At 39.9% G+C, this 243,793-nt stretch overlaps 2 protein-coding genes and 2 long non-coding RNA genes across 7 annotated transcripts; 1 reads left to right on the top strand and 3 right to left on the bottom strand.

Moving 5' to 3' along the window:
* Positions 1-18,263: 18,263 nt before the first annotated feature.
* Positions 18,264-181,279, top strand: PLCG2 (phospholipase C gamma 2). Of its 2 annotated transcripts, XM_020992634.2 has the most exons (33): positions 18,264-18,486; positions 27,138-27,399; positions 75,537-75,680; positions 87,453-87,546; positions 88,989-89,036; positions 98,801-98,885; positions 100,365-100,448; positions 108,356-108,399; positions 109,683-109,755; positions 117,457-117,558; positions 118,171-118,289; positions 119,932-120,017; positions 121,044-121,164; positions 122,494-122,662; positions 128,838-128,942; positions 129,423-129,512; positions 130,795-130,970; positions 133,888-134,088; positions 135,160-135,279; positions 138,395-138,575; positions 140,962-141,030; positions 142,912-143,021; positions 144,694-144,790; positions 146,610-146,676; positions 147,829-147,986; positions 152,622-152,724; positions 154,440-154,649; positions 157,919-158,064; positions 160,821-160,935; positions 166,113-166,280; positions 171,181-171,269; positions 176,900-177,084; positions 177,428-181,279. In XM_020992634.2, the coding sequence occupies exons 2-33, from the start codon at positions 27,207-27,209 to the stop codon at positions 177,468-177,470; spliced, it is 3,795 nt and encodes a 1,264-aa protein (XP_020848293.1). In that variant the 5' UTR covers positions 18,264-18,486; positions 27,138-27,206; the 3' UTR covers positions 177,471-181,279. The 2 variants fall into 2 exon arrangements, with proteins under 2 accessions (XP_020848293.1, XP_078005894.1); XM_078149768.1 differs by lacking the exon at positions 27,138-27,399 and having other exon boundaries at positions 18,265-18,486.
* Positions 139,498-160,610, bottom strand: LOC110212623 (uncharacterized). Its single transcript, XR_002325723.2, has 3 exons — positions 160,539-160,610; positions 158,555-158,664; positions 139,498-139,572 (listed from the first exon to the last, which is right to left on the bottom strand). It is a non-coding gene; the product is annotated as an uncharacterized LOC110212623 (long non-coding RNA).
* LOC144454084 (uncharacterized) lies at positions 171,269-178,046 on the bottom strand. 2 transcript variants are annotated; one of them, XR_002325720.2, is made up of 3 exons: positions 177,959-178,046; positions 174,538-174,646; positions 171,269-171,532 (listed from the first exon to the last, which is right to left on the bottom strand). It is a non-coding gene; the product is annotated as an uncharacterized LOC144454084 (long non-coding RNA). The 2 variants fall into 2 exon arrangements; XR_013484650.1 differs by having other exon boundaries at positions 171,269-171,429.
* Positions 181,280-189,721: 8,442 nt separating the features above from the next.
* SDR42E1 (short chain dehydrogenase/reductase family 42E, member 1) lies at positions 189,722-197,116 on the bottom strand. 2 transcript variants are annotated; one of them, XM_020992638.2, is made up of 3 exons: positions 196,913-197,116; positions 192,790-192,886; positions 189,722-192,150 (listed from the first exon to the last, which is right to left on the bottom strand). In XM_020992638.2, exons 1-3 carry the CDS (start codon positions 196,959-196,961, stop codon positions 191,052-191,054), a joined length of 1,245 nt encoding a protein of 414 aa, XP_020848297.1. In that variant the 5' UTR covers positions 196,962-197,116; the 3' UTR covers positions 189,722-191,051. The 2 variants fall into 2 exon arrangements, with proteins under 2 accessions (XP_020848297.1, XP_020848295.1); XM_020992636.1 differs by lacking the exon at positions 196,913-197,116 and adding an exon at positions 196,659-196,900.
* Between the last annotated feature and the right edge of the window lie 46,677 nt (positions 197,117-243,793).

Here is a 243,793-nt window from a genome sequence, read left to right as displayed (position 1 = left end):
CCTCAGCACCTAGCTAAGTACCTGACAAACAGTAGGCATTTGATGAATACTTATTGATTTGATAATGGAGATTGATTTAGGCTGATCCATCCATATTCATTGGCCCTCTCCTCCTATTTGGGACCAACAATGCTCATTTTTCAGGATTCCTTTCGAACTGAGTTGGAACTAACTGGCTTATATCGTAACTAGCCTCATTATCACCACATATTAAAAATCTGTATTGCTTGAAGGCACTGAGAATGATAACACAAGCATTTACATTATGGGTAAGTGCTATTTGAGGAAAAGGACAAGAAACAGAGAGCCATGGGGGTGAGTGAGGTAACTGAGGGTGGACAGGGGAGTCCTAGATCATGAGACTGAAAATGAGGTGAGGAAAGTCACTAGTTCTCATTCCATCCCTGTACCATTTCCAGCACAAGGCCTTGCAGAGAGTAAATGATCAATAAATGCTTATTGAATTCCCAGAAGGCTTACTAGTCTCTACTTAAGGGACAATTTGAATGATGTGTTTGGTAAGCAGCTTTGGGAAGACACCATTGCTCTATGCTCAAGCTTGGAAGAAAAACTTAAATCAGAGATGGGATGATTATTTGGGGTTTGACAAAACTAGGATCTTGCCTCTCTGGCCCATAGGCCCAGAGAGTTGAGTCTAGATGTGAAGGCAGAAGGCGGCCCACTTCTCAGTAAGGCAGAGCAGTTCTGCCCATGTATTCTATTTGTTTCCAAATTCTGCCTGAATTTACATTGGTTTCTTTTGTCTTCATATCTCCTTCAGTGCCAAGTGGATTACTCCACCCTTTCCTCCTGAGAGAGCTAAAAAAGAATAAAGAAGTGGTGGGGTGGGGGAGAGAGAAGCAGGCTAGCAAAACCATCATCAAAAGCCATTACACCAAGTGAGTCTGACACCATATATAATGTTCCCAAACAACCATCTCCCACTTCTGCAAATGAAGTGAGAGGGCCACATTTTCTTATCTTCAGGCCAAGTTATATTTCATATATTCTATTTATTATATTATATTATGTAATTATAATTATAAATTATAATTACACAGCATTCATTTTCATTTTTGTTGGTCTTTTCATTTCTATTGTAGCCACTGTGTAAGGGGAATAATTATTTACTAAGCACCTACTATGTGCCAAGTGCTATGCTAAGCATTTTTACAAATATTATCTTATTTAATCTTCACAACAACTCTGGGAGGTAGATGCTGTTATGATCCTCATTTGACAGTTGAGGAAACTAAGGCAGACAGAGGTTAAGTGACTTGCCCAGGGTTACACAGTAAGTTACTGTCTTAGGCTGGAAACTCAGGTCTTCCCAATTCTAGGCCCAGCATTCTATGCCACCCAGATGCCCCACAATCACTCTGCTGAAATGCATCTGGTCAGAAGAGTATGCTGACTTTCATAGCAGTTAAGACAGCTTTAGGGGCAGCTAGGTGGCGCAGTGAATAGAGCTCTGGCCTTAGAGTCAGAAGAATCTGAGTTCAAATCCAGCCTCGGACACCTAACACTTACTAGCTGTGTGATTCTGGGCAAGTCACTTAACCCCAATTGCGTCACCAAAAAAAAAAAAAAAGAAAGAAAGAAAGAAAAAAAAAGACAGCTTTCAAGTCTGAGGTGCACTGACTACTCATGGGCTTTAGACTGGCCTCTTCATATGCTTGGGCTTAGGTGATGGGGCAAGCTGCTTCAATACCTTGACCTGTAGATCCCTAGGGAAGTGGCATCAAAATGAAATAAATATAAATTACATATTAACATTATCTATATTCTATTATGTTTTTCATTTGTTTTATTAACTATTTTCCAATTGCATTTTAATCTGGTTTGAGCAGTACCTTGTAGTGTTCAGAGGAGCAGCATGGTTGACACTTCTACTCTATCCTGGGTCTCAGGGACACTTCCCTGATTTTTAGGGAACATCAGGTAGGGATCCTAGTGGATATTGTTCCTACCAAAACTAGGTAAAATCTTTGCAATGTAAACACAAGAGACAACTAGAAAGTAATTAAGTTTTAGCAGCTTGATTGGGCTAAATTACGATCGAAGGCTTACATCCTGAAAGGGCAAGAAAACACTATTGTCCCTCATCTCTAAGGTTCAATGAAGGAATAAGGAGAAAGCCCTGAAGTCAGTCAATGAAACTGGAAATTGGTCAATTTGAGAATCTAAGATCTGAGCAGCTTGGTGAAGGGTGACCACTTGGCTCAGGAGGCTTAGTTATTTAAAGGCTTTCTGGGGTGTGTGGATAATTTTGCCATAATATCAGCTTAGGCTTTCCTTCTGAATCAATTGAGGAGAAACTTGTTCACATTTTATAAAGGGATAACCCATCTGGCCAAAATTTTACAGTTAATATACCATATCATTATCCTTTGCTTTCTATAACTACATCAAAGGGGTTGAGAAAATCAATTGGTCAAAAACCAACTGCCCTCCTGCATTTATATATAGGTTAGCAGCAAATGGCCAGTATGGCTGGAATATATGGCATGTAAGGGACAGAAATGTGTAATCTTCACTGAAAGATAACCTAAGGCCAGACTATGAAGGACTTTAAATGCCAGCAGAGTTTGTATTTTATTCTAGATGCAATTCAAAAGCCCTGTAAAATTTCTAAGCAGGGGTGTGACACGGTCACATTTGTGCTCTAGGAATATCGATTTGGCAGCTGTGTTCAGGATGGATGGGAGAGGGTAGAGGCCAGAGGCAGGGAGACCGCTAGGAGGCGATTGTCATAGTGCAGGCACGAGGTGATGAGGGCCTGAACTAGGGTGATGGCCAGGTGGAAGTTAATGAGATTTCCAAGAGCAAGGAAGACAGATATGGAGAGAGCAATGACATGACTTAGCCCCTGTTTGGGATGTTGGTGGGGGGGTGTGTGGGAGGAATGAGGGAGAATGAAGAATGGAAGAAGATTAGGAAGTTGCAAGCCTGGGTGACCAGAAGGGTGGATGATATTGACCTAAAGAAAAATAAGGAAGTTAATAGGAGGTCTGGGTTTAGGAAGAAAGATGGTTAGTTTTGTTTTGGATATGTTGATTTTGAAATACCTATAGAATATCCAAGTGGAGATATCCTGCAGGCAGTTGGAGATGCAGGACAATAAGTCAAAGAGAGAGCTGAAGGGAAGGGAATAAGTGTTTATATAGCACCTACTATTTGTCAGGCACTGTGCTATACACTTTTTACAAATATGATATCATATATTATCTCATTTGATCCTCACAATAACCCTGAAAGTAGATGCTATTATTATCCCCATTTTATAGCTGAGGAAACTGAGGCAAACAGAGGGTAAGTCAAGGGTGGGGAACCTATGGCCTCAAGGCCACGTCTTGGGTGTGGCCTTTTGACTGAGTCCAAGTTTTACAGAACAAATCCTTTTATTAAAGGGATTTGTTCTGTGAAGTTTGGATTCAGTCAAAGGGCCACACTTGAGGACCTAGAGGGCCACATGTGGCCTTGAGGCCGCAGGTTCCACACCCCTGGATGATTTGCCCGGGGTCACACAGTTAGTAAATGTGTTAAGTCAAATATGAACTCAGGGCTTTCTGACTTCAGGACCAGCACTCTATCCACTGTGCTACCAGCTACCTCCATAATGATTCCTGGATATGTAGATTTGAAAGTCATTTGCATTGAGATTAGAGGTGACTCTATGGGAGTTGATGATATTACAGATACAGACAGAGAAAGAGAAAGTTTCCAATTCTGGAACAATAATGAATTATTAATATCATTACTATTGGAAGGAATGTGTCAATCTATACTTCTATGGCTCCTCTCACCACCCTTGTAAGTTTTCAAATCAAAATAACCCTCTCTAGCCATCTCTCCCCTATGTCTATTGTCTCTCCCTAAGAATATAAGCTTCTATATTGTATATTATATATAAGAATATAATTTTATTATATGTTATATATAATTATATTACTGTATGAGAATATTATATATAAGAATATAAGCTTCTATATTATACACAGGGACTGTCTTTGCTTTTTTATTTATATTCCCAGAAATTTACACAGTGTTTGGCACATAGTGCCTAATAAATGCTTTCTAATTCATTCTTAATACTTGTCTTTCTCATTTGTTCATTTGTATTCTCATATTTGTACATCATTAAATTTTTCTGGTATGCTTCTTTGATAAGTGTCTGACTCAGACACTTACAAGCTCTGTGACCCTGGGCAAGTTACTTAACTCCAATTGCCTCACCACAAAAAAGAAAGAAAGAAAGAAAGAAAGAAAGAAAGAAAAGGATGAGGGTCTGATATACATGACAGCAGAAAACTAATTCAAGTATATAAGAATAAGTCATTCTCCAACAGACAAATGGCTAAAGCATATGAACAGGAAATTCTTTTTTTTTTTGTGAGGCAATTGGGGTTAAGTGACTTGCCCAGAGTCACACAGCTAGTGAGCGTTATGTATCTGAGGCTGGCTTTGAACTTAGGTCCTCCTGACTCCAGGGCTGGTGCTGTACCTGCTGCACCACCTAGCTGCCCCAGGAAATTCTTAGAAGAAGAAAATCAAGCTATCAATAACCATTAAAAAAAATTATCCACATTGCTAATATGAGAAATTCAAATTCAAATAACTTGGGCTCTACCTCATACTCACAAAATTGGCAAAGATGGCAAGGAAAGAAAATAATAATTGATGAAGAGGATGTGGGAAAATAGGTGCTTTAACAAATTGTTATGGAGCTGTGAATTGGTCCAGCCTTTCTGGAAAACAATTTGGAACTATACTGAAAAAGTCACTAAATTCTTCATGTGTTTTGACCCAATGATATCACTATAAGGTGGCTAGCTCAAAAATAAATACCTAAAGGAATGAGGGAAAGGGTCCACACGGACAAAAAAATATTCATAGCAGCACTTTTTGTTGTAGCAAAAAACTGAAAACTGAGAGGTACCCATCAATTGCGGAATAGTTGAACAAATTATGGTATATGAATATCATGAAATATTATGGTACCATAAGAAATGACAAAAGGGATGAATTCATATTAACCTGGGAGGATTTGCATGAACTGATACAGAATGAAGTAAACAGAACCAAGAGAACAATTTATACAATGACTACAACATTGTAAAGATAAACCATTTTGAAAGTCTTAGGATCTCTGATCCACGTAATACCCAAACATAACTCCAGAGGATTAATGATGAATAATGCTTCTACTTCCTGATGGAAAGGTGATGAATTAGATATGTAGAATGTGAGATACATTTTCAGACATGTTCAATGTCTGATTGATTATGTTTATTTGATACAGAGATAATTCTTACGCTTTTTGGAGGGGGAAGAATTGGAGTTAGTGATAAATAAAAAGAAGCCAAAAGAACATCAATAAAGCATTTCAAAAATATCCAAAAGGAAAAAGAAAGATGTTCAGAAGGAGACACCGACAAGCAAACCATCTTTGAAATCAAGGGGTTGATTTTATTATGTATCTTTAAAAAACCAAGCTGTACTAATAGATTTTTGGTTTCATATACAGTCCTTTTTTACAGTCTTTTTATGTGGAAATGATCAAGTTTGTTGGTGTTTTTTCAGTTCAGAATAAAAAAAATGAAAAACAACTAAAATACATACTATTTTTGTTAACACTTAGGGTACACTTCCACCAATGGAAAAATTCGGTTAAAAGGTATGATTATTTTTCAAAATTTTACTGTGAACTGCCAGACTGCTTTCAAAAATGATTCTACAATTTTAAGTTCTATCAGCAATGAATGAATGAGCCTGTTTCCTACACAACCCCACCAACACAAGGTTCCATTATTTTAAATTATTTTTTACTTATATAAGTTTGAGGGTGTAGCTCAAAGTAGTGATAATCTGCATCTCTTTTATTAGAGTTTGAGTAATTTTTCAAGTAATTATTATCAATCTGTGTTTCAAACTACATGCTTTTTAGTTGGAGAATGTTTAAACAAATTGTGGCAAATGACATTAGTGTAACATTATCTCACTCTAAGAAGCAATCAATGTGAAGAATTCAATCAATCAATAAGCTTTTATTAAGCACCTTCTATGTGCCAGTCACCGTGCTGACCAATGAAGATATAAAGACAAAAGTGAAGTAGTTTCTGCTTTTAAGTACTTTACATCTATAGGGGGAGATAACATGTATACATATGCAAAATAAATAAAAGATAATAGGGGGTGCCTGCAGTGACTGGAAAGAATCAGTAAAAGCCTCATAGAGGAGGTGGTATTTCATCTGATATTTGGAAAAAATTAGGGATTTTAAGACAGTGATGAGGAGTGAGTACATTCTAGGCATTGTGGACAGCTTGTGCAAAATCACTGATATATAGTTTAGGGCCCTTCATTAAGGGATAGTGATCAGGAGTACAGCTTGCACCTAAAAATTACTTCCTATACAATGACAATATTTAAGGGAGCAAATAGGTATGTCTAGCCTGGTACCTCCTTTCTTTGAGGAGAGGAGAGAAGCCAACCTCTAGCACCAACCTTTGGCTTTCCTTCCAGGCAGGAATCAAGGACTCTTGAAGTCCAAAAATCTTGGAGAAGGATTTGGGGAGAAGACTAGAGATAGCTTTTCTTGCCCCTTGGTGAGCCACATCTATGCTGACCCAGGTGGACACTCACTACTTACACAGGCAAAACAGCACTCACACCCAAACATAAATAAGAATTAAAAGAACCAATTGGAAAGGATTTCAGTCATTTTCAGCCATATTTGACTCTTCATGATGCCATTTGGGGTTTTCTTGGCCAAGGATACTATTTCTTCTTCAGCTCATTGTACAGATGAGGAACCTGAGGCAAACAGGGTTAAGTGAATTGCCCAGGGTCACACAGCTTAGAAGTGTCTGAGACCAGAATTGAACTCAGGAAGATGAGTCTTCCTGACTCCAGGCTGGGCACGCTATCTACTGTGCCACTTAGCTGGCCTTTTATTTTATTTAAAATTTTTTCAAGGCAATTGGGGTTAAGTGACTTGCCCAGGGTCACACAGCTAGTAAGTGTCAAGTGTTTGGTCTGAGGCCAGGCCAGATTTGAAAGCAGCTCCAGGAGAAGCTTTCCTCCTAGAGAATCAGTACAGAAAAGAGTCAGAAAAACATTTCCCTGAGGGCAGGAAGAGAACCAAGGTTCGGACTTCAAATCTTACTGGGCTGAGCCTTTTTTTGCCTCAAGAAGCAAGGAAGTAAAACTGCCTGTTTACCCCCTTAAAAGACCAGCACATATGAAACAGATGTCACTTCAACCACAAATGTGTTTGTCAGTTTTACTGAACTGCTTTTTTTAAATCTCTTTAAAAAATTTTAATTTTTATTATTTTTCAATTTACAAAAATCTATTTTCTTTCCTTCCCAACTCCCTCCTACCCCATGGGAAAACCATAAAAGGAAAACAAACCCTTGTAACAAACATGCATAGTGAAGCAAAACTAATTACCACATTGGCCATGTCTCAGAAAATATGTCTCAATCTGTATCCTGAATCCATCTGACAGGAGTTGGACAGCATGTTTCTTCTTGGGTCCTCTGGAATAGTTGTTGGTTATTGCAATGATCAGAGCTCTTAAGTCTTTCAAAATTGTTTACCTTTACAATGTTGTCACTGTAAAAATGTTTCTATTCCTTTCACTCTGCATCACTTCATGTAAGTCTTTCTAGGTTTCTCTGAATCCATTCCTTTAATAATTCCTTACAGTATAATATTATTCTATTACAGTGGTTTTAAACTCTAATAGAAATGGGACCCACTAATCGATAAATAAGGGTTTCTGTGGGCCATATATTGACTTAGTTGTAAAATGTAATATTATCTGTCTTTTACTGTTTATTTTGTTAAATATTTCCCAATCAGGCTGTACTAAGTGATGTATTTGACACCTCTGTTCTTTTTTTTTTTAATCTTATTAATTTATTTTGATTTATCCCACAATCACTTCCATATGCTTTTGAGTTGAAAATTTTTCTCCCCCTTCCTCCCCCCCACCCTCCCCAAGACTGCACAATCTTATATAGGCTTTACATTTACATTCCTATTAAACATATTTTCACATTAGTGAAGTTGTAAGTAAAAATTAAAACCAATAGGAGGAACCATCAGAAAGATGAAACAAAACTCAACAGGAGGTAAAAATAACTGATAGTGATTTGACTTCCATAGTTCTTTCTTTGGATGTGGACAGTATTTTCCATCCTGAGGCCTCTGGAGATGTCTTAGATCCTTGTAATGCTGAGAAGAGTTCAGTTTAACAATCTTAGTCCTTGCATAACGTGGCTGTTATTGTGTACAAAGTCCTCTTGGTTCTGCTCACTTCACTCAGCATCAGACCATATAAGTCTTTCCATGTTTTTCTGAAGTCAGCCTGTTCATCATTTCTTATAACACAATAGTATGCCATTACATTCATATACCACAACTTGCTCAGCCATTCCCAATTGATGGGCATCCTCTCAATTCCCAATTCTTTGGTACCAGAAAAAGAGCTGCTATGAATATTTTTGTACATGTGGGTCCTTTTCCCATTTGTTTGATCTCTTTGGGATATAGCCCTAGAAGTGCTATTGCTGGATCAAAGGGTATGCACATTTTTGTAGCCCTTTGGGCATAGTTCCAAATTGTTCTCCAAAATGGTTGGATCATTTCACAACTCCACCAACAATGTATTAGTGTTCCAATTTTCCCACATCTTCTCCAACATTTATCATTTTCCTGTTTTGTCATGTTGGCCAATCTGATAGGTGTGATGTGGTACCTCAGAGTTGTTTTGATTTGCATTTCTCTAATCAATAACATTTAGAGCATTTTTTCATATGACTATAGATGGCTTTAATTTCTTCATCTGAGAACTGTCTGTTCATATCCTTTGACCATTTATCAATTGGGGAATGGCTTGTGTTCTTATAAATTTGTCTTAATTCTCTATATATTTTAGAAATGAGGCCTTTATCAGAGAGACTGGTTGTAAAAATTCTTTCCCAATTTTCTACCTTCCTTCTAATCTTAGTTGCATTGGCTTTGTTTGTGCAAAAACTTTTCAATTTAATGTAATCAAAATTATCCATTTTGCTTTTCATAATGTTCTCTATCTCCTGTTTGGTCATGAATTCTTCTGTTCTCCATAGATCTGATAGGTAAACTATTCCTTGTTCTCCCAGTTTACTTATGGTATCAGCCTTTATATCTAAGTCATGAACCCATTTTGACTTTATTTTGGTATATGGTGTGAGATTTGGGTCTATGCCTAGTTTCTGCCATACTCTTTTCCAGTTTTCCCAGCAGTTTTTTTCAAAGAGTGGGTTCTTATCCCAGAAGCTGGGGTCTTTGGGTTTATCAAATAATAGATTACTATAGTCATTGACTACTGTGTCTTGCATATTTAACCTATTCCACTGATCCACCTCCCTATTTCTTAGCCAGTACCAAGCAGTTTTGATGATTGCTGCTTTATAATACAATTTAAGATCTGGAATTGCTAGGCCACCTTCCCCTGCATTTCTTTTCATTAGTTCCTTTGATATTCTGGACCTTTTGTTTTTCCAAATGAATCTTGTTATTATTTTTTCTAACTCTATAAAATAATTTTTTGGTAGTTTGATTGGTATGGCACTGAATAAGTAAATTAGCTCAGGTAAGATTGTCATTTTTATTATATTAGCTCGGCCTACCCATGAGCAACTGATGTTTTTCCAATTATTTAGATCTGATTTTATTTGTGTGAAAAGTGTTTTGTAATTGTGTTCATAGAGTTCCTGGGTTTGTTTCGGGAGGTAGACTCCTAAATATTTTATAATGTCTACAGTAAGTTTAAATGGGATTTCTCTTTCTATCTCTTGCTGTCGGGCTTTGTTGGTAATATATAGAAATGCTGATGATTTATGTGGGTTTATTTTACAGCCTGCAACTTTGCTAAAGTTGTTTATTATTTCAAGTAGTTTTTCACTTGATTCTCTAGGATTCTCTAAGTGTTTCATCATGTCATCTGCAAAGAGTGATAGCTTTGTTTCTTCTTTGCCTATTCTAATGCCTTCAATTTATTTTTCTCCTCTTACTGCTAAAGCTAACGTTTCCAGTACAATATTGAATAACAGTGGTGATAATGGACATCCTTGTTTCACCCCCAATCTTATTGGAAATGCTTCTAGCCCGTCCCCATTACATATAATGCTTGCTGAAGGTTTCAGATAGATGCTCTTTTTTATTTTAAGGAAGACTCCATTTATACCTATGCTTGATACCTCTGTTCATTACATTTATTTATCATAATTTGTTCAGCTATTCTCTAATTGACCCCCTTCAGTTTCCAGTACTTTGCTACTATGAAAAGAGATTCTGTGGATATTTTTGTGTATATGGATCTTTTTCTGCCTAGCAATGGTATCACTGGGTCAAAGGGTTTGTACAGTTTGGGAGGTGTTGTTTGTCCTTTGTTTTTTAAGAGGACAGATGACATCATGAGAGTGATGACTATTTCCTGAATTCAATTCAAGTGAGGCAGAGCCTCACTGTCTCCTCCAGAGTCATTGAAGTCCAGTGGGAAGGCAAAAATCAAGACACAGTTTAGGAATTCTTTGGCCAGAGTTCCAAATTTGCTTTTTGGAATGGCAAATCAGTGCATCAAGGAACCTGTTTTCCGGTAGCTCTTCTAATATTTGTCATTTTCCATTTTTTGGTCAACTTTGCCAACCAGATGAGTGCAAGATAGAACCTCAGAGTTTCTTTAATTTACATTTCTATCATTATAAGTGATTTGGACCATTTTTTTAATATGACTATTGATAGCTTGGATTTCTTCCTCTGAATATTGCCTGTTCATATCCTTTGACCGTTTTTCAATTGGTGAATAGCTTTTATTCTTATGAATTTAAATCAGTTCTCTAAATATCTTAGAAATAAAAAAAATACTAGAGAAAATTGCTGGAAAGATTTTGTTAAAATCAGTTACCTACTTCCCTTCTAATTTTAAATGCATTGGTTTTGTTTGTGCACTAACTTTAAATTTTTTTATAGTTTGCTTCTGCCTCTCCCCTGTTCCTATTTCTTTCCCTTGCCCAGAGCCCAGAGGTTCTTACCATTGCTTTCTTTCCTTTTAAACCTCTCTTCTTGATCTACCCTCTGAGACTGGAGTTTATTTGGCTTTTGATTAATCCCTCCATAAATTGGCCCTTCTTATTCTTTCCCCTTCTCTCTTTTGCCTCCTCTAGCCCTGTTAAATGAAATGTATTTCTGTACAGGCTTGTGTATATGCACATTCTTCTCTCCTTTGACCAGTGTAGCTGAAACTGAGATTCAAATGTCACCCACCCTCCCAAGTCCTTTCTCCTTGTTTGTAGTATTGAACTCAGGAAGATGAGTCTTCCTGACTCCATGCTGGGCACTCTGTCCACTGTGCGATCCACCCATTCCTACTATTATACATATTAGGCTCTCTAAAAATGTTTGCTAAATTCATTTACCAAGGTAAAACTGAAACAGTCCTTGATCTCCAGAAATTTTGTATTCTAGGAATTAGGGGAGGGAGGACAAGTATGTAGACGTTAATGCAAAATATACACTGTCAGTTTGGGAGAAGAGTGAACTAACACCTGAGTGGATCAGGAAAGGTCTTTTTTTAGGAAGTGACCCCTGAACTGAACCTTGAAGGAAGGCTGGGATTAATTTAATTTTTTGAATGGGTACCCTCTCAGGATTGTTACTTGGGGAAATTACCTGGAAAAGTCCAAGCTGATCTGACCTTAAGGTCCAAGACTGGCTCAGGAGGCAAAACGAACCTTCTCTTTCTGGATAAATTTGGCAAAAATGAAAGCTGAGCTTCAAGCTTTGGGTGACCGAATTTATACAACTCTTAATACAAGTGTTTAATTAAGATTGCCCAACAGAAGCTGTATCCAGGTAAATGTAAGATATTGGGGCAGGGAAACTTCAAGTCTTACTGTGATCAGGCTTTAATTGAGTTGATGATGTAGAGGAGTAGGAAAGTGAGAGCTTTGATTTGGCTGGCCAGGGTCACCCGAGACAGAATTTGCTGTGGATTTGCAGTTATCTTTTTTTTTTTAATGTGAAAATCTGGGCTGTACTTGTACAAGTATGTATCCCAAACCATTTGCTGTTCCTAGTGCTTGTATGATTCCATCAATAGAGGCACTGTTTATAATACCAACCGTAGTGACCTTTAGAGTACCTCTGAAGGAGGAAATGGCTGGGGCTGATAGGCACCTTTGTTTACAGACTACAGCACCATAAATGGCTATTTATTAAAACACTAGCGACTCAAAACATAGAAAGGACATTGCTGTTTTTATGGTTAGAATTCCTGCATCCTATCTCTATCATACCTCATATTTGAGTCACCTCTGCCCTTTGTTTGTTCAGTCATTTCAGTCATGTCCAACTCTCCATTTGAAGTTTTCTTGGCAAAGATACTGGAATGGTTTGCCATTTCCTTCTCCTGCTCATTTTACAGATGAGGTAAATAGGTTTAAGTGACTTGCCCCAGAGTATCTATAGGCATCCATAGGTTTTTTATCTTTTAGCAGGGTCCTCACCTGGAAGGAGGGCAGTGGCCAAGGGCCGTCTTTGCCCCTACATACTTATATCATCAGTCTAGAGCTGGAAGGAGCCTCAGACGCCACCTAGTTCAACGCCCTCATTTTATAGATAAGGCAACGAGACTCGGGAAGTTCAGTAACTCTCCCAGTGTCACAGTCGTAGTGAAATTCAAAGGTAGAATTAGAATCCAGTTCTTTTGACTTCTGGGCTGGTGTTCTTTCTATAGTACCATGATGACTCCCTTTCTACTGTGCTACATATGCCGCCCAGAGTCTATGAGTCACACTGAATCTTTGGAGTCCAGTCCAGTTTTATGGTACAGATTGCCTCACATATGTAGGAGAGCAGAGTCCCTGCTTCACATTGGGAAGCAATAGGAGGAACAGCTCTTCTTGAAGGATTAGGGTTATCCCGTCTCTCCCTCCATGGGATCCCCTCCTTTCAACACAATCCTATTGCAGATACTGGGCTCAGGATCCATGAAGTGTCTCTGGTCTCCTTGCTGGTCTTACTGCCCAGCTTAAACACAGGCTATGTTGTAGAAGAAGGAAAGAGAAAGACAATACAGGAAGGAGGTCCAGAGTAGGGTACGTAAGGGTATGCTTTACTACCTGTTTGCTCATCTTGCCTAATATCATTAGTCAGTGGTGGGATCGTTAGTCTTACTACATTATTAATGTAATGTAGGAAGGTAGATGGCTAATCCAATGGCTAGTGTGAGTGGGGCATGGACAGATATCTGATCTAGGATCTGGCCTATTCCATCTCCAGGGGATGCTGTGATTTCTGTCTTTGGGGGAATAGAAGGAAGTCTATGGCTAAGTGTTACTCCTTTATTCTCCTGTGTATAAAAGGGGCTAGATTATTTTTATTCTTCTTCTTCTTCTTCTTCTTCTTCTTCTTCTCTTCTTCTTCTTCTCCTCCTCCTCCTCCTCCTCCTCTCCTCCTCCTCCTCCTCCTCCTCCTCTCCTTCTCCTCCTTCCTGTTTAGTCAAGTCCAAATCTTCAAGATTCCTTTTGGGGTTTTCTTGGCAAAGATATTGGAGTGGTTTGCCATTTGCTTCTCCAGCTCATTTCACAGAAGAAGAAACTGAGGCAAATGTGACTTGCCCAGGGTCACACAGCTAGTAAGTGTCTGTGGTCAGATCTGAACTCATGAAGATAAGTCTTCCTGACTTCAGACCCAGCATTCTGTCCACTGCACCACCGAGCTGCCTGCCATTTAAATAATATGGGCCTATAAAATGAGGGGTTTGAATAGATGACCTCTATGGTACTTTCTAGCTCTAAATCTGTGTGATTAATAATAGCTAATATCTGAATTTACTTTAAGGTTAACAAAGCACTTTACAGACATTACCTCATCTGATTCTTATAACACCACTGTACCCTGGGTATTAGAGATATAAGGTAAAATGGTCACAGCTGGTAGATATCAATGTTGGGATTTGAACCCAAGACACCTATCTCCACTGAAGAACTCTGTCTTCTATACCACACCATCTCCCAAGCTCACAGGTTTCTAGTAGCTCAAGGTTTATACTTCCTCACAATAATCTTGTGATGTTGGAGGTGCATATTACCATCCCCATTTTATAGATGAGGAAACTAAGGATCAGGAGGAGAAATAAGCTTGCCTAATGTCTCAAGACTAATATAGGTTGGAACTGGGATTCAAACCCGGGTCTCTTGACTTCAAGTTTAACACTCCATTATAGCACACTGCCTCCCAGGGACTGACTTGAGATTTGTTGTTAAAAAAGTGAGATTCGACCTCTAGTCTTAAAATGGGTAACTTCTTTTTGGATACTGTCACCACTGCAATCAAAGCATACTAAATACATATGACTTTGATCTGCCACCAATGTAGATTAGTGACTTCTGTATAAAAGTATTAGAGATTTAGGTCATTAAGAGGTTAAGTAGTTAGCTAGCAGGACTTGGACCCAGGGTTAGCTCTCTATCTATTAGGCAATACTGCCTCTCTAAATATGTAATTTTTGTGGTGAATAAGTGTGTCTACAGATGTGTATACTTACTAGCTGTGTGATCCTGGGCAAGTCACTTCACCTCTGTTTGCCTTAATCCACTGGAGAAGGAATGGCAAACCACTCCAGTATCTTTGCAAAACAGAGAAACAAAACAAACAAAAAAACAACCCATGGGTGCTATTGTTGTGCTATGGTCCACAGAGTCATGAAGAGTTGGGCACGACTGAAAGAACAACATATGGGTGTATGTGTATTCACATGGCTATCAAATCACAGACTCACAGAATCTGAGAGTTGGAAGGAAACCGATTGGCCCTCAGGTACAGCACAAGTGAAAATGGATTTCTACTATCATCCAACAGGCAAATGGTCATTCAGTCATCCCTTGGAGACCCCTTCAAACAGAAGCTGAAGGAGGATAACTCCCTATCTCTTGATGATGCCCCTTCCCCTTTTGGGTAGATTGTGCCAGACCCTATACCATAGAATTAGTCAAGACCTTTTACTGTCATTGTCATCTGGGAACTTCTCAAGTGAGAGCACTGCTGTAGTGAATGTAGTTGGATGCACACAGATAGTCACTTACTTTGAAACTATTAGTCTTAAAAAATTGTCTGAGACATTGCAATGTTAAGTGACTTGCCCAAGGTCATACAGTCGGTTCCAGTCAAAGGGGCCTGAACCTTGGTCTTTTTGATTCCAAATCCAGCTCTCTATTCTTCCTCTTTGAATACCAGGATAATGCAATGGTGGATAGAGGACTGGCTTTGACCCTGGAATCAGGATGACCTGTGTTCGAATCTCACTTCTCACCCATATTGGCTGTGGGACCTAGGGCAAGTCACTTAACTTTGTTCCAGTCAGCTCTCTAAGGTGGTAATTTGTAGAATATTTGCTGATTTGAATTGATAGAGGGAGTTCCTTTATCAGGAGCTCCCAATACTGGACTCCTCCTGCAAAAAAAAAAAAAAATCACAGGAAGCCAGGGTGTCGCCTTAAAGACACACCTGAAAGAGATTGATTTCTTGACTGTGTTTTTGGTCATATGCGTACACCTGCTGGGTGAATATCACTCACAAAAGTACACCTCCCTCAACCTCTCAGCTGTCCTTCCCCCTACCCATCCCAGCACTGGCATTGGGCAGCATGACTACTCAGAGGCACTGTCTTCTAGCCAGCCCTCTCCCTCAGGGAGAATCCAGAGCACTTAGCTTATGATTTCTGTCTGAATTTTATTACCAAGCCCCCCCTTTCTCTCGAAACCAGCAGATAATCCTCTTCTTCCTATTAGGGGATCATGGGCAGAGACTCATAGAATTTTGGGAATTGGACATCTCTCCTTTGTTTTTTTTTTTTTTAGGGACAGGCTCTAGTCAAGCCCAAAGTTTAGCTGTACCTATGTCCTGTGCCTGGCTGTACTAAGAGACTTTTGAAAGTCTCCAGGCAAATGATCTCTAACCGCTTTGTTCCTCACTCTCTCACCATCCTCACTCCCCCAACTAGGGGGAGGGGCCCCCAGCCCTGCAGCTGTGACATCCCTCAGGGACTGAAGGAGATATTTCAGAAAGTCTTGCACTCTTCAAAAGATGCCACATAAAGTCAAAATGCAAGAAAACATTTTTGTTTAGCATGGTGATTGTAATTTTTGGAATTTCCCAAGGCCCCAGTCAATTCCATGAGGCCTATGGGGAGATGTGTAGAGAAACACCTATAGGAAAGAGAGGGGAGAGAGGAAGGAACTGGGTCTTGGTATCACATATGTTTAGAGTTCTCTGATTTTCAGAGGAAAGAGAAGATCACGGCATGGTTCAAAGTTGGAAAGAGTTATCTAATCTAGTCCAACACTCCCTTCTACAGATGAGGAATGTATGTCAAAGAAGGACAGGATTTTCCCAAGGTTACACAAGTAATCATAACTATATCAGCTGACATTTATATATTGCTCTAAGATTTATAAAAGATCTACATACATGATCTCATTCATTGGTGCTTCCAATTCCTTGTGAGTGCTATGGAAGTATTATTAACCTTCAATAATGTAATCATCATGGTTATCCATAAGTAGAACAGGCTACCTCCAGAGGTAGTGGGTTCTTCCTCATTGGAGGTTTTCAAGAAGAGGCTGGATAATACTTTATCAGGTATGCTGTAGGGGAATTTTGTTTTCAAGTGTGTTTTGGGCCAGATGGCTTCTAAATTTCCTTCCAATTCTAAAATTCTGTGATTCTTCAATCCCAATTTTATAGATGAAGAAACTGAAGGGTTAAGGTGTTGTTTCATCCATTTAGACTGGATAAGACCTTCGAAAGACCATCCAGTTCAGCTCCCTCATTTCATAGTTCAGGAAACTTGAGGCCCAGAGGAGGTTGGATGACTTCCTCAAACTCCTACAGGTACTAAGTAGAAGAATTGGGATTTGAATCCAGATCCTGATTCCAGATCTAAAAATTTCCTCACTGTACTAGACTTGAGCATGGCTACTCAGTTAAGTGTGAAGACAGGGATATGCCTGACTTCAAGTCCAAAGCTGTAGTTACTGTAGTTACAGTAACTACCTGCAGTAAAAAAGGAGAGATTTGAACTGGAATCTTCTGCTTCCAAATCCAGGGCTCTTTACATGGACATCCTGTCTCTTAAGGTATCCACTGAGGAGGGGATTAGCCTAGAGGGTCCTTCCAGCTTTGAGATACTTTTACTCCTTGTGAGCTAGCACAATGTTGGGACTATACATGTTGTTGTATTAGACTGAATTTTGCTTATAGTACTATAAATTGCTGTGACAAGTTGGCCAAGTCACTCTTACCTATGTCTTTATAAAAGATGGAGTTGGTCAATGGCAGGGGTCTTCAGAAAGAGATATGATAGCACCTATTAAGCTATAGGAACTGTGCTAAGCAAGGGTTGCAAAGAAAGACAAAACAAAACGACAGTCCTTGCTTACAAGGAGTTCACACTCTAATGGGAGAGATAACATGCAAACAACTATATATAAATAAACAAGCTACTGGATAAATTGGGGGTGGTCTCAGAGGGAATGCACTAAGATTGAGGACTGGGAAAGGCTTCTTGCAGAAGATGGGACTTGAGCTGAGACTCAAGAAAGATAGGGAAATGAGGAGGCAGAGATGAGGGAGGAGAGAATTCTAGGCAGTGAAAAAGCTCAGCTGGAGATGAAGCATCCTTTCTGAGGAACAGCAAAGAGGTCAGTGTCACTGCATGGGCAGTTTGTGGGGGGAGTTAAGGTGTAAGAAGGCTAGAAAGGCCCAGGTGGGGTGAGGAGGACAGGTTACCAAGAGCTTTGGAAGCTAAACAGAGGATTTTATATTTGATCCTGGAGGTAACAGGGAGCCACTGGTGTTGTGAATGGGAGTGGTGGTGAAGGGGAAAGATATGTATGGTTAGACCTGAGCCACTGGCGCCCAGGGTCTGTTTTGCAGAAACAGTAGTAACCATAAAAAGGGAACTTTTGGGAGTGGGTGTGGGTGGGTAGGATGTCAAGGAGAACCCAGGGCCTGCGGCTGAGGGCTCATCTTGGCTCCGCTTGGCCTCAATTCGAGGCTGGTCTGCCCGGAAGCTTCTGCAGCAGCCAACACCACGGAGCACCGCGCCCCAGGCTGGAGGAGCGAGGGCGGGTCCCAGGGGAGGCAGTGACCGGGGCCCAGGCAAGGCTGGTCTTCGGGGAGGCGGGTGGGTCACGTGGAGGGTGAGCTGCGAGCCACACAAGCAGAAGCAGAAGTTCAAATTCTTGAGTGAGGAAGCGGCCGCAGTGGCAGGAGAGCGTCCTGGAGACCGACGGGGAAAGGGGCCGTAGCTGCAGCCACAGCCCCAAGGTGCAGGGGTCCTCGAGGGAGTCCGGGCGGCAGGCTGGCTGCCCCCCGCTCCGTTAATCATCCTGCACAATCCTGCCCGGGGGCAGGGCGTCCTGGCCACAGGTGGTGAGTTTGGCTACTGCCCTTGGGCAGCGGTTGGGTCTAGTAGAGCGAGAGCTGCCCGTCCTGGACGGTGCCAGGAGGCAATGTTATGTATGTACGTAGGCATGTATGTATGTATGTAGGTAGGTAGGTAGGTATCGAAGTATGTATGTTTGCGGAGGCGGTGGGTGGCCACAGAAAGGAACTGACTCCCCCTTCCCCGCCAAGCATCAAAGCCGAGTTAGGGGGTGCGTCTGGTCCCTACGCCACTCCCCACTCCTAAAGCGTGTGTCTGCTTCAGAGAAAGCTCCCTCTCCCCAGCTTCACTGCCTGGACTCGGACAGTTAGAATAGCCTGGACATAACTGGGTCCTGGGCACCCCCGGAGGGCAGCCACTCCCTCTAGGGGCCGCAGTTTGGGGGAAAGGGGGCGCGCCAGTCCCGTTGAGGCGCTACTTGCATTTCGCAAAGGAGGGGAAGGAAGCCGTGCAGCTGTGGGCTGGGTGCTACTGGCTAAGAGCAGCCAGGGGTGCTCCTCTTTGCCTGTCCTGCTGTGCGGTGCTCCGGAGTGCGGGGGGCGTGAGGGCCAGACAGCTCGGGTCCCTCACCTGACTTCCGAGGTCCCTGATTGGGACTCAAGGATCACCTTCTCATCTCTCCCTTCCCCCTTCCTTCGTTTAACCCTTAGACTTGCTGCCTCGGAATCTCCCAAGCTTCCTCCCCAGGAGTTAGCCCATTCAAGGAGAGCCCTATACACCTCGATCCGTCCTGAACCCCCTGTGTGGCTGCCTTCCTTCTTCCCTTTTCTTTCACTTCTCTTTTGATTATTCCAGCTCACTTTTCTCACTTTTGTGTGTCCAAATTGTAGTCTTCCCCTCCTTCCAAGCTTGAGTCTGTCTAGAATGCATGGTTGTGGGTTACCCCCATCCTTCGTAGATAGTGCCTGGCATCTGTCTGTACTGAGTCCTCCTCTCCTTCAAGTTTATTTATATACATGGGCACTTCTCTGTCTCACAAGGGTATTTTTGCAGTGTCATATGAGTTCTGGACTATGAAATAATTCAGTTTAACAAATAATATTTGGTGCAAGCGGTACTGTGTGTGGCATTCGGGAGATACAAAGTTTAGTTGCAAAATCGAGGACGAGGAGGGAATGCAAAGTACAGCCTGTAGAGTCTGGGGCTGCCTCCCGGAGTAGTTTGAGCAGGAGCTGGTGTGGACAAATCTTCTCGCTCTTCTGTGTCTGTGAAGAATAGTTAGACCAGAGGACTTAAGTTTCTATACTAAAAAACACCCCTTCATAATAACTCTGTCCTGAAATCTCTGTAAAAGTTTTTTTTTCTCTCTTGATATTATAAGCAAATGAATAAACACAAAATGGTACAGTCTTACATAGAATCTTTAACAAGGTGTAATCAAATTAATAAACAAGGGAGGAAACTGCTTTTGCTCCAAGGACTCCTTCAGGCCTGTCGCTGTCTCCTCTGCTTGTCACTTGCCAATGGGGGGAGGGGAGAAGGGAATAAGCATTTACATATCGACTATTATGTGTCAGGCTCTGTGCTACACTTGTTTTAAGTATTATCTCACTTGATCTCCTTTGAAGTGGTGCTATTATTATCCCCATTTCACAGCTGGGGAAAAGGAGGCAGAGGTTAGTGAGGTGCCCATGGTCTCACAGCTAGTAAGTACCTAGGACTAGATTTTGACACAGGCCTTCCTGGCTATTCACCATGCCACTAGCTGTCTCTGGTCAATATACCTAAAGATTTGGCTCTGCTAATTCCAGTTTGCATCTTTTCCGAGAGTTCTTTCCGTATGTCCTTATATGATTCATATTCATAATTTTTGATAGCAGAATAATATTCTGTTAAGGCCTCTGGCACTTTGGATGGATGCTCTCTGGTGAAATTATGGGAGGTCATGGACAAGAGTTGTATAGGATGGGGAAGCCATGGATGGGTTGTAATCTGCGTCATGGGAGGCAACATCTAAATTGCTGCTATCACAGATCATTTTGAGTGTAATGCTTTGTTATATCAATATACCATAATTGATTCAGTCCTATTTATTCTTCAAGTTTTAGAGAAGTTGTTAAAATTTTTTTTTGTTATTTCAAATAGATCTGACCATTTTTGTGCAGCTAGGTCCATTCAGTTATTCTTGGGGTGGGGGAGATTCCAAGCAATGGAATTGTTGGGAGTCCTACTACGTATTGTTCTCCAAAATGTTTACAACAGTTTTCAGTGAGGGTGGGGTGAGAGATCAAGAAATATGTGTAAATAGGTTCTAACACATTAATGCTCAGAGATGTCTAGATTTAGGTTTTAGGTTTTAGAAATAGATATTTTCTTTGCCCCCTGAGGATTTTATCATGTGACTTGCATAACTACATTCTGGGAGAGGAAAAATACTTCAAAAGGAGTATTAAACAACTAGAAAATCCCACTGTTTCTTCCATTTATATGCAGGAGAGCTCCTTGTGTTTCATATCTGTAGGATTTATTTAGAAGATGAGAGGCAGCAGAGAGTAGTGGAGATCCAGCGTGGGACTACAAGTCAGACTTGTCTGGATTCTGGCCCCTCCAAAGCTATATGACCTTAAGACATGTAACTCTTCTGCTTTTCAGTTTCCTCATTTACAAAATGAGAATTGTAGAATCATCAATACAGAGCTGGGAGGGCCAAGAGGTCATCTAGTTCAATCCTGTCATTTTCAGTTGAGAAGACTGAGCCCCAAAGAAGGGAAGAGAAATATTCAGGAGCATACCCTTTGACCCAGCAATACTGTTATTAGGCCTGTTTCCCAAGGTAATCAGGGAAAGAAGAAAAGAACCTTTCTGTTCTAAAATGTTTATATCAGTTCTGTTTGTGGTGGCAAAGAACTGGAAATTGAGGAGATGTCCATCAATCAAGGAATGGCTGAACAAGTTGTAGTATATGATTGTGATGGAATACTGTACTACCATGCTGTAAGAAATAATGAGATGGTTCATTTTAGAAAAACAAGGAAAGACTTCCATGAAATGATGAAGAGTGAAGTGAGCAGAACCAAGAGAATGTTGTATACAGTAACAGTAATATTGTTCAAAGAATAATTGTGAACAACCAAGTTATTCTGAGTACTATAAATACTCAAAAACAACTATAAAGGACCTATGAAGGAAGATGCTATTCACCTTCAGTGAAGGAACTGATAAATAGAAGTATGCATAGTATGGCTTTACATGTATTTATAAAATGCATCAAATGGTAGCTTTCTCTAGTGTGGGGTGGGATTAAGTTCCTAACTTAAAATGTAACAAAAATAAATAAATTTTAAAAAAAGACACATACTTAGGGTCTCTCAGGTAGTAAATGGCAGAAGTGGAATATGAAGCCAGGTCCCATATTTGATTCCAAGTCCCATCTTCTTTGTCCTTCAAACTATTTTTTTACTATGTCCCTCAATGGGATTGGGAGGAAAGTGCTTTATGTACTTGAAGCCAGTGGTTGTTAACCTGACATCTGTGAATTTGTTTAAAAAATTTTTGATAACTATTTCAGTAGAATTAGTTTCCCTTATAATCCTATGTATTCTATTTTATGCACTTAAGGACATTTTTCTGAGAAGGAGTCCCTGGGTTTCACTAGACTGCCAAAGGGATCCATGGCATGGAAAAGGTTCAGAACCAATGCTTTAAGTATTAGGATCCTGGGATTTAAAAGTGGAAGGGACCAACCCCTTCATTTTACACATGAGAAAATAGGCCCAGATGAAGTGAATTGTCCAAGGTTTCATTGGTAGTAAGTATTACAACAGCATTTGAATCCGAGTCCTTTGACTTCAAATCTGGCACTTTCCACTATACCATTCTGTGAGTTGCTGTTATTATTATTGTTTCAAGAGTATAGTCTAATCTTCCACTTGGGCCATTACCAGCTTTGCTACTACATATTATTATATGGAAGCAATGAACAATGAGCTTAGATAGACTTCAGGAGATAGTGGAGTGTAGGAGGGCCGATTGTGCTATGGGCCATGGGATCATGAAGAATCCAACATGACTGAATGAATGAACAACAACAACATTGTCATGTGACAATTTTTTTTTGTAGAGAACAAAAAGATGTTGCAAATTCAAATTTGCCCTATTTTTAAAAAGACTAAAACTTTTTGAAGATGGTTATTACTTTGGAACCTGAAAGAAAATCTTGCTTAACAAAAGAGTCAGTGGGAATAGAACCTCAGCCTGATTTTCTGACTATCTCTGAACAATAGGTGACAGTTAATTGCTTGTTTGTTGGGGAGGAATCTAATGTAGACTCCAAAACAAGAGGTAATACTGAGTACCTACAGATTTTGGTGCTCTGGATGGTGTCTGGGCTGACTTTCCTGCAAAAGATAGAGGGAGAAGGCCTGCTGGTTCCTTACCAAATAATGGTTTAGTTTGCCATCAGACCAGACTGTGAGTATCATTAAAGAATTAGAGGGATTCTGAGGTGATCTGAACCTTATCTGCCAATTTCTGTCTGACTTGTTTGAAAGGAGTTTTTATATTAGGTATTTTTGTTTTCTGCCTGCCTCCGACACATACTGGCTGTGTGACATTGGGCAAATCACTTAAACTCTCTGTGCTCTGGGCAATTATAAATTGCAGAGAAGGTAGTGATCTGTTTGTTTGAACTTGGCTGTAGAGAATCAGTAGGCCAACGTGGAGTCTACTGTCTTTGCCCCTTTGCCCTAGCACAGCTCTTGCTGGAGTCAGGGCTTTGGTGGTGATGATGATCTGATGATCAGAGAGGGCAGGAAGGAATCAGAGGAAGTGCACCAGGATTACAGCTTTTGCACTACTTGCTCTGCTTCATCTCTTATCTATCTATCATTAGAAAATAATAGAAATCTGTCATTTTTAAAATAGCAAATTCGCCCTATTAACTGATAGTAACAATAAAAATAACAATTGGTATTTAAATAGTGCTTTATACACATTAGCTCTTCTGGTTAGTATGGGTCATGGGCTAGAACACTCCTCCTGGAGTCAGAGGACCTGGGTTCAAATTCCATCTCTGACAAAACCTGAGTAACCTCTGGTGAAGTACTACTTGTGGTCCCTGGTTTTCGGTTTCCTCATCTGTAAAATGAAGTAGTTGGACAAGACTAGTGATACTTAACATTCTTTTTCGTGTGTCATGGACCCCTTTCTCAGAATAGTTTTTTAAGAGTATAAAATAAATATAAATGGGATTTCAAAGGAAACCAGTTATATTGAAATATAGTCTTCAAAATACTTAACCAAATTGATGGACCCCAGGTTAATAGGCCTGGTATCCATATAATCTTAACTCTGGGTGTCAGAACTTTATAAGAATTCTGTAAGATTGATCCTATGTGTGTGTATTATTATCCCCATTTTATAGATGAAAAAAACTGAAGCTCAGAGAGGTTAATTATCTTGGTTATGATGACATAGAGGAAACCTTTGGAATGTTTTATCTAGGCTCCTTCTGGCTACCGTTAAACTTATTCCCCTTGGCCTGTCATCACCAGAGACATACCTTGACAGATCTCCCATCCTCTATGTGTAGGAGGGTGAAATCATTCTGTAGTCTCATGACTCAAACTCTGACCAGAGCCTTCTCTGTCTCTTGTGGTGGAGAGACGTTTTTGTTGTTGGGCAGAATTAGTTCCTCTGTTGAGAGAGGCCTAACTGACCTCACTTATCAAAGGCTGTTTTTTTTTTCTTTTTCCTTTAAAAAAAAAAAGACCGCATAATAAGGGTATTGGCCAAACGACCGGGAACAAAAGCCACATACAAAACAAGGAGTAAAATATTATATAAACTCTTAGCATTTATTAACAAGAACCTAAATGAATTAGCAGCGAAGTTCCCCTCCCTCCCCCAAATCATTTTGTTCTATGCCCCTTACAGATTGGTCTGAGGTTATTCTCTCTAGGCTTTTATCAGGGGTTTTCTTCTGAGGCCGCACCGCTGTCAGTGACTGGAAACCTAGTGAAGTGGAAGGAAGGGAGCATTTGAGTTAATAAGTAGTAATTGTGTGCTTTCCGTGTAAGCAACGTAGTGGTGGCTCAGGCTAATTGTGTGATGTGGTTCTTGCTCCCACTGAACTTTTCTTTCCAATGGGAAGAGAAACATTCAACATGGAGCAATACTATGATCAGGTGCCAGAATGGGAACCAGGATAGTCAATGCTTAAAAAATGAATGAAAGGGCTACATGTCAGGGAGATTCAATTTAATTAAACTAAATTAACTAATTAATACAACTAGGCTGTGGCTTTGAGGTTGATCCCTAAATTTCCATAACACTCAGAACTACTTCTTTTATGTCCTGGGAATGCTCATCCTTGGCACCCAATGGCTTCCTTACAGGCTATGACAGGTGCATCTCTCACTCTCTCTTTTTTTTTTTTTTTTACCATTTGGATTCTTTACTATAACATAGGATTGGGCCCCCTTTGCTCCCCACTTCTTGTCCTGTTTCCTCTCCAGTCCATATTTGTTGTTTTCTTGTGATAGATTTTTACTCCCCCCTCCTTTTATAGTTGCATATTTCTGTTTCTCTGCCTTCTTTCTCTCCTGTCTCTCCTATTTGGAAATGAACAGAGTGAACACAGATGGGGTTAAATCAGTGATTGCAGACAGGGGTATTCTGGTAAATGTTTAACAGCTGGGTTGGGGCGTGGGTGGATGTATACATGCACACTTTGAAATTTAATCTGTATTATGAATACTTTTTCAGGTATAGACAATTAGCAAAACACTAAATGGAGCCCTTCTTTGTGGCCGATTTCTGAGGTGTTAACGTTCACACTGAAAATTGAACAATTTGCTTGAGGAAGGAAATGGGTTAGATTTGGCTCCACAGCCATTTCGGTATGCTGAAGGAGAAAATTAGGGACTGAATTTGTGATTTAATTGACATAGGGAACTCCAGACACTGGACTTGTGATTTCATTGGTACAGGGAACTCCCAGGCGAGGGGATTCCCTCTCCAAAATCAGGTCACCGCTTTCTCTAGAACACTGAGAGTTTAAGTGACTTATTCTCTGTCAAGTGTGTTAGTGGTAGGATTTGAACTCCGGTCTTCTTGGCTTCGAGGCTAGTCCTAGTCACTATGGTAACTTCTTTGAGGCCTGAAAAAATTGTTCAAAGGAAAAATAAGCAGCCAATGCAATCAGTCAATCCACCAGTCAACCAGCCAACACTTACTGGCTGCCATAACGGCTCAGGCACTGGGCTAGTTGTTGAAGATACAAAGGCAAAATAGGAAAACTGCTCTTGTCCCCAAGGAACTCATGTTCCACTGGGGAGACACCCCAGGTTAACAGCTACACACCGACACAGTGATTTGAGGAGGAAGAGTATGTTTAAAACTTTGAAACTGAGCTGGTCTTTGGTGAGGCTGCTTACTGGTTCTGGTGGGTCAAATGATTTTGTGGGTATAGGAACTCCCAGAGAACACTCTCTCTACCAATACAGATGGGCAGGGGCAGCTAGCTAGATGACACAGTTGATAGAGCTCCTGCCTTGGAGTCAGGAGGACCTGAGTTCAAATCCAGCCTCAGACACTTGCCACTTACTAGCTGTGTGACCCTGGGCAAGTCACTTAGCCCCGATTGCCTCACTAAAAAAACAAAAACAAAACAAAAAATATAGATAGGCAATTCTTCCATAACTTTTACACTCAGAGAGACTTGCCTGGGCTCACTAAGAGGTTAAGTGACTGCCCAGAGGCCACAAAGCCAGGATGTAGCCGAGGCAGATCTTGCTGACTCTGAGGCCAGCTCTCTTTTCACTGTCAAGCTGCTTCTCACAATTAAAATTAAGACATATTAATAAAGGAGAAATTCCCATGGCGATGGCTTGTTGCCTGTGTCAGTTCCCAAGCGTATTCTGCATGTTTGTGATAATGAAATGTCAGTTCTCTCTGAGACCAGCACCACTCTTCCTGTAGGCAAGTGCTTTAAGTAGCCTAATCTCCGTAGAGAAGGCTTTTGAAGCATTTTCTTTTATCTGATCAGTAAGCATTGATTAAACACTTACTGTATGCCACAGTGCTGGAGATTGGGGATGAAAAAACAAAAAGGAAAATGGCCTCTATGCTCAAGATGCTCACATTGTACAAATGTAAAATGATGGAAATAGTCCCTCTACCTTAGCAACAAACATACAGTTGTCCTAAGAAGTGGCAGGATTATAATGTTTTGTAGTTAAGGGGGTTGCTTGGCTTATTCAAAGTTAGGAGATGATCTTTCTTTCGTTGAGGACTGATACTGCTCCAACCAGCCTACGCTGTATTGTATTACTACCATCTGTGTTAGTGGTTACTCTTAGTTACTCTGCTGAGTATTTGAACCCTGGAAACCTCCCCTATCAGAGAGGGCTGTCGTCAGTCAAGGAGTGTTTATTTAGTGCCACCTCAGCCCTGGGGATACAAACAAAGACAAAAGATAAGTTTCTGTTCTTATAGTCTAATGGGGGGGGGGGACGACATGCAAACAACTATGTCCAGACAAGCTCTATCCAAGGTAAATTGGATATAATCAGGTGTGAGTGTGAGACATGGGGGTAACTCATCTTGTCCCATTAACTGAATTGAGAAAAGTTACAGAATATAGGGTTATATAAGACAAGTCATAGACCAATTACTGTTTTCCCTCTTCTTTTTCTAGCCCATCAGAGAAGTAGCCAGGTTTCCGTTTTTCCTCATTTTGCCCGTCTTTTGAAGAATTTTATTTAAAATGACCGCCAAGATCAGCTTAGACACACTTCCTGAATACGAGAAGAGTCAGATCAAGCGGACCCTGGAACTAGGAACTGTCATGACTCTGTTTAGCCTCAAAAAGTCTAACCCTGAGAGGAGGACGGTCCAGGTCATCACAGAGACCAGGCAGGTGGCCTGGAGCAAGACGGCTGACAAGATCGAAGGATTCTGTGAGTATCTGCCCAGAAGGCTGGTCAGATGGGATCTTGGAATAAGTCCCTCACTTCCCACTGGCTTTGGCTAGACAGCTTCCAGGCTCTTTGCTGTTTAGGAATGTGGCCTGAGTCACACAGAGGAGGAAACTCACCTTGCTGAATGCTTTTCTTTGTCCGTTAGTGGAGATACATTAGTATTTTATTTGATGCTTCTCATCAGGAACAGCAGCTCATGGTGGAGGCTAGAAGGTCAGTTTGGACACCCCAACCTAATGCAAGAAACTGAAAACAGTCTCAGAACCCTGGGTGGCAGGCAGTGGGAAATTTGGGTCAATGAACCTTTTTCAGACGAAAGGAAAATATGTTTTGCTTCCTGAGGTGTAGTGCCAATTCACTTTTTCTTTGAGAAAACTTATGTTAATGGATTTCACTTAATTGAACAAAGCAGTGAAATGTAAGATGATGGGTTTATGGCCAGGAAGACCTTAGAGGTCATCTAGTCCAACTGGCCAGTGTTTTAAAGATGAAGAAACTGAGGCAAAGAGAACTTAAGTGACTGCCCTGTCATCATGTAGGTACGATTGCAGAATTGTAGGTTAAAAGCTGGAAGGGATTTTAGAGGTTGTCATGTGATGTTGAGATGCAGTGGCAAGAGCACAGTGATCTGGGCTCAGATTCCACCTCTGATAGCAACTACTTGTGTGACTTTGGGCAAGCCACTTAACCTCTGTGAGCCTCAGTTTCTTCATCTGTAAACTATGGGTGTTGGATGGCCTCTGAGTTCCCTTCCACCTCTAAGAGCTAGGATCCTTATTCCTACCCTCCCAGGTTAAGTGACTTGCCCAAGGTCACACAGGCAGAGCTGACATTTGAACCCAATCATTTGGTCTCCAATCAAGCGTGCTTTCCACTGTACTTCTCTTCTAAAGAGACACATTTCTCAATTTTCTTATTATAGTCCACAGTGAAAGATTGTGAGTCCTTACCCTCAGTAGGAAGTGGAGCTTGACCATGAGGGATCTCCATCCTCCTCAGGTGGTACGGCGGAGAGAGTGCTGGACATGAAGTTAGGAAGGCCTGAGTGCAAATTTTCTCTCATACTTAACTAGCTTTGTGACCCTGGGCAGCTCACTTAACTTTTCTGGGCCTTCATTTTCCTTATCTGTAAAATGGGGAAAATAATAGCACCTACCTCACAGGGTTGTTGTAAAGATCAGATGAGTTAAAATTAGATTACATGTTAAGTGCTTTTCAGACCTTTCAAGGACTTTATAAATGCTAGTTATCATTGTTATCATTGTTTCAGTGTACATTTGGACTGGCAGCTGTTGCTATATTTCTGACTGCCCTCCCAACAGGTTGCAATACTATGGGAACTAATTTAATAAAGTAAGAGGTTTTAAGGGATTAATTTAGTCAGGCAACAAGCCTTTATTAAGCATGTCTTAGGTGTCAGGGGCTTCCTTTTTACTTAATTCCTCCTTGATGATCTGTGGGGCAGTGGGGTAGTCCCAGACATCTTGAAAGCAGAAGTCCTTTATCTTAAAAGTGTGGTATTTTATGTGTGTGTGTGTGTGTGTGTGTGTGTGGAGATTTGGGGGACAGGCTGTGTGTGGTGACAGTTGATTTGTTACCTAATTTAATTGATGTGCGTCCCTGTTATGGCATCATCTGGCCGACTCTTGGGGCTGAGCTCCTTTGCACTGGTGCTTGGTGATAGACACGTGAGCCCAGCCATAGTATTGCCACAGCAACCTCTTCAGCGTGGTGGTGCTGTGCGGAGCTTGCACTCTGTCTGCATGGGCTCCAGCTCACCTTCATGTCGTGGTGGAGTCGCAGGGTGGGCCATCAGCAGGAAGTCTCTTGGTTTTCATTTTGGTTGCACTTGGCTTGCATTCTCTGGTTTCGAGGTGAGGTGTCCTGGGATCCTGAGGGGGCCCTTCTAGACAGAATACTGACTCTATAGCCCAAGGGCCTGGGCTCAGATCCTACCTGACATCGACTCCCTGTGTGCCATTGGGCAGTTCCCTTAATTCCCCTTGCCCTCAGTTTCCTCAACTGTAAAGTGAGTGGAGTTGATGAGTAGATGGCCTCTGAGCCGGGTGGTGTGTTGGCTGGTTATAAGAGCCAATTGTCAAATTTTCAGTTGGAGTGTTTACACCTTAGAAATCAGCAGATGCTGCAAATCAGGGCTTGGTTTATTGTTTTGTCATTTTTTTTTATACTTAAGAAAGTGATGGAGAAATGTTAATAATGCAAATAAACTTTAAAGGGGTGTCTTGCCCAGCCAGTTCCTGAACATTTACCAGCACACCCTGCTCTGAGTTCTTTTCCAGTGCTCAGATCTATGAACCTGTGAAGCTGTGGTCATCTGAGGGTGATACACTCTGTATTTTGAAAGAGTGATTATGCTGAGGGGTCTGAGAACTTTCACATTTAATCAAGGCTTTGAGTTAGCCTTAATACAGAATGTTATCGCTGTCTGCAGGCCTCAGGCAGGCATTTGTCAAGCACCTCTGGTATTCCAGTGTATGAAAGCAAGAATCTGAACATGAGGCAATAAAGGACAGAGCCCAGGTCAGGAGTCAGGAGATCTGGGTTTGAGCCCTACCTCTGTCATTATCTATCCCTGTGAGTGACCCTATGCAAATTTCTTAACTTCTTTGGGCCTCAGTTTCTTCATCTGTAAAATGAAGCCCTTGAATTTGATGTACTCTAAACTTCCTTCTAGTTCTGAATTTCTTAATGGGCACTTGAGAGAAATGGAGTGGGAATTTTTTATTGGCTTGGTTGAAAGTGAATCTCAGGCAGGCCCATCCTGGGAAATCCAACCAATTCTTTTAAAACACTGTTTTATTAATGTTTGAAAAATTTCCCTGTAATTTCACATTGACACTCTTCCTGTACAACCACTAAATGGAACCCTACCTTATAACAAAAAAGTATAGTTAAACAAAACAAACTAACATACTGACCATGATTAGCAGTGTTTGCCCCACTGTGTACCTGTAGTCTACCACCTCCCTGCTAAGAGGAGGAAAGTGGGTTTTACCATCAGTCCTCTGGAGTTGAGATTCTTAACACCTAAACCTGAGCATACTGGTGGGACTTGGAATTATTTTATTTTCTTTCTCTAGCAATAGCTCCTGATTCCCTGCATCAGGTGGGAAATTTGGCAGGAATAGCGCTATTAAAGCCACAGTTAAAAAGACCAAGAAAGCTGCCCCTACATAGAATTTCTCCTTGTTTTTCTAGGGCTTTCAGATTGCTCTTGAATCTGGTTTTCCTTCCCTGAAGTTGGGGTGCTGCACTTGCTTTCCTGGGGCAAACTCTGAAACTTGCTGCTTTCTCCATTGTGAGACAAAATAATTCCCTCTTTATGGAATGAGAGCTACTGTTTAAGTGTGTGAGTGGGGGAGGGGAGATTTTCCTTCTGTATCTAAAACCCCACAGTTTAGGGTGGTGTGGGATGTTGAAGAGGAAACATAGCTTGTAGTTTTTCTGCCTCTCACTACTGTATCTGGAATAGATGTGTTCTAGCCAAGTTGACTGTAAAGTGAAAATCCAAATATTGACTTCCATTTTTCATTTGATTCTTACCTGAAATAGGAGAGGTGTTATTGCTTCCCTTGCTGTGTTCCAGCTGTGTGCCTCCCCCTCTCCACACCTCCCTCCTCCCACACAGCTGGACCTGACAGAGTAGAGCACCAGAGTCTTTAAGGACAAGGCACAGTATTCTCTGGTTGTGGGACCTGAAGGAATGGAGTGGGGCTCCCAGTTCAGCTGGCCCTGACATAAATGAGTTTCCTCTGCAAACTGGCCTCTGATAGGATCAGAGATTTAAAGCTGGGAGGGACCTTAGAGGTCTGACCCCCTTATTTTACAGATGAGGAGACTGAGGCTCAAGAGAAGTTAAGTGGCTTGCCCAGGGTTACACAGCTAGTAAGTGCCTAAGGCAGGATTCAAACTCAGGCTTTCCTGGTTTCAAATCTGTCTGGCACATAGTAAACACTAAATAAATACTTAATGGCTGAGTGACTACACCAGCCTCCCTTTGCCTTATCCTGAGGCTCAGGTGGCTAGAGTTGACAAAGTCTCTTCTGTGCTCTAATTTTAGTCAGATGCAGTGGCTCATTCTCCCGATGGACTGATGCCACCTTAGTCTAGAGTCTGGCCTTTAAGTAGAGCGTTAGAAGAGGGAATTGTGGCTAAAGAGAAACAGAAGCAGGATTTTGGTGCGTCTCATCTGCAGGACTGGGTGAGACTGATACAGAAAGAGCCATCCATGGGCACCAATCATGGGATGGCTCAGTCTATCATACGTATCCATGTGTAACTAAGTCCCAAAACAGGTTCAGTGGGAACTTGCCAGAGCTGACTGACGAGTTTTGTTGAGATCATGATATTTACATTTTATACAAAGCAAGTCCACAATAGTCCCTTTAGTGAGTGGGGGAATTATGTTTTTAAATAATATCTTATTTCTCCCCAATTACATGTAAAAACAATTTTTAACATTTTTAAAAGTTTTGAGTTTCAAATTATATCCTTCTCTCCCTTCCCTCTCCCCTCCTTGAGATGGCAAACAATCTAATTTATACATGTGCAGTTATGTAAAACATTTCCATATTAGTGATTTTGTGTGAGAAAACTCAAACAAAAAAAGGAAGAAAGTGAAAAATAGTATGCTTCTGTCTGTAATCAGATGACATCAGTTCTTTCTTTGGAAGGGGGTAGTATTTTTCATTATGAGTCTTTTGGGATTGTCTTGGATCATTGTATTGCTGAGAATAGCTAAGTCATTGACAGTTTTTTATTGTATGGTATTGCTGTTACCATATACAATGTTCTCCTGGTTCTGTTCACTTCACTTCGAATCAGTTCATGTAAGTCTTTCCAGTTTTTTTTTCCTGAAATCATCCCGTTTGTCATTTCTTATAGCACAGTAATATTACCTTACAATCCTATTACCACAACTTGTTTAGCTATTCTCCAATTGATGGGCATTCCCTCAATTTCCAATTCTTAGTCACTACAAAAAGAGCTCCTATAAATATTTTTGTATAAATAGGTTGTTCCCCTCTTCCACTTTTTAAAAAAATCTCTGTGATACAGACCTAGTAGTGGTATTGCTGGATCAAAGGGTGTCCACAGCTTTATAGTGCTTTGGGCATAGTTCCAAATTGCTCCCCAGCAGGCCTTTATTTCTAACAGAGAATATTAAATGATTAGGTCTTCTTGTAGCGTGGTTCAGTCTTGAGCTTTCCATGCCACTGCTGATTGGCAGGCATCCGCTTTATGTGAGAGTTTTGCTTGCTTAAGCCAGGCTTCCAGATGCAGATGTTAGTTGAGGGTCATAATGAATAGATCATGAACATCTGTGGATAACCTGAACCTTTCCTCCTCCCCTTCCCTAGGATGCCATCCTTCTTTACCATAGGTATCAGCTCCTTACACCTTGCAACAATTTTGACTGCAGGTTCCCCCAACTCATGACCCTTTCTCAGGTCACCAGAAATCAAAGCACCCATCACCTTGTCCTTCCAACCCCAGCCTTCCTAGGAGAGATTTGGAAGGCAGGGAAATATTTGTGTTAGACAGTGACAGAGACAGTGTGTGTAAGTAGAGGCAGCATGGGACAATGGAGACCCCATGGGTTGGATTCCTGCTCTGTCCCTTCCTCTCTGAGTGACCTTAGGCACATTTTTTAGTTTTCCTGACCTTCAGTTTCCTCATCTGCAAAATGAAGGGTCAGACTAGATGACATCAGAGTTCCTTTCCAGCTCTGGAGCTCTGGTCTTATAAGTTCCTGAGGGCGTGACTTAGTGGTAGTTGTGAAAGAAGATGAGAAAAGGGAAAGAGGAGAAATGAGAGGAAGAATGAAGGAATACAAAAGAATGAGAAGAGTCTATGTTTTCAGTCAAAGGAAATTATCTTTCTTGGCACTGTTTTTAAAAGAAAAATCTAGATCTCTTATTAGGGTGGGGGGCTTTGGGTGTGGAAACTAATTTATAGTCTTAGAGTTGCTTGGAACATTGGGAGGCTAATCAACAGTATCATGCTAGTGGTATGTGTCGGAGGTGTGACCTGATCCTAAGTCCTCTTAACTCCTAGGCCGACTCTCTACATACCATATCAAGCTGTAGAACCTCTCTGACCTTGTTAAAGGTAAAAAAAAATGTATTTCACATATGAACTGTGTACAAGCCAGGCAAACCACAATTTTGCAGCTATTTGAAATTGGTCACGAGGTGAAGAATTGAAGCATACATTATGCTTGACCCTACATCTTAGGACCCTGTCATTCTTTGGCAGATATTGAAATACTCTAATTTCTTAGTGAAATTTTAAACTTCTACTTAATTTTCATACTTTGTTTGATTGCTAGGTTCTTAAGTTAGGCTTTTCTTTTTTTTTCTTTCTTTTTTGGTGAGGCAGTTGGGGTTAAGTGACTTGCCCAGGGTCACACAGCTAGTGTCAAGTGTCTGATGCTGGATTTGAACTCAGGTCCTCCTGACTCCTAGGCTGGAGCTCTATCCACTGTACCACCTAGTTGCCCCTCCAAGTTAGGCTTTTCCCAGGAAATTTGTGGCTCATCTTGGTTTCTAGGTGGGGGATGTCTATAGTTAGGAATGCTTTCATGAACATGGTGCGTTGAAGGAACAGTAGCTTTGGAGTGGCAGAACTTGGGTTTCCATCTTACCTTTGATCTTTATGACCAGAATGACCTTGAAAAAATCACTTATCCTGGACTTCACTGTCATATCTGGAAAATGAAAGAGATAGATCTTTTTCTTATAAATTTGAATCACTTCCTTATGTGTCTTGGAAATTAGACCTTTACCAGAGAAACTTGCTGCAAAGATTTTTTCCCCTAGTAAATTGTTTCTCCTTTATTCTTAGCTTTATTAGATTTATTCATGCAAAAATTTATATTTTATGTAATCCAAATTATCTATTTCATCTTCAGTGATCCTCTCTTTTCCTTGATGGTCATAAAGTTTTCTCCTATCTGTAGATTTCAAGGGTAATTTTTTCCATGTTTCTCTAATTTGTTTATGATGTGACCTTTTATATCTAGGTTATGTACCAAATGAGAAATGGTCTAAGGATATGAACAGACAGTTCTCAAGAGAAGAAATTCAGGCTATATGTAGCTAAATGAAAAACAATTTTCAAATCAGTTCTAATTAAAGCAATTCTGATGTTCCAGATCATACCTATCAGGGTGGCAAAGATGACAAGAAGGGAAAGTGATAAATGTTGGAAGGGCTGTGGGAAAATAGAAGCACTATTAGTAGACAACCATTTTGGAAAGCAATTTGAAATTATACACAAAAAAAATTACTAATTGGTACATGCCCTTTGACCTGGCTATACATGTACTGCTAGGCGTATAACTAAAAGAGATCAGAGAAAAAGGAAAGAGTCTTTAACAAGCAAAAACATTCATAGTAGCTCTTTTTGTGATGGCAAACAGCTGAATAAGTTGTGTTATAAATGTGGAGTACTATTGTGCTGTAAGAAATGAGGAAATAGATGATTTCAAAGAGATATGGAAAGCCTCATATAGACCAATGCAGTGTGAAATGAGCAGAATTATGAGAACATTTTATACAATAACAAGAGTCCTCTCATGAAGGGAAAATTATCTGTAAATGTTTGTAATGTAAAAATAAAATATATCAAAATTTAGAAGCAAAAATGAAGGGTGGAATCTAGACAGCCTCTGAGGCCCTTTCAGGACTAGTTCCATTATCTTACAAAATGTGTGCATTACAATTGCCTGGCTCTTTATTCTGAAAATCTCTCTTCTATTTGCATTTTCTTTGACATTTTCTTTTTATTAAGTTGTATCCATCCAAGTTGGGGGTAGAGACTTGGTGGGTGGGGGGCAGTATTTTCTGGTGTACCAACAGTTTTCATGGCCTTCTGCTTTGTCCATGATTTGAAGACTGGTGGTTATGAAGAATGTCTCAGACACTTTTATGCTATTCAGCATTTTAATCAATGAGTTGGGTGAAGGCAAAGATGGCAGGCTTATCAGATTTGTAGATGACTTGAAGCAGGGAGGGATAGCTAACATGTTGGACACCAGAATCAGAATGCAGAAAGATTGTAATGGGCTAGGACACTGCACTTAATGTAATATGATCTAATTTAATTAGAATAAATATAAAGCTTTATACGTGGCTGAAAAATCAACTCCACCAGTTTGGTTTGGGGATGGGAGGTTGTAGTTAGACAAAAGTTATTGCAAAAAAAATCTGAAAGTTTTGATGGGTTATAAGGGAAACGGTATGTCAATAGTGACTTAGCGCCAAAAACCAAAGCAAACCCCCCCCCCCAAACCAAACCAAACAAAAACCAGTACTGTCCTACGCTGCTTTGAGAGGCATAGTATTTAGAACAGGGGATGTAGTGATTCTGTTGTACTTTGGCCTGGTTAGACTACATCTTAAGTGTTGTGTTCAATTTGGGATGCCATGTTTCAAGGAATACATTAATAAGCTGGAGAACAACAGGAAGGTAACCGGTATGTTGAAGAACCATTAATTCTTACCTTATGAAGAATGGAACTGGAGATATATATCCTGGAGAAGACTTGATGTGATTAGAATTAGCCAAAAGTGGAATGGGTTGTCTTAGGTGTAGTAGTGTCCTTCTTATTGGAGGTCTTCAAGCAGAGTCTGAATGACCTCTTTTCAGTGATGTAGAAGGAAATCCTGTTCAGATACAAATTGGACCAAATGTCCTGTAAGCTCTTTTTCTACTCTGAGATTCTGTGATTCTGAAATAATTCTTCATTCTCTGTGGCTACAAGGGGTTGAATGCCATTACCCATTAGTAGTGGATCCCCAGATATCACCTTTGCTATTGAAGGTGTCTCTGATTGCCAAGCCACTGTGAACAGCTTTGAAAGATCATGGAGAACAGATGAAGTCATGTAGGACCATAGACGGGCAGATGTCCTCAAGGTCCCCTAAAAGAGAAGAGAACAGAGTTCATAAACTGTAATAAGACCAATAAACTTGATTTCAATTCTTGGAAGGGTTCTAGATTATACCATCAAAAAGATAATTAGTGAACATCCAGAAAAGGAATTGGTGATTACAAAGAGTCAGCATGGCTTCATCAATAACAGGTCATGCCATATTTATTTCCTTTTTCTTTTTTTCAAAAGAGTTACTGAACTGGTAGATTGGTGAATGCTGGAGATATAACTAGCAAAGCATCTGATAAAATCTTATGCTATTTTTATAGAAAATGTGGAAGGGTATGGGCTAGACTGTAGTACAGTTCAATGGATTGAAAACTGTTCACCAAGTGTCTAGTCATTAATGGTTCGATGTCAGTTTGGCAGGATGTCTCTAATACAGTGCCCCCAAGAACCTGTTCTTAGCCCTGTGTTGTATAACTTTTTTTAAATCAAAAATTTGATTCAAGGAATGGCTAGCATGCACGTCAAATGTATAGATCATACTAAATCAGAAGAGATAGCTGACACAGGATAAAAAAAATCTCAACAGGATTAAAACTTGGGCTGACTCCAACAAGGCAAAATTTAATAGAGTTAAATATAGTGTTCTACATACACCTGGACTGAAAAAAACTTTACGTGGGTTCCTCCTTTTGGTTCCAGTTTTTACTTACAACATCACTAATGTGAAAATATGTTAAATGGGAATGCATATGTATAGCCTATATCAGATTGCGTGCCTTCTTAGAGAAGGAGGTAGGGAGGGAAGGGGAGAAAAATTTAAAACTCAAAAGCTTATAGAAGTGATTGTTGATAAATCAAAATAAATTAATTAAAAAAAAACACTTTACAAATAGAAGATGTCTAGATGTGACTAGACATCAGTTAGTCTGAAAAATATCTAGGGTTCTTTAGTGGACTGTAAGCTGGTTTAGTATGAGATAACGCTGTGGTATGGAAGCCTAAAAAAGGAAATACAATCTTAGGCATCCTCAAGAAAGAGACATGGTCCATGATGAGGGATCATAGGATCTTTTATCTGGGATTCTCTTGATGAGTTTATCAGATTGACTGGGAACCTCCCTGATAACCCCATTACACATCTCTGTTTGCATATTGTTTTTCCTCATAGTAGAATGTAAATGCCTTGAGGATAGTGCCTGGTGCATACTTGGCACTTGATAAATGCTCATTGATTGGTTGATTGATTTTGTCTTTGTATATCAAGTACCTAGCACATATCCTGGTAGGTTCTTAGTAAGTGCTTTGTTAAATTGGCTGCTGGTGGCACAGTGGATAGTGCTGAGCTTGGAGTGAGGGAGTCCCGAGTTCAAATCCAGCCTCAGATGTTTACTAATTATGTGACTCTGGGCGAGTCACTTAACTTCCCTTTGCCTCAGTTTCCTCAACTGTAAAATGGGGATAATAGTACCTACCTCCCAGGGTTGTTTTGAGGATTAAATGAGATAATATTTGTGAAATTGCTTAGCACAGAGCCTACTGGATAGTAGGGACTTCATGATAAATCAATAAACATTTATTAAGGGCCTACTATGTGCCAGGCATTGTGTTGCTCCTTCCTTTCCTTTTCCCCTTCTTGAGTAGAATAGAATAGACTGTCTTAAGAGAGAAGTTTTCCTTCGTCTCAGACCACATCTAGAGTATTTGTTCAGATCTGGAGAACACAGTTTAGGAAGGATGCTGATAAACATAGAGAATATTCAGAGGAAGGCAGCTGAGATGGTGAAGGACACATGTTGTGCAGAAAAGATTGAGTCCATTCACTGTGAGCTCCCTCTTTTCCCCATCTCGTCTCACTCACATGCTTTCTGCCATTATTTCCTCCTCTACCCCAGTGTTACGTGATGTAAAAGTAAGGCTTTCCTCCTTACCAAGACATACCCTTCTACCTGCTCAGGTAATCCAATTCCATCCTATTTTCTTCAGCAGATTGCTCCCTCTGTCATCCCTACTTCTTTTCAATCTCTCTCTCTCTCTTCTCCTCTCTCTCTCTCTCTCTCTCTCTCTCTCTCTCTCTCTCTCTCTCTCTCTCTCTCTCTCTCTCTCTCTCTCTCTCTCTCTCTCCTGTCTCATTCCCTACTGCCTACAAACATGCTTATGGCTCCCCCATCCTTGATCCTTCCATCCCCACTAGATATCATCCTATCTCTTTTGCCCTTTGTGGCTAAACTTCTTGAAAAGATCATCTGCAATAGATGCCTCCACTTTCTCTACTCTCACTCTCTTCCTAACCCTTTATAATCTGGCTTCTGACCTTATGATTTCATTGAAATTTCTCTCTCCAAAGTTACCTATGATCTCTTAGTTGCCAAATCCAATGGCCTTTTCTCAATCATTATTCTCCTGGATCTTTCTGTAGCCTTTGGCACCATTGATCATTCTCTCCTCCTTGATACTTACATTTCTCCAAGTTTTTTTTTTTATTGGAAATCACCCTTTCCTGATTTTCCTACCTGCTTGACAACTCTTGAGTCTTCCTTGCTGGATCCTCTTCCAGATCGTTTCCTCCAATCATAGATGTCCCACTGAATTCTTTCCTGGACCCTCTTTTCTTCTTCTGTACTGTTTCACTTAATGATCTTCTCAGCTCCCATGAATTTAATGACCATCTCTACACTGACAATTCTCAAATCTACCTATCTTGTCAACCTCTCTCTTAACTTCCAGTCTTGCATCTTCAGCTGCCTTTCAGACATTGAACTAGATGTCCAGTAGACAACTTAAATTCAATCTGTCCAAAACAGAATTCATTATCTTTCCCCCTAAACCCTACCTCCTTTCTCCCTTCCCTTTTATTGTAGAGGGTGTCACCATCCTCCCAGCTTCCCAAGTTCACAACCTAGGCATCATCCTCAATTCCTTATTATTTCTCATCTGATTTATACAACCTATTGCCAAGGCCAGTTGTTTTCAACTCTACAACATTTCTGGAATACACCCCCTTCTTTTCTCTCATACTGCCAACACCCTGGTGCAGGCCCTCATCACCTTACATCTGCCCTGTTGCATAGGCTACTGTTGGGTCTGCCTGCCTCAGATCTCTCCCCATTCCACTCTGTTCTTCATTCTGTTGTTAGAGTGATTTTCTACTCCATAAACTCCAATTGTTTCCATTTGCCTCTAGGATCAATATAGAATGCTGTGTTTGGCTTTCAAAGCCCTTCTTAATGCAGGCCCCTTCTACTTTTCCTGTCTTTTTATACCTAAATCCCTGCCATGTACTCCTCATTCCTGTGACACTAGCCTCTTTGCTGTCCATGAACAAGATACTTTATCCCTCTCTGGTCATTTTTTTCTGGTTCTCCTGAGGCCTGGAATGCTTTATCTCCTCGTTTTTGCCTACTAGCTAAAATCCTATCTTGTACATGAAGCCTTTCACAATGCCTTTTAATTCAAGTGCCTTTTCTTGTTAGTTATTTCCTATTTATCCTGTACATAGTTCGTGTGTATATACTTGTTGTCTCTCCCATTAGATTGTGAGCTCCTTGAAGGCAAGGACTGTCTTTTGCCTCTTTTTGTATCCCCAGCACTTAGCACACTGTCTGCCACATAGTAGATGCTTAAATGTTTATTGATTTGATATTAAAATGGGTTGAAGGAACAGGGCATGTTTAGCCTGGAGAAGAGAAGATGAGAAGAGGGAAGGTGGTTGTCTTGAAGAGCTGTCATAGAGAAGAGGGAGTAGACTTGGCCTGAGAGGGCAGAACTTAGGATTGTGGGTGGAAGTTGCTTAGGGATAGATTTTGGCTTGATAACAAGAAAAACCTTGTAGTGAATGGAGCTGTCCAAAAATCAAATGAACTGCTGTGGGAGATAATGTAACTGTCTTCAAACAAAGGCTGGATGACCACTTCTCAGATATGTTTGTGGAGGGAATTTTTTTTTCCCCGGTATGGATTGGACTTGAGGACCAGTGGGGTCCCTTTTAACTTTGAGATTCTTTGAATCTATGACTTTCCAAGGCACATACAGTAAGAGAGAATGTACATGTATGTGTGTGTGTGTGTATACATACATATATAAATAGATAGATAGATAGATAGATAGATAGATAGATAGATAGATAGATAGACAGATAGTACATGGAGGATATTACTTCGTCTGTGGGATGAATGACTCTGTGTTGTGGGGTAGGGACACTTTGTAATACGTTGTCTTAACTGTGTTTTGGTTGGTCCTAAAATTTGTTTTTGGTCCTAGGATATCTATATTTTATTCCTTGTCCACAGAGAGTAGGCACTTTGAAAGCCTCTTCATCGATTTAAATGTTTTCACAAAATAATTGATGATTTCAAGCCATGGGATGCTTTTTAAAATGTCTTAGCCTTGTTTCTCGGCCTAAACTGAAATCCTTCCCTTAGGCTATCTGGTCATTGTGTCACAAATAATTGAATTTGCTCATAGTAACCTCTGGGCTAAGTGAATGGGAATTTCAAAGAGGGAAATTTAGTTTTGAAGTAAAAGAAAACTTCTGGATAATTAGAACTACCCCAAGTGGAAAGGTCTGCCTTGGTTTTTTTATTCAGAGGCTAGATGACCACTTGTTGCAGAGGGGATTCTTTTTGTAGGTATGGGATGGGCAGCATGGGCTCTGGGGTTTCTTTACAGCTCAGTGATTCTGTAATTATTCTGGTGATCCAATCATGTCTGATTCAACAAGCATTTACCAAGTGTCTCTTACATACCAGGTAATATGTTTGGTGTTGGAGGTATAAGGACAAAAATGGAAGTCCCTACCTTAGTGTATATATGCCATACATTTATTTATTCACTCACTCAGACAGTATTTGTTGAGCATCTATCATGTACATGGCCCTAGGCTCAGTTTTGGGGGATGAGGGAGGGGGAAAGGGAACAAAGATGAATAATCCTTGCCCTTTACAAGATACAGAAGCAAATGGTTGTGACATTTCAGAGGAAAGGGGTCATTTTAGGCTATAGGGACTTTGAAATACTCCATGGAGGAGGTGGAATCTGAACTGGACCTTGACGGATGAGTAGAGTTCAGCTAGAGAAAATGGAAAGTGGTATTTCCAGTCATAGGCAACGGTGTAAGAAAGGAACAGGGACAGAAAATGCAGGGCCTATTTGGGAAATGTATGACAAGTTGTCCCATTTGGCTGGAAAACAGAGCAACTAGAGGGAAGTAGTGGCAGATAAGGTCGAGGCTTACAGAATGAAAATATATCAAGATATGTGCCAGCAAAAGGATATTAAACAGTGACCTAATCTTTGCACCTAGGGAGATACAGAGATGAAATAAGATCCATTCAGTGTCCTCAGGAGCTTACAGGCTAGCAGAGAAGATAAGCCTTGCTTACAAATAACTGCTACAAGATAAAATGTGATAAGTGACTAAGTGTAATGAGAGTTCTACAGAGAAAAGGATCACTTGCGGGCGGAGAAGGGAAATGAGCCTTGAAAGATAGATGAGGTGACCCTTGCAGTGTCTCTAAGCCATCATCACAAAAATCAGTTATTGTACTTTGGAAATAAAAAATTCCCTTTATTTTGATTTTTCAGCAAATATTTGAGGTTTTTTGGGTTCTGGGCAAACTGGAGTTTTCTGTAGGTGAATTTAAAGAACAACAACAACAAAAGTCAGATCTTGTTCCAAAACTGCCTCTTTAAGTCATCCATCACCTTATTTCCTGGACCAAATGGAGAGGCTTAGCTGCTCAAATTCTTTGTAACCCACGTGATCCTAAGGTCTTAGAAAGGGGTAGCTAGGTAGAGCCATGGATACAGTGCTGGGCCTGGAGTCAGGAAGACCTGAGTTCAAATGTGTCCTTAGATGCTCACTAACTGTGTGACCCTGGGCAAGTCTCTTAACTCTGCCTCAGTTCCTCATCTATAAAATGAGCTGGAGAAGGAAATGGCAAACCATGCCAGTATCTTCTCCAGGAAAACCCCAATGGGGTCATGAAGAGTTGGACCTGACTGAAGTGACTGAACAACAAAAGGTGGAAGTCTCATCTTCCCAGAAGCCCAAGGATTCTGAACTCAGTTATCATATATATAGCACCCAATGAAAGAGCCTAAAAATGAGGAGGCAGGGTGGTCCAATGGAAAGATAAGCAATTCTGGAGGATGCTAACTTTATGTTTGGACAAATCACTTCACTGACCAGAGCCTCAACGTTCTCATCTGCAAATGAATGGGTTGGACCAATTGGCCTGTGAAGCTTTTTCTAGCCCTCGATCCATAACATCATCATCATCATCATCATCATCATCATCATCATCATCATCATCACAGTGGAAGTTTTTATACAGTGCTTTAACTCACAAATGTTAAAAGTCACAAAGTGTCACAAAGCACTGTACACATATTATTGCATTTGCTCTTTACAACAATGTGATTATGCCTCGTTTTGTACAACAGATAAATTCCAAAAATGTGTGTGTAGAACCGTATTTGGAATAAGAAAGAGATATTGTTGAAAGGAATCCTATCGTAAAGATATTCTTTCACCTACTGCAGTTTATCTTTTGCATAAATCCGTATTTTTGCTCTTTGGATTGTCTTAAAGTGAAGTGAAATACATTGAATGGCTTTAAAGATTATTGATATAATTTGTTTCTCCTTCACTTTTCTATTTATTCCTTTTCCTTTTCTCTCTCATCCCTTGTTACTAAGGATTAAAAAAAAGAAAATAAGGAGCTCAGTAAAACCAACCAGCACATCAATGTAGTCTGACACCAGATATGATGTTCCTTCCCCGTATTCCTTTACCTCATATTACATAGCTTATGAAAAAAGAGCCCTGGGCACTTTTCTGCAGGGGGGCTTTTTTTACGTGTTTCTCTTCCCATTCCATTTGACTCATGGTCCCTTTCACAGCGTTGTGGCCAGCTCTCATTTATGTAGCTTCACGTATCCACTTTCTCTGCCTAGTCTGCAAGCAGACCCTATGGTGGTGGTATTGAGGTTGTAACTATTGCCATCCATGTTCTTCCCTTCCTTTCCTTTTCCAGAGAAGCTTGACCAGGACTCAGGGGATCAGGTGAGCCCCATATAGTTTCCACCCCTCCTTTTCTGGTCCCAGTGGGTCTTCAGGCTGACTCTTCTGTGGCTGTTCTGTTGGGTCAGTGTTCACATGACATGCTACTTCCTTGGACCTGGTCAGGGCCCCTGTTGTTTGGAAGGGAGGAGGAAGGATTTGTGGAGGAAATTGGCTTGTAGTGGAATGGGAAGGGACATGAAGGCTCTTGGAGTTCTGAACTGTGTTTGGGGAACTCCTTGCTCTAGGCTATTTATTGGGGGCTCATCAGATGGGAAACATCTGTATCTGTGATGAGATTATGCTGTAACACCAAGGGGTGGAGGGGTCTCTGGTTCCAAGATCACTTCTCTTCCTCCCTCATACATTAACAGACCCAGAGTAGACAGGGTGCTAGACATTAAGAAAAAGGGATTCTATTTCTAGTTTTACCACTAACTCATTGTGACTGGCCCTTCCCTTTTCTGAGCTTCACTTGCCTTCTTTGTAAAATGGGAGGTGGGGTGGGGTGGATGAGATCAAATGTTTTTAACCTGGGGTCTGTGATCTTGTCTAAAAATTTTTTTTGATAACTTTTCCAATATGGTTTCCTTTATAATTCTATGTATTTTATTTCATGCATTTAAAAACATTATTCTGAGAAGGGATTTACTCACAGGCTTTACCAGATTGCCAGAGGGGTCCATGGTACAAAAAAAAAGGGAACCCGTGGATTAGATTTGCAAGTTGCCTTTGAGCTTGAGGATTCTGTGATTATGAATGAGTGATAAATAACCCATCTCATGCATGCCATTAGGACTTTACACTTGAGGGTCCAGAGTTGCCTTAGACTTCGTAGCAGCTGAGGCCTGGTGTGGGGAAGGTAGCTACAGCTCTCTCTTTGGAGTCCAGTTGGGCTGCAGAGGCTATGGAAAAAGAATTCATGGAAAAGGTGTTGATTCCACCAAAGAAGAAAGGTCAAATGGTGCTTTTGACAATGTAATGGTGTCACCCGAATAGTTTTGATAGAAATCTCTCTTATCACAGTCACATTGATGAAGCCTTAAAGATTTGTCAACTGCTTCTTTTGATCCTGAAGTGGTAGCGTTTTTTTTGTTTTGTTTTGTTTTGTTTTGGGGCTGAATTGGTTTGGACAGGGCAGTATCTGGTGAAAATAAGCTCTAGGGGTTTGAAGGGCTTAAACCTGAGTGGCCGAATGGTGGGGGGAGGACAGGGACCACCTTCTCTTTTAGAGAAGGGAAAGATACTTCAGAGAGTTAATAACAAGCCCAGTAACTTTCATAACCATTTCAACAACAGTTATTAAGTACCTACTGTCTGTAAGGCACTATGTTGCGTCCTGAGAGCAAAAAAATGAAATGGTCTGTGCCCTCAAGAAGCTTGCATTCTATTGGGGTGGGAGGATATAGTGTGTACACAGGTAAGTAAGGACAAGGTCATTTGAGGAAGGAGGCCTCACTCGAAGAACTGGGAGGTTAGAGTGTTAAAAACAGATCAGAGTGAGGAACAAGGGCTGGTGCTAGACACAGGAGGGGAGGGAAAGGGAAGGAGGGAAGAACTAGCTTAGAGACCACAGAGAAGGAAGAGGCCCTTTCCTCACCATTTAGGCCAGTTTGTGGTTGATCCTTCCCTACTTTATTTTCCTCTAGGTCTTTTCTGGCCTGGCCACAATTCCCTTCCTAGTTTCTAATCTGACTCCGTACTAAGCCAGACTCTCTAGAGCTCCCCCCTGAACTCCTCCTCCACCACTATACCCAGTCTGTTTTCCCCCTAAAACTATTCTCCCACCCCAGTTTTGCTTCTGACCTTCCAGGAAACATTAAGCTTGCTCTAGAAAGCCCTGAGAGAGTCAGTGTTCTCTTGAAGAAGTAGTCAGTCTATCCTGTAAGATTAATCACAGAAGAATCCCTTTGTGACATCCTCCTACTTAAAAACCCCCAATAATTTCCCACTGCTTACAGAATAAAGTTGAAGTTCTTTAAGCTCCACAGTCTGTCCATAGACACTTCCTTCAGGCTTCTCTTCCTCTGTTCTCTTATATGAATCATCCATTTTAGCTGAACTATTAATTGTTTTCCTAAACATACTATTTACAGTACATCTCTACTTGCTTACCTTGGCTCACATCATTTCTTTTGTCATAAATACTTCTCCTTTTGTCTAAGGCCGGTCTTTTTTTATTTTTATTTTTATTTTATTTATTTTTAGGCAGTTGGGGTTAAGTGACTTGCCCAGGGTCACACAGCTAGTAAGTGTCAAGTGTTTGGTTTGAGGCTCAATTTGAACTCAGGTCCTCTTGACTTCAGAGCCGGTGCTGTATCTACTGCACCACCCACCTTTTTTTCTTTTAAAGCGTTTTATTGATACTCTTTTCTTTCAATCACTGACACTTTCTAATGGCAGCCTCCCCACCATAGGACCTTCCCTTGGAATAGCCAAGCAAAGCAAATCAATATGTTGGTCATAGCTGAAAATGTATGCCTCGTGGCACACTTGTTTTCCATCATCTCTTTGCTGAGAGGCCAGAGGCATGTTGCAGTATCAAGTCTTCCATAGTGGAGGTTGGTCATTGTATTTCTCTAGTGTTCTGTAGTCTTTCAGTGTTGTTTTCCCCTTCTGTCCTTTATGTTATCATGATCGTGCTATGAAATCTTGCCTTTCTTTCAAGGTCTGCCCTCTCTGTGAAGACTTTCCTGCCCATCACAACCCTCTGTGACCATTTGGACCCCAAACTTTTCTAGTTCTTAGCAGCTGAACTATTCTACTTAAACAATTTTCCTAAGCTGCGTTGTATTGTTATTTCTCTTTTTTATGTAATGCCTTTGTTTCCCCATCTAGATTGGAGGCAGCATAGAATTATGGAAAGAACAGTGGACTTAAAATGGAGGAATTAGAGTCAAATCCTGGCTCTTCCATTTATTTCCTGAGTGACTTTGGGCAAGTCCCTTAACTTCTTTGTGGTTCAATTTTCTTAAAAAAACAAAGGGGTTGGACAGTGGTTTTTAAGGTATCTTCTAGCCCTAAATCTGTGACCCTGTGTTATAACTTCCCTCCATGGTAGGCAGTCATTAATTATTGTCAGCAATGGTGATTTTGTTGGCAATGGGAAACTATCATAGGCTCAAAAGTGGAAGAATGACTCAGAAAGTATAATTTTAAGAAAATGAGCCACTGCCAACCTGAGGATAGTCTTAGATCACAGGTGACATAGTGTAAGTCATAGTTAATCTGGATTTCTCTTCAGATCTTATCCAGAGCTGTAAAGGACCTTAGAATATTTAGTCCAAATTCTTCATTTTATAGATTAGGAAATTGAGGCCCAGAGAAGTTATGTGATATGCTCAAGGTCACACAGGTAAAATGTGGCAGAGCTAGGATTAGAACTCATGTCCTGTGACTTTAAGTTCATCAGTCTTTGCATTGCATTGTGATTTTTCCAGTCTTGGCCTCCATCACCTGAGAGAAAGGTGCCATAAGATGAGGGCCTTTTCATAAGTATATGAGGTCTTGGTGCTATAACTGTACAAGAAAAGTTGATTCAGCAGATATTTCCCAAGGGCATACTACGTGCAGAGCACTGTTGCTAGGCCCTAGGGTGGGGGGTGGGGAACCTTCAGCCTCGAGGCCACCAGTAGCCTTCTAGATCCTCAAGTGAGGCCCTTTGACTGAGTCCAAATTTCCATAAGTCCAACCATTTCTTTTCACATATGAAGAAACTGAGGCCAAAGGAGCTTAAGTGATTGGCCCAAGGTCACAGAGGTAACAAATTAGAAGTAGAATTTGAACCCACATCTTTGGACTCCAGAACTTGTGCTCTTTTCACTGAATTACTAACTGGGGGAGGGGAGGATCAGGAAGGGCTTCCTGGAGGTGGTAGCATTTGAGCTAGTCTTTAAAATACAAGTTGGAGATCTAAAAGTGGAGGTGACATTGGGGGAAGGGTGTCTCAGGTCCAGGGGAATGTGTGAATAAAAACCCTTGATGTGTGGAGTCTGTCTCAGGGTGAGAAGTTTAATTTGGCTGGAGAGTAGAATAAGTGGAGTAGTGGGAGACCACCATGGAAAGGTAGTTGGAAGCCCCTGCCACCCATGATGTACTTCTTGGTTTGAGAGTGGGCTTATGAGGAGGAAGCATACATTGTAAAGGAGAGGAGAAAGGCTTCTCCAGGCATCAGGGGCAGCAAAGCAATGGAAAATTTAAGGTTGTCGCAGAATTATTCTAAACTGAGATTAAAATGTTTATCTTATTCCTTAAACCCTTTTGCCCTAGATGAACCAACATTTTAAAAGAAAATTATTTTTTTCCACAAACAAAAATCAGTTTTCATTTCCTATTCCCCCTACCTTGCCTTATGGGAGTTAAAGGGAGAGGGAAAAAAAGAAAAACATAACTCTTGTAACAAATATATGTAATTAAGCAAAATAAATTTCCACATTAGCCGTGAACCTCCGTCCCCCCCAAAAAAACAACCCTAAAGACCAAAACCATCTCATTCTGTACTCTGAGATCGTCATCTCTCTGTTAGGAGATGTAGCATATTTCATCATGATGAGCCCTCTGAATTATAGTTAGTAATTCTGTACAAACAATCCATGGGCAGAGAATACAGGACTTTGGTCTCTGGATAGAGGAAACTTATCTTTAATTAAACTTGTCTGAGGAGGCCTTGAGTGCCTTTGTGGGGGTTTGAGTGGATTGCAAGATCAATATGAGTCAACACTATGATATAGTAGCTGAGAAAGCTAATGCAATCTTGGGTAAGGAATAGCCCTTCTGTCCTCTGCTCCGGTGAGACCATATCTGGAGTATTCTACATTTTAGGAAGGACATTATAACATCAGAGAAGGTGTTCAGAGAAGGACTGTTAGGGTAGTGAAGGACCTGGAGACCTTGCCATTTGAGAATCATTTAAAGGAACTCTAGATTCTTAGGCTGCCAGAGAGAAGACTGCGAGTGGAGGTGGGGGTAGACTGCATAGCTGTATTCTATTGTTTAAGGATCCCTCATGTGGAAGATGAATTAGACATGTTCTATTTGGTCGAAGAGAGCAGAACCAGGATCATTGGGTGAAAATTTCAAAAAGGTAGATTTAGGTTTGGTGAAAAGAAAAACTTGCCAAAAATGAAGATCTTTCCCAAAGTGGAATGGACTGCCTGTGGAGGTGGTAAACTCTACCCCACTGGACATCTTGAAGCATAGGTTGAATAAGTAGACTTTTAAAGTATTTGGTAGAAGGGAATTCTTGTTTAGAAGAATTATGTTGCCCTAGATGCCCTCTGAGGTCTTCTCTAATGTTAAAGTTTCTCTCAACATGCCTTGTTCTTTCGGCCTGCTGGTCCCATTTTGTGTGATTCAGTTCTGTACATCAGTCAGGCGTTTAAAGTCTGCTGTGTCTTAGGCATTGTGCTCGGTGGATTTGAAGAAAGAAATGGAACAGATTCTGCCCTCAAAGAACTTATATTCTATCAAAAATCATTTATTAACCCAGGGGTGGGGGCAGTTGTTATTTTTCTCTTTCATATTCCACCCCCTTTGCAATTTCTGCATGTGCCACCACTCTGGGAAAGCTGGTGGTTTGTGAAATGAGAGGTGTCTGTTCCTCTTTTCCATCTCTTAATGTTCACTTAGAAGTAGGCTAGTTTGAAGAACAAATGGGCAGAGAATAAGTGTTGAGCTGCTAGGCCATCTACAATGTGATCAGAGATGAATCAGCACTGGGTACACCACCTTGGGGTTGCTGGGAAACGCTTTGCTATTGTCCCAAGAGGAAGTAGGTATTTGGAATGAAAATATCCTTTGTGGGACAAGTGCTGGCACTGTTTGGTTGTAGCTAGGGAGAGTTGTCTAAACCTGGCTGTGTTGGCAGGGGAGGTCCCCTCTTTGTGCTAGTGTCTCTTCTGGTACAGACTCAGGTTTGTCTGTGCTGAAGGGATTTGGGCTATGCCCCCCGACTTTTCGCTGTAAGGGAACCTCAGCTCTTTAAGTTTCCTTACAAACCTGCAAAGGTTTGCTGCATTAGGGAAACAGAGAGGGAGCCCCAAAGGACTAGGAGTTAGCTTTCTATTTTCTTGAAGCTGTTTGGCTTCAAGCCCTACATAACCTGTTTTTTCTACTTCAGTGGACATTTTTGAATTCTGAATCCTAGGAGACCTCTGATGAACAGTTCTGATGACTCCTTATTAGGCCACATCATCTACTCGTATGTGGTAGTCTTTATGTAGTTGTGTAGCCAAAACCATATAAAAAAAGTGTCTATGTTATGCATAGAATACTCTACAATTCGGCCAATCTGGCCTCCTCTCCGTTCCTTATATACAGCATTCTCATTCTGTCCTGGGGCCTTTTTGCTGGCCTCCTCACATAGCAGAAGTGAATCCTTGCTTACCTCTGTCTCAGAATCCCCCTCTCTTCCTTTAAGACTCATTTCAGGCATCGTCTTGTGTGTGAAGCCCATACAGATTTCCCCATTGCTAGTGCTTTCCCTTCAACACTACCTTGTATTGAATTAGTTTATATATAGTTTGTTATTTATTCAGTTTATACCATATGTACTTATATGTGTATTTGTTGTCACCCCATTAGAATGAAGCTCTTTCCCAGTAGGGATTGTTTAATTCTTTGTAACTGTACCTTCAATACCTACCACGGTTTCTGGCACCTAATTAAGGTGCCTAATAAATGCTTGATGTTTGCTGGCCATTTCTGAAAGGTCTTCTTGACCTTTGGATGGCTCTGTGGCTAGAGAAGTCTGAAGGGCAGTCAAGATACTTTCCCTGCAAGATCGAGTAGCTTTTTGAGGGTAGAAAATTTCCAGTTCTTTGTTACACAGGGGAGTCATTTCAGGACACTTTATAAATGAGCAGCATTGAAAAGACCTGTTTCTGAAGATAGTGAAAGAAGGGACTCTTTTCAGTATGCTTGACTAATTCAAAATTTAATTTAAACTTTGATTTGCTACTTAGCTGCATGGCCTTGGACAAGTCTCTTCTCTTTTTTGACCGTTATTTCTTCCTCTGTAAAATGAGTGTTTGATTAGATGATCTTTGAAGACCCTGTGTTCTTATCTCCCTCCCAGCTCTGACATCATCTATCTTCTGAATGTGGTAAGGAAGACCCCTCCTAGCCCTGACATTCTATGTTGTCTTCTAAATCAGGGATTCTTAACTTGGGGTCTGTGACCTTGTTTTTTTGTTTTGTTTTTTTTTGACAACTGTATTTCAGTATAATTGGTTTCCTTATTTTATATATTTAAGACATTTTTTTTTCCTGAGAAGGTTTCCATAAGCATCACCAGAATGCCAAAAATAAAAGGGTAAGAAACTATGATCTAGATATTTTGAGGCCAATTGCAAAGGTGACCTTCTGTGTTCTGTGACTTCTCTCTCAGCTGTGATACACTATGAATTCTGCTTGGTGTCTGGTGGGAAACTCTGTTTTATCAACAGTCTCTTTGATGAGTTAACAAAACAAAAGAAAACAAAAACCCCACTAGGTATAAAAAAGGTGAAAGCAGGTCATAGGACAGGTTTCCTTCTTTTCAGGCCAGGCCTGAGTTATGGTGTGAGCTAACCCAATTGAGGATTTCAGTTTAGATAGCTGATGTTTAACTCAGCTTTTACCATAATGTAGGCTGTCCCTTAAAATATTGTGGTCTCCAAATGCACCTCCCTCTCTTTTTTGCAGGGATGGGGAAGCTCTGGTTAGGCAATATTGGGTAGACTGCTAGATGTGGGTGATGTGTTAATTGGTTCTGCTCAATTGCTTCCCCCCCACTTTTTAAATCCTTGTTTCCAGGGATGTCTCAATGGCTAGGGGATGTTGGAAGGGCCACGAATGTGACATAAAAAACAAAAAGTTAAAAAAAAAAGATAAAATTTAAAGGAAAAAGAAAGTGTCATCATCTACTTAATAGAAAACCCTTTAGATGTTTATTGTAGTGTTTAAAGTAGTCTGTGTCAAGGAACTCCTAAACTTCATGTTATTTTGTGTAATGTAAAGGATGTTTGAGTCTGCTGAAAAAGGAAACATGGCTGTCCTCTAAACTCAGTATTTGCTTAACTGAGAATGAGGCTGTTGATAGAAAAAGCACCTTTACCCAGATATAGCCAGGACCCACAGGCAGGAAGGAAGTGCATAACAGAAAGGAAGTTACGTCCCCCGAGGACAGTATCCCAAGGCCAGTGGCTTGGGGGCCTGTGTCAGGCTGGTTCCTCCCCGTCCTTGTAAATTTTGTCATGCCCTCTGCGGCACCCACTGGCTTCTGGATTCTACAGTTGGTTTTATTCCCTCAGTTCTGAATAAACCTTGGAGAGGAGAGCTAGACGATTGTGAGATCCCCAGAGAGCACGTACCAAGGGAGTTTTCTTCTTCAGGGACACTTCTGTGACAAAGTGGGCACAAGACAAGACGTAGCACCTGCCGCTGCTGTTGGTCACCTGCTGTGCAGAGCAGTGGTCCTAGCTGCAAGTAGACATGGAATACTTAGGTGACATAGGGTCCTTGACCTCAAGAAGCACACAGTCTTGGCGGGGGGCAGATCTAGTAGGTGGATATTTGTTTTTCAGAGGCAGGTTGAACTTGGAAAATCTGTGTCTGGCTCACCTTTGGGTAGAGGAGGTCCCCTTTTCATGTTAGAGACCACCCTGATACAGGGTCAGATTCTCCTTTGCTAAAGGGATTTTCCAAACAGTTTGACAAAAAGGATGCCGGAGTTTAGGTGGTCATTAGAAATATTTGCTTATTATCTCTTGAGGTATGGTATTAGGCCCTACCCAGAGCTAAGTAATGAAGGTGGTCCTTGCCATCTGAAAAAATGTGCTGCAGAAGACTCCTAATTTTTGGATTTTAGGGAGTTCAAATAAAGGAGAAGTAGCGTCTCTTGACCTAACATTTTACAGAAGAAATCAACCTATACTTAGAGGCAGGATTTTTATAGACCTACTCAGTCCATGCTGTGGTTTATTGCTGCTCACATTCTCCTAACTCTAAGCTCTGGAGGGAAGGAGGTTCGGCAGTTGTTAGGGCATTCTCAGTTACTTAATGGTATCCCCTTTCCCCCAACCTATGTTTCTCTCTGCCAGCTATGTAGCCTAAAGAGTAAGCCATCCTCCTTGGCTTGCCATCCTCACTCAGCAAGCAATAAGTTTAGAGTTTCCAAGGTTGGTGCTTTGTAGCAATCTGAATAGTGATGCTGTCCTAGCCCAGCATGGATTAGGGAACTGAGAAGAGTGGAGCTGAGGGGTAAGTGGGCAAACTTATTCAGAATTCAACTCAGTTCATTCTGTAATTGGTCTTCCTGTCAACTAAATCATGATGCCTCCCTAAGAGTCTGTAAATTTTCTCATTGTTTGGTAAGCCCCAACAGCCTAAGCTGTGAGAGGGTATGAACAGTGTTTGGTATAAACATAGAAATATTTGTGTATCTAACTTATTAGCCTCCTTCCACACAGTGTGAGGTAAGGTGGGGGGGGGTGGGGGGAAAGCCTGCAGCCTTGAGGTCTCATATGGCCTCTAGGTCCTGAAGTGTGGCCACTTGGATTCAGTCAAAGGGCCATACTTGAGGACTTAGAGGGCCACATGTGGCCTTGAGGCCGCAGGTTCCCCACCTCTGGGCTAACGTAATGACAGGAAATGCTCTTCCTAAAGCCTTTATATGCATTTAAACTTTAATAATTCAGGTTCTAGGAATGGTGGAAATAATCTGTACAAGATAGAAATTGATAAACTTGATGACTGTTACCTTAGACCTCTCCAATCAGATTCTGTGACCCACACATCTGGCAGACACATGGATCTGGCTTGTGATACCCAAATGTGGCTAATTGAAGGTTGGGGCCTCAGAAGAGAGAGGCAGACATGGCGTAGCAGAGAAGTCAACTGAGTACTATGGGCAGTGATGAACTCTGAGTTAGGAAAGCCCAAATCCTATCACTGACATTTATTAGCTCTGTGACCTCAAGTAAGTCTCTTAAATTTCGTTAAACTTTAGTTTGCTCATCTGTAAAATGGAAATAACACTTACCTAAGGATTATTTTGAGGATCAAATGAGATAATGTATGTAAAGTGCCTTGAGTACCTCAAAGTACAGTTATTATTAACAAAGCTAATTTAAGTTAATATAATTAACAAAGTTAGCAAAGATATTATTATATGGAAAGTAAAAACTTTGTGAGATGAGATTTGGATTTCTACTTAAACAAAGGAATAATAGAGTCTTCCAAAATGAAATTTATGTATTTAAGAAGAATATATTTACCAGAAGATCTGGGAATTTGAGTAAGTAAGAACTTTTACAACTGAAGATAGAGAAGGGAGAAAATTTTCCACATAAGTTCTCTGAGCCAGATACCCCAGTGAGTAGCAGTAGCAGGTACAATGTAGGGAAAAATATCCCTGAAAAAGCCAAAAATTTGCAGGAGATGATATCTAAGTAGGGAGGCAATGGTAATAATAATACATGGTGCTATCTATACACAAATATGTTGAGGGTAATAAACAAAATGAATTAGAGATCTCAATGCAAGGAGGTAGTTCAACCTTATAGGTGTTCCTGAGACTCAGTAGGAAGTGATTTGACTAATGACTGGAATATGGTTAAGGAAAGGGGCGGGCTAAGGGAAGGAAATAGACATTTATGTGGCACATTGTATATATTTTACATAGCACTTTTCTGTGGGCTAGGCACTGTGCCACCAGTTGCTTCTTGGAACACCAATTCAAAATGAATAGAACAAATAAAAGGGCAAATTGAATTAGGGAGAGTAATTATCAAGGGGATATTGTCGTATGAGACAATAGAGTTGCTGAGAGTGATGATCAGAGGAGGAAGAAACAGAAGTGATATTGTGGTATCATAAACCACTTGACCAGAAGGAAGACATGGATGATGAGTTCCAGAAGGAGATTGCAAAGCTGGCAATGGGGCATTGACTGAGGACTTCAACTAACTGGACATCTCAGATGAATTCTTGACTTGCATTGATGAGGGAGGCAGTGTGGCGGAATGGAAAAAGTCCTAGATTTGGAGTAAAAACATTGAACCTCACCTCTGCCAAACATTATTGGTGTGATTTTGAGGAACCCATTTAAGCTTTCTGGTTGGCCTCAGTTTCCTCATCATGAGAGGATTGAACTAGCTAACCTTTAAGGTTTCTTTTGGCTCCAAGTCTATATTCCTCTTGAAATGTTCTTCTTTCATTCCTCAAAGGATGAAGAAGGTGATGAGGGTAGCTATTCTTCTGTATCTGATTCTGTTCAATAAGGAGGAACTGCTTGGTGAAATAGGAATGATGAAAAGCTTTAAAGTCACCATGTCATCTTAGAGTTCAGGCATAGTCTGATAAGATCACCCTAGATTTTTTAGAAAAGTGAATTTCCAGAGTGTTTAAAGAAATGATAGATAGAATCCAAGGACCTTCTCTTTTATAGAAGAAATCAGCCCCAAAAGAATGGGTATTTTAGGGAGAGAGAGTGCAACATAAATGATGGAATAAAAATGAGGAGCCATCTAAAGAGACTGATACAGCTTCTCTGGAAGTTTGTTGACCAGTTCAAGCTAAAATCATACATGTACCTAAGGTAGAATCATCAGTAGGTATTGGAGAACAAACTGAGGTTTATTATAAATGCTAAAGAAAAAAAATCAAGTCTGGGCAAAATTTATCCCCAGGATGCTAAGAAGAATGATCAGATGTGATTACTTTTTGTGATCTTTGAAAAATTGGGGAGAATGGGGGAGGTGCTACTGGATTGAAGATAGATAAATTCATAAAGGGGAAGATGGAATCATTAAGTAAGGGCTATGGCTTAGACTCCATTTTCTGACAAAATTCTAGAAGATGTTATTAAAGGGATGTTTCATGTGTACTTAGAAAGGCAAGCAGTGCTTATTTCAAGCCTAGAAGGGTTAGTTAATTATCAATGGCAGGATAACTTTACTTCCTTTTTCCTTTTGGACACAGTTACTGAACTGGTTGTGGGGAGTGAGGAGAGGAAAGTAATGTCTATCATCCATAGTATAGATGGAATTGAAAGCATTTTATAGAGTCTCTCAAAACATTGTTGTATATAAGATAGAGAGATGAGGTTTAGAACTGGTTGAATGATTAGAACCAGAGTAGTGGTTAATGAATAGATGTTAACCTAGAGGCAGATCTCTAGTGGAGTGTTAACTTAAAGGATGAAATCAGAAGCAAGATTATACCAAATATACGGAGAAAAAAAATATTAGAGGTGATACAGTTTTGAAAGAATTAAGGGATCAATTTTCTCCACAGCAGGAGAGGGAAATACTTAACAATTGGAAAAAATAATGAATGATATTATTACTAAAAGGATGATCTAGAGGTTGTCAATAAATATTGACCCACATGCCTACTTTTTCATCTCTATAAAAATTTTTTAATAGAATGCTTTACAGATGTATTGAGGATAGCTTTGATGAAAATATGGTGAAGGAATAGTAACACTTTCACATGTAATTTTTCTTCCAAAACGAGGTGTTCCCTATGAATGAGTTAAGATTCTAATTTGATAATTATAATTACAGAGCTCTCCTGATGATCAGTTTCATATTGAGCATAAAACAAGGTATTTACTACTGCCATGGAAGATGTCAGTCTCTTAGTACAGATGGAAGAGGGATTCCCCATAGATAGTAAGGGGCTCCAGATTCTCCTGTTTGTGGGTTACATTGTTATGATTTCATCAAACCCAATATATTAGAGCTTCTCATATGAGATCCATGACCGCTTAGGAGACTGACTTAAGAAGTCACACAGAAAAAAAAAAAAAGGATGAAGAATGCCTAATGTCCAGACCAGCATTTCTCAAAGTGTAGTCTGAGATCCCCTGGAGTTTCCTGAGACCCTTTTCTGCAAGATCAAAACTATTTTTATAATAATACTAAGATGCTGCCTATGGTAGGTGCTTAATAAATGCTTGTAGATTGCTTAATGATTTGAATAAAGGCATGTATATCATGCTTACTATATTTGCAGATGATAAGAAGCTTGGGAACAAGAGCTAACAAGTTGAGGGACAGATTTAGGACTTAAAAGAGATTTTGAGAGGCTAGGATGATAGGCTAATTAATTAAAAAGGTACAGAAACACACAGAAATATTTGTGTATATATCTGTACCTTCTTTATGTATATCAATATGTATATATGTATATTTATGTGTGTATATGTAGATCCCTCTATGTATGTATATACATACATATATACATACACATACATACATACATATGCACACACATATATGTATGTATTTGCATATGTATATCTGGCATGGACCTGTCATTTCAACATCATTCCCTTTACCCTCCCATGATAAAAATACCCCCTTCACCAGTGAACATTAGTATCTCCTCTGTAACTTATAGTTGTAAAGAGTTTTCTGGGGACACTGACAGGTTAAGTGATTTGTCCAAGGTTAGATCTTACTCCCCGGCCCTTTATCTACTACACCGGGCAGCTAGGTGGCACAGTGGATAGAGTTCTAGGCCAGGAGTCAGGAAGACCTGAGCTCAGATGTGATCTCAAATACTTCCTAGCTGTGTGACCCTGGGGAAATTACTTAACCTCTCTCTTTTTTTTCACCCTTCAGTTTTATCTGTAAAATGAGAATAATGATAGCACCTACCCCTCAGGGTTGTTGTGAGGATCAAGCGAGGAAATAATTGTAAAGCACCTTGCATAGCGTCTGGCACGTAGTAAGCACTGTATAAATGTTAGCTACTATTATTATATGGATGAAATTCATTCATTTCTTTTTAACTTCCTTTTTCTTTTATTATGAGCTTGATACACATCAATAAACAAGAACATTTACAGATATAAAAAGAGGATAGTATATGAAATAGTGAATTTCTATTATGTATTGCTTGCTTGTTCTCATTTTTAACATCTCTATTAAACTTAACAGACCCTGAACTCTGCCTTGCTTGTCTAAGGCCCCTTCTGAATTCCCTTCTCCTCTCTTCTATGGGTTTTAAAAAATGTTTCTTTGTTGTTCTTTTTGTTATTTTCCTCCTTTTGTCCCATGCTGGTGCAATTGAACGTGCAAATATATCATCTTTTACTAATGTTAAAAAAAAATTAACTGTGCAAGTATCAGAGGAGGAAGGGCTGGCTAGATTTTCATTCATGCGAAAAGGCCTGGAGATTGTAGCAAATTTCACTGTCACTGTTAATCAGCTACCTCAGTGGTAACTGCAAAGACTAATGTGATGTGAGGCTATGTTAACAGCAACCTAGTGTCCAGAATAGAAGGGGTGGCAGTCCTGATGTGTGCTGTTTCAATTTCCTTATCAGTAATATAACTTCACCAGATTACATTTGTAGAAGAAGGAATTAGTCACGAGAATGAATTTTATCTTCAAAATCCTATTTGGGAATGTGAAACAAATTATTGCCAACTTTGTGTGGTCACATACAGAGTAGTATGTGATCTCCATTTTACAGATGTGGAAACCAATGCCTAGAGAAGTTCAATGACTTTGCCCAGAGTCATACAATCAAGAAGTAACAGAGCCAGACTTAGATCCCTAGATGCCTGGATATGTCTTTTATTTGACCACATTGCCCCAGGGGAAGTCATTAGAGACCGTGAGATTTAACTTTCAGACCATGAAAGAACATCATTTGGTTTTCTTGTAGTGTTAGGTTTTGGGGTGCTTCCTTCCCTCCAGTAAACTGAGAGGCAGTATAGTATACTAGACACTAGGACCTAGGTTCATCTACTGCTTCTGATGAATGCTACTGTCTTTCTTTGTGTCCCCAGAGCTTAACATAGTGCCTGGTACATAGTAAGAGCTTAAAAAATGCTTATTGACTGCTTGACATCCTGTCTGTGTGACCCCGGACAAATAACTTAACTTCTCAGTGTCCTAAGCAACTCTCTTAAGTCTATCAGCTGAAGACCAGTTGCTAATCTACATTGGCAAGGGAGCTTTCTCACTGGGAGTTCCCTTAACCAAAGAACTCACCCCTTACCAAAAGTGGAATAATCTTATGTTAGTCAAACCTGCCTAAACGGACAGACCTAGTCCTTGGTGCCAATATGTTCCCTCCTTAACTCACATTTTTATGAGAAAGTAAAACAGTTTGACTGAGGAGCCATAGTGGGTGTGAGGGCCAGAAGAAGAGAATGGTACTTCAAAGCTTCCTGACCCACCCGCTCCTTCGTGGATTATGTTGGCAGCCCAGCAGCTCCTTCCATTCCTCTCTGTGGTCACTAAGCTGGGCTTTTGAGCCGCAGAGTTGAATTACCGTCCCCTCAGGAAGTTACTTGTGCTGCTTCTGGGCCTGAGCCAGTGTAGAGTAGACAGGTCACATGCTTCAAGCCAAGGTCAGTTGTTAGCAGACCACTGGAGTCCAGCCACCCCCAATAGAGATTTCTCCCTACTGTCACAGAGTGTGGAGGAGGGAGGGAATGACAAAGGTTTTTGCATAATTTCAAATGGGAAGTTAAAGGGCTTACTGTTTATCAAGAAACCTTTTTGGCATCTCCTTTTAAAACATATAGGCCAGGATTTGTTGAATTAAACTTGACTCCACTGTTTTGTATTGAGCTTGGGGACCTATTTTTGTTTTGTGCTTCCTTAGCTTTGCACCAAGAGGTCATAGGGGTCACAATATTTAGAACTGAAAAGGGAGATCATGTGGCTTAATTCTTTCATTTTACATTTGAGGAAAATGAGGCTCATGGAAGTTAAATGACTGATCCAAGACCACCCAAGTAGTAAGTGACAGATTCAGGATTTGAATCCAGCCCCCTTGGCTCAAAATTCAATGCTTTTAACTTTACATCATCCTGCTGAATGTTGACTAAGCAGATGCTTCTAGAATATATTTTCCTACTCAAGGATTGGCCTAAAGCACTAAAGAGGGGTTTGAATGGCCTCCTGTTTGAACTAGCTTAGCAGACTCTGTTTTTCTTGTCTTTTCTCCTTCGTTGGTGGGGCCTATTTTAGCCTTGCCCCCTGGGACTCTGTGGTGCCCTGGTCCAACTCCCTTTTTTGGTCTGGCATTCAGAGATTGGTTTCTGTGGTCAGGTGCTGAGATGAACACATGTGTCCTTTCTAACTGCTTCACTGAAGGCTTCCTCTCTTTAGTAGGAACAAAGAGCAGAGGAGCCACTAATTTACCAGGGCCAGATTTCCTGTTCTGGCCATTTCTGAAACAATACTGGGCTTTTTTAGGTTGGGGGGTGGAGAGGAGGCGGGTAGCAGAGTGTGTGTGTGTGTGTGTGTGTGTGTGTGTGTGTGTGTGTGTGCATGCCGCACACCCATGTGCATACGGTTAGGGGGTGAGGTATCTGTAGTTTTTCTGCCCTACTTTTCCCAGACCTGTCTAGATCTCTTAAGTATGGTTTTTATTATTGTATTAGAAGGTGAGACCACCTCCGTGTCTGTGAATGTGGTGAGGTAGAGGCCTTTGTGTGATAAGGGTGACTCAGGCTTGGTTATGCACCCCATCTCTTGATCCATAGTTTGGGTGACTCTGGAGGAATTATATGGAGGATCTTAGAAGAGCCTTTGGAAGTCATCTGGTCCAATCTATAAAGGAGCAAGAATCACCGCTGCAACATAGCCCATGTGGCCATCCAGACCTTTGCTCTAAGGCCTCTAAGGGAGGGGGAACACCCATTTTTCTTTGTAGACAGCCTTGATTGTTAGGAAGTTTTCCTTTACATCACATTTATTTCTTGGGGGGCAACTGGGGTAAAGTGACTTACTCAGGGTCACACAGCTAGTAAGTGTCTGAGGTCAAGTTTGAACTCAGGTCCTCCTGATTCCAGGGCCAATGCTCTATCCACTGCGCCACCTAACCGCCCCTCTTTACATCACATTTAAACCTGCCCGGCCACCCCCCCCACCCCAAACTTCCACCTTTCATCCCTTCTCCTAGTTTTTTTCCCTGGGACCAATCTAATCCTTTTTCATATGACACCTCTTCAAATAATTGAACACAGCTATCACACACTTCCCCTGCGTCTTTTTATAGTTCCATAGTGATGAAAACTTAAGGAGATTTCCAGCCAGGACCTCTACTCAGCTATTCCCCTCATTACCTACTTTCTCTCCCTCATCAGTCTGCACAGTAACTACCCCACCAAGAGGCAAGTGCATCTTCGAAGAGAGGTCAGGTTTGGGTCTAGGCTTAGGTCTAGGCCTAGGCCTCTGCCTTCACTTTGATGTGGTCAGATAAATAGGACCTTTTCTATTGCTTCTTTGGTCTGTACGCACTTAGCTTTCACCACAAAAGAGGCTGGCCCTCCATGAGGAGCTGAGAGTCCTTCCTGAAGTGTATCTCACTTCTCCCCCCTGACTCTACCTTGTAAGACTGCCTTAGCAGCACAGGGTTCAGGTCTTCCTCTTTCTCTTTGGAAGGTGGGAATTAGACACTATGGATCACTGTGATCGTTCTCTGAGCTCTCCTCTCCATCCACCTCTGGGCATTTGTAGAAGACACTCTCCGTTCTTGGAATACACTTCATAAAGCCTTCTCTCATCCTCCCAGTTGTTAGTACTCTCTCAATTCACCTTCTGTCATACTTATTTATCTTGTGTTGTACAGGGCAAGTAGTTAAGAAGAAAAAGATGAGACACAGAAGGAGTGATTACAGAGGTAGGAGAAGAACCAGGAGAATGAGGAGTCTCAGAAGCCAAAGGAAGAGAGTATTCTTTGGGGGAAGGGGGAAGGTAATCTACAGTGTCAAAAGTTGCTTTTGCCGAAGATGATGACTGAAAAAAAGCCATTGCATTTGGTAATTAGGAGGTTACACATGACCTTGGTGGGAGTGGAAGTCAGATTGCAAAGGGTTGAAGGTACTTAGGAAGTAGAGCCATCAGGTCTAGAAGACTTTTTCAAATTTAGTAGCAAGGGGGAGGAAAAAGATGATAGGCTAGAAGGATCAAAGAGGATCATAGGAGAATAAGTAGAGAGCTTCAGGAGACCTTAGAGGGGATGTAGTCGTACTCCTTCATTTTATAGATGAGGAAAATGAGGCCCAGAGAAGTCAAGTGAATTGCCCGAGGTCACAGAGATAATGTGTGAAAGAGGCAAGATTTGAATTCAGATCTTCCTGGTTCCAGGTCTTGTACTCTATCCACTAGCTGTCTCATGTGGCCAGTTTACCTGTGAAGTGGTGCAGATTCAGGTGAACACTGCCCTTTCTTACTGAGCAGAAAACAACTCTATCTTTCTTCCATATCAATTTAGCAACATTTATTTATCAGGTACCTGCTATTTCTAGGCACTGTGCTAGGGACCAGATAGAAAGAACGAACCATTCCCTGTTCTCACAGGACAGTCCTTTCATATACAGGGAAGCTATTTTTGCTGTTTCCCAGTAGGTCTTCACTTCTTTATTGTACATTTCCTCAGATCTCTCAGTCCTTCACTTCTACGGCTTTTCCCTCTCACCATGTTCGCTGCTCTCTTTTGGTCTCCATTCCAGTTTATGTGTGTCCTTAAAATGTGGTAGCCAGACCTCAGCTCAGTGTTCCAGATTTGGTCTCCCCAGAGCAGAATTATTTTGGATTTGGGCTAATTGAAGCCAGTGTGTGTTCTTTGAGCTCACAGCAGCCAAAGAGGAGAGAGAGGAACTTCAAGTGCGTTGGGTATCTGAGAAGAGTCTCTGCGTTTCTGGCGACAGTGACAATAGCAGGCCAGACAGTGTGTAGGCTGCTTTTAAAAACCCTTTCCTGTCAATTCTGGTTGATGACCCGCATGCAGGTGATGGAGAGTTGATGCCCTCGTGAGCTCTTCAAAAGAGAAGAGATCAGGAGAGGTTCTTTCTCTACCTGCAGTAGGATTGTACCTGAATTCCTCCATGGGAATCAGTAAATTCTGGCTTTTCTTGATGTACACCCCACTCTTCCCTCCTCCCCTGCTATTGGCTCTGCCATAGCCTGAACTCATTGGCCCCTCAGCCCTTACACCCTCATTTTATGTCTCCTGTTTTCGTTTGCCCTTGTGGATGTATTATTTTGTATCATGACTCTGCCACTGATTTGTTATGTGACCTGATATGAGATCTTTTTTTTTTTTAAAAGGCAGTTGGGGTTCAGTGACTTGCCCAGGGTCACACAGCTAGTAAGTGTTATGTGTCTGAGGCTGTATTTGGACTCAGGTTCTCCTGACTTCAGGGCCTGTGCTCTATCTACTGCACCACTGAGCTGCCCTGAGGCCCCCCCCTTTTTTGTGGGCCTCAGTTTCCTCATCTTTACAAATGAGAAGATTGGATTAGGTCAGGAGTTCAACATCTTAACCTGAGGCCAGTGAGCTTATTTTTAAAAATATTTTGGTAACTGTATTTCAACATAATTGATTTCTACCATAATTGCATGTATTTTATTTTATGCATTCAAAATCATTCTTTAGAAGGGGTCCACAGGCTTCACTAGACTGAAAAAAAGGACCTATGACACAAAAAAGGTGAAGTTTCTGTAAAACCTAAGGTCCTTCCAGCCCTGATGTTCTGTGTTTTCCTATTCTGGTTTGTTTATTTTCTATGTACCTTAAACTTCTCAAGAGCAGTGACCATTCTTTTGTGTCTATCCATTATCAGAGTTATTAATTTACTACTATAGCCTTGAGAGACTTTTAGGTAAGTTCTAAGTCAGTCAATCAGTCAGTCAGTCAGTCACTCTCTTATTCTTTCGCCCTGCAAGCACTGAGTATCTGCTGTGGGCGAGACTAGAATGTTTGTTGAAACAATCAGTACATTCTCTGTCATCCTGTTCCTCTGGTGGAAGTCAATTCCACAGAGGTTGTCAATGTCATGTCTGAAACCTCTGACATAGGCAATATCTGAAGAATTGATTCGTATTCTGGGCATCCCATTCTAGGAAGGGCATCAGGAAGGTAGAGAGCATCCAGTGGAAGAAAGGCCAGGATGGCAAGGAACCTTGAGATGATTCGTGGACCAGGTGAAGAAACTGAGGGTATTCAGAGAAGAGAAGAATTTGGGGGGATATGATAAGTATGTGTAAACATTGGAGGAGTTTTCATGTGGAAGATGGGTTAAGCTTTATCCTGCTTGACTCCAGAGGGCAGAACTAGGAGCCGTGGGTGGAAGTTATTGAGAGAAAAAGCTTTGGGCTCAGTAAGAAGGAACTTCCTAACAATTAGCGATATTCCAAAATGGAACAAGTTGCCTTGGGAGATAGCAAGGTCCCTGCTACTGGAGTTGTTCAAGCAGAGGCTAGGTAACTGTCTATTAAGATGCCTGTCTATAGGTGTTTCAGGGGTGGGTTGGGCTAGATGACCTCTGCTGTCCTGCCCAGCTCAGGGATTCCAAGATTCAATTCATCTTTCCATTGCCCTCTCATCCAGTGTGTCCACATAGTAAGACCAAGGCTGCAGATGTGTTAGCTTCCTTCTACAGAGAGGCTTTACCCACAAACAAGATCTCATGGGAACTCAACCCTTAAGTTAGAAAAAAGGGAATTCATTGTATAAAACAACATGGTTTATGCCCTCAAGCTGGCCAGCATCTTAGCCATCTTTCTCATTATGCTTCCTGTTATTATTGTTCCATGGGTGATTTTGCTTTAGCCTCTTGGAATCTCTTTGGAGCCTTGGGGTTGGGTTTGTGTAAATAAAGGGATTGGACCTCCAGCTACTGTTAAAGGAAGGAAATACCTCACCTTTGAACCCCCCTTAACAGGAACTATGGGAGGGCCTTTCTTGCCCACCCTGCCCATTTGCAAAACACTATTTGCACTGGGGAAATGAAGCATTGTCTCGCTAACCACAGTGAAGAACATTTGCAAAGGCAAATGAATGGCCTCTTCATTTGGGAACTGTTTTTCTCTGTTCTCCTGATGGTCCCTAGGTTTTACAGGGGTTCATTTATGCTTTTTTCAAATCAGAGAATGTAGAATGTCAGAGCTGTAAGGGACTTTAGAGGATCATCCCAATCCTTTTGTTTTTCAAAGGAGGAAACTGAGCCTCAGTTAGGGGAAAGTGACTTACTCAAGGTTACACTACTCATCTTTGGCAGAGCCAGGGATAGAACTCAAGTTGCCTGACTTTTAATTTATGGTATCGTACATATATACTTACGATATTGGAACTGTTTTCTGTACTTATGATTCACATATTTATTATTTTTTACAGCTCCTAAAGAGAACATGAAAATATATAAAACATAAAGAAAAATAAAATATTTGTCTATGTATCTATCTGCTTATCAATATCTTTTGCAAGAAGATGGGAAAACCTGCAAGCCCATCTGAGCCTTATTTTCAAGGAGGCAGTGTGGTGTAAGGATGAGTGATTCAGAGAAGTTACATCACAGGCCTGGGGCCAAGGTCTTAATAGTTCTTCTTCCACATGACAACCCTTCAAATAGTTGAACGTACCTATCGGGTTCCTCCAAATTCTTCTCTGAATGTCCCCAGTACTTGTCAGCTTTGTGACCTTGAACAAGTCACTTCTCCTTTCTGGGGCTTGGTTTCCTTATCTGTAAACTGAGGAAGTTGGCTCCAGTAATGTCTAGAGCTCGTTCTGAGCGAGTCTAAATCAGTTACCTGTCGTGGTGTTGGACCAGTTGATCTACCAGATTCCTTCCTCTTCTAAATTCTGTTAATTTGAGCTCTACATCCTAAATTCTTGTGAATTGGACATCGTTAGTCGTAGCTTTTCAATCACACTTACTAGAAATCCAGGGTCTCAGTTTTCTCTTTCATAAAATGGAGAGGTTGGACTAAGTGAATCCTGAAGTCTCATGCAGCTCTTGAGTTTCTGCACTCTCTGTGTGTTTGAAAGAGTGGGTTCTTGGTGGTGGGAGTTATTTTAAGACAATTGGTAGCAGAAAGGAAGCGTAAAGAAAGGGAGAGGTTAATTAAGATTGCATCTTGAAGACTATTTTCCAGTAGCAAAGGTAACTTGAATTGGTGGAAGGCTGAAGAATTTCTAACAGTCTTTTATTAAAAGCACAGTGGAATGGGATTTCCTAGTAGTTCCTTTTCAATGTTTTTTTTTTATTTTATTTTTTTGGCTAGGTAATGGAGTTAAGTGACTTGCCCAGGCCCAGTAATGAATGTCAAGTATCTAAGGCTAGATTTGAACTCAGGTCCTCCTGACTCCAGGGCCAGTGCTCTATCCACTATGCCACATACCTACCCCTGGTGTTTTATTCAGTGGTAAGTGGCAGTGCTGTTTATAAGAGAACTCTTCATGTTGAGATATCCCAGCATCATCTTTCTCTAGAAATGAGACTTGAGCATAGGGGAAACATTGCTTTAACTGAACTGATCTGGGTTTCTGGCTAACGAAAGCTGGCTGACTTCTCCTAAGCTTGGGGTCTGGTGGAGAAGGACCCAGTTAGGAATCTTTCTTTTGAATATCCGTGTTTATAGGATCATAGATTCACAAGGTTTAGAGCTGGAGGGTTTTATAGAGACCAGCTAGCCTAACCTCCTCATTTAACAGTTGAGGAAAAACACTTGCTCAAGACCATATAGATAGGAAGTAGCAGATCCCGGATTAGAGTGCAGATCTTCTAGCCGGGAGTTCTTTTGACAGGGTGCTTGGGTGCTTGTGTTTGGGTGCTTATGCTTGGACCCCAGTTTCTCCCTAACCTCAGAAACACTGTCTCTGACAATTTCTCCCCAGCCCAAGGACACTGTGCCTAGCAATTACTCATGAGGGGGCCCCCAGCAAGACCCTTATCTCTTTCCTTGGTGCAGTTACAAACAGCACCTGAAGGAATTATTAGTTTAAACTGGCTTTGCACTGGGTCATAAAGACATTCTTACCCACTGGACTATCTATCCTACCACCCTACCTCATTATCTACATCCTGGGCTCCTCTTTAACTGTATTCTAGACTTAAGACATATGTATACTCCCTACATCTATTTTGTCAAACAAGACATTGATTGGTGGCAGACTGAACAACTCTCAGTTGTCCCTGACCGCTAGTTAACTTAGTGATGTAGCAGGCCGAAAACCACACCTCTATGTGGCCCCCCTTATGGGCTTTTCCTAGTGAACTCTGGGTAAAATGCCTGCGCAGTAGGTACAAGAAGTGCATGTTCTTTTAAGAACTGACCACTCCTTAACCACTCCTTGATCCCACCCTGAATCACCTTGTTAGCATATTTAGCACATGTTTTATTGTATTTTATCCTATATAAACTTTAACTGTACCACTCTAAGGTTGCAGGATCCTTAAGAATCCTTGCCTGCTGAAAAGTGTAACAATAAACTTTTTGCCAACTTGACTTAAAGAATGCTTGAAACTGTGAATTCATTCCAGACCACTCCATCATGTACTTTGGTTTTTGAGGGGTCTCAACCTCTCAGACCGCAACACTTTTTCTTTTTTCTTTTCTTTTTTTAAAAATTGATTTTATTGGTATCTTTTTTTTTTCTTGGCTAGGCAGTGGGGTAAAGTGACTTGCCCAGGGTTACACAGCTGGTAAGTGTTATGTGTCTGAGGCCACATTTGAACTCAGGTCCTCCTGACTCCAGGGCCGGTGCTCTATCCACTGTGCCACCTAGCTGCCCCCAGGAGTTCTTGACATAGGGTCCATGAACTGGTTTTAAAACACATTTTGATAACTGTATTTCAATGTAATTTGGCAGCTACATTGCACAATGGATAGAGCTGGGCCTGAAGTCAGGAAGACCTGAGTTCAAATTCTGCCTCAGACACTAATGGTTGTGTCACTTTGGGCAAGTCATTTAACCTCTGTTTGCCTCAGTTTCTTCAGCTATAAAATGGAGATCATAATGCTACCTGTCTTTCACAATTGTGATGATAAAATGAGATAGTATTTGTAAAGAGCCTATTGCAGTGCCTGGTACATAGTAGGTTCTCTATAAATGCTAGCTATTAATAGTATTGTTTTTCTTTTGTCATCCTAAGTATTTTATTTTATGCGATTAAAAAGTATTCAGAAAAAGGCTCCATAGGCTTCACCAAACTATCTAAGTAGACCTCTAACATAAGAGGTTATGGACATCTGACCTTGACTTTAAATCTGGCTTTTTTTTTTTTTGGTGAGGCAATTGGGGTTAAGTGACTTGCACAGGGTCACACAGCCAGTAAGTGTCAGGTGTCTGGTCTCAGATTGGATTTGAATTCAGGTCCTCTTGACTGTAGGGCTGGTGTCCTATACACTGCGCCACCTGGCTGCCCCAAATGTGGTGTTCTTTTATCAAAATATTTCGGAATTCTCTTTGTCCCACAAGGTAATTGTTAAGTGGCATTCTCCTTAGCTTCATGGCTGTTGTTTCCCTGGAAAATGTTGTATGCATGCAGCTAGGGGGGTGGAGAGAACACTGGGCCTGGAGTCAAGACTGTTGCCTCAGAGACTCATTTCCCTGTAAAAAAAGGGATGATAACAGCCCCTACTTCACAAAGCTGTTGTAAAGATCAACTGTGATCACATGTATAGGTGAGATCTTGTATGCAAAGTGTTTTTTATTCTTTGAGAACATTAAAGTGCTATATAAATATGAGAGATGCTGATGTGATTAGTTGATATTTGTCATAAGAAAAACAAAATTTTGGGGTTCTTGTAGGTGCTAGTTGAACTGTTAATTCCCAAAAAACACTTGGAAAAATTATTTTTTTCAGTATCTTTCATTACTTACTCTATCTTTGATCCTTCAAAATGTTCAGGATCATAAACTCAGTCTAGTTTATGACCTGGATGGATAGAAGCTACTTCCTTAGTTTTTCAATGATTGGCTTATCATATGGGTACATATGGTCATTCCTATTTTTGTCCTGCCCAGAAATAGCAGGGATGTCCTCAGAGCCTGCTAAATGGAGGGAAGGCTTTAAGCGTACAATATCATCATTATTTACTGAGATGGTATTTACTGAAGCTGTGCTGTATCTCTGTTATTTATTAAGACCAGGGTTCATGGAATCATGAGGAAAAGGGTCAGATGCAATGGTCTTTTCCAAAAGGAGGTGCCAACCCTTTTTTTTTTTTTAGAGTTTTAAGAGCTACACTTAACTCTTTTTTTGAATAATATTTTATTTTTTCCAATTACATGTAAAAACAATTTTTAACATTCATTTAGAAAATTTGGAGTTCCAAATTCTCTCCCTCCCTCTCCTCCCCCTTCCCTGAGAGGGTAAGTAGGTTTTACCTTACTCTTAACTCTTAAAATCAATCAAAAGTGAAAAATTCTCTAGTGCTAGGCTACAGGACTCTGACCCTAGCCCTTCTCTATTCCATATTTTTATCAGTGAGTAGGGTAAAGGTATTGATGTCAGTCTTAGCAGATTTGCAGATGACATTAAGCTGGGACAGTTAACACATTGAGCAATAGAATTAGGATCACAGAAGTTCTTGTCAGATTGGAATGATGGTCTGAATCTACCCAGATTAAATTTAATGCATCAACTTGGGTTACAATCAACTACACAAGTACAGAATTGAGGAGCCATAGATAAAGTAGTTTATGTAAAAATAAAATAAGCCAGGAAGTTTTGGTGGACTGAAGGCTCAGTATTAGCTAATTGTATAACATGGCAGATGAAAATGTTAATGCTGGTTTGATGGGCATAGCTAGAAGAACATGGTGTTTAGGTAGCCCCACCAGACTCTGCCCTGGTAATATTCCATCTGAAGTACTATGTTTGATTCTGGGCACCATATTTTGGGAAGGGCTTGACAAGCAGCACATATTCAGAAGAGAATGACCAAGATGGTGAGGGGATTTGAAACAGTGCCAGATGACTATTGTTTGAGGAAAGAAGAAATGTCTATCTTGGAAAAGTGAAGACTTGGTGTATGTGTTGAGGGGATAAGGAAGGGAAGATGGCACTATTGCTACCTGAAGGTACTTGAAGGATTGTCTTGAAAGAAGGATTAGGTTTCTGCTTGGTCCCAGAGGGCAAAGTTAGGAATAATGAATGGAGGTTGCAAAAAGGCAGGTTTTGACTTAGTATAAAGAAAAACTTCCCAATAATTAGAGCTGTCAGATTGGATTTGAATGGATTGAATGGATTGCTTTGGGAGGTATTAAGTTCCTTCTGATTGGAAAACAGATACAGTGAGCATTTATGAAGCACCTACTGTGTGTAGACTAATACTATGTAATGAATATTTATCAAGCATCTGTTGTGTGTAGGATAATGGAGAAAATAACCAAGTTTAGAAAAGGCATGGTTCTTGCTGTCAAGGACTCAACCTTCTAGTAAGTGGAGAAGATATATATGGATAATTATGCTACACAGTATTATAATAGAGAGGTACAAAGTGTTATGAGAGGTCTGAAGAAGGCTAGAGTCTTTTGAAAATTCCCTTTTATTATTATGAATTTGACAAAAACCAACAAACAGGAACATTTTCATATTAAAAAGAGTATGAAAAGAAGACTGTCAATGAAATGATGACTTCAGTACATGAAGTTTGCTTTTTAAAAAGTCTATTTCATATTTGCCAGGGTAATTCCAACACTATCCTGTTTGTGTCCCCTTCTGACCTTCCTTCTGCCCTCTTCTGTGTGTTTTTTAAATGATTCATTGATGAGCTTTCCCCCCATTCCTATTGCTTTTAATGTCACTATCAGTACCCTATCCAAAAAAAGAAAAAGCCAGGGGATCTTCGAAGAGAGACTGGGATGACCATTTTTAAGGGATGTTATAGGAGGAATTTATCCTTCAAGTGTGAATTGGACTAGATGCTCTCTGAGGTCCCTTCCAACACTGATGCTTTGTTTCCATACCTTCTTGATCAAGAAAATGAGCAAGAGTTAAATGAGGTTGGAATGATTCATGCCTTTTCCCTTCTGAATCCTTCTATTGTGCTTCTGTAGTGGTGAAATAGACATTTAATTTCCTTGGGAAATTTTTGCATGGTGCTCTTGGGTATGAGCTGGCTAAAATGAGCTGGGTGTAGTGGACAGGATGTTGGAGGCTGTGCCAGCTTGAAGAAAAGACACAAAGTAAAACGTGGGAGGAGAGAGGAAATGGGAGTCGAAAGAGTAGAGTCATGGGAACGTACAAGTGAAGAGGCGGTAAGGAGGAGGAAATGAAAGCAGAGATGTAGGTGGGGGCTAATGGGCACAGTCTTCTGCATGAATTTGGAATTGGGAGATGTGACTAAAGAGGTTTTTGTTAAGAAAGGAAGTTGGAAGCAAGAGTGTATGGAAGTTGAGCTTGGCTCCTAAACAGACCCGGAGAGCATTGGTATAGCGTGGCAGCTGGCATTATTTAAAACAAAAACAAACAAACAAAAAAAGGTGACATTATCCTAGGAAAGACTAGGGACATTACAGAAGCAGTAATATTTTCTGCAGCTGAGCTACCTTACTTTTAAAAACAGGAAATATGCTTCTGTTAAAGCACAGTCCATGTCAAGAGTTTAAAATGTTAATTTCAAGCTCCATCATCCTTAAAAGCCTTAAAAATCCTCCGCCATGAGTCCTACCATCTTTGCTATCCCCTGATGTCTGAGAGGAGCATTGTAGCTGCTTCCAGGATCCCGAAGGCAGAAGGTTCTTTGGATGATATCAGCGCTCAATCCCGGGGACCTGAAGCTGCTTGAATTCTCATGGCTCTGTTTGACGCATTCTCATTAGTGCAGGGATTCTTAACTTGAGGTCCATGAACTTGCTTTTCAATATTCAGATAACTGTATTTTAATATAATTTATTTCTACTATAATACTTTATATTTAGTTTATGCATTTAAAAAAGCAATATTCTGAGAAGGGACCCATAGGTTTCACTAGACTGCCAAAGAGGTCTATCAAACACACACACACACACACACACACACACAATAGAAACTCCTGTATTAGTGAGAGAGACAGTGAAGTGTGAAATTTAAATTCTAGACCCCTAAGTAACATTTTCTGAAAGGGTCTCCTTTGTTAATTGTAAAAAATTTTTAAAAATTTCCCAGGGGAGGAGTACCTTTTCCCCCCTAATGTGTTTACCTCTATTAGTGTGCCAGAGGACACAGTTAGTTCAAAGCAAAGGCTTTTGATAGAATAGCAAAGCAAGAAAAATAATACTAAATATTTCCTGCATGAACCTGGGTCAGATTCTCCCACAAATACACACACATACATAATCCTTAGGAAGAGCAGACACATATAAGAAACATACAGAGTATATGTATGACCAGGACATATGTGTAGAGGGCACATGGTTGAAGAGCTTTCTGTTTCCAACTTTTTTTAAACAGCTTTCCTGAAATGCAGACAATGATGGACAAAGATAGAGTGCTGGGCCTGGGGTGAGGAGACACCTACTAGCTGTTTGTGCCTGAACAAGTCACTGAACCTCTGATTGCCTCAGTTTCCTCATCTGCAAAATGAGGATAATAGTAGCACCTATCTTCCAGGGTTGTTGTGAGGATAAAATGAGAGAATATTTGTAAAGCACTTAGCGTAGTGCTGGCACATAGCAGGTGCTTTTTCCTGTCTCTTCCCCTTTCATTATTTCTTCCCTGGATATGGTCTCCACAATTTTCTTATTCTGCCTTAGAATTTACTAATGTAATTACGGTAGTCCCTTACTCATGTAAGGGACTGTTTCATTCTTTGTACTTGTGTTATATCTCCTTGGTATATAGTAGCTAGAACTCCAGTTAGGTAGTCTAGCTGTAGACAAAGCTGGCTAGTAGTTCAGTTTGACTAGAAAGTACAGTTCATATAAGAAAATAATGTACAATAACGTTGGAAAGGTAGGTGGGAGCCAGATTTTTGGAGGGCTTTAAAGGCCGGAGTAAAGAGTTTTTATTTTATTTTTGAGCAGGGGAGCAACATGATAATATCCATGTCTTAGGGAAGGTTATTTTGGCAGGTGTGTGAAAGATAGATTGGAGAGAGGAGAGACTGGAAGCAGAGAGACTAATTATTATTCTTATTAATGCAATCCAGGCAGGAAGTGAATTAGTATGGTGACCATATTGAGAAAGGAAAGACGCTCAAGAGATGTTGTGGAGGAAGAATTGAAAGGGGTAGACAACTGATTGGGTATTGAAGGTGAGGGAGAAGGAAGAGTCAAGTATGACTGCAAGGTGGCAAATTTGCGTGGCTGGGAGGTTGGTGATACCTTCAACAGAAGCAGGGAAGCTTAGAGCAAGAGGCAGATTTTGGAGAGAGGACGATGAGCTCGTTTTAGAGTTTGAGACCCCTAAGGGACATCCTGGAGCAGTCGACTGCTTGACTGAAGTTCAAGAGAGAGATGAGGAGCCATGTATACAGATTTGGGAACCGTTTATGTTGAGATGACAATTGAACTTATGGGAACAGATGAGCCCTTTGTGAAAATGTTTGTAGGGAGAAAAGAGAAGATGGTCCAGGACAAAGCCCTGGGCAACACTCACATTAAGAAGGCAGGGACTGAAGAGAGAGCTAGAGAAAGAGGCTAAAGAGCGCTCAGATGGGTAGAGAGAGAACCCAGAGAAAACAGCAGCATGGACGCCAAGGAGGAAGACATTGCCCAGAAGGAGTGCAGTCAACAGTAGCAAAAGCTGTGTGTATGGCACATAATAATAATATCTAGCAGTCATGTTACCCTTTAAGGTTTATAAAATGCTTTACAAATATTATCTCATTTGATCCTATGAACAACTGCAGGAAGTAGGCTATTTTATAGTTGAAGAATCTGAGGCAGATAATAGTAGTGAAGTGACTTGCTCATGGTCATAGGCCTAGTAAGTATCTGAGGCTGGATTTGAACGCTGGTCTTCCTGACTCTAGGTCCATCATCCTATCCATTGTGAGGAAGAATGGCACAGTGGATAGTGACCCAACCTCAGAATCAGGCAGGTCTGATTGTGTGACCCAGAGCAAGTCACTCTATCTGTCATTGCCCTTGACAAATCTCAGTAAATCAGTCAGTTGCAGAGCAGATACTCATCTCCACTAGGAGAGAGAGTTTCCATGTTGGGAGTTTCCTATTCCAATGAAATCACAGGTCCAGTTTTTTAAAAAAAAAAGACATGTGCTACTGACCTCAAAGATACAAAATATAGCATTAAATCCAAAATGGAACTATAGGATATGAAGTATATATATAAAATATTGATTTTAGAAGAGGGGTGTTATATAATAAAATTTAACAGAAGGCTAAAAAAGGAGTTTATTTATGTTCCCTTATGATCTTTTTTCCTACGCATTCATGAAGTTTTGCTACGTGAAATTGTAGCTAATGTATGTTATTCTAATTCTACTGTGCTGATTTTGCATGCCATTTTGCTGAATTTTCCATGTTTTTTGTATTCTTACTATTTATCCTTATTTATTGTATGATGATATTTCCATTATTGTTATACTGAAATTTTTTTCAGACAATCTCCAGTTGTTAGGTGTCACCATTAAGTTTCATGCCATTTGTTTCAGTCTGTAGCTCTAGCCTAGCAAGGTCTTTTCTTTTTTTTTTTTTTTTGATCCTCTAGCGTTAGCCATCCCCAGCTTTGCATCATCTGCAAATCTGATAAGCATGCCTTTTATGGCATCATCTAAGTCATTGCTAAAAATGTTGCCTACGGCACAGTACCAAAAGCCTATCCATGGAGCATCCTGCTAAGGCTTTCTTCCAGTTTATTGAATCATTAATAGAATAACCACTACTACTGTATGATGTCTCCATGTCGACTTTGGTTTCTGCTTTTGAAACTTATCATCTAGCACTATCATCTTTATGAAATCTTTCTTGATCTCCCCAACTACTAGTTCTTCCCAAACTACCTGGTATTTAACTCCTTATGTATATTTATGTTAAGTCATTTAAAGTTATGCTGTGTATGTTCTGTGTGTGTGTGTGTATATATATATACATATATATATATATATATATATATGTATATATATATATATTTATTTTCTATAGCATGTATATTCTGTATATTTGAATATAGATTTATTGTCTTCCCCATCAGAATGTAAGCTCTTCAGGAGTAGGAATTATTTCATTTTTTGTACTTGTATCCCCAGGACAGTGCCCAGCACAGGATAGGTGCTTAATGGATGCTTGTTGATTGATTGATTAATTTATTATCTAATTCTTCCTTCTGGCCGTTGATATATAGAATATTCCTACTCCACAAAATTGTTTCTGTCACTTTCGCCCCTGATTTTCATGCTCACTTTTCAGACTGATGAATTTTCTTGGTAGACAGTGCTACTTCACTGCCCCTTTTATATTATCTCAGCTTTAGAGGAGGGATTAAAGATTAGAGATCATAGAGATCACCTAATCTAATGCCTTCGTTTTACAGATGAAACAGCTGAGGCCCACCAAAGGGAAGTTATTTGCTCATTATCACAGGTAGTAAATGAGTAGAGCTAGGAATTTGAAACAGATCGCCTGACTTCAAACACTCTTTTCCATGACATGAGGCCATATTCCTCTCCTATTTTCACATTCCAATCATAAATCACATCTCACCAAATCTCAGTGCTACCTAGGAAATAGAATTTACCTTTTTGACCTCTCTGAGCCTCAGTTTCCTCATTTTGTAAAATAGTAATGTGGAATAATATTAACTGCTTGGCCTGATAGGGTTGTACTTTGCAAATCCCAAAATGCCAGATAGATGTGAATTATTTGTCGTTCAGTTGTTTAGTCGTGTCCAGTTCTTTGTGACCCCATGGACTGTAGCACACCCGTACCATCCTCAGAGTTTTCTTGGCAGAGATACTGGACTGCTTTGCTGTTTCTTTCTTCAGTGGATCAAGACAAACAGAGATTAAGTGACTTGCCCAGGGTCACACAACTAGTAAGTCTGAGGCCAGATTTGATCTCAAGTTTCCCTCAAGCCCAGCACTCTGTCAGTTGCTGCCTCACGATTATATAAAAGTGGCCAATGTCCTTTTTTTTTTGAATGATAATAATGATGATAGCATTTTCATAGCACTTTAAGGTTTGTGAAGTGCATTACATATACTGTTTTATTTGATTCTCACAGTAATATTATCTGTTCCCATTTTATATACAAGGAAACTGAGGGTGAGAGGTTAAGAGACTTGCCCAGGACCATATAGCTAATATGTGTCTGAGGCAGGATTTGAAACCAGGTCTTCCGGACTCCAAGCCCAGCACTCTATCCACCGTACCACCTAGCTGTGCCTGTGATGTTATAGTTGTGGGTTTTTTGGTTTTTTTTTGACATTTACTTTTACTGAATTTTGTTGTTTCTCTTTTAGTGGACTTAATGGAGATAAAGGAAATCCGCCCAGGGAAGAACTCAAAGGACTTTGAACGTGGGAAAGCCAGTCGTCAGAAAGAAGATTGCTGCTTTACCATATTTTATGGCACCCAGTTTGTCCTCAACACCCTGAGTTTAGCAGGTACATTGACTTTTTTCCCTGTAGCCTTGTCTGCCCTGGCCTCACCTTTCATATTTTCTTGTGCTAACCTTCCATGGGGTGGGGGTGGGGGGAACGTTCTCTAGACAAGTGGATTAGGAAGGCATAGTATTTTCTCTCATCTTGAAGCAGATAACACAAACACTTGGTATTTACCGGAAGGAAAATGCTTTAAAATCCTCATTGCTATTATTGTCTTCATTAAAGTCCTATCCTGAGGCCTCATCATGGCATAGAAGATGACTTTCCATTCTAAAAGCCATTGCCAAGGAAGAAATAATTCTGGCATGTTCTACTACCTTGAAAGGCTCCAAATTTGTTCCCAGTGTCTATAGTCAGAAGACCAACCTAGCCAGGTATGGAGAATGGATAACATCAAGGTTATCTACTACATCCTAGTTGTCTTGACTTTCGTCTTGCCATTGGACTTTTATGACTGTAGAATTGAGAGCGAGGCTGATGACTTTGTGCCATTCTGCCTCACTTAAATCCAATTCACACACAAGTCAAGCTATCACCCCATGATGTCTTAGTCCTCTTTGAAAACAGAGGACAAACAACAACTGACTAGTTGGGTAATTAGGTAAAGAATTCTTTGGCCAAGGCAGCCCATTAAATAGATAAAAATACAAGATAGCCCTCAGTCCTTTGTAACCCTTTCTGATTCTTTAGTGGCAGAAAGAATCAGAATCATAGATCTGCAGCTGGAGGAGACCTTGGAAGTCATTAGGCCAACCTCCTCATTTTACAGATGAAGAAATTGAGGTTCCCAGAGAGCTTAGTTAAATGACTTGCTGAAGGTTAGAGGATTTAAGTGGTAGAGCCGGGATCTGAATTCAGATCCTGTGATTTCCAAGTTCAGCATTCTCTCCATTGTGCCTCATTACTTCCTTATAAGGGAGGAACCCAAGGGTGTCAAGAATCACAGTCTACAAGTGTTAATTTAATTGTTGATTCTCCAATACGAGATTTCAATCCAACAACACATGAATTGATATAGCATTGGGAAGTCACACTATGTCCACATTGACATCGTTGCTAAAAAAATGTGAAAGAGGAGACAAAGCTCAATGAAGTCATGGCACCTGGGTCCCCTTAGTGAAATGAAAAGATGATTTGGATGAGTTGGTTTTGTTGGGGGCCTGAGGCCATCCTTTCCTGGGGCATTTAGTCTTCTTGTCATGTAGTGCCGAAGATGAGCACTAGCAGAGAGACTGTCCTGAAGATGCCTGCAGCTTCCGGGCTGCGGCATCTGTTCCAGAGGATGACAAATGTCAAGAAATTCTACAAAGAGAGAAGGTTCAAAGAGCAAGTCAGCGAAAATCTCAGGACTTGTTAACTTGTGTTTGAAAATAGGCACAGTAGATGAGAGAATGGCAAGAAATACATTGGAAAAATATGGTCCGAGATGAAGACATTAAAGAGGACTCCTTTCTCCAATCTGTCTTTTGCAAAGTTACCAGAATGCTTGTCCTAAATCACAGGCTTGACCATGTCACTCCTTTGCTCAAAATCCTTCAGTGTTTCCCTTTGGTGTGTAAGATAAGCTACAAACTCCTCAGTGGTATTTAAGGCCTCGTACAGTCTGGTGTCAGTTTACTTTTCAGACCTTATTTATGTTACTTCTCTTTGTGTACTCTGTGTTCTAGCTAAACTGGATCCCTTGCTATGTCACCTTGCGTCTATGTTACCACATCTATGTCATCTCCTGTCCCCATGCACTTGTGTAAGCTGTTTCACATATATGAAAAAAGCATTTAATAAGTGCTTACTATATACAAAGCACTGTTCTAGGCACTGTAAGATTATAGAGTGAAAAACAAGGCATGGAATCCTTCATCTTTGCCCTTCAGATTCCTAATATTCCTTAAAAGCTCAACTCCATGATGCTTTCTCTAAGAGACCAGCTGAGCACTTTGATCTCTCCTCTGCCCCTTTCACTTTCTACCATGTAGATTTATCAGTGCACATGCCCAATATCCCAATAGAATATAAAGTCTTTGAGGGCAGAAGCTTCTTATTTTTTGTCTTTGTACTCCCAGGGCAGCTAGGTGGTGCTGTGGATAAAGTACCAGGCCTGGAATCAGGAAGACTCATCTTCCTGAGTTCAAATTTGGCCTCACACACTTACTAGCTGTGTGACCTTGAGCAAGTCACTTAACCTTGTTTGCCTCCATCTCCTCATCTGTAAAATGAACTGGAGGAGGAAATGGCAAACCACTCCAGTATCTTTGCCAAGTAAAACCCAAATGGGGTCACGTAGCGTCAAACATTACTGAAACGATTCAGCAAAAATTCCCAGTGTCTCTTATGGTTTGTGCACATAGTAGGTTCTTAATAAATGCTTAATGAATTGAATAGAAGCCAGAGACTTGTGGATTAATCAGAAACTTCAATCATCCTTGTATATCATGAATACTTCTCTTAAGAAAAAAGTTGGAATGTCTGAACATGGTAAACACTGTATCATGAAAAAATGAAATCTATTACATTTGAACCAACTAGAAATTAATAGAGGTTATGGAAGTGTGAGTTATTTTCAGAATTAGTGGCCTGCATTCAGTCAGCTTGTCAGAGTTAAAATAACACCAAATCCAAAGAAAGTATAAAGATGAGAAGATGGCAGGCACTGTGTGTATTTATAATGACTCTAAACCAATCTAGTTAACTAATTTATTGATTCTGACCAAAGGAAAATGAATAAAAGTGAAGTCATTGAATCATATTATGACAATTTCTTGTAACCAATGAAAATAATCACCATAGTGAAGAGGTGAAAAGAGTCCGGAAGCCATCAGCAAGCAAAGAGTAGATCTTCTTGCCAAGGGGAGAGGCATGACATGCTTAGAATAGAAACTTATTTGAAAAAACATTACTGAGTACTATAATGGAAGATTATGAACAGGATTGACTTGCAAAACAGAGAAAAAAAAACTGAGTAGAAAATGAGCCAATGAGCCTGAAGAAGGTTTCTCATGAGATCAAACTAAACCAGATCATTTCTAGGACGATTTTAGACAAACCTGTAAGGGGGAAAATCAGCATGCATTGGAAGAGAACTGTGAGCATTTCTTGAATGATCTATTCTTATAACTAGTGACAGTGGAATCACCACATTTGGGCTCAGTTACCAGATGTACTATTTGAGGAAATGGCAATGGCAGTCAAGAAAATGAAGTAAGGAAGAACATCTGGGTCTGGCTAAATCCTTAAAGAAAAAAAAATCTGTCCTGTAGGCAACATAGTTATAAGGGCCCTCAGGGATTGAATTTCAAGAAGTGTCACAGGGACGATCTAAAAAGAATGGAAAAAATCATGAATGGTGCTATATTACTTTTTTATAAAGGGGACTTGAGAAGACATCAGTAGCTAGTGACTCAAATGCCTGTTTTCTCATCTCTGTTCTTGTTCAGTCATTTCAGTCATGTCCAACTCTTTGTAACCCCATTTGGGGTTTTCTTGGCAGACATACTGGAATGGTTTGTCATGGCCTTCCCCAGCTTATTCTGAAGATGAGGAGATGCAGTCAAACGGGGCTAAGTGACTTGCCCAGGGCCACACAGCTAGTAAGCGTCTGAGGCCAGATTTGAACTCAGGAAGATGAGTCTTTTTGATTCCATTGTGCCACCTAGTTGTTCCTTTCTCATCTCTGAGAAGTCTTTAAATATTGTCTTTGTATGTATCAAGTATATCTTTGATAAAATATGCAAAAAAATCCCATTCACAGTAACTGCAAAATGCACAAATATCTAGCAGTTAGTCAACAGGACACATTTAAGACTTACATAAATACAATGTCAAAACACTCTTTATGGAAATAAAAGAAGACTTAAATAATTGGAGAAATACTCATTGCTTATGAATGGGTCATGCCAATAAAATAAAAATAAAGATACTACCTAAATCAATTTACAGATTTTGTGTAGTACAAATGAAATTACCCTAAGGCTGCCCTGTAGAACTAGTTAGAACAGTAACAAAATTCATTTGGAGAAAAAAGAAATCCAAAATCTCAAGGTAAATAATAAAAAAAGTTGGAATAAAGGGGAAACAGAACTTCCAGAACTCAAACCATAGCCTAAATTATTAGCTACCAAGACTATATGACAGTAGTTAAGAACTAGAAAAATAGATCAGTGGAACAAAGAATCAGAAATTAATAAAGTCAGTAACCCAGTGTTAAATAAAGTCAAGAACGTAAACTACTTAAGGAAGGACTCCTTTTTCAACAAGACTTGCTGGAAGAACTGGAAGACTGGCAAAAAATAAGTTTAATACAGCATTTTATATCATATACCATGATAATTTTCAAGTAGACATTTGATATAAAATGTCACATAAAAACTTGGAAGAAAATGGTTGGAGAAACTTTTCAGTTTATGAATAGGAGAGAATTTAACTTTATAAGAGAAAGAAATCAGTAATGGTGAAATAGATAATTTCAGTAACAAAATTTGAAAAAAAAAAGCTTCAACATGAACAAAATCAGTGTAACCAAGATAGAAGGAAAAATGTCAATTGGGGAAAAATTTGTCTCAAATACTTCAGATAAAAGTCTGATATCTAAGATTAATAAGGAATGAAAACAAATATGTAAGACCAAGAACCATTCTCTAATAGATGAGTAGTGAAATAGTATGAACAAATAATTTTTTTTTTGGCCTAGGCAGTGGGGTTAAGTGACTTGCCCAGGGTCACACGGCTAGTGAGTGTTATGTGTCTGAGGCCGGATTTGAACTCAGGTCTTTCTGACTCCATAGCCAGTGCTCTATTCACTGCGCCCCTAGCTGCCCCAACAAATAGTTCTTAAAAGAAGAATTGGAAACCATTAAAAGTCGTAGGAAAGATTGCTTGAAATCACTAGGAATAAGAGAAATGCAAAATAAAAACAATTTAGTGTTTCACATCACACTTTCAAACTGGCAGATGGCAAAAGATAGAAACAGAATAATGTTGGAGGGGACTAGAGGAAGATAGGCACACTAACACATTGTTGGTGAAACAGTGAATTGGTCCCTCCGTCCCCCAAAATGACTTAAAATTATGTGGGGAAAAAAGTGACTAAACTATTCATATTCTGACTCAGAGATTCCATTGCTAAGCATATGTCCCAAGAAGGTCAAAGATAGAAATAAAGGTCACATATATACCAAAATACTCATAGCAGCTTTTTTTTCCTTGTGTGTATATGTATGTGGTTGTAAAGAATAGGAAACAAAGTGGGTGTTCATCTACATTTAAATAAATTGTGGTACATGAATGTAATGGAATATTATTGCCTAATAAGAAATAATCATACATGATGACTTCAAAGAAACATGGGAAGACTTGTGTGAACTGATACAGAGTGAAGTCGGCTGAGCTTAGAAAATAATGTATATAATGATTACAAAAATGTAAATGAAACTGAGATAAAACTGAACATTGCTTGTTCCCATGGAAGAAGTGAGAAAATATACCTGCCTCCTTCAGTTGAAAAGGTGGACAGTGCATGTGGAATGGTGAACGCATTGTCACAGATGGCAGATATGTTGCTTGGCTTTGTTGAACTATTAAAAAAAATTTTTTTTTACAAGGGAAAGCTTGCTTGGTAGAGGAGATTGGAGGGAGTATATTTAGGAATGCATATGAAATATGAAAAAAAAGCACAAATAAAACTAAAAAAGAGAAAATAGGAGAAAAGATAAACTTCCAAAAGTGATTCTTTATAGCGGCCTTTTTTACATGAACAACTAAATAAAAGGTACTCAAGATACAATTCTAAAGTCTACATTTGTTGATAATTTTTTAAAAAGGCATTTGACAGTTAATGTTGTATATGGTCCTGTAATCTTGACTGCTGAGGACAATACAATATTATAAGAAGTTATCAAGGAAAATTGCCCTGAATAAGAAGAAGCAGAAATAGAAAAAATCCATCAATTGCCATCCGAAAGAGATCCTAGGAGGAAAGCTTGCAGGAATATCATAGTCAACTTACAAAGCCCCTAGGTTAAGGAGAAAATATTGGAAGTAATAAGAAAAAAAATTAAATATCATGGAGGTACAATAAAGATTACACAAGATCCAGCAGCTACTCTACTGAAGTACTGTAGATCTTAGAATACTATATTCCATAATGCAGAAGAGCTGGGATTATAACAAGGGTAACTAACCCAGTAAAATTAAATATAATCCTGAATGAAATAAAAAAGGATATTTAATGAACTCAAAGACTTTCAGGTTTTTGTGACAAAATCCCTAGAACTTAAAGGAGAATTTGACATATAACATCCAGGAGAAATGTAAGGTAAACATTAAAGGGACTCAATAAGGTCAAATTCTTTACTTTGTATATGTGAAAATATTACCAGTACTCTTACGATTGTCATCATTATTTGGATAGGTTGAAAGAAAGGCATGGGCTAAACTGTATATGATGGGGTGATTCTAAAAAAACTACCATAGGGAGAGACAAAAAGGAGTAATTATCTCATACATTTGAGGCATAAAAGAAAAAATTGATACAGAAGAAGCTAGTAGGGGGGAGAGAAGGTAGTGCTGGAACCTTATTTTCTTTGGGAATAAGGGAACAGAATATATATCTAGAAGGGTATAAAAGTCTTCTAAATTCAGAAAGAAATGAGAGGGCAAGGGATGAGGTGGGGGGGAAGGAAAAGGGAGGGACCCTTAGGGCAATGAGTAGGTTAAGGAATAGGAGGGCAAGGTAGAAGTAAAAAGAAGAGTGAGGAGGGATAGGGTATAGGGTGAGAAGGATAGTGAAGAAAAATATTAAGGAGGAAAATATACAACAAGCAGTTGTAGCTTGGAATGTGAATGATATGAATTTACCTATGAAACAGAAATGGATAATAGATTAAAAATTTGACCTCAACAGTATGTTGCTTTCAGTAAATGTAAAAATGAAAGATACACAGAAAGATAAAATAAAGGGTAGAAGTAGAATTTAGTATGTAAAAAAAGCAGGGATAGTCATTGTAATCTCAGACAAACTTAAAGTTTAAATATATTTAATCAAAAGTGAAAAATACTGAAACTATACTATGTGTCAGCAATATTATTCATTATTGTTTTAGATCATTTAAATTACCTAGACAGTATAAAATACCTAAGCGTATACCTGCCAAATGGACACATGAACTATATGAACATAAACGTAAAACACTTTTTATACAAATAAACTCATATCTAAAGAATTTAAGTAATATTTATTGCTCATGAGTAGATAAAGCCAATATAATTTTAAAAATGACAATTTTATCAGACTAATCTATTTATTCAATGTCATCCCAATTAAATTACTAAAAAACGTTTTTACCAAGTTAGAAAAAATAATAACAAAGTTAATTTGGAAAAACAAAAGGTCAAGAACTTCAAAGAAACCAGGGAAAAATGTAAAGGAAGTAGATTCAGCAGTATCAGACCTTAAACTATATTATAAGGTGAGAGCATTGTTGAAGTGTAAAAAGGATAATTTAGATTATTTTTAATTAAAATTTTCTTGTATAAATAAAACCTATGTAGCCAAGAACAGAAGGAATGCAGAAAACTGGGGAAAAAGCTTTCAGAGAATCTCTCAGATAGGATGTGATTGGGTTAGAATATTGCTGTGGTGTAGAAAATGATGAGCTGGTTGATTTAGATAAACATGGAAAGACTTGGACTTAGGAAGGAAGATGCTATTCACCTTCAGAGAAACAAATGGTAGGAGGAAATAAGCATAGTATATACTCTTAGATATATGTGTGTGAGTGTATATGTTTATAGATATCTATGTGTGTGTGTATATATATATATATATATATATATATATATATATCTCCATGCTTAACCGTAGCCTTCTTTGTGGGGTAGGGGGGAAAGGGGAAAAAATAAAATAAAAAGTGCACAGCAGAGAACAAAAGCAAGCCAACAAGGAAGCAAAGAAAATCTGGGCAGCTTTGAAAACAGTGTTTAGTATTTATTATACAGCTTTTCTTAAAATGGAAATTTATTGTCTTATATTGAATTCTCTCTTATGGTCTGCTGTGTACATGGCAATTTTTTTTTCTTTTTCTCATTTTGTATTTAAGCTTAAAATAAAAAAAAATTACTAAAAAATTAAAAAATTGGAAAAAATTAGATGTTCTCATTGACTAGAGAAGGGCTGAACAAAATTATGATATGTGATGGTAAGGGAATATTACCGTACTGTTAGAAATGATGAATGTGTTGAATGTAGAGAATAATGGAATAATTTAAATGAAATTATGTAAAGTAAGCAGAGCCAAGAAAACAGTATCCAGTAACATGATGGGATAGAACTACTGAAAAACAATAAAAAAATGAATGCTGCAAAATGACAAAAAACAAGCATGGCTTCAAAGAAGAGATATGAGAAGATACTCCCACCTCACTCCTTTGCAAAGATGTGAAAGGTCCATAAGGGTGGGACATTGTACAAACTTCCAGAATTTTTTAAGTATTGATCAGTTATTCTTTAAATATAGTATTTGTTATATGGGATAACTCTCTGGAAAGTGAGAGGGAGAGGGGTACTGTCAAAATTTTGGTAATATGAAAAAGATATAAATAAAATTTTATTTAAAAATAGCATGCTGGGCAGATCCTCTATGGAGGATTTATGTGAGGACATGGATAAGAATTCCATAGAATGAGGAGGTTTGGATCAGTTATGATCTTTATTTGTGAAAGAAGTACCCATAATGCTAGAATCAGGGTTCTGTCAAAGTGTGCTGTTACCAGTGCAAAGAATTGGAAAGAGTCCGTAGTAATGCCACATTTAACTGGGAGTCAGAACTCTAGCAACCTTGAACCTGTGAAACAGTTGACTCTAGAAGAATATGAAAAAAGCCTTTCTGTCACAAAGCACTTACACCTTATTCTATGGAAGGCCCTGACCCCAATATGTTTATCTAGAATTATAATATTTGTGTTGTTGTTGTGTTGATGCCTTTTAATTTTTATATATTTATTTCTGAATACACTCCTTGACCTCTGTCACTTAATGAGCCTTCTCTTGTAGCAAAGATTAAAAGCCAAAAAACACTTAAGTAATACCCCTAAACATGTTGACAGTATCTGACAGTACTCTACCATGCAGTGTTACATACAATTAAATTACTCAAAAATTATTTTACTGAGTTAGAAAAAATAATAACAAAGTTCATTTGGAAAAACAAAAGGTCAGGAACTTCAAAGAAACCAGGGAAAAATGTAAAGGAAGTAGATTCAGCAGTATCAGACCTTAAACTGTATCATAAGGGGCAAGTTTGTTTGTTTTACTTACCTAACATTCAATTTGTTTTATTGTTCTTTGCTTGTATATTGTTGCATCAGTTGCAATCTTCCCATGTTTCTTTGAATTCCTCATTTTTGTCATTTCTTATGGCATAGTATATATACATTGTTACATTCATGGACCACAATAACTCTTCCTTAATCATAAGATTATAGATGTGGATTTGGAAGGAATTTTAGAGGTCATTGAGACCAACACCCCCATTTTGGAGATGAAGAGGTGCAGAGAGGCATAGAGAGGTGCCAAGGTCACATAAGTATAAGTAGTAAGTGGTAGATCCAAATGATTAAGATCCTATGACTGCAAGTTAAATGTTCTTTCTACTATATGAAGTTGTCTCAGTTGATGTGCACTCACTTTGTTTCCAGTTACTTGCTGCTACAAAAGGGGAACATTTTGGGACCTTTGTTTCTGTCTGACTTCTTTGGGTGATATGCCTAGTTGTGGGATCTCTGGATCAAAGGGTAGCCACATTTTTCTCATTTTTTTTTCATCTGATTTTAAAGTGAGGGAAAATAAAGTAACAGATTAGAAGCAGGGAAGATACATTAACACCGCAAAAGAACTAAACACGTACTCTGAATATGTATGGGCTCATAGATGCTGTTTACCCATGATAGCATTAATACGACATTCCAGGAAACTGCTTTGTAAATCTTAAAGGACTATTGAAATGGGAGTCTTTAATGGAAAATATTAAATTTTATAACCAGCTCCTCCCCGCTTCCCACCCGGGTTGTGAAATCTTGCTGCCCATATATAGCTGTCCTTTTGGAATGAGCTCTCCTCTGAAAGATCATTTCACCCCACATTGTGTTCTTATGTCACTTGTTAATAGAAGGACTTCTAACACACAAAGTGTTAAAGTTTTTAAAAAGACCTTTTGATGCTTAAAGGCAGCTTTGAGTTTTCTGGGAAATAAAATATATTCAGATTTGATACTGGCTTGTGTTATCGAACTTGGTAATAAGGAGTATCTAGTATATTAATGAATATTAACATATTAATATTTTACTTGGTAATAAGGAGTATCTGGCATATTAATGAATAACTATGTAAATTAGCCCTTTGCTCTGTTGCCTCTATTGCACTATTACTTAGCCGAATAATAGCAGAAAGGTCCCTAGATATAGAGACAAAAGAAATGAGTCTTAGTCCCATCTCTGCCACGGAGTGACCATATGATTCCGGATAAATTACATGCCCTCCCTGGTCCTCAGTTTACTCTTGTAAAATGCAGCTGGGTGGTGCAGTGGATAGAGTGCTGGGCCTAGAGTCAGGAAGACTCATCTCCCTGAGTTTAGATCTGGCCTCAGACACTTATTAGCTATGTGACCCTGGGCAAGTCACTTCACCCTGTTTGTCTTAGTTTCCCCATCTGTCAAATGAGCTGGAGAAGGAAGTGGCAAACCACTCCAGTATCTCAGCCAAGAAAACCCCCAATGGGGTCATGAAGAGCCAAACACGACTGAAATGACCAAACAACAACAAAAAATGAGAGGGTTGGACAGAATGATCTCTAAGGGCTTTCCCAGCACTGACGTTTAGGCTGACAAACTTGGTGCTGCCTCACTTCTGATGACTGAGCCCTTTTCACCTGAGTAATTCAAAAGATCTGTGATTCAGTGGATGTGGATATGCCTCCCACTGATATAAATTAATTAGAGTAGAATGGTATATTAATAGTGTGGTGAGTTTCTATAGTGCCAAAATTCATCACCTTGTCGCCAACCCAGTTTTCTAGTGTTCAGCCTCTCTCCTCTCTTTGGATTGTTACTTGGAGACTTTCCAGGAGAAAAAAGGCCTCACTTGCACAAGAGTGTAGTTATCTGTTTTTATTTTTGGTTAGTAAAGTGCTAGAGACCTGATAGTCATTAAGAGAAAAGAGGGAAATGGAACTCTCAATGCTCTGAGCTTTGGTTCCTGAGAAACCATTGTTGGGGTTGGGTATGCAACCTCCCTCAGTCTCAGTTTCTTCATGTGTGAAATGAAGATGATAATAAGTTAGACTCTTGATTTGTTGAGAGCTAGTGGCGTGTGCATGGTTGATTTCCTGGTGCCATAGCATGCCTGTTCTACGGTAGAAGCCAGAATAAACAGGAGAAGGTAGTTTGGTGGAGGCTGGGATGGGAGACACTGGCTTAGACTTGATCAGGGTCACACAGTAGTCTGTGTCAGAGCATGGGTGAGAGCCCAGGTCTTCTGACTCCAAAGGCACTGCCCTTCCAACGGTGGCATTTGGTTTACTCTCATGCCACATGCGGAAGCTCTAGCCCTTTACTGCATGTTTTCAGAAGTAAGGGTAGCATGTTTTGAAATCTCTTGGGACACTCAGGAGATCCTTTTTGCCTACATCTGTCAGGAAGCAGGCCCTGAAGCCCAAGAGCAGAAGCACCTGAATGGGGCCACCCATCAGGCATTCCATGTAAAAGTTCCTCTCTCTTTCTTTTCAGCGGACTCCAAGGAAGATGCTACTAAATGGCTTTGTGGCTTGACAATTTTGCACCAAGAAGCCCAGAGTGCCTCAACGCCAGCTATTATTGAGAGGTACTTGGTCTACTCCTTTCCTTTTTCTTCTGCTTATTTTGGGATGTTCAGGGAAGCTGTCACATAGGAGAAAGATTCAAAGCCACCTACTTGAGTCCCGAGAGGGCACTTAATAATGATCTCAAATCACATTCAGCAATTGTATTTTATCCCCAGGCTATTGTGGTCAGTTTGCTTCTTTGTGGACCCAGACCCTTGATTTCAGTGGTAAAAGGAACTCCGAAGGAGGAAACTGTTTATCAGTGTAGATCAGTGTCTACCTTACAACTTAGACTCTTAGAAAGTCATCTTTAGGCAACTGAGGACTTAAGTCAGTCACACAGCCAATGTTTGTCAAGGGCAAGACTTGAATCCAGATCTTTCTGAGTCCAAGGGTAGCTCTCTATCCCTTGTACCATATGGCCTCACGTATTATGATCAGGAGTCATTAAAATTGGGAGGGAACAAAACACTTGACTAATATAAAATGAAAAAAAAATGGTGATTCAATACAGGATTACAGCATTGACTAGTAAGGAATCCAAGTCCCATTGGTTCTGAGGGTAAGGTTCTCAATTATGTCATTTTGTAGGGGCTGATAAAGGTCTGGGTCTTTCAGTCTCTATTTGAAAAAAAAGTTAATCTGAAGTATTTAAATTTATACCATCTTCTAATCAGCTTTTTGAACTTAACTTTGTTAGAGTGATTCATAGAAGCCTAAAATGGGAAGGGACCTCAAAAGTCACCTAGTTCAGTCTTGTAACCTGTAGCATACATCTCATTCAGATTACCATCTTGTTACTCTTTGAATGCCCCTAGGAATGAAGAGCTTCCTCTTTTGTGAGGCAGCCTGTTCTGTCATTGGACAGCAACAATTGTTAGGAAATGCTTCCTTAGTTTGAGCCAGAATCTGTCTCCGCATACCTTCCATCCATTTCTTCTAGATCTTCCCTCTGGAGCTCTACAGAATGTCTTCTGTCTCCCATGACAATCTGGCAGATATTTGAAGTTAGTTATAAATCTCTCTAAGCCTTGTCTGGGTTAAACATGCTCAGTTCCTTCAGCCAATCCTCATAGGGCCTGTTCTGCTGTCCTCACCCTCTTCTGATCAGATTCTTCTGAACATACTGTCTATTATGTCTTTCCTAAAACATGTCTCCCAGAATTGAAAATAAAGACTCCCCTTGGGGTTTGACTGGGGCAGAGAACAACAGGCCCCTCATTTTCTTTATTCCAGATGCTAAGCATCTCTTAAGATAGCCTCAAACTGTGAAAAAGTATTTGTAGCTAAAAGGTATATAGGAGGAAATATAGTTGAATAGAAAGGTCCCTGGTCTGGGAGTGACAGAATTAGCTTCTTGTCCTAGGTCAGGACAGAGTTAGCTTCCTGTTCTAAATAGTTACGTGAGGGTAGGTGAGTTTTGTTATTTTCCTAATTTTTTGTCTCTCTTTTTTTCTTCTAGCTGGCTAAGAAAGCAAATTTATTCTGTAGATCAAACTCGGAGAAATAGGTAAGAATGTTTTGCAGTTTATTTTCTGGTTCATTGGAATTCTAATTCTCATTCCATATATTAGAGAAGAAAAATATATATTATGGAGAGGAGAATATTGGGTGGTTTTTGACATGCATCATCACCAGACATAGAAAGAGCCTGAGGGTGTTTACTGTTTTTTAAGACTCTTCTTCATTGATGTCTTTCTTTAAGATCTCATGGGGGCTTGGAAATGAGTCTGAGTCCAAGGCTCTGCCAGAGGAACACAAGATCTCCTACTTTTACCGAGCTGGACAAATGCAGGCTTTAGTTACAGGCTTGGTGTTGGTCATTATATCTGTCTAGGCTTCTAGCAAATAGGTCAGTGTGTGAGGTTCAAGGCAAATCCAGCTCTCTTTCAAACTACCTCAAGAACAAGAAAAATTCTGCTAAATGGTGCAAGATATTAGCAAACAGAAGAGATGAAGGAAAGAAAAATTTAGTAAGATAACCCCCATAAAAACAAACAAACAAACAAACAAACAAACAACTCAGCTCAGGAAGATAGCTCATCAAATGGTTAATTACCAGTGAATGGATTTTTTGGTTACAACATTACTTGTCTGCCAAGATCTCTAGGGCCTGTGGTCTTTGTCAGTAGGAGTGTTCATGCCAATTAAGTGGTAGATATTTTGAAGTACCACAATTAAAGGATAAATAGAGTTGGAAGGAATGTGAGATCTGGATTCAGATTACTGCTTGAGTAAATTTGAGGAAGTCACTCACCTTCCCTTGGCCTTAGGTTCCTTAGATGGTATCTGAAGCCCCTTCGAGCTCTGGATCTATGGTTCAGGGGAGCCCTTTATAATGGGAAGACTTGGTTTGTTTGTTTTGACCTAGCCTAGATGCCAGTATCCCACTGCTGGCAACAGAAGAGGCTTTCTTTTGTAAGGGAGATTACATTGTATTGTGTTTTTAGGGTCCGAGTGGGGGCCCAGTCTTTCCTCCAGTAATCTTTGGCTCCCTGATGTCCTGGAGCTGGTCCTCCTCTCAGATACACACAGGGTGGGGTAGACTGGGGTAGCAGGTCTCACTTCTCTATAGCCAGTCTGCTTTAAGCTGGACCATCTGGGAGAACTTTAGAGGGGTCCAGAGGAAAGCAACTTTTTTTTTTTTGCATCTGGGGAAGGTATTGCTTTGATTTTGCCAATATTAGGGGGATGGTCAGTTTGGTTTTCAAGTTTCATTGCTTGCTGTCTATGAGAGAATGTTGACTTGTTCAAGTGATTTGGGAGCATCAAGGAATTTACAAGTTCATTTGGCAACCCCACTTCTTTGAGGTCAAAGACATTGTATTCCATGATTGTCTTCTCTGTGTAGGTGACTCGTAAGCTGTGAGCAAAAGAGAGATTCTGGTATCTGGGGCACATGTTTCTCAGCCTTGAGTGGCCCAGGATTGTGATTTGGTGCTATTTGCTTTGGCATTGCCACACTGGCACGATGACATGGGTGTTAAGCCCCTAGAGATATTTCTCTACTCTGTGTCCAACTTTCTTTTTCAGGGCTGGGTCAAAGTATTCCTCTGTTTTGTGCCATCTCAGCATGTATCATCTTTTAAAATATCTCATTTTAAAATCTTTTACCCTTTCTTCAGGGCCCAGCTCAAATGTCACCTTCATTCAATCACCTTTGACTGCCATCTCCACCCTAACCAGCAGTAATCCCTCTCTCTCTGAGTTGTTGTGAAACTTATTACCAGTTGTTTTACATATTACTCCTCCAGGTACTCTCCATTCCTGGGACACCAGCCTTCTTGCATTTCCTCCTACATAAGATTCCATATTCCATGTCTTTTCCCATGCCTGGAGTGCTTTCCCACTTATCTCTGCCTCTTGGCTTCCTTTAAGTCTCAACTAAAATCTTATCTTCAGCAAGAAGCTTTTCCCAATTCCCCCTAATGCTAATGCCTTCCCTCCTCTGAGATTACCTTCAATTTATCCTCTGTATGTGTGTGTGTGTGTGTGTGTGTGTGTGTGTATTCTGTATGTAGTTTTTTTGCATGTCTCCTCCATTAGACTGTGAGCTCCCTGAGGGCAGGCCCTGTTTTCACCTCTCTTTGCATACCTAGTCCTTAGCATGGTGCCTGGCATGTAGTAGGTGTTTGTTATTGTTGTTCATCCTTCCTTTTTGAAGAGGACCAATGACATCATGAGGGTGATGTCTTAACTTGTTCGTAAATTGGATTTAGATGAGGCAGAGCTGCAAAGTCATCATCCTCACTCTCCTCCACTCTCCTCTGTTCAAAAGGTGATTGTAAATTGGAAGCCCTCACTTTTTCTCCACCCAGTAATAAAAATGAATAATTTATCGTTGCATTAGGGCAGGGTGTTTTCTGAGGAAATGACAGTATTTTGTCAACAGCTCATTTCATGGGGGCAGCTGATTGGGTTGGAAGTTAGGAAAGACAGGTTCAGGAAAAGAAGAGTTCTTAGATCTCAGGGTCTGTAAAAATCCCACCCTAAAGTGGGAGAAACAAAGGGGCTTGGGAGCAGCTGCTGCATGCCTTGCAGCTGTTCTCAGGCGGAGTGTAGTAAGGAATCCCAATGGAAAGTAGAGGAATAGGGCGCCAGGAGGAGGGCAGATGTCTTATTGGTTAATGAGGCAGCAGGAGGTCATCAATGGACCATTGGACTAGAGTTAGGGGAACCTGGGTTTCAAGAGCATCTCAGGCACTTATTAGTTATGTGACCTTGGGTAAGTCACTCACTCTTAGCCTCAGTATCTTCATCTATACTATGGGGTAATTAATACCATCCATCTCACATGAGTTTTGAGGATCAAATGAGATAAAATATATGTATTTAAGGTGTTTTGAAAATTTTAAAGCTATAATCTTTATGTGATGCTAGAATTTTATGATTTCCTTCCAATTCCTGTCTGTAGTGACATGAATGATTTCTTGAAGAAGGAAGACAAACTGAATTGGGTTCCAGTGTTTTGTTACCCAGATCACTTCCCTCCCCACCTCCTTACAGATTGACCTGATGTTAGGTACCCTTGTGGGAAATATGTTAGCTATTCGAGTTTTAAAAGATTTACACTTTATTTCAAAGTCTGCAGGTATCTTTGATGGTAAAACACTAGTGCCTTAAACTTGGTTGCTTCCCAGACAGCCAGAAAGAAAGGCCAACTCAAATGACCCCCTCTAGCTGAAGTTACATATTTTCATTCCATAGCTAAAATGGGTCATGTTGTCAGAAGTGGAGAGAAAAGAATGAACGGATATGCAATAATGAGTCAAGGAGAAAAATAATTATAATTTTTACAAAGCTGAACACTAGTAGGTAAAATGTGATTGGAATCAAAACATTCCTTCTGACAAGGGAAAAAAAATCCGCATTGTCTGAAGAATAGAGGCAAAAGACACTGTGTCCTCTTTTTCTCCTTGGTGTGTGGTAGGAGCAGATGTGAGTAGTGGCTCTTTCATGTGATATTTGGAGGAACGCTGGGGCTCTGGACAGATGTGCCTGTCTGGTAACCCCCTCCCCCCAACCTCCCATTTGCTCCCAAGCTCAGTATATATGCCAGAAGGGTGAAGCAGCCTGGCAGCCAGTGCTGTCTCAGGCTGCATTAGGAAAGGCACAGAATCTAGAATGAAGGAGATTGTGGGGCTGCTCTGTCCTGTCAGACTCTGGGCAACAACTCTAAAAAGGCTATTGACCAGCTGGAGAACATTCAGAGAAGGGTGACCAGGATGTTAAGGAATTTTTTTTTTAAGGAATCTTACTATGGTACAGTGGAGATACTTCTACCTGTTTGACCCTGAGCAAGTCATGTCACTTCCCTACGCCTCAGTTTCCTCAAGTGTAACAATGTATGGTTTAGACTAGGTGGCGTACTTAGAGCGATGGACCTGGAGTCAGGAAGAGCTGAGTTTGAATCAGGCTTCAGATGCTAGCTATGTGACCCTAGGCAAGGCATTTACCCTATCTGCCTCAGTTTTTTCATCTGCAAACGGGAAAATTATAGCACCCACCTCCTATTGTTGTGAGGGTCAGATGAGACAATATTTGTAAAGTGCTTTGTATTAAAACTATTATTAAAGCACTATATAAAAACTATTTATTAGCATAATTATTATATAATCTCTGAGGTCCCTTCTGGCTCTAGATCTGTATGCCATATTGGGGTAGAAGTTATTTATAAAGAGGGAGACAGAGCACTGGATGTGTTTAATTTTCAGACTAATTTAAGCTTAAGGTTCTTTGAAAAAAAGTTAATCTTTATCAATACCTTTTGTTTTCCCATTATAGTATTTCTGAATATGTAGCCCCCTCACATGAGCCCTCTTTTATTGTTAAATAAAACAGATAGTATATGTAGCATTCTACCTGTACCTGTAATCTCTTACTCCCTACCAAAAGGAATCTCATCTCTGAGACTAAGAGTAATCATTAAGGTTCTAACTATGCCTGTCCTAGGCCTACCTTTGGTGTATAGTAAAGAGGGCACTAAATTTGGAGTGAGAGGACCTGAGTTTGAATCTTGGTTCTGTTATTTACTACTTCTGTGATGAGCTTGGACTCTTCACATGTTTGGGCCTTAGTTTACTGGAAAATGAGGAGGTTGGATTAGATGCTTTTTAGGGTCTCTCTCTGTTTTAAATCCTAGGATGCTGTGATCCTCACTGCCTAGGCTTTTTCCAGGCTTTCATGTAGGCTTTCTACCTAGAGTTATAAGACCTCAGAGCCAGATTTCATAGAAGGGGGAGCTCAGAGGACATTTCATTTAGCCACTTATTCCTTGGAGGTTCTCTCCAGTAGCATCCCTGAGAAGTGATCATCCAGTTCAGTGTAGATGCCACTGACAATGAAGTATTCACTTTTTCATAAAGTAAGGTTTTTCTTTCTGTGGAGCAGAAATCTGCCTTCCTGTAATTTTTATCTATTGATTCTAGTCCTGCTCTCTAGAGCATAGAAACTCATAGTAATGGGGTATACCAAGACATACACAAAGATTCCTGAAGCTACATGCTGACTTAATTTTTAAATGCACTGTTATTTGTGTTTTATTGAATTTTTATTCATTTTGTCAAATATTTTCCCAATTATATTTTAATCCAGCTGAGGAAGCATTCAGAAGTGTTGTGGGCCATAGTGTGGTCCCTGTTTGTGTTTGACACCTTTTTGTAACTTCCTTTCTCATATTAATGCTTCATATAAACATCTGTTTTATTTTTGCAACTCTGTCCTTGCTTTTGGACCAAGCACTTTTATGTCCTCATCCTGTTCAGCTTACTGGCCCTGGATGGTTTGGAGGATAGATGGGCACAGCCCTAGATAAGACCCCAAATTGATTTCGTTAAGGTAGAGCAAACTTGTGCTTTCTAGGTAAGACACTCCCTCCTCTTAAGGTACTTTTTTTCTTTCTTTTTAAAAAGTTTTATTGGTGCCTTTAAACAAAAAAAACCCCGTCATTAAATTTTTTTTAAATTTAAATTTTTTAATATTTCCTTAATGTCCCTCCACAGCAAACCCTCCCTTATAACAAAGAAAAAGAGTCAAGAAAAACCAGCTAACAGGACAGATAGCTAAGGTGTTCAGCTAAATGGGATGTGAATCTATTAATCAACCAACATTTATTGTATGCCTGCTCTGGTCCCTTGGATATACAAAAACAAAGTCAGATGTCCCAAAACTTCAGGGAATTTATTTTATTCTAAAGATGAACCATGATATCCAGGATAGTTGAACCAATTCACAGCTCTAACTGTATTGCATTAATTAGTGTGCCCATCATCCCACAGCCCCTTGCTCAACAAGGGAAGAGGCAGTTGTGGAGGGAACTTGTTTTTTGTAAAGAATGTTATTCAATTGTTTTTAGTCGTGTCCTACTCCAATTCATTTTACAGATGAGGAAACTGAGGCAAACAGGGTTAAGTGACTTGACCAGGGTCACACAGCTAGTAAGTGTCTGAGGCCAGATCTGAACTTAGGAGGTTGAGTCTTCCTGACTTCAGGCCTGGCACTCTATCCACTGTGCCACCTAGCTCTGCCATTTTTTGTAAAGATAATTGCAGCTAAAATAATATAGGGTGAATATATAGAAACTCTGAGGAATAGGGCTGTGACTACTGCCTTGTAGGTAGGAATATGCCTTATTTTCAGCAGATGCCCTGGACTGAGTTAGTGGGATGTGCTTATCTGTGAGGTGAGGGACCTGATCAATTCCAGGGCTTCAGAACCAACCCAAATGTGTTCTGTCCCTATCCCTTGCCTCCTAACTATTCTCCATCCTTTCACCTTTTTCTGGCCAAATGGTTCTAGTTACTTCAACCATTCTTTGTGTGACATTGTTTTTAGTTGCTCTGTTTTTATAGTTACCTTCTCTGGAAATGATTTCCAATTTTTGATAATCCCCTCCACCTCCAAATATGGTACCCAGAACTGAATGAAGCACTTTGGGTATGTTCTGGACCCACCATCTTATAACCACAGAATCTCGGAGTTGGAAGAAACCTTTGGGGCTATCTAGTCTTGTGACTGCACAAGAACCCTCATAAGGTATCTCTGATAAGTGGTTATCTAACTTTGCTTAATAACCTTTGGTGAACCAGAAGTCACTATTCTATCTAAGGAGCCGAATTCTGTTTTTGCACATTTTTAATCCCTATGTTTTTCCCAATATCTGCCTCTGTAATGCCTACTCATAGCTTTTAGTTCCCCTCCTTAAGGCCAAGAAGAATGAGTCAAATCCCACTTTTGTGTAATAGCCCTTCAAATACATGGACGATTCTCTTCATCTCTCCATCTCCTGCCTCCAGTCCTTGCTGGTATTTCCCAGTAACTCTTTCTGTGTCTTCTATAGTAGCACAGTATTCTTGCATTTGGGGCCCAGGTCACTCCTCCAGCTTCAGGTGTAGCTACCCCTATTGCCTTCTTGTGCTCTGTAATGACCCAAACTGTGCCTGCTGGGTCTTTCCCCCTTGTCTCATTGTAACCCAGATGAGTTCTCTCTGCCTTTCTGCTCTCCATCACTATACTAGCTGCTAGAGCCATCTCATCCTCGACTTATTCTTATGGGTATTAATAAAACTGCTTTCCTTGGCAGTTTCATCCATACAAGGTTGGAGCTTTTCAGAAGGAATTTAACTGGATAGGCTACGTATAGGTTCCCAACCTTCCCTTTGCCTACTTTCTTTCCTATATCCTGTTGACAGTGACTAATGGGGCACTATGCTATACGCTTTACACATATGATCCCATTTGATCCTGGAAACAGGGGCCAGGCTTTGTGTCTTTGTGCATCCCTTACCATGCCCACTGTGTGGTAGGTATTTGGTGAAAGTTGATGGATCGATTTTTCCCTCAGGGAGAAGGCTCAAACACAGTGGCGATGTAGAGACCTAACTTAGCTTGTCTTATGGGGTTAGGGATCACAGAACATTGGAGATATTGAAGAGGGTAAGTTTTACAGAATGCAGGTCTTCGATCCAAATTTAATTCAAACCTAAATCACAGCAGGTTTGCTTCACACAATTTAGGGGCACTCCAGTCCTGGTTGCCATGACTTAGGGAGATAAGAATGACATGGTAATGCCTCCTTCTTGGTCATTAAATGTAGTAGTTTTGTCATAATCTGTCTAATGTCTCCTGGGTTGATGTTAAAACTGCCTTTTTGCACTCCCTCCCTCATTTCTACCAGCTCATCTTTCATGCCAGCACATAATTCAGAAAGGAAAGCCAACAGTTTGTCGTATGGATGCTGCCATCAACCATCAGAGTACCACTTGACTGTGAGCTCCTTGAGATCAGGGACTGTTTTTGCCTTTCTTTGTATCTCCAGTACTTAAGTAAATGCTTGACATGTAGTAGGCATTTTCTAAATGCTTGCTGACTGATAAAGAAACTAAGGCCAGCAATGTATGCTGCATTTTGCACCTTTAGTACCTCACCTTTCTGTGAAGAGGAGGGACATGTGTTTTGTCATTTGTTCAATGGGACCAAGGTTTTTCATTGCAGTTAATCAGAGCTTAGCTGTTTTTATTGTAATCTTCATATATCCCATTGTGATCATTGTATGTATTGTTCTTTTGTTTTGTTTTGTTTTTTTTGCTTTGTTTACACCCAGCAAATGGTAGAGCAGTGCTACTACTGGGCATATACTCACTTCAAGAAGTCAATGATAAATGGGTTATATTCATAGCCGTGTTCTTAGTGGTGACAAAATTGGAAACAAAGCAATTTTACATCATTTGGGGAGTGGCTGAACATACTATGGTATATGAATGTGAAGGAACAGTATTTACCATAAGAAATGACAATGCCACTACTCCTTTTTTTTTTCCTTTTTCAAACATAAATTTATTTATTTTTAGTTTTCAATATTTATTTCCACAAGATTTTAAGTTCCAAATTTTCACCCCATCTCACCCCTCCCCCTACCCCAAGATGGCATGCATTCTGAATATCCCTTCCCCTAGTCTGTCCTCTCTTCTACCTCTCCCCCCTTCTCTTATCCCTCTCCCCTTCTATTTTCCCGTAGGGCAGGATAGACTTCTGTACCCCATTTCCTATATTTCTTATTTCCCAGTAGCATGTGAAAACATTTTTTTAAACATATGTTTTTAAAACTTTAGGTTTCAAATTTTCTCCCTTCCTCCCTCCCCACCCACTCTCATTGAAAAGGCAAGCAACTCAATATAGGTTGTACATGTGCAGTTATGCAAAACACTTCCATAGTAGACATGTTGTGAAAAACTAACTCTTATTTCCCTTAATCCTATCCTGCCCTTCCATTTATTCTATTCTTTCTTTTGACCCGTCCCTCCTCAGAAGTATTTACTAATGCCACTACTCCTTGAGGGGCTAATATGACACATGAAGTCCTGTAGATGGTCAGAGATGTAGATCAGGAGCTCAAGGGAGAGATTCTGGCTAGAGACAATTGCATTTAGTTGATATTTGAATCCCTGGGGCAAAATTAGATCACCAAGGGAAAGAGTACATCAAGAAACAAGGTCCAGGTGAGAGTTTTGGGAGCTCCCACATATAAGGATCATGAAAAAGATGATGAACCCTCAAAGGAGATGGAGAAATAGCAACCAGGTAGGAGAAACATGTAATGCCTTGAAATTTGGGGGAAGTAAAAGATGATCAAGAAGGAGTTGGAGTCAATAATATTATGCTACTGACAAATCCCAGAAGAATAGGTCTGGAAAAAGGGGATTGACTTTGACAATGAAGAGATCATTGGTCACCATGGAGACAGTGGTTCTCCACAGAGTGGTGGGCTCACTAGCTAAAATGAGTGTATGGGGAGGAAGTTGAAGAAGTGAGTGTAATCTGTTCTTTCTAGCAGTTTATACATGAGGGGAAGGAGAGATTTAGGGTGATAGCTTGAAGATATGCAGGATTAAAGGAAAGATTTTTTTTGGGTAGTGGAAACTTGAATATGATGATAATAATAATAATAATAATAATAATAATAATAATAATGATAGCCTGCATTTATATAGTGCCTACTATATGCTAGGCACTATGCTAAGCACTTTGCAAATATTATCTCATTCAATCCTGAGGGCAGGGACCTTGCCCTGTGTCCTCTTGCATCCCTTACCATGCCCAGCACATGGTAGGTACTTGGTGTAAGTTTATTGACTGAGTTTTTTCTCATGGAGAAGGCTCAAACACAGTGGTTATATAAAGACCTAACTTGGCTGTTAGTGTCAGTAGTGAAATACTGTCTCGTGGAGATGGAGACTGGGAAACTTACAAAGGTACTTTTACTCTGTTTCTTTTCAGTATCAGCTTTAGAGAACTGAAGACCATTCTTCCCTTAGTAAACTTCAAAGTTAGCAGTGCCAAGTTCCTGAAAGACAAATTCCTGGTAAGTGATGGAGCTGCCCTCCCAATATGCTGACCTTGAGGTGAATGCTTTGCCTGGGGTGACCTTCCCACTCCTGCTTCCAGAGGCCTTGGTTCAGCACTCACACTCAAAATGTTTGTAAAGCAAACTAGAAGGCCTCTTTAGTTCTTGATTTATTATCTGTCTCTGCCCTGCAGTGCCTCAGAGAAACTTCAGAGTTGAGTAATTCGCTTTGAGGACACAGTGGTCCCTGGGCTGTTTTGCCCTGGACTTCTCAAACAGGGCCTATTTCCCCCCTTTCCTAGCTATTCTGGTCAGCATTCTGGACCTGATTTGCTTTAGTCTTTGCAAAAACATTCTTTTGAAAAGCAATGAAATAGTGATGAAAGCATTACTATACCTGTGCAGCCATGAGAGCCATGCAGCCAGTGAGACTGAGTGCTCTCATCCAGTTCTTCAGAGTGCCAGCATTAGGGCTGATCTCAATGGGCCTTTATTTTTAGCAACATGAGCTCAGCCATGGAGGTTCTGTCACACGTTAAGAGCAATCTAGTAGCCTCCTAACTGGTCTCTCGGCACCCACTCTCTCTTCCCTCAAGTCCATCCTTTACTCAGTGGCCTAATTGATATTCCTAAAGCACAGATCTGCCCATATCAGTCCTGTTCTCAGGAAGCTTCAATGGCTCCCTATACCTGACAGGATAAAATAGAAACTTCTCTCTTTCTGGCATTGAAAACCTTGCATAATATGGCTCTAGCCTCTCTTTCCAGGTGATTACACAATACTCATTCTCATGTCAAACACTCTACTGGCCAGCAAACTGGCCTCCTGTTGTTTCCTATACATGTATGATATTCTATTGCCCATGTCCATGATTTTGTCATGTGTCCTCTGCCTAGAATGCTGCCCTCTTCCCTATCTCCTTTTGAGGGCTGTCTCAAATGCTGCTTCCTATAAGAGGCCCTTCCTAATTTTCATTCTCCTCCTTTCATCAAAATTATTTTGTATTTATTTTAAATATATTTAACATTTACTTATCAGTGCTTGTGTTGCCTCCTTACCCTAGTAGAATGTAAGCTCATTGTGGGTAGGGACTGTTTCATTTGTCTTTACATCCATAGTGCCTGCTGTGTAGTAGATGTTTAATTAATACATGGTAATTGAATTAAATTTTAGTTGATTGAAAGACTCCAGGTACAGTTTCCTCTCTCAGGCAGGAGAGGTGTACGTCCTCATAGCTAATTTCTGCAGCCTTCTAAGCTCTGGGCCTTGGAGAGGCCAAGTGATGAGTATAGCCCCTCCCCAAATTCCTCCCCTAAGAGCAGTGGGCAGCTTCTCTCCTGCTCATTAATGCTAGGGGCAAGTTGAGCACAGGCAGTCTGGTTAGTGTGAATATAGTCACTGACAACACTGTGAGCTAAACTTTGCTGTCAGGGATCAGGGGAATTGTGTTTGAGTTGGGATCTGGACTGATGGCTTCCACTGTTTTTCTTTCACAGGAAATAGGTGCCTACAAGGATGAACTCAGCTTTGAACAGTTCCACTTATTCTACAAAAAGATGATGTTTGAGCAACAGAAATCAGTAAGAGCAGCCATTATCTGAATGATCATATTATGTTTTCCCTTAATTCTCATTTTAAATTATATGTTCGTTTTTTTTTTCTTCATCATTCTTGTTTGAAGGCATGAAGGAAGGAATGCTGAGTTGGGACAGGGTTGGTCTGTGCAAGATGCTGCAGAGAGGGGCTAAACAAAGAGGGTCAGGTGACCTGAGGCTCATTATGCACTCTGTGAAACTTTATTTCCCCAGACTCATGATAGGGTATCAGTATGGTTGCTAGTCAGTAATGTGAGGTGCAGGCCTGTCACTTAGTAAAAGGCTGATGGAAGCTATTTATATAAATAGTTGGTTCTGTTTAAGAAAGTTTATGTGGATGTATGTGTGTGCACACGTGATATGTGTTGTGTAGACAAATATACAGCTAGACATTTGTTTACAGGAGAGGCTGCTTGGCTTAGTGGTTAAACGGCTTGCTTTGGAGTCAGTCCTACCTTGGTCATATAAGGGCTCTGTGTGACCAGGGCCAAATCACTTCTCTTCCCAGGATTGAGTCTGTAGTGGATCCATTCAGGACAGTGTCATGATTTTCTTCAGTTTCATTAGGCAGCAAATGAAGAAGCTAAGAGAATGGATAGTGGCAGTGATACAGGCTGAGGCTTAGCAGGGTGAAATCAGCAATGGTGTAAGGGGTGCGGGATTCAAGAGAAGAGGACATTGTAGAGTTGAACTGGCTCACCAAGGGGTAATAATGGGGCAAGGAGGAGAGTATAGCTGGTGTAGGGGGGATGGTCTGGGGTTGAGGAATTAGAGGTCATAGTGAGGATGAACTAGAGGGTATGGGGTTATGAGGCAGAGGGAGAGGTGGAGTATATAATTTGTGATCCGATGCAGGAATTTCAGAGTTCATGCATGTGCATTTGTGGATGATGGCAAGATTAAGGCAAGGTCATATTACCATCTCTATGTGTAGCAGAGGTGAGGTAGAGCAGTAGGTCATGAAAATGAATAAACTGAGGAACTGGAAATTAAGGGTATTTGAAGGAGTATCAAGACGTATGTCGAAGTCTCCTAATGTGAGGGCAGGAGTTAGGGAGGAGAGAAAGACTGTGGACCAGGCACTGAACTCATTGAGGAAAGAAAGGGAATATCCTGGAGGTCAGAAGACAGCAACTCCAAGAATTTTGATTGGGTGGTAGATATGGAGCAAATGAACCTCAGAGGAGGAAAAGCCACTAAATATGGTGGTAGACGGTGGGCTTAGAAATAATGAGGAGCAAGGAGTATTCTGACTCCCCCACCAGTGAGTTGAGGGATAATGAGAATACAGATAGTGCTGGAAAGGGAGGCCAGAGAGACTGGGTCATCTGGAGGAAGCCAAGTCTCAGTGAGAGTCAGAAGATGAAAGGAAAAGATTTAACATGAAAGCTGGTTTGTTATGTATGGAACAAGCATTCTAGAGAGCACAATAGAAGGTATGGATAGAGTGGAGGCTCTTTTTGTGCCCTTTGGCAGTCAGTTTGGTAAAGCCTATGGACCCCTTCTCAGAATAAATTTTTTTTAAGTGTAGAAAATAAAATCCATAGGATTACAAAAGAAGCCAATATGTTGGAATTCAGTTATAAATATTATAAGTACATATATACATATAAATATACATACATATGAATTTTGTGGAATTCAGGTTAAGAACTGCTATATATCACCTGGACTTTTAAGGTTCTTAAACAATTATGTAAAACTATGTATAAACAAGATATATACAGGATAAGTTGGAGAGTTATCCATGTGTGGCTGAGGTCCTGGTTAATGAAAAAATGAGGATGGTTTATCATTGTAAAACATCAAATCAGCCTCTTAGGTGAAGCTGCTTTCTGTTCACATCTTTTGTTTGGAAAGGGACACTTGGGTTCTCTTAAGTAGGTAAACAGCCTTTTCCTATCTGTTGATAGATTTAGTTACTTTAAGATGTTCCTCTTTCTTTTTTTTTCTTTAAGGATAGAGTAAAGGCAAACTTAAGAATCATAGAATTGGAAGGATAACCTCAGAGATGATTTAGTCCAACATGGACCTGAACTGGAGTTTGCCCTACTACAGTGGTGTCAAACTCAAATAGAAATGGGGCCACTAAACTGTACCTCAGGATTTCTGCAAGCTGAATAAAAAAACTGCATATTGTCACTATCTACATTTTATAATATTCTTATTTATTTTGTTAAATATTTCTCAGTTACATTTTAATCTGGTTTAGGTCATATACTGGAGTATTTTGGGCAGCAATGGGGCATCTTTGCCCTACAGCATCATACCAAGTGATCATCAAGTCTTTGGTTGAAGACCTGCAGTGAGAGGCTACTCACTACTTTCTTTTTTTCTTGTTTTTTTAAAACATAATTTTATTTTATTATTTTTTGAATTTTATTTTTAATTTATGGAATAAAAAAAGCATTTCCGTGACATAGTACAAATGAAACTGCAAATCTATCATGTACAACTTAGTATTCATTTCAAATATACAACAAAATTATCGTGAATTTTTTTTCTTCTTTTTTCTTCCCTGCTCCCTCTGCCCCAAGATGGCTACCATTAGACACAAATAAGTATATAGATATAAGATTATTCTATATCCACTACAGCCCATTCTACTGATGCATAGTTCTAGTGGTTAAACTACTCTTTGTCCTCCACTCATTGGCCCTCTGGGGCTAAGCAAAACAAGTCTAATGCCTCAGACTGAGGGGAGTCAGCTTTTCAAATACTTGAATACCATGGTGTTAATTGTGTTCTAGTCCCAGACATGTCTTCTCTAGTTTAAGCAGCCCTAATTCTTTCAGTTGATCTCCATATAGCATGGTCTCAGGGTCCTTTGCTTCACCATCCCAGTTGCCGTCCTCTTTCCTAATATGCTGATCAGGGCAGCCTAGTCCAGGTCTAAGTAATTATAACCATGGAGGTTCTCCAGTATGGTTTCTTTAGTGAGATGTAGTGGAAGGAAACACATAGGTAATTAAAGTCTTAACATAATTCAAACACCAAAATTTAGCTGACAGTTTCATCTTTCCTTCCTTTTAAATCTCTAACTTCTGTGTTTGTGTGTCCCAGCCTCATCATGCCTATCCCTCTTCCTGTGTTGTTACTAGCAGGCTAGGAAAGGGTAACCAAGAGCTTTGTTGGCTCTGGGACCTGTCCACTTCAACTTTTGGTGGAGGGTAAGGATGGGAGCTATCCTGAAACATCTGGGCCAGCCTTGACTTTTTTTGTTAGAGCCTCACACTTGAATGGATCAGAAGCATAAACCCTAACACACATTGATTTAAAGTGTGTATGAATGTGTCGAGGAGAGATGCTGAGCTTCAGCTGAATTTTGAAGAAACCAAGAGAGAGAGACAGGTTTGGCTAGGTAGTACTGGCCCTGCCTCACATCCTCTGTCTTGACTGAGCAGGTCACAGCAGTGTGATTCGGGAATCTACATCTGAATTTCTTGGAGGTATTTCTATAATAGAACATAACAGTAAAACCCTTATTTCAGAGGACTGGGAGAAAGGTTACAGTGACTTAATGAAAAACCTGATAGAAGAGGGCTTTTTAAAGAAATGTTTGATTACTTACAAACAAGATCTAAAGTAAGATCTAAGTGGGTACTTGTAAGTAACTAGAGGCAAGGACATGAAAAACATTGCAATTTGCAATCAGCCTGCATTGCACAATACTGTATCGCAGGCATTGGGGAAAAATAACTAACATACTATAAGAATTAATTGCTAGCCCTGCAAGTTTTAGAAATCTGGAAGGAATCTAATTCTTTGAGCCTTAAATATCAAGTTTGATGATATTTTAGACTAGATCCCTTTTACTTAGACCTGGAAAATCTTGAAAGAAGGCTTTGGTGTTGTAAATGTTTATTTAAGTAGGCTGTGAATTAATGAGCTTTCATTGTAGTGTGATTCAGGCCTATCCCTTCCCTACAGTCCCAGAAGCAGATGCTCACAGGGTTTCTGCTATTCTTTTTATAACTTACTCTCATCTGGAAGCTTCATTAATCCTTGAAGGATTCCCCTAGTACCTTTGAAGGCCTAGTGCCCAAATTAAAATAGAGAGTCTATTCTAATGTGTTTATTGAAGAAGAAGGTTATTCTTTGCTTGTGCCTTCTAGAGTGAGGTGGAGAGTAGTTTTCAGTTCAGTGGCTGAGATCTCCCCCCAAAATATTTGTGAGAGCTTCCAGCTGGGTCTAACTTACTTCTAGAGTACAACTTAACCATTGGGAGAGGAAGTTATGATATAGTGAGAATATTACTGGGTTTGGAGTGAGAAGACTTGGTTTGTAGCCCAGCTGTGCTGCTCATTAGCCTATGTAACTTTGAGCAAGTTACTTTGCTTCTCTGGGCCTCAGTTTCCTTATCTGTAAAATGGTAATAACAGTAATAATAGTAATAATAATACATTTTTTTACTTCATAGGACTCTGGTAAGGAAGAGCATGCAAATGGTGAAGTGTTATGGAAATGGGAGCTACTATTATTATCATCATCATTATTATTAATAATTATAGGATAGTAGATTTAGAGCTACAGGAGACTTTAGAGGTTATCAAGGCCAACCTTTTTATTTTACAGATTGGAAAGCTGAGGCCCACAGAGGGTGAATGACTTGTTCAAGGTTGCATAGGAAATAGAGCTGGCATATAAATCCAGGTCTTTGTACTCTAAGGCTAATGCATTTTCTGCTGTAGCATGCTGCCTCTGTCATCACTGGTGTGTTTTTCTGTATTTCCTGTGGTATGACATAGTTGCATTTGTGAGACGGCAGTGTCTCGGCTGCCATTGTCCTAAGAATTTTTTAGGCATTTATGCTTTGCTTCTCCCTTCATACTGTTCTCTTTAAGCAAACTTAGAAATAAGCCAGAGCCGTGAACAGTGTAATATATTGGCTCAATTTTTTTTTCTATATGTCAGTCATTGAGCTCTAGATCTGGGAAAAGAGAAGAAAATGGAAGCCTGGGGTTGGGAAGGGATAGTAGTGGAGCTGGAATTAAAGCCTTGGCCTTTTGACCAGGCCTCATGCTGCCCTTGCTACTTTCTCCTCCTTCACCCGTCTCACATTATGAAGTAGCCTTCCTCCTTCTCAAGACTAACTGCTCTACCTGTTCAGGTGATCCCATTCCATCCTATCTCCTCCAATAAATTGTCTCCTCTGTCATCCTGACTCTATCATTTATCTTTAATTTCTCACTCACTACTCATTCCCTACTGCCTACAAAAGGTGCTGAGGTCTCCACTATTCAGAAAAATCTTCACTGGATCCTTCCATCTCCGCTAAATGTCCTCCTATATCTTCTGCCCTTTATGACTAAACTCCTTGAAGAGGTCACCTACACTAGGTGTCTCCATTTTATCTCCTCTTATGACCTCTGACCTTATCATTAAACTGAAACAGCTGTCTCCAGAGTTACCAATGATCTCTTAATTGCCAAGTCCAGTGGCCTTTTCTCGTTTTCTCATTATTCTTGACCTTTCTGTAGCCTTTGGTACTGCTGATCATCCTCTTCTTGATAATCTCTTCTCTCTAGGTTTTGGGGATGCCACCATCTCCTGATTCTTCTCCTGCCTGCCTCACCCTGTTTTTTCAGTCTCCTTTGCTAGATCCTCATCTAGGTTGTGCTCACTAACTGAGGGTATCCCCCCGGGCTCTGTCCTGAGCTGTCTTCTCTTCTTCCTTTATACTACTTCACTTGGTGATCTCATCAGCTGCCTGGGATTCAGTTGTCAAGTCTATGCTTATGATTCTCACATCTCCCTGTCCTGCTCCAACCTTTCTGTTTGCAGATCTACAGCCTTGCATTTCCAGTTGCTTATTCGATATCCCTAAATAGATGCCCTATAGACATCTTAAACTCAAAATGTCCCAAACTGAACTCATTATCTTTCACTCTAAATCCTCCTCCCCTCCAGACTTCCTTATTACTGTTGAAGGCATTCATTCAATAAACATTTATTAAATACCTACTGTGTGCTGGGGGGCAGCTAGGTGGCACAGTGGAGAGTACTGGGCCTGGAGTCAGGAAGACTCATTATCCTGAGTTCAAATTTGTCCGTAGACACTTAGTAGCTGTGTGACCCTGGGCAAGTCACTTAACCCTGTTTGCTTCAGTTTCCTCATCTGTAAAATGAGCTGGAGAAGGAAATGGCAAAACACTCCAGTGTTTTTGACAAAAAAATCCCAAATAGGGTCACAAGGATTTAGACACAACTGAAAATGACTGAACAAAACATGTGCCAAGCACTCTGCTAGTAAGTTCTTGGGATAGAAAAAACCAACAAAAAACAGCACTACCATTCTCCCATTTCCCAAGCTCATAACCCAGGTGTCCTCCTTAATTACTCTCTCTCCTCTCTCTTCCCCCCTTTCCCCTATCCTCCCATATACAATCTGTTGGCAAGGCCTGTTGATTTTACCTTTGCAACATTTTGCAAACATACCCCCTTCTCTCCCGATACTGCCACCACCCTAGTTCAGGCCCTCCCACTTCAACTATCATAATAGCCTTCTGATAGGTCTTCTTGCCTCGAGTCTCTCCTCACTCTTACCCGTTCTCCATGCAGCCACCAAAGTGATTTCCTTGAAATGCAAGTCCTACTATGTTATTCTCCTAATCAGAAAATTCTACCCTCTTCCTATCACAGGCAGGATCAAATGTAAAATCCTCTGTTTGCTATCCAAAGCCCTTCATAACCTAGGCCTCTTTTCCCCCCACCCCCCCTTTCCAGTCTTGATCCAGTTGACACTGGCCTCCTGGCTGTTCCTCGAACAAGGCACTACAAGATACTCTATTTCTGAGTGTTCCTTATATCTTGAATACCGTCCCTCTTCATCTTTACCTTTTAGCTTTCTTGGACTCCTTCTAGTTCCAACTAAAATCGCATCTTCTGTAGGAAACGTTTTCCAACCCCTCTTAATTCGGGTACTTTCCCTCATTTAATTATTTCCTATATGTTCTGTATCTAGCTTGTTCATACATATTTATTTGCCTGTTGTCTCCCGGTTAGATTGTGAGTTTCTTGAAGGCAGGGGCTACCTTTTGCATTTTTTTTTTTTGTGTTCCCACTGCTTAGCACAATACCCAGCAATAGTAGGTACTTAATAAATGTTTATTGACTGACTGAGCTTGGCTCATTTAAAAGAATACTCCACAGTTTAGTTTTAGCATTACTGTATGGATTTTGACCTTAAATTAGATACATCCTTTCTGAAGAATGGTCATTAGCTTGTATGTAGAACATGCTTATGGGAGTCAAAGCTCTGTATTTTCTTAATAAATCAAGCTCTAAATCAAACTGTTTTGATTGCTTTCTTTTTAGAGCATTGTTTTATTCTTCTGTTCTGACCCCAGATCCTTGGCCTGGGCAGGGGCAGGAGGAAGGCAACTGAATTGACCAGTTATCTGTTCTTTTGCATTTTATTTGTTCATACCTTTGTTTCTGACAAGAATTATTCATTTACTTATCTAGGAGAATGGTAGATATCACTTCCGTTGTTTCTCCCAAGAAACACCAAACACTAGGTCTCCCATTAATTCTGGGGAAGCTGGGAGGTGGGTGGGTAGGAATGGGACTTGGAGAGGGAGCTGTTAAAAGCACACTGTAGGCACTCAGTGTTTGTTGGTTTGATTCGATTCCACCAGGACTAGCTGGATTTTGGTGGTCCTTGGTCCTTGGTGGAGCTAGAGTTAGTCTAACATTTCATAACTATATGCCATTAGGTTGTGAAAAGACAGGAAGGACAATTGCCAGAAGTTTATTTTCTCTTCAGTTTTAAAGTTAGAAATTAGCCAGTTAAAATATTTAGACATCAATAAAAGTATTGATACTCATTGACTAGCACTCACTTTTTAATGCAGCCCTTACTTTTTCCTCTTCTTTCTCTTATTTTTCAGATTCTTGATGAGTTCAAAAAAGATTCGTCTGTGTTTATTCTGGGGTGAGGCTTCTCTCTAACCTTTGGTCAGGTCTGTCAGGTTTACAGCTGTGCTGGGTATGCTATTTCCCCCTTCACCTCTAACCTCCAGAGGCTCACCTCCCTCCATTGGAATGCCCTCACTTCGAGGAAGGTAAAGGCCCCACTGTGAGCTGTGGCCATTTATGTAATGATAGAAAGCTGCTGCTGGCCCTTTCTCTTCAGCAGAGGGACTGATTGTGTTATTGGTGAGAATAGACACAACTTTTCTATGGAAATTGGAATGTTTCTAAGTTCATGCTCAAGGAAACTCCTAACCATTTGGAACTGGTAGGTATGTTCTGGAGTGGATGTCTCCAGCATTTTTAAGTTAAAAACTCTAACTTACAAAATCTGTTTTTATACCATTCCATTGTAATGAAGCTGCCAGGTTTACCAAATCAAAATAATTGGTAACAACATTAACTGATGAAAAGTAATTCCTTTGGGTAATTAAATACTTTAATTAGAAGGAAGGAAATAAGAATTTAAGTGCCTCCTCCGTGCAAGGCATTGTGCTAAATGCTTTACAAATAATATTTCACTTGAACCTCACAACAACCCTGAGAGGTAGGTGTTATTATTATTCCTGTTTTAGAGTTAAGGAAGCCAAGGTAGGCAGAGGTTAAGTGACTTTGAAGAGATTAAGTGTCTGAGGTCAAATTAGAACTCTGGTCTTCTTGACTCCAAGCCCACCATTCTATCCACAGCACCCCCAACTGCGTTTTTATTTGTTCTAATTTGTTAATAAAGGGGAAATACAGGGAGGCATTGGCAAATTCTATCTTCCCTCAGTATTCAAACAGAAAAGACTCTCCCCTCTCCCATGCAAATCTTAAGGAAAATGGTTTCTTGCGAAATCTCCCATTCTCTCAGAATATTCATTCCATAATGTCAGATTTTTGTTGTATAAATGGTGTTGAGGCAGCCTTGTTTCTGTGAAATCTGCACCCAAGAGATATCCTCCTTCATTTAATTGGCAGTTACATGCATTCACACCCAGGGATGAGATTGGGTTATAACCTATTGGTCTGAATAATAGTTTTCCCTTTTGGCAAATGGAGGGTTTCTACTTTTGAAATGCAGAAAGAATAGTCCCACTAAGCCACCTGCTCCCTGGGCAGTAACGTTAACTTTCAGGCTTCTGCTTGAATAGTTTCCTCACCAAGATCTTAAGTCCCTGCTTGATGGCATTTATTGTTACTGACCTCTGTGGGAAGGGGTTTATCTCTAAACATCATGTGTCTTTTGTTTTTCTCTGCTGGTAGAAATACAGACCGGCCAGATGCATCTGCCGTTCACCTGCATGACTTCCAGAGGTTTCTGCTGCATGAACAGCAGGTAAGAAGAGAAGAAAAGGAACTGGCCACTGGATGAGCCTGGTTGAGGAATCACTTAATGAAATCATGTTTGCAGAGGGCATTTTCATGACTCTGAGGAGCTGAGTGTTGGGTTAAAGTGAAGCAGATCACAGTGGAAAGAACCAAGAACTGGGAGGCAGAAGCTTTGTACTGCCCTTGTGTGACCTTGGGCAGGTTATCTCATCAGTATTACCTCAGTGCTGAATGACAGTTAACTCAATTTGTTTTTGAATGATCTTCTATCACCTTCCTAATGGAGGCTATTTTGAACCTTCTTCTGTCTCTCCAGGTGTACTCCAAAACCATCTCCACCCCTTTCTCCTGTTGTACACTGTCTCACCTCCTACGTTGTGGAGAAAGTCATTGATCACGAGCTTCCTCATTTCCAATTTTCCACTACCTCAAAAACTCTGTTTCTTTACCTGTCATCTGTCCTTTCATGCCAGACTCAGAGGATGAAGTAGCCCTTCTTTTGGACAAGGTTAATCTCTCTATTTTGTGCCCTTGATCCCACTGCTTCCTGTCTCCTCAGGGAACTTGCTTTATCAGTTATCTCATCTTTAGTCTCTGCTTCAGTACTGGTTCCTTCCCTTCTGCTTATAAACATGCTCACATCTCTCTTATTTTTCTTTCTTTTTCATTTAATATTTTATTTTTTCCCCGATTACATGTACAATTTTAAACATTCATTTTTTAAAAAAATTTTGAATTCTATATTTTTTTTCCTTCTCCCTCTCCCTCCCTCCTCTCCCCCATTATTGAGAAAGCATTTGATTTGATATAGGTTATAGATGTGCAGTCATGCAAAACGTATTTCCTTATTAATCATGTTGTGAAAGAAAACATAGACCAAAAAAAAAATAATAAAGTTAGGAATAGTGTGCTTCAATTGCATTCAGACTTTATTGGTTCTTTCACTGGAGATGGATAGCATCTTGGATCATTGTATTGCTGAGAATAGCTAAGTCTTTCACAATTGATCATCGTACAGTATAGCTGTTACACTGTGTACACTGATCTGGTTCTACTCATTTTGTTTTGCATCAGTTCATTTCAGTCTTCCCAGGTTTTCTGAGAACATCCAGCTCATCATTTCTTATAGTACAATAGTCTTCTATCACAATCACATATCACAGCTTGCTCAGCCATTTCCCAGTTGATGGGTATCTCCTCAATTTCCAATTCTTTGCAACCACTAGAAGAACTGCTATAAATATTTGTGTACATAGAAGTCCTTTTCCTTTTTGTTTTTTAATCACTTTGGGATACAGACCTAGTAGTAGTATTGCTGGGTCAAAGAGTATGTATGTGTGGTTTTATAGCCCTTTGGACATATTTCCAAATTGTTCTCCAGAATGGTTGAATCAATTTACAACTCCACCAACAGTGCGTTAGTGTCTCAGTTTTTCCACATCCCTGCCAACACTTGTTATTTTCCTTTTCTGTCATATTAACCAATCTGACAGATGTGGGGTAATACTTCAGAGCTATTTTTATTTGAATTTCTCTAATCAGTAATGATGTAGAACATTTTTTCATATGACTATAGATAATTTTGATTACTTTGTCTGAAAACTGCCTGTTCATAACCTTTGACCATTTATCAATTGGGGAATGGCTTTTTAAAAAAATAAATTTGACTAAGTTCTCTATGTATTTGAGAAATGAGGACTTTATCAGAGAAACTTCCTGTAAATTTTTTTTTCACAGTTACAATCAACAACTCTGTTTCTCTCCACCCTATTTTCCTCCTTTTAGTCCTACTCTCTCACCTTTCACCCTGTCTGCCTTTAAAAGTGTTTCACTTCTGTCTGCTGCCTCTCCTAATATGCTCTCTCTTCTATCAGCATCTTTTCCCCTCTCCCCCTGCTTTTTTATTTCCTTTTCCTCCATCTTTCCTATAGGGTAAGATAGATTTCTATACCCTAAATGTGTATGTCATTACCTCTTTGAGCCAATTCTGATGAGAGTTACTGCTGAAAAGTGATTTCTCTCTCTTTGAACTCTTAGAGCTCCTTGGGTTCTCTTAGGTACCTGTAGCATACACCCTGTATTATGCTGTATTATGTATTAGCTGTATAGGTCTTGACTTTACCCCTGTTACATTTCAGATTCCTTCAAAGGTAAGAGCCATGCCATTTTTTCCTTTTCCTTTTTTATACCTAGGGCCCAGCATGCGGACCTGTATGTAGTAGGTGTAGAATAAATATATGATGAATTGATTTGAACATATGAGGTTAGAGCTGGAAAGTACCTTGGAGACTTACTGGTTCAGCTTCTTTGGGTTTCAGTCTCCTCCGGTGAAAAGTGAAGGGAGCTGGGTTAGATGGTTACCAAAGGCCTCTTAGCTCTAGCATTTGCTGACTCTGATGTTTAAATTTTTTAAACTGTCTACCTTGTAGGATCATTGTGAGGAAAATGCTTTGTAAGATATAAACTGCCATAAAAATGTGAACTAGGATATAGCATATCATCTCAAGAGAGTGGCAGTGTGGCATAGGGAATAGAGAACTAGCTTTGAAGTCCACAGGCCCTAGTTCAAGTCCTACCTTTGACATATCCACAGGCATTTATTAAGTGCTATGCCAGGCACTATGTTAAGCTCTGGGATATCCTCCCAAAAAAACCAGAACAAAACAATAAACCCACTCTTTTCAATAAGAAGCCATCCTTCTAATAGGAGAGATAGCATATATATAAATTGCTATGTACTAGATAACATATACAAGGTAGATGGAAGGTGACCGTTGGAGTTAGGTAGGGCACTGAGGAAGCCCCCTCTGTAGAGGGCAGCATGTGAGCTGAGTTTTGAAGGAAGCCTGGGCTTTAAGATGTGTGGTCCTGGACATGTTAACTGACCTCTCTGAGACTAACTCGTGGGGTGGTTGGTGATCTACTTTGATAGAGGGAGTTTTACAGATTCATAGAATCACAGAATTTGAGAGCTGGTGGGGATATCAATGACCAGCAAATCTACCCCACAAATGAAAGGAATACTGAATGTAATATACCCAACAGGTAGTCATCTAATCTCTTCTTGAAGACCTCTGAGGAGGAACAACGGAGAACAACGAAATCATAGGTTCTGTCCAAAAACATTATCCTCATTGACACTAGCTGTATGACCCTGGGCAAGTCACTAAAAAGCCAAAAAAAAAAAAAGTGGGCCAAAAACATTATCCCTGCACAGCATGAGTCAGAGGATTGAGGTTCAAATCCTGGCTTCAGTGAGATTTTGGGCAAGTCATTGAATTTCAGGTTCTCCATCTGTAAAGTGAGGTAGTAAGACTCGATGGAGTTCTTTGAAGGTGAGGAATTAATCTCAGTGCACCTCTAGGTAGCGTGGTGAGTGATGGATTTGTATTCACAACCAGGCATAGCTTTGCATCTCAGCTCAGGCAATTCTTTGCTATGTGACTACTACCCATTTATTTTTGGGCTTCTGGGCCTCAGTTTCCTCACCTGGAAATTGGAGATTAAAAAAAAAGAATATAAAACACCATAGAAGTTACTTCATAAGCATTTTGTGAAGATTAAATGAGATGATGTTTGTAAAGTGCTATAGAAATGTTAGTTGTTATTAACATCATTATTGTTGTTCTAGGAAATAAAATAAAATAATATTCTAGGAAATAAAATAAAACAATCTGTTTTTATAAGCATTCTTGGTTGTTCTTATCTAGTGCCACCTTGTGGCAGAAAATGCCACAACAGATTAAAAACATGGGTGGGTAGAAATGCTTCCCGTTTGTTGAAAGCCCTGAGCTCAGAACTTGGCCTTTCAGTGGACCTGCAAGGACACACAGGTTATTTACAGGCACAACTTTTGGGAAGATCTCATGGTGAAAAATCATCCAACTTCTAGTAACAATAGTTTTGCATTTATATTAGACTTGAAAGCCCAATATAATTTATTATTACATATATATTAATTTATATTATACTTACAAAACATTTTGCATATATGGTGAGGCCCCTACCTGTGAGGACTGTTCCCCACACCCATATAGCATGAAGGTGTTCTTATGTGGCTTGAAGGGAGGTAGAATAGACATTTCTAGTCTCTTTGCTGCCCTTCCCCCTGCCCCCATTCTCCAAGAGAGACTTTGATTCCTGCCAGGAGAGGAATCAGGGAATTGGGGATACTGGACTACAGTTATATCTATCTGTTCACTTAAATATCATTAGTCTAGGGAATGTTGTTTTCAAGTTTTTTGTAAGACAATTGGGGTTAAGTGACTTGCCCAGAGTCACACAACTAGTGAATGTTGTGTGTCTGAGGTCAGATTTGAACTCAGGTCCTCCTGACTGCAGAGCCTATCCACTGCACCACCTAGCTGCTCCTTGTTTTCAGGTTTAATCTAACTTCTGATTGATTTATATAGAGGGCTTGACCCGCTCTTCCAACCAAATGCCAGTTCCACAATGAAAACACATAATACTTAGCCAAGAAAACCATTTATCCAATTTGATAGCCAATAGAAATCAGAGAAAGTCTACATATGGTAATATATACCAAATAGTATAGAGTGAAGGAGCTCTCCTCTTGGAATCAAGGTAATTCAGTGACAGAAGAGAGAGAGAAAGAGAGAGACAGAGACAGAGGTTTTACACAAAAGGTTGTTCCCCAAAGTTTCTAATATAGAAGACTGGGGATAGGGACATGATGGAGACTGCCCCTCCTCTCATACTACTTTCCCAAGTCTGTTCCTTCAGCACCCTCAAATAGGGTTGGCATCTTCCATTTTCTCTCAAAGCTGGAAGCCACCGACTCTTAGTGACCCCATTTGGAGTTTTCTTGGCAAAGATACTGGCATGGTTTGTCATTTTCTTTCCCAGTTCATTTTACAGATGAGGAAACTGAGGCAAACAGAGTTAAGTGACCTGTCCAGGGTCAGACAGCTAAAAGTATCTGAGGCTAGATTTGAACTCAGAAAGATGAGTCTTCCTGGTTCCAGGCCTGGCACCCTATCCACTGTGCCACCTCGCCAGCTCCACTTTACCCCTTATACAGGTATAGGACATTGATCTACCCCAATAAGGAAGAGTCCCATACCGTTGGGCTTTGGGACTGGGTTTATACATACAACATCTCACTTAGTCCTAACAGTAATCTTGTAGGCAGGTCAAACGTTATTATTCCTGTTTTGGGACTGAGGCCCAGAGAAAAGAATTGACTTACGTAAGGTGTCTCTGTCTTTTTTTTTTTTGAGTGGGGCTGAAACATAGGGCTTCTGGCTCCAAGCCCAGTGCTTCTGTTAGACTATAGCCACCTTACTTTGTTTATAGGTCAATGAGGTACCAGTGAGTCAGATATTTTAGGGGCGCTTCTGCGTGTAGGGTATTGTCTAGGTTTTTTAAGGAATCCAAGGAAGGATAAGATCTAGTCATTGTCATCAAGGAAGATATAGCCCAATTGGGGGATATAAGCACATAAATAGTTAATTCATAATCCCAGGCATTATTCCGTATGAAACATAATAGTATAAAGTGCCAAAGGAATTTGGGAGACTTCAGTATGGGTCATAGAAGGTCACAGAGCAATGGATAGGATTTTCATAGAAAGGACAGTTTTAAGCATTCCAGATGAGACATTAGGGCATTTTATAGATGAGGAAACTGAAGCCTAGAGGGGAAATGATGGACTTAAGGTAGAGCAAAGACACTTAAGAGAGTAAAATGCCAAGTGTATTTGGTGGAATGTGGATAGACCCACTTGGCATAGGCCCCTTTAGACATTGAATCCTGGGCTAGAAGGATCGAAGGGATGCCTTTATGTGGTAGTTCCTGTGTTTCTATTGTTTTGAAATCCTCATCAAAACCTAATAAAATTGAAGATCCTAGGATTTTAGAAATGGAGACTTTATAAATCATCTAATCCATTGCTTTCAGTTAAATAATAATAGTAGCTCACATTAATATAGTGCTTTAAGATTTTCAGAGTGCTTTACATATATTATTTTATTTGAATCTCACAACTCCATGAAATGTTTGTTATTATTACTATTATTATCTTTATTTTATAAATGAGGAAACCGAGGCTGAGAAGTTAAGTGGTTTTCCCAGTGTTGCACGGCTAGTAAGTGCCTGACGTGGGATTTGTACTCAGTTCTTCCTGATGTGAGTCTGGTGATCCATCTGTCTTCTACACCAGAGGTGGCAAACACAGCCCACCAGTGTGGCCAGAACCAGATTAAAATGTCACAGGGAAAATGTAGCAAAATAAAGAAAAATACATTAAATGTAGATGTTAGCATATGGTTCTCTAAATCAATATGCTGCCATAAGAACCCTTATGTGTGGTTTCTATTTGAGTTTGACACCACTGCCCTTCAGTGCCTGGCTGTAGCTAAAGCCCAGGGAAGCAAGTGACATACCCAAGGTCACATGTGTGTTGTTTACAGAGAACATAAGCTTGGGCACCTCACAGATGCCATGAGTTTAATGTTGCTGTTCTTAGGAAGCTTTCAGTGGAGGCTCATTTCCATCAATGGGCCAGTGACCAAGAAAAACCCAAGGGAAGAATTTATATATCTTGGGTTGTGTTAGACTTCTCAGTACTGAGACTGTCATATTCCCTAATGCAATTAGCAAATTTGCTGATACATGGTACAATTTCTAGCCAGTGTTAATAAACACATAAATCTGTTTGGGAAGGGGGGAATGGTGAATGATAGCAACTTAGAAGAGAACTCTTGGCCATGGCCTGCAGAAGCCCTGGCTGATGCCTGGCCACATTTTTACATATTATCCTCCAGTATGGAAAGACTTTATTTGCCAGTGCATCCAAATGAAAGGATTATTGCACAGAAGCAACTGATTTGCCTTAATAATCAGTGTACATTTGCAAAAACAAGTAGAAGGGTACATTGTTTTCTTCCATTACCAGTCAGTTGCAGGAGGATTTTTTTTTTAATGTAACTTAATATGTGTCTGTCCTTGTCTTTTTCTCCTTGACAAGTTTATTGGTCCGTCCCATTATATGCAGTCATAAAGACTGCTGGCCGCAAATTTGTTTTTCATTTCAATAAAGACAAAGAAAAGCTTCAGGATCTCTAAAACCAGGAAGAATTAGGAAAAGTTGACTTCCTTTGTTATAGTACATTGTTGGTAAAATGCTGTACAAATATTAGAGAACTTGGGACTTAGCAAGGGAAACAGTGGGGTTGTATTTTTCATCACAGTTGCTTATTTCTGAAATACATTTAAATGTTTCCAATGGCTTTATGATGTTTACAACACCTAGTGATTTTACCTTGTAGTTTTTGTTAGTATTTGGTAAGCTTCAGTGTCTTGGTATGATCTGGACTCTAGGAAATCATAGCACTCCAATGGATCTTTGATCTCATTGATGTGAGCATTTCTTCCAACAGTGGAGATCACAATTTGTGAGTCCCTGCCAATTCTATGTAGCCCATCCTTGTCCAAGTGCTCTCCTAAACGTGCCATAGAGGGCTCATCCAGTGGCCGTCTTTGATTTCTCTTGATATCACAAGACCTACCTGCCCATCTTTTTTTGTGGTTATGCAAAAGATTTCATGTGAGTTCATGCCATTCTGTGTATAGATGCATAGCTGGTTTCTTTCAAACTCTGGTAGAAAATTCACATGTCTTCCCTTTGTCATCTTTTAGTGATTTTTTCCCCTTTATTTGTGTTTTTTTTCTTTTGTTTTGTTTTAAGGAAATCTGGGCACAGGATCTAAGTAAAGTAAGAGAGCGGATGACAAAATTTATAGATGACACTATGAGAGAAACAGCTGAGCCCTTCCTATTTGTCGATGAGGTGAGTGAGGGAGGCCCTTTCTAACTGGTGTGAAATGCCCTTATCTTGTATGTAGTTTTAACTCTCTAAAGATGACTTTTCAGTTACATTTTAAATGATTTCAATACACAAATCAGTTAATGACACGGAACTTCTGTTGGTACAGACTGTCTTATCTGTATGTTAATACAGACTCTTCTTTTTCTCATTGCCTTTCTTGAGGCACTTTCATGGCTTGCTAATACTTTTTTTTTCTTTTTTTGCCTTTTTGGTGAGGCGGTCCCGGTTAAGTGACTTGCCCAGGGGTCACATAGCTAGTAAGTGTCAAATGTCTGAGGCTGGATTTGAACTCAAGTCCTTCTGACTCTGAGGCTGGAGCTCTATATGTTCAATAGAGAAATGGCAAGGAGAGGGAAAGAAGGAGAAAGCCCACTATATCAGGAATTTGTCACTTGGTTAGATGCTCTGATTGGGAGAAGAGATTGAAATCATTGGTGATATTGGGGCTCGTTGACCCTCTGTGGATAAATCTCTTATTGTTTAGCTGGCCACTTAGCATTCTCATTGACATTCAGTTTCTATATTTGTTGACTATTTTTTCTTGTTTGTTTTTTATTCTGTTTTACTTTTTAGTTCCTCACTTACCTGTTTTCAAAAGAAAACAGCATTTGGGATGATAAATATGACTCTGTTGACATGCAAGACATGAATAACCCCTTGTCTCATTACTGGATTTCTTCATCTCATAACACGTAAGTTTTTTGATAGCTCAGCACACAACAAAATTAATAACAAATGTGCAAAATCAAGATAGTTTTTGAAGGCATTTAATCTACCAGTGAAGTAATGTAGACTGAAGTTTCTCTGACTGGGGTCTAAAAAGGTTTCCTTGCGGCTAGGGCTGGTGGTATAAGATATTGGACATTTTCCAGTAACACTAAAATATTCTCTCTACTTGCATCAAAAGAATTAGGAAGTTGATATTTGTGCTGTATACATGTGGATCATCCCTCAGCAGTTTCATAGAAATGAAAAAGAAGTTATTAGGGGCAATTTGCTTGCTAGTGGTGACTAGTACCTGGGATCATAGAAATATGAGAAGTTCTGTTAGGGTTTCTACCTTTCCAGCTTGTTTGGGCTATTTTCTAAGTTGCCTGATCTTTTATATGCTTACTTTACTCTACACAGGCTTTCTCATCTTGCATGTAAGCCTGTCATGATTAGCATTTAAATTAAGCTGACCAAAGAAGTTTGTAGATCATAGGGTAGTATAGGGTAGTTAGTGTAGACAGATGTCTCAAGGCTATTGTTAAGGAGACTCAATTTGGAAACATTGTGAAGTTACTCTACTTTAGGGGGACAGGTTGGGGAGGGGGTAGTGTGGAGGCCAGTTTCCTTCTCTTAAATTATGGCTTTGCACTCTGTGATTTCCAATGCTAAATCCTGTAATCCTTGGACTGACCTGGTGTCCTCCAGAATGGCCGTTTCAGAAGGCAGAGGCACTATAAGAGGCAAACAGGCCTGTGTACCTCTTCTGTGTTCTTTCTTTTTTCTTTATCCTTTCTTTCTTTCCCTTCCAGTCTGTTTTTTAACCTATTTCTGAATCAACATAGTGCTTACCACTTGTGGCTATGACTGATTGTCATTGTGGGGTTAGCTCATAGCTACTGTGAGTTGTGAGCAAGGCTACTATCTGTGCTTCATTCCTGAAACTTATGACTATGTGGGTGGGTTGCTTTCCCAGCAGGTGGATTTATAGGATGGCTGTCTCTCTTCTTGTCATTTTCTGTCACACAAGGGCCTGGTCACAGTCTGGCCTTTTATTCCCATGTTTGGCAATTTCCTCACTTTAGCATTATGTAATGATGATGATGATGATGATGATGATGATGATGACGATGATGATAGCTAGCATTTATATAGCACTTTGTTTGCAAAACATTTTATAAATGTTATTTTGTTTGATCCTCATGGCAACCCTGGCAAGTAGATAGTATTACTATCATCTCCATTTTACAAATGAGGAAACTGAGGCATAGAGAGGTTAAGCATTTTGTCCAGGGTTCCACAGATAAGAGGTTTCTGAGGTGGGATTTGAACTTAGGCCTTCCAGATTCCTAGTAATCACTGTGCACCCCAGACTCAGTTTCCCTTCTACCTGATGAACAGTGTCAGTGTCTAGACTAATAGAAGCAAACTTGTCCAATGTCATGGAATCCTCTTGGTATGAATGAGTTTACTGGACTGTAGTTTTAATTGTGAAATAGAGAGTTATTTCTGGTTCTCAAACTAAGAGGAACAAATTGATAAGACAGAAGCTTTAATGTTCAGAAGATTTTAATGATGTTATCTCATTACCTCTTTGACATGGCTGGCTCTGCTCTGTTCATTCAGGTACCTCACTGGGGACCAACTTCGAAGTGAATCTTCTACTGAATCATACATTCGATGTCTTCGAATGGGTTGCCGATGTATAGAGTGTAAGTCATCATGGAGAAAGGCAGCTAACCCACATAGATGCTTATTCATTCAAGCATTATTTACTGAACATCTACCGTATGCAGTTTCTGATGTTCAGTATGATGTGACATACAAACTTTATTTATAGATGTTATTTTAAGGCTAATAAGACACAGCCCCTGCCTTCATTGAGCTCTCACAGTCTCTTGGACTTTGTATAATTCTTCCTTAGGAAACTTTTCTTGCAGGTAGGATCTTTCTGAAAGAGGAAGAAATGTTCCATGCTATTCTTTTGTATAGTACTTTTTGGGGAAGTCAGATTCTTGCCCTGTTTTTAATGAATGCTAAGGAGTCACATAGGTCACTTTTATGTCCCTGTGCATTGGGGCACTTTGGTGAATCTTTAGAGATTCTTTGATATATCTCAGGTTCTCTTCATTCCCGTTTGCTAGATTTTGACTTAAGATAGAGAATGTTGACTGTGGGAGAGAGGGAAGGCAGGATGCCTAAGTGTTGAGGTTTGTGCTTACACACATATGCGCGCACACACACACACACACACACACACGTGTGTATATAAAAGTAAACATGGTTAGGGGGAACATATGAATAGTGTTCCTTATTCCTTTCGTGTGGTATCCCAATGAGCTCATGGCATGTGTAGACTGAAAAAAGTTTGGGGAACATGAATTTTGTCATGAACTTGCCCATGCAGTCAAGTTTGGGGAAGATTTCCTGTTCTCTTCCTCTCAGTTCTCTGGTAGAGTTGTTTAGGGACTCTTGATACCCTTAAAAAGGCAAGGATCTCTTCTTGGATAAACTTCCCAAAAATGTCAGGCTTTTTTTTTTTTAAAGCCCACCCCACTGAGCAGACACATACATCCCTCCTTCCAATGTGATTGTCCTACCTGAAATCCAAGGGTTTACTGACACTGTGGTGATTCGTTTGTGGGTCTTCTGTGGGCTTCCTACCTTATAATTCTGATCTCGTATATGTAAAACAAGCCAGTGACTGGTGTGGTGAAAGATGTGTTTTCTTCCCTCAGTGGATTGCTGGGATGGGCCTGATGGGAAGCCAATCATCTACCATGGCTGGACGCGGACGACGAAGATCAAGTTTGATGATGTGGTGCAGGCCATCAGAGATCATGCTTTTGTCTCCTCACAGTAGGCTTGCAGTTTTTGTAGCTTTCACTTGGGAGAGGGGGCCCCAGAGGGCTCGAGTGTAGCCAGATACTTACGAAGGCACCTGCATTTTTCTTCCTTACTTTTCCTTCAGTATCTCCAGGTCATGGTGATTACATGTAAGGGAGACTTCCTCTGCTGGAGGGCCTTAAGTCTTGTAAAGAATTTTCTTCACAACAGCTCTTTTGAGAGGTAGTAAAAGGAGTCAGATGGGACATCTGGCCAAGACTGAAACTGAGAGTTTTTGGATCAGAAGCAATTTTGTATTTATCATGGTTTATCCTTATTCACCACCACATCCTCATCCCAGTTCTTCCTTGAAAACCTAGCATAGGAAGAGACCTTTTTTAAAGCTACTCACCCAAAAACCCTATCCTGCCTCTCAATCCTCCATTCCTCTTCATTCTGGTTTATGGGCACATTTATATTAGTGGGACCCAAAGTTTACAATGGTAAAATATTTACAGAAAACATTTAAAATACCTACACTCATCGTTCTCCAGACACTGGAGCCACAAGAGACCAAACTGTTTTCACACAGCCTTTGATCCCACAAGACAGAGCCTACTGACCAGGGCCCCATCTATGTCAAAGATTCTTCTTTCTCTACACTCTCTCTCTTGGTGGTCTCATTAGCTCCCATGGAGTTCTGTGATCTTTTTGCAGATGAATATCAGATCTATTTATTCAGTCCAAGTCTCTTGCCTAAGCCCCATTTTCAGCCTTGGGCCCCAAAAGCTTGTCCCTTGTTAAATCTCATCCAAAGCAGTAGGGGCAGCTAGGTGGTACAGCAGATAGGGTGTCAGGCCTGGAGTTAGGAAGAGTCATCTTCTGGAGTTCAAATCTAGCCTCAGACACTTACTGTCTGTGTGACTCTGGGCAAGTCACTTCATTCTGTTTGCTTCAGTTTCCATCATCTGTAAAATGATCTGGAGAAGGAAATGTCAAACCACTGCATTATCTTTGCCAAGAAAATCCCCAGTGGGGTCACAAAGAGTTGCACATAATTAAAATGACTGAATGACAACAACAAAAAGGAGTGCCAGAGTTTACATGTAGTGGCCACATTTTCTAACCAGACAAGGAGCCCAGCAGAGGTCCGGGTAAGCAAACTGCTGTCTTTATCTATCCCAGATGGTCTTTATTTGTCCTGGGCTTCTTCTTCTTCTACTTAGCTAAATGAAAGATAGCAGTTACCCAGAATTTTCAGGATAGGTCACAAGGACTTCTGAACATTTTTCTTGTTTTCTCTCTTCTTTTTGTGGAAGGGAACCGATAGTCTGCTGTCTTTGTTTTCCTTTCCTTTCCTAGGTTCCCAGTGATCCTCTCCATTGAAGAGCATTGCTGTGTAGAACAGCAACGTCATATGGCCAGGGTGTTTAAGGATGTATTTGGGGACCTCCTCCTTACAAAGCCCACTGAAGCCAGTGCCGACCAGCTGCCATCCCCTGCCCAGCTGAAAGAAAAGATCGTCATCAAGGTATTTCCCATTCACAAGCATTTGGCGTCACTTTGTAAATGAACAAACTTTGCTTTAAGAATCCTTGGATCTCCAAGGTCCCACCCAGCTTGAACATTCTGTGATTCACACAAGACAGAGGCTTAGCAGGGCTGCAGATCTTTACCCATGAAACCCTAGATTCATTGAAATTGCAAAGCAAAGAAATAATCAGAGTGCATTGTCGAGAAGGAGGACTATATTTGATGGTCTCTTTTTCAGTCCTTGTCCTTTTTGACTTTGGCAGGGTTTGACATCATTGATTACCCTTCTCGGTTACTCTCTCCTCCCTTAGCTTTTCATGGAATAGCCTTTTCCTGATTTTTCTCTTATCTCTGGCTGTTTTTGTCACACTGTTCTTTACTAGATCATCATCCATGGCCTGCTCCCTAACTATCAGTGTCCTTCAGAGCCCGGTCCTGGTTGAAGAATCTTCTCTTTTTTCCCTGCATTTTCTCTCTTGATGATCTCATCAGCTTTCAATGACTCACTTATCACCTCAATGCAGATAAATCCCAGACCTCTACAACCAACCCTAGTTCCTCTTTAAGCCCCAGTCCTATATTGTTTATGGGCATATTGGAAATTTTGACCTAAATGTCACATAGGCATCTCAAACTCGACATGACCTAAACAGACCTCATTATCTTTTCCCCAAAATTCATCCTTCTTTGACTCAAAGAGTAGTTATTAATGGGTCACTGTCTTGCCTGCCTCCCATATCCAGTCAATGAGTCACAACATCTTACCTCTGTCCCTTTTTCTCCACTCACAAGGCCACCAACCCAGTTCAGATCCTCATTATCTCTTACCTGGACTATTGGAGTTGCCTCATAATTGATTTTCCTGCCTCTAGTCTCTGCCTTCTCCAATCCATCTTCTACACAGTTGCCAAATTAATTTTCCTAAAATACAGGCCTGAGTATTTCACTCCTTTGCATAATAACTACCTGTGGTTGATTATTGCCTCAAGGATCAACTAAATGTTTGGCATTTAGAGCTGTTCACAGTTGGTTCCAGCTATACTTCCAGAGAGTTTTCAGACACTGTATATTCCAGCCAGATTGGCTTATTTACTCTTATTCTCCCTTCTTTTTAAATAGTGGAATTGAAATTAGAAGAGACTTGGTACCTCTGACAGTTACTAGCTATGTGACCACAGCTAGCATGTCACTTAACCTTGATGAGCCTCATTTTTGTCATCTATAAAATGGGGTCAATAATACTCACAAGACCTATCTCACAGGCTTATCAGAACGATTAAATGAACTAATGCATGTAAAGTGCTTTACAAATCTTAAGGCAGTAGATAAATGTCAGCTTCTCATATTGTGTCAGATGATGCCTGGTTATTCTGTCTTTTCATAGAATAAATTTCAAGATGAAATGAAGGTCCTATCTATTCTACTTCAATAACCAGTTATGCTTTTTCACTTGGAATCCAGGTCCAACATCATAGTTCCCCTTCTGTCACTTTCAAATTTCAGAGTTGAAAGGGATGTCAGTGACCATCTACTCAATCATTCACTCACTTCATCCAACAGGCATTTTATCAAGTGCCTACCATATGCCAAACAATATGCTAGGTGCTAAAGAAATAGTCTCTGCCCACAAGGAGCTTATATTCTAATGGGAGAAAACAACATGTTCACAAATAAATTCAATCCAAATATATATAAGTGATTTCAGTAGATGAGACAAGGCCTCACGAAGGAGGTAGCCCTTGAGCAAAATCTTGAAGGAAGAACCTGAGAGGCAAAGGTGAAGAAGTAATACTTTCTAGTCATGAAGGACAGGCTAATCAAAGGTACAGAAGTGAGAGATGCAACATTATTTAAAATTTGTGAGAGTAGATTTCAGAGGTCCAGAGAAAAGGCAGGTAAAATCCTAAATTATTCTTCTTCTTGTTCTCTTCCTGTTCTTCTCCTTTCCCTTCTCTCTCTGCCTCCCTTTTTATTGTCATTGGGAACCGAGACTTGCACAGGATCACACAACTAGGATGTGTTTTAGGCTAGACCTTTAGCCCAGGTCTTCCTGACTCTGAAACTAGCTTCTCTCTCTCTTCAGTATGCCATCATGCCCGTCAGGTAGGTAGGCTCCCACACCTAAAATGCTTTTTTGTTCCTTTTTTTAAAATAATAAACTTTTACTGATATCTTTGCTTTTTACCTTGCTTAGATTTCCCCTTTGATATTTCCCCTGCTGAGAGAACCATCCCTTACAACAAATAATTTTTCAGAAAAAAATGAGGAAGAAGATAAGAAAAAATTCAGTGAGAATGATCAATACATCAGAATCAAAATTAAAAAATACGTTAAAAAAAACCCCAAACCCAAAACCAAACCGAACTCCTGATGTTATATATAGTGTTGTGTACCCGCAGCTAAAATACCCCAGGGTAGGTCAGCCCAGGAGGAATGGCAGCTGTCAAGAATGAAATTGTAAGGACCCAGAGGGAAACAGTTCCAGTGAAGAAAGGGAAAGGCTGTCTAAAGAGACTAATGTAGATGTGCAGGGAGCACATTGACCAGTGTAGATTTAAAAAGACAAAAGATGGAAACAAGGACAAGAGATGGTAGACAATTACAAAAGTGGCTTAGTCCTGTAAGGATAGTGTCAGGAGCACTAAAGCTTAGAGTGGACTGAGGCTGGCAAAGAATGTCAAGTAAAACAAAGGAAAAAAGGTTTTAAAAACTATTTTAGGGGGAAAAAAGTTCAAATAAGAGATATGGACAAAAGTAGATGAATCAGTCAATCAGTAGGCCTTTACAAAGCACCTAGAGTGTCAGGTCCTGTCCTGGGTACTTGAAGTAACAAAACAAAAATGAAAAAGATCCTACCCTCAAGGAGCTTATGTTCTATTGGGGGAAAACTACACATAAAGGCATAAATGCCTATACAAACAGCTTGGGGGAGGGCAGTGCAGGGATCTAGGAGGTGGATGGCACAGTGATAATGGAGGAGGCAGAAATGTTCAACTCCTATGTTGCTTCTGTTTTCTTTACTAAGGAGAATGAGTCTTGAATGAAAGGGAGGGCACAAAAATGGTTACTAGGAAGTTGAAAACCAAAATATATAAAGAAATAGTAAGACAGCATCTTGTAGTCTTCTATGAGTTTGTCACCAGGGAAGAGGAACTACATCCTAGTGTGTTGAAACACATTACTGAAAGAATGGATGAAGTCATATGAAAAAATGTTCTGAATCATTAATAATTGAAGAAATGTAAATTAAGGATCCCTGAGGTTCTACCTCATATCTATCAGACTGCAAAGGTGACAAGAAAGGAAGGTGATAACTGTTGGAAAGACGGTGAAAAAATAGGCACATTAATGCACTATTGGTGGAGTGGTGAATCAGTCTAGCTATTCTGGAAATAATTCCTATCGGAATTATGCCCCCCAGATCACTAAGTTGTGACCCAACAATACTACCACTAGAACTATATCCTGAAGGTTTCAATGAAAGAAGAAAAGAACCCATGTGTACAAAAATACTTACAGCAGCTGTTCTTGTGGTGGCAAAGGACTAGAAACCAAGGTGTCCATCAGCTGGGGAACGGCTAAATAGATTATGGTATATGAATGTAGTGGAATGTTATTGAGCTATAAGAATGATAAAAGAGATGGTTTCAGGAAAACAGCGTTTTAGCTGATATGGATTGAAGTAAACAAAACCAGGAGAACAATTTATAGAATAAATCAGTCAGTATTAAGCACCTTCTGTGTGCCAGCCACTGTGCTAGGCACTGGGGATAAAAGTACAAAGAATGAAAAAAATCTGTACTTGCAATGCATTTACAATCTAATGGGGGAGGTACAATAAGTACATATAAGATATATGCAACATAAGTAGGAAGTTTCTCTCTCTCTGTGTATATCTAAATATGTAGATATCTGTCATATATATGTGTATATTTGTATGTATATATACCTAAATAGGTATCTATGCATATTTAGATATATAGATATCTATAACTATCTAGATATGTAGAAATCTCTATCTATCTATCTATCTGTCTATCTATCTATCTTGTTGCTGTTCAGTTGTGTCTGACTTTTCATGATACTAAGCTTGGGTTTTTCTTGGCAAAGATGCTAGAGTGGTTTGCCATTTCCTTCTACAGTGGATTAAAGCAAACAGAAGTCAAGTTATATGCTTAGGGTCACACAGTAAGTGTCTGAGGCTGAATTTGAACTCAATTCTTCCTGACTCCAGGCCCAGGACACTTATGCACCGAGCCACCCAGCTGCCTCCTAGGCAAATGGAGTCAAGTGACTTGTCCAAAATCACACAGCTTATAAGTGTTTGAGGCCAGAATTGAACTCAGGAAGAGTGAAGGGGTAGGCCATGGGACTTAAAGAGATTGGGGAAATGGGACAGAAGGGAGTTTGAGGGAATATCTACATGGATATTAAAGTCCCCTAGTATAAAGACAGGAGCTGGGGAGGAGAGGAAGATGTTGAACCAGGTGCTGAAGACCTTGAGAAAGGAGAGAGAATAGGTCCTCTGAGGGTGAATATACTGAAGCTGCCATGATTTTAATTGGGTAAACTTCAAAGAGGAGAGATTACTGAGTGAAAGAAGCAAAGAGAGAATCTGGAAGTGACAGCGGGGAGCAAGGGGTATTTTGACTCTCCTTCTAAAACCAGTATGACTACATTTGTTTGAAAAAAAAAAGGTCTAGTTTGTAAACATTTATAAAAGGAAACCTTTATCAAGAACAGCTTATGTCAAAGTAATCTCACTTCCTTTTTTTTTTTTGTTTGGTGAGGCAGTTGGGGTTAAGTGACTTATCCAGAGTCACACAGCTAGTGAGCGTTATGTGTCTGAGGTTGGATTTGAAATCAGGTCCTCCAGACTTCACGGCTGGTGCTCTACCCACTGTGCCACCTAACTGGCTCCCTCCTTTTTTTTTTTAAACAGGGTTGATAGACTGATGGATAAGGATAATACTGTAGCTCTAGTTTGTCTAGATTTCAGCGGTATCGAAGACAGAATCTATCTTGCTTGTCTTGTGGACCAGATAGAGAGATAGGAACAGTAGATTCAGAGTTCGTTGGTTGATTGGATGGGTGGTTGCCATTAATGCAGTAGCGTCAACTTGGAAGGAGAATGTTACTTAGGGAGGGTATATCCTTGGCTCCGAGTAGTTTATAATTCTTGTCAGTGAGTCAGATTAAGGCATAGAAGCCATGCTTATTCACTTTGTAGATGAAACAGAACTGGGAAGGATAGTTAGCATGCTGGATGATGATAGTATTTATATAGTCTTTTAAGGTTTGCAAAGTGCTTTACGTATTTTATCTCATTTGATCCTCACAATGATTTTGTGAGGTAAGTACTATTATCTCCCTTTTACAGATGTGGAAAGTAAGGCTGAGAGGTTAAGTGACTTGCCCAGAGTCACACAGCTAGTGAATGTCTGAGGCAAGATTTAAACTCAGGTCTTCCTGACTCCAGGTAGCACTCTCTCCACTGCACCACTCACTACCTTATGACCCCGGGTCATAAGATGACAGAATCTTTAGGATCCCAAAAGATCTAGTTATATTAGACCCATGGACTGCATGTAGTGTATTGTTCCTCCCAGAGCTCAATGGGGAGGAGCACTACAGTAATAAGATGAAATTTAATCTAGATAAATGGAAGCCTTATGTTCAGATTCAAAAAAATAATTTTTACATGTTCAAGTTGTCCAAGGATAGAAATTCAACTGAAAAGGACCTCACTGTTTTAGTGGATTGGCAGATAATGTAAGTTAACAGTGTGTTCTAGCAGCCAAAAAAAGGTAATATAATCCTAAAAACAGTCCAGTGTTCTGGGCTAGAGAGGTAGTGGTTCCACTATACTTACCTGCCCTGGTCTGTTCATATCTAGAGTACCGTGTTCAATATGTGTTGACATTTTCCTTTGCTTTTGTTTCTGTTGCTTCATGTGTGTATGTTGTGGGGTGGGGAGGGGGTTGGTTTGGTAGTCTTCCCAAGCATTTTGTTTGCTCTTCTTGGGCAATGGAAGCTCAAGAGTCCTTTGCTCTTCTTACTTTGCTCTTAGCATCCAAAAGAGTTTTTGCACTTGGCAACGTGATAGTAATTATTTACTGGCTGATAGGGAAGAAAGGTTCCAAGAGAAAAACTTTCATTGTATTTCACTTTAGCACAAGAAGCTGGGTCCCAGAGGAGATGTGGACATCAACATTGAAGACAAGAAGGAGGAAAAAAAGCAGCAAGGGGAATTGTACATGTGGGATACCATTGATCAGGTAAGACCCAGTCCTGCAAGTCTGAATGTCGCTCCCCATGGTGCTGAAAATGTTATTGGCAGGCACAAGCAGGAGGGCTTTAGAACAAAAAGAAATAAAATGAAAACTTCTCTTCCTTTTCCATAACTATGCATTGTTTTCATTATGGTTGTTAGAAACCTGAAGGAAGAGCAGAGGTCTGAGAGCTGTGCAGTCACAAAATGCAGGGCAGGGGCATCCAGTCTGGATGCTGGAAACATCTGGAGAAAAGGATTATGCCCATGTTATAGTCTGAATAGGAGGGAATGAGCTGATTAGCATGGGGAAATGAGAATGCTTGCTTCTTTAGGCACAACAATTTTAGGAAAAAATTGTGGAAGACATTTTTGTGTGAGCAGTGTCCAAGGAGGACACTGGGAGCTGAGGCTCCCAGCTGCTGTTGCCATACCAGCTTAGGTTTCTTGTTTATGAAGGCTAACTAATTCTGGTCTTGTGTTGCAGAAGTGGTATCGCCACTATTGTGCCATAGCCGATGAGAAGCTGTCCTTCAGTGATGTTATAGAACAGAACGCAGAGGAGGATTCAGTAAAGGTACGGGAAATGGTGGGTTTTCCTACAAACCTGAATAAGGAAGGGGACCCACCTTCCCAGTTCTCTCTCTGGCCCCTCTTTGTTCTGTCTGGGTAGTTTGGTGACACAGTGGATAGAGCTCTGGCCCTAGAGTCAGGGAGACCTGAGTTAAAATTTGGCCTCAAAAACTTATTAATCATATGACCCTGGGCAAGTCACTTAACCTCGCTTTGCTTCAGTTTCCTCATCTGTAAAATGGGGTAATAATGGCACCTACCTCTCAGGGTTGTTGTGAAGGTCAAATGAGATAATAATTGCAAAGCACTTAGCACAATGCCTGGTATATAGTAAGCCCTGTATGAAGTGTTAGTTATTATCATCATCATCGTCATCATTTCTCTGTTTTTTGAGGGCAGTAACAATAGACTTCTGAGCATCAAAGTAGAGGAGCTCAGGATGGACAGGGAGGGCCTGAGTCACTTCTGTGTCACTAAAGAGATCCATCAGCTTTAGGACAATATCACTGCCCTTATCTTTCTTACCTATTTCACAACCTTTTCAAACAAAACCAGAAATTCTTGTTTTTACACTCGAGTCCTGAATAGCCTTTCTCCTGCTTTGCTGGACTTCCCATTGTTGTCACTAGGTGGGGGTGTCCTCATGGTGAATTAAATAAAGCAGTCTGCTTTTGCTCAGTATCATAATCCTCATTCTTCCTAGCTCAGGTGATTGTGGTAGCTGAGCCACTGTTTATGCCCCAGGTTTTTTTTTTTTCTCCATAAGCTTCCAGCCCCATAACAAGGGACTTAACCATGAACTACGGGAGAGCCCCAAGGTCCTGCTTCTTCAGGCAGAACCCCAACCATGTACCCAGAGAGGATTCAACCCCAGGGCCTGGTAGAGTGAGCACGGCTTGTATTTGTTGAATTACTTTGAGTGTAATTGAAAATTGTACACTGAGACAAGAGATTGCAGGTAGCAATAGCTCTGGGGGAGAGGTTGGCTTGTTTGACTGGCAGGCTGTATTCCTAGAGCCAGACAGCATAGAGAAGGCAAAAACAAATGTATTTGTGTCCAGGGAGCATCAGCCACACATCAGCCTGAGGAAAGCAGCTGGGCCCCAGCCATTAGGTGATAGACCGGCTTAACAGGCATTTTGTTAACTTAGACAACAAAGGGTGCTAAGCACAGCACCTTTCCAAGGTAACCCTGTGGAGATGAAGGCCATGTTTTCACTTTGGAGTCACATAAAAAGTTCTCTGGCCTGGAAGCCACTGTAACTTGACCTCATTTTATGATCTAGGATGTAGCACAGACTGACCTGCATTTTGGTGAGAAGTGGTTTCATAAGAGGATGGAGAAGAGGACCAGTGCTGAGAAACTGCTACAGGAATACTGTGCTGAAACTGGGGGCAAGGATGGAACCTTCTTAGTCCGTGAAAGTGAAACTTTCCCCAACGACTACACACTGTCCTTCTGGTATTTCATTTACTTTATTCATTTAGCTGGTATTCTTTGAACATTTTCTCTGTGCAGTGCCAAGTTTGGGCTAGGGCCTGTTAGGGGTAGAGAGATGAATAAGAGGTGCTTTCTGCCCTCCATGAACTTAAAATATAGTTGAATTTATTTTCTTTAGGAATTTTCATAATTGCAGGCCCATAATTATCCCAAAAGGCAGCAAGTACAGTGAGTAGAGTGAGTGAGGATTTGGGTTCAAATCCCACCCCTGACACATACTGTCTTTGTGACTCTGGGAAAGTCACTTCATCTCTGAAGACCCAGGCAACTTTCTCATTCTCTAAGTAGCAGAGCAGTTGGAGGTTTTCATTGGTAGAGGGAGTTTCCTCACTGGGAATTTCCTGTGCCAATGAAATCACAGGTCCAATTAAACAAAACAAAACAACCACATCTTTCAGCTCCATGTTTCAACAGACCAATGGTTCAGCACTGCCAATAAAGTTCTCAAAGTCACTTTCCTTGTTTGTCATCACTCCCTTTTCTACCAGTGTTCCAGCCAACAGTCAGAATAATAATATCCCTTCGTCAAGGTTTTATTTCCTGGCAGTCCCCTTCGAGTTGCAGTCTTGAGGAATGAGCACACTGCCTAAAAGTGAGGACTTACTATACTCCCCTGACCAAAGCTATGGAGACACAAAGGGGAATTTTGCTATTGTATACAAGTTAAATTTCCTTTGATCATAAGATCATAAATCTATGAATTTTGCAGAATTATTCAGTTCATTTCAGCAAACATTTATTTATTTATATCTGTTTATTTTTGGTGAGGCAATTGGGGGTAAGTGACTTGCCTGGGGTCACACAGCTAGTAAGTGTTATGTGTCTGAGGCCAGATTTGAACCCAGGTCCTCTTGACTCCAGGGCCAGCGCTCTATCCACTGCACCACCTAGCTGCCCCCTCAGCAAATATTTATTAAAGGCCTACTATGCATGTGGCACTGGGGTAGCTGGGGATAAGACAAAACATTTAAAAAGTTCCTACTGTTCCTGTCCCTTGGAGGATGTGACAAGTCCACAGATAAAGTAAATATGAGGTACTTTGAGAAGGGAGAAAGCCTGCTCAGAAACCTTGTTATCTAATCAGGTGGAAGTATGGATGCCCTTGGATGTTGGTTTTGGATCTGGAAGACAAGGCCTGATCTGCAGAGGAGAGATTGAATCCCTTTGCTTAGTAAATAAAATGACTGGGCCATCGCCAGTTGTCCTGTCCTATGTCTTACCACTGGCCTCTGATGACTCTGAAGGAGAGAGTGAGGCTGATGACTCTGCACAGCCCTGTCCTCAGTTAAATCCAATTCACTTGCAAGTCAGGACATCACCCTCCTGAGGTCATTGGTCCTCTTCGAGAATGAAGGATGAACAAAAACAATTGATAAAATGAGGAGTAGGTAGAAGTGCTAGGACAGTTAACACAGCTGTGTTAGGCTCTGTAGTTTTCACTGTCGTGTAGTCTTGTCTCACTTACTATGAATCCAGCTGTACAGAAAGATATCTTATTCATTCTTGCATGCATTATTTTTTCCTTGTTCATTCATTCATTTTAGGACCCAACCTGCGATTTCATTTAGGGAATTCTCAGTGAAGAAACATCTTCTCCCAAAGCAAGTTAGCTCCTGCTCTGCAACTTACAATTTAGGAGAGTTGCTGATCTAGTTATGTGTGGGTAGCTAAATACATACTTCTACACACACACACACACACACACACACACACACACACACACACACACACACACATATTTAATCAGAATGTTTAACTTTTTTATGTCATGGAGTCCTTTGATAGTCTGGTGAAGCTGATAAACCTGTTCTCAGAATGATATTGAATACATAAGATAAATATACCTAGGAAACAAATTATATTGAAGTATAGTTATCAAAATGTTTTGAAAAGTCCATGGGCCCCAGGTTAAGAACTCTGAGTGTATATGTATGTCTATATGTGTACATATTTGTGTGTTCTATTTGAGTGTATATATGGAGCAGCTTGGTGGCATAGTGGTTAGAGCAGGGCCTAGAGTCAGGAAAATCTGAGTTTAAATCTGGCTTCAGATACTTATTATCTGTGTGACCCTGGGCAAGTTACTTAACCCTGTTTGCCTCAGTTTCCTCATCTGTAAAATGAGCTGGAGAAGGAAATGGCAAAACACTCCAGAATCTTTGCCAAGAAAATCCCAAATGAGGTCATGAAGAGTAGGACACAACTGAAGTGACTGAACAACAATAGATATAGATGTTTATGTATATCTGTATACATACACACAAACGTTAGAAGCAGCATAGCATACTAGACAGAATGCCTTGAAGTCAGGAAGATCTGGCTTTAGATTCCATCTTGCTAGCCTGGTGACCCTGAGCAAGTCATTTAGCACTGTGTGTTTTAGCTAACTCCCTATTTAATCTACTAAGTCATAGATGAATTAAGATTTGCTTTGGTGAAGGGAGTTCCTACACTAGTTTTTCCAAGGTGATGAAATCACAGCCTTGTAGGTTCATGCAATCAATCAATAAACATTTACTTAAGCACTTATGTGCCAAGTACTCATTCTCTCAGAGGAGTCAATATATACAAATAGATGTCTATACGATACACACACACACACACACACACACACACACACACACACACACATACACACTATATATATATGTGCATATGTGTGTATGTATGTGTATACACACATATAAGTATATATATGTATATATGAATGTATTAACAGGGTGGCATAGGGGCAGAGTACCATACCTATACTTGTTTGGGTAGAATTAATTCATTTGGAGTCTCCTTTGATTTTTTTCAAAAGTAGGTTTTCCTTTTTGGATGGAAGGGCAGCCTTGAAAGTGATGTGGCTTGACAGATACACCCCTTCCCTTTTCAGGAGATCAGGCAGAGTCCAGCACTGTCGAATACGGTCGACTCTTGAGGGAGGAGCCATGAAGTATTATTTAACTGACAACCTCATGTTCAACAGCATCTATGACTTGATCCAACACTACCGAGAAGCCCACCTGAGATGTGCTGAATTTGAGCTTCGTCTGACAGACCCAGTGCCCAACCCCAATCCTCATGAATCAAAAGCGTATGTCTGGCAATGTGCTCTGGCTATGTGCTCAAAAGCATGTGTGCTCTGTGGGGTTTCCATGTTGGGCTTAGTTACAGCCTCCTGGGGTGGTGGAGCTCCAGAAATGTGTGCATGCAGATGTCTCATCCCATCAATAAACAGATGTGGGGTGTGGAAAGAAGCACATAGAGAGTAAGGCAAATGGTGGAGCCAGGCAAGCTCAATACTGGTCATCCAAGGCTGCTCAAGAACCTTTGTTGCTCCTTTAAATTCATGCAGAGGGACATAATGCTCTCTTAGCATCCACCTAATGGTTTCCAAATGCTTTACTTTTCTCTCTTACAGACAAAACAACATGGGGTTTGGTTTCCAGAGGTTAATTATGGCATGGAAACATTTCCTCTTAACAGAATTCCTTGCTCTTCTCTCTGAAAATGAAAAAATTCAAAGTCTTTCCCTTAGTTTTTATCCATACATTGAACCAAAGATTGGTCCTGCCTTCTGATGTTGAGAATGGAGGAAAATAAACCTTAAACAAAGAGTCATCCCTCTGCTAAAATTCAGGTTACCAAGCAGCTCATGTTGGATAATCCCTCTTGTTTTTAAAACTATTCCCGCATTCCCTTGTGGGTTCTTTCTTTTTTTGCCTTCCTTTGCTTTCCTTCTTTAAACACATACATATACACACACATACACGCATGAAAACAACCAAATCCTTCTGGCTGTGCCCTTTGCCTTATGTTTTTCAGGACAGAAGCTGCAGCTAATGTGCCATTCTGTGATAACCAGCATGGCAGTTCTGGGCTGTATTGTTTTGTAATGATAAGCTGATTTATTCTGTGTTGCTTTAAGCAGACAAGCCATGCTGATGTTTTACCCAAGAATTTGATATGTTGCTGTATTCTTTTCCCTAAACTGCTGTCATATGAGGCAAGATGGGGAAATCTAATACATAATTTATATGGTAATTTCTGAGACTATAATTTAGGAAACACCGCCACCAGTTACTCTGGCTGACTGGCAAGTTGACAAGCTTTAGAATCTCTTGTCTATTTTTCTCCCCCACCCACCCCCCATGCCATACTGCAGTTGGTACTATGATAGCCTGAGCAGAGGAGAAGCCGAAGACATGTTGATGAGAATTCCCCGAGATGGAGCCTTCCTCATTAGGAAAAGAGAAGGGGGAGATGCATACGCCATTACTTTCAGGTAAGTATATGGGCAAACCCATATATAGTGAACAGCTCGTTGGGAGGTTAAGTGAGCAAAAGTCATGGAGTCTTCTAGGGGTCATTAAATAGGACTTATATCTTCAGTGGATTCCCCTTGGCTTTCTTGGACACTTTATGTGAAAAGAGTGAATTTTTATGAAGTCTTCCCCATGAAAACCCACAAAACTTTATAGGTAATTCTCCCTGTAATTCTTAGAGAACAGAGAATCTTTCCTATTGGTATTCTCTAACTTGTGTTGGAGAAAAGGAGTGAGTTTTAAAGGTTATCTGGCCTCTGACTGCCAAGATCTCTCAACCTTTGACGCAGGCATGCTTCAGAAAATAGGGAGGAGTTCAGAAGGTATTGTAGTCATCACTGACCAACCCTTTGGCACAATGTACTATGTGCCTAAAATCTCAAGCTGCTTGCGACACAGCTATTATGCATAAGATTTTACTTAGAACATGGGTAAAGGACAAAAACAGACACTCAGGACAAGCCATTTTTGCAATAGGAGTCTCCAAAATGCACATTGCTCTTCCCCAAAGTAATCTCACCTGACTCTCATGCTCTCCCTTCACATACCACATTACATGGGTCAACCCAATACTAGTCTAAAAGTTTGAGTTCTCCCTGTTTTTCTCTGCTGCCTGCAGGGAGCTTTACAGTGAGAGAGAAGCTGGTTCCTTTCTTAAGACTACTAACGGTTATCTGCTACTTTCTTAAGAAACTGATAATTAAGATTAAAAGAGAGATGTTGATATAGTTTAATACTATACAATTGTATCTTTGTTAGAAGCTTATTATCTGGCAGTTCAGTGTTTCATAGCACAGTCAAAGTAAGATCCATAATGGTAACCCCAAAGGCCTGATATGTAACTACAGTGCCTCTTTCATCCTCAAAGAAAGAGAAAATTATTGACATTGTTGAGGTGTAATTTATTGTATTCTGATTCTCTGCAAGTGGTGGACATATGTGTATATGCCCTTTGTTGTGAGTTCTTATTGTCCTCGACCCTTCCATTCCCCATTGGTGTAGGGGAGCTGAGCTTATCATTACCTTCCAGGGACTATTTGGATATATTTGTTCAGGGTCTTTGGTTAGATCCTTTTGAGTTTTCTGGAGGCTTGGAAAGAGGAGGTGTTACAAAGTAGATCTTGACTTATAGACACCATATTTTTTACTATGTGTGATCTTAGAAATGTGGTCATCTCTCCAGTTATACACACTGAAGCCCATCCATTCCTTTTCATACTGTAGTCCATGGTTTCCCACAAACATTCCAAAGATATTCTATCTGGTGGAGCCCTTCCTCAAGACCTTTTTTTATTTCGTAGGATTTACTTCTGTTATCCTTTAATTTTCATTATATGAATGGCCCTTATTCTTTTATACTCATACATTTTCCTGGTTGATGTCATTTGTGTAGTTCATTGGAATATGCTGTAGCTTGCTTACCCCCACATTTACCCTTTGGGTCACACGTGATTCTGATTCTTCAGAGATTGTAGCGATCCATGATTTGTAACTATATTTGAGCATATTGGAATGCAAAAGATGGGTTTTTTCACTAGGGATCTCAGCTTGGGATTACTGAAGTCACTGTATGATTTCCCAGATGAAATCCATCTCACTGCCTTTCATTAGACACCATTGTCTAATAATAGTACCTTATATATTATAGAATCTCAAAGTTGGAAGTTATCTCAGGGGCCTTTTAGTCCAATGCATACCTGAAAAGAATTCTTATCTATAACACACTGGCCAAATGGTAGACCTCTAAGTGAGAGGAACTCACTACCTTCTGAGGCACCCAATTTATAATTAGAAAACACAGTCATATCCATTATCTTTCATTGGATGCTCACAGTGACCTTTTGTAGGGCAAGTGTCATTATTCCTTTCATTTTACAGATGAGGAAACTTACACTGATAGAGGTGAGGTAATTTGCCTAATGGTGACCCCGCTGGCACAAGTTTTGGCCCGTGGAGAATGAGCTGGTGAAGGGAAAGGGAACAGGAAGGAAACCAGAAATTTCAGGGTGGTTCCACCCTCCTTTTTTCCCTATTGCTCTGGAAAGCTATTCAATCAGTTTTCTTTGTCTTTGATATAGTGAACTGGGACCCTCCTGTATGTAAGACCTAGTGAAATTAGTTTTTTGTGGTATTGTTTTCTATTTTTGAGGCTATTTATTTTTTCCTGGAAGATAGATTTTTATAACTTTTATTTTCTCCTGTTGATGTTGGGTAAAGGAACTTGGGGAAATGAAGTTTGGGAGAAGTTATGAGTGGTAGTTCTCATTTCAGAGAAAATTGTGTACAATTTTAATGCATATTGACTTGATGAAATTCTGAGGTTTGATGACTTCAGAGGCAGTATGGTATGATGAAAAGACCTCTGGAGTCTGAAGGTGACCCAGTTGAGTTCTGGCTCTGACACTTAGCTGTGGGACAAGGGGCAGGTCTTTAATATGTTCTTGGCCCCTTCATCTATAAAAGAGGTTAATAATACTTAGATTATTCTTTAGCTAACATTTATATCATGCCTTGTTACAACTACTGTTATTTGGCAATTTTCTCATGTGGATCCGGAATTTTTGTAGTGAAACTTTTATTTTATTTTTTAAGGGAGATTGATGGTTATGGTTAGATCTCTTAGGAATTGTCTCACTACTCTGATGGATCACATATCTTAGGTTTAGAACCCCAAGGGAACTCATAAACCATCTGGTTGCCCCAGATGAAGAAACTGAGGCCCAGGGAGGGTTAAATGACTTGCCCAGTGTCATACAGCTTAAGTGGCATGGTTGGGATTCGAACTCAGATCATCCAACTCCAAATCCAGCCTTCCTTCCATGCGCCATGCTGCCTTTCATAGTTTACTTGTTGGGAACCATTGTGAGAAAGTTCCAGGAATTCACTTCCTTTTTCTGAGGCCTGGTCTCTTCATGTTGATTCTTCTTGCCCAGGGATATGTTCTGGAACCACTGATGGATGGTGAAACTCCAAGTCTTAAAGTGTTGGTTGGGGGAAGGGAGGATGTTTTGGGCTCTGCAGCTGTTGTGGAAGTTATAACTATGTTTACCTCCCTGTGAAATCCTGTCTCTCCAGAGCCAAGGGAAAAGTGAAACATTGCCGGATTAACAAGGATGGACACCACTTTGTGCTGGGGACGTCTGCTTACTTTGAAAGTTTGGTGGAATTGGTCAGCTACTATGAAAAGCATGCACTTTACAGGAAAATGAGACTGCGCTATCCTGTGACTCCAGAGTTGCTGGAGCGTTACAACACCGTGAGTAATCCTCTTTTCTGGGATTAAGTGCAAGAAAAATGTCATCTAATCAAATCTGATAGACTCACTCTGGGTGAGAAGTTTGTTCTGTACCTCTTTGAAGTTTTGGAGCCAAAAGCCTATGATTGCCAGGTCTCAAGCCTGGCATGGAGATTACTATCAAATTGCTTTGTGTTGCCATCTGTCCACAACCTTCACAAGGGATCACAGATATAGAGCTGGAAGGGACCTCAGAGGCTGTCTAAACCAGAGGTGTCAAACTCACAGACTTGTTATTTGACCTATAGGAATGGGCCAAAGAAGATAGAAAGGCATTTCTAGAAGTAAAATTTTCTATAACAATTCACACAAAATGGCATAAAGCTTCAGTAAATGGAGGAGGTGTGCATTTGGAGAAAAGAATGCTATTGTCCCCTAGGCCCTGGCCTGCCCCAGTGCTTGATGACAAAGCATGTCAAATGAAGTCAAGACTTTTGTCAACATTTATCCAATTGTTGGGTGTGGTGGACAAACCTAGAAACCAGCATCCTTAAACCCGTGAGCCAGGACTATTTAACTACTTGAAAATTATGTATTTACTGCCTGAGGAAAGCTGCATATGTAGTCCCTTTCCTAGTTCCCTTCTCTTCTTCTCTTCATCATCCTTTCTATGGTTTTTTTTTTCATCACTTCTTTCGCCCCTAGCTCCTCATCCCTGGTTCAATCTAGCTCTGGCTGCAAATGCATGCTTTTTTGTTACTCCTTATAACCCATTCCTCTCCTTCCCCTTGTACGTCCCCATTTCTGCCTAACAGGACCTCTTTCTTCTCTCCGGTGAAGGGTGAATGAATTGTTTTCAGATTTCTTCCTGATATTTCTTACCTTCTTTCACCTCTCAAAATGTTAGGCAGCATGTTCCATGCATGTCTTTTCTTGTATAAGCCTCTCCTCTAATAATGAATGTCAGGACTTTCTGGTTGCTGTAGCTCTGAATTCAGCTTGAGACCCAGATCCCTATCTATATAAGAGCGGATAAAAACAAAAAGGTTTACAAAATGTGTTCTTCATAGTAAATCTGTGAGGTAAATAGTATTAGCATTTTCACTTCAGATAGAGCAATGGATAAGGTGCTAGGCCAGGAGTCAAGAAAGCCCGAGTTCAAATCGACTTCAAAAGCTAAATAGTTGTGTGATTCTCTCCAAGTCACTTAACCTCTCTCTGCCTCAGTTTTCTCATTTATAAAATGAGGATCATAAAAACAATTATCTCCCAAGATTATTGTGAAGATCAAATGAGATAATATTCCTAAAGTTCTTTGTAAAAGTTAAAGCACTATATAAAAGTGCTATATAAATGCTAATATAATAGTGGTAATGTTAGCTGACATTCATGTAGTACTTGCTATGTGCAAGCCACTATACAAAGCACTTTAGAAATATAAACTCTATATTGTTGTTGTTCAGGTGTTTCAGTCATGTCTGACTCTTTGTGACTCCATTTAGGGTTATCTTGGCAAGACTGGTTTGCCATTTCTTTCTTTAGCTGATTTTACAGATGAGGAAACAGAGACAAACAGGGTGAAATGACTTGTCCAGGGTCACAGAGCTAGTACGTGTCTGAGAGGCCGAATTTGAACTCAGGTATTCCTGACTCTTGACCTGGCACTCTATCCACTGCCCTACTTAGCTGCCCCAAACTCTATATTATCATCTTCATTTTATAAATGAGGATGTTAAGGCTAGCGTTATATGACTTGCCTGGTCACCTCGCTAATAAATATTAGAGTCAGTAATTGAAGCTTGAGGCAGATCGTAGGTTTCCCCTCTGTTGTGGTTTTCTAGGCCGGATGACCATTAATCATTTATATTGTAGAGGAGATTCTTTTGTAGTCATGGGTTGTATTAGAAGGCTATTGAAGTTCCTTCTAACTGTGAAATTCTGTGATTTGGTAATTCCCAAATCCAGCTGGTTCTGTTCCACTACACTGCTTCCTAGAGGCATAGAGATCTTACATATTTGAAAGTCCTATTTTCTAGTCTTCTGTTGTGTGTGCGTGCATATGTATATGTGTGTGTTGATGTGTGTGTGTCCAGGTAAGTTTGTGATCATCACTGAATTCCACACTTAACCTTTCTCTGGACTGTATTGGTTTTCATGAAAAACTGCAAGATTTTCACGTGGTCTGTTAGCTCCAGGACCATCTGTGATTCTCTTCTTGTCTCCACCCATGACTACCTCTTGTGGGTCATTAACTCCCTTGCCAGATTCCATATATCCCTTCTGTGTTCTCCCAAGGGAGAAGAAGCTACCAGATGCTAATTGCCATCACATTTTCTGCAAAGAATATTAGGAGAGCATAATGTATCTTTCCATTTTAAAAATACTTTCTTGATTTCTTCTTTTCCAGGAAAGGGACATAAATTCACTCTATGATGTCAGGATGTATGTGGATCCCAGTGAAATTAACCCCTCAACGGTACAGTGTTTACTTTTCTTTAATTTAAAAAAATATTGTTCCGTATTTATAATGTTTGTAGAGAAAAATAAACATGGGAGAAATGAAAATCAAACTTTCCCCAGAAATGAGATATCAAACTGTCAGACACATACTATCCCAATGCAGCTTTGGTTTACTGAAATCCCAAGGTTTGATTGAGAAGGTTTAGGTAAAATGATTTATAGTTAAGTTTTTATAATTTGGACATATTAATTGTATTGACTGATAATATTCATTAAATGCTCTGGTTCTCTGATCTCCTGTCCCTCAATGAGAATGTTAATTCTTGTTCCCATGTCCATTTTGTCATGTGGGTTCACACCCCAACAGCTGCTGGCCACAGTCTTTTCCTTGGCCATTCTGCCTCTGGCCCCATCTCTCATGTAGCAGATGAATTTTTGTTGTTATTTTCATCCTGGCTGTAGCACATTAAATGTGCTCATTAAGTGGCATTATCAAAATTCTGAGATTGTATTGAAAAATACAGTGATATTATGTGGAAGTGTAAGGGATGAATTCTTAAAAACTGAGGGTAAATTGAGTGACATATTAAATGTACTCTAGGGAGTTTCCTCTTTGAAGGATCTTAATGGTTTCTCCAGAGGATAGGACTAGGAGAAATGGGTAGAAGTAGCAAAGGGGCAAATCTAGGTTTAATGTCAGGAAAAACCTTCCTAAGAGCAGTACATTGGGCTGCCTTGGTAGGGGTAGCAGGTTCCTTCCCATAAAGGTCTTCAGGCAAAGGCTGGATCACTATTTATTGAGTGTGTTCAAGAAGAGTTTCTTTTTGAGGAAGAGTTAGGACTAACTGGTGTCTGAGTCCCTTCTCACTTAGAAGTTCTGTGATTCTGAATCATTTCTTAAGAAATGAAGACTCTTTTTTTTAAGCAGAGTGGTCACTTCTCCCTCCTTCCTCTTCAGTTTTGGAAGTTCATATTTAATTATGCCGAGTTGTTTAAAACCAAGAAGATGTACTAGTATATTTTATATTTGTATAGTACCTTTTCTTCTGAAATCTCAGAGCTTACTGAAGTGGGCTCGATGCTCAGCGCATGTAGGCACTTTCAAGTCTACTTCTATGAATCTTGGGGAGGGGGGAAGTTCTTTATATCTGGCCCCCACCCTTGGAGAATAAGAACTGAGAAAAAATCTCTTAGAGGAAGGCTATAGGAGTTGGGGCCATAGTAATAAACTCATTCTTGAGTTCCCTGCTTGTCTTTGCTGAGCCCTAATCATACCCAGCACCAACCAAGGAAGTCTGCAGTAGGAATTCATAGTGTGTCATGGGAGAATCTTATTTTTCTTGTCTTTGCCTCCCAGTCATGCTCTGAGGAAGGGAACAGATTGCTGGAATGCTGCCCACATTACATGTGCCCAGATAAGTTGCCTGACTAACTTGAGTAAAAGAATTTAAAAGGCATGAATTAGGTGAAGGAACTGTTGTATTGTCAGAAAATACAATTTCCTTGAGAATTTCCCAAATCCTACCGTTGCCAGCAGGGATATGGAGCTGACTTGACCATTTCTGTATTGTGTCTTTCCCTTTATGCATGTGTTGGGAAAAGGGATGATGACAGCTGCTAATTCCACTGCTGCCAGTGTTTAGATGAATGCTCTGAGTCCCAGAAGCTCAGCAACCACACAGGGAAATACTTAGGCAGCATTGGCCTGTGCTCAGGCCAATAGATGTCACTCCACAGCCTTGAAGCAATGCCTTCTCAGTCTTAATGAGAAGGAAGTCAAATGACTCCAGAAGCTGGACTTATTGATTAAGACCTAACCAGCCTCCCCTCCATTCCCTTTGTTTCTCCCTGCCTCCCCTCCCCTGACTCACTGATTTCTTTTCCTTTTCCTTAAAAGCCCCAGAGAACCGTGAAGGCTTTGTATGACTACAAAGCCAAGCGTGGGGATGAGCTCAGCTTCTGTCGGGGTGCCCTCATCCACAACGTCTCCAAGGAGCCTGGTGGCTGGTAAGACTCTGCCCCACATAGGCTCCTCCTGCTTCAGAGCTTTGCTGCGGCTCCTTTGGCTCTTAGGAGCCATGTCAGGCCCAGGGCTGGGCCCTCTGTACCTTTCCCCTCTAGGGTATCCCTGGGGAGCTAGCAAAGTAGGGTTTGTTCTGTTACATAGGTTCTAGCTCAAGGGTAGTTCACCAGCTCTGTCTGAACACTGCCCTTTGGCTTCTCAGGTAGAGCAGATTGGTCCTGGTGGCTTTCCAGGCCAAAAGGTGCTGGGAAGGCCCATGCCAAGTGAGTCTCTCTGAAAGTGGGGGAGGGGGAGAGAAAGCCACTGCTTATCTTTTAACTGTTAGGGTCCATTTAATAGTGAGTTTTTTTCCCTTTCTTTAAAAAATATCACATTTTTGTTATGTTTTGCTTATATATCAACTTAATATCTAAATATATCCTTTCCTCCTCCCTAGCAAGGTATTCCTTATAACTAGGATTTAAAAAGAAAGGGAAAAATCAGTTTTGCAAAACCAGTCAACATGTCAATCATACCTGACATGATTAGACACTATATACATATGTATGCACGTACAAATATACACATCTTTTATGTAATATACATATATATGTACTAATGTAATATAATATTTTTGTACATAAGGAATGAAGTATTAGGAGAGTCATAGGAAGATTTACATGAATTGATACAGAGAGAAGAGCAAAACTGGGAAAACAGTATAGCTGATGACCACAGCAGTGTAAATGCTAAGAACAACAAAATCGCATGCTGTATGGTTAGAATGATCAAGCCTGAACTGAGAAAATGTACCTCCTTCTCTTCTCTGCAGAGCGGGGAAACTAAGTACGGAATAGTGTGTATGTGCGCGTGTGTGTGTTCATATTTGTATATGCAGGTATATACACACACATACCCACATACACATACTCACTTACTATCCATACCTAGTTCCCCCATTCTGTGAAGTTTTAAGAGTTCATTCATTCAATAGTGAGCCTGTTAAGAGAGGGCAGAGATTACGGGGTTGGGGTGGGTAGTATCACAAGGCCAATTCAACCAGTAATTATTAAGTACCTACTATGTGCAAGGCTTCCTGTTAGGCACTGAGGGAAAAACACATAGTACCTGCCCTCAAAGGAGCTAACAATCTAATGGGATGTGTAGGACATATATGCTAACAAATCTGATACCTGCTTGAGTGTGATGGGTTAAAGGAGTGATCCCTACAACACACTTTAGGAAAATCTGAGGAGTAACAGAACACTTCTAGAGAGGAGAGGGGGCACCTCTTGTTTCCCTTAAGCATCTCCACCCTCTTCTCTTTCTGCCCAAGAGCTCACGGAGAACTTCTGCTAGTCTTGCCATCCGTATCTTTATCCGTAACAGCTCAGACCTTTGGCCCTCTACTCTGAAGTATTTTAGGGGTTTCTCTCCAGGCAGATAAAGCATTAGAACAGGGGTGGAGGGAGAAAAAGGAGTAATCTTCAGTCCCTGCAGCCACATTTCCCTTTGGAAATCGTCATCCCTAGCGAGCTCTGGCTGCCTTTGACCGGGTAACCAGCTGCAGCTTTTATCTCACCAGGGAACCAGCACAACAGCTGGGGAAGTAAATGGCTGTGCAGGGATCATTAATACCCTTCACACAAAGGCTTAATAGTCCTGTGCTTTATTTAGGTGGAAGGGTGATTATGGAGGAAGGATTCAGCAATATTTTCCATCTAATTATGTGGAGGACATATCAACAGTTGATTTTGAAGAGCTGGAAAAACAGGTGAGCCTGGATAATGATCACAAGGAAGTTTCCTGTCCCCTTTTATGAACTGTACATATAGACAGATTTAACTTGAGCTGCCATGTTTTTCTGGCAGAGATTCAACATGATTAAAATATAGTTTAATGAATTCATTATTTCATTTCATCACCAAGCATTTATTAAGTGCCAAGCACTGTGTTAGGCTTTAGAGATACAGAGACAAAAATGAAAAAATCCTTGCCCTTGAGGAGCTTTCATTCTACTAGGAGGATATGACGTGAAGACAGATGGTGAAAACAAAAGGGTAATTTGGGGAGTAGGGGGTAGCTAACCCCTGGAGGAATCAGCAAAGGTCTCTTATTGGATGTGGCACTTGAGCTATGCTTTGAAGGAAGGGAGATAGGGCAAAAATGACAAAAACAAAGATTCTAGGCATGTAGGATATCCTATACAAAGGCATCGAGGCAAGAGATGGAATGTTGTATATGGGAAATTCCAAGTAGGCCATTTTGACTGGAATATAGTGTGCATGAAAGGTAGTAATATGTCTGCAAAGAAAGGTTAGATCTAGATTGTGAAGGACTTTAAATGTCAACAAAAGAGTTTGAATTTTAACCTAGAGGTAACAAGGAGCCCCTGAAGCTTCTTGAACATGGGAGTGACATAACTAAATCTATGCATTAGGAATTTCATTTTTGGAGGATGGATTAGAGAGAGGAGAGATATGAGGCAGGGAAACCAATTAAAAGGCTATTATAATAGTCCAAGTGAGAGGGCCTGGATTATTCTGGAGTCATTGTAGCCAACCAATTTTGTTTTAATCATGTTGTCCTGGAAGATTTTGGGTGGACAGGATAATTTCCTGCAGATGGAAAAATAACCATGGTAGGAACCTGTCCCCCGATTAAAGTAATCTTACAGATTAAATGGTTCTACCTCAGTTATTCTGGCATTAAGTATACCCCAAGAGTAATTAAAGTAGCAAGTAGAACTGAGAGGTGGATAAGATGAGATGGATTAAAGTTTAATATGAGGGTTCATCTATGGTCTAGCATCCTGTTGACTGGAAGGTCTCCATAACCAGAGCTCCAGAATTTTACCATGAAGTGTAAATACTGCAGTGGAAAGAGTTCTGGGTATGGAGTCAGTGGATGTGGGTATGAACCCTAATTCCATTACTTGTTACCTGAATGACCCTGGACAAGCTGCTTAGCCTCTCCTAGCCTCAGTTTCTTATTCTGCTAAACAAGGAGTTGGACTAGATGACCTGTAAGATTCTTTCTAGGTCCAAATCTAGGATCCTATGAACAGTCATTGATATTTGTAACAATGACCCTCGTGCCCTGCAGTGCTGAAATGATGTCCTGAACAGTTAGACGAAGGCCAAATTAAGCTGCATATTATTCTAAGTATAGCCTCTTGTGCCTTAATTCTTTGAAAATTGGGAACCCATAACTTATACACATAGAACTACACTTGAACCAAGATGCCACAGTCATGGAGGATGACGGAGAAGTTGGAAAGAGCAGACTGGATGAAATGGCCCCACATTTCCTTTAGACATCATGATGTACATTTTTGCAAGCTGAAAAATGACCCACTGTGAATGTTCAGGCCTCTGCTAGCAGCAAGGTCACTGTAGGCTCTGTGCCTCAATCCTTTTCCATCTCCCTATGGACATATTTATCCTGTAATGAGGATGAATTTTAAACAGGGCCATGGGCAGTGTCTCAGTGCAGTGGTATGATTTTGAATCTGGTTGTGTTTATAGCATTCTAGTTAGGAATAATGTGAATTGTTCTTCAGGTTTATTGAAACTACTCCTGTTTCTCCACAGATTATTGAAGATAACCCTTTAGGATCTCTGTGCAGAGGAATCTTGGATCTTAACACCTATAATGTTGGTGGGTGATCATCCTAGTCCTAATCTTTATTGTTAATTCCCACACAGCCTTAGGATCATTCCTGAGGGGAACCTGACAACTTTTGTGATTCCTAAATTTCATGGCTTATTCTGCTTTCCTATGCTTTTCTAGAAAGTGACCAAAGGGAGCTGGGGAATTGGTGTGAAGGGCTGGGCATCATTTGTTGGGTACAATAGCATGGGGGCAGGGTGATCAGTGCATATAGGAGAGTGAACATTGTATTAGGAGTCAGGAGACAGGGGTTCTGGCTTCTGTTGCCTTTCCCTTGAAGTTTTGTGATTCCTGGTCTGGTGCTCTTTCCTACTGCTGCAGTCCCCTTAATAGATATTCTCTTAAGTGGATTTCATTGTTTTTTGAATGGATTTTCATCCTTTTCCAAGGTTTGAGACAAGCCAGTTCATTTCAGCCTTAGAAAGGAAAGATTTTTTTTTTGGCTATTGTTAATTAATGCCTATTTTCACATTAAGCACAAAATACTTTTTAATGAACTGTTTTTTAGGGCTGTGTTTCTCAAACCAAACTATACTATAGATTTAATAAATAAAATATTTGCTTATATGTGTATATTAAAAATTTATGTATGTGTACATATGTGTATACCTATATGTGCTTATATTTATGCACACATGCACATATATAAACATGTGCATACACACCTACATAGACACATGTATTTTTTACTCCAAGGCAGAAATGTGTCCTCCTTGGCCTTAAGAATGGACAGAGAAAAGGAGGGTTCTAGGAATGTTAGGGACTGAAGGCCAGGAGGAAGAATCAGCTTTTTAAATATTTAAGTTTTAAGAAGTAACAACCTGTGGTAGTAAAAGTTTGACAGACTGCTGTCCACCACCATGAGCTGGCAATTGAGTAACACACTTTAAGGGGGAAATCACTACTTCTGTTATGGGACTACATCTTTTATTGATGCCCCCCCCCCTTTAAACATACAGGCATATTTGCATACATGTCCTTCTTTGGATGGGTGACAATTGATGGTATCCATGTTCTTGAGTAACCATATCCCATAAGGAGTGCTGCCCCTTGGGAAGGTGACTTGGGGATTGAAGCAGGGCTCGGGTAGTATGAGTGCCCCTGGCCTCCTGGAACACTGTTGTTTTTAATCTTTCCAAGTGAAAGTACCACATGGAAAAAACCAGAAACCATTTGTCTTCATCCTGGAACCCAAGAAACCCAATGATCCTCCCATCGAATTTGCGACTGACAAAGTGGAAGAGCTCTTTGAGTGGTACCAGAGCATCAGAGAAATCACCTGGAAGAATGCAACAGTGGTATTGAGCTTTGCCATTTGGGTTCTGCTTGTAGGGGTCTAGTGCAGCAGCTAAGGCCTTTGAGTAGTGGAACTGTGCCCTAAATTCTTGCTATTCCTGCTAGCATTCAGAGGGAAGCCCTTAGCTTTGGATTAGACCCATGTGAGGGGCAACTGCAGACACTGGTGAGCACTAGCCTGTTAGGTGGAAGGATGGCTTTCCAGCCTCATGCTTTCATGAGAGTGAAAGGGCAGGGGTAGGGAAGCCTGCTCACCATTGTTAGGTAGGTGGTCCATGATTCCATCTATGTTGTATTAAGACAAGCTGCCACCTTAATTTTATGGCTTAATAAGTTCCAAACATTTTGCCAAAGCATGATAATTAGATGGGCTCTAACCATTGAAGGAACCTCTAAGTTAGAAATCACAACTTTTGAATTAATTGATTATGTGTCTAGAGATGTTTGGAGAATGTTAAAATCGTTGTCTCATATAGAGTATGGTAGGAGGGAGAGGAAGGTAGATTTTTAGCTGTTTGACCTCTCTTCTCCCTGCCATATAAATGGAAAGGAACTTTTTGAAAAATGGCCATTTTCACAAATGTTGAGCATTAAATATATTTGGAATAAGAGAAGGATAAATAATTTCTTAGGTACAGTTAAGTACAAACCAAAGAAGTACTTTGGTGGAACTTGTGAGAGCCCTATTTCATCACTGAGGATTTTTCTTATCACTAAATTGTATTTTGTAATAAGTTTGTTGATGCCCCTGATCCTAGGTAGAGCGTCACCTTAGATAGTCTTAAAGGACTACTTACTGTTCTTAAACTGTAGTGGGTGAATTTCTAATAAAGCAGTCATAGGATCATAGATTTAAAATTGGACAGGACCTTAGAGGCTGTCTAGTCCAGTTCCCCTATTTTACAGATGAGAAAACTGAGGCACAGAGAGTTTAAGTTATTTGTCCAACAAACATCACACAGATAGTAAATAGCAGAGCTGGGATTTAATCCTGGGGCCTTTGACTTCAAATCCATTGTCCCTTCCACTATAGCTATCTTCCTGAACATCTGTGTTCTACCTCTGTGTTGAATGGGACAGCTCCTGAAACACCATCATGTTTTGTGCTTCCCTTCTGGATTTGTTCATGAGCAACCAAAGCAAACACCCTGTGAAAATCATGGCCATAAGCCACCGCAGAGAGAAGTTTTCCTCATTCAGACCTCTCTGGGGGAGGTACTTTGGTAGTCATCTTGGAGTTGTAGCCAAGTGTCTTTCAAGTCTTGACATCAGACTGAAGGGCTGTCACACTGAACTCTTGCTTCACAAGCTGAGGAACAATATCAGGCATGAGATGGCAGGGCTGTTCAGTGCAAACCTGCCAATCTTTATGGCTCATTGGATCATAGGTATAGGACTGGAATGGACTATGGACCTTTACTGGCCAACCCTCTTATTTAACAGGTGAGGAAACTGACACCTAGAGAGGTTAAGTGAAATTACCCAAGGTCACACAGCTGTTGAGTTGAGAGAGCTGCCCTAGTTTCAACCAGAATTGAACCTAGTTTCTCTGACTTGAAATCCAGAGGTATACACCTCTTTGTGTCCTAGAATAGCAGTGCTGCACTTTAAGAGTCATCAGTACTTCGTGGTTTCAACAGTGTTCTCTAGAGATCATTCTTAAGGGTATCCTCACTCTTTTTCTCCTTCCATGTTTTAATAGTTATTAGTTATAGGATGCCCCCCCCTTTAAACATACAGGCATATTTGCATACATGTCCTTCTTTGGATGGGTGCAATTGATGGTATCCATGTTCTTGAGTAACCATATCCCATAAGGAGTGCTGCCCCTTGGGAAGGCGACTTGGGGATTGAAGCAGAGCTCGGGTTCCTTTCCTAGGCTTATACTCTATTTGGGATGATTGAAACCATTTCTGCAGGAACTGGGTATGTTGCTAGAATATGGAAACTTCAGAGGGAATAAGCTAAAGGTAGTAGACACTTAAAACACATTTCCATTGTGTCCAAGGCCTTGCTCTGAAAATGGGGCCAAATATAAGATGTAGAGAAGCTTAGACAATTTTAAAAATAATTTATTTGTCGTCTCCTCTGGCTTTCTGCAGTTTTGTTGATGGGATAAAGGGTAATTTCCTTGGAAAGTTCTTTTTTTTCCCTACTGCTTAATAACCTGAAATCATCCTAACCACTTAAGTTAGGCATGTTCTCTCTTTTATCTAAACTACCCCTTAATTGGATTTTACATTTATGTAAACATTAAAAACAATAACCTCATGCTATTATACTTGAGAGCAAAAAATGAGTCACTGGTGTGGACTGTGTACCCACTGTGACCAAAGCTGCTTAGGATTGAAGTTGTTAGGAGAAGGGGGAAGATGTTTGGAAAAAAGGCCTGCTTCTTGTCCTGGATTTGGCTAAACTAAATATGACTAAGGAAAGAGAATTGGAAGTGACCTTACAATCACTTCATCTAATTCCCTTATTTTCACCCACTAGGAAGCTCAGGCTTCGAGAGGTAAAGGGCTTTTCTAATATCGTTATCAAAACTGTTGGCAGAAATGGGGTATAGAACCCAGATTTCTTTGTTCCCAGTAAAGGGACTCTTTCCATTACACCCCAGGTTACCTCTCCGCCACAGCTTCCTATAGTATTTCCATTTCAGTTTTACCTGTCCCTCAAAGAAAGTTTCTAGCCTATTTTTTTATTTGTTTTCATTTATTTATTTATTCATTTATTTTGTGTGTTTGTTTTTTGAGACCAACTCTCTCCACCTCACTCAGGCTACTCATGGTAGACCCTGCTGCTAATCAATACAGAAACTCTGACCTGTTCTGTTTCCAACCTGGGCTGCTTCACTGTTACTTAGGCAGCCTGGTGTCCCCCCTTCCCACTTCGCTAGGGGCTCACATATTGGTGCCAAAGTTAGTGTGGATGCCCAATTGGCTTTGACTCTATTGCTGCTCAGAATTCTGGAATTCAAGTAATCTACCAGCCTGAGCCTTAGTAGAAGGGGAGTGTCAATCTTCTATAATCTTACCAATTTGCAGTGATCCCAACATGTCCAATTATGTGATCAGAGAGGCTGGAAAATTCACTGGCCTCCAAAGGTAGGCTGAAGGCTAAGCACTGGGGATGTTGAAGGCAGTGAGTTTTCTAAACTTGAATATATTAGATTAGAATAAATAAAGCATTTATTAGGTACTTTCTCTGGGCCTGGTATTGTGCTAAGTTCTGGAAATAAAAACAATAGAAAGCAGGACAGTTCCCGGCTTCAAGAAGCTTATGTTCTAATGGAAGATGACAACACTTGAAGAAGAGAGATGTCCAATAAGTCAGTCAACAAACATTTTATTAGGTGTTTAAGCAAAAACAGTCCCTGCCCTCCATGAGCTTACATCCTAAATGGGGAAGACGACATGCAGACAACTATGTACACACAGAATATTTACAGGGTAAAAAGAAGGTCACCTCAGAGGGAAGACATTAGCAGTGGGCAGGGAGAGCCAGGAAAGATCTCTTAGAGAAGGTAGAATTTGAGCTGAGTCTTAAAAGGAAGCTAGAGATGCCAGGGAGGTAGAGATGAGGAGTGAGAAAATTCTAGACCTGGGGGACACCCTGTTGCAGTCAGGATATGGGAATGTTATGTATGAGAAAAACAATAAGGTTAATGATGCTGAATTTTTGAGTACAGAGAGGGGAGTAAAATGTGAGAAGACTAGAAAGGCAGGAAGGGCTGTAAAGGCTAAATGGATGATTTTGTATTTAATCCTAGAGGTAACAAGAGTCTACTAGAGATTATTGAGTACAGAGTAGCATGTCTAGATCTGTGCTTTAGGCCAGAATCACTTTGGCAGATGAATGGAGGTTGGACTGGAATGGGGTAGAGGCTCGAGGTAGGGAGGCCAGTCAACAGACTATTGCAGTAGTCCAGACTTGAACTGATGAAGATCTATGGAGGTCTAGAACTGAGCAAAAATAGGCCACAGCTAGCCCATTGAAAATCGGACAGAGTCCAATTTCTGGTGGGGAAGGAGTGGAGGTGATGATTCTAATGGGGATGTCTAGGTAGTAATAGATAAAATAAATTTCCTTCCTATGTCAACTGGGATAAGAGGGGCTTTTACCACAAGGTTGGAGCAGTCATCCTTAGAGTATTTGCAGAAGCAATTGGAGTTTCATCTCAGAGTAATAATTTCTCCCTTTTAACAAGAATGAGGTGAAGCTTCATTAGTTTGTATATGAATGAGGTGTGAAGGCAGTAATTAGTCATAGGTTGGGGCATAGGAGGCAAGGGTGGGGGGGTGCTCATTTAAAACTTGTACTCAGAAATATGAGTTATATTCTCATGGAGTTTTGCCCTCTCCACATAGAGTTGCATATTGAAAGAAGAGTGGCTTGAGAATAAAGCCCATTAGTGTGGACTGGTAGGTGTGAGACCTGAAGAAAATTAACCAGGGCCTTAAAACAGTTCAGGGCTGGAGGGGAGAGATAGAGAATTTTTTTTTTAAAGTAAAACCCTGAAATGAAAAATCTGACTCCCTTGACACTGTCATTGAGACACAACATTGTGAGAAGGAAGGCCTGGTGAAATCTGTGCTGATCATGAAAACTGGTTACTGGGATGTCTTTATTCCAAACAGGAGACCAACATGAAGTACTGGGAGAAGAACCAATCAATTGCCATAGAACTATCCGACTTAGTTGTCTACTGTAAGCCAACAAGTAAAACCAAGGATAATTTAGGTAATTCCTTCATTTTATAATCGTGGTTCACTCCTGGGTAAATGCTCTTATTTAAGTCTGGTAAAGAACAATATTATAGCATTTGGAATTTCTGGACTCCAGATGGAAACAGTGCTCTAGGCAGAATGACAGTTCCTCCCACATATAGCCTCATCTTGCACTGGGTCACAAGGAAGATGGGGATAAAGGACAGGGAGCGTGTGACTCCTGCCTGTCCTGTCCACTCAGCAGGCAGTATGGTATAGTAGAAAGAGCCCTGGTCTTGAAGTCAGATGACTTGGATTCAAGGCTTGGTTCTGCCCTTTGCCTACCATGTGGCTTTGGTCAAATAATTTCCTCTTTGAGCCTTAATAAAGCTTTTTCTTATCTGTAAAATGGGAATGGTAATCTTTATGTTACTTTACAGGGTTGCTAGGAAGATCAAATGATATCATTTCTACAAAATGCTTTGTAACTATAAAATGCTGTGTTAAATATTAGCCGTTATTATCATTAATTTCCTTTCAAGAGCCAGCAAGATGGAGCAGGGCTGAATATGGGGAAGGGACAAAGGGTGGGTGAGAGCATGACCATTCCTCTCTCAGAGCAGGTGGCTCCTGGCAGATGGTCAATGGAGCAGAGGCAGTCTGTGCACCAGAGTAGCCTGTTCATTTATTCATCAAACATCTGTTGGGTGCCTACTAGGAAAGCACTTTTTAAACCTCAAAGTGCCATATAAATGTGAGTGATTATTATCACTGTGTGCAAGGCTCAGGATTATGTCACTTATTCATTGAGCATGTTCCAGTCACAGGCAGGTTTTTTGTGATAAACTGAAATTCTATTCTAGAGGGAACTTTAAGAGTACAGAAATCATACTAAAAATTCCCTGTATTTCTCTGGCACTTCATGGTTACAAAGCTTTCCCCGTGTATGATTTCATTTGATCCTCTAAACAACCCTGTCATGTGAGCAGTACAATTATTATTTATCCTTCTTTTACTGATGAAGAAACTGAGGCACAGAGAAGTGAGGCCACACAGCTAGCAAGTGTGTCAGGTGTCAGATTTTTTCAAGGCTACCCTCACCCCAGGAGAGAATGTAGTTCAGTGAAGCAGAGTGGTCTTCCAGCAAGCAAGGAGGACAGGCAGCAATAGCGGGCACCTGGGTCTTCTGTTGTAGCAAGCTTTTCCTTTTATATTTCACATGGGGAATTTGGTTGACTTAATTGCTCTAAATCGTGGGGACAATTTCCTTCGGCCGCGTCACGTGGCCAGGCTAGGAGGAAATAGTGTTCCAACAAGGTCCCTAGTATTTCCAGTAATACACTGACTTGGTAGGGTTCACTGAGAACTTTTATACCAGAATCTGTATAATAGCAAGGTGCATCATGGTGAGCTCTGCCCTTTTCTCATCTTCTCACCCTCCCCATCCCACTTCCTTGAAAGTATCCTACCTTTATGGCAGGCATTTAAGTTTTCAAAACGCTAGCCCAGCTTTGATGTCCTGAGAGTGTGGGGCAATGGTCTTGGGGTAAGGTAACTAACGTCTGTGATTTCAAAATGGAATGGCACTGGTATGCCCAAGGCAATAGTCTTGTCAGATTGCTAAGGTTTATCTTTCACACCCAGCATCCAGTCTTTGCATGGTGGGTTAGGACTGAGCTGTGATTGTGACTGTGTCACACTCTTGAAGTTAAATGTCAATTTCATTTCCTTTCCTATATGTCTGTGCAGAAAATCCTGATTTTAGAGAAATTCGCTCTTTCGTGGAGACCAAGGCTGACAGCATTGTTAGGCAGAAGCCGATTGATCTCTTGAAGTATAATCAAAAGGGATTGACTCGGGTCTACCCAAAAGGCCAAAGGGTGGACTCATCAAATTATGATCCTTTTCGACTTTGGCTCTGTGGCTCTCAGATGGTCGCTCTGAATTTCCAGACAGCAGGTAAGGGGTCTCCAGGGATGGCATTGCTTTTTGAATCTGAGTGTGGCCTGCTGAGTACTTTGTGAAGAACGTGTCACTGCTGAGCTTCCTGAAGTTGGACAAAACAGTGGCCACAGGTGCAGTATTGCTTCTTAGAAAGAAATAGAGTTTAATGACCAACTGAAAATTAAATGTTGGTCTATTAAATTATTTTCTGGCCAGTCTAGCATGTTGAATGTTAGCAGGAAAAGCCTTAGGTGCTGCCCATTTCCTTCTCTTCATCTTTTTTGGAATAATGGTAGAAGAGAGGTATTAGGGATGGGGAGAATGTTAAAGCAACTGAGGAGAACAGAATGATGTGGGGAAGAGCACATGGGACTGGTGAGCCTGCTGGTAGAAGGCAGTGGTGCTAGGGGTATGGGCATAGAATCCTAAGACTGTCAAATGGGAAAGGGTCTTCGAGATCATCTAGCCTAATTCCCTTGTTTCATTTATTCATTCAAACATTAATTTCTTACTGTGTATGGAGCACAATGCTAGGTAAGTTTAAACATAGTCTAATTCTTGTTTGTGTGAAGCAAATAGTCCCAGCCCTCATAGGATTTGCAGTTTAGAAGGGACCAAAGAAGACAGATCAAGGAGTTTACAGCCTTTGAGATTTACATAAGATGTTGTGCTTAGCTTCGTGGAGTGTGTGGTCTAGTAAAGGGATATGACTCACAGAGAGATACCTCTACTACACAAAGTTACATGATAATGCATTTCACAAAGGGGAAGAGTGACTTTATAGAATCGCAGAAGTCAAAGAGATCTTAGGGCCTATCTGGTCCAATTTACATGTGGACTAGAACTTCTTCCATAACATCTCTGACAAGAGCTTGTCTACCCTTAGCTTAAAAACTTACAGTACAAGGGAACCTGATACCTCTCAAAGCTTCCCATTGCACTTTGGGATATTTTAATTGTTAGGAAGTATTTCCTTACATTACGCCTAAAGTTGCCTCTTTACAATTCCCTCCTGTTACTCTAAACTCTTCCCTCTAGAGTTAAGGAGAATGAAATCAAATGCCTCATCCATACAATGGCTGTTCCAGGTAAAACTTCCCTAGTTCCTATGCTCCTTCTTTTTTGGAATGAACTTGAGACCCTTCACCATCTAGATTGTCCTCCTCCACCATGTGCTTCCCGTGTTGTCAATGTTTTTGCTCATGTGTTGGTATCCCAAACTGAAGACAGTACTCTAGATGTGGTCTGTCTAGGGCAGAATACACTACATGGCACCATAGCCATCCTTAATGCAACCTAAGATCAGATGAATTTTTTTGCCTTCTGTTTTGTACTTGACTCATATTGTGCTTGTAATCCAATTACATTTTATCCTGTTAGGATTGGCCCATTGTTCTGGTCTCCAGTGATCTTTTTGGTTTCTCATTCTCTTAATTGCCAAATGTTAACTACTCCTCCCAGCTTTGAGTCATTTGCAAATTCCATAAGGGTGCCAGTTTACATCCAAGCATGTTAAACAGGATAGAGCCAAGTACAAAATTCTAGGTCATTCTGCCAGAGAATTCTCCTTAAGTTGGCATAGACCCATTAATAACTATTCTTTCAGCCCAGTCATTCAGCTAGTTCTGAATCTCCCTAACTGTATTATCATCTAGCTGATAGCTCTTCCTCCTGCCCACAAGAATTGTATGAGAGATTTTAAGTGTTTTGCTAGGGACACTGGTAAATTATGTGTCTGTATCTCTTGACCAACCAGTCTAGTAACCCTGTCACAAAAGTGAAATGCAGTGAGTCTAGTATGGTCAGCTCTTGATGAAGGCATGTCCAAGGTCACACACTTAGCTAGTGGCAGAGCTAGGTTTAGAATCCAGGTCTCTTGATTTATACATAGTCTAATGCTCTTCTCACAATATCATACTGACTTGATTGAGGGGTAGGACTACTTAATTCGTTGAATAAAAAGGAAGATCCCTAAAGCCCACCAGCATGGGTCTTGGATCACTCAGGTACCATTCTGAGGCTAGTCTGATGCTCCTCTGTGTCCCTTACCTTTCCCACTCAGTCCCCACTGAGGTAATAATGGTAGTAACTAGTATTTATATAGCACTTTAAAGTTTGCAAAGCATTTTACATGTGTCATCTCACTTGATCCTCACGACAGTCCTGTCATATAGGTGTTATTATTATCCCCATTTTACAGATGAAGAAACTGAGGCTGACAGGCTAAATAATTTGCCCACGTCATACAGCTAGTAAGTGTCTGAGATAGGAATTTGAATTGAGGCCTTCCTGAGTCCAAGTGTAGTGTTTTATGCATTGTGCCCTATAGCTGCCTCTGAGGTGATACTCTTGGGGCAAAAGTGTCAGGTTCCTAGTTTCCACATTTCCCAGGACACACTAACTTCCCTGGATCCTTTTTCATTTATAAGGAGAAGCATGTGGGGAACACTGGGAGATATTAAAGGGGAGGAGGATTGCCAAGCTGCCTCTAGAGGAGCTAGGCATCTGTGCAGGGCAGGAACTCCCCTTTGGGCTGCTGGGGGCCTAGGTTTATAAGACTGTGCTTACTTTTTCATATCCACGAAAATAACTTCTTTTTTTCTTGGATCTTTTTAAGACAGTAGACTGAATAGCTGAGCCCTTGGCAGTGGTAGCTGCTGAGTAGCTCCTGTAGTGACCCCGTGGAGAAAGCAACCCAAGACCCTGTCCAGGTGCTGCCCTTGCTGAGGAGGCACCACAGCATAGTTACAGTGCGGCCTCCCCATCCATCCATGCCCCTTTGGACTGCCCAGCTACTTCCTTTCCTAATTGACCAAGCTTTATGACTTAAGGCAAGGCAAGCTGAACAGTGGCCATGATGCCCTGGGTTCACCTCATTGCCTGAATGTAAGGAGGGGTAAAGGTGCAAGGGAAGCCCTTCTGGTTGATGTCAGTGTCACTGACACTTCACTCTAGAGCAAAGGTTCTCAACTTGGGATCTATGGCTAGATTTCACAGGCTCTGTGGATTATTTTTAAAGATTTTAACAGTTGTACTTTAATATAATAGGTTTACCCTAAGTATTTTATTTTGTGCATTTAAAAAAATTAGTCTGAGAAGGGGTCCACAGGCTTCACCAGTCATCACCATTGGGTTCCATACCTCAGAAAAGGGTGAGGAGCCCTCCTCTAGAGATTGGAGAGAACATGGCTGCGTCCTAGAACCTTAGGCTTAAAATGAAGTACTTTTGAACAGAATGCTCTTTTCTCTTCTTTTTATTTGCACCACCTTCATTTCCTCCCCAGATAAATATATGCAGCTGAATCATGCTTTATTTGCACTTAATGGCCGGACTGGCTATGTATTGCAGCCTGAAAGCATGAGAAATGAAAATTATGATCCAACACCCCCGGAATCACAAAGGAAGATCCTGATGACCCTGACAGTGAAGGTAAAGCCAGCCCTTTCCTCTTGGCCATTTAAGGCAATAGCAGGACAGAGCCCAGGGGTTAGGGATCCCATTTGCTGTAAAAGACACAAGGACAGTAGGAAGGCTGCCTTTGATGGGGAAATCACCACTTCTTGGCATATAACTATTGAATTCTCTGCTGAAATGCATTTCTTTCCTTATTTTAACAATGTATGGTTCAGGAAAAAGACATTCCTTCTCTCAGTGGCTTGTGCAGTGCCTTTGGGGGAAACACATTCAGAAACCAACAGCCTGAACTGTGTATGCCCTGTTCTCATTACAGAAGGTGAATTATGAGCTAACTTTGATTGGCAGAGGCTCTGATAGCTCAGCCTACCATGGGAAAGAAATCTGTTTGGCTTCTTAGGAAATGCAGGCAAAAGCAAGATATCAAAACAAAACTAACAAACAAAAACTAAAAAATCAAATCCCCACCCGTTTTTCCCAAAGGTTAAAAAAAATCCAGTCTTACTTTTCTGGAGTTCCTGGTTGGAGTTTATCATTGAAAATCATTATGGTTTATGGTGGTGTCAGACTTTCTCTTTTCACCCATGGTTTATGAGAATGTTGACTTCATATGAACTGTGAGAAGAATAAAATACCTGCATTGAGTTTCTCATAAGATTTGAGGAAGTCCAGAAGTCAAACTCATGTAACAAAAAGGTTTAATTTTGTAAAAAAAATTAGCATTTGTTTTTGTATCACCTACATTTCCCAATATATCTCTCACTTTCACCTTCCTCTTCCAGGGAGCCATCTCTTTTAACAAAGAATAAAAAAGAGGGAAAAAAAGTTCAGGAAAACACGGGCAAAGATATGTGGAGTTTGTTATTTTTTTCAGTTGTGTCCAACTCTTTGTGACTCCATTTGGAGTTTTCTTGGCAAAGATCCTGGAGTGGTTTGTCATTTCCTTCTCCAGCCCATTTTACAGATGAGGAAACCGAGGCAAACAGGATTAAGTAACTTGTTCAGGGTTACACAGCTAACATCTACCTGAGGCCAGATTTGAACTCAAGAAGATGAGTCTTTCTGACTTCAGGCCCAGTGCTCTGTCTACTGTGCTACTTGTCTTTCCCTGCGCCACGACTTATTTGGCCATTATCCAATTGATAGGCATCTGCTTTATTTATAATTCTTTATTTCTACACAAAGTGCGGCTGTAAATATTTTGGCATGTATAAGACCTTTCTTTTTATATCTCACTTTTCTGGGGTATAGGCTCCTTAGAGAGGGATCTCTGAGTCAAAGGATATGGACGTTTTAGTCACTTTCTTAGGGGACCTGCGATGTACCAGGCACCGTACTAAGTGCTTTTTTAGAAATATTGTCTCATTTGATCTTTCCAACAACCCTGGGAGGTAGCTGCTATTAGTGTCCCCACTTTGCAGTTGAGGAAACTGAGGCAAACAGAGTTTAAATGACTTCCCCAAAACCACAAGCTCGTAGGTGTCTGCAGCTGGATTTGAATTCAGGCCTTCTTGATGCCAGGCCCAGCACTCTATCCTCTATGCCGCCTAGCTGCCTTCAAGGTGAGCAGAGGTTGAGTGCCTTGCCTAGATCACACAGCTCCTGAGTGTCTGAGACCAAACTGGAACTCAAGTCTTTTCTGACCCCAGACCTGGAGCTCTCTCCACCGTGCCACTAGCTGCCTTCTCATTTCTCTGAATGGTTGGATAATTTCATAGCTACCCCAGTAGTGCAAAAGTGTGCCTGTCTTTACACAGCCCTTCCGACATCGTTCCATCCTAATAAGGACCTTCAATAAAAACCAACTACAGAAGAAATGCTGCATTCCTCCCATTCTGTCTTTGAATCTGTGGCGTTCCCAAGTGACTGCATATATTCATGTACACATTCACTTTCCTGTAGCTGGAGTGAGCAGTGAGGCTCTGAAGCTTCTCTACTCTCTGTTACAGAGTAGGTCTCAAAATAGAGGCAAGACATGAATAGCAGATAAGTGGAGGAGCCATTTCGTACCTGCCAGTCTCATACCCTGGACACATACTCCTTTTATCTGTTTCCTCCCTTTATAAATACAAATAACTAGTAAAAACTTGGGCAGCTAGGTGGCACAGTGGAGAGAGTTCTGGGCCTGGAGTCAGGAAGACCTGAGTTCAAGTGTGACCTTCAGACACTTACTAGCTGTGTGACTCTGGGCAAGTCACTTAACCCTCCTCGTTTCAGTTCCTTATCTGTAAAATGAGCTGGAGAAGGAAATGGTAAACCACTGTACTATCTCTGCCAAGAAAACCCCAAATGGGGTCATGAAGAGTTGAAGATGACTGAAACAAATGAACAACAAAAGTAAAACTTGCCAGCACCCAAGAATTTTTCCTAGCCACTCTCCCCACAGAAAGAAGCATAAGGAATAAGCCATTGAGAGCAGTCTGGCATCCACGTTAATGGTCTAAAGATGAAGGACCGTCCAGGGTAACAAGCAGCTGATGAATACTCACTTCCAACAAAATACCTGGATGTCTAATCAGCTCTTCTGACAAGCCACAGCAGAGATGGGATCTGTGGGAGGAATAGTGTCAGTGGAAACTCCATGGCACATTAGAATCAGATGAAGTCATATCATTGTTCTCTATACATCAAAGAGAAGAGTAGCTTCCCTGGGTGTAGCAGAGCTTTCGACTTTCATATGAATGACTGCTAGTTGCGGTTAGTGCTTTGAAGAGTGTAGAACACACTAGGGGGAGGGGATCCAGGAATGACTGATGTCCTTTGTGTCCTAGGTCCTGGGGGCTCGCCATCTACCCAAGCTTGGACGAAGCATTGCCTGTCCATTTGTAGAGGTGGAAATTTGTGGGACTGAGTATGATAACAACAAATTCAAGACGACTGTAGTGAGTAAGTATGCTAATAACCTTCCTTTCTTTTAAATCATGTTGTTATGGAATTGTTTTAGTTACGTCTGACTCCTGATTCTTTGTGACCCCATTTGGGGTTTTCTTGGCAAAGATGTTGGAATGGTTTGCCTTTTCCTTCTCCAGTTCATTTTACAGATGAGGAAACTGAGGCACACAGGGTGAAGTGACTTGCTCAGGGTCACACAGCTAGTAGGTGTCTAAGGCCAGATTTGAACTCATGAAGAAGAGTCTTCCTGATTCCAATTCCAGTGCTCTATCCACGGTATCACCTAGCTGCCCTTTTAAATCATCCAAAATGGATGCCAGTGATGGTAAGGTGTGTACATGGCAACTTTCTGAGTTTGCACACAGAAGAAAAAATGGGTATTTCACTGTTATCATATGACTCGCATTCCTTTTGGACTTCAAACTCTGAACATTCAGTTTGCCTTCAGTTTGTAGGCATTGACTGAGGCTAGCAATGTCCTAGTGAACTCAACAAGGCCAGATCATCCCAGAGAGAGTGTCTGAGGAAAGTGGGCTCATTTCTGTCTGAGATTTTGTTTTTCTTAATGTTCACAGCGGTAATGCACAGGCATTGTTCAAGAGGGTCCTGAGGACTTGGCATATCCAGTCCTCAGTCAGTCAGTCAACAAGTATTGATTAAGTGCCTATGAAATGCCAGAGCCTGTGCTGAGCTCTGGTGGTGCAAAGAAAGGCGAAAACAATCGGTCTTTGCTCTCCGGGAGCTCACAGTCACTGGATCTGTTGGTTGGCAATTTCTTTCTGCTGTGAATCTTTGAAGCACTTAAAAAATATGTTTTTGATTGAGGCCTCATACTTATTTAGCATGAGATAGATCCAAGCAGCTAATAATAATGGCACGCATTTATTTAGCACTTGAAGGTTCACAGAGTGCTTCACATATATTACTTCATTACTTACATTCAAAACAACCCTGTGAGGTAGATGCTACTATTATTCCCATTTTCAGGTGAGGAAACTGAGGCTGAGAGAGGTTGAATGACTGTCCCAGAGTCACATAGCTATTAAGCTGGCTTTGAACCCATATTTTCCTGACCCCAGATCCAGCACTTTTGTCATTATTGGAAGGTTGTCTTGAGTGGCTGCTTCTTTATTGTGATAATTAGATATTGGCACCTGATAGGGTAGGAATTCTGGTGGTCTCAGCTCTGTGTTTCTTTGGCTCTCTGGCCCAAAAAATGATTCAGAAGTTGTGATGTTGTCTCATGGGACTTTCCTGATTGGTAGACTGGGCACTTACCTCTTCTGGGGGTACAAGAGCAGGGTAAATACTGCCTGTGTGTCCTGGAGTTATCATGGGCTGGAGGATATGGGCGTGTCATGCCAGGGCCTGCAGCACATGGGCCTTCAATGCCTGGACCTCTGCTGTGACACATTCCTTCCTCCTGTGCTAAGTAGAAGTAAACTCCTTTGTAGCCAGCAGTCCTATCCATGTCTTTGACCTGAGGCACTACCCAGAGTCACACAGGTTAAGTGAACTCTAGAAGATTGTTGTTTCCATAGGGTTTCCCTGATGAATGCAGCCTTTAATCTTGGGCAGCTCAAGAGACAAACCTTGGAGCCTTTGAGGAACTTGACTTAATTAGGGCAAATCTCCTGGGTTTCACAGATCATCCTTGTTCATCTGGGAGCCTTCAGCATCAGTTTCTGGAGGGAGAATCACATCTTCTGAGCAGATTTGGGGCTCAAACAAGGGTTTGGGTCCCCTGCAGATTCTTTTGAGGACATTCTTTCCCCTCATGAGCTAGTAATCGTTCCGGGGGAAATGAAAGGACCAGTTGAGCAGCAGGGACCCTGACAATGGTATTAAAACCAGCATTTCTTCCTGGCTTGGTTGATACTTGAATTGCTTTTAGGTATGCCTTCCCTAGCAGGGTGGTATATAATTGACTGTGGGCTCATGTGGTTTTCATTATTAGTATTAGTAATAATCATAATAATGATGATAGTGGGTAGTGTTTATATACCACTTTTTGGTTTGCAAAATGCTTCACCTGTTAACTCATTTGACCTACACAGCAACTCAGTGTAGTGTCATTGTTATTGAGTTGTTTCATCACATCTGACTCCTCACGACCCCTTTTTTGGAGGAGTTTCTTGACAAAGACACTGGAGTGGTTTTCCATTTCCTTCTCCAGCTCATTTTATAGATGAAGAAACTGAGGCAAACAGGGTAAAGTGACTTGCCCAGGGTCACAGAGCTAGTATCAGAGGACACATTTGAACTCAGGTCTTCCTTACTCCGCCCTGGTACTTTTTCCACTGTGCCACCTAGCTGCCCAAAGTAGGTACTATTGTTATCCTCGTTTTACAGATGAGGAGACTGAGGTAGAAAGAAGTTAAATGATTTACTCAGGGTCACCCAGCTAGTGGGTATCTGAGGTTTTAAACTCATGCCTTCTTTACTCCAAGGCCTTTTGTTCTATCTACTGTAACATCTATTATAACTTTGCAATGTCAGTTAAAATCAACTAAAACTTATTGACTATCTTCTTATGCTTGGCAGTGTGGAGTATACAGTGAAGCCCAGGCCCAGCTACTGCCTTCATGAACCTCACAGTCTACTTGGGGAGGTCAGATACTAACATATGGAAAATTAAATGACAAGATTGAAATGACAGTATGAGGGGATGGTGGCAGAGATGTTAGAAGACACTGTGTTATTAATTGCCACATGAATAGTACAGACCAATTATTATTGGAGTGAAAAGGAGAGATTTCATGCCAAGCCGCTTAAGGAAGGAGGAAGGATGACTCTTCTGACCTGTAGAATAGAGAATCAGGCTCATTATTTCAGCTGTGCTCATGCAGTAATACAACTTTCGTCAGCCTTCTGAACTTGCCATGGTACCCACTTGAAATGCTCACTGGGTCCTCAAAGGATTATAAGATTTTAGAACTGGAAGGGATCTGAGATATCATCTAATCCAGCCCTCTCATTTAAAAGATAATGTTGTGAAAAGACTTTTTCAGCAACTCATAGCTTACATAACTCATAGTTACAGAGCTGAGATTTGAACTTGGGTCCTCTGATTTAAAATCCAGGGCTCTTTCCACCACCCTTCCTATTCATCTATTCAAATCTTGTTTGTCTTTGAGGCCAAGCTCAAATCCTACCTCCTTCCTAAAAGATTTGAATGCATGGGGGAAAAGGAGGCAAGCATTTTGAGTGGTTATGATCATGAGTAGAAGAAGGAGCATGGGTTGTGGTCCTGAGTAAACATAATGGGGGTATGGAACCCAATTCTTTGGTCTTTAGGTCAGAAAGGACATTTGCATAAATTCACTGAAGAGATCCCTCCCTGAGTTTACAGTGGCTGGGGAATGAGAAGAAAATGGTGTCTAGGCCCCCAGGCAAAGCTGAGCACGGCTGTGATGCCACATTGCCCCCGTCTGAAACAGAACGCTGGGTAGGGCGACCCAGGGGGCCATTTTGTCCAGGTGCTGGGCTCCAAGAATGGTGAGGGTGGGGACTGGGATGGCTAGGTACCCTCTTAGGGACTTTTCCAAACCCATTTAGAAACCCCCAAACTATGTCCCCAACAATTAGAGTGTGAACACTCTGAGAGCAGGCACTGTTTCACATTTTTCCTGGTAAGTCTAGTCTTTGGCATAGTGTTTGGTACACAGTAATTGCTTAAATGCTTTTTCATTCATTCATCCATTCATTCGTTTATTCAGTTACTCATTCTACCAGTCTGTCTTCATTGTCTCTTTCTTATGTCCTTGTCTGTCAGTGTTTCCAGACTTGCCCCTGACCTTCTCCATCCTTTTTGCCCCTTAATCTTCCATTTACTCCTGGCAGGTATAGTAGACAGTAATACCAGGGCAGTTGTACATGGAGGTGTGTTCACCCCTTTAGCTCCTTCGGTCAGAGGAGGAGAGGGAGGCAGAGGGGGAAAGACTATTTATTCTTTTTGTCAAGGCCCAGCTCAGATGCTACCTCTTTCATGAAGTAAGGAAGGGAATAGGTCTTTGTTAAGCACCTACTATGTATAGGCACTGTGCTAAGCACTTTTACAAATGTTATCTCATTTGATCCTCACCTTGTGACTAGGTGCTTTTTTTATTCCCATTTTACAGTTGAGGAAACTGAAACAAACAGGTTAAGTGACTTGCCCAAGGTTACACAGTTAGGCAGCTAGGTGATGCAGTGGATAGAGCTTGGGGCCTGGAATCAGGAAGACCTAGGTTTAAATCTGGCCTCAGACACTTACTAGCTGTGTGACTCTGCTCAAGTCACTTAACTTCTGTTTGCCTCAGTTCCTCATCTGTAAAATGGGGCTAATAAGAGCACCTACCTCCCAGGGTTGTTGTGAAGAACAAATGAGATAATATTTGGAAAGCACTTAGCACAGTGCCTGGCAGATAGTAAGCTGCTGTTGTTATTATTATTGTTGTTAAAGTGTCTGAAGGCGGATTTGAACTCCTCTTCCTGACTCCTGGTATAGCACACTCTCCACTGTGCTCCCTAGCTTTCCCTGATGCTATCCAACTAGGTGTCCTTTCTTGAGCCTCTCTTGCTTCATTGGTTCTCTCCAAAGCCCTTGTAACGTAATTTAGTAACGTGTGTATTTATCTCATCCCGCTACCATATTGAAAGTTCCTTTGAGGCAGGAACTGCACCTTATTTTATCTTTGTATTCTACATGCCAAGGATAATGCTTTGTACATAGCAGGAGCTTAAATCTATTCAATTTAACATGTATGCATTGAGAGCCTACTGTGTGCCAAGCACTGTGTTGGGGCTGGGATACAGAAAAAAAGAGGAAACAATCTCCTCCCTCAAGGAACTTATATGGGGGTGGGGAGGGAGCAGAGGGGTAATGGCACAGATACTCCATGTGAGGGAGTGAAAATCAGTACCTTTCCTCACCTGGGAAAACCTTGTTCCCTTAGGCCTATGGCAAAGAAAGAGGGAAAAGCTCATGTTTTGTGGGCTATGGAAATCCTGGAAGTGTAGGGTCTTTGTGGAGTTCTAAGCTTAATTATATTGCTTTAAGCCTGTAGTGCCTCCTGTGGGTATCAAGGTATTTTTCAAAGCACCTAAATAGAAAACTTCTGTGGAATGAATGTCTTTGCTAGATGGGTGTGAAAGTAAAATCTCTCTTATGAGCTTTGGTTTTATTCCAGATGATAATGGCCTGAGTCCAGTCTGGGCGTCTACTCAGGAAAAAGTGACATTTGAAATTTATGACCCAAATCTCGCATTTCTACGTTTTGTTGTTTATGAGGAGGATATGTTCAGCGATCCCAACTTTCTGGCACATGCTACTTATCCCATTAAAGGAATCAAATCAGGTAAAAGTCAATTTGATTAAACAGCCAAATACAGGCTCTCATCAGACTTCTTATCTCACTTTGGGCATAGATCAGCATGTCTTTCTGTTATTTTGAATTTCTGCTTCAGAGGCTCGAAGTAGAATTATTTTGCTTGCTGACTTCCTGGGACTTTTTTAACATCTCCTTCCTAACAAGGAGCATAATTACAAGTCCTTGTATTAGGATATTCACCTCGCCCCCTCACCCTACCACAAACCCTTTTCCAGGCTGAAAGCAAGTGGAATATTTTGTGGAAAATTCTATAACTGGGTAACTGCTGGCCTGGCACCATTCATTCAACAATCATTTTTATTTTTATTTTATTTTTAATTTGTGGAATAAAACAAGTATTTCCATAACATCATATAATAAACTTTGAACACATTTTAAAACATTTTTTAAACGTTAACCAGTCAGTTTTAAGTCTCTGCTATGTGCCAGGCACTGGGAGCTTAACAGTTCCTGTCCTCAAGGAGTTTACATTCTTTTGGGAGAGGGGAACCACAGATAAGGAAATGCCAAACATATTCAAAGGGGGAGGCCACTATCGACTGGAAAGATAAAGATGGGCCTTCTGTGGGTTCCACCTCAAAAGAAGTTAGAGATTCTACAAATCAGAGGTGAGGAAGAGTGTCCCAAGTATAGGAGTTAGGGTAAGAAGGGAAGATGGCCTGTACACAGGCATTGAGATGGAAAATGGATGGCAGTAGGTCAACATGGAGTTCAGAAGGGAGAGTAATATGTACTAAAGCCTGGAAAAGCTGGCAGAAGAAAGAATGTGAAAGGCTGTACATGCCAAACAATGCGGTTTGTACTTTATCTAAGAAGCAGGAGGGAACCACTAGAACTTTTTGAGTGACATGTTCAGACCATCATGGTTAGGTTTGTTTTACTATAAAAAATTAAAAGCAGTTTTTTTCTGTATTTCCCCTTCGCCTTCCTGGGCTAGTTAGTTAGTTAGATAGACAGACAGACAGATAGGTAGGTAGTTAAACTCTATTTTGAGTCTTTTTTCCAACTGTTTGCTAAACTCTTCTGTCTTGCTGACATTCAGTTCAGGTACCACTCCAACACAAGAACCCTTTCATAATTCCCCCAGGGAAGCCATCTTTCCACTCAATTCTTTTGTGTTTACATTTTACACATTTTGTGTTTACCCTTCAGGGTATATGTTATATTTACCCAATAGAATATAATCTCCTTGAAAGCAGGGAATGCTTTTTTTTTTTAATCTTTCTATCCCCTGTGCCTTGGCATGTAATAAATGTTTATTGAGTGTTGAATGAATATCTAGTGTAAATGGGACACGTGGAGCAAGTTCCATCAACAGACAACTTACGTTTAGATGTAATATAGGAATTCTTTGTGAGGATGGTGTCCTGTTGCCCTCCCCCTGCCTACTGTACATTCAAGGGAAAAACCATAGACTGACTTTATTCTACTCTTTGCTTCCACAAAGACTGGAATCATCTCTCCAGGTTAGTGGAGACTCCTGGCACAGCAAAGGTTTGGTTTGGATCCTGGTTCCTATGTATTTCTCGTGTAATAAAGCTCCAGTGTTGTCTAAACTTCTGCTTTCTTCAATAAACAAATCTCACGGATTCAAATTCAAATTCAAACCTTGTAGGGAATTTCTCTTAAATTAGACATAGGCTTGATGAAGGTTTTCCTACTGAACTGTCTGTGAAAAGAATTTCCTAAGCAAATTAATTATATAAGCAACATTTCATGGTCAATGCTTAGCCTTTTTGCTTTTTTTTTTTAACGCTTTAGAAGTATCTGTTTATTTATATTCTAATTACAAATCACTTCACTGTCCACGAGTAGGGGGAGTTCCAAAGAAACTCTACTTGGCAACAACCCCTGGTTAGCTTCAGTTATCTGACTGTATGTACTTGAAAGTAATAAAATGGCATTTAAAACAATTCCTGTAATTGAAACATTTTTCTGATCCAGATTGGCCTTCTCCCCAGTTAGTCCAAATCAATGAGGCTTGACTTTGGAAGCACTTTTCATTTCCCTTTTAGCAACAATATGTACTGTAGTCTTTCTTGCCAGGACATCTGTGCCAGAAGCAGATTCCTCTTTTGTGTGACAATGCCTCTCATTGGCTAGATGCCTTTACACAGGATTACTGTAGACTCGACCAACTGCATTTATTTCATTTCTTCTAAAAAGCAGGCTATGCCTCCTCACCTTTGGCATAGTGGCTCAGTGGGCAAAGGGGACCCTGAGATTGAAGTATTTACACAAAATAGTTCCTACCTATGCTATTTTTCATGAAAAGTTGTTGCTTGCGAATTTCATGCATATTGGCCCATCATTATTTTTCATTATTGAATGTTTCCATTTTGGCCTTTTGGCCAAAGTAAGACAAGACTCTCAAGAGAATTCAGAGGTGAGCCAACAAAATTATTTCAGGGTTGAAGATGAAGACCAGTGAGGAAAGGTTAATATCAAAACTTAGATTACTTTACTTAGAGATAATAACTCTGGAGGAATAGTCCTTTTCATCTCCTCTGCTTTGAATGGAATGTACTAAGTCATTTAGTAGCTGCTGCCCTCTGGGCTTCAGAGTAACCCGGGCCACATGTCATCAGGGGTATGTCCAAGCTCTCTCATGGTCAAACTTCAGGAGCACCCTCCCTGTTTCCCACAATGTTAGAAATAGAAAGGCTGTCATTGTATTAAAAGCATTTAAAAAATTCTCTTGCATGAGGCAGTTACCTAGTTGTCACCCATTCTTGGTCTCTAAGCATGAGGGGAAGTAAGTTTGAATATAGAATCACAAGACCTAGACTTTTGTATAGCAACTTTAGGAATCATCTAGCCCAGGCTACTTATTTTACGATTGAGGAAACTAAAGCCAAAAGGGGCTAACAGATTTGCTCAGAGACAGGTAGCAGAACTGAGATTCAAACCCAGTTCCTCTGACTCCAAATCTAGTGTTCTTTCCTCTAAAGCATTTACAATTTAAATTATTTTTATTATGACCTTAAGTCCCCACCCCCCTTCCAGCCAGTGCACAGCGAAACATAAAAAGAGGATTCTGTATGAAAATGTGAGTCTCCATTTCTCATTGCTTGCTTTGGGGAAAAAAGAATGTAGTAAAGTCACAGGTTACTTTCAGAACTGCCCTGCTTATCTATACTTCCTTCTGATTTCCTTCTGCTCTGTTCTGTGCATTTAAAAAAAATTGCCATGGCTCTTTTTTTGGGTGTCACTATTAATAACATTTTCTCTCTTCCTTATTCTGCCCCAATTGAAAACTAAGAGGCAAAAAAAAAAGGAAAGAAAAATCCTTGTAACCAATTAGCATGGTGAAACAAAAACAAATCCACACACTGGCAAACAAAAATCTATGTTTCTGTACCTTGTTTCCATCACTTCTTTGTCAGGATAACATACTTATTGTAAGTCCTCTGGAGACATGGTTGGCTACTGCTTTGATCAGAGTTAAATCTTTTAACTTTTTAGAGGGAGGCAATCTAGGGTAAGTAACCAGTAAGTATCTGAGGCCAGATTTGAACTCTGGGCCTGACTCCAGGGCTGGTGTTCTGTCCACTGCACCACCTAGCTGCCCCAACTTTTTTTTTTAAAGTGTTGCTGCTATCCATGTATAAATTGTTTTCCTGGTTCTTCTCATTTCACTCAGGAAAATTCAAATCACCCAGGATTCTCTGAAATAATTTCTTTCATAATTTCTTAAGAGACAGTAATATTCCACTATATTTATATAGCACAATTTGTTTAGCCAAATCCCGGTTGTGTAAGAAACAATGTTAGACATGCCTTTAGATTCCAATTTTCCCCTCTTTTGGCTCTCTTCAAGCTTAAGAAGCTCATTTTGTTTCCACCATTATTCTCTCTCTTAATGCCTCCCCCTACCTCAAATACCTACTTCTTTCCCTTTTGAATTTGATATATTTATATACCAAATGGTGTCTATGTGTATGTATATGTGTATGTGTATGTGTGTGTGTTTTCAACCCTCCTTTGTCCATTCAGATAAGACTGAAGTTCGTCTGATACCCACTCCCTTCCTCCTTCCTCCGTGTTTGTTGATTCTTCTCACATACCCAGTTTTGAGAACTGGCAAGTTCTACTCCATTCCTCATTTCTTTACTAGTGTATTCTTTTACCCTCCCTTCTATTTTTCTCAGATCAGAAATAATCCACCTCCAAGAATTACTTTTTAAATTTTATTTATTTATTTTCTTATTTCTTATATTATTTTTCTCATTTCTTTCTACTACCTTATGTGAAACAGAATTTTGAGTGGGAAAGATTTAGCTTGAACATAAGAAGATTTTTGACAAGCTTAGTCAGCTGTGGTATGACTTGCCTAGGAAAGCTGTAAATTCCCTTCCATGGGAATCTTTAAAAATAAGAGAAATTCCCTTGTCCTTTGGGATATATGAGTCCTGCCTAAGGCTGGGTCTTTCACTGTCTCTTTAAACCTGCTGACCACAGCAGTGTGGATGGAACTAAAAAAAAAAGAAAAAACACCTCTACTATTCTTTATAATTGAATTTGTAATATTCCATACCCATTACATTCTTTTTTTCTTCTTTTTTAGTTCATAGTTTTTAGTCTCTCGTTTAACTGATATTTCCCCATCCTTCTGCTATTCTAGGATGCCAACAAAGGCACATTTTCCCAGCCTTTATTCCTTGAAGTATCGTGGTAGCAGAAATTGCATTTGAACTGAATGTATTGTATTTAAAAAAGGGACAGAAGGGTTCTGATGCAGGGACCACATAGAGGGTGCTGACCCCTAGCTCTTGGAGATAACCGTGAGTGAACTCTTGAGTGTCCTCCAGAGCAAAGGTTCTTAACTTCCATATTCTTTTGTGTTTGTTTTATTGTCATACCCTAGGGTTTAGAGCAGTTCCTCTTAAAAATGGTTACAGTGAAGATATTGAGCTGGCCTCCCTTCTGGTTTTCTGTGAGATGCGTCCTGTCTTGGTGAGTATCGTGAAAGCAGAGATGGTCCTGTTTGGTTCTTTCTCAGTGAGTGGTTCAGAACTTGTCAGCAGAATAACTCGGGCCCTTTGCTCCACTGTATTATCCTTTGGTACGTTTCATTGGTCAAGGAATTGAGGCACTGCACGAAGAGTTGGTTCTCCTAAAAAAGAAAGAACTGGATGCCTTCAGCTCTAGGTTCATTGACAGGTCCTTGGACTTCTTCCTTTTTTCAGCCTTCTTAATTAGTATATTCTACTAGAAGTCTGGTAGTAGGAGAAAAAAAAAACCTGAAAGGTTACAGATCATACTTTCCTCTTGGATTTTTCCCAAAAGTCTTTAAAGATGAGCAATTGGGACTGCTAGGTGATTGCTGCCATCCCTTCCAATTCTAAATCCTACTGTTTTGTTCAGCTGGCTACAGCAATTGGTTAAAGTGCTATGTGTCAGCTATTACAGAAACACTTCATATATTTGCAAATTACATGGGCAGCCTCAACTATCTAGATCATTAGTGTCAAATTCAAATAGAAACAGGGGCCACTAAAGTAGATAAAGATCCTTGTGGGCCACATGTTGACTTGTTTTAAAATGCAATGTTACCTATGTTTTATTGCATTTTTATTTATTCTCTTAAGTATTTCCCAATTATATTTTAACCTGGTTCAAGCTGCACTCAAGAGTACTGTGCACCACATAAGGCTTGCAGGCTGCATATCTAACACTTCTGATCTAGAACATAGCCAAGAACAAGGGAGGATGTTTAAAAAAAAGCCTTTGAGGAGTTAGACAAGTTGTCACAGTCTATTCCAGGACTTCTTTTTCTTTTTATAAATTTAAAAAAAATTTTTTTAGGCAATTGGGGGTTAAGTGACTTGTCCAGGGTCACACAGCTAGTAAGTGTTAAGTGTTTGGTCTGAGGACAGATTTGAACTCGGGTCCTCCTCACTTCAGGGCTGGTGCTCTATCCACTGTGCTGCCTAGCTGCCCCTCATTCCAGGACTTCTTAACCTGGGAATTTGTTTTAAAACAAAACAAAACAAAACAAAACAAAACAAAACAATTGATAAACTGTATTTCAACATGATTGGTTTCCTTTGTAATCCTGTGTATTTTATGCATTTAAAAAAATTATTCTGCGAAGGGACACACAGACTCTACCAGAAAGCCAGAAGTTCATGATACCCAAAAGGTTAGAAACCCCTGGTCTTGCCCTAACTCAGAGCCTATTTATTTTTACTTTAAACATAATTCTGACAAGCTTTGTTACCAGGCTTTCTAGGTCAAAGAAGATTAGAAGTAACAAATTAGATTGAGGGAGAAGTGAGGGTGGTGCTAAGAACAGGCACTGACTGGGTAAAAAAAAAAAAAGATAGCAAAATCAGAAACAAGAACTGAAAAATCTCAGGAGCCTGGGGCTGTTTGGTGAGGAAGAATGAGGGTGGGAGTAGCCTTGTATACCTCATCAAAATAAGGGCCTTTTATTACATAAACTGAGGACAATAACTAATATTCATAATGATGACCCCTGATGAGTCATCAGGAAACATTTATGTTTTAGCATTCTTTGTTTAAGGTGACAGAAGATAGTGTAATGGAATTATTTCCATTTAGTTTTTAAAAAACAAAACAAAATAGTCCATACTTAAAGGTATATGCTTCAATTGTGTGGTAAATGAAGTTATATAGAACATTCTGCACAGTGACAGATTCAGTGTTACTTACTGTGATTTTAGCTGGGATTCCTGTGCTAACTTTGCAGTGGGGCTCAGCAGGAAAAGAAGGAGAAGGGGGGGCATTCCAAGCTTAGGGAACAGCATGAGCAAAACCAGAGAGGAAGGAAAGTACTGTATTTCACTGCATAATCATCGCAGATTTTATGCCAAATTTTTTGCAAAAAAGTGAGGAGGGATGCATTATGTGAAGTTTTTTTTTTTTATTGTGCCGGTATTACTTAAAAATCATTTATTACTAAACTGTATCATTGGCAGACGAACTGCATAATTTAATTAGTGTTGGAAGATGCCAAGTCTTATCATATCATGTGACTTATCCATGGCAGCTTCTCTTGCCCACCAGTTCCCCTTGCGCCTATGGCTCTTCATTGGGTTGAGGGACAATACCGTTAGTACTGCATCGCTCTAAACCACACAAGTCAGCTTTCAGAAATATACCAACAATGTGCACGCACTGAGAATTCTAGGTTCGCAGCTCGCAATGTGTTAGAGATAATTGCATATCCATATGCCACTGGTGAATACATTGCTGTTCTGTTTACTTTTTAAGCCACATGAAGAACAGAATTATGCCATGTGACAATTATGTGAGCAAAGGTTACAAATCATTTTTAGACTGAAAAAAACAAAACCCAGAGTCAGTGATTATACAATGAAATATGGTAGAAGGTGTGTATAGGTTGGGCAGAAAGTGAATGGGCTGTCTGCTTTGAGTGGAGCAAAGAATGAGGACATGGGAGGAGAGTGTTTTGAAATATGGTTGGAAAGGTCAGGGGTGAAACAGAATTGTGAAGGGCCTTGAGTGCTGGTTGATTGAGGACTTGGCTATATGAGATTACCATAGTTACTAGGAACAATTCTAAGCAATTTAAATAATGAGGTATCAGCCAGTCAGCAAGCATTTACCAAGTACTTGCTATGTGCCAGGCCTGGTGTTTGGTATTGAGGACACAAAATGGTCTTCTCCCTCGAGGGTAAACAACATGTCCCATACAAGCGAATATGAGGCACGTACTGATTAATACAGAACAAGGTAATTTCAGGGTGGAGAAGGCACTAGCGGTTGGGGGGATCAGGAAAGCCCTCAGGTAGAAGGTGGCACTTGGGCTGAATTCTGAAGGAAGTGAAGGATTCTAAGAGGCAAAGGTAAGGAATGAATGCATTCCAGGAATGGGTAAAAGCCTGAATAATGGCAGAGAGATGACAGATGGATGTTATGTCTAGGGAACAGCAATTGGGCTGGAGTATAGAGTTGGTGAAGAAGAAGAATGTGTAATAAGCCTGGAAAAGTAGGCTGGAGTCACATTGTGCAGGCTTTAAATGCCCATTGAGTACTGTAGGTGGCAGAAAAGATAAAAATATTTAGGAGAAAACTAATTAGTTCTTGATGAGGTAAGCTAAGAACCTTGGATGGTGTTACTAATGGTGTATCAGCTTGGCTGGGGTAGTGTGGTTGCTGAAGACTTGCTAATATGATCTTAAGCTAGGGCATAGTACCTGGATCAAACATAGGACCTTAAGTAAAGGCATAGTACCTTCATCAAAGGAGGTATCCTTTCTTTCCATCTTCTGTATATTCAGATCTGGGCAGTATGCTTTAATAAGGACATTGGCAAGCTGGAGCAATACAGGAAGAATCTTCACCTAACAATTAATAGTTGATATAATGTTAATGATTTAAAAAACTTATCCTTTATAACCAACAAAGGTCTACTGAGTTCAAGTTGTGTGTGCTGAGTAATCAAATAACTGAGCAGACAGTATTCAGACACAGACAGATATGGATTTGGCATTAATCAATGTACTGTGCCACCCAACGAAAGCCTTCACCATAGCCTTGTCTCTTTAGCACACCAGGAGGTGGAGAGGCACTGAAATCCATATCTTATGAGGAAAGTTAAAGTTGTTTAAGCTACAGAGAAGAGATGATAACTGTCTTAAGATATTTGAAGGCATCTAATTTGAAATAGATCAATAGAGGCAGAATGGGTCTTAGGGATCATCTTGTCTAAGTCATCATTTTATAGATGAAGGAACTGAGGTGTGAGAGATTGTAGTGACTTTCCTACAGTCACGTAACTAGTTGGTAGGAGAGCCACAATAAGATCCTGTGTCTTCTGATGCCTAATCCATGGGGCTTAACGAGCTTAATAACAAATACAGTTATATGTTCACAAAAATTATGGTTTAATAACAATGACAGCTGACATATGATACTTTAAGGTTTAAATGCTTTATGTGTATTATCTCATTTGGTTCTCACAATAAGCCTGTGAGGTAAATACTGTAGGTATTAAGGATAAGGAAGCTGATGCTCATAGAGGTTAAATGACTTTACCCTGGCCACACAGCAAATGTCAGAGGCAGCATTTGAACTCGGGTTTCTTGACTCCAAGTCAAGTGTTTGGTTACATCATGCTGCCTCCATGACATTTAATTATGGAGGGTACCTCTACTATATTCTTAGTCACTGTTAGAAGGAACTCTTTTTGCAACACTGAAGGACAAAGAGTCTTAATTTTCTCTTCTCTTCCTTGCTGTCTCAGATATAGTTCTCTCCCCCTACCCTTTCTGGATTTTACTTATAATGTGAAAGATTAAGATTGTTCTGCTGTACATTTCCAGTCCTGTGTAGTGTTGAATAAACACTACTGCTTTCTTTTAAAGAGTCTTGTATTTTGAGATTATATGAGTAATAATAATAATACTAACTAGCATTTATGTAATCATTTAAGGTTTACAAAGTGTTTTTTACAAGTAACTCTTTTCATTCCCACAACAATCCCAAGAGACAAGTGCCATTATTATCCCTATTTTGCAGATGAGGAAACTTGAGGAAGACAGAGGTTAAGTGATGTGACCTAAATATGTGAGATGGGATTTGAATTCAGGTCTTCCTGTCTTCCAGGTTCAATGCTCTATCCACTGAGCCTTCTGGTGGTTTCGTATTAAGTAAATTGTATTACATTTCTATATTGTGCATTGTACCTCACTGATTTTAATTTTTCTGTCCCTGTCACCTAGTTGGGATGATGGGTGCTTAAAAAGGAGCATTTATCTAGTTGACCAAATACAGTGAATACATGTGTTTTCTAGCTCTGTTGACAGGTAAATTGTTGAAAGGGCCCAGTCTATAGTTTGGGAGTTAAGGGAGAATATTTTACCAGGGTCATGTGTCTTTATCTTGTACCTTATTTATTCAGACACTCTTGACTTGGGATTAATAATAACCTGCACAGTGACTGGGCTAAGGTTTACCTTTGTGTAGCACCTATAAAGAAACACTTCTTAAACAAATTAATTATGTGATAGTCTGATGATGTTTAAACTGCTAAAGAGAACAAATAGTTTTAAAAGTACTTTATAAGCTGTTATTTACCTATGGTTTACATAATGAGAATTAATTGCATTATAATGGGCCATCTCAGCAATGTACTAAAAAACAGAAACCTGATTAGCCCTTTTCTAAGTCATTGCACATAAATTATGGTTGTTTAAAAACCACCAGCAATTTAGCCTTGTCATAAATTCATATTGCCTGGGTTCCCAAATGATCTGAATTGAAGTTTTTTAATAAAATGTATTTTATAAAATGATTCAATCCCCTTGTTGGCCATTTTGATTAGAAAGTAGAGGTTCAGAAATAGACCCTTTGTGGTCTTAATTGGAAATAACCCTGGTCAGCAAGTGAGGAAGACTTGGATTCTAGATCTGGCCTGCTACTACACAGATGGGTGATCTTAGACAAATCAGCTTTCCCTTTCTGAGCCTTAGCTTTCTCCTCTTTAAAATGAAGGTGTGGGACTAGTTGATTTCTAAGATCCCTTCCAGTTATGATATTCAATAGACTATGAGCCTGCATCTTCAGTGTCTGCTGGTCTTCACTTTACTTTTCAGGAAAGTGAAGAAGAGCTCTATTCTTCCTGTCGCCAGCTTCGAAGGCGACAAGAGGAGCTGAATAACCAACTCTTCCTGTATGACACTCATCAGAACTTACGTAATGCCAGCAGAGATGCCCTGGTGAATGAATTCAACGTCAATGAAAATCAGTTGCAGCTGTATCAGGAAAAATGTAACCGGAGGTAAGGCAGCACTGATCTCCCACTGCCAGCTTGAAGGATTCAGTTATACTGGGGATGTGAGGCCTTGAAGGTAAGGGAAGATGCTTATAGTTCTATCAGCATAGGCATTTCTGGAAGTCCTTTTGTATCTCAGCTCATCTGTCCCTTATAAACAAACTTCCAGAAATACCTTTTGTTCACAACGCTTCCAAGTATAAACATCACCTCCAGGGGAAAGTTAGGCTGTAATGAACAATATAACTTCCTATTTGGTGATGAGTATTTCACAATTCAGTTTGTGTGTCTGTTACCTCACTACACAGATTTTTAGTCTAATTTCTGACTTTGGTTTATTTTCTTTAAGATTAAGGGAGAAGAGAGTCAGTAACAGCAAATTCTACTCCTAGAACAAGCTTGCAGTTTGGGGACTCTGTATATGTGTGTGTGTACAAGAGAGATAAACAGAGAGTACTTTACTAAGATCTTCAGAAGATGCAAATCTGTGAAGTCACCACTCCCAAAGAGCTGTCTGTCATCAGGATGACTTCCCTTAAGAAGAGCCAAGCAGGATTCACCATGATGACTTTCTGTTCTCTCTCCTCCATTTGATAACCTTTTTTTTTTTTAACTTATGTTCTGTACAAATTATACATAAGATATGTGGCTTGTTTTCTGTGACCAGTACCACAGTCCTCCCTGAATAAAGGCAAGCAAAAGTTCTGTAAGTTAGCCTTCTGTATTTGCTGAGCAAGGATGGCTTCTCTGCCAAAACACCTCGATTTTCATTGAACCAGGTAATTGACGACTTTGGTGGCAGATGAGCAAGAATCATTTTGTGGCTAACTTGCTAGATGCTGAGGATTTTTATTTGAAAAGAAAGACCATTTTTCCTTACCTCATCTATGTTCACTTGCATGAGGAGCGCAGAAGGAAGTTTTCCCTCTTGTCTCACTCTGTCAGTGGTCTCAGCCTTGCCGCTCCCTTCTTGCAACAGCTGCTACTCCTGTTGGTCATCCTGCCCATATCATATGTCAATAGACATTTAACATGGCAGCTTAGGATAATTATTGATTTACTGAATCACTTTACATGTGAATACAAGTTTTACATGCTCTTAATATTACAGAGACTGGCCTTCTGACAATCTGAATTGTCAGGGAAATTTTGAAGTCTCTCTTTTTAAAAGTGATTGTTGACTGACAAGATGATCAAATAAATTAATGTTTCCCTTTACGGCTTGGACCTCTAGGAAAGCATGATTTTCAAGTTATTTGTGTGTCAATAGTTTTATAGCCCTCTGAGCTTCAAGGCCAAGAGCATGCCTGGGGATGGAACAAGGCCAGCTGAGCTGTAGGATACAGCATGTTGTAGATCTTTGTCCTTGCTTGAAGGCAGTGGCCTACGATGGGCTCTTCCTTGCATAAGAGGCTAAATCACAGCTAAAGTCTTCAATCTGATTACTTTCTGGTTCTTTTGCTTGTTTCAAGAGATAGTGAGTTAGGAGATGGTTATTTCTTGAGAGCATTCCTTACCAAACTTTTTGAATATTTGTTGAGTAACATGAGGAAGGTGAGAAGACAGGAGAAGCACATGAAAACATTACAGAAACCTAAAAAGAGAGAGGAATCCTGTGTGCTTCCTTATAAAACTCACATTGGAAAAGCTTGGTCCCTAGTCATTGCAGATTTTTGTGCTGAGGGAGATTCATGATTAAGCCCTTTTAATATTGTTTGGGATTTCAAAATGTATATATTTGATTCATATTCTGTTTGGCCAGTGTTTAACCTTACTCTTTATTGTGATTTCATGGGCATAGGGAACTCTCTGGTGTGGAAACCTCCCTTCACGAATGCAAATTAGTGAAACTGTCTGAAATGTATAGTCATAGAGAGTTGCCATAGGACTTGGATGTTGGGTGACTTGTTCAGATTACATCGGCAGTATATGTGAGAGGTAGGGCCTGACCTAGGTCTTCCTGACTGTAAGGCTGGTCCTCTATACTTTATACAATGCTGCCTCTCAGTCTTACCCTGGTGCCTTTGGAATACTTCCTCTTAAACCATGCAAATGATAATTTGTGATAAGCTATTTTAGGAAAGGATGATGTTGGGGAATTCTTATAGTCAGGACTTATTGATAAGTTGCCATTCAGAGTGAATTGAGCACCAACTTGGAAGAAAAGGTTGTTTTGTTTTGTTTTTTAATCACCCAGTCCATTTTACTACTACCAAGAATTGTCATGAAATGGGTCTGAGAAGGAGGAACACAGCAATGAGCACACAAGTATAATTATTAGTCATGGACATCTGTGTGGAATTGGGGATGCAGGTGGGGCAGAACAGCTTCTTCTTCAAGCAGAGAACTCTTTTTGAAAGCACAGCCTTACATTATGGTAAAACTGTTACACACAACCACCTGCTTAAAGACCTGCCCCCCTCCCCAATTCAGTGCTTCTTTTAAAGAGTTGTAACTCAATTTTTTCTAAAACTGTGAACTTTTAGATTTATCCAGTGGAAGCCAATTTGAATGGATTTATTTGGCTTTATTACTTGTTGAACATTCACTGTGGTGGGGGAGGGTGGTTAATGAAGTAAATATATTTAATTCTACATATTACTGAGCAAAGACTATTTCATATGGTCCAAAAGGCTTTCACAACTAGCCCAAAAGGATAGCCCTGGCACAAATGTTGCTGTGAAGCGTCATTTAGGAACTGCTCCCAACTCTGTTATCCCCATCACAGTTTATATGTATCAATCATGCTTTTTTCCTTCCCTTGTCACATTTTCCTCTCAGCTTAATTACTCCTTGGTTGGTGATATCACCTTTTTTCTTTTTTTTTTTCTCCAGCCTGGCAATAGATGGAAGGTTTAGGTATAGACATTTGAACCAAACCCTTCTCCCAGGACAGCACCTAGGCTCCAAAGGCTCCCCTTAATCTAGTCCTTTGCATCAGTCTACATAAGTCTGAATGCTATTCAGTCCTAGCACAGATAGCAAAGGAGCCCAAGCCCAGGTCCTCTTAAACGAGATATTTGCAGCTACTATTTTGAAATTCTGCTGACACTTACTAGCTGTATGACCCTGGGCAAGTCACTTAACCCCAATTGCCTTAAAAAAAAAAGAAATTCTGTGAATTTCGGAACCAATACACACACACACACACACACAAACAAACATGATTGGCATGTTTTTGTGATGCTCAATTTTTGAAGGGCACCAGGAAAACTCAGCTACCCCAAATTATCTTACTCACCCAGGTTTTACCACCCCAAATTCCACCATTAGAGATTTATTCCTTTGGGTCCTTATTTCTGTGATTCCTTAAAATCTACCTGGAAAGGTAATATATTACTTTTATTCACATTAATTTATTAGTAACTAATCAGGTTATTTTTCTCTGGAAAAAGGTAGTTGGGAAGATGATGGACTCACAATTTTTTTCAGAGCTAGCCTTGCATCTTTATTAAAATATAGGGATAAAAACAATGATTTTGCATTATCCAATGCATATTCCAATGAATACTAATAATTAACAATATGTTTTAGAGCCATAGTTGATAGAATGGCTCAAGTATCATACCCCTGTAAAGATAAGTATGTGTGTACGTACACACACACGCACACACATACATATGCACCCCTCTGGCAATTCTAAAGGATTCAGACAAATCAAATTAATCCCTTGCACAAAAATTCCTTCTGGCATGGAGATGCAATGTCTCAGTGGCATCTAAGGGAGCTTCTTAATCTTGAACCATAAAAATATAGAGAGAATGCTTTCATTTTTACTTCATATTCAACTTGAGACCCCTGAAATCATATTTTGATCAACAAGAATAGATAATTAGATTTAGAGCAGACAGAATTTTTGAAGAATTTGAACATCCAGATATTTGTTAGATGATCCATTGAGGTTTGGCTGAAGATTTCTTCTTTTAGAGATTACGCCCTGTTTGCTAGATTTCACTGCTGCCTTGTTTTCAGCACCCAGAAATCTGTCTAGGATTTTGAAATCCCATTGTGCCTGCTTTTCTTTAGACTATGAGTGCTGCATTTGTAAACTTGTGTGTTCTATTATTAAAGCTTAATTTATTTTTATATAAATATCATGTGCCTATGTGTATATAGCAAAGACTATGTGGATTATCTCCCTGACAGTGGGCTGATATTAATGCTGTGATGGATTAAATTGCTCAATTGTATTTTAAGAAAAGTTTGGTGTGATGATTAATACCGATCTAGATTTTCCTGATGCTTAGTTTTATTTTGAGAGACAATGAAACTAAAGGTGAAAGATTTCAAGAGGGAAATGGGAATGGTCATTTTCTTAAAAACCTCTAATATCCCATGTAGTATTCATAGCCTGTGTCTATAGGACTACTCTACTATAGAAAAGTAACATATGAAAACCCAGGATGTACAAAGCATAAAGCTAGAGGATGATTATTCACTTTAGCAATGGTTTCTTTGCCTTTAAATAGTGAGCTTCTCCAGTGTGCTTCAGTCATCAATCAACCAATATTCAGGAAAGCCATCTTACTGTAGCAGAGGACCCACATGTACTGATAACATTAGAATCAAACATTTCTTTAGCGTTTATTTGTGCCAGGAATATCATATGTTAAGCATTAGAGATACAAAGAAAACAAAAATAGTCTCTGATCTCAAGGAGCTAACATTCTGATGGGAGAGATAACATATGTATAAATCAGCACTTAAATGATAATTATAGAATATGGAAGATAGTCCAAGAGGGAAAGTCACTATTGGAGTGGTGGTGGTGGAAACAGGAAAGGAACACATAGCACTTGAGCTGACTCTTGAAGGAGGCTGGGGATTGACACAAGTTAGAAGGGAGGGCATTCCAGGGATGGGAGACATACACAAGCATGGAGACAAAAACCAAAGCATGTGTGAGGCACAGCAAGTAAACGAGTGTGCCTAAATCACAGAGATTGTAGAATGTGGGGAATGAGTAATGAATATGGATACTGTAAATATGGGAAGGGGCTGAGTTGTAAAGAGATGTAACTGCTTAGCACAGGAGTTTATATTTGATCCTTTAGGTAATATGGAGCCTTTGGAATTTGCCGGGTAGGGAGGTAATATAGTCAGGACTATGCCTTAAGAAAATCACTTTGGCATCTGAGTGAAGGATGGATTGGAGTGAAGAGAGACTTGAGGTAGGAAGTCCAATTAGAAGGCTATAGAAATAGTCCAGATGAGAAGTGATGAGGCTTGAACTATGGTGGGTGACTGTGAATGGACTGTGAATGGAGAGGAGGTGATGTAGCTAAGGTAATGTTGGTTCATCATTTTTCATTTGAGTCTGACTTTGTGACCCCATTGAGAGTTTTCTTGGCAAAGATACTGGAGTGGTTTGCCATTTCCTTCTCCAGCTCATTTTACAGATGAGGAAACTGAGGCAAACAGGATTAAGTGATTTGCCCAAGGTCACACAGCTAATAAGTGTCTGAGGCCAGATTTGAACTCAGGAAGATACATCTTCCTGACTCCAGGCCCAGCACTCTATCCACTGTGCCACCTAGCTGGCCCATCTAAGATGTAGGAGAAAGATAAATAAGATTTGGTAACTGATTGGATAGATTGAGTTAGTAAGAGATAAGTTCTGTTTTGGACATGTTGAGTTTGAGATGTATATACGGCATCCAGGTCAAAATGTTTAATAGGCATTTGGTGATGGGAAACCAGAGCTCAGGCAAGAGACCAGGGCTGGATATATAGATGTGGGAATATTCTGTAGAGGGAAGGGAAGGAGGGAATAAGTTCTTATATTACACCTATGAAATATACCTACTATGTTTTAGGCGTTGTTCTAAACACTTTACAAAAGATATCTCATTTGATCCTCAAAACCCTGTGAGGTAGGTGCTGTTATTATCTCTGTTTTACAGGTGAGGAAACTGAGGTAGACCCGAGGTTAAGTGACTTGCCCAAGATCACATAGATAGTATCTGATGTCACATTTGAACTTTTTGATTCTAGGCCTAGCACTCTATGTACTGTCACTCCGCTACCTCAGAGAGGTAGAGGTATGTTATAGAGATGAATTTTATTTATTGAGATCATCAAGTGAGAAAGTATGGTGATATGACCCTTGTCCCAAGGCCTATTGCTATGGGACTCTCTGCTTAGTGGTGGAGATGAATGCCTTGCTTTATGTGAGGGGCTGGGTGGAGTTGAGCACTCCAGCTTTCACCAGTTACCCTAGAATCCTCTCTGGGGAGTCATCAAGATTTGAGTCTTTTTCATGATGCTAAGTTGCTTTGGGTGCCCTTGGCTTTCAGCATTGAGAGAGAAGGTGGAAGAGGCCAATTCCACTTCAGGTTGCTGAAGGAAAAGACTTTGGGAAGACATGAGAGGAAATGGCAGTCTTCATCATGTTCCTTTTCTCAACTTGATATTCAAGAGACTTTGGAGAATTCCCCCTTGGGTGAGATCTAGTATTCTCTCTCTTGCTTGAGCTGAGTTACCTCGATCCTAATAGGAGAGTTCCTTCACTCTGTATTGTTTAGTATATATTCTCTTATGTATACGTTCTCTGATTTCTGTCTTGCTCTGCTTTGGATAAATGGACTTCTTTGCTATTTGCTACGTGTTCACTGTGGAAATGGTGTTAGGTAGGAAAGGGTTTAAGCCTTGGATATGGAGCTTGGAGTCCCTCTTGCCCCCAAATGACAGTGATCCAAAGTTAACCCACACTTGATCTTATCCCCTTTGATGATCAAAACTCAAAGGAACAGATAGATATACTTCTAGCCCAGTAACTCCTCCCCTCCACGCCAGGAGAGCACAGCAGCCTCTTGCCCCAACTTTCTGCTTCCCCTCCTAGCAGGAATGAAACTCTTACTTGGAAAAGGTTAAGGGGAGAAGAGGCTAAAGATGTCTATTCTGCCTCCCTTCAAGCCACACAGAATGACAGCTCCTAATCATAGGTGGGCCTTACTACATATGGGGCCCTTTCCTTCCACTACAGAGAGAAAAGAGAAGAGAACTTAAGAGACAGCCTTGGGGGATATATGCACTTAGTGGACATGACGTGGATAAAAAGTCAGCAAAGAAGACTAAGCAGCCATCAGCTAGGCAGGAGGAGAACCAAAAGAGTAAAGAAAACCCAGAAAGGAGAATTCGTCAAAGAGGAACCCCACAGAAGACTGAAATTGAAAACACTGAGGATTTTGATAGATCAAGTTTAGATATTTTAGTTCACTCGTCTGTAAACATTAAGCCAAGATTAGGACAGCAAAAAAAATCTTGTGACCTCTATGCCTGGGGTCCTAAACACCCCATGACTGACAATGAAACCAATCTCAATACCATCTTCTACCTCTCTGATTCCTTGATTGGCTCTCATGGGACTAGATGCTGTTACAGAGAACCCTTTAAAGATCACAGATGGTACTTGTATTTGCTGGCTAAACAGTGTAGTTACAAAAAGGAGACCTGGGACACAGAGAAGTTCAGCAGCATATCGAAAAATGTTGTGGAAAACTCTGAGTGAATCAATTAGGGAAGTGAAGAAATGAGATAGAATGCGGGAAATGCCGTATAGATTAAACAGTCTTTTTGTGGGATAATTGGAACTATTTCTAGAAAAAGACAAACACATCTAAAGCCCATTTCCCCCTTCAATTTAGAAGACCTATTCTGAAGTTCTACTTTTCTAGTACTGTGTGGTCTTGGACAAGTCATTTCCCTCTCCAAATCCTATTTTCCCCATTTTACAGATGAGACAACTCTCAGCCACACAAGACTACAAGACTGTTGTGAGGATTAAATGAAAGTGTGAAAGAACACATTTTACAAAATGCTAATTTGAAAACAACTGATAAGCCCACTTCAGACCAGGGTTTGCCCTGGGGGTACTAATTGGAAATAGGAACTTGTGTGTACTCTGGGCCAGTTACCAGAAACTGTACACGCCTTTTATTTAATAGTGTGATGGAAAGAGCAACGGATTTTGGATCACAGGACCTGGGTTTGAATTTTGGCTCTATTACTTATATTTTTAAAATTAATCAATTTATTTGTTTTTAGTTTTCAGTAATCACTTCCATAAGATTTTGAGTTCCAAATTTTTTCCCCATCTCTCCCCTCCCCCCCACCCCAAGAAGGCATGTAAATTGATACAGGCTCAACATGTACATTCATATTAAACCTATTTTCACATTAGTCATGTTGTAAAGAAGAATTGGAACCAATGAGAGAAACTATTAGAAAGAAGAAACAAAAAAAAGAGAGAGAGAAAGCAAATAATATGCTTCAATCAGCATTCAAACTCCATAGTTCTTTTTATGGATGTGGACAGCATTTTCCATCATGAGTCTTTTGGAGTTGTCTTAGATCCTTGCATTGTTAAGAAGAGATAAGTCTATCAAAGTTAGTCATCACACAATGTGGCTGTTACCATGTACCATGTTCTCCTGGTGTTGCTCACTTCACTCAGCATCAGATTGTATGAGAAATAATGAGCAGGCGGACTTCAGAAAAACCTGGCTCCATTACTTATTAACTCTATGAACCTGGACAAATAACTTTACTTCTCTGGGCCTCAGGTGTTTCATTGGCAACACAAGGGCTGTAGTGTTTATGCATCAAGTAGTTGGGGAAGTCATGGCATTATAGATTTAGGGCTAGAAATGATTTTAGAGTCATCTTGATTAATCCCCTCATTTTATAGATGAGGATGCCAAGAGATGTGTCAAAGGTCACATAAGTAGTAAATAGCAGAGCCAAGATTCAAACCCAGGGCTTCTAACTTCAAATCCTCCACTATTCCCACTACACCAAATTAAGTTGTATCCCCACCCCCTTGTGCAATGGAGGCACACATACAAGATGGGAATCGTTTCTGTTTAAGGTACCATGTGGGATACAAGTGGCATAGACTGGGAATAATACTTCATGGCCCTAGAAGCAGAGGGAGGGCAGACAGGAATCTGTCACAGTCACCTAAATCTCAGTTTCCTTTCAGAATTAGCTCAAACCTCACCTTCTTCAGGAGGCCTTCCTTGCTGAGGTTGCTTTCCAAATACTTTGGATGCACCTTGTATGTACCTAGTTACTGACATATTATGTCCTAGAATGTGAGATCCTTGAGGATGGGAACAGTTTTTGGTTTTTGCAGTTCTTTGCACCATTTTGCAAATCACTCTAGGATCATTGCCAAGAAAACCCCAAATGGGGTTATGAAGAGTCAGACACAACTGAATTGACTGAACAATAGCAAAGCAGCACTTAGAACAGTTCCTGGTACGTAGGAAGCACTTAAATGCTTTTTGACTTCCAACTCATACACTCACACCACAGGTCAGGCACAAATAGTATGCTTAAATGTTTGGGATGGAGATGTCTCTAAACTTGTGCATCACACATTTCTTTTGAGCTACTGCAATTCTGCTTTCGTCACAGAACACAGCACCTTCCTTGATGAGGGTATGCCATGCTGGGCGGTCCTGTGCCAGTGTCTCCCATGTCTCACAATCAATACCAAAGTTCTTCAGAAAGACCTTGAGAGTGATATGCAACAGAGTACGGATCGATTCTCTGCTGCTTGTGCTAATTTCAGCCTGACAATTAGAGGAGTAGGAATTGATGGACATGACAAGTCTCATACAGATCAGGAGAAAAGTCTGCCCAGTCTCCAAAGAAGCCCATTCTCGTTAATGCTGCTCAGCTGACAGCAAAGCACTGGAGCACCAAAGTGTGAAAAATTGGTGTCACAAAGAATCACAGAACTGAGAAACAGAAGGGGCTGAACTGAGGACTGAAGGAGGTTCAGAGCCAAAAAATGAAGCAAAAAAGGAGGACAGGAAATTTGGACCTTTCCTTTGTTGGTACTGACTCAAAGGGAGCATACAGGTCCAAGCAGAAGAGAAGTCAACCTTCTGGGAACCTCAAGTCACAAAAAGTAGTACCATAAGTTAGGATCGTATAGCTCCTTATGGGAAGGGAGAATTTTCTTATCTATGGCTTGAGGTATAAAGCATTTCTGCATTTTTACTTTATAAATAAAACTTCTTGTGTTATTGCTGTTGTTAGCCTGAATGCTTATAAAGGTGCTAAAGGACCCAAACCTTGGGGGAGGAATATGAGCCAGATACTGAAGGATCCAGGGTTTCACTGGATGGGAGCAGAAGAGAGCAAGATTTTGTGAAAAGTAGCCCTCTGTACCCAAACACACACCCCAACTGGAATCACAGAGAGTTGGACTACAATGTTCCTTTTATAGCTCAAAATACTATGAAATGGGCCTTTTCCATTATGTAAACTGGGCAAAATTGTGATGGCGATACTACTTCTTTAGGACTGAGTGCTGCTGAAGATTGCTATTTTCTGAAAGAACCTAAAACAAAGCAAATCATTTTGAACAAAACTTGTGATAACCATTTGAATATATGTTTTCTGGAAGTGTTACTGAATTTTCACTTGTACACATCTTATCTCCTCAGATTATAACCTGCTCAAGGACATGGATCTTGTCTTGAACCTTGATCTTCCCTACATTCTATAGTATAATGGGCACATGTGAGCGCTCAGTAGTTGTTGCCTGATTGGAAAATTCTGACTATGTAAAGGAGGCCAAGTGCAATGAAGGAAATAAACCCAGAGTGGGAACACTGACTTCTATTCTAGGTCCCCAGGGGCATGAGCATGACTACTGGACTGTTCTGAGCAAGATCATTTCCTAATCTTTTGTCACTAATACAAGGATCACTGTTCCATTACAGGGGGTTATTAAATACAGGATACTATTTTCCTTCCTATAGCTTGGCAAAAAAAAAAAAAATCAAGGTGTCTGGGGGGATGGATTAACAGGGCCAGCAGGAATCTGGCAGAAAGCATTCAACAAGAGAATACAAGGGGACAACTTCAGGTTCTCTGTTAAATCTGCTTATTTTTTTTTCAAATTGCTATTTAAATTGCTTTGTTTTTGATCAAAAGTGGTTCTAGGGAATTTTTTGTAATTAAATCAGTTTATAAAAAGTGCCATTTGTTGGGAACAACCATCATTTCTAAGATAAGGTATTATATATAGAAATAGTATGGTGTCATGGAAAGAACAATGTGATCTCACCTATTTGTATGTTCCCTCTAAATAATATAGATTGTAAGCAACAAAAGTTCTACGAAGCTATTGGTGAATCAGAAAAAAAAAACAAAACAACTTTTTATTAATGGCCTAGCAAGGCTGGGTGTCCCATGTGTGGGCACACCTTACAGAAGCAGGAGCAAAGCTTTTTATCCCTAGTCCCGAATCACAGTTTCCTCCCGTTTCCCTATTAGCTGGGTAATGCAGGGTTTACAGCCTATCCAGAGTGCCTGATTTCCCCACATGAGACTCTGCCCCTAATTACATCTCCCATTCCCCACATTTATTTGGTAATTAGGGTTCATCTCAGTCTCTTCATCTAGTAGCACCAACAGCCTACAGCTGTCAATACCTCAGCAGCTTCCACATCTTGATGAGTGATATGCAGATACAACATTCCTAACCACATTTTCTACAAGATTACAACCCATATCCAAATTATCCTGTATATACTTTATTTATGGCTGTTTGGTTGTTTTCTTCCCCATTAGACTGTGGATTCCTTGAGAGTAGGGACTGGTTTGCCTCCCCCCCCCCCCCCCCCCCCCCCCGCTTTCCTTGCTTTCTTTGCATCCCCAGCACTTAGCACAGTGCCTGGCACATATCAGACACTTAATAAATGTTTATTGACTGACCAGTGGAATATAAGTTACGTGAGGGTAAGGATTGTTTTGTTTTTGTCTTTGAATTTCAGTACTTCGCATAGTACTTTGTATATATTAAGTGCTTTAATGTTTGTTGACCAAATGAGATAATGTTTATAAAGCACTTTGCAAATCTTAAAGTGTTATAGAAATGTCAGCGATTTTTATTTAAATTGTGACCTTACATAAGTCACATTAGAGCCATAAGACACTTTAGAGACCGTCTAGTCCAATGATTCTCAAACTTTTTGGTCTCAGGACGCCTTTATATTCTTAAATCCCAAAGACTTTTGTTTATGTGGGTTTTATCTATCAATATTTACCATGTTCAAAATGAAAACATCTTAGTTTAATACATTTTAATAATTACAATTATTATATATAAGATGTATTATAAAAATAAATATAATTTAATAATAAATGTTTAATAAAACATCTTAGAAAATAGATTTGACCTTGATGACCCCCTGAAAGGGACTCATGAACATATATGGGTCCCCAGACCACATTTTGAGAATCGCTGATCTAGTCCAAGCCCTTCATTTTACTGATGAGGAAACTAAGACAGAGATAGAGAAAGTAAAGTCAAAACTTTGACTTGCCTGAAGTTTCCCAACTTCAAGATAAATACTTCTTTAAAAGTGTGCTCTAAGACTATTTTCTTGTCTAACATTTGAAAAGTAAAGTTTTATTCTTTTTTAAAAAGGAAAGTTGAGTGGAAAAACATGTAATCCTTCTCTTAGTCAATGATCCCTGTAGCTGAAACAGCTGTTCGGACCACAAGATCATCTCCATGATACCATTATTCATCTGGTAGCCACTATTCTATTGTAGGCAAAATAGCTAAAAGGAAATCTTTGAATACTGCATTTAAAAACAAAATCTATAGGAGATGGGATTATAAAACAATGAGACTTCTTTTTAATTAACAGTCCAGAACATATACATTTGTATAAGGGTTATCCTCAAAGTTGTAGGTATGGTAGGCTATACCCATTCCAACAATGATTCCAGTGCTTAAAACACGTTTGGATTCCTTGTTTAGTGGCTGTCTCTAGAACCAGTCAACAAAATTAGTCATTAGAGTTATGCAATTTTGATCAAAAAGAAAAGTCCACGCCTTGATCTTCTATCCTATTTGTGAACTTTGGCTTAGAATGAATTTTTGCTATCTCTAAAAATCAAATCTGTCTTAGAAGACAAAGATGGATGACCATTGAACAGATTAAAAAATTGTCCTACAGGCTCTCAATTTCACTGAAGAAACAACTATCACCTACTAAGTATAAGGCACTGTGAGGGATACATAGATAAGTAAGGCACAAAAGTTCCTAATCTCAAGGAGTTTACAGACTAATAGGGGAAAACAGTCCAATAAGCTCTAAAAATGCTGACCCTGAGGACATATTAGAAGCTATTAGATAACAGATAACAAAAACTTGAGGCCTCGGAAGATCAATAGGTGGAAATTACAGAAACAGATTTTGGTTGGATATAGGAATGTTTTAATGATTAGAAATGTTTAAATATGGAATCAGATACGGAATTCATCATCAAAGGAGCTGTTTAAGCACAACATGTTATCACTGCTATGGATAATGTAGAAGGTATTTCTGAACTGGGTAGATGAGGTTGTACTAGATGACATCTAAGATTTCTTCCAACTCCATAATTCTATCAGTGCCTACCCCCTCTTTAGAAGAGTGTCCAGCCTGAAATCTTACTGAAAAGTTATTAATATTATTTTTAAGTCTTTCTTATAAGTGTTTAGTCACTGCAGATATGATGCCTGTTCATGTTTTTAGTTCATTTTAAATGAAATGTGTTATCTGGTTCTGGAATATGCTATGAGAAAAATACACAACTGCTCTGGGAAAAATTCAAGGAAAATCTACTCCCATACACAAATTTTGAAATGACTGTATTTCCCCTAAGCCACAGCTTCAAAAGAAGTAATGAAAACAAAACAAAACACAATTTCCGATTCATCTTTCATTCCTTTCTTCCCTCAGACATCATTCTGAGTTAGGAGGGATAACTGAAGACTAGATAGAATCTAATGTATAAAAGGCTATTCTTGATCAGTTGTTGGAGTCGTAAATTTGGCCCCTTGTTTGAAAGATTATGTGCATTCTAGAATCTGCTTGTGGAACAACAGTGCTGTGCTAGCTGTGGAAATTCCTTGTTCTCCACAAAATAATTTCCAAAATAAATCTTTCAAACTGACATCACCCATAGACATTGGAAAACCATGTGAGAACTGCAACAGCTAGGAGGAAAACCAAAATGCCATTCCAAATGAGATGCTTCAAGGTGTAATTTTGGAATTTTCTACCATGACCCTCAGCTTTAAACCAATCTACCACTTCCTTGAAGTCGAATGGTTGTGGTTCATAACCCAGTTCCTTCCTAGCTTTCTCCATGCTGAAATAGTGTGTGACCCCAGTTTTATAGACTTCTGTTCGGGTGAGGAAAGGCTGGAAATTATAAAACCTGCCTAAGAGGAAGAAGACCATCTCTGTCATGAAAGCAATGAAATAAATGAGGCTTAATGGTAGGCGTAAGGTGGGGAATGGATAACCCAACCCTTCAACTAAAGGCCGGAAGAATTCAAAATTGTTCACTGGTCTTCCATCAGAGATAAAATAAGGCTGTCCAGAGGCAATGTGTTTCTTGTCAGCTTTTAATGCCTCTGAGGCCAGGATATGGGCTTGTACCAAGTTATCCACATGGACAAAATCTACCAAGCTTTTGGGATCGCCATACACAAATTTGAAGAGGCCCTTTTCTATATATCTCACTATCCTGGGAAGATGCCTTTGTTCTCCAGGCCCATAGATACCAGCTGATCTCAAAACACAGGTTCTCAGAACACCAACTCCCCTTTCTAAGGCTGCACCATTTGCCTCCAGCACTTTTTTCTCTGCAACAGATTTGGTGCGGGAATAGTGATCAGGATGAAGGTGAAGAGGTAGGTAGGGCAGAGATTCATCCCCATTCACTATAACTTGGCCTCCAAACACCACATTATAAGTACTAGTATAAACCAGTCTTGGTACTCCTTTCCTTCTGCAAACCTGGAGTACATTTTCTGTGCCTTTTACATTGACATATTCAATATGCTTATGATTCAATTGCTCCTTTCCTGACATGCCAAAGGAAGCAATATGGAAAACACAAGTAACATTTTGCAAGGCTTTCTCTAAATCAGTGATACAGCAAATATCTCCATATATCAACTGCATCCCCTTGGGAAGATCTTGAATAGGAATGTTGATATCAAACAGAATCACAGCAATACCCTTCTTGCATAGTGTACACCCCAAACTGAAACGAGAAGGAGAAAACATCACAAGTATTAATTACTATGCTGTCTCTAGTAAGACTGACAAATTATTAATGTCTGAAATGTGAATTAAATTAAATTTTCTTGGAATTACAGATTTGCTTAATTTACATATGGAATTTGTTCTTGAAAAGTAATATACAATTCCTAAATTTATCCATATAATTGGCTTATTTTGTGACTACAGAGAGTCACAGAATTACCTTTCAAGTGATCTTCCCTAGGTAATGGCTTTTAATGCTTTCAATCCCATTTTCTCTCTTTTTCAGTGCCCCATCCATTCTCTCTTAGTTTAAAAACTAAACACTAAAAGCTATTATGGTAGCTGTTTTTTAAAAAATCCTTCTTTAAAGTGAAAGAGCACTTCTAATTATATTTACTTAATTGGATTTTCAAATATTGCTTTTTGTTTTTGGAAGCAAGACACACATGTATTAATTGATTTTAGAGTCCAATGTAGTTATATAGTTAGCTCACATATGAGATAGCACTATGATATCATAAGTGATAGTATTACAAAAGTATTACAGCTCCCAGCTGTACTTTTTCTAATCTTCCATTAAAGCAGCAACCTAGGAAAGAAATCCATGTATACTTTTTTCCTCCCCATAGGCACCGACCGGAAACCAAAGTAGCCACCTCCTCCTGTAATAAGTACTGTTTCCTTAGGAGACTTTTGGAGGTCCATGTCTGTGTACTCAAGCAATTTAAGTGAACCTAAAAGAAAATAAATGCTTTAAGAAAAATGTTACATACAGATATTTGATTTATCCATGTTTAGAGTTGATGATGATAATTTTTTGGATGTTATTAAGGCTTTTTTTCTAGGAAATTCATAGCACTTTCTATAGAATCTCAACATCTCAGTGACAAAGACAGAAGCAACTTTAACCCCTGTGAAGAATGGAAATAAGCACAGAGTGGTTAAACTACTTTCTAAGTTTGTTTTAAGAGAAACAGCAACATCTTGTATAAATATACTTGCGGGTTTTTTAAGCCCCACATTATAAAAAAGAAAGAACAGCAAACAGAAGAAAAGAAGAATATGTGCATTTAGCAAACCATCTATTTTGAGAAACTTTCCTAATGGGTTATGCATTCAATTTCTCAAATAGAAGCCCATCCTAGCATTCCAGTAGAAACTGAACTTCCAAGCAGTGAACCTTTTGGGCCCAGTCTCGCTGGCACATCCTCTTCTCCTACTCTCACTTTTGCTCCTATTCATATACTACCAGAATTACAGAAAATAGGGAAACCAAGTGCTTAGGCCCACTATAAATTTCTATCACAGAATCTCAACTGGGCCTTCATTGTGGCAAGGCAATACTTTTTTTCTTTTTAAATTTTGGGTTCCAGATTCTCTTCCTTCCTCCCAACCCTTAGATGTCCAGATGTTCAGTTCTAACTTCTAGCCTAGTCTGAAGCCTACAGAGAAATAACTAGGGTAGGGAATCCCAGACCAAAGGGAAGCTTGCTATTCTTTGACTGAACCAGTGCAGCTTACCAGCTGGCTGAAAGTGGTGGAGTCCAGCAGGAGTAGGACCTGTTAATCAGACCCAAACCTAGGATAAAGCACTTGGAGAGCTCAGGTCAGGGGGTCAGTGATCAGACTTTGCCTTGGATTAGACAACTCTGAGACCACTGATAGCTTGAATGTTCCCAGCCTGAACTATTCCTGAGATCCTACAACATTCAGTACTTCCAAGAAAGCAAGAGTAGAACCAGCCTGGAACTTCCCTAGAGAAGGGTGCAGAACTTGGCCCTTATATCAAGTCTGAAGTCAAGAAATAGTCTGGAAGAGTGAGCAAAGGAAAAAAGAATCCTACCATAAAAAGCTATTATGGTGACAGGGATGCTCAAGAGAGAAAACCAGAAAAGAAAGACTCCAAAACATGTACCAGCATGTACATGTTTTGGCTTTAGAACAATGGCTTGGGAACACATTCAACTAGAATTCCTGAAAGAGATGAAGCAAGAATCTTTTTAGAGTTGAAAAACATTTTTACAAATGAAATGATAATGCTTGCAGGACAAAATGGAAAAGAAATGAGCCTATAGAAAGAAAGAATTGGAAAGGGAATCAACAGATTTGCATAAGAGGTATAAAACCTTACTCACACAACAAACTGAAAATTAGGATGGATCAAATTGAAGTCAATAGATAAGAAATATTAAAAACAAAGTCAACAGACTAAAAAAAGAGAAGACAATACAAAGTATTTTACAGCAGAAACAACTGACTTGGAATCCTGACTGAGAAGAATAAAATTAAAAATCATTGAACTACCTGAAAGCCATAACTACAAAAAGAGCCTAGATATTATATTTCAAGAAAACTATGCAGATCTCTTAAAAACAGAAGACAAAGTCAAAATAGAAAGAATCTACCAGTAATCTCTTGAAAGAAACTTCAAAATGAAAACTTTCTCAGGAACATTATAGCCAAAATCCATAGCTTCCATGTCAAAGAAAAAAAAATACTTCAAGCAGCCAGAAAGAAAGAATTCAAGTACCTTAGTAGTCACAGTCAGAATTACACATGATTTAGCAGTCACCACTATAAAAGAGTGGAGGACTTGTAACAGAAAATTCCAGAAGGCAAAGGGTATAGGCTTAGAGGAAAGAATAACTTACCCATTAAAACCAAATATAATTATACAGAGGGGAAGATCGACCTTTAATGAAAGAGATAACAGAAGACTTTCAAGTATTTCTGATGGAAAGATCAGAGCCCTGCAGAAACTTTGAAGTTTAAACAAGAAGTGAAGATAAGCATAAAAAGGTAAACAAGAACAAACAATCATAAGAGAGTAAACAAGGATACTCTGCTTACATTCTAATATGGAGAGATGATATAGATGTCTCCTCTGAACCCTATCATCATCAAGAGTCATAGAAGGAATCTAATTGGACAGAAGATTTGGGAGTGGTTATATCATATCTTGAAGATCTTAAAAGAAGAATAGAAAGAGAAGGGGAGAAGAATACAATAGATGGGAAGGGAAATTATCTCATAATTGGGATGAGTGAGTAGAAAGCTATACAAAGAGGAAGCGGGGGAGCTACTGATAATTTGAATCTCAAGCTCATCTGAACTGGTCAAAGAAGGGAAGAATACACACACTCAGAAAAACATTTTTTTAAAAAAATGACCCAAATAGAAATTTTACCTAATCCCTAATTGGTACATGTTGACAAAACTGTACTGACACCATTTGAAGTGTAGGTCATTCATGATAGGTCATTCACATACACATAGTACATAAATACATTTCACTCAATAGGGAAACAGGAGAGAAAGGGGAATTAGAGGGAGTTCAGATTGAGGGAGGAATTAATTCTAAACAAAATAAATGCTAACTAAGGCTATGCAAAAATATTTATAGCTCTTTTTGAGGAGGGGACACAGAATTAGAATCTGAGGTGGGGTGGGCATCAACTGGGGAATGGCTGAACAAGGTACTGTATAGAGGTGATAGAGTATTTTGATGTAAGAAATGATAAAGGGGATAGTTTCAAATAAACCTGGGAAGACTTGTACGAGTTGATGCAATGAACAGAATCAGCAGAACAATTTATACAACAATAGCATAAAGACAAACAACTTTGGGAATTCTGAGCAACTACAATTCCAGAAAGATTTAGGAACTCTGATCAGTGTAATGACCGACCACAATTTCAGAGAACTAATGATGAAACATGATAGGGACTTAAAAAGACTCAGAGTAGAGAATGATACACACATTTTTATACATACATACATACATACATACACATATATACATACACACACACATATATACATATACATATATAGTAGTTGTTCACTTGTTTTAGTCGTGTCTGATTCTTTGTGACCCCATTTGGGGTTTTCTTGTCCAGCTCATCTTACAGATAAGGAAACTGAGGCAAGAAGGGTTAAGTCACTTGCCCAGGGTCACATAACTAGTAAGTGTTTGAGGCCAGATTTGAACTCAGGAAAATTAGTCTTCCTGACCCAGGTCTGGCCACTGTGCCACCTAACTGCCATATGTATGTATACACACATATTTTTCCTATAACAGGGCTAATGTGGAAATTTGTTTTGGTCAATTGGGTCAATGGGGTCAATCAGCTGTCAGAGGCCAGTAAGCAGTCATTCCTTTAGTCAGGAAATCACTCCTAGTGGGTCAGTCAATCCTCTTATTAACCATCTCCTTTTTTCTTTTTCAATATTAGGTCTGCCTACAGTGTAGGTATGCCAACCTAACCTTTATTCCCTTCTTTAGGCTAGACAGATAAATGTTTGTGCCCCAGCCCAGATATGAAGGGAAATCATGTCCCCACTCCAGGAAGGACAGGAATTCAGGAGATGATGGAGTGAATGGGTTTATTGACCAATTGACCAGAAAATTGGATAGCTGAAAGACTGACCGACCAACAGACAGAGGGGGTAACTAAACAAGTGACTGTAACTGATCAAGCGACTGGGCACTGAGGGCTGACTTACCCACTAAAGATTGACTGACCCACCGAGTGACTGTTGAAAAACTGATGATGGACTGAAAACTGATAGCCAACGGACACATCCACTAAACGCTGTGTCAACAGAGCTGACTGATTGATGGGCGCACTGATTGGCCAATGATATGTCAAGTGACTTGCTCACGGTTACAAAGAATGATAGGCAGAGCCGGTATTGTTATCTAGGTCTCTGGAATCCAAACCCTGTGATCTTTTCCTGTAGGGCTGACAGACACTTACCCACGGGCCGGACAGAACGGACGGAGGACCCGGCTGCGGAAGGGAGCATTGCTGGCCTCGGGAAGCTGCGCTCGCGCGTTCTCCTTTATTCACACCCAATCACACCACCTGCCACCGACACTCCAGAGGCGGGGCTGAGGAGCAGGAGAGGGGGTGGGTCCTGAGAGGCGCCCGCCCCGCCCGCCTGCTCACAGCCAATGGAGCTCGGGATAAAGGGAGCCAGCCCACCTCGAGGAGAGGCAGGGGGCGGGACTGGGAAGAGAAGCGAGGGGGGGCGGGGACACAAAAGGGGCTTGCTAGGTTCTTCTAGGAAATCCGGAGGACTCCATCTCTGTGGTTCCTATCCTGGCCGAAAGGAGCTGGGGGAGGGGTTGGGGAGAGGGGGCAAGGAATTCCTGGAGCGGAGGCGGGGCCTGTGGGAGTGGCTATAGTGAGGGGCGGGGCCTAGTGAGAGTTGGAGAGTTTCGAGATGGATTTATTCCTGCTTGTGGCAAAGGTTGGACGGAACCTGTGGAAGCGTACCTTAACAAATTGCTTTCCTGCTTCTCTGTGCTTTGGCCTTTAGACCTTTCTTGGAAGGTCAAAGATTACAGGATTTAGAGAGAGAAGAGACTTTAGAGATTATGGAATCATAAATACAGAGCTGGAGAGGATCTTAGAGGCCACTTAGTCCAAGACCTTCATTTTTGTAGATTTCAAATTGATTTTCTTGAAGCACAGCTCTGACCATGTCATGCCTCTTAAACTCCAGTTGCTCCCTCTTCCGGAATTAAATATAAAATCCTCTGTTTGACATTTAAAACACTTCATAAAGTAGTTTCTTCTTATCATTTTAGGGCAGCTGGGAGGCACAGTGGCTGGAGTGCTGAGCCTGAGTCAGGAAATGTCATCTTCATGAGTTCAAATCTGGCCTCAGACAGTTAGTAGCTGTGTGACCCTGGGCAAATCACATAACCCTATTTGCCTCAATTTCCTCACCTGTCAAATAAGCTGGAAAAGGAAATGGCAAACCACTCCAGTATCTTTGCCAAGAAAACCCCAAATGGGGTGAGGAAGAGTCCAACAGGACTGAAAAAACAACTAAAACAACAACTCATCTTTTCAATCTTCTTGCACCTTACTCCTTACAATATAATCTGAACTTCTTGCTGTTCTTCCCATATGACACTATATTTCCTAACTCTGGGCGTTTTCACTGGATGTCTGTCTCCTATACCTGGAACACTCTTCTCATCTTCTCTCTGCCTCCCTCTCTTCCTTCAAGCTCCAGAAAAAATGTCACTTTTTACAAGGCACCTAGCCTGGTCCTCCTTAATGCTAGTACTTTCCATCTGTCGATTGCCTCCAAATTATCCCAAATCTATCTTGTTTGCACAAAGTTATTTGCATGTTGGATCCTCCATTAGACTGTACAATCCTTGAGAACAGGAATGTTTTTTGGGGTTTTTTTTGCCTTTTTTTGGTACCCTTAACAAAGCGCATGGCACATAGTAGGTGTTTTAGAAATGCTTGTTGACTAAAGATTAGGAAACTGAAACTTAGGGAGGAGAAATAATTTTGTCCATGGTCACAAGAAGAATAAACATCAGAGGTGGGGTTTGAACTTAGGTCCTGCTGGAGCTCTTTACAAAGTATTAAGCAAGATCACTAAATTTCAAAGCAGGAGGGCACATCTGAGTAATCTAGTCCATCTCATTCCTGATCAAGGCTCTTCTCTACAACACAAATGGTCATTTGGCCTCTACTTGAAGACCACTAGTGAGGACCACCACCTCCAAAAGCAGTCCACTATAGTTTTGGATGGCTTTAGTTGTTGGGAAATTTCTCTTTACATTAAGTCTAAATCTGCCTTAATACAACTTTTATGCCTTGTTCCTGGTCTTGCTCTCTGGGGCCAAGTATGACAAAACTAATTGTTCTTTCATGTGATAGTCATTCAAATACTTAGACTGCTATCATGTCCTACTTAAATCTCTTCTTCAGGACAAACAACCAATTGCTTCAGCTAATGTTCATATGTCATTGTCTCTAGTCCTCCCATCAACCCAGTCCCTTTCTTGTCAATGTGTCCCTTCTTCTCTATGAGGATCTTAAAATGTGATGTCCACAATTGTACCCAGTTGACTGACTGGATCAGAGTATAATTGAACTGTTATGTTGCTTATTCTGGTCACTACTATGCTTTTTTTTTTGCTGGTAACTATTGTAACATTGTTGACTCATTGAAATTTCAGTTCATTAAATTATCCATATCTTTTTCTCAAGGTTTATATACAACACCTCCATTCTTTACTTGTAAAGTGCGTTTTTGAACTCCAGGATAGAACTTTAAAGATTTCCCTATGAAATGTACTCTTTTTCAATATGACCCATTGTCCTAGGTTATGAGAATCTCTTTTACATAATGATTCTGTCATCCAGTTTATTGGCTGTCCCTCAAAGCTTCATGTCATCTTCAAATATGACAAACATACTTTTTATGCCTTCATAGAAATTATTGATAAAAGTGTTGGAACAGCACAGGCTGAAGGAAATATCCAGGCAACCCACCAGAGACATCTTTCCAAGATGACATGGATTTATTAATGACTACTTTTTGGATATGAAGATTCAGTGATTTCAAATCCAGTAAGTGTACTCCTGTTTGGCCTATATCTCTCAATCTTTTCTGCAAGGGTAGTCTAAGGAACTTTGTCAAAAGTTTTACTGAAATCTAAGTAAAATACAGCATTTCCCTTTTCTAACAATCTAGTCACCCAGTCAAAAAAGGAAATGAAGTTAGTCGTTGTGTTTGATGAACTCATGCTGGGTCTTTGTGATCACAGCATTCTCCTAAAAAGCTTACTTATCTGTTTACTATCTGTTTAATAATATGTTGTAGAATTAAAAAAAAAATAGAAACATGCCTTACTGTTTAGTAGTTGACAGGTACCATCCTCTTCTAATTTTTGGAAACCAAAGACAATATTTACTCTTCCTGAGACTGACAAAATTTGTCAAATACTCTTTCTCAGACATCATATCTACTGGTTTTTTTCAGTACCTTAGAATGTAGTTCATCCAGGTGAGGCAACTTGAACTTATTGAGAGCAGTTAGGTACTATCTTACTCTCTGCTCACTAATCTTGAGTTTCCGTTCTCTATTAACCACTTTTATTCTATCCTTCCCGTTTTCCTTGTCAGAGAAGACAGAAGCAAAATAAGAGTTGAGTAGTTTAGCTTGCTCTCTTTTTCATCCACTCCAGTTACCTTGAACTACATCCTGTCCCTTCGTTGACCCTTTTATTCATTCATGGACATCAATATCACATCAAGGAAACTTTACTAGGACAAGCTATCCCTGTTAGACCACAAAGAGAAGGAGAAGGAAAAGAAAAGGATGTTCTTGAGCCCTTTTCCTTAAAACACATCCCAACCCAAAGATAGTGCTGCCACTTCTTGGGCATAGGTCTTTGGACCCATGAATAACAGAATATCTACTTTCTCAACTTCCTTTGTGCATCAATACCTCCCTCTACCAGGTAAATCAGAATTCACTGATAGTACTCCCTCTGTCACTTCCACTAGAGATGCCTACCTTTGGAAACACTACCCTGGAACAGGCATACTCAAAGAAACTTTCCTAGAATAGCTAGCTCTCTCTCCCTTAATAAAGATAGCTTGGTATAGTTGCAAGGGAACTGTGCTTCTTATCAGAAATCTCAAGTTTGACTACTAACCCTGCTACTTACTATATGACCTTGGACAAGTCTTTTCCTTTCTCTGGGCTTCATTTACCTCCTTTGTAAAATTAGGGGGTTGGACTAGATGATCTCCAGAGCTCCTTCTAGCTCTAAACCCTGGGACTCTATAAAAGACTGTCAGATTAGCCCTGGATGTAAATACACGAAGCTTATCACTTTTTCAGAAAACCATGCTGCTTCTATCAGGGCCTTCTTTTGTCCTAGGATCCATATCTAGCTCCTGGGGCTTTGTCTGTCACTTCTTTTTCAAAAAGAAAAAGAGAAAAAAGGCTTATGGAACAGTGGGAAGAACATTGGAGTTGTATTCAAAGGACCTAGGTTTGAATCCCATCTCAGACACTTATGGCTTGTGTGAACAAGTATTGTGTTTGAAAATTAAGGTAAACTCAGAGACAAGGTTCTGAGCATCATCGATTTATTAGTTAGACTAGCAGTAAACAATAAATTGGATCAATGGACTCTCAATGACTGTAGACCCAGAGTGAGGATTGACAGGATTTTGTTTGTTTGTTTTTTTAATAACAATTAGCAGATGACAGAGCAAAATCTTGAGCAACATAGGTGTGTCTTCTTCCAATTGGCTATTGATTACATGGTTGGAATTGAAATTATATCATTTGGGACTTCTGCTTCTGGGAGCCAAGATGGTGGAGTAAAAAGATAGTCATTCTCACCCTCCCCTATCAACCTCTGAAAACCCAGAAAATATCACCCCAGAAAAAAAAAAAACCCTGGAACAGCTGAACTAGAAGAAATATGGGGAACAGCAGTGCAGCAGCCCAGCAAACAAGTCTCCCAGTGCCTCAGCAAAAATAAAGGAAGCAGTACTACAAAGGACCCCAGGCAGATATGCACCCTGCAGCATCCATCTAAAAGGAGCTGAAGAAAGCAACCTAGAGTCTTCCTAAAGTCCCAGGCTTGCTGATTCCAACCCAACACAAGGTACCTACAGCCTCCAACTGTCAACCAGGAGGAGATCCTCAAGCCCAGGTGGTAGAGCAGGCAAACACCAATGCCTGGACCTCCGAGTGCCTCAGTAAGGGTGGGGGAACCAGTGGAAACCAGCTCAGAAAACCACCAGGTGCCTCTGCACTCTACCACAAAGGAATCTCCCAGTGCATTAGCAGAAAGAAGGGAGGCAGCATTGCAAGGGGCCCCAGGCAGATAAACACCCTGCAGCACCCATCTAAAAGGAGCTGAAGAAAGCTAAAGGAAAGGAAAAGCAGGCAACCTAGAATTGCCTGAAAGTTCCAGCCTTGCTGATTCCAGCCCAACATGAGGTAAGCTGCCAGAACCCTACAGCCTCCAATTGCCAACATAAGAGGCCCCAGCACACAAAGCCAGTGACCAAGAGCTAGGCTCCCAACACAAGAAGCTTGGGTCAGTGCCTTCTGTTCCCAGCAGGAGAGCTCACTCTCTTTAAAGGCCAGGGAATAAAGAAACCATGAGTAAAAAGAAACGTACCATAGATTCATATTATGAGAAGAGTGAAGATCAAGACAGAAATTCTGAAGAGGACAACATTGTCAACAAACCCACTTCTGCAACATCAAAAGGGAATATGAACTGGTCTGAAGCCCAAAAAGCCTTCTTAGAAGAGCTCAAGAAGGATTTTAAAAGTCTAATGAGAGAGGTAAAAGAGTCCTTAAAAAATACAATTGGCCAATTGGAAAAAAAGTACACTGAAGAAAACAAGTCCCTTAAAAACACAATTGGCCAATTGAAGAAGGAAGTACAAAAACTAACAGAAGAAAACAATCTGTTAAAAACTAGAATTGGACAAATGGAAACTAATGACTCTATAAGAGAGCAAGAATCAGTCAAACAGAAACAAAAAAATGAAAAAATAGATGAAAACATAAAATACCTTGTTGGTAAAACAACGACCTGGAAAATGATCCAGGAGAGACAATTTAAAAAATCATTGGGCTACCTGAAAATCATGATGAAAAAAAAAAAGAGCCTGGACAGTATCTTTCAGGAAATCATAAAGGAAAACTGCCCTGAAGTCCTAGAACCAGAAGGTAAAATAACCGCTCACCACCTGAAAGAGATCCCAAATTGACAATGCCAAGGAATATAATAGCAAAATTCCAAAATTACCAGATGAAAGAGAAGGTGCTGCAAGCAGCCAGAAAGAAACAATTTAAATATCATGGAACCACAGTCAGGATTACACAGGACCTTGCAGCTTCTACATTAAAAGACTGCAGGGCATGGAACATGATATTCCATAAGGCAAAGGAGCTTGGATTGCAGCCAAGGATCAACTACCCTGCAAAAATGAGCATGATTTTTCAAGGGAGAAGATGGATATTCAATGAAAGAGGAGACTTCTAAACCTTCCTGATAAAAAGACCAGAGCTCAACAAAAAATTTGATGTTCAAGTACAAGATTCAAGAAAGACATAAAAAGGTAAATGGGACAGAAAGATACAAATGTTGTTAATAAGGGCAGACTGTTTACATCCCTACAAGGGAAGATGACACTTGCAACTCTTGAGAACTGTATTGTTATTACACCATGTTAAAGGAGTATACATAAAGGGGTGGATATTAGTTGACTTTGATGTAATGATAAAAAAAAAATCTAATCAAGTGGGTTAAATGGATCCAAGTAAGTGGACTAGTCTGATCTTAGAAAATGTACTGAGAAAGGAGGAGGCAGACAAGGGTAAATTACATTACAGGAAAAGACAGAAAATCCTATTACAGCAGAGGGAAAGGGAGGGGGTGAGCATTGTTTGAACCTTACTCTCATCAGATTTGGCTCAAGAAGGGAATAACATAATCAGTTAGGTATAGAAATCTAACTTGCTCTATAGGCAGTAGGAGGGAAAAGGGGAAAGAAAGGTAGGGGGGATAGAAGGGAAGGAAGAAGCAGTAAGGGCAAAGGGGAAGAAAGAGGAAAAGGATAATAGAAGGGAGGAGAGACTGAAGGAGGCAGTGGTCCAAAGCAAAATGCTAGTGGGGGGGGAAGGAGAAAAGAGAAAGAAAAGCATAAATGGGGGAAAAAGGATGGAGAAAAAGACAGAGATAGTAATCATAACTGTGAAAGTTGAATTGCTATCTTTTTTTCTCTTGTGTTGAGTTTTGTTTCCTCTTTCTGATGGTTCCTCCTATTGGTTTTAATTTTTACTTGCAACTTCACTAATGTGAAAATATGTTTAATAGGAATGTAAATGTATAGCCTATATCAGATTTTGTGCTGTCTTGGGGAGGGTGGTGGGGAGAAAGGGGGAGAAAAATTTTAAACTCAAAAGCATATGGAAGTGATTGCTGATAAATCAAAATAAATTAATAAAATAAAATTAAAAAAAAGAAATTATATCATTTGGATCTTGGCTTCTGAAACCCCCTTAACCACAGCCAAGATGTGATTTGAGTCCCAAGACAAAGACAATGAGAGTAGCCTTTAGGTGATCAGAGTTACTATAATAGTTTAAATCAGAGGTTCCCAAACTTTTTTGGCCTACTGCCCTTTTTAAAAAAATTACTCAATGCCCCCCTGGAAATCATTAACCCTTTAACTTTAAAAAAAAATTTGTACCATTTAAAAAATATATAATTTTTAAAAAAAGACTCATCTTAAATTTAATAATTATAAATTTGTGGGTTTTTCCTGCATTAAAATTTTGATAACACAATATTGCATCATATAACACATAATACTATAAACAAGTCATTACACGAACATATTCCTGCTGATGCATGCTGGACTAACTGACAATGCGATAAATGCTCACCTGCCAACAGTGGACTTGACCACTAATTGGTTATAACTTACATTTTGTCTATTTATTTAGAAAATAATGTAATCACTAAAACTTTAACTCTGTTACACAACAGATGAAACATGTGCAAACATTTTTCAAAATTTTCCTCTCTTCTCTTCTTTTCTTATGCTTCTACCACCCCCTTATTTTTATTCAACATACCCCAATTGCACCAGAGGCTACTGCCACCCGCTCTGGATCATTCCAGTGTCCCCAAGGGGGTGGTATTGCCCACTTTGGGAACCTCTGGAAATCATTGAGATTTGGCCTTTAGGTTAACCAAGTATCTCTGGAAAGTGGGTGATGAGTGGGGTGACAAAGGTGGAGGTAATTACCAAGCAAAAGTTTAACCTTTAGGCAAGTTTCTCCTGGATGTGGGTGGTGGGTATTGCAATGACGACATTATAATGCAAAAATTGCAGTACAATAGAAGTTACAATAGCGAATTGTGAGACAAGTGGCCTGAGGTTACCTGAATCACAGGAATAAAATTGTGACCAAGTGACAGTGAAGGGGAATATTAAATCTAGCTTGACTAAACCTTAAAAATAGGATTCGAATCCATTTTCAATTTTACCCAAGTGGTGTGTCTTTTTTGGATCTCAGTTTCCTGATCTACAAAATGAACATACTGGACTAGATAAATCTGAGGTTGCTTCCAGCTCTAACTGTAGTCCTACAAAGAGAGGTAAAATGGTGGAAAGAATTAGATTTGAACTGTCACTGGTTTTCAGTTAGTGCTGAGAACTGGAAGCCATGATTATGATCATAGCCAAATACTTCACTCTTTTTCTGCGGACATTGTTATTGTTATCTTCAATCAGGACCCTTTTATCTTTCCAAAGATTTTCTATCAATATTTGGTGGGTGTTTATTACATTTGTGTGACTGCCCCAGGTGACACCATAAAATATTTATTATGTATTCACAGTGCAAAAATTGAACTAATTTTTACTTTCCTCTTTAATCCTTGGACTGTAAAACACACTCTGATAGTATCCATCCCCAAAGGATGTGCACACATACTCCTTTCATTGTGGTGCTTTAATTATTCACATATTTGAACAAATTGCTGCTAGCAAAGCACTGTCATTCCACCACAGAAATTGCCTTACCTATTTCAAACAAACTGAAACAGGTTGGGATTTTTCAAATAATGATTTGTAGGCTCAAATTGACATAAACATTTTTTATTCAGCAATGGATGAGTAAATGAACAAAGCATTTAATAAGTTCTTACCATACACAAAGCATTGTGCTAAGCATTGGTGATACAAACGGAAAAGTAAAACAGTCCCTGTTCTCAAGAAATTCACATTCTAAAGGAGAAATGCATGTATTTATTTAGGACCTACTATGTGTAAGGCATTGTGCCAGGTACTAGAGTCAAAAAGAAAAAAAAATGAAAAGCACCTTGTACTCTCAAGGAGATTACATTTTGCTGGGCTGAGGTAGGGGAAAGATAGTTAAAATATACTGGGTATGTTGTATTTTCTAGTATCCTTTGGAAAGCCACTAATGACCTGCTTGCCGAATCCAATGGCCTGTGCCTTAGCACAGTACACTGTATATGGTGAAGTTTTGATAAATGTCTTCTCAGCTTATTTCTTCCCCACTGTCTCAGGTAAACACCTTATCTAACATTGAGATCATCTGTTGTGAGCTCTTCCCTTCTCATTATCTCAGAACCTCTTGATATAACCCTCTACTCTTAATTCTTTTCCTCCAGTCTTCTATATTGAGGCGCCCCTTCTTGCCAATGCCAAATTCTCTACCTGTGTTTTTGATCTCATTCCCCCACCCCCCTTTTCTAACAATATTTGTCATCGACAGATTGTCCCAGGGGTCATATCCCTCTCTATAGTTTTCAACCTTCTCCCTATCTACTTTTCTACTGACTTCAAATATATCCAACTCCTCTGCCATCCTTAAAAAAGACCTTGCATCGACCATACTATTTCCCTAAGCTATTGTCCTATATCCTTCATCCCTTTCTTAACCAAATTCCCTGAAAAAGCTAGCTACACTTATTGCCTCCCCTTCTCTACTCCATTCCTTAATCCTTCACAATCTGACTTTCAACCTTACCGCTCAACTGAAATGGTTCTCCAAAGTCAAGAATGATCTATTTGCCAGATTGAATGGCCTTTTCCTAATCCTCATCCTTTTTGCCTTTTCTACTGATATTGTTGACCTATTCTCCTGGATACCTTCTCCTCTCTGCCTTTTTATGATGCTCATAGTTCTCTTCCTGCCTTTCTGACCTCTTTTTCTTAGACTCTTTTGCTGGTTTATCATCCATATAATGCACTCTAACTGTAGTTATTTTCTAAAGTTCTGATCTGGGCCCTCTTTTCTTCTCCTTTTATACTTTTTTCCCTCAGTAACCTCATCAGGAAGGAAATCAGGAAGGTAGGAAGAATGGAAGGAAGGAAGAAAAGAAGGAAGGAAACATTTGCTGAGTGCCTACTATGTCTCAGGCAGTGTGCTAAGTGCTTTGCAAATATTATCTCATTTGGTTCTCACAATAACCTTGGGAGATAGGTGCTATTAATCTCATTTTATAGCGGAAGAAACTGAGGCACTCAGAGGTTAAGTGACTTGCCAAAGGTCACCTAGCTAGTAAGTATCTGAAGCCAGATTTGAACTCCAGGCTTAGTACTCTATCCACTTTGCTACCTCACTGCCTCATCAGCACCTGTGAGTTTAATTATTGCCTTTACGCAGATGAATCAGGTAATATAAGAACATATTTACATATTGTATGTATTTCTACATATTTGTGAGTCATCTACTCAGATAAACACAATGTATTATGTATCAATGTGTGTATGTGTGTTTATGTTTGTATGTATATATGTGTGTGTATACCTGTATATCTATCTCCAGTCTCTCTCCTGAGCTTGATTAGCTTCATTTTCATGTCAACAATTGTCTATTAGACATTTCAAATTATATGTCTTATTGATATCTCAAACTTAACATGACCAAAACAAAACCCATTACCTTTCCTCTCAAAACTATCCCTCTTCCAAACTTCCCTGTTTCTTACAAAGGCACCACAATCTTTCTGCTCTCTCAAGTTCCTAACTTTGTCATTATCCTTAACTTAACTTCTTCCTTTCACCCATGTATTGCCAAACACACAATTGCTATATTTTGCTCTTTTTACTTCCATAACACCCTTTGCTCTCAACTGATTCTATTATGACTTTAGTTCAGGCCCTTATCACTTCTTGCCTATACTATTGTAATGGCCTTCAAATTAGTCTCCCTGACTCGTCTCTTGCTACTAGAAGCAATCCTCCACACAGCAGCCAAAATGATTTCCTGAAACATGGATCTCACCATGTCATTCTTTTACTCAACAAACTCTAATACCTCTCTATTGCCTCTAGGATAAAATATAAACTCCAATTTGGCTTTTAAAGTTCTTGACAACTTTGACCCAGACTATCTTTCCATCCTCTCTCTATATTACTCCTCCTCCTGCACTTTAAGATCTAGTCAAACTGATCTTATTACTATTCCTTATACACAATACTCTTCACCTCCTTTGCTCTGCACTGACTGTACCCCATAAGCATAATGCATTTCTTCCCCATCTTTTTAGAATCTCTCTCTTCCTTCCTGGCACCTCTCAAGAAGTACCTGCTACACGAAGCTTTTCTTACTCTTCCAATTGCTGGTGCTTTCCCTCCTTAACTAACTCATACTTAACCATCTTGTATTTATTTTCTAGATGTAGATATAGACACACACATACATTTTGTCTGTCTCATTGGAATGTAAGCTTGAGAGTGGGGGTTGTTTTATTCTATGAATCTGCATCCCCAGCCCCTGCACAGTGCCTTGCTCATAGAATACACTTCACACCTACTTGTTGATTAACCTGAATTAACTATTCATAATCTCTCTTCACTTGACTCTGTCAACTCTTTCTTCCTTTTTGAAACTCCTTTTAGCTTCCATAAGGGCACTATACTCTTCTGGTTCTCCCACTATTTCCTTCTTCCCAACTTGTCTCATTTGCTTCCTCCTCTCCACTCTTCCTTGTAGGTTTTCCCCAAAGCAGTCTTCTCTTCTCCTTCTATGCTTTCTCCCTTGGAAAACTCATTCATTTTTCTGGCTTAATTGGTCACCTCCATTTTGAGGACTCCATTACATCTCCGTAATACTTCTGTCTATATCACTCTGTGATTCAGATATTCTGTTGTAACCTCAAATAGAACAGGTCATAATTCTCCTTACCTGCTCCTCGTCCAGAGGAATCCTTCTTCCCATTTCCTCCATTTCTGACTATGGCATCACAACTTTCTTAAAAGCTTTTTAAATTTCTACCCTTTATCCTCTTTATCCAATAAATTATTCCCATATCAATTCAGTCAAATTTTAATTTAAAAATTATCTTGGATTAATCCTTTCCTTCCTATTTTCACCTGGTCCTCATGACCCTCTCCTTGATTCTTGTTATAGCCTCCTAACTGGCCTAGTTTCTTGCCTAGTGTTTTTTTTTTCCTTCTTGTTTCTGTATGACTTTGTTTATCCAGATTCCCTTTCACAGAATCACAAACTTTTGGTGTTAGAAAGAATCTTAGAGGACACTGAGTTTATTTTGTACTTGAGTAGCTAGGCCCACTTAATTATAAGGCTCTTTAAGGTTTGCCAAGTGTTTTATAGTACATACATATGTTGTCTCATTTGATCCTCACAAAAACCCTGTGCAGTAGGTGCTATTATTATTCTTCCCATTTTGCAAATGTGAAAAATAAGGCTCAGAGAGGTTAAATGTCTTGCCCAGTATCACACAGCTAGAAAGTGTCTCAGACAGGCTTTGAACCCAGATCTCTCTGAATCTAATTGCAGTGCTGTACCTACTACCCCACACTGCCTCTCCTTTATGATATGCCTAACAAGTTTATTCATTCTTTCCTGGAACACTTTTAGTGACAGGGAACCTATTCTCTCCTGAAGCAGTCACTTTTGTATAGCTCATATTGTTAGGAAATTCTTCCTCACATTGAAATGAAATCTGCTTTCATCCATTGCTCCTTGTTCTTTCCCCTGAGACTAAGTAGATCCAGTCCAATCCTTCTTTCTCATGACAGTCATTCCAATACATGGAAACAACTATCATGATTCCTGTAATTCTTCTCTTCTCCATGCTAAACATTCTCAGTTCTTTTCACTTTGTTTTTAAATGCTAAATTATAGTTTTTGTACTGCAAACTATTAATATTTTTTGGTTTTATATCATCTTCATTTCCTAACATATTCCTCCCTTTTCTTAGATTTAGAGGACCATCTCTTATAACAAAGAATAAAAAAAAGAGAGAGGAAAAAAGGAAGTTCAGCAAAACTGATCATCACATCAAACGAGTCTGAGAGCACATTTTGTATTCTATACCCGAAGGGAGGTGCATTCTCATATCTTTTCTTTCCCATCAAGCTTGGTCATTAAAATTACACAGCATTCAATTTTGATTTGTTTTGTCATTTTTCTTTCAGTATATATTGTTGTAGTCATTGTGGACCTATTTTTCTTGCTTCTGTTGACTTAACTTTGTATCAATTTATGTCTTCCCATGCCTCCCTGTATTCTTAATATTTATTGTTTCTTTCTGTTTAGTAATATTTTGATCACAGTCTTGTATGTTTAGCCATGCTCCAGTCACTGAGCATCTACTTTGTTTCAATTCTTTGCTACCACGAAAAGCGTTGCTATAAATATTTTAATGAATATGAGGTCTCTCTCTCTCTGTCTCTCTCTCTGTCTCTGTCTCTCTGTCTCTGTCTGTCTGTCTGTCTCTCTGTCTCTCTCTCTGGAGGCTATTGGAGTTAAGTGACTTGCTCAGGGTCATACAGCTAGTTAAATGTCTGTGACCTGATTTGAACTTAGGTGGGACTGGTCCTCCATGCACTGCACCACCTAGTGTTCCCTTTTTTATTTTTATTTTTCCTTTTTTAATGAAGTCTGTTTATCTTTGACCTCAATCTCCAGTTCTCTAGAATGGTCAGTTGAAATCCTCAATATTGTGTTAGTTTCTTCCTAATTATAAGAGTCAGGTCTATCTATGTAGAGAGAATGTGCACCTTTTACTCAATTAATGAAGAGATCCTAGGTTCTATCTCCCAAATTTCAACAGCTCTTCAAGTCCATCAGTTTTTCTAGCTGGCATTGGTTTGAATTGCCCAGTAACTAGTGAAGGCTTGGTGCTAATCAATTGCTTCCTAGTAGAGGAATAAGAAAATATTTTAATATTTCTCACCAGAGGAGAGAAGGCTACATCACAAAGGGAGAGAAGAATACAGGGACTTGTTAGTAAGTTTGGTCACCCCAATACCCAATGTTTTATTAGCTACTTCAGACTTTTTAGAAGAGCAATATTACACATGTTTAAAAAACTAAGGACTATGATTCTCTTATAGCAAAGTATGTGGAAAATACTGCCACCTCATTTGCCTGATAGAACATATTTAGTCAAGTGGAAATTAAATGAGAAGTAAAAGAATTTTCCAGGTGTCTTAGGTTCCATATCAAATGAGTTTCAGTTAGGATTTTGCCACTTTTAACCTTCACTAATCTGGATCTTCCAGGCCTAGGATGCAAACTGGATGTACCAAACTCCTGTCCTAGTTTCTTACCCAATAGCTGTTTTCAGATCCTCAGTGAGCCTTGACAACAGCACAGTCTATCCAGTTTAACTTGCTTATCCCACTGAGCTGTACTTCATGCATCAACATGTCTCATCGGTTCTGCCAAGATCTTATTGTTAAACCTTGGATTTTTTTTCTGGCTATGCACTTGGGTTTCTTCCTTGCCTGAGAATCTTGGAGTTTCTGCCGATCAAGAATTACTAAATTTACTAATTTGCTAATTACTAAAGTTGCTATTTTTACCTGAGCTGTGTCCCTGAATTCCTGGTAACAGCCATTTCAACTCTACTTCCAGATAAGTTATTGTATACAGAATAATGAAAGAAAAATTTTCTTGGGCATTTGATGTGAAGATTAAAGATGGTAAGAAATTTATCCAAATGTCTTATATCTGTCACACTGGGCCTGGAGTCAGGAAGACTTGGGTTCAAATCCAGTTTTAGACATTTAGTAGCTGTATGACCCTGGGCAAGTCACTTAACCTATTTCTGGTTCAGTTTCCTCAACTATAAAATGAGGATGATAATAGTACTGGCCTCTCAGGATTGTTATGAGGATCAAATCAGATAAAATTTGTAAATTACCTGGCACAGTGCCTGGTATGTAGCAGGCACTTAATAAATACTCCCTTCCTCCCTTCTCTTGAGACAGAAATAGAAAAACTGGACTTAAGTTGAAGCCAAATTAGGGCTAGGAAATGACTATCTAATAATGGGCTATATTAAATGTTGATAGATACATTTAGAGGTAAATAATTATCTAGATAGTTAGGAGAAAGTACTATGTTGGAGTTCACTAGTCCCCTAGTTTTAGCTCAGTTAAAGGTGTTAAGTCTTTAGATAGCTGTTGAAGACTTGGCCATAGAGGGCTCAGGAAGGGGCTCCCATCTTCCTGAAGGAAAAGGAAGAAAGAGAAGTCAAGAAATATGTCTTTCATCAGTAGAGAGGCATATTAAAGTCCTTATTTGTCTCAAGCAGTGTCTCCTGTGTCCCTGCCAGGAGTGAGTAGGATGTTAGGGCTGAGGTTGGCAACCTTTGTCAGCAGAAGCAAAGACAAGGACTTCTTTTTGAGGGGGTTACCTGGATCTCCTGTCTTGTTTGTTCCTTCTTTAGAATATTTCTGTTCTGTGTTTCCTTTTCAGCTATTAGGTTGCCATTGAGCCTGAGGAAAGTGAGGGGATATATAATGCATAGATAAAGAAGGCACCTCAGTCCTTTCTAGCTGTTATATATATATGATTTTGGAAACTGGATTGCTGATTTTAGAATCCCAGTCTTTTGGGGGAGGGGAGAGGAGCTATCTTTAAAATGGGTCAATCATTGAAGTCTATTAGAAAAGACCAATAAGATAATTTAGGTTAACTTTTTTCTTCTGCTTATATGTCAGATCCAATAAAGCTCATGTGCCTATAGAAGGGCTGTTCCAAGTTCTTCCCTTCCCACCTCTCCTGTGATAATCCAAATAATTCTCAACCCCCATCCCACAAATTTGGAAAAAAGATCAAGAGCACCAAGTGCAGGGTACAAGTTTGGTTTCTATTACAAAGTGTTAGAATTGTTTAAGACTATTTAGAAGGTCTCAAAATAGCATTCTTCCCTCTTTTCTCTACTTCCCAATTTAGACTCCAGCACTGAAAAGAGGTGAGAAATCTCATGGTTAAATAATGGCTCCTCTTCCATTTGATTCTCTTGTAGCTAAACAGAGCTGGTTTATTTTTCTAGTATCAGCTTTCCCCCCAACTTTGGCATCATCTGCAAACTTGATGAACATAAATTATCTATACCTTTATCCAAATCATTGATGGAAATGTTGAACATCACAGGACCAAGCGCAGATTCCTGGGAACATTCCAGTGAAGACCTCCTGCAAAATCGACAATGAACCATTAACAGCTATCTTTAATTATGGCCAATCCAACCAGTTCTGAATCCATCTGATTGTGTTGTTTTCTAATCCATATCTCTTCAACTTCTCCACAAGAATAGCATGAGATACTTCATCGAAAGCTTTGCTAAAATCTAGATGAACTACAGACAGAGCTTCTATGAGTCTTTTATCTACTGGTTTGATAATTTTGACAAAAAGGGAAATAAGGGTCCTCTGGTATGACCTATTCTTGACAAACCATGCTGGCTCTTTGGAATGACCTTTTCATTTTCTAGATGGTTGTAAAAAAAGAATGTTTTCAATGATCAGTTCTAGAATCTTCCTAGAAATCGAAGTCAAGTTTAATGGACTATGGTTTATAGACTATGTTCTCCAACTTTTTTGTTTTAAATCAGGACATTTGCCCTTCTCTAATCTTGTGGTATTTTCCCCTCTTTTCCATTATCTTTTTATTTTTTTAAAAAGAAAATAAATTTTATTAACATCTTTTGTTTTACATTGCTTAAATTTCCCCCATATTCCTCCCCTTTCCTCGTCTCAGAAAGCCATACCTTATAACAAATACATTTTTTAAAGGAAGAGAAAAATATCAGCAAAACTGATCAGTACATAAAAAATCTGACAATATATGCAATGTTTTATACCTGTGTATCTTCTGTCTCAATTCTGCAAAGGTGATGGGGGAGGTATTCTTTTATTTTGTGTTGTTATTATTTCCATTTACATTGTGTAGTCATCAATTATCTTTAAAATATCCCTAGTAGTGGCTTAGCAAAATCACATTTATCAGTTCTTTCAGTATCCAAGGATGTAGTTCATCTGGGTCAGATGACTTGAATTCATCAAGGACAATTTGGTACTCTCATACTAGCTCCTAACTTAACTTGGGCATCAATTTCCTGTTAGTCATTTTGGTTCTATCATTTTGAGGGCAAAAGTAATTCTTAGCAGAGTAAACAGAAGTAATATAAGAACTAAGCAACTCTGTCTCTCTTTGCTATCAGTTGTTACCCATGCTCAAGCAAAGGTCCTATCCCTTCTCTGATTCTCCCTTTTCTCCCAATATAACTAGGAAAAAAATCCCCTTTTTTTGTTCTTGGCTTCCCTCACCAGACTTAGCTTTAGCTGTGCTTTAGAACTTCTGACATTTTTTTCTTTTTAGGATTGTACCACTCTCTTATATTTATTCTGTTATTTGACTGCTTGCTTATTTTGTGCAACTTAAAAATCTGAGTTAGGTTGTGAGTTCCCTGTGTATCTACATTGGTCACTTCAAACAAATTCTATTTTTCCTTTTCATAGGAATTGTTTTCCTTTATATTTGCAGAATTTTATTCTTTAGCACTTCCCGTCCCTTCTGCAATGACTTCCTCTATAACATTTTAGTTCAAAGAACCTTACTTGTTTTTCCTCTGGACCCTTTTAAATCTGCTTTCCCTAAGTCTAGGGGTTATGTCAGACTATGCCTAGATTTCCTCTTATTTTCTTCCACAAACTCAAATGATCATTTCTCCAAGGGTTCCCATCATTTTCACCTCAGCACCCAGGAACCAATCCTTGCCTATTTGTGGGAATCAGATCAATCAATTATTCAATAAACATTAAGTGCCTACTATGTACCAGACACTGTGCTATTTTGCTGGGGATATAAAAAGAGGCAAAAGACAGTCCCTGCCCTCAAGGAGCTCACAGTCTAGAGGAGATAACATGCAAAGAAATAGATAGAAATAAACTACATACATATTTATCAAAACAGGAAATGATTAACAGAGGGAAAGAACTAGAATTAAGAGAGGTTGAGAAAGGTTTCCTGTAAAAGATGGGATTTAAGATTCCAAATAGCATTTTCCCTTGTTGGTTTCTCCAACTTTTGAAGGATGAAATTATCCATAAGGTAGATTGAGAGAGAGAAGGAGAGAGAATGAGGAGTGAGAATGAAGGGAAGAGAGTGAGGGAGAGGGGGGAGAGAGAGCAGGAGGGAGGGGTTGAGAAAGACAGAGACAGCAAAATTCAGAGAGGATAGAGATTCAGAGAGATGGTGAGAGAGAGAGAATGAGAGAGAGAGAGAGAGACAGAGTGTGAGAAAGCTATGTGCTGGATGATTGATTGAAGTCCCTCAACACTGTTATATTACACCTCTTCTATTTCCTCTTTTTGCTCAGGTGATCTCTACGTCAAAAGTTACTGCTTCTACCTCCATTGACTGTTACCCAGCTGCTTTTTATCTGTCTATCTATCTATCTATCTATCTATCTATCTATCTATCTATCTATCCATCCATCCATTTATTTATTCATTTATTTATTTATATATTTATCCATCCACCAATTTATTTATTTATTTATCCATTTATTTGTTTGTTTGTTTATTTTATTTTATTTTGCTCTTCTCCTCTCCCCTCTGCCCAATTGTTTGGATTTCCTTATATAAAAATGTAATGCTTATGCTCCCCTTCCCTCCCTTTTATTTATCTTTTCTTTTGAATAAGTTCTGACAGAATGATGGACTCAAGGTGTAGAATGAGTTATATATTTTTAGATATATATATTTTAGATATGGCAAATGTGTAAATTTGTTTTGGTAAACTATGCCTATTTACATTACAAGTTTTTATTTTATTTTATTTATGTTTTTATTTTATTTTATTGTGTTTTTACTGTTTCATTTGGGAGCAGATTTGGAGAGGAGAAAGTAGTTAGTTATATTGTAGACAAAAGAAAAAGAAGAAAAGAAAGAAGCTTATTTTTTTAAGTGCATAGAAAAGAACAGAAGGAGGTTTAAAAGGAAACAGAAAGCAGGGCAGCTTTTTTCTTTTTTTTATTAATTTATTTTTAATTATCAACAATCACTTCCATAAGCTTTTGAGTTTTAAATTTTTCTCCTCCTCCCTCCCTAAGCAGGACGGCTTTGAAAGTAACATGTTGGATATATTATATGCCAAAAAACCCTGTTATACCTACTGGAGAGTCATGGTTTTACATATAATCCTGTTTTTTTTTTCTATTCTTCTTTGTACGTGGAAATATTTGTTTGTGAAGTTCAGAATAAAAAATAAATTTTAAAAAGAAAACACACCAATCCATATCATGATTCAACCACATGTTTCATTCCGCTAAGTCTTAGTGACGTCTATGAGGTCAAATTTGCCTCCTTGCATTAAGATCTCTAGTTCTTCTTTATTGCTCATTAAGTTAGGGGCATTTATATTTAGACATTTATATATGAGATTATTGTTATTATTGACAAGTTTCTTGAAATTTTGTCTCCTGTTCACTTTTAGATGTTTCAAGTGCTCTTCTTCCTTCTTTATAACTACTTTCTATGGTGTTTAACTTAGTAGATATACATTAGTAGTCTTCTATCTCTTCCATTCTTTTTGGTTTAAACCAGTGATGTCAAACTCAAACAGAAAAGCATCCCTGTAGACACCATATTGACCTAGAAAAACAAAATTTAACATTATATTTTATTGTATTTTTATTTATTATGCTAAACACTTCCCAATTACATTTTGATCTGGTTCAGACCCAGGCGTTTTTGAATTAGTTTAACACCTCCAGTTTAAACCTCCTTGATTATCTTTACAAGACACCTGGCAAACACATTTTTACCAATGATTGTGGGGTATATCCTATCTCTGGCCAGGAATTTGTATTTTAAGCTGTGGTCCAGAAATTGACATTTTATTCACAGATACTATCTTCTTTTAGACAGCTCTTCACTTTCCAAATTAATCTCTCTTCCACCCCTTGTCTTCAATAGATAAGAAAGAGAAAAACACAACCTGTGCTCCCCATGGGCTTACTTTTTTTCCCTAAGATTTAAATATTATGGTTCCTTTTGGTAGCTTCATTTGTGCTGACAGGCATCACCAAAAGGGAATAATTATTATCTATTTTGAAAGGTACTGGTAGGCTCTCTGTTATTTTTGATTAGATGCTGAGAGAGATAACAGACCTCTCTACTGTTGTTAACAGGTTGACAAATAGTTGCCTCAGTATTCCCCCACAGGGAATCACCAACTACTGCTATTCTTTTCTTCCTTTCTTTCTTACTGGATGATCTCTCACCCTATAGCTTCCATGGTTCTACTTCATCAATGTTTAGGGAATAAGGAGCTTCTTCCTTCTCTCCCTCTTCTTCAGGAAAGCCCATGAATCTGTTTAAAAAAATTAATTGATAGCTTTTGTTTCTTATCCCCTTTATTTAGCAACATATCCTCCCTTTCCCTTTTATCAGAGAGCGATCTCCTGTAATAAAAACATAAAAAAGGAAAAAAAACCCACAGTTGAACAAAACTAGCACAAGTCTGACATTATATACAGGTTCAATAGCCATCGTGACCTATGCCTCTGCAAAGAAGTGGAGGTGTTACATTCTCATAGCTCCTTTTTGGGGCCAACCTTGTTCATTATAATTTAAAAAAAATATATTTAACCTAGGTAGCAAACACCTAGGATGAGCATTTTCATATACAGTATAGAAAAGGAGACACTTGTATGTGAAGCTGCAGATCTCTTTCATGTTCATTGTTATTTTATTTCATAGTATTCAGTTTTGTTTCTTTTTATTCTTTACATTGTCGTGTATAGTAGTTTCCTGGTTCTAATGCTTTACTTTGCATCACTTCATGTAAGTCTTTTCATGCTTCTTTGTATTTTCATATTCATTATTTTTTACAATTCATTTTTTCCCATCATGTTAATGTACCACAATTTGTTAAGGCATTCCTCAATGGATGAGCATGTAATTTATTTCCTGGTCTTTACTACAATGAAGAGTGTTGCTTTAAATTTTCTGATGTATATAGTGCCTTTAAAAAATGGCTGACCTACTTGGGGTACCTGTGTTCTTAGTAGTGAGATCTTTGGGTCAAAGGATATGAACATTTTAGTCCCTGTCTTAGAATAGTTCAAAATGCTTGCCAGAATGGTTGGACCAATTCACAGCTCCACCAACAACAGTGTTTTTGTGCACTTGTCTTTCTCAAGGCCCTTCAAAATTAATTATTCCCATCTTTAGTCATCTTTGTCAATTTGCTATATGTGAAGTGAAATTCTAGAATTGTTTTGATTTTCATTTCTTCTTATTAATCATTTGGAGACATCTTTCATGTAGTTATTAATAGTTTGTATTTCTTTTGAGAACTGTTCATATCCTTTGGGGAATGACATTCATTAATTACACACATATGCATGTATGTATATTTGTGTTGCTTGCTTATATCATACCTTTATCAGACATACTGCAAAAATTATTTTTCCCAATTGGCTACTTCCTGTTTATTTTCCCCTGTAACTGGCTCATACCATTGTACTCATGTAGCAGAGAAATGAATTTCTGCACCCAGGCACAACCTAGCCTTCAGCCATTAACTGAGAGATCTCCTGTCTCACTCTCTTTTCCCTCACTTAAATCCAATTTTCTTGCAAGTCATGGCATCACCTTCCTGATGTCCTCTTTGAGAATGAAGTATAAACAGTGACCCGTGAGGCCCCCACTAGGGACCCAACCGGCCAGTTACAGTTGGGCAACACAGCTTCTTCTTTCCTCCCTCCCTTCCTCCCTTCCTCCCTTCCTCCCTTCCTTCCTCCTTTCCTCCCTTCCTCCCTTCCTTCCTTCCTCCCTTCCTTCCTTCCTTCCTTCCTTCCTTCCTTCCCTTCCTTCCTTCCTTCCTTCCTTCCTTCCTTCCTTCCTTCTTCCTTCCTTCCTTCCTTCCTTCCTTCCTTCCTTCCTCCCTCCCTTCCTTCCTTCCTTCCTTCCTTCCTTCCTTCCTTCCTTCCTTCCTTCCTTCCTTCCTTCCTTCCTTCCTTCCTTCCTTCCTTCCTTCCCTTTCTGACTTCTCTCCTTCCCTCCTCTACCCCTGCCCACATGGGGAATCATACCCTTACCTGCAAGTGCCTTTCCCAAAGGAATATAAATTTTGACCACTGAAACATCACAAGATATTTTGGGGCTTATGGGCTAGATTTCTTTCTTAAGGACCATGCCTTAAACCCAAATCACTCTGGCTCTTATTGATCTGCCAACAGTAGGTACCGGCCCAAGCCTCATTTGGTCATTGTTTGGGCCCTGATGGCTAAGAGCATTTGTTTCTCTTTTGGCCAGAAACCCTGAGGGTCTTTCCTTCCCAGACTGATTTTTTTTTTGACGAGGTAAGAGGCCATTCTTTGCCTCATTTATTACCTAGCCTTACTCACTGTGTTGCCATAGTCAAACTGAGATCTAGGAAAGACCTTAGCTTAAAAAGGCTAAGGTGCCCCAGTGCATCTGGGACTGATGTCGTGCTTGGGTGCTTGTGCTTATACTTGGACCCCAATTTGTCCCTAGTCTCAGAAACACTGTCTCTGACAACCATTCCTCAGCTCAAGGACACTGTGCCTAGCAATTATTCATGCATGGACCCCAGCACGACCCTCATCTCTTTTCCTGGTCCAGCTACACAAAGCTGGGTGAGAGAGTGCTGGGCTGCTCAGGCCCCAGCCCTCAGATCATGGAAGCCTCCCAATTCCTTAGTAAGTTCCTGTCTTGTAAGAAAGCTTTCCCTTGTTGCAAACACTCTTTCATCAAGGCAGAGAGAGAGGGGTGCCTTGCCCAGCCCAAGGAGTTTTGTCCTTGGCTGGCCCAAGGACTCTTCTTCCTGTCAGACTCCCAAGATCCATACTTCTGTCATCTCCTTCCCTGTCTGGTATACTCCCTGTACTTTCCCATCCATAGCTCCCAAAGACACCTGGACCTTTGGATTACCTAATCAGTATCCCTGGAATTCCTTTCCTATGCCCTTTTCCATATAAACCCTAGCTCCATCCTCAGTCTCTCGCAGGTTCCTTAAGAATCCTTGCCCACTGAAAAGCGTAACAATAAGTCTTTGCCACCTTGACTTAAAGAATGCTTGAGTCTGTGAATTCATTCCAGATGACCCCATCCTGTACTACAGTCTTTGAGGGGTCTCAACCTCTCAGAACACAACAGGGCCATCTCCAGTTGTTCTGATCTATACCTTGCCACTGGACCCAGATGGCTCTGGAGGAGAGAGTGAAGCTGGTGACTTTGCACAGCCCTCTCTCACTTAAATCCGATTCACTTGCAAGTCATGGCATCACTTTCCTGATGTCATGGTCTTCTTCCAGAATGAAGGACAAATAACAACAGCGACAGACCTCCTAACCCAAAGAATCCCTCTTTGGCTTCAGCTCCTTATTTCAAGCCCCAGAGAATCCTCAGTGGTCCTGTCAGCCTGGCTAATTTTGAGAATGAGCAGAGGGTGTGTCAGAAAACTGCAGAATGGCATTTGGGGAGTCCTAGCTGTGCCCTCAGTTGGTCTGGGCTTGTCTCCCAGGCATCTTTGCAGTGAGTGGGGCTTCAGGACAGACCTGGGGAATGAAGCAGTGGGCAGGCAGTGGCCCAGAAGACTGCTCACAGAATGAATGAGTATCTCAAATATGCTTTAAAACTCTAATTACATCTACTGTTTCACTTTTTCTTTTATGTAATATTCTTCCATTCTTCAACATCCTGGCATGGATAAACTTTTCCCTTCTCTACCTTACATTCCCTATTTTGCTCCAACTGAAATCTCTTCCTTTTGCTTTCTTTAGGAACATTTCATTCTCCATAACAATCTAGAACACGAAGAAATGTTCTATGAATCACTTCACTTTCTCTAGGAGGGAGATCAGCCTACATTGGAAGACAGATAATAATCACTGGACTGTGGCAGAAAAATAAACATCAAATGCTTTGGACAAGTCATTGCTTAGACAAGTCTTCCTTCAAGTTGAGATTTTCAGCATTTAAGATAAAAACAAAAACAAAAACTCAAACCACTACTTACGGGTGAATACATCTCAACCCTGAACATGCAACTGAATGCAACTTTTGCATTCAATTTTTACTTCTTGGTAACTTGATAGCTCCACTCAATTTCCTTTCCCAAGCCTCTACACACCCCCACCCACCTCCCTTTCAGCCTTGTACATACCTCCTGTTTTCCCAATATTCCTCCATGACCAATCTACTCTATCGATTCGTGCCATTAATTGTTCCACTTGGATTTTATTACATGTCTTGTCTTGTCATCTACCTTCTACCTGTAATGTTTTATTGATTCTCTTGGGTTTCCTATATAAGCCATTGCACTATTCACAATATATAAATGTATATATACACACACACACACACACACACACATGCACACACATATATATGCACATACATGCATACATATATATATGTTTAACCTCTTTACCAATGTTCATTTCTTTAAAATCTTTTGTCTCATATTATCTTTCTAGCCAGTTAAAGACTCTTGAATAATAATGAGTGTATATATAATTGAGTGATATATATATATATATATATACATAGACACACACACAATATATATATATACATACATATATATATATATACATACATACATATATATATATATATATATATATATAAAATTGAGTAATACCTACTCTGAGTTGGAAAGATTCTATGTGTTTTCCTTTTATATATAACACTGACAGAGATTCAAATAAAATTATTATGGAAATGGAAATACTTTTTTTGACATACTTCATTGTTTTTTTAAATGGTTATTATGTGTTGTCAAAGATTTTCCCTTGATCTATTGAGTAAGCAAATTAATGGATAAAACACTTATTGTATACTTATTATGTGCAAAGCACGCACAGGAGATACAAATAGAAATGCAAGACAGACCCTGCTCTCAAGGTGCTCACATTCTAAACAGAAAGCCATCCATATACAGAAAATTTCAGCTGTAAACCAGATAGAAAAGTATCATGGTGTTTAGGGTGCAGTGGAAAGAAGATATTAATGCTTCCTCTATACCATCATTTTCATTGATAAAAATCATGTTGTTTTATGATGTTAAACTATTTGACAGTGCCAAGGACTTTGGTGGCAAGGCATTTCTTTTCTGGGTTTTCAATAGCTGTGGCAACAGAAATTGCCTTGTTTGATGACCGTATCATTGTTAATATTAGGCAAGTCAGGGAAACCTGTGATTATCATACTGTTATCATTGCTATGGAGATCTAGTACAGACTGCAAGTGAAAAAGCTTCCTAGATGAAATCTATAACTACTCAAAAGAGTTTGACCTTATTATCCACTCAACAAAAACAAACTAGATTAAGATTGTCTATTTGCCTGACTGTGATATGCGGTTAGAAAATTTATAGAACTCATCCATCAATATGCATCTTAGACAGTCATTATAAATGGATAATGAGTTAAGCCTAGAATTGAACAGAAGGATATCAGACTGGATTGTCTTGGGGATAATGGGAAGGTCTTCTAATGGTCCCAAATTTAGCCCTATAAACAAAGGCTCATCTTTTTCATACCAATGTCCTTCCTGTGTTGTTTATAGCAGTGAGATGTGGAACACTACAATCTCTGAAAAACTGAAAATAAGTATCATCCAAAGGACAATGGAAAGGTGAATGGTGGATGCAAGTAGAATTCCCCACATTATAAATGTGGAGTTGTAAAAGGGGAACAGAGAAAAGGATGTCATTAAAGAAGTATATGAGTGAAAAATGAAGATGGTCTGATTATGTATCAAGAATGAGGGATAAGTATTAGAAATCTATTTTTTCCAGTGATGTACTCCTGAATCAATAGAAAGTGAGGAAGTCACCTGTAGTGTGGCTGCACCCCCTGTGGAAAACTCCTTTGAGGACATGGAGAAGAACTGCAAGAATAAGCAGGCTTAGATGAGTTACAATCTTCAATTTGGAGGGAATACTCACTTTGATGAGTTCGCAAAGCCATTTGAATATTTTTGAAGGGATGGTTATTGAATATAAAAAAAGAAGTTGTGATCACTAAGAACTATTATAGCTTGATTAAGAATAGGCCATTTTAACCTATTTTTTAAATGGGATTATTAGATTATAAAGAAGGCTTGGGTTCAACTCTCCTTACGTAAATTGTCTCATTTGAGCCTCACAACAATCCTTGGAGATATAGGTAGTCCAGTTATTATTATGTCTGTCTTTTATAGATGAGAAAACTGAGACTCAGAGAGATTAAGTGAATTGCCCCTGGTAACACAGCTAGTATGAGAGGTGAGATTTGAAATTAAGCTGATTTCCAGTTTAACACACTCTCCACTGTGCCATGCTATTGTTGTTGTTGTTTTTGTTGTTTGTTATTGTGGTGGTGGTAGTAGGAGTTACAGAATGGTGTATTTAGACTTGATGTAAGGAAAAAATTCTAACAATTAGAACAATCCCAAAGTGGAATGTGTTGTCCCAGAAGTGAGTCCCTATCCTATATTTCTTTAGCAAAGCCTCAATGACCACTTGTCACACATGTTGGTAACAGGGATTCTTAGGCATAGGTTGATTTAGATTAGAGGTTATTATCTTGGGGTCTGTGAACTTAAAAAAATTTTTTTTTGCTAATTATATTTCAGTCTAATTGGTTTCCTTTGTAATCTTGGATGAGACAGCTAGTTGGCACACTAGAGCATTGAAGTCAGAAAGACAGTTCAAATCTAGCCTTAGGTATTTACTAGTTGTGTGACCCTGGGTAGGTTACTTTATTTTTCTTAGCCTTTCTCAGCCTCATCTGCAAAATGAGGATAATAATAGAACCTACCTCTCAGGGATGTTGTGAAAGTAAAATGAGAAAATATTTGTCGCAGTTTTGCAAATTTTAAAGTGCTATAGAAATGCTAGCTATTATTACTAATCCTATGTGTATATAATATACACCATATATAATGTTATGGGTAGCTAGGGGTGCAGTGGATAGAGCACTGGGCTTGGAATTAGGAAGACTTATCTTCATGAGTTCAAATCCATCCTCAGATATTTCCTAGCTGTGTGACTGTGGGCAAGTCACTTAATTTTCTTTGACTCAGTTCTTTATCTGTAAAATGAGCTGGAGAAGGAAATGGCAAATTACTTTAGGGCCCTTGCCAAGAAAACTACAAATGAGACCACGAAGAGTCAGACATGACTGAAACAACTCAAGAACAATATAATATTATAATACAGCTTATATGAATGCATTTTATTTTATGCATTCAAAAACACTCTTCTGAGAAGGGGTCTATAGGCTTCAGCAAAAAAGGTTAGGAATTCCTGGGAGAGGTGAAGAGAGAAAGAACGTTACCCACTAATTGGGAAAATCAAGTAAAGCTTCACAGAGACAGAAGCACCTGAGCTTAACCTTGAAGAAAGAGGATGATTTGGACCAGTGGAAAGGGTGCAGTTTTGTTGTCTAGTTATGTTGTCCAGTAGTAGTGTGGATGTATTATAGGAAGAACTGAATCATCCCAATCTTCTCACCATAAATTAAGCCAGAAGACAAAAGGCAATTACAGATAAATGGAAGGATAAGTTAGAGGTTCTTCTTGGATATTCAGTGAGACTGGGAAGAGCACAGGCGCTACAGTGAGAGGACCTGGGTTGCAAGTGACAGGCTCCATGGATCTCAGTTTCCTTATCTGTAAAATAAGAGGTGGGGTAGATTAAAGTCTCTGAGGTCCTTTCTAACTTTAGATCTGTGATCCAATGACCTCTAACAGTTAGATTCTGTAATTGGGGAGGGGAAATTGTCTGAGTACCCCCTCCCCCCAAAAAAGGAAGAGGGTAGAGTATATAAAATGTACGTCAGTAAGCTTAACTTCCACTCCTAGAGAAATTCTAGAATGTATTATTAAGGGAATATTTTCTGGCAAACTTTAAAAAGAGGAAGTAGTGAATAGAAAAAGCCAGATTAATTCATTTTTCTTTTGTAATAGTGTTACTAGACTGGTAGATAAGGGGAATGCTTGGGGTATATACAGTATATCTAGATTTGAGCAAAAGCATCTGACAAAGTCCCGTGCTATTCTTGTGAACAAAACTGAGGGATGTAGGATAGATTATATTACATTATGACAACATAAAACACTTAATGATTGAATCCAAAGGGTCATAATTTAATGGGTGAAAGTAAACTCAGAGGGAACTCCATCAGGGTACTCTAGGGATCTATTCTGGGTTCTGTGCTGTTCATTTTTGACTTGGGTGATGGTAAAGATGGCATGTTTATCAAATTTCCAAGTGACACAAATCTGGAAGGAATAGCTAACATGTAGGATGATATAGGAGGGTTTAAAAAGATTTTTACAGGCAAATAATAGACTGAATCCAACAAGATAAATTTAATAGGGATAAATATAAAATTTGGCACTAGGGTTCAAAAAATAAACTTAATATAATATATATAATAATATAAACTTAAAGTACAAGATGACTAAAACATGAATATATGATAATAGCTAATTCCTGTGAGGGTTTAGGGAACTTCAAGCTTAATATAAATCAGTATTAACCCAATACTAACTATACTCCCTGCCTCTTTGCCTATATCTAAAAGTTAACATGATACTCTACTTGTGGTCTGACTAGGAGAAAAGTACGGTGGGATTATTACTTCCAAAGTTCTGAACACTGTGATTCTCATAATGCAGACCAACTTTGCAATTGTATTTATGGCTGCCAGGAAGGAAGGAAAAAAAAATACATACGCTCTGTGAGACCTTGGGCAAGTCACTTGCTCTCTTTAGTTTGCAACATCTTCATTTGGGAAATGAAGAGATTGGACTAGATGGCCTTTAAGATTCCCTCCAACTTTGAATCTTTGAACAGTCTAGAACACACTATTTGGTACCTGTAGCTAGTACAGCCAGGTGTTAAGAATTTAGCCTTCCCACTGTCACAGGCCTGCCATCTTGTGGACAAAACGATAAACTGCAGATTTATGACCATCAGAATGGAACTCAGGCTGAATGTGATATATGTATACACACACACACACACACACACACACACACACACACACACACACATCCATATATAGGCAGGCAATCTTTGGCTTCGTCTCCTTTTTAATATTTGTTAATGTGTATCTGTTAATTTCAAGTGCTTACTATGTGTCAGGCTCTTCATTAGTAGTTATACTACTACTATAACAATAGGGAATTATATAAAGATAGATAAGTATTATGTCTTACCCTCAAAGGGTTTACTTTCTACCCAATTCCCAGAACCCAGCATAATACTACAAAGACAGTGCTTGTTAAAACCATTATCACAGCAATCAATCAGCTAATAGGCATCATCAGTGACTTCATATGCCCGTCACTTTGTTAGGCTTCAGTTTCTGTTAACATTATTTCATTGGGGGCGAAGTAGGAGTGGGGAAGATGAAAGCTCTATGTCAAGATTTGACATGGATTTTGTACAGGGACATCGCAAGCTACTGCATAGATTAAAAACTTCTTATACACCAACAGACATAGGATCATACATTTTAAAGCTGGAAGAAGCTTAAAGATCATCCAGTTAAGCCCCCTTGTTTTACAGATGGGGAAACTGAGGTCCTGAGGGAGGAAAGGTACTTGCCCAGAGTCACATTCATAACAGGCGGCAGAGCTGGAATTCAAACCTTGGTCATCTGAGTCTAAATCCTGTGATTTTTTGATTACAATATCCTGCTTCACTTAAATTTTCCTTGGCTTTGCACAAAGTATTTATTTTTCCCTCCATAATCTGACTCCACTTGATCTTTTCTGATTTACTTCACATTATGCCTCTATACATGCTCTATATTCTAGCCAAACTGAAGTACTAGCTGTTTCCCAACTGGGTATTCCATTATCTGTTTCTGTATCTTCTCTGTCCCTCATGCCTGGACATCACTCCCTCCACCTATCCAAATCTTCATCTTTTTTCAAGACTCAGCTCAGGTGCTCCTACTTCAGGGAAGTTTTCTTCCTCCTCATATTTCCTTGTATTTGCTTATCTATGTGTATGCCACAGACCCTCAAGTGGAATAGAATCTTCTTAAGGTCAGGGGTAGTTTTTGTGTTTGAATCCCCAGCATGCTGAATACAGTAGACAGTGAATAAATGTCATTTGTTTCACAAAGAATCCATTCTCTTTGAGAAGGTAGGGTTGGTCTTTGGGGTTGAATCTCCAGGAGAGGATGCAGAGTTATGTGGTCTTTAAATGGTCATTAATGAATTGTAGTTTCTTCTATGGCTAAAATTGGCTTACATTTTGACACCTCCAGTACAGTAGATAGAGAACTGGACTTTGATGCAGGAAGTCTTGGATTCAAATCTTGCCACTGACACAGTGTGACCCTGAACAAATCACAAGCACTCCGTGCACAAGGCAATTCTTTAAGACTGTAAGTTTAAACTCTTAGGGATATTTAGCCTATAGAAAGGAAGACTTAGGTGGAACATAAAAGCCATATTCAAATACTTTAAGGGATATATTCAAATATTTGAAAAAGAAATTAATTTTTTTTGGCTTGGTCTTAGAGAGCAGAAGTAAGAATAGTAATTAGAGTAATAATAATTGACATTTGTATAGCACTTTAAAGTTTGCAAATTCTTATGTATATGATCTTAACTGAGTCTTATAACAACTCTGGGACAGTATTATGAACATCAGTAAGTAAAGGTGCCAATTGTCATAAAACAAGTGGGTGTTGAAGAAAAGATTGAAACCCAAGATTGAAACTGACTTCACTCTGTACATCCTTTCTGGTATGGAGGTGATAGTAAGAGAGAGTTCAACTTAACATAAGAAAAGAAAAAGCTAAAAATTAGAGCTACCCAAAAAGTGAGGTGGACTGCCTGGAGAAGCAGTGAGGTTCCTATTACCAGAAATATTTAAGCAGAAGCTAGATAACCATCGTTTAGTGACACTGTAGACAGGGTTCGTGATTTGGGCAAAGATCAAACTAGATAATCCTTGAGTCTATGATTTGAAGTTAGAGTGAAGAGACCAGGAGAGTGAGTGACTTAAAAAAATAATTCCTTACATGCTTATTCCATTCCTTCCCAATCTGTTGTTGTTTTTTTTTAAGGTACTTCAGAATTGGGGAATTGTGTCAGGTCCACACCAAGTCCCCTCAACTTGCCATACAAACCAGGGGTATCCAATGTCTAATTATGAAGGCTGATGGAGCTTTCTTCTGTTGAATCCCAAAGAAATGATAAACTACCTGAGGACAGGAACTGTATCTTTAAGAAAAGCTGATAGATTGAGATCCACATTTAGGAAAAAAACTGATTTACATGGTAATTATTCACATTGCAAAATAATTTTTCTTTTTATAGAAGAATCTATCATTGAAAGATCCTTTGAAAAAGTGAGCTTCCTTGGTGTATTTAGATGTTGTTCTTGTTCATCCTTTGTTCTTGAAAAGGACCAATGACGTCACGAGAGTGATGTCTTGACTTGTTAGTGAATTGGATTTAAGTGAGGCAGAACTGGACGAAGTCATCATTCTCTCCTCCAGAGTCATTAGAGTCCAGTAGCAGGATAAGAGTCAAGACGACTGGCGATGGCCCAGCTCTTACTTAGAGGACAGTCATGTGGAAATGGGATTAGGCTTGGCATGTTTGGTCTTGGAGGGGAGTAGCAGAGAGGCAAGTTTAGATTTGATGTAAGGAAATACTTCCTAGCAATTAGAGCTGTCCAAAATTTGAATAGGTTGCCCAGGGAGCTAGGGAGTTCCCTCTAACAGTGGGTTTCCAAAAAAAAAAAAAAAGATTAGATGACTACTTGTTAAGTGTGTTTTAGAGAGGATTCTTGTTCAGGTAGGGTTAGGTGGCCACAGAGATTGCTTCCAATTCTGAGATCCTCTGATTCTGTGATTATTTTCTGTGAGATATGGTTATGCTAATGGAAGCTCAGCTTTAGAGTCAGAAAGATCTGGGCTGAAGTCTTGCTTGTGACATATGACAGCAGTGTGGTCATGGACAAGTTAATTAACCTCCATGTGGGTGGAAGCAATTTCCATAATGGGAGTTTCCCACACTAATGAAATCATAGATCTAGACCATTATAACATTTCAGAAAATTACTTGTTGACACAAAGCAAGGGGAGTTAGTTTCTCATATCTCCTTTCAATAACTCATAAATATTGTATCTGACATGAAATAAGTTTTTTTTAACAAATTTTGCTGGATATGTGTTTAAATGTCTCACAACTAAGTCATCCTGTGGCTCATTTAAATCATTCTTTAGCTCAGGAATTCTTCACTTTTTTTGTGTCTTGGGCCCCTTTGACAGTCTGGTGAAGCCTCTAGACTCTTTCTCAGAATCATGTTTTTAAATGCGTAAAACAAAATATACAGGATTGCAAAAGAAACCATTTGTAATGAAATATAATTTGCAAAAATATTTTTAAAAACATGGACCCCAGATTAAGAATGCCTAACCTAGACAATGTACAAGAGACATTTCTCTGGTTCTTTTAATTAATCCATATCATACCGAGTTAATAACCCAGATTTTTGATCATAGCGCTCTAACCAGCCTATGTAAACAGATGCCACTGCCTCATCCCTTTCAGCCAAGGAAAAGCAGGGCACCTGGAGAGGCAGCCTGGTGGGATGGAAAGGACAAAGGAGTTAGAGTCAGAATATAGGGGTTCAAGTCTTGGCTCTTTCTCTACAGCCTTGTGTATGTCACTTAATGTTTCAGACTCTCAGTTTCTTCAGTTATAAAATGAGGATGATAATAATAATAATAACTAATATTTATAAAGAACTTTCTATGTAACAGGCACAATGCTAAGCACTTTACAATTATTATCTTATTTGATCCTTACAACATTTTTTGGAGGTTGGGTTCTATTCTTAGATCTATTTTACACAGGAGGAAACTGAGGCAAGCTGGAGTTAAATGACTTGCCCAGGTTCACACCGTTAGTAAGTGTCTGAAGCTCAATTTGAACCCAGTTCTTTCTGACTCCAGGCCCAATGCTCTTTCCACTGCACTACCTACCTAGCTGCCTTCCTACTGATATTGCCTCCCTCATAGTTTTGACGTTCTGATATTCCCTCCTTCATGTTTTGCAGAATACTTTAGTCAGCTTGGATTTACAGTCAGAGGACCTAGGTTCAAATCCAGAGGACCTCAGTTCTATGACTTACTACCTGTGTGACCTTGGGCAAATGATTTACCCTCTCTGGACCTCAGTTCTTCATCTGTACAATAACTAGATGGTCTCTAAGATTCTTTTCAGTTCTAAATATTTGATCTCATCCCTGATACTTATAAATCTGTACTTTGTGAGAATGAATTTTATTTTTTAATCTAACATTATTTTGGTGAATAAAGTGTGGCTACAAAATAATGAGGCTGTCTTCTTGGGAAGGCATTTCCCAAAGAGAATCCAAGTATGTTTGAGCAAAAGCAGTAATGTTGGAATAAATAAGTAGCCTTCCAACAGGATCTCTTTGAAGAAAATACATTTTACTTGGCTGAATAAGACTTAGTAGAATTCAGAACTAGAAGCAAAGAGATGTTGTTAGAATGAAATAGATCCTAGCATCATTTAAGAAAAAAGTTTTGTAATGATCAGAGGTGTCTAAAAGTGGAGCATGCTGCCTTGTGAAGGAGTGCTGAGTTCCACATCTCTGGTGGTGTTCAAGAAGTTGTTTGATTATAATTCATGAGGGATGGAGTAAAGAGGACTCCTGTTCAGGTAGAGGGTTTGACTAGATGACTTCTGAAGTCTCTTCAAGTTTTGAAATGTGATTTTGTGATAATAAAGATGCAGACAACGATGAAAAAGGGGTATGGGTATGAGAGAAGGCTGAGTGGCAAATGTAACATTCAGTGGAGATGTTTTGAGGACATTTTCCAGGGTGAAAAAGATCTAGTCCTGTAGGTATCTCTTTGTCAAGGAATTGTGTCAGAAGAAGAACTGAATATTCAATTACACTTAGATTCAACTATCTGCTGCTTTTATTGGTGTGACCTTGGACTGCTCCCCTTCTCTCTCCGGGCCTCAGTTTCTTCCACTGTAAGATGAGGGAAGTTGGAAGACATACCTTCTAAGTTTTTTGTTTTCATTTTTTGGCCAGCTCTAAATTGATGAACCTATGGCTCTACCTTTAAGGTTCCTTTCAGCTCCAGATCCTTCCACTCCATTGATTACAGTTCCACCACCTCTTTCCCTGCAATGAAATTTGAACAGCTGCTGCTACCACCCAACATGACCACTAGGAGTCCCCCTACCTATCCTGACCGACATGTAGAAAGGTCTTTTCTTCAGTTTAGTTAAGACTAGACAGATTGGTTTTTTTCCAAAAGGAACTTTGATAGAAAAGGCTGGGGAAAGAAAGCAAATAGCAGATCATGAAATTGGATAAGCTTGTAGAGCACAGAGTGCTTGTCCTAACTTAACTAAAGCTTAGCCACAGACTGTTCTGGGCTAGCAGTACACAGAAAACTCTGCAACTCGTTTCCCATTCCCCTGCCCCTTCATGACCTTTTCCTCAGTCCCAGCCAACCTGGATAAGGAGGGTAGGGCCAACATTAATATACTTAGGCCTCCATGTTCATCTGGGTTGGGGAACCTGATGTCAGTCTCTCCCAGAACCTGCATCCTTAGCTAAGTTCTTGATGTGGCTCCCTGATTGTGCCCCCTGGTTCCTGATTGTGCCAGCCTTCTATGAAGCCCCAATGGTACCATCTGTTCCTGCCTTCATTATAGATTCACAGAATCATAGAATTGGAAGGGATTACCAACACCAGCTCTTATCTCAAGCAGTAGCAATCTTCTCCAGAACGTGCCTGACAAATCTCCTTTTGAAGACCTTCAGTGATGGGAAGCTCACTCTTCAATAAATATTCAGTTAAACAAATAACTAAGGGCCTATTCTGTGTAAGGTATTGTGTTTAGCATTGTGGCTACAATACAAAAAGGGTCACAGCCCTTGCCTGGTGGGAGCTTTTATCCATCTTAAGCAACCCATTCAACTTTTGAAGAGTTAAATTGTGAGGAAGTTTTTCCCTATGTTCAGTGGAAATCTGACTTTCTCAGCTCTCTTGCTACTCAAATAAAGCTGCTTTTGCTGATTCCATTTCAGCTAAGATTTGCCAAGTGAGGGTTGGGCAGGGGGGAGGATCTTTAGCTTATACAAAAGCTGACTGAAATTTTCTGGGTTATATAGCAAAAGAAGGTTATCCCCTAGGAGTTCAAGGATGCCTTCGTTGCCCATCTCTATAAAGGAAATGGAAAAAGGCTGTCCTGTGACGATCACAGGGAACTCTCTCTCTTAGTCATCACCAGAAAGACTTTTGTCAGAGTCCTCTTTAATATGCTAATCTTTCACCTGGAAGATGATCATTTACCCAAGAGGCAGTGTGACTTCAGAAAGGATTGAGGAACAGTCGATATGGTGATTGCTACCCAGCAACTTCAGGAGAAATGCCAGGAGCAGAACAGAGGTCTGTACCCAACATTCATTGATTTGGCCAAGGCTTGCAGTATGGTTAGTCATGAGGGTTTGCGGAAGACCATGGCAAAATTTGATTGCTCAGAGAAGTTAATCAGTATCGCACTCCAGTTCCACAGTGGCATGCTTGCATAGGTTCTGGATAATGGATGATGGTCTTGCACTTTCCCAGTCACCAATGGAGTGAAGCAGGGTGGTGTGCTTGCTTCCATGCTTTTTAGCATAAAGTTTTCAGCAATGTTGTTAGACTCTTTCAACGAGGATGAAGGTCAGGTATCAAAGTCAGCTATACATTGGTAGTAAATTATTTACTTTGAAAAGGCTACAGGCTAAGACTAAAATGGAGGAAGAGATGGTGCACAACTTTTTATTTGTATATGATAGTGTACTCAATTTCAGCCTCTGAGGCTAAGATGCAACAGAGTATGGATTGATTCTCTGCTATTTGTGCTAACTTTGGCCTGATAATTAACACCAAGAAAACAGAAGTTCTCCACCAGACACCACACCATCCATGCCTGGAACCATCGGTTATGGCAAATGGAGAGATCTTGAATACTGTGGATAAGTTCACTTACCTTGGCAGTATACTTTCCAGGAATGTCCACGTAGATGATGAGGTTGGTGCCCACATTGTCAGAACTAGCTCAGTGTTCGGGAGGCTCTGAAGGAAAATCTGGGAGAGAAGAAGTATTAGGCTGCCTACCAGACTGAAGCTGACCTCATTGTTTGTATGCCTGTGAAACCTGAACAGCATCCTGTGACACGCCAGGGAACTGAATCTCTTCCATTTGAATTGTCTTAGGAAGATTCTGAAGACCACCTGGCAAGATAAGGTCCTGGACACTGAGGTCCTTTCTCCATTTGAATTGCCAAGCATTCAAATTCTGCTGCAGTGAACGCAACTCAAATGGGCTGGTCATGTTGTTCAAATGCCAAACATACATTTGCCTGAAAGACTATTTAACAGAGGACTTCCCCAGGGCCAAATGTACATTTTCTTAAAAGAATATTTTATGGACAACTTACGAAGCAATACAAGGATACTCTCAAGGTCTCTCTGAAAAACTTTGGAATCAATTATGAGGCATGGGAGACCCTGGCACAGGACCACCCATCATGGTGGGCCTGCATCAAAGAAGGCACTGTGCTCTATGAGCAAATCAGAATTGCAGTAGCTCAAAAGAAAGGTGAGATGTGCAAATTTAATCATTTCCACTCCAAATGTTCATACTTGTGTGTGACCTGTAGTACAGCCTTCTGAGCTTGAATTGTTCTGATCAGCCACAGTCAGACACACTGTACCTTGACCTGACATAGTGATGTCATTTTGGTTCTTTTCAAGCATGAAAGACAACAACCAACCAAATACCTAATCTTAAAAACTTTGTTTTTAAAGTCAATATTAAACAGTGCTGGAAAGCTGTAGTCTAATTTTTTTTTTCTGGTTAGCCTCGCTATCTGTAAAAAATCTTTCACCTCTGTCTGTATTAGGGTCACCTAAATTATGAAAGCCACAATATGTCCTATAATGTCTTGTTTGAACCTACCCAACTTTAAATCATCTGTATAAGGAGATAGTGATATGGGATTAAAAAAAAACTACAAATGTTATCTTTCTTTGGCAAATGAATTGACTTTACTTGTTAGAAAATGTTTTGAGGAAAAGCTGTAATTTTCTGAAGCAAAAGGCTATTATCTTTGCACCAAAGAACATGTCTCAGGCCATTCCACCTGGCAGTGGATAATTATTGCTACATAAAGAGAATTCCCTTAAGATACTTGGAGTTCCCACTGAATCAGCATTTTTCTGTTTACCTATGCAATTTATTGTTTTCCACTACTTTTTTTACTTCCTTAAACTGTTATCTTCCCATGTTTCCAAAAATTATTACTTCATAGATTGATGATATCTTTGTCATCCCATTTAACCAATCACATCCCTAGAATCTCTGTTGTTGTAGTTCAGTCATTTTTTCAGTAATATTCAACTCTTTGTTGGACCCCATTTGGGATTTTCTTGGCAAAGATACTGGAGTGGTGAGCTATTTACTTCTCCAACTCATTTTGCAGATGAGGAAACTGAGGCAAACAGGGTTAAGTGCCTTGCCCCGGGTCAACAGTGTCTGAGGACAGATTTGAACTCAGGAAGATGAGTCTTCCTAACTCTAGGGCTGGCATTCTATGCACTGTGTTATCCCTAGACAAGTCTCCTGGCACTGGAAAACTGAAATATCACAGATATGCATCAGAAATGGGACTTTTTCTATTTGTAAAGGAGGAGTTCTCAAAGAAAGTCAGGAGTAGATAAGAGAGGTAATGAGGTATTAATGTGCTAAAGAAGACAAAAGATGTCTAAGAATATCATCCTTTTATTAAGTACGTAGGAGTTATCATTGAATTGGAAATTTCATTTGCTATTAAGTCCGCTAAGCCCTGCATACAGTTGAAGGTGTTTGAAAGTTCAAAGCATTCCAGGTATGGACTAGCTTTGTGGAGTGTGACCCTCATACTTCTATCAAGAGACAGAGGGAGATTGTCTCTCCTCTTGCCCCCAGAATTTTCTTATAGTGGAGCTCCTTGTTTAGGAGGAGATACTGTATTCAGAAGGGAGCGGTTCAAAGAATGAAGCATCTTGAGGCATGGATGCCTGCTCTCTAGACAGACACAGATGAAAGAGTAGCAATGTTCAAGGCAGGAAGCAACTTCAAGGAATATAGCCTCTGGCAGCAAAGAAGAGTGCTGACTGAAACTTGAGCAGTGGAGAGGAGCAGATGCTACCTAGGAGAGATGCTATATTTGGGGGGAGCAGCGTGAGCACGTCACGGGAAGGGTCCTGCAGTCTCAGAGGTTCAGTTTGCCTTGGGCATATGTACTCTCAATATGTGTGCCTTACTACCAATGAACCCACGTTTCCCTTAGGTGCTGATTTGTGGGAGAGTGCACCCCAGGTTTGTAAGGTGAATGTTGTATAGCTATCCTTTTTTTTTTAATTTTTTTTTAATTTTTAGGCAATTGGTGTTAAGTGACTTGCCCAGGGTCACACAGCTAGTAAGTGTCAAGTGTTTTGGTCTTAGGCTGGATTTGAACTCAGGTCCTCCTAATTTCAGGACCAGTACTCTATCCACTGTGTCACCTAGCTGCCCCAGCTATTATTCTTACTATGCGATCTCAGTACATGCTTTTTCTTTGAGCTAATTGTGTCTACTGGTTTACTATTAAAGGTAAGCTCATTTGTGAGGACTTATGAGCTATAGTTTGTTCAGATCCATATACTCATCCCTTTTATCCTGGGAATAGCTAACTTTCTGGTGGCTTAGCCTGCTAACCTATGGGGGTAGGTTGGGGAGGTAGCCAAGAGGGAGTTCTACCTGTATAAAAGGGTAGAGAACCGCCTTGGGTACTGCCACTCCATCTGTGGTGCTGCCAGTTCCACAAACCCCATTCGTATTTGGCATCTCTCTTTAATTATCAAGGGGAGCTTTTACACACCACAAGCTGGCCTGAGACCACAGTCCTCTATCCTGCTCAGGTAGCTAGTGGAGACCCAACTTGAGATATAGATCTGAGGAACCACAGCACCCCCATCTCCTGTCAGCTGGATGGTTATCAAGAATATCCTTCAACAAAACTTTATTAGGAAATGTCAGTTTTCTATGTGAGCTATTTCTTTCTTGCCTCATGTAACAGCTAGCCTACCACAAGACCATTCATTTAGAGAGCAATTGGTGCTAAATGTAGGAAATAATATAGAAAGGAGAATTTGATCAATTTTCCTTTCCAATAATTCTTGTTAACCCCTGAAATGAGACTAATTCTTTGTTGCTTCATCATTTGCACTAATTGGTTGAGGCCCTTGTCACCTCTTGTCCAGACCTTGTCCAGACTTTTGCAGAGAGACTCCTAATTGGTCTTTCTGCTTCCAGCTTCCCCCTTCTCCAGGCCACTCTTTACAAACTGCCAAATTTATATTCTTGAAGTGACCACATCTTCTCCCAGAATAAGAAGCTGCAATAGCTCCCAATTTCCTCTAGAATAAAATATAAATGTCACTCTGGAATATTTAAAGCCTTTCACAGTCTGGCTCTGTCTTATCTTTATGGTTGATAAAACGGAACTTTCTCTTACACAATCTGTGTTTCAGCCAGACTGATTTACTTGCTCTACTCTTCGTATGACATTCCATCTCCCATATCCATGGCCTCACATAGACATCTCTAATGCCTCAAAGGCTCCCTGTGATCTCCGTGAAGAGGCTTTCTTTAAAGCTCACTTATAAGGGGTCTTTCCTGAATTTTTTCCTTGTTAGTGCTTCCCCCAAATTCCTTGGTATTTATTTTGTCTATATCCTATATTTATTTCTTTGTGTGCACGTAATTTCTCCTCAGTAGAAGGTAAGCTTCTTGAGGAAAGAGACTGTTTTTTTTGTCTTTGTATCCGCAGTGCCTTGCCTAGTGTCTGTCACATAGCAGGTATTTAACAAATGACTGTTGAATTAGATGAAATTATTTTGATTTCACCAAAAATGATAAAAGCACAGTTGAAATGTTCTCATTGGAGAATATAATTTAAATACACTAAATCAAGGACAAAATGATGTTAACAAATGTATAACCTGCCCTTCATGCTTTAATTGACTTTGATTTGAAATGGGCAGGCACAGAATTTCTCACTTAGCTATAGCTATTCTGTGAGAAAAATGCATCATGGGGAGGTATAGTGTGGAGATGTTCTTCGGATAGCAGCAACATTTCCCATCAGACCATCCTAATTGTTGGCACCAGCTCTCTTCAGACCCAGGTTGCTAAGACTAATTGAAGCGGCAAGAATAGTTTTAATGCTTTAGACATGGGAGCTAGAACAAGGGAAATGGAGCCCAGTAACTGGGTTCAGCTAAAGTAATCTGGTAGGTATCAGTGGAGTAGGGGACACAGAATTGACTCCAGAGAGGAGTCAATAGGGCTGGAAGGGTCAGGTTTCTACAACAAGTCAAGTAAGCAAGAGATCAGGTTCACAAAAGAAACCAGAGTCCACAAAATCAGAAGTATGAGTCTGAGGGAGGCTGGATCACATGGGGCTTAAGGTACAACAGAGAAACAAAGATGTTCTAGGCTAGAAGAGCTGGTGAGGACATGCCTCAGAAACAGAATTTAGAGTTAGAGAAGATCTTGGGGATCATTTACTCTATCCCCTCATTTCACAGATAAGGAAACTGAGGCTGCCTCAAGGTCTGTTAGGTGGTCTATCTGTTGTGTGTTATCTTTGCCATATGACTTTTCCATTATTTTTCACATCCTCCATTTCTCATATCCTCCGCCATATACAGAGGTGTTCATTTGGCATTGGTCTCGCAGATAAGTTTCGTGTATCATTCTTTAGTTGCTTTCAGGGTGATTGACGGTTTCTGTCCTTTGCCTTTGCATTTTGTAGGATATAGTTATGTAGATCATTGCTAGCAGCCCTCTGAAACGAAACATTTTCACCCTGATTTTTATGGACATCTCATTGTCCTGGTTAGTGGAAAATAAGCCAAGCGGCTTTGTGCCTTTATCTGTGCTATTTGTTGATGTTTAGTCGTTTCAGTCATGTCCAACTCTTTGTGACCCCATTTGGGGTTTTCTTGGCAAAGATCCTAGAGTGGTTTGCCATCTCCTTCTCCAGCTCATTTTACAGATGAGAAAACTGAGGCAAACAGGCTTAAGTGAGTTGCACAGGGTCACCCAGCTAGTATTTCTAAGGCCTGATTTGAACTCATGAAGAGGAATCTTCCTGATTCCAGGCCTAGCACTCTATTCACTGTGCTACCTGATTCAAGCTATACTTGAGCAGAAATTCTCAACAATTCATTCCACTTTGGGGCAACTTCTATATTAGGAAATTTTTTCCTTATTGAGCATAAATCTGCCTCTACAAAACTTCTGTCGATTGCTTTTAGTTTTGTCCTCTGTAACTACAAAGAGCAAGCCTAATCTGTCCTCTGTGTGATAGTTCTTCAAATACCTAAAGAAAGTGATCATCCCTGCCACTGCTCCCCCCACCTCCCAACTGAGGCCCTGCCACAATAGTTCTTCTCCTGGCTAAATAGCCAGAGTTCCTTCATCCAAGCCTGTTACTGAGCCGGAGTACTCCAGATATGGGTTAACCACCAGATGACTTCAGAACTGGTGGAAAGGCTTGACTAAAAAATTGTCCTTAATGGCTTGACATGAATTTGGCAGGAAGTTTATAATGAATTATATTTCAGGATCTGAGTTTGGTCTTGTGTTTAAAAAATTTTTTTAATGACTTAGATAAACACATAGGTGGAATGCATATCAAATTTGGAGTTAGCACAAGCTGGGAGTGAGTAAATATAGTGGATGACAGAGTAAGGATCCAAAAAGATATTGAAAGATTAAAAAGTTGGGTTGAATCTAAGAAGATGAAATTAAATAGGCATAAACATGATTTCTTCCTCAGATTAAAAAAAAATAAACTTCATGAGTACAAGATAGGGAGAAACATGATTAGACAATTATAGTTTTTCTGAAGAAAGATATAGAATGTCAGTGGACTGCAAGCTCAGTATGAGTCAGCAGTTTGATGGGTCAGCCCCCCCCCGAAAAAAAAACCCCTAACCCCAAGTAATATGATTATGAACTACACTAAGAAAGGCACTGCTTTCAGGAGTGAGGAGGGAAGAATCCTGCCATAGTCTGTATTGATCAGGCCACTGTTTAGGAAAGATATTTTTAAAGTGGAGAATATCCAGAGGAGGACAACCAGATGGTGAAAAGCTTTGACTCCATAACATATCAATCAAGAAGCATTTATTAAGGGCCTACGGTTTTCTAGGCACTGTTAGGTGCTAGTGTTACAAATGTGAAAATGAGACAGTCTTTGCTCTCAAAAAGCTTAGGATATCCAGGATTGGGGGGGGAGTGAATAAGCATTTATTAAGTGCTTACTGTATGCCAGGCACTGTGCAGCTATCCTCTTGTTTGATCCTCACAACAAGCCTGTGAGGTAGATACTATTACTATCTCCATTTTCTAATTGAAGAAATTGAGGTTAAGTGATTTGCTTGGGTTTATACAGCTAGTAAGTGAGGGTAGATTTGAACTCAAGTCCTTCTGACTTCAGTGCTCTCTCTATTTTGCATGTAGCCACCTCTAATTGAGCATGTTCCCTGATAAATAAATGAGGATATATACAGCATCAATACAAAGTAATGGAGGAAGGCGTTAGCAGCTGAGGGAATCAAGAAAGGCCTCTGGTAGTAGGTGTCCCTTTGTCCACCAGGGGGAATAAGGCAACGAGCATTTATAGCACCTACTATGTACCAGGCACTGTACTAAGTACTGTCTACAAATATTATCTCATGACAACCTTCCAGGGTACTATTATTATCCCCATTTTGCAGTTAAGGAAACAGGCATATGGAGGTTAGTGACTTGCTTAGGGTCACATAGCTAATCAGTGCCTGAAGTCATATTTGAGCTCAAGTCTTCCTGACACCAGGCCCAGTGCGTTATCCAATGTGTCACCAGCTGCCTCAGCAACAATCTAAGCCTTGAAGGGAACTAAGAGTTCTACAAGGTAGAGTTGAGAAGGGAGAGCATCCCAGGCAAGAGGGATAGCAAATAGGCCCGTTTGTTTGGAACCCTGAATATGCAATGAAGAGAAATGTATCATCAGGCTGGAAAGAGAAATTGTTGCTAGATTGTAGAGGGCTTTAAATGACAGAGTGAGGAGCTTACATTTTATCCTATAGGAAACAAGGAGCCAGTGAACCTTCTTGAGTAGGGGAGTGACATCATCAGACCTATGCTTTGGGAATATCAATTTATCAGTTAGGAAGAGGATATATTGGAAGGAGTAGAGCCCAGATGCAGGAAGAGCAATTAGGAAGCTGTTGTAGTAGGCCAAATGAGAGAGAACATGGACTAAGGTGGTTGTGGCATGAAGGGAGATGGGATGGTTGAGAGAGAGGCATGCTGGGGTGACAGAGTTAATAGGACTTAACAAGCGTGACTCCTGGGTTGCAAACCCAGGCCCTTGAAAAATATAGAGAAATTAAGAGAAAAGGGTGAGGACCTCAGGCCTACAAAGCTGAGCCTTTCTCATGCCCGCTTGTCCTCACAAGTGTTACCTGGCCTATGTGATTCATCACTAACAAAACTTTTTCTCTGGCTGGAAGAAGATTCGAGTTGAATTCTTTCAGGCAAGGCCCGGCACTGTGATCTTGGGGTGTCCCCCAACAGCACCCCAAAAGGCCTAGACCTCTTCATATGGTTTTGCACATGTTGTTAAGAATTGAGGACTAGTTGGAGGAACTGGGGATATTTAGCTTGGTGGACTAAAGACTTATGAATCATTGCTTTCAAATATTTTAAGGGCTATCATGTGAAAGAAAGATTAAATTCATTGTATTTGGTCCCAGGGGCAATGGGTAAAAAATTCAAAAAGGCCATTTTAGGCTTCATATCAGGGGGAAAAAACTTCCTAACAATTATTATTAAATTACTATTAAAAAGTTGAATGGGCTGCCTATAAAGGCTAATTTCTCTCTCATTTGAGGTCTTTGAGCAGATGCTGGTGGTCGCTTGTTGGGTATATTTTAACGTGGATTCCTTTCTATAGATGAGTTAGACTAGGTAACCTTTGAAATTTCCTCCAACTCTAACATTTTGTCAGAATGTGTGATTCGGAGAAGAATGGAATTATCGCTCCTCTTGTTCTGAACACTGTCTCAGGTTGCATTCAGGTTTTTAACTCCTCTGTTTCTTTGTTGTCTTGTGCTAAGTTTGCTGTCCACTTGGCTTTGGAATCTCTGTCCTGGAGCAGTGCTGTCGTGACTGGTGCAAATTCACATGACCCATTATATCTAGCCAGCCCCAGACTCCAGATCATGCTTCAGAACTCATCTGACCATCCACCTTAACCATCTTCTTGCCATCTTGTCTCTATCTTTCCCATCTTTGTCTTGGGAACAATAATTAATTTTCACCTGTAAAAGTCATACAGTTGACTTCCCTATGACTTCATTCACTGTTTCTGTGATTTCTCCAACCAAAACTCCCTTCTTTGGCCACCATTCCCTTGTAATTGCTGTCTTCCTCTACTAGAATGTAAGTCTCTTCCAGGCAGTGGCTGTTTTGCTTTTATATTTGTATCCCCAGTGCTTAATATAGTGCTTGGCACATCATTAAGTACTCATTTAATGTTTTTTTACTTATTCATTCCACCAAAATCCAAATTTTTATTTCACACAAACTGCTTTCTACCCATACTTGTCTCATGAATTTTTTAAAAAAATTCATCCTTACTTTGTTTTATCAAGGTTCATTTTCATAGTAATTAACTTAGATACTCTATGAAGCTCCTACAGCTTTTCTTAGAACTCTCAAACAATACTTTTAAATAAGACATAATTTTCTGAGTTTGTAAAATGCATAAGGGAAATATGGGGCATATTTTCCTATGTGGACAATTAATGCAGTGCCACAGTCCTCCTTTTTTCTTTAAAATAAATGATATGGCTCCAATATATGAAGTTGGTGATATCTCCTGTAACTCTGCCTACATCTTAAGTATCTTTGTTCATTTTTGGAGGTCACATTGTAGGAAAGACAGTCAATGATCAAAGTAGATACAGGTGAGGTTAGGGAGCCAGTCTCATTCAAGGGAGAGAGAGCCTGGGGGAAATTGGTCAGTGTCATGCCATGCCAATGTTTAGTTTGGAGAAGAGATACTTGGAGGAACATGATAACTATTTTCAAATATCTGAAAGATTGTCATGTTGAAGAAGGAATAGATTTTTTTTTCTGGTAGCAGAAACAATGACTAGAAGTTATAGAGAAGCAGATTTTGTATCTTTATAAAAGCAGGTAAAGTCTGTGAAAAATTAGAAGTATGCAAAAGAACAGTGGGCTGCCTCAAAAGGAAATGCTTCTCCTCACTGGGGGTCTGGAGAGAATTCCTGCCTGTTGAGTATTCTTAGGTAGACATTAGACTTGGTGGTTTATGAAATCATGTGATTTAGTAGAAAGAACACTGGATTTAGATTCATTTAAGAATTTAATTTAAGCTCAGCTTCTGCTACTTATTGTGTGATCTTGGGCAAGTCATTTCCCTTCCTCTGGGTCACTGCCTCCCAAACTGCAAAATGAAAGATCTTGAGGTGATGGGATTTAGAAATGGAAGAAACCTTAACGATCATTTAATACAGTTCTCTCAACTTAAAGCTGAAGTCTGGAAAGATTAAATGATTTGTCCAGAGTCAGAGACACACAGGTGCTGATTAGCATGGCCAGGATTCAAATTCATGTTTCTGCCTTCAAATTCAGTGTACTTGAACTAAATGACCTCTAAAGTTCCCTCCAGGACTAAATTATGTGATGCTATGATTGGAAATTACAAAGGGAATTTTTCCTCCTTCTCACTATAGAATACCCAGATTTTATCATAGAATTATATATATATATATACACACACACACACACACACACATATACAAACATATAGTATATGAGGGGTTCACTATCAAAAAGACTTCTATTCCCCACCCCTTCTCCATCAGGGCACTAAATAACAAGACTTTGAGCTGGCATTTATATGGTGTTTTAAGGTTTATAAAGTTCTCTGCAATGTCTCCATGGCATAATTGGGGAACATTGTCTTTCCTATAAAGCTGGCTTATGTTGCCACCATTAAAGAGTTAAGTACTGAATGTCCAACTGAAATCAAATTGTTTGCAGTGCTAGGTTGAATCAAATCCATAAAGAAGATAAAATGTACAGCTTCTTAAAAGATTTCAAAATACATTCTTTGCATTTTTCAATCATTTTTTCACAATGTTGCTTCAAATGGAGCTTGTGACTAGCTAAGATCTCCAGGTCTGTGTGACATAGACTTTTGCCAAGCCATGGCTTCTCTACTCTATACTTGGGCAATTGATTTTTTTGAATTTAGACAAAACTTCACATCTATCCATCTCTGATAAATTTCAACTGTTGGTTCCAACCAAGTGTTCCAGTAAGAAGGCAGAACTCCTCAAAATCTTTTTTTGGTATCCTTAGGAATAAAGGAGTAATGATGGAGGAGAGATGACAGAGAAGCAGGACTAGATACCCTCCAGGTTGACCCAGAGCCATTATTAGCATTTCTTCAAGTTCCTTGGCTACTTCTATATAATGAATGGAGAGTGTCCATTCCCTATATAGGTATTTCCAGTAGCCCAGAGTTTTCTCCTGTGTATGGTCCTGCCTGGGCCCTTTTTTCGTCCTTATCACTTTGCTTTATCTTCCTTGTTAGACTACACCCAATTGTTTTTTTCCTGCCCCACCTGGAAACTTCCCCCATCCCCCAAGTCTTCCCATTCCATTAAACTCACCCAACCAACCTTCTTTGCATGACTTTCTCAATCTGGTTGGTTCCGTGGGCTCCATTATCTCCTCCCACAATAAACCTGAAGGCTATTATGGAAGTAGTCCACATGGTTAACTAAAAACAACACTAGATTTTTAATTGGAGGACCTGAGTTCTGATT

Source organism: Phascolarctos cinereus, unplaced genomic scaffold, assembly GCF_003287225.1.
Source record: "Phascolarctos cinereus isolate Bilbo 61053 unplaced genomic scaffold, phaCin_HiC Scaffold_2;HRSCAF=192, whole genome shotgun sequence".
Lineage (NCBI taxonomy): Eukaryota > Metazoa > Chordata > Mammalia > Diprotodontia > Phascolarctidae > Phascolarctos > Phascolarctos cinereus.
The sequence above is the reverse complement of the archived record's forward strand: the minus strand, read 5'-3'. Positions and strand labels throughout refer to the sequence as shown.

Coding starts and splice junctions, on each gene's coding strand:
- PLCG2 (XM_020992634.2), top strand. CDS start 27,207: ATGACCGCCAAGATCAGCTTAGACACACTTCCTGAATACGAGAAGAGT. Junction 75,681..87,452: donor CAACACCCTGAGTTTAGCAG/GTACATTGACTT, acceptor CTTTCTTTTCAG/CGGACTCCAAGGAAGATGCT. Junction 121,165..122,493: donor CATGCTTTTGTCTCCTCACA/GTAGGCTTGCAG, acceptor TTCCTTTCCTAG/GTTCCCAGTGATCCTCTCCA.
- SDR42E1 (XM_020992636.1), bottom strand. CDS start 196,737: ATGTGTCCGTTGGCTATCAGTTTTCAGTCCATCATCAGTTTTTCAACA. Junction 192,887..196,658: donor GGTCAGTCAATCTTTAGTGG/GTAAGTCAGCCC, acceptor ATTTTCTTTTAG/GTTCACTTAAATTGCTTGAG. Junction 192,151..192,789: donor GGTGGCTACTTTGGTTTCCG/GTCGGTGCCTAT, acceptor TTCTCGTTTCAG/TTTGGGGTGTACACTATGCA.